The 210,926-nt window shown below is 37.8% G+C and overlaps 9 protein-coding genes and 1 pseudogene across 28 annotated transcripts; 4 read left to right on the top strand and 6 right to left on the bottom strand.

Moving 5' to 3' along the window:
- Positions 1–514: 514 nt before the first annotated feature.
- Positions 515–11,535, bottom strand: rbm44 (RNA binding motif protein 44). Of its 6 annotated transcripts, none has more exons than XM_053626950.1 (18): positions 11,049–11,535; positions 9,625–9,679; positions 9,395–9,531; positions 9,194–9,268; positions 9,029–9,083; positions 8,796–8,926; positions 7,631–8,718; positions 7,488–7,549; positions 6,967–7,149; positions 6,714–6,879; positions 6,573–6,619; positions 6,356–6,461; positions 6,019–6,121; positions 4,737–4,871; positions 4,554–4,624; positions 4,367–4,434; positions 3,943–4,213; positions 515–3,794 (listed from the first exon to the last, which is right to left on the bottom strand). In XM_053626950.1, the coding sequence occupies exons 1-18, from the start codon at positions 11,260–11,262 to the stop codon at positions 3,525–3,527; spliced, it is 3,237 nt and encodes a 1,078-aa protein (XP_053482925.1). In that variant the 5' UTR covers positions 11,263–11,535; the 3' UTR covers positions 515–3,524. The 6 variants fall into 6 exon arrangements, with proteins under 6 accessions (XP_053482925.1, XP_053482927.1, XP_053482928.1 ...); XM_053626952.1 differs by having other exon boundaries at positions 3,943–4,180; XM_053626953.1 differs by having other exon boundaries at positions 7,009–7,149.
- Positions 11,536–13,251: 1,716 nt separating this feature from the next.
- Positions 13,252–26,047, bottom strand: etv5a (ETS variant transcription factor 5a). 2 transcript variants are annotated; one of them, XM_053626948.1, is made up of 13 exons: positions 25,439–26,047; positions 23,880–24,012; positions 23,676–23,769; positions 23,543–23,590; positions 23,056–23,106; positions 21,458–21,581; positions 20,243–20,521; positions 17,658–17,944; positions 16,546–16,605; positions 16,237–16,305; positions 15,563–15,732; positions 15,363–15,464; positions 13,252–15,239 (listed from the first exon to the last, which is right to left on the bottom strand). In XM_053626948.1, the coding sequence occupies exons 2-13, from the start codon at positions 23,925–23,927 to the stop codon at positions 15,009–15,011; spliced, it is 1,563 nt and encodes a 520-aa protein (XP_053482923.1). In that variant the 5' UTR covers positions 23,928–24,012; positions 25,439–26,047; the 3' UTR covers positions 13,252–15,008. The 2 variants fall into 2 exon arrangements, with proteins under 2 accessions (XP_053482923.1, XP_053482924.1); XM_053626949.1 differs by having other exon boundaries at positions 23,676–23,766; positions 25,439–26,044.
- An 8,138-nt stretch (positions 26,048–34,185) lies between these two features.
- On the bottom strand, positions 34,186–125,338 carry LOC128608842 (diacylglycerol kinase beta). Of its 2 annotated transcripts, XM_053626945.1 has the most exons (27): positions 121,920–125,338; positions 101,085–101,161; positions 99,522–99,876; positions 92,718–92,794; positions 89,325–89,478; positions 88,302–88,364; positions 87,652–87,882; positions 86,367–86,519; positions 85,230–85,279; positions 84,817–84,891; positions 84,433–84,552; positions 84,156–84,273; positions 83,735–83,823; positions 82,037–82,153; positions 81,382–81,480; positions 81,168–81,275; positions 80,979–81,052; positions 79,800–79,874; positions 75,734–75,819; positions 74,431–74,520; positions 72,833–72,993; positions 61,057–61,121; positions 51,929–52,019; positions 48,214–48,415; positions 38,756–38,876; positions 37,653–37,713; positions 34,186–34,699 (listed from the first exon to the last, which is right to left on the bottom strand). In XM_053626945.1, the coding sequence occupies exons 3-27, from the start codon at positions 99,586–99,588 to the stop codon at positions 34,601–34,603; spliced, it is 2,646 nt and encodes an 881-aa protein (XP_053482920.1). In that variant the 5' UTR covers positions 99,589–99,876; positions 101,085–101,161; positions 121,920–125,338; the 3' UTR covers positions 34,186–34,600. The 2 variants fall into 2 exon arrangements, with proteins under 2 accessions (XP_053482920.1, XP_053482921.1); XM_053626946.1 differs by lacking the exons at positions 88,302–88,364; positions 101,085–101,161.
- An 18,203-nt stretch (positions 125,339–143,541) lies between these two features.
- On the top strand, positions 143,542–144,762 carry LOC128608841 (gamma-crystallin S-1-like). Of its 3 annotated transcripts, none has more exons than XM_053626943.1 (3): positions 143,572–143,581; positions 144,149–144,393; positions 144,487–144,762. In XM_053626943.1, exons 1-3 carry the CDS (start codon positions 143,572–143,574, stop codon positions 144,760–144,762), a joined length of 531 nt encoding a protein of 176 aa, XP_053482918.1. The 3 variants fall into 3 exon arrangements, with proteins under 3 accessions (XP_053482917.1, XP_053482918.1, XP_053482919.1); XM_053626944.1 differs by lacking the exon at positions 143,572–143,581 and adding an exon at positions 144,013–144,021 and having other exon boundaries at positions 144,151–144,393; XM_053626942.1 differs by having other exon boundaries at positions 143,542–144,393.
- A 3,578-nt stretch (positions 144,763–148,340) lies between these two features.
- LOC128608840 (gamma-crystallin M2-like) lies at positions 148,341–151,148 on the bottom strand. Its single transcript, XM_053626941.1, has 3 exons — positions 149,343–151,148; positions 149,002–149,244; positions 148,341–148,687 (listed from the first exon to the last, which is right to left on the bottom strand). The coding sequence occupies exons 1-3, from the start codon at positions 149,349–149,351 to the stop codon at positions 148,415–148,417; spliced, it is 525 nt and encodes a 174-aa protein (XP_053482916.1). The 5' UTR covers positions 149,352–151,148; the 3' UTR covers positions 148,341–148,414.
- Positions 151,149–152,258: 1,110 nt separating this feature from the next.
- LOC128608839 (uncharacterized protein C2orf80) lies at positions 152,259–156,473 on the bottom strand. The gene is made up of 7 exons (XM_053626940.1): positions 156,149–156,473; positions 155,797–155,873; positions 155,581–155,668; positions 155,416–155,493; positions 154,191–154,278; positions 153,987–154,093; positions 152,259–152,710 (listed from the first exon to the last, which is right to left on the bottom strand). Exons 1-7 carry the CDS (start codon positions 156,233–156,235, stop codon positions 152,642–152,644), a joined length of 594 nt encoding a protein of 197 aa, XP_053482915.1. The 5' UTR covers positions 156,236–156,473; the 3' UTR covers positions 152,259–152,641.
- Positions 156,011–169,262, top strand: uchl3 (ubiquitin carboxyl-terminal esterase L3 (ubiquitin thiolesterase)). 2 transcript variants are annotated; one of them, XM_053626937.1, is made up of 9 exons: positions 162,287–162,485; positions 162,677–162,688; positions 162,950–163,078; positions 165,823–165,979; positions 166,171–166,256; positions 166,472–166,519; positions 167,362–167,437; positions 167,594–167,652; positions 167,810–169,262. In XM_053626937.1, the coding sequence occupies exons 1-9, from the start codon at positions 162,444–162,446 to the stop codon at positions 167,891–167,893; spliced, it is 693 nt and encodes a 230-aa protein (XP_053482912.1). In that variant the 5' UTR covers positions 162,287–162,443; the 3' UTR covers positions 167,894–169,262. The 2 variants fall into 2 exon arrangements, with proteins under 2 accessions (XP_053482913.1, XP_053482912.1); XM_053626938.1 differs by lacking the exons at positions 162,287–162,485; positions 162,677–162,688 and adding an exon at positions 156,011–156,247.
- On the bottom strand, positions 156,580–162,151 carry sgo2 (shugoshin 2). 4 transcript variants are annotated; one of them, XM_053626933.1, is made up of 8 exons: positions 161,949–162,151; positions 161,435–161,524; positions 160,851–161,026; positions 160,512–160,589; positions 160,378–160,411; positions 158,152–160,236; positions 157,562–157,676; positions 156,580–157,425 (listed from the first exon to the last, which is right to left on the bottom strand). In XM_053626933.1, exons 2-8 carry the CDS (start codon positions 161,511–161,513, stop codon positions 157,329–157,331), a joined length of 2,664 nt encoding a protein of 887 aa, XP_053482908.1. In that variant the 5' UTR covers positions 161,514–161,524; positions 161,949–162,151; the 3' UTR covers positions 156,580–157,328. The 4 variants fall into 4 exon arrangements, with proteins under 4 accessions (XP_053482908.1, XP_053482911.1, XP_053482910.1 ...); XM_053626936.1 differs by having other exon boundaries at positions 157,562–157,670; XM_053626935.1 differs by having other exon boundaries at positions 161,978–162,002.
- A 4,908-nt stretch (positions 169,263–174,170) lies between the features above and the next one.
- Positions 174,171–188,261, top strand: LOC128609363 (LIM domain only protein 7-like; annotated as a pseudogene).
- Positions 188,262–189,451: 1,190 nt separating this feature from the next.
- On the top strand, positions 189,452–208,329 carry lmo7a (LIM domain 7a). 7 transcript variants are annotated; one of them, XM_053626928.1, is made up of 26 exons: positions 189,624–190,255; positions 190,538–190,822; positions 191,177–191,311; positions 191,736–192,485; positions 193,671–193,700; positions 194,291–194,402; positions 194,973–195,115; positions 195,358–196,036; positions 196,429–196,683; positions 197,289–197,403; positions 198,163–198,324; positions 199,609–199,709; positions 199,803–199,866; positions 200,160–200,210; positions 201,125–201,150; positions 201,972–202,079; positions 202,275–202,367; positions 203,184–203,659; positions 203,952–203,993; positions 204,164–204,219; positions 204,406–204,564; positions 204,864–205,065; positions 205,722–205,979; positions 206,393–206,501; positions 206,985–207,087; positions 207,667–208,329. In XM_053626928.1, exons 1-26 carry the CDS (start codon positions 189,870–189,872, stop codon positions 207,687–207,689), a joined length of 4,923 nt encoding a protein of 1,640 aa, XP_053482903.1. In that variant the 5' UTR covers positions 189,624–189,869; the 3' UTR covers positions 207,690–208,329. The 7 variants fall into 7 exon arrangements, with proteins under 7 accessions (XP_053482907.1, XP_053482901.1, XP_053482906.1 ...); XM_053626925.1 differs by having other exon boundaries at positions 199,534–199,709; XM_053626926.1 differs by lacking the exon at positions 203,952–203,993 and having other exon boundaries at positions 189,623–190,255; positions 199,534–199,709.
- Positions 208,330–210,926: the final 2,597 nt, after the last annotated feature.

The raw sequence follows: 210,926 nt of genomic DNA, 5'->3' as shown, positions 1-210,926 counted from the left end.
CATATGTCCAGTTGTGTCCAACCTATTTGGAGTTTCTCCAGCATGCAGTAATGCACTTATCTATACTGTTCATTGGGTTAAAGCTCATTTTGTCCATGGACTACAACCAATGCTAATGAGCAACCAGTGGTTAAATGGCCCAGCAAAGCGACAAAATTTCCTGTTGAAATGAGTATTCAGTTTGACGATAACCTTTCATTTACAGCTTATAGTCCACATAGGAGACCATAAAAGCTCCGGCATTCTAACTGAACCACCCAACCATTAAAAATTTTAGTTGTACTACAACAAGCAACTAATTATTAGAGAAACTATACACAGACTAAAATTCAGCTTCACAAAGACAGTCTACTCTTCACAAAAGAATGTGCTCTATGGCCAAAAGAAAGTGGACACCTGATCATCACACCCATATGTGACCATACCAAAAACACAGGCATCCACACACAGTTGGTCCTCCCTTTGCTGTTATGATAACCTCCAGTCTTCTGGTAAGGGTTTGCAATAGATTTGGGAGTGTGGCTGAGGGGATTTGTGCTCATTCTACCACAAGCACATTAGTGATGTTGGGCACTGATGTCAAGTTGAGGAAGTCTGGGGTGCAGTTGGCATTCCAGTTCATCCCAAAGGTGTTCAGTAGGGTTTAGGTCAGGGATCTGACCACTCCAACCTTGGCAAACCATATCTTCATAGACCTTGCTTTGTGCACAGGGGCACCGTCATGATGAAACAGGTTTGGGTCCTTTAGTTCCAGTGAATGGAAATCTTAATACCAAAAGCATACAAAGACAAAGAGTGCTTAGAACTTTGCGGTGACAGTTCTCACATATGGGTGTAATGGTCAGGTGTCCACATACTTCTGGCCATATAGTGTATGACCCAAAAGTTTCCACATGCATGTTTCAAGCTGATGATCAGTGCTGGTCTTGTGGGAAATTTCTTTAGACAGATTACTATGTTTATGAGTATTTTTTGTGTGTGTCATATTCATATTATATACACACACACACACACACACACAATTACAGACTGTAGCTGATTTGTGTATACTGTATATAAATGCTTCAAATACACACATCTGAACTCTGTAGAAATAATGTAACCTAGTTATTTGGGTCACAAAATTACACTTCACATTCATTTGTAAAGGAAGTGCTGGGGAGGGGAAAGTATCCTGGTGTTTGTCGCCCTCTGCTGGCCAGACTGAAAATCACCCACTAAAAAGACCCAGAGGTTAAATTACAAGTGAAGATACCAAGAGCATCCAAAGAATTATCAAAACTATCATTAAGAAAAAAATCGTTTTTATTTGTTTAATTCTTTTCTTGGATACTACATACTTTCACAAATGTTATTTCATAGTTTTAACTGCCACAACCTGTCCCAGCAGGGCCACTATTACTGCATCCCATCTGTCCAGGTATAACATGTATAAGTATTTTCCTGTTAATTCCTACACCACACCACACTGTATTACTGCTTGCTTTACATTCATCAGATTGTGCAGTTTCAAGGGACAACTGTACCAGCAGCTGACCCATATTTAGGCTCCATGCCTGGTAAGGAACATTTAAATGACATCAGTTCCATTTAGTATCTCTGCCTTTTTCCTCTAAAACACTCCAACCTGTATTACACTGCTCTTTTCTATTCCTCTTCTTTTGCTTGGTCTTGTCTTGTTACTTTATACTCTCTCAATCTTTCTAAATCCTGTAATTAAACAGGACCTAGACTCACTGAGCACTTTATTAGGAACACCTGTACACCTACTCATTAATGCAGTTATGTAATCAGCCAATCATGGGGCAGAAATGCTGCACATAAAATCATGCAGATACAGGCCAGCAGCTTCAGGTAATGTTCACATCAACCATCAGATCAGGGAAACATGATCTCCGTGATATTGACGGTGGCATAATTGGGCTGGGTTGAGTATATCCATACCTGTTGATTTCCTGGGAGATTTGAGTATTGTTGCCGACCATGTGCATCTCTTCTTGGCTACAATTTACCCATCTACTTATGGCTACCTCCAGCATGATAATGCACCATGTCACAAAGCAAGTCATCTCAAACTGGTTTCAAGAACATGCTAAAGAGGTCAATGTTCTTCAGTGGCATTCTCAGTCACCGCATCTGAATTGAACACCTTTGGGATGTGGTAGAAGAGAAAATTCCCAGCATCAAATCGCACCTGACAAATCAGCAAGAATCACATGATCCTCTCATGTCAGCATCCCAGACATCATCCAGATGTGGGCCACTTCAGGCAGTGATGCAGGACTGCTGGCCTTCTTGTGGCCCAGACAAAATGGATATGAGCCTGAAGTAGCCCACATATCCCAAATCACAAGTGGGCCATTTTAGGCAAAGATGTGGTGCTTACGGCAATGTGTGATCTGGATGTGATCCTAAAGTGACCCATGTGGTAAATAGTGAATATGGCTCAAACATCATGTGGCACATGCAGCATTGCTATGGCTTGCTTGTGGCCCAAATCTGGGAAACAGGAGATCATTCAAGTGCCATCATTCCACACGGTACGTGGGCCGGATCTGAGGATCCATGCCACAAAGAATTGGAGCTGTTTTGAGATCAAAGTGAGGCTCTACCCGGTATTAGTGTAGTGTTCCTAATAAAGTGCTCAATGAGTTTAAACTCCAATCAATTTTCACATCCCCCCAATCCCATTATCCCAGTTTGCAAATCCTCACCCTAGAAATGGCAGGTTTTCCCCTTTGCACCAAGATTTGTCTTGGTACTTGATGAAATAAAATAAAAATTATAGTAGTTATGCAATGAGAAATCAGCACAATAGATAAGCAGGAGTGAAATTGTTCAGAAATAATCACATCACAGTTAGATTTCAGGCACAGAATGTTTTTACTGATAATGGAACATAAGGAAATTGGTTGTCATATTATTCAACTTTCTGGCCAACTATATACATAGTGCTGAAAACTAAACACAGAGGGCTGCCAGTTAATTAGGTATGCATTCCTTAATTTATTACCTTTTTTGTAGGTACACCTACAAGATAACAGATTACCATGTATAATTACAGAGTGTAGCCAATCAGAAGTTATTTGTATATTGTGTCCTCTATCCTGTCAGTCAATGACAGTGGTTGAAAAACTGAACAGAAACTTATTGTATGGCACACACTTGTATGTTAGGTGTACTTGATGAAAAGGGCCAATTACTAGAAGTGCAAGCTAGGTGTTCCTAATAAACTGACACTCAACTGTACAATGAACAGACCATTTTCTACCATTGAATTCTAACTGGGTAAACCAACCATAAAAAGGAACAGTTAGCACATTTTCTTTCCCCTCAACACAAGTTCTCTCAAAATAGAATTTTTTTTTTTTGGGGGGGGGTGTTAAGCCTCAAACATAAAATTCAGAATAATAAACAAGGCTACTAAAAGAACCAGAAATGCCTATTAAATCCTTAAAAGAACCAAACCAACACAAATAATAGACTTAAACATACACCAATAAAGAATGTGACCTTTGTCTTGCTTAGTCTGTGGTGGAGTGAGTGAGAAGTTCAGAGGTCATACCCACTATTTCTCTGAGGGGAAGGCCACTGAGGACACCATGATGCTTTGCCCTCAGCTCCAGCAAAGCACTGACGATCTGCTGTCTGCCCATTTTGGGGTGGCGCTCTGATAACTGGGCCATAATCGTGTCGAAGCTGCCCATGGTGCCGTAGTGCTGTGGCACACAAGTACCAGATGCAGTGGGTGTAGGGCATATGTTGGTAAGCTTATCCAGACTGCAGCAGAATGGCTTAGAAATAATTAAAATGGAACAAAAACAGAGTCAACCTCTCCAGGGGACTTAAGTAATTTAAAGAGAAGACAGAAATTAATGCATTGTGGTAACATAGAGCCTTGTTTTCTCTCATCTTTGAAAGTGTCTGCTGGATTATACTCACTCTGGAGGCATGAACATTATTATTTGAGCTATGCGTGATCGGCCCTTCTCCTACAGACCCTGCTTTAAGAGCAGCTGGGGCAAGTTGAACGCAGAACTCTTTGATGGTGGCCTGACTATCTGTGGGAGACTTGAGGATGTGTTCCACATGGAGAGTGTGGCCTTGAATGGATCGGCCATTCATCTCTCTTACTGCAGCCTCTGCATCCTTGGGGTTTCTCACACTCAATACTGCAGCCCTAAAGAAGCACAACCATGGAAGACAAACAAACCTGACCAAGATTAAATGTTCAACAAATGCCAATCATGTGTTGCTTTCCCCCCGCCAATGAATATTTCCTTATACAAAGTTAGAATACAACAATCACTACTCCTTTATGTTGATACAATGATATGACATATTTAAAAATATTATAAAGCCTTACCCGTTACTAAATTTGGAAAGGGACACTTGACTGGCATGGTACTTCGCAAACCAAAGCAGCAGATCATGCTACAATCAGTAAATAATTTAGAGTTATGCTGCCATATGGAGATCATCCTGATGACTTAAACTCACATGGTGTCGTACATGACATGGGAAATTTAAGTAATAGTCATGTTCATTCTCACCTCAGTAACACTGTTTGGCAAGTTTGAGACACAAAGCAAGAAACATTGATCTTTCTTTCGGTTTGCAACCACTACAACAAAACGGAAATGAAGTACATTAGGGTTGCTTTCAAATAATAATGGAAAAAAAAAACAAAAAAACGAACGTTTCATATCAATTGTTTAAACAACTACTACAACAACCTTTTTGTTCGTTCTTTGAGTTCCCTTGATCTCTCTGCCCTGTTTGTTGGTCTTCTTTACAACTCCGACGGTCACATCCAAGCTCTTCCTCTGCATCAAACCAGGCATCACTGCTGTGGAGTTCTTTGGGTGCACCTTAAGAAGTGTGCATATAAAAGGACTTAAATTACACTGGCATCTTAAATCTTAAACACCATTCCACAGAGCTAAAACTTGTAGACGTGGTAGAATCTACACTCGAACACTTTATTGGGAACATTATACTAATACGTAAATTAGTTTGAGATTCTGGTCCATGCTGGCATGACTGCATCACACAATTTCTGGAGATTTTTCAGGTGCAGTTTCATGCTGTGATTCTCCCTCACATAAATGGTCTGCACTTATAACGCTTTTATCCAAAGCGCTTTACACTGTCTCATTCACCCATTCTCACACACACACACACAGACGGTAGCAGAGCTGCCATAGAAGGTGCTAACTTGCCATCGGGAGCAACTTGGGGTTCGGTGTCTTGCCCAAGGACACTTCAGCATGTGAAGTCATGTGGGCCAGGAATTGAACTGCCAACCCCACGATTAGTGGACAACCTGTTCTACCACCTGAGCCACAGCCACCCCAAAGGTGTTCTATTGGATTCAGATCCGGTGACTGGGAAGGCCATTGAAGAACACTGAACTCATTGTCATGTTCATGAAGCCAGTTTGAGATGACTTGTTTTGTGACATGGTGCATTATCATGCTGGAAGTATCCATTAGAAGATTTTAGCCAGAGATGCACATGGTCAGCAACAAAACTCAAATAGGCTGTGGCAGTCAAGCATTGGTATTAACAGGCCCAAAGTGTGCCAAGAAAAAAACAAACAAAAAAAACCCCAAACACCATTCCCCACACCATTACACCACCTCCACCAGCCTGGACTGTTGACAAGACATGTTGGGTCCACGGATTCATGCTGTTGGCACCAAATTTGACCCTATCATCTGTGTTCTTCAGCAGAAATTGAGATTCATCAGACCAGGCTACATTTTACGGTCTCCAACTACCAAGTTTTTGTGAGCCTGTGCCCACTGAAGCGTCAGCTTTCTTTTCTTGGTTGACAGAAGTGGATCTTGATGTGAACATTACTTGAATCTGCAGACCTATATCTGCATAATTTTATGCACTGCTGCCACACGATTGGCCGATTAGATAATTGCATGAATGAGTAGACATACAGGTGTTCCCTAATTAAGTGCTCAGTGAATGTATACATCAGCCACACAGGGTGATGCTTCTTACCAGGCTTGGGATCAGCAGAGACTCCTGGTTGCTGGCTAGAACCAGGCATGCCTCCTCTACATCTCTTACTGCTGGCAGTTTTAGATGATGTGGCAGAATCATGCTGCCAGTTTTGTCCACAAGCAGGGGAAAAAAGTCAAATCAGCATCAAGGACTGAAACTTTCATAGACCTCCTCCTCATATAAATCCTCACAGTTACCAGCATGTCTTACTGTTGCATCTCATGTTGAAGTCTGTACTAATGATTTGGTTGGAAATGTCTGTTCAGTAAATCCTGACCAAACTTCGATTTTTAAAAAATAAATACTTCTTACAAACACACATACAAACATATACCCAATGAGCTGTCGTATTCTTGTTGAAGTGTCCTCTGTCTGCGAGGTTTATGTTCAATACCTCATCAGCCTGGTTAGTCTGGCCCTCATCTTCAAGATGACTGGGCCTTTTCGACAGTCACAATTAACAAAAAATATAAAAATAGCATGATAATCAATTCCAAATTTCACAGGTAACTGAAATCGTTGATTTAATCTCAAGAATGGATTACACTTACTTGAAAGAGAACTCAGGCTTGCTGTCACCTAAAAAAGCCTCATAAATCTGAAAAAGAAACAAAGTGTTGATCAAACTGTGATACTAAAAGTAAATGCTTCCTTTGGCGTTTCTTCTCTTTAGCCACGTGCGACCTGCATACCAAAGACGGCCTGTAGCACGTTGCAGCTGTTAATCTCTTGGTGTCTACAGACAGAGGCTTGAGATTATCCAGAGGAACCCCTTCTAGTATCATCTTCTTCATCTTTAGGTAACTGTCCTCCAGGCTCTTCAGGGTCTGTGACATTGCATCAAGCAGTGCTTCGGTTCTGCATGAAGACAGGAACACTCAAAAAAAAAAAAATTTTTATGTTTGGTCTGAATCTTAAGACATCACTTCAAATACTGTCTTTTACCCCTGAAGTGAAGTTTCACCCTGTGGTGATGTGTAGAAGCACCTCCAGCAATGTTGCTGGCACATGGCAAACTGCAGAGCCAGTAGACGCAGCTCAGCCAATCGAGCACGTGGAACAGCACCACATCCACAGTGACTCTTCTGTTGTTCACTCTTGGGCCCTCCAGCAGTGCCAGGACCAGATCTGGATTATGCATTTCAAACCATTTAAGCTTTTTTATACAAGCAGATATTTTAAAGTTTACTCAATATTTTGAGAATCATCTTCCCACTACAGTCTAAGAACAAACATGTAACTCTGATACTTTTAATTATAACTTGGACCATAATCACATTTCAAATGTAAACAAATAATCAAATGCACATTACTTGACTAAACAATTTCACTTATTAAAAATATATATATATAAATAAATAAAAGAGAAACTAATGTGAGCATAAAAGCCTTCCTTTCAATGCAGCCCCAGAACTGAAAATGAGAGGTAATTTTGGCAAATGAATCAGTCTTGTGGAGTCAGTTACCTTGTCATTTCATCCTTTAAATGCATTAGCTCTTTTTCCATCTTTCTGAGGTTCCCAAATTCCTAGACAATGAAGGGATTTGAGAGTTTTAGCAAGCAAGTACTACAGCTCACAAAATAAATAGTGCACGTAATCTATATTACCTCACAAAGAGCATCCAAGTCAGACATGTAGATTTCAGTAACGGTGTATTTCTCAGAAGTGGGCCTTTGAGTCGTCTGAGTCTCCTGGTTAACAAGACATGAATCCATGTCAGTGGAAACATCTTTGTGAACCATTGCCAAGAGGTCCTGAGTGATTTCCGTTGCCCCGGTGGATGTAAAACATGCTCTAAAGTCATTGCTGGCATCCACTGCCTGGCTCACACGGTGGGAAACAGGAGAGACCTCACACGCTGTTGTGGTTTTGACATTTAGCTCACTTAGGCTAGGAGATGAAATGCACCCCTCACATGTAAATTCTCTCTCTCTCATACACTGGCCAGATGCTGACCAGCTGGGATTAATACAGGCCGCTGAGCTTGAGGCTTCTTCTATCAGACTATGATACTCATCTGTGTTTGTCTCACATTCCAGGTCATCCTCATTACTGAGATTTTGGCAATCCTCTGAGAGATCGGTCCACTCTGACGAGTTGCTGTGGAAGGACACAGAATCAGGGAAGGTACCATTGTCTGCACCACAGGCCACAAGCTCATCAGCAGTAGATGCCCCAGTGCTGCCTTTAGTGGCCATCGTGGAGGTATTAGTGGCATCACTCCCCTGGGCAGATGTGTGCCCCACTGTAGTGCTGTTAAAACTGTAATACTCTGGCAGAGTCTCCTCTTCTAAATTAGGAACATCTGAATTGGTGTCTGGCAGCAGAGGTACCTGGTCATCATCACTATTTTGACTGTGGCCCTGCATCTCAAGCTCGCAGTCAAGCAAAAAGCTTGCTTGTGCTGAGGGATCCTTCAACACTCGGATATCATTCCCATCACACCGCACACTTTCCTCCCACATCTGACACAAAAGCTGGCCATCACTAGAGTTCTTCCTTGGCTGCTCTGGTTGCTGGAATCTGTTTAAAGGGTTGCTCCAAGTGGTGGACAAATTATTTTCGGTGCTCTGCAGGCTATCAAACTGCTGAGAACTACCCACTGACATGTCCTCACCGAGATCTCCTTTGGCTTTTAAGAGATTCAGCTCCTCTCGTACGTTGTTTGGTAGCAACCGAAGTGACTTTTCTTCCTCTACACATGGACACAAGTTTTATTTAACAGCAATCTGGGCAAGAAATGAAGGAGACAACATATCAAACATCTCTTACCTAATACGCAAACATTTTCCTCTGTGTTTAGGACCAGCGTGCTACAGCGTCTGCACTTTTTAGTACCAGATGGACAACTCGTGCGACAATTTACACACTCTGACACGCCATAAAAAGTAGCCCGTCTCGATCTAGAGAAAAGTTATGGAAATAACATGCAAATAAGATCCCATAACTCATTTCAGCACAGGATGTACAATTTCTTAAGAAAATTCCTTTTAAAAAAAAAATACCTATCGAGTTTTGAAGACATATCAGGTTCTGGAAGGGGAGTTCCTATAACAGGCCCTGAAAAATAAATAAATATTTTTTTTTTTTTTTTTTTTTTTTTAAAAGACACAAAATCTGCTTTGCTGATAAACTTACTCGAGCCGACAAATTTGATCCAGTATACTTACGCTTTAAACAAACAACATGGCTAGATACTTCAAGAGCAGGATGTCTATGCAGAAACTGAATCAGTCCTCCTTCTTCTGTAAATAATGAGGTGGTGTATAATTTGACTCGCATCTCATGAAACATAGAATCAAATTTTATTTGTATTCTTTTTTTTTGCTCATGTGCTTAATATGAAATGCTAATAGAAATGTTGTCCATACCTTGTATTAGCTGCCTGTCTTCTTCTGGTAAAGAGACATACCAACCAAGCAACTTTGGATCAGTGAACTCCAGAAAGTGGCTCACATTCACAAGATCAAACACAGACCTAGAAAAGGTGCATTCGGTCCTATAAGAACTGTAATGCATATACTACTGTAATCCATGTTTCAGATTTACTACAGAAGTGCAATGTGCACTTTAAACTTGAATGAGAAGAGCAAAAACCTACTTGCTCAACAGGAATTTCCTTCCATCTGCAACAGAAAAACGATGCTCCTGATACCCTTGGAATACACGAAAGACATTAATAAAATGTTTACTATGTTCATCAGTGGCCGTGTGAATAAATGGACGACCAAACTAATAAATGATTAGGTGGGAAAGGGAATAGGCCCATGAGTAAATAAGAGAGTTAGTGAGAGTAACTGCATAAATTAATTGGATTGAGCACTTAACATGCTTTCCAACCAGGTTTTATTGACTGCTAGGCCGTTGTGCTAATAATCTGACTTTAATTTTGCTACAGGAAAACTTACCGACCATGTCGTTAACAGCAAAGCACATGTGCTGGTCCAACGGTATGACGGGCCACATAACTGCAGCGGGCACATCCGCGGATCTGCACACGTTTGGCTCGAAATAAATTGGTACCAGCCGGCAAGAAGGATACCACATGTTCTACAAACCGTTTAAGTTTCAATGACCAAATGAAAATATCTGCGGCTGTCAATTAAGCCTCTTAATTTTAAGTTTAGAAAATGCGGCAAATATTGGGAGCTTTAACCTCCACTCAATAATAAAGACAGCACGAGGCGCTCAATTTTGGCTTCCGCTTGATAGGTGCCAGCTCTGCACGTACACGCGGCCTGATCACATCACTGACCAATCAGAATCATCCAGCAATTCAACCTATTTAATGGCTAGAACAATTACAGCAGTAATGCAGCACTGTGGGGTTTAAAAACCCGTTGAACTACTAAAACATTTAAAGCAGAGATTTAAATTAGTTGACAAAAAAGTATATATTGCACAGAAAAATATATTTCTAGAGTAGTGTATGTCACATCCAGTTAATGTTATATACATATTTGTATAAGTTTATATTATATATTACCAGTTTGATGTCAATGATGAAGTAGAAATGCTTGTTTGTGGTGAGTGAATGAGACTAACAGGAGTTTTTTTTGTTTTTGTTTTTTTAGAATTGAGTCAATGTTAATATGAATTAATGACATTCAATAAATTAAGAAATATTACTTTAATCTTCAGAATTTAGCACAACCCTTGCAATCCGTGTCCGATGTTAATCTGCTAATGTGTTCCCATTGAAATAACATGGGCCTCTATAGGTATCTATGGCTAAGTTAGCTTGGGTGCTGTAGCTAAAACGATTAGCAAGAATAGGGGACTGGCTAAGAACTAAGCTAAGCCAATTGGGATAAATGCCGTTGCATTTTATGTTTATTAACGGTGACTAATATCAGAAACTCTTCGTATGAGTTGGTCAAACGCTACATAGCTATCTGCCCAGCTATCTGTCGCTCGCTAGCTAGGCATGTTAGCTAGCAATGGACTCCAAATATATTTAATTGCAAATAATTTATTATAACGTACGTTTAAAGGAATATATAATACAAAATGCCACATAATTACCAAAGTGGTGTACTTCTCTCCACGGTAACCAGCTCAGGTACCAAGTCTTTAAAAAAAACAAACAAACAAAAAAACCCAGTTGTTGTAATACTACAGCGTGACCAGCAGGGGGACTCGCTGCATTTAAAAACCAACAGTTGAACGAAAAGCAAGCGTTATATAATAATAATAATAAATAATAATAATAATAATAATAATAATAATTCTGCTCCATTTTGTCCGTGTGTTAGGGGTAGAAGAAGACAAAATTATAGACTGCCATGTTGAGATTATAGCCTGACCTGTAACATTTCAGCCTGATTTGATCTTGTTTGCTGACTTAGGTTCTGACTTCATTGCCTTATTTTTCATCCATCTTCTACCGTTTACTCCTTTTCAGGGTCACGGGGAACCTGGAGCCTATCCCAGGCAGCATCGGGCACAAGGCAGGGTACACCCTGGACAGGGTACCAGTCCATTGCAGGGCACAATCACATACACATTCACACACTACGGACACTTTTGACACACCAATCAGCCTACCATGCATGTCTTTGGACTGGGGGAGGAAACCCCCTGCAGCACGGGGCGAACATGCAAACACATGGCCCCCGCGGGACTCGAACCCCGGATCCTGGAGGTGTGAGGCAAACGTGCGCAACTGTATGGGGTATGTTGCCTTATTTTGTGCTTCATAATTCTCAATTGGAGACAGGTCACGACTGCAGGCAGGCCATGCTAACTCCCGCACTCTCTTCTTACACAACCATGTGCTTGTAATCCGGGCAGCATGTGGTTTGGCGTTGTCGTGCTCTGGATGGCACCATATATTGCTCCAAAATATGTACATATCTTTCTGCATTAATGGTGCCGTAACAGAGGTGCAAGATACCCATGCCATGGGCACTGACACACCCCATACCATGACAGATGCTGGCTTTTGGACCTGATGCTGATAACAGCTTGGATGGTCCTTTTTCTCTTTTTTAAAGAAATATATACTTATAATGTGTATTGTTAAAAGTAAAGCAAATTTTCTTCTCAACTGAAATGAAGTGCAATAATTTGTGTTCCTAAACTGGCTTAATTATCTGTATCATTATTTTAGTTATTTTATTTTGCAGCTCTAATTTCTTGTAAAAAAAAAAATAAAATTGTGATGTCAAGACACTTTTATATAATCATTTCAGTGTAATTTTAGATAATAATGACTTCCCAGCAAATGTAATAGTTTTCAGAAAGTGACAGTAGCTTGTGAAAAGTATGGCTTATTAACAATTGATTCATGCAAATTATGAAATTGCAACTGGGAGAACATGTTGGTTAAGCAGGTTATACATTTAAATGCTAAATATACACACATAGCTTTGTAAGTTGTACAAGTGTGTGGATGGGGCCCTGCAATGGACTGGTGTTTAATCCTGGGTGTATTCCTGCCTTGCGTCCAGTATTTCTGGGATAGGCTCCAGATCCACCACAGTTGCTGAAGGAATGAATATACATGCAATGCACATGAACTTGTGGTTTCTTCTCAGAGTCAGTTTTAGCAAAGCTCACTCAATTAATTAATTAAAACCAAACTTGTAACTACAAATAAAGTTAATTGTCAGTTAATGATCATGATAACAATAAAAATGACTTCTGTGACATTTAAGTATATTAACTAGTGCAATAGTAGTAGTGATTACTTCCAAACTCCATCAAGCTGTTATAACCATGCCATGGGTGGCACTACTAATATTGTTGCAACATGGATTAATAGATAGAGCAGTTACATTAAGACTCTCCCATACGGTTGGTTCATCTGTATGATCCTTCCTATGGTCAATAAGCATTGCTTGCTCAGTGAAGGTGGATATGATTTATATAATACTTAGAAATGAAGGGCTGCTTTCTGGCCATAAGGGGAGACACACATTAGTAAACTAACCAGCCCTTAATGTAAAGATGAAACGAGCACTTCTGGGAAAACAGAGGGCTGTAATAAGAACTGGAAGCACTCCTTGAATACATGATTGATACATGCTACAAATGCATGAAAGGAAAACCTTGGTTCTTTCAGGTCTTCATAAAATACCTGAAATTTCTTACATATAAAAGGCATATGTTCTCACTTTATTAGAATTAGCTGAACAATGTGAACTTTGCCAAACATGTGGCTAATCACTGAAGTTTAGCATTGTAAAGTCTACAGCAACTTGCAAGCTAAGGGTGAGAGAAATGATGAAAAATTCCAGTGGATGTGAAGCAGAAAGAACTGTTTATTGTACCCAGAACAGATTATAAACTAAAAAGGTACACAATATGAAGGAAGGCAGCAAAGCCTATACACATGCAGACTCCCCCTTCCTGTGATAGGGCTTGAGGTTACTAAACCTCTCATTCAGTGAGAAAACCTAATACATACTTCCCTCTAACTGAGCATTTCCCACACGGTCCTCATGTGTACCAAAGTCATTAAGAACACTGAATACATGGTTCAGGTGTGTTGAGAACCTAGAGTAAGCAGTAACGTGGCTTGTCTCTGTGTGTGTGTGTGTGTCTGAGGACCGTTATGGAAAACGTTGCTGTAATCCAACAAAAAAGGGAGTCCATTAAGCCCTGATCTGCAGTGAAAGCACCACAGGCATCCCGCATTTAAAATGTTTTAGGCAGTACTATACAGCTGATACAATGAAATCAAACCACTGCAGACTTTGCAAAAATATATATTTATATAAGATCATCTTTTTCAACAAAAAAAAAGAAAAGAAAATAATGCAGAGAAATTAATTTCATCTTTGTCCAGCATAAAGCGATATATTAGTGGACAATTGTCAGTTGAATACCATGCAAAAAGGAAGCAGTGGTCTTTCATCAACTTCATATTGGCAGTGAAAAGGAGTCCAAAAGAAGGCATTCTTTTCACCTTATTGCATGCAAAGTCCTGGCTAGCTTGCCATCTTGGTGCTTTTTCACACTTGTACAGTGCCAAAGAAAAGTAAGCCAAAGATAATACAAAACAGGATAAAAACATTGCCCCTTAAAATACATTTAAGTAGTCAGAGGCGGTAACTCTCTTGAAGAAAGTTTGTCTAGTGCATCCCTTTTTGAATATTGTATTCTTGTTTTACACAAATGTACCAATTTTCAAGGAAGTGACTATGCATATGAAATGTGTTTAACAATGGGTTAACAGTCACAGTAATCTGACTGAATGTCTAAGTGTATATCTGGTTCAGCTTCAGTATAGAGCAATAACATTTGAATAATCCAGTGGGAGAAAGAAAGCTAATGATACAAAAACAACCCACAACACTTACAATGACTAAAAACAAGCCAACAATATTAAAAAAAAAAAAAAAAAAAAAAACACAAACAAAACAGCATATTGTGTAAAAATTCCATGTTTGAAGCAGTCCTGCATTTAGTTAAACCAAAGTACTGTATAAAAGCCAGATTTCTAAACAAGTCTAACCAAAATGAAAGAAATGACTGGGTCTATTTCCTCTGCAAAATAAAGCCCTTTTCACTTCTACATGATTTCGAGGTAACAAATCTATTAGTACCCATGTAGGCAGCTATTAAAATAGTGCTGTGTTTTGATACATTTTGATTTTTTTTGTTGTTGTTGTTTATAGGGCACCTCTTAATATTTCATCATTAAAAAAACAAAACAGATTGTCAAAACAGAATTGCTACAATTCTTTCAGTCTGCGCAGAGACCCAAGTCCTTCAGCACACGGACCTCACATTTTCTGCAGCATCAAGCAACCATCTACCACAAAGCAGGTCAAGCTGCAGAAGTCCAGATATTCCTCACTTCCCAAACACTTTCTCATGGGCCAGTGCCAGAGATTTGATGCAGATCTCTCCATTAATTTAATGCAACTTTTGGGGGAGGGCTAATCTGTAAATGGACAACAGGGCAGAAGTAGAGGCAGCAGGGACAGACATGCTCCAGTCTGCTCAACAGTTCAGGTTTTGGATTGGGGATGAGAATCAGTACACATAGCCATCAGGGAAAGGCATCCCAGTGACGCACTGCTCTCCTCCATCTACCAGGTAAGTGCCTCCTTCATCATAGTGAGTGATGGGTAGTGTTTCATCGTCCACTACAGGCAGGCCATCAGGATCAGCCTTAATGTTCGGCCTCTGGTTGTCTGGAAAGGCCATAGAGAAGAGGGCCTCAGGGTCACACACAAACTTGTAGACGTACCTCTCACCAGCAACCTGAGGAGTTTGTTTTTTTTTTTTTTTTTTTAAAAAAAAGAGAAATTACTAACATGCAATTGAAAGAACATTTTAAAACTGTGAGCTGAGCATCAAGGAAAATAAATGTGAACTTGTCTTTACCTTCTGCATGATGCCCTTCTCATAGTAGTAGCGCAGAGAGCGACTCAGCTTGTCATAATTCATGGCTGGTCGGTTCTTCTGAATGCCCCAACGTCGAGCCACCTAGTGTGCAAGTTAAACATCGTTTTAAAATGATTTCATGACAGCATATAAATGACTTGGATATGTAGTGTACTTTAGATTTTGGATTTAAAACTGACCTCTTCTGGCTCAATGAGTTTAAACTCCATGCCACGTCCTGTCCAAGCAATGAAGTGACCGTTGGCAGGGTCATCAAGAAGTGTCACCAGAAACTGCCAGAGCTGGAGAGATCCACGACGTTGGTAAGGTAGGCCATCACGAAATACAGAAGGTTCCTGCTTTACTTTCCCTGTTAAGAGAATAATAAATGATGAAAACATTCTCAGGTAGAAGAAGAATCTAGCCATCCATCCATCTTCTCTACCGCTTATCCTACACAGGCTCACGGGGAGCCTGGAACCTATCCCAGGGGACTTGGGGCATGAAGCAGGGGACACCCTGGACGAGGTGCCAACCCATCACCGGGCACAGTCACACACATGTTCACAGACCCATTCACACACTGGACAATTTGGAAATGCCAATTAGCCTACGCATGTCTTTGTACCAAGTGTGTGGAAGAAACCCCTGAAGTACAGGCAGAACATGCAAACTACACACACACACACACACACACACACAGGGCAGAAGCGGGTATCGAACCCACAACCCTGGAGGTGCGAGGCAAACATGCTAACCTCTAAGCCACTGTGCCCTAGAAGAAAAATCTCATCTAAAAAAAAATTTCCCTATAACTGTATATAAATAAAGTCCAACATGAGTTGTGTGCATAAATGTCATTAGGGAATCTTACCTTCAAGTCGTTCAGGAACTACGCATGTATCGTCATAATACAAGTGCTGATCTATGTCAAATGAAAAACCTGCAAGAAAAAGGGAAAAGTTGAGTAAATACAGGGTAAGTCTGTGCTTGGACTTATATATATATATATATATATATATAAAAAACGCTTTGTATACATGTAGCTTCAGTTCATTGAGAAATGAAAACCAAAACTGAACAAGTGATTTTGAGAAACAAGAACAGAAAACAGGAACTGAAACAAATCTCTGATCTTATGAAACAGACTTTGGAAAAGTGACTTCATCATGTGGTTACTTACTTTCTTGGCTTTGGTAGAAGCTTGCTCCTCTCCCAAATGAAGACCGGCAGTTAGGCACTTCTGAAAATCAAGCAAAGAAACCATTACTCAAAAAGACAATTAAAAAAAAAAAAAAAGAAAAAAAAAGAAAACTGCAAAAGCTTTATAAAATCTCAAAAAAAAAAAAAATTCATAGAATAGTTCAGCATTAATGCACTGAAAAAGTTCTTGATAAAATGCAATATATTAACATAGAATTATGTCCAGATCATGAATAGTGAGTGCAGAACAAGGCATCTTCATGCTTATGAAACACTAAGAAAAGCTGGAATACAAGCGTCCTACCCAGACATCTGACATCATTATAGCCTTCATCAATGCACCAATATAACACGGAACACATTATATTTATGTGGGGTGGGGAGGGGGATGACCACAATGACGTCCTGTGCTACTGCTTTTGGTAACTTTGGATATTAGTAAGAAAACAAAACAAACAATCTCAATGATTCACTTCTAGTTGACCACAACTACACACCTGTGTATGTATTTATAAAACAGTAGCTCACAATATAATTTGGAACATCACTGGCTAACACTATATAAGGAACTTGAACAATAGTGTTATTCAGCTAGACCTCACTAGTTTAAATTGGTTTGATTTGTTGATGATCATGAGAAGGCAAGGAACAGAATGTTTGGGTGTCAGAATGAAGCATAACTACTGAACCACAGAAAATTTTATCTGTATAAATGTCTTCGATTCACCACTTTAGACTGATGTTCAAGTTAGAGAGAGGTACAGTATAATTTGATAAAGTTTTATAAAGCTCACAATGTCTATTTTCTTCCTTTCATTCAACTACATGGGTGAGACATACTGTTTGGAGGGAATTTCTCCAAGGGCAAAGAATACGGACACATCAGACTGTCTGTTCTCCGACAGTTAGTGTGTGAGTATTTGCATGGATCTGTGAGTTTTAGCAGAGCCTGGTGAGGCAGAGACAAGCACACATGGAAGATTCCACAACTTGAGCCCTGTCTCTTCCCACCAAAGCTGGCCATTACTGTCTGATGAGGTCTGGACAAGGTCACTGTTCCTTTTTAAAAGGTAGACAGTTATTAATACTAACCAGAGTCGAAGCCAAAGTCTCGTGGCTCTTGCTTGATGGCCATTGGGTGGAAGGCAGCCTGGGGTGGGCCCATGTTGGGGACACCCTGCTCAGTGTAGCGAGGGTCCAGCAGCTCCTGTTTAAAACCCTGAGGATGAACAGGAACCACCGGCTCGGACATTTGCCGATGATACGGTGGCCGGCCATCTCTGGGTGACGTGCTTGATGCTTGGGGAATGTAGTTTGGTTTTCCCTGGGTCTCAGAAGGCGGGAATGGCAAACAGGGTTCCGACATCTGGCGCTGAAACCTATTGAAGAAAAGTAAGTACAAAATGTTCAAATCACCAAAAGAATATTTGAACAAATTAAAATCAAAGATTAATACCAAGGAAGATTCCAACAATTCACAAGTTAAATGTATTTGCTAGTACAGCATATGCAGTAGTAAAATGAGAAAATAGGGCCTGGTCAAACCTAAGGGACAGCTATTTTAAAAGGAGAGCTTAGCTGCCATTCTGGAGCGTTCAGGCCTGTTGCTTGCCATGGAGATCCTAGCTCCATATTACTAACTGCCAGTGACATGCCACAAATTCCTTGGCATGCTCCCAGAAATCATACTGCAGCTGGCAGGGTGCACAGCCCACCTCTCTATTCCCACGGGGGTCAAATTAAGACAGCCCTCCTACAGAGGAGCAGTAATGCTACCATGGCACCACATCATCTGCATTAGAACACAACAGGATTTTTTTTTTAATCATAAGAAATCTGTTACTGAAATGTCAGCCACCATATACAGCGCCCTCCACTAATATTGGCACCCTTGGTAAATATGAGCAAAGAAGGCTGTGAAAATTTGTTTAACCTTTTGTTCAAATAATCCACAAAAATATTCTGCTCTCATGGATAAACAATTGCAAACAGATTTTTTTTGGATAAAACTTTGTTAAATACAGGTGTGCAACAGTTATTGGCAACCCTATGAATTCATATGAGACAAATATATTTGAAGTATATCCCCATTAATAGTCTACCAAAATAGAGCTTTTTGGCAATAAACACCAGAGGTGGTTTTGGCACACACAGAGAGGTAGCCATATGGAAAAGTACCTCATGCCCACGGTTAAATATGGTGGTGGCGCTTTAATGTTTTGGAGCTGTTTTTCTGCCAGATGACCTGGACATTTTGTTAGGATACATGGCATCATGGCCTATCAAATATCAACAGATATTAAATGAAAACCTGACTGCCTCTGCCAGAAAGCTTAAAATGGGCCATGGTTGGATCTTCCAGCAGGACAATGATCCAAAACATACATCAAAATCAACACAAAAAATGGTTTACTGACCACAAAATTAAGGTCCTGTCATGGCCATCCCAGTTCCCTGACTTGAAACCCATAGAAAACCTGTGGGGTGAATTGAAGGAGAGTCCACCAGTGTGGACCTCAAAATTTGAAGGGTCTGGGGAGATTCTGTATGGAGGAATGGTCTCAGATCCCTTGCCATGTATTCTCCAACCTCATCAGGCATAATAGGAGAAGACTCAGAGCTGTTATCTTGGCAAGGGTTGCTCACCTATATTTAACAAAGATTCTTTTTTGATAAACCTGTGTTTTGTTTGCAATCATTTGATATCCATGAGAGCAGAGTATTTTTGTGAATTGTTTTTTTTTGTTTGTTTGTTTTTTTTAAACAAAAGATCAAAAGTTTAAACAATAAAAACAATTTTTCCACAGCCACCTTTTCTCATATTTACCAAGGGTGCCAAAATTAGTGGAGGGCACTGTATACCTATATACCATGGTGTCTTTTATAGTAAGTGCAGCAGAGGATACACTGCAAATAACCAATTCATATTCATACTTTCCACTCACAAAATCGAAGAATCTCTTAAGTACTTAATTGAATTTTCTCTCAAAATGTCAAAACTTTCACATTGTGGACAATGTTCGGTTTTTGTAGGATACACTGCTGTCTCATTTGTTTATGGAGACTTTGGGTGTGGGAGTTTGGTGGATTGTGAGAGTAAGCAGAACATGCCAATGCTTTGAAGGATGTGAATTGGAACAGAGTAATGTTATTTAATTGCAAATCTGTTTTTAGAGGATTTAAACCTAACATGGTGAACAAATTATATTATAGAATTCAGGCAATTTTACTGGGGTTATCTCATACAGTTTAGCAAGTAATAATCTGGAAAGACCTTTGTAATATCACAGTCTAAAACTGGATTTAAAGAGAAGCAAATTAGTAAATGAATCACGTGTATATGAATCACTTGAATATGAATCATACGTAAATGAATCATATGAAAATGAATAAATAAAGACATAAAATGGAAAAAAATAAAAATAAAAGTCAAAACTGAGTGCACACACAAAAAAGTGTCTTATGTATTAAAAAAAATATATATATTATTTATATTTATTTATATATACATATATATAAATATCAAAAGGTATAGTGCCCTTATATAGTTTTTCCTTTACTTCAATAGATCACTTGTGTTCTTCAACTTATATAATTGTTTTTGCTCATGTTCTGAAGGGTGTTCAGAATTGCAGAGTGGACTCTAGGTCACTGCTGTAAACAATACAGACACTCACCTGTGCTCGTTGTTAAAGGGGGCATTGTGGTTTTGAGGTGGGCATGGCACTGCAAAAGGTGGAGTCTGGCTGTGTAGTGGGAGGGGCCTCTGACTGAGGGCCGAGGTGGTCACGGCAGGCTGTCCGTGTAGGGAACGTTGCCTTAATGTAGAATTATGGACAAGAGGAGGAGGTGTCTGTTCATGCATGGGGTGCGTGTTGGTGGAACTGCATGGTGACACAGGCGTTGAAGGAGGAGTCAATGGCTTGAACCCAACAGAGGTTTTCCTTTCATAGGCACTGCAAGGAGTAAAAAGAAGGAAACAGTCTGTCACATGGGGGGGGGAGCTCCCTGCAGGCAGTTAATGGCACAATGATGATGCAAAGACAAAACTAAACTAGAAAAAATTTGAAAATAAACAAAGTTGTTGGAAAGCTGTGTTACAATAAAACCATCAGTGGTTGCTTGATAGTGATAAACTCTCATAACATGGTTCTCTTGGGTTCTTTGCATATTGAGTAGAGAGTCTTGCGTTGTAAACATAAAAATAACCCTTTAGGACATTAGGCTTAACCCCCCAATCCCCCTCCCCCCCAAAGTTGTTGAGGTACATATAGAAGGAGAAATGGCATCCATGACTGACGATAGTGAGATAATTTTTTTGTATAGTGTGCAAATATTTATAGATTTAAATGTTTCGATGATAAAGAAGTGCTTTAGTGATATGAAAACTGATGCACTAAACCATAATAAAATCAAGGGGGGCGGGGGGGTATGGAAATAGATTGAAAAATATCTAGACATAGTAAATGAGCAGTGAAGCAGTAATGAAGAATCATTGTACATGAAATAAATAGTTCATTCACATTTATAACTTCTCATATGAAAGGTATACTAGAATAAAGAGTAGACATCTGTATACAGATAAAAGTAATATTTGAAAGCCAGTGTGAGAGCAATACAGTAACACAAGTGACAGTAAAAGTGACAAACAAATGAGACTAAGAGTTACCATGGCAACACAATGAATGAAATAATAGAAAAGCAGGAAGAAGGAGGAGTGAAGGGCACTAGAACTGGGGTGTGGGATGGAGTGATAACTAAGGCAAGACTGAGGCAGCGCAGCATGAATTTTAGCATAAAGGCTATTATAATATAACCGTGTGTTGGAAAGCTCAGTTTCAGAACAGTAATTATCAAGCCAGCTTAAAGACAAATTTGCACTGCATGCTTACCTGTAGTTATAAAGGCACTTCTCTCCATACAACATGGGACTCCTGTCCTCACTACAGGGGGAAAGCTCTTTCGAAGGACTCAGCTCCCGTTTAATCTTGGTTGGAGGAGGGCCATGAAACGTCACTGAAAAAGACAATGGATTGGAAGTATATAAGATCTAATCGAACACATCAACAGCAGTATAGTGCTGATCATCTGAAGGAGTGTCCTACACAACAACATTAATTGGCTGACTGCTGGGTATAAAATACACATCCTTCGCCCATCAATACTGTGGCTTTGCAAAACATGCACAATCAAAGTGCTCCCTTCTGATTTCCATCACAGGCAAGTCGATACTCATGAATCACAGCAGCTGTAATTCAATGATTGTGAATGATTTTCCTCCCCGCACTGTAACCATTAGCTGCTGGATCTCTGCATCAGCTCCCATATCCGGCGCCACATAATGGCCAACGAAACTGGATCCCTAGGCACAGTGCAACACTAGCAAGATAAATCAAGTCGACTATACTGAGCTTAGGAAACCACATAACAGGCATGTGAATGCTCAAAAAGCGTGCTGAAAGCTACAATGCATTGCACTATGCTTAACATTAGACACTCCCTTAAATGAAACCTAATGGTAGATGGATTTTCCCACTCTCCTAACGCAGGCTACAGTAATGCATGGGATATCTTGCAGATGACCAGAGGAACCACACAGCTCTGCAGAATAGAAGCTTGTAGAGAGAAGTGAACCACTGCCAAGTGCCCAAGGCCTATTCCAAGATGACCATCATACACACATGAAAAATTTTACAGTACACTGTATGGCCACAGCCAAGAGAAATGTCTACACACCCACAAGAGCCTCTCTGTGTAAATAATACATCTAAAAAGATACTGTACTATATCAGCCTTCAGCATACTGGATAAGCAGTACTGAATAAACAGGACTGAAATAATGAGGTCTGACACAAAAACACCACACCCTGACTCCTAGCTTCAGCATCAGACCAAAACATAAATAAACTTATGCAAGTCAAACAAGAGAAATGGGAAGTTATAAAATGCACCACTGATTATTACATAAGCATTTCACTTGGCTGCAATACAGGGGACAGCTTTGAACAAATCCCCTATTTAAAGCTGAAATTGTGTCAAGAAGGGTGCTAGTAAGAACACCAGTTTCAGCAGCTTTTCAGTGGTGGAGGATGAGGCCGCAGAGTGCAGGCACCTCCACCCCATGGAATTCAGTCCATTGCAGGCTAAGATGAGTGCAGGAAAGCATGAAATCATGTTATCAGCTTGCCTCATGCAATGCCCGATACCAATCAGGTACTTGATGGTCTGGGTTACGGTCTGCTATCAATGCTTCAATATCCATCATTAAGATCTCTACAGAGATTTCACAACCCAGCCAAAATCAACAAGATTGCCTGGGTACTTTACACCAGTTTTTGTTTTACTGTGCCCTTTGTCCTCTCAAAAGACTTGACAAGAAACTGAAACAAGACATGAATAATGATTCTCTCCGTGAGTGGTCCTTGCCTTCGCTGGACTTAATCCAGTGTACATGGCAATAGAGTATTAATATTAAAGCTCAGGTACTCACAGCTGTCCGGCTGAAAGTCTGGGACAAACTGTTCATCATCGGGCACCTGGGCTGTGGAGACAAAATCATGAGATGTTGATACAAAAAAAAAATAAATAAATAAATAAATTATACACAGATCTCACTGATCAGTAATGCATGCACTAAAGCAAGCATTGGCATAAGCATCAGCTGTCCCGCTGTAAAATTGGCATAATGCACGACACAACAAGCCTGTCACTATAACCAAGCAGCATGCAAAAAAGAACTGTGGTACACCAATGAATATAGATTAAACTTCAAATTCAAAACCCATAAACTGCACTATAGGAAAGAAAAAAAAAAAAAAGTTTTTCCATGAATATTGTGAATGATCACCTAAATTTTGGGTAACTATTTTGAAAATATTCACAGAGAAAGAAAGAAAGAAAAAAAAAGTGCTCTGTAATTTAAATAAAACTTGCAGTTTTCTTTTGCTGAGAAGGAAATATAAGAAAGGGACCCTCACCCTCTGCAATCCAGATTTCCTGCAGCTGACTGAGGTCCTGGAAGAGTTCTGCAGTAGACACATACAGGAAACCATGTTACTAAATAACACAAAAGCATGGTGTCTAAATCATAATGCATGCATGTTCTATTACCTTCTGTGTCCTGAGCAAGTTCGGTGTCTACAAACTTTCTTTTCCTCTCAATGATGGTTCTGTTGTATGGTTCCTCCACTTGGGACGATTTCTGCTGAGAAAGCAGACTACTTAGAGCGATTTGATCCACATGACAAAAGCTAGATTTCATACCATCTGACTACCAGTGGAGAGAGAGAGAGAAAAAAAAAAACAACAACTCACATTTGATGGGACCATAAATGGTACTTGCTGGTCGTAAAATCTGTCCATGATATCTTGCGCTTTACAAATCCCAGCAGCGGGTCTTCGCGCAAAAGCGATAGCTTTCTGGAGTTCTTTCTGGGCTCTCTTTTCTCTATAGGAAGAACAGATTTACAGGTCAGAGAGCCACTCAGCACACAATCACTTCACTATATTGTCCTTCATGTAGTCTGAGAGAATCTTCAACTCAGTCTGTTCCCTTCTCCTCTTTCTGTTGTTTATTACAACATCAGAGGGTGTTGAGAGCAGTGTATGTGCTGCACCATGTAAACACACCTCCAGAACATAACCCTTACATAATCAAAAAGCCAACCATCTGTGCTCAAGATTATGAAGGAATACATAATCACAGGCTTGGGAAATATTATCTTGCATACCCAAAAGGCATGCTTATATTTCGCCAGTGCGGAAAATATATTGCATTTATAATTGTATTACTTTTTAATGTCAACGAACAGCAATTCCACCATCTTGCCTAGAGGGATCCAAAACACACAGGAGCCATATCTAGGGGTTTTATTCTCAAGCGCGCATTTAAAATATAAAATAACCAACAGTAAAGGGGGAGGGGACGCCTAGTCATTCTTTAAGCTGTTGAAATATGGCTTTAATGGGCAACAACTAACATCTGGAGGGGAAATATTGACTTTTAGACAAAAGGGAGCGAGAGAAGGGAAGATCAAAAGCGCACGTGACGCACGTTCAGCTGCTGGACTCGCAGGAAGTTCAGAGTAAAAACTGTACAGTTTAATGGGGCTTGTCCACGTTTCCATCACCCGCATCATTTAGCAACGATGTATACAAAACACCGCGTTCACAATCCGAAAGCTGTCCTCATGGATTTCCATGGGCCAGGTTCAAGGCAACATAAATGTCTACATTCAAATAGATGATGCATAAAGTTATTTCTAAAAAAGCCAAACAAAAACAAGTCTAAAAAAAATCAAAAATAAAAATAAGAACGACAAACCCCTCGCAAAGTTCAAAATATGTAGTTTACCGAGAGACCAAACTCCCCTTATAATAATAATAATAATAATAATAACAACAATAATAATAATAATAATAATAATAATAATAATAAAACAACAACAATATTCCAGCACGGCAGTATTGACCTCTCTCTCTCTTTTCCCCTCAGGCGAGCAGCCCTTGCTTGGCCCCTTGTTTTTCTTAATGAAATGAAACCCGATCTGTGTGAGGAATAAACCGAGCCCTCCATTCACAAACCCACAAACACAGCTGAGACCAGACCGAGCTCCCCGAGAAAACAGAACTAAACACCTCCTAGACATCAACATTACAAAAAAGGCCCTCAGAAAACTTCATGCAAAATATGGTTGCCAAAGTAAGCCCGTTGTAAGATAAAATGGCGATGCGCTTTCCCTCAACGCCAAATAGCTGCTGGATTCGCAGCTCAGAGTCGAGGAGAAACTTAAACAATGTCGAAAAGCGCTTCCAAAACACGCAGTTTCATCTGAAACGATGCAAAAAAGGGGGAAAAAGAACTCTCTTCTCACCGTATAGAAAATGCCGTGCTCACGGTGGATGTCCTTAAAAACCGCTAAAGACTGTAAATCCGCGAGAAAACCTGGCGTCCGTGCCGCTCAATCACTAGATGCGCTCTGCTCCTGATACAAAACTTGAATGGGATTTTGTAAATGGACTGGTCTGCTTTCCGCTTGGCTTCCACGGACAAGAGTTTTTGTTCACCATTGGCTAAGTTGACCTGTCAGTCAAGTCAACAACCAATAGTTGGTGGAAACTAATGAATTATGCACGAGGTGTGCTTTGACCAATCACAGTTCGCGTTTGTCCTATTTTTATGAATGACTGGGTTTCATTCACATTCACATTAGGCTTGTTGATTTTTCCCCTCCGTCCCCGCAGGCTCTTAAAGAGACACGCACAGAAAATTCAACTCACAGGTAAAATTCCCCTCACTCTTATCTTTAAGAGTCACGACACGTTTTCAAGGATATTTGGACGTCCTGCTTTGAAAAAGTCTGACACCGTAGTAGATCATAATATATGTTTGCAACAGTCAAGTAAAAAAAAAAAAAATCTAGAATACACTATGAAATATGGGACACAAATATATTATATGTAGGACAGAAATATATTCTCTGTAGGCCATTGTATCACCTGCAGAGTGTCTTATAGCGGACTAAAAACAGTTCAACTAGGTGGATATTATTTACAAGCGGATTATTGTACCTGTTCTGAACTTAGCCTATGCTTCGAATATATATATATATATATATATATATATATATATATATATATATATATATATATATATAAACAATTTTATAGAAATTGTGGCAAGTGATAACTGATACTGATCATGAATTATCACTTATTCTCACTCACTTTCAGTAAGCACTTTATCCTGGTCAGGGTCAAACTGGATCCAACGCCTATCCCAAAAATATTGTCTGTGAGGCGGGAATACTTCCTGGATGGAATGAACAGTCCATTGCAGGTCACCATGCATACATACATCCACACATTCATTTAGACATATGGGCAGTTTAGCAAAGCAATTATACCTACTGGTATGTTTTGGGAGGTGGGAGGAAACCAGAGAACCTAGAGGAAACCCATGCAATATAGGGAGACCATATGAAACTCTGCACAGAGAGTAACCTGAGCCCTGGATCAAACACTGGAGCTGTGAGACAGCAACGCTACCCACTGCATGACTGTGCTCCACTTATGAATTATGTTTTGCTCAAATATGATAGAATACACACAAGATCTTTTAAAGGATGTCACTGAAAAAAAATCATAAACCAAATTAATTCAGTTTTTATATCAATTCTGAAGATTGATCTTGCTTTTGTGTTGTGGAAGAAGTCTGACATGCATCAGTGGTTATACAGTATAAAGTCAGACCATGTAATTTTTTTCAGACAGCCTATGGTCAAGCCAACTTCTTTGAACATGAGTGAGAGAAATCCTTCAACTGATGTAGAGCATTGAAGTCAAGCTTATATCATTTGAGGCAGACAATTTTATAAAACAGATACATTACAGATGTTATTATTGCCTCTGAAGGAGGGTCTGTCAATTACACCGTACTGTGGAGGTCTCCTTTTTATAGTATGCTTCAGTTGGCCACTGCGGATGCAGTGGGAGGTGAGGGGGGGGCGGCGGGCAAGAGCATATTGTGTTTCTATTCTGATTCTTTCCTTAAATAAATCCAAAATGGTGACACATACTACAGAGTCACTGCAGCATATCTCCCATTGAAGATTTTTCACAGACAAAATTTTAAGGGAGTCAGGAAAAGATTATTGAGACAAGGGAAAGGGCCTATTTTTTTCTTTCCTTTAGTACACACATTTGCTTGATGATGTGATGTGGTTACTCTGACAGGGTTAGTGTGCAAGTTTGCCTCTTTTTGGAAAAAAAGTTTCCTACTTAGACGTCACATCAAATTTTGGCTCTAGATTTAAGAATGAGAAAGCATTGTTCATATTACAGCACATCTGCTCAATAGTTTCAAATGTGCTATAAATCCCAAAAGCTATTGTAGTATCACAGTACTATTTGAATATATCAATACCCAGTCAACCAAAATGTTCTACAACCCCAATTCTGAAAAAGTTGGGACAGTATGGAAAATGCAAAAAATCAAACAAAACAATCAAACAAAAAGTGTAATTTGAAAATTCGGGTCACCCTGTACTATATTGCAAATTTTTTTTTAGATATTTTACTTTGTGAATTTAACTTATTTTTGAAAATATACACTCATTTCAAATCTGATGACTGCAACACACTCCAAAAAAATTGGGACAGTCGATGGTTTTCCACTGTGTAACATTACCTTTTCTTTTAATAACACTCATTAAGCGTTTGGGCGCTGAAGACATTAGTTGGTTAAGTTTAGCAAGCGGAATTTTCCCCATTCATCTATTATACATTTCTTCAGCTGCGCAACTGTATGGGGCCTTCGCTGCCTTATATTGCGCTTCATAATGCGCCACACATTCTCAATCGGAGTCAGGACTGCAGTCAGGACAGTGTTGATGTATGGCTTCTGCTCTGCTTAGTAAAGCCTTAACTTGCATCTCTGGACGCAGCAGCGAATGGTGTTGACTGACAAAGTTTTACCAAAGTATTCCCGAGCCCATGTCAGGACATCCATTACAGACTCATGACGGTTTTTAAGACAGTGACATCTGAGGGATCGGAGATCACGTGCATTCAGAAGTGGTTTTTGGCCTTGCCCTTTACGCATGAGATTTGCCCGGATTCCTCTAATCTTTTAATTATATTGTGCACTGTAGAAGGTGTAATGCCCAAAATCCTACCATCTTTGGGGAATGTTGTTCTCAAAGTGTTGGAATATTTGCCGATGCATCTGTTGGAAGATTGGTGAGCCTCGACCCATCCTTGCTCTTGCAGGACTAGGCCTTTTTTTTGGAGGTTCCTTATATACTATGATTAGATGATTACCTCACCTGTTTCACATTACCATCATATTTCAACCCATCACGTCTCTATTAGTCCTAAATTGCCCCTGTCCCCACTTTTTTGGAACGTGTTACATGCATCAGTTTCAAAATATACGTTTAACGTCTATGCAGTTGATTAGGTAAAACATCAAATACCTAGTCTTTATACGTGTTTTTTGTTTAAATACAAGTCATGTAAGTACATTTACAAATCATCGTTTTTATTAGCATTTTCCATACTATCCCAACTTTTTCAGAATTGGGGTTGTACGTTAAGCATAGCTGAGTTACACATCTGTAACCTTGATGGGAAATCGGTCAGATGCAGATGGTTGGTGAAAGTGGAATGAGGGGAGGTAGCGGCTTCAGGCCCTTGGTAGTCTCCAAAGCAAAGACGAGATGTGACTTGCGGACTATTAATAGCTCATACAGAGATAATTCCTGTCTCATTATCTGTGCATGCCCAAGATGCCCAGCTTTCACCCTAGGGCTGAGCTTGTACTTGCATAATCAGCACATACTTAAAGACCTATTTTGGCAAGCAAAGTGCATGCAATGAAAAACAAATTTGCAATCTGTAATCTGATTCATCGTGTAAACATACTGAATATTGTATTTGGTTGATTCATTCCTGTGAAAACACCAATTTGACATATATTAGACTTTTCAAAAAATGCCACATTTTAGCTGTCATTACCCTATGTTTTCTGTTGAATATATGTAATAATTAAGATGAACATATGACACCTTATATAATAAAAATAAAGATCACCTCCTTATGAGTTCGAGGGAGAGTATAAAATATACAAATGGTGTACCCCACACTACAGAGTGGGCTGGAGGGTAGAGAGTAGAGAATAATTTGGAAATTACTAGAGAATAATTTGCTCATGACCATGGAGACAATTTGACATATGACCATGGAGATAATCTGTATGCTTGGTATTTTGTCTGTGAAACAATATGAAACAAACAAGCTAACATGCATAGTGATGTTGGCATGAGGCAATATTGGAGCTCCTTTCTGCCCTGTTACTACAACACTAACTGAACTAAAGAGTATTCCCTAAGAGGGATTCACATCATTAGCATAAAAGCTGTGACTTTGATTAAATTGAAATTCAATCAGGTTAAATGGAGGATAAACTGAGTGCCATTATTGGATAAGTGCATTTCTGCAGCTCTTTTCCAATCAACAACACCAAAGTCAGTTCACAACCTGCCCTTTAATTCAATTAATCTTTTGTCCATCAACATGGATGCCTAGAATGACTGAGTGCTGGAGTGGACAGGCGATAAAAGGGTCAGGAGAAGAAGCAATCAATCTTTTCTCTTGAATCACATCTCAGTTCATGGCTCAGGGTTTGAACAGTGCCCTTGACCCTTGCTGCTACACAGATAAGAGTTCCAGCAAGCCCACTAAGTCAAAGGACATGGGTTTATACAAACATGTGGGACAATCACACTGAGCGATAATACAGACTCTACTGCATTTCTGTCATCTAATACTGTTTATCTGTCCCAATTAAGAATATGTGTGCATTTGGCCTTTGTCAGACCTACAACGTCAAAACCAGAGTAAAGGAACAATGCAGAAAGGATACTAGGCATTTTAATAGCATACTTGCCGTTTCTGTTAAAAGAAGATGTGTTGATCTGAGATTGGGTTTCCTCAGAATATTCCATTTCTAATATATGAGTAAGGTATTCAGACAAGAAGTAGCATTTTTTTTAGATTATATCACAGTGTTACATGTAAGAACAGATGTAAGACAATAATAGTATTAAACACTGATCACTAAGACAAGCTAGAGAAAATGTGCATGTGAAATATTAAGGACAAAAGACTCTGAAGACATTTGTGATGTCAAGACACACAGAGGCTGATAATAGGGCAGGCCAGAATGGTACAAGTAATGGTAATGGGTAACTAATCTTGCTACACAGTACAAAAAATGCTTGATGACGTTTTTGGTTGAACATTCAGTTTGTATTGAAATGCTATTTTGTGTTTCCTGTTTAAGACTACTAGTTATTTAATGTATATTAACATAAATAATGAAGAAGGTGACAGTGGTATGTATCAGAGACGATGATGCCTGTGGGAAGAATATTACTTCTGTTCCCTGTTGACACATGATCTGGGTGCCAGACATTTCTCTACATAGAACCTAACAAAGAACAGCCACATTGGTGCTTTTACTATGAACATGTTTCAAACATATTATGGCAAAACACAATGAATAAAGACAATAGGCTACAACAATTAAGCAAAAGTAGAAAAGGACTAGGAATATAATCATGAGAAGATGGCAGACTCTTGCGACAATCAACATGGTCTCTCTACGAGCAGACATTGTTGTCTTCTTTGCTTCAGTAGGCATGCAGTGGTGTCATGTTAGATAAAATATATATACAACAATCATTGAACAACCCCAATTCTGAAAAAGTTGGGACAGTATGGAAAATGCTAATAAAAACAAAGAGGAATGATTTGTAAATGTTGTTTGACTTGTATTTAAACAAAAAATGTATAAAAACAAGGTATTTGATGTTTTACTAATTAACTGCACTTTTTTTTTTTGAAGGTAAGTGTTTATTTTGAAATTGATTAACATGCAACATGTTCCAAAAAAGTTGGGATGGGGCAATTTAGGACTAATAGCGATGTGACAATTTGAAATAAGAAGGTGATGTGAAACAGGTAAGGTAATCGTCTAATCATAGTATATAAGGAGCCTCCAAAAAAGGCCTAGTCCTTCAAGAGCAAGGATGGGTTGAGGCTCGCCAATCTGCCAACAGATGTGTCAGTGAATAATCCAACACTTTGAGAACAACATTCCCCAAAGACAACTCGGTAAGATTTTGGGCATTTCACCTTCTACAGTGTACAATATAATTAAAACGGTAAATGGCGCACTTATATAGTGCTTTTATCCAAAGTGCTTTACACTGTGACTCATTCACCAATTCACACACACTCACACTAATGGTAGCAGAGCTGCCATACAAGGCGCCAACTTGCCATCGGGAGCAACTTGGGGTTCAGTGTCTTGCCCAAGGACACTTTGGCATGTGGAGTCACGTGGGCTGGGAATCGAACCTCCAACCCTACGAATAGTAGGCAACCCGCTCTACCACCTGAGCCATAGCCGCCTCAAATTAAAAGATTTGAGGAATCCAGTCAAGGTAAAGGGTAAGGCAGAAAACCACTTCTGAATCTGTAATGGATATCCTGACATGGGCTCGGGAATACTTTGGTAAACCTTTGTCATTAAACACCATTCACCGCTGCATCCACAGATACAAGTTAAGGCTTTACTATGCAGAGCAATAAGCCATACAGAAACACTGTCCAGAAGCATCGCCGAGTTCTCTGTGCTCTGTCTCATCTGAGATGAACAGTAGCACAGTGGAATCGTGTTTTGAGGTCCGACGAGTCAACATTTCAAATAGTTTTCGGACAAAACAGCCGTAATGTTCTCCGGGCCAAAGAGGAAAAAGACCATTCAAGCTGTTTTCAGCGTCAGGTCTAAAAGGCAGTATCTGTCATGGTATGGGGGTGTGTCCGTGCCCATGGCATAGGTAACTTGCACATCTGTGAGGACACAATTAATAAAGAAAGATATGTACACATTTTGGAGCAACATATGCTGGCATCCAGAGCAGGACAACGCCAAACCACATTCTGTCCGGACTACAAGCACATGGTTGCATAAGCAGAGAGTGCAGGTACTAGCATGGCCTGCGTGCAGTCCTGACCTGTCTCCGATTGAGAATGTGTTGCGCATTATGAATCGCAAAATAAGGCAACGAACGCTCGCTCTATACAGTTGCGCAGCTGAAGAAATGCATAATGGATTAACTTAACCAACTGTTGTGTTCAGTGCCTGAACGCTTAATAAGTGTTATTAAAAGAAAAGGTGATGTTACACAGTGGTAAACAGTCGACTGTCCCAACTTTTTTGGAGTGTGTTGCAGTCATCAGATTTGAAGAGTGTAAATATTTTCAAAAATGTAAAAAATTAAATTCACAAAGTAAAGCATGAAATAATGTGTTTTCAATATAGTACAGGGTGAACTGAATTTTCAGATGACTCTTTTGTTTGTTTGTTTTTGCATTTTCCATACTGTCCCAACTTTTTCGGAATTGGGGTTGTAAATTGTAAAATGAAAAGAAATTGTAAACATGCACTCATAACCAAACCAACATTCTTTAAGCACCAGAGGACCATAAAAGTCAACTGTCTGATGACCACAGGAGACAATGAAATTCTAGTGAAATTCACTATTACTTTTAATTGGAATGACGTGAGCTTTGCTGATTAAAAAATACCGAAGTCATATCCTGTGGTTATCTAGGCAAATTTGCACTTTGTAGGACTTTGATACTGCATCTTTGATTTGGTGTTCATTAAAGGGAACCAGAGGCAGAGTAGTCTGCCTGTTTGAAGAATTGTGTTTTGAGAACATCAGCTGTACAATCAGTGCTGATCTGAAATTACCTTAAAAATGTCAAACTTGAAGTTAAATAATCTCATACTAAAAAAACCTTATCTGATCCCAGATTTAAAATGGTGACGCTTAAGGAATTTAACTGTTAGGCGCACAGTTCTACACAGTGCCAATATATCTGACTATCATAGAGTGCTTATCTATATCGGGGACAATATGTCAGAAATTCATGTCACCCGTGAGATAACACTACTAGTTTCTAAAGCTATATTACATTACTCTACAAGTTATATCGTCAAACACATTCAAATATATGCACACAGGGTTCTCAGAATATACAACTACTGTGTATACATATACATGATGGTAGACATCTTTAGTCTAACACTGATATCATCTCCATCTGCTATATAAGAAAGGTTTAAAAAGTTTACTTCACAGCATATATGATGTCCAGCCATCAGAACATGAATATTTTCTAAGCTTGGACACTGGCACAAACACAGTAACATAGATTTGTTTCCTACATGGATGATTTAGGTGTTTTAACACCCCTGTCATCAGACTTGAAATTATGAGCTGATGGTTTCATGATGTATTTTGGTATAGTGTTTCATGGGAAAGATAGTGCCTGAAATACTGTGATATATTTAGGTTTATGGTCAGTCAGATACCCATGTAGGATCATAGGGCTGGTTTTAATCCAATGTGGTCTACTTAATATTGTAGACATGGCCTGAGATGTTCATTTCTGACACTTATTTACTCAATCTATAGTGCATACGCAGACTGACGAGAAATTGATGCTAGGGAAAGGACCACCCTCTTGATTTCTAAATAGCTAAAAAAGACTTTTTGATAAACACATCAATTTCTTACCTCCCTAGATTATCCTCTAAACAGTGTCTATGGTGTCTGGACCTACCAGTAAGCTATGTATTATTTTACAAAATTGACACTGGCTGCCTGTGGATATCAGTGGTCTGAAGGTGGATACCAGATAGGTTAGAAGCAAATGATAGGGCCTACCTCTTCTAAACAGCCCACAGCCCATAAACTAAACACTGCATAAAATATGAGCTCACTGTTTTGTCTCTTTAATTAGTGGCATGTTGTGGGGCTTTAAAGAGGCGTTTGAGTGAACACTCTTCATGAATTGATATATAATTCAGCTGACTCCTTCAGGATGATGGTGTCATTTGGTGTGCCCCACCCACTCTAACTTTCATAACAGGGTAAATATGTCAAGCAGTCACCCCTGGCCTTAGCACTCTTTTTGAAGATGTTCCTGAGCACCTTAGTTTATTCTTCATATATCCCTTCCCTTCTCTCTCTGCAAGTCAGTATTGTCTGATGAACCCAGTGACAGGAAGTGAGAGAGCACAGAATGATACAAAGTTAATGGTCTGGTGGTCCTGGCTCTGGCAGGAATTGTTAAAAAGCTACAGCCTATACAGCCCATTGTAGGAATATCAGAGATTCAAACACACAGGTATTGGTCAAGATGCTGGGTTGGCTTCTTCAGTCACTGAAGTCTCTAATGGTTAGGCTACTACAGGCATCAGAGTCCTTTGTCCATGCAATATAAAGGTATGAGTTTAATATTTGTCCATCGCCAAAAATTTGGACTTCTGTACTAGTTTTCCTCTCAGATGTCCATCTTCACCACCCCAGCAGAGTAGATACAGTGACTGAGATTAGTGAAGATATGTATGTGTGTGTGTGTGTGTGTGTGTGTGTGTGTGTGTGTTAGAGGTGAGCCTAGTCCCGACTTCTGTTGCGCCTTTTGAATAATAAGAAGGGGGTTTTCTGTGGAGGACCCATCAGCATGGGTACCTGATTCTTGTGTGTAATTCGTATCTGTGGACAGAACAGAAAAAAAGATTAGGACATTAATCCTATGTACATTCAGGTTACCTGTAACCTGAAATTCACACTGGATGTGACACTGGATGTGTCACAGTGTCACACTGGATGTGACACTGGGGGGGGGGGGGGGGGGGGGTTCTATGTAAGGTTCTATGTCGAACCTTACAGGAGAGGGTTTTACTTTCAGAAAATGTTTCAAGTTGAACCAAATTAATAAGAATTTCAAACTAGTCTAAGAACTCTTCATGAACCTTTTTGTCTAAGAACTTAATGTTCACACACTCATATAGAGCTGCAACAACTATTCCATAAAATCGATAATAATCAATTATGAAAATGGTTATCAACGAATCTCATCATCCATTAGTTGGTCTGCGCACGGCACGGGGTACATTTACTCACTACATTACTTCTGTTCCGAAAACACACATCAAAGACTAAATACTAAAGTTGTGTCCCAAATAATGTACTCTACACTTACACCATGCACTATATACTCTACCGTCTAGCGCGTGAATCTTAGAAGGGTAATGTCATCTCAAATGGAACACTAGCGGTTTTTTACTAACCGGAAGTATAAGCTCTTTCCCAGTCGATGGCTCATGATGTAAAATGCATGTAATGTGACGCCTCTAGCTTTAGCAGATACCCAGAGTCACCGACAATGAATTTCTTCAGTTTACTGTTTATGTCAGCGTTACCTTTTATTCCCAACATGACCTCAGTCACCATCAGACGGAGGAGAAATCATCAAGTGACTGAGGAAGAAAGTGTGCGACCCAAGTCCTATAAGGCAGGGGGGCATTTTAAATTAAATGCTGCGAAGATCAAATTTTACAAAGCGGAGCTTGTGTAGCACGGACACACGACATTGATGCATGAGCACAAACTTCTGTTTTAATCCAAAATGCTCCACTGTGTGCAAGGGGTTGGGGAAACTGTTGCGAGTTGCTTAAAAGGTTTAATTTAATTCAAGTTTATTGTGATTAGATGCTGTATTTGCGTGATGCAGTGTAAATTCTGTCGTTTATTATAACAGGAGCGATCTATCTGTAATGAGCCCGCGTTGCTCCTCATGCGCAATGTAGACATGGTGATAAACAGTGTAGCGCAAGTAAGATCTGTAATGTCTAATTAAAATGGTATGATCAAAGTAAACATAAGTAAAACAATATGCCTAAAGGCAGTGAGTAACATAAACTGTAAGGTGCAGTGAAAGTGAGATTGTATTATTAATTTAGAACTGTAGTTTAATTATCAGTGCTTTTTTGTGCATCCATAAAAAAATAATGCATAAATACTTATATATAATAAATTAATATATTTGGACAAATATATTAAAATATGTTCAAATACATTGTGTAATTGTAAAGTTTTAGTCTGAAGTTTATATTTGTAACACTGAGTTTGTGGAGTTTATTTTAAATAAACGAGAAAATGGTATTGAAAATTTGTCGTCGTATATAAAAATAATCGTTAGTTGCAGCCCTACACTCATAATACTTATGAAGTTTATGATTTTATTCAAATGAAATTAGCAAAGTATAGAAAGTGGCAGTGTGTGATTTGAACGTATCGGTATGGACTTTATGCGAAAAACAGAGCAGGTTGAAAGGGGTTGTGCTTTGACAGATGTGAGTCACCCACCTCAAGGAATGATACCTAGTTAAGATAAATGCTAACAGACAACTAAGAAGACTTATAGGGATCACCCAAAAATGAAAATTCTGTCATCAATTACTCACCCTCATGCAGTTCCAAACGTTCTCTCGTGAGAACGACCACTCTTGCAATACAAAGGTACCCGGAAGCGCTGTGCTGTTTACAGCAGAGGAAGAGGGATGCTGTACACAAACTGAGTCACATAGAACAATCTTTGTAACAAAGATGTCTGCAGAATTCGACATAGAGGAGGACGTGCATTTTTTTGTCTGCTCTTGCGGACATTTTTTTTGTCCGCTCTTGCGTCTACACAACACAGCATGCGTCGTGGTTCTCTCGTGAATGTGCATCAGAGATCTATGTAGAAGTGAAGGTATTTTGTGAATAAAGACTTATTTGAGTTTTTTTGCACACAACAAGCTTTTGTATCACTTCATAAAATTGTGATTAAACCGCTGGAGTCATGTGGATTACTTTTACGATGCCTTTATGAACTTTTTGGAGCTTGAAAGTTTTGGTTACTTGGACTGTAGATGGTGGGACAGAAATCTCCCAAGTTTCATTAAAAATGTCTTCATTTGTGTTCTGAAGATGAAAGAAAGTCTTACGGGTTTGGAACGACGTGAGGGTGAGTAATTGATGACAGGTTTTTCATTTTTGGGTGCACTATCACTTTAAGAAATCCTTTGCTGTGTGAACTGTATTACATATTTTACAATGCATGTATAGTTCATTTAATTTACTTTGAAAGAGCTCATTGCTCTGTCAGTGCCATTTTCTGACTGTGCTACGGCTTTATCTCTGCATAACTGGACAAATGAGAGAAGCCTAATAATGGGTTGTAGGTTTAGCAGAGGACTTTGTGCTGTAGCTGCTATATATGCAGACAGACTTCTTTGTGCACATTCCTCTCTCTTTAATAGCATAATCAGTCAGTGGTGGGGTGTGACATGACAGTGTTTTAATTAACAGGGAGCTTGCTGAGATGCCTGCAAGTGTCGAATAGAGGGATTAGGGCTGCTATGGATATAAAAACACAGTTAACCAAATGGTCTGTCTTTCATTTTGTATAAACCTTAATATATTTATCTTTTTCATACGTATGCTTAATATGTAATTAATACATAAGTATATAAAGAAATAAAAGAAAGGCACTGTTGTCAGAAGGACAGAAACAGTGTAATGAGCTATGGTTTGTAAAAAGAAGTGGTGAGCTCAGAGTTTGGCACATAGACACATGTAAATGAGGGAAAACACTGAATGAAACCCAAAGTCACCTCACCGTGCATGGAGGCTGCATCCATGGCTCCCCGTCAATCTGCATAGGCAGCAGTCTGAATGTCCTGAGAGAGAGAGAGAGAGAGAGAGAGAGAGAGAGAGAGAGAGAGAGGCTGTCATGGGTGAGTTTGCAGGCGACATATAGACATCAGGTTCCTCTGCAACACTGTTGCGGGATGATTCTGCACACTGCTTTCTTTGTTCCCACGAGTCATTTCCCACAGTGGGCCCCAGTTTCACTAAACTCAACACACACACACACACACACAATTCAGCACCCCTGCCCCCCTATATACACACTTCTACAAAGTTAGTAGACTGTACTAATCTTAACCCCTTGAGAAACCTTTTTCACTCAGTCAACAATTGAGAAATTTTTAACAAAAGCAAACCTAATGCAATTTTACAGTTTTTAAGAAAAATAGATTTAAAAAAAACTTTATATAGAGTCCCTCAGACATTTCCCACCATGAAAATAGCCATAGAAGCTGGCATGGCGTTAAAACACAAACAAACAAACAATCTACAAAGTTAGTTTAGCCTTTACAGCTGGCCCACTGAATATAAATGCAATGCTGCATGGGAGAAGATGGAAAATAAATGGCCTTTTATTATTGATTTTATTTGATGTATTTATTTATTTTTTAAATATTAGGTAGACAACATGTGAAAGGGAGAAAACTGTTCACAAACTTTCTTTTTTTTCAGTGAAATGCAAACTGCTCATTTTCAATGTAAAGGCAAACAGAAAGGCCAATCTACTTAAACCCTCTACTGGTAAATTAACATAAACTAGCATAAACATGCAGTGCATGCTCAGACATTATTACTGTGTTTGTGACAACATTATTATTCATTGGGCCTGGCTGCTTTGAATGCTGAAGCTGCTTGACTGAGTAGAGTGGTGCGAGGCTAAAGGTTAAAGTTATTGGCTGAAGTGCTCAGCAGAAAGACACCTCCTATTGTGTCATCAGGGCTGTGAGGGAGAGCAAGGGCCGCTTCTGTCTGGGTGAGTGAGCACACAGAGAGGCAAATGAACACTGAAGTATATGTATATGAGATGGAAAGATGGTGACAATATAGTCAGAGTGTTTGTTAGACACTAACCTGATGGTGACATTGGCACACTGGGCGAGGCGTCGACCAGCACTCTTGAGGCCTGTGTAGATCTGGCCCATCTCTATGGCCCCTTCTAAGCCCACCACCTCAAGCAGCTGGTCACTCAGATCTGTCCAGAAAGACAGATAAAGAGAAAGGAACTAGTCAGTCCTGACTAGGACTATTATAATACGTAAAAATGTATTATAAAGCTAGAAGTGACTGAGATAAACATTGACAGATAGAAGTAGCAGAAATAATAAGATCAAAGTTTCAGCACTAGACAAGGCTAAGCTTTAGTACTTGCTTGTAGAACACTGTTTAATCGCTTTACACACACTCATTAACTCTCTGTCTTGCTCATGTAGGCATGTAAAGACAGGGTCATGCAAGCATAGCGATACACACTATGGTAATGACGCAGTATCTGTGTAGAGAGCAAGGTTCTAGGGCAGGACATAAATGAGTTATAAAGTACTTCTGTGAAAATACACATACTGCAATTATTTAGTACAGAATCAGGGCTGGCTAAAGTGGTCACTGACCCACTACTTGTCTTCAACTGTGAACATGTTGCTGATTTGGTACAGTTCGATGTTAGTGCATCATTTGACACTATTGATCATGAAATGAACTGACTTGAAAACACAGCCAGTTCACACAGACAAAGGGTCTGGTTCTTCTCGTTTGGTTTAAATCTAACCTAAAAGAGACTGTTCCAAATTTGTTAGCATAAATGGAGATACTTTGGAGCTTAAAAAAGTGCAGTGGTGTTTCAAACATTATGTTGGTGTTTGCTTCTACAGTGATAATACACAATTACATTTATTAGTTCAGCCAGATTTAAGGGCAGCGATACGGTAAACAGAATATTGTACAAAAACACTTCCTCCTCCAAAACCAAAATATTGTTCTTAAGCAAAAGACTTAGCAGTAAGGTTTCAGATTTCACCCTAAAGCTCTGTGGCTATTCTTTGAAACCAAACGCTACAGTTAAAGACATTGGTGTAACTCTAGATGCTGGTTTATCATTCAATTCCCATATAGGTAACATGTCTGCAACTGCATATTATCATGTGAGAAACATAGGTAAAATAAAACATATTCATAGTTTTAGACCCTCTAGATAGGATTATTGTAACGTGTTCTTGACTGGCTTCTTGAAGGAAGCTTCAGTATTTTCAGAATGTAGTGTCCTTAGCCGGAAAAGAAAACCAGAGGATATTACCTCGGTCTTATTCAAAGTACACTGACTGACTATTAAGGTCCACACTGACTATAAAGTCTTGCTTTTGACGTTTAAAGCTCTGAATGCTTTAGGTCCGGCATATCTCGCTGATCTCCCTAAACAAGATAGCCCATCCCGAGCACTTCACTCAGTTGAGGCAGGTGTACTTTTAGACCTGAGGATCAGTTGCAGATCAGCTGGTGGAAATGTTTGATATTGCCTATAACCTCTGGAATCATGTTTCAGAGAACATTAGGAACACTAGCTCAGTGGGTGTTTTTAAATTCAGATAAAGGGTAGGTAAAGCACAGAAGTACTGTAGTCATATGCATGTAGAAAGAGTGAGACTAATAATGCAGTAATTATTGGGTCCAAAGGCTGCTCTCTCTCTCTCTCTCGTCTCTTTATAAAACCTGACCTACATTCCCTGATAATCGGTGTGTACTCTCACTGCTCAGTGGCCATTCAGCCAATTAAAAATGGCTTCATCTCCACATGCCCATCACTACAGTCCGTTTATTCAAACATCTAAACCACTGCTGGGCATGATTGCCAATTCAAGACAAGTAATCTCTATAATTCAAAGCCCTGCTATATCATTACACAATGAAAACAATGCATTCTGCAATCTAAATGGGAGACCAATAAATATGTAGCTGGCGTGCAGCACTATATTCTGTGCCAGAGTACAAACACTATTAATAATTGCACATCTGACATAAGACAGATATGTTATTGTAAGAGAGGAAATTGTTTCTGGTTTATTATGGACAATGTTCGAGCATGATGATTTACACAAGGCCAGTGATGCAAGTCTCAACTGTGCAGGAAGGTCAGAACAGGGACACTCCATGCTGACCTGGCAAAATCTGGGCCATTTTTGAGACTGGGTAAAGTTTTGCTAGGCAGTTTGTAAATTGAATATTTTCAATACATACAGTGCCTTCCACTAATACTTGCACCCTTGGTAAATATGAGCAAAGAAAGCTTTGAAAAATTGACTTTATTGTTCAACCTTTTGATGTTTTGTTAAAAAAATTCACAAAAATAATCTGCTCTCATGGATATAAAACAACTGTAAACACAACAAAGGTTTATCCAAAAAAAACTTTGTTAATTATAGATGTGCAACAATTATTGGCACCCCTATTCATATGGGAAAAATATTTTAAGTATATTCCCACTGATATTTAAATTATGTTTTTAGTACACCTGGGTGACTAGGAACAGGAAATTGTTCAACCATAACATTCACAGAAGTATAAATATGAGGTAACACAGGCTAAATTCCCTTAGTCATTCATAACAATGGGTAAGACCAAGGAATATAGCTGTGTTGTGCGGCAAAAGGTTGTTGAGCTTCACAAAATGGGAAGTGGCTATAAGAAAATAGCACAAGCATTGAAAATGCCCATTTCCATCATCAGGGCAATAATTAAGAAGTTCCAGTCAACTGGAAATGTTATGAATCAACCTAGAATTGGACGTGTGTCTATATTGTCTCAACGCACTGTGAAGAGGATGGTTTGAGTGGCCCAAAAATCTCCAAGGATCACAGATAGAGAATTGCAGAAGTTAGTTGTGTCTTGGGGTCAGAAAGTCTCCAAAACTACAATCCAAAGTTACCTACATCACCACAAGTTGTTTGGAATTTTTTCAAGAAAAAAGCCTCAATCTCATCCAAAAACAAACTCAAGCATCTTCAGTTTGCCAGACACTACTGGAACTTCAAATGGGATCAGGTTCTATGGTCAGATGAAACCAAAACAGAGCTTTTTGGCAATAAACACCAGAGGTGGTTTTGGCGCACACAGAGAGGTAGCCATATGGAAAAGTACCTCATGCCCACGGTTAAATATGGTGGCGGCTCTTTAATGTTTTGTGGCTGTTTTTCTGCTAGAGGACCTAGACATTTTGTTAGGATACATGGCATCATGGACTCTATCAAATATCAACAGATATTAAATGAAAACCTGACTGCCTCTGCCAGAAAGCTTAAAATGGGCCATGGTTGGATCTTCCAGCAGGACAGTGATCTAAACAATACATCAAAATCAACACAAAAATTGTTTACTGACCACAAAATCAAGGTCCTGCCATGGCCATCCCAGTCCCTGACTTGAAACCCATAGAAAACCTGTGGGGTGAACTGAAGAGGAGAGTCCACCAGCGTGGGCCTCAAAATTTGAAGGATCTGGAGAGATTCTGTATGGAGGAATGGTCTCAGATCCCTTGCCATGTATTCTTCAACCTCATCAGGCGTTATAGGAGAAGACTCAGAGCTGTTATCTTTGTCAAAGGATGGTAGCACGAAGTATTGACTAAAAGGGCGCCAATAATTGTTGTATGTGCCAATAATTACACCCGTGTTTTGTTTGCAATTGTTTCATATCCATTAGAGCAGAGTGAATTTTTTTTTAACAAAAGATCAAAAGGTTAAACAATAAAGGCAATTTTTCACAGCCGTCATATTTACCAAGGGTGCCAATATTAGTGGAGGGCACTGTATATTAGTCCCGGTATATCAGATATGCCAGGACTGATATACAGATCTCAGAAACGGTTCAATGTTTATGGCAAAAATATTGTCAAACCCATGGCTGAGATAATGGCCAAGAACTGACGTATCTAAAGATCATTAATACACCTAATATTAAAAAAATAACAACACACAAAAAAACACACACATGAGGGTTGGGTTAAAATGGCAGCCCTTCAGAGTGTATGTATCCATAAAACTCCACTACATAAATAACTTGGTATAAATCTGTTTTCTATAAGATCTATGTGAACTCATGAAAGCAGCCTTGACTATTGGAATATTAAGTTAAGCAAGTTAGTGAGTCATTAAATGTTTGAAAAAACATTTAAACACAACAAATCCTTTGGGTGAACATTACTAACTGTTAAACTGAGCCAAGAACAAGCTGCTTACGCCTACTCCTACTTTCATTTATATAATAACTAGAGCACTCAGACAGTATAATATAAAAGAGATAGTTGCAAGTATAAACCTATAAACAATGTACAGCATATGTAAGAGAGTAATAAACCTGTAAGCTGTTGGTGTGTTATTAAAAAACACAAACATTTATGTATCTATTTAACTAATTTTGTATTACATTTAATACACCAAATGTATTAAATTTAACATAGACACTGTGGTCAGGGTTTTTTTTTTTGTATTATTTTAAACAAAAATTTGTATTAAGAAAAATAGCAACGGCTACTTTACGTCCCTTGCATGACTTTCATCTAAACTCGACTCATGCAAAAATATAAAAGCAGTAATGCAAATGTTATAGGGTAAAGTTAATGGCAGTCAGAAATATGACTGAGTTATAATTTAACACATGAAGTCTTGGCTAGTTGTATCATTTTTCTCCCTCATGTTAACACACACTTAACACAATATGATACAAACCGTTTTAAACAGGGAGGACAGAAAAAAAGTATGTTATTAATTAACACAGATTTCAAGAGTGCAGGTTTTCCCCGCTTTTCCCCTTTTAAATTTGGATCATGATTTTCACCGTGACTTATTGTACAAAAACAAAATTTCAAAAATTGAAATACTACGCAGAAAATTTTGAAATAGCAGCACTAGACTGTCCTTGAGTGGTGAGATATGACCTTGTGGCCCTCCCCCAAAGACTGCTCTATTGGCAAAACTAGTCTGAAATGCAAATGCACACCAACACTTTGGTTGTATAATTGCCTAAGCCTAATGGAATATAATCTGTATCTTTATACTGCTGATCTTATACTTATATGCCAAACTGATAAGCATTTTTGAATTTCCCCAGAAACACTAATAACACTAAGAGTAACACAAATTTGAAAATGGCTTCCTATCTTGTTTGAGTGCAGATCAGTAATAAGCATACTAATTTATACATTTAAGTATTAGTAATCAGTAATATTTTACTGTGGTATCAGTAAAATCAATTTTGAAAAAGAGTTTTCCTTGTATTTTCTTTACATCATAAATGTTCATAGCCTCATCTGGGCTTTTTATACCAGGCTTTTCATTACAGAAAGGCAGAGCTAAGAATAACTCAGAAACAGCTTCTTACATAACCCCGTAGAATGTATTCTGGTGAGGATGGCAGATACTAGACATACTGAATTGGCTGTTTTTGCTCCAGTCTCGAACCAGATTAACCAACATCAAATTAGATCACTGTGACGAATCTCAAATCGGCTCTTAAATCCGCTCTGCCAAAAGCCCAAGTGCTTACTCTGGGGCCATGCCAAAAGACACAGACAGGCTTAAAACAATAGCCTAGACGTGGACTAGAGACACACCTAACCTCACAGCAGAGGCTCCAAAATGCACTGGAATTGGTAGGCAAATTTAGTTCTGCTCTGCAAAGCATCTGTTTGCAAATGGGCTCCTTTTAAAAGAAGAAAAGTGTCAGGTATTTCTTTCTGTACATTGAAATCTGCCACAGCTCCCAAAACATTAGTAATAAAAAAGGGTGTGATTGAATTGTAAAAAGTGACAGTAAAAACTTAAAAATAACTACAAACCCGTAATTTGTTACAATTATGGACAATTTGGATGTATGGGTTTTTTTTTTTTTAAATGAGAGCTTTTATAAAACCATGTACTTTTCTCCAGCGTAGTCAAAATATCAGCCTTCACCCAGTGTGTGAGAACTCCCTGTTATGCAGGCAAATAAGTGGACATGTATTTATTTTGTGTTTCCGATCTCCTTGTTCCTGAGCTCTACTCTCAGTTTTTTGGGCTGCTTAGAGAAGTGGCAGATGGTCAGGAGGAACTGGCCGTGGTGGAGTCGTAGTGGAGGTGCGGGGGCGGCCCATAGCTTGGTGTGAGGATAGAGTGCAAGTGCTGCCTCTATTTCACCATCGCACATGTTTAGAGAGCAGAGAGAGAGAGAGAGAGAGAGAGAGAGACAGACAGACAGACAGACAGACAGACTGACTGACTAACTGCTTGAGAAAGATGTTAATATATGCTAATTTGCTAAAATTGGCAACATTTTACTTTTTAGAAAATTTTATTTGTAAAGTTATACCAATTTTATTTAACTATATAACAATATAACACAAGATAGTATATAGCATGGAATTACGTAGGTGTTATGTAGCCCTATGAACACTATTATTAAGTAAAGTTATCAAAAAATCAAGTGATATTTTTCTGCAATAACATACTGCTTTCAATCTTCTAGTCTACTCTTTCCAAGCTTATCTGATCTCTTCCTTTGCATTCTATGTACATCCTATGAACTTTCAAGTTAACAGCAATTCCCATGAAGTCATAAAAACACAAGTACCCTTTTTAATTTTCTTTCATCTTAGGTTTTTCTGTGACTTAATTTGCAAAAAAAAGAAAGTGAACCTGCAGAAGCCAATAAAAAATTTATAGACCGCTGTGAAAATAATCTTCTATTTAATTAAGTATTGGCACCCACTTTCTTCCCGTGCATGCTGTGTGACCCCACTTGAGGCATAATACGTTCTTGTGCTGCATACATAAACGCATCCTGTCCCATCTTAATTATTTCAAACCAAGGCTCTTTATTCACACGCTCTCTTCTTATGCACTCTGTACTAACACACTGTTCACGTGCTCCATGCTTACCCAAGCGCTTGTCACTCTCTCAACCTCTGTTTCCCATGCCATTCACAAACAAAGCTTCTCTCACAAAGTAGGCCCACAAACACAACTGTGAAGAAACAGATCATGGGAAACAGCCTTTCAGGTCAAAAGCATCCTCAATCAATATGAACTCCAAAAGGATGAGAGACACACTTAAAGATGCCCGTTGATCTGTTGAATGCGAATGACTGTTGAATGGCTGGTGATGATCGCTGGTAGAAGAGACTCTTCAACTAAGTCTCAATGCTTCCATAACAATTCTACTTACTGCATTCAACTTCTACTGTGTGTGTGTGTGTGTGTGTGTGTGTGTGTGAGAGAGAGAGTATGGGAAGTAGGCCAAGCGATTAGTGTCACCACTCCAGTTTGACCCTGTCACAAGGAGAGATGAGGTGAAATAACACCTGCCATATGACTGCTGCATTAATTTAATCTTATAAAAATTATCCAAATATATGATTTTACAAAGAAATTAGTATTTCTCAGACTGATTATTATGGCAATTGCAGACACTGAATGTAATTAAAGACAATTAACGCTGATTTAAGAGCTGTTTTAAGGAAAATTGTCTCTATACATACTTCTACTAGGCTTATAACAAACACATGAACTGAATTATATTGCAGTTTCTCAATATAAAATGATTTGATCAATAAATTAATTTGATCTGTCTTTACTTAGTTAAAAAAAGCACCTTTATAAACTTTAACGGCTCTGCAAAATGCTTTACACTGTGTCTCATACACCCATTCACACACATACTCACACCACGACAGCAGACCTGCCATGCAAGGCGCTAGCCTGCCATTGGGAGCAACTTGGGGTTCAGTATCTTGCCCAAGGACACTCCGGCACGTGGAGTCATGTGGGCCGGGAATCAAACTGCCAACCGCCTACGATTAGTGGACAACCCGCTCAACCACCTGAGCCACAGCCTCCCCACAGTTAGTGCAGGTGTGGTAGCTTAAATTGATTTTCCTGTGTAGCTGTGTATAAATCACATCATGCAGTAACTTTAGTCTCATTTAAATATTAATTGACTGGTGCATACTCAATGAGGCCTTTAATAATACATACTCTATTGTAAACATATGGATAAAAAGAGCATTTTTTATTTCTTTGTTTCAAAAAATTGGCTGAAGAGGTCAGATGATACCATCCACCTATACAGCTGTAAATAGCAAAACCAGCTATACAAGAAATCAACAATCCTGGCAGTGTTCTCCTACTACTCCCTGAGAGCAGGATGTTAATGCAGTTTTCTTGTAGCACAGCATTAATGATAGACTGAAAGTATGATTCAGTGAAAGAGGACCAAAGTGATGTGAGCACAGAGCTACACTCCACCCTGGTACATGCTGTATTATGTGTTGGGTTGAGTATTTCTGCCTCTAGGGCAGATTACAGATATGAGTCATGTTACTGGTAACAGCACCAACACCATCCTCCCACCGATCCCTCTATCCTACCACAACCCCCCCCCCCCCCCCTCCTTGATTTCTTTGTACATTTGTGACTCCCATCAGTCCTGTTACTATGGAGACCCCCAGGCCCTGCACAATAAGAACGACAGGACTGGAGTCAGGATGAGAGAGCAAGATATTGTGCGAGAGTAAGAGAGAGAGAAGTATAAATAGGATAGTGATAAATCAGAATGATGTTTTCAAGGGCGAGAAGGCAAATAAAAAAGGGCTGAGGTGTCAGTTTCTTCTAAAACATAAATGCATCAAAGGCGGATATGACATGATATACTTCTCACATAGGTCACGGCTATCATTGCCTCGATAACAAATAACACTTCAAAGAACAATTTTAATTGCCCAATGCTTCACAGAAGGATACTCAAATGCAGGATATATAAAGAATAATGCATTAGAAAGTGATTTAGTATGAGGTGGAGATGAATATTACAAAAAGAAACTATGTTTTATACACAAATCTGACCCAAATGCCCAGAATACCAAAGATTCAGGGTGTTTGAAGTTAACTGCTGATGGCATACAACAGCTGTTCCTGCTCTGACCTTTTGCACTACTAATACAGCACAATGTGTTCTTCCCAACTCTGAGCAGTGAATAATGACGTTGTGCACCGAAGGAAGCATCCCTAAGGTGTGTGCTGTAAAATGCTTCTTGGAGGGAACTCAGTGTTCTGAAAACCAGCATCAAATATGACATTGTGAGAGGCTGCAAAGTGGAGCATCTGACCCAGATCCCTAAATGCCCATTAACACTGCTAATCATTTAGCCTGCAACACTAATGAAGGAAAGTCCCAAAACACAGTGAGACTGGAGAGAGGTGGAGTGGTAGCCTCACTCATGAAAGCTGTGAAAGAGCTATTGGTGAGTCAGAGCTGCAGCTAGTGATAATGCACATTAAGCAGCTCTGAATTGCCAGCTGCTCCACAGAGACAACCACCAGTTTTATACTCGAATGGAAATGGCTGGAAATCTGATTTCACTCAAACCTCTTCAGGCAAATTACCTCAAATGTATCCCAACAGTGAAAATTGATAGTTTTTAGGGAGTACGTGGACTGAGGCTTCTCTCATATAAATACTCGCTCATATAAAATGCTAAAAGATTGGAATGCTCCCAGACTCTGACTTACCTTGTACACAGAATTTAAGTTCCTTGGCATCAGTGACGGTGGTGACACACATCCTTTCAGGTAGCTTCTTACTCATGCGGTTGTAGTTGCGTCTCTTCTTGGTCTCCCCCCACAAGTTGGAGCCACCATGCATGCTGGGAATATTGAGCACAGCAATCCCCTCCAGAGATGTGTTGCTGAGGTCCAGGATGATGCCATCACACTAAGAGTAAAAATTCAAATCAATCCATTTGTGAAAAGGTTAACGTATCATACTGTATATATTTGTAACTGTTCACTGACACATGTACAGTATGTAAGATAATTAAGGCTTCCTTACGTAAACTATCTGAGATTAATAGTATGCAAAGTTTTGTGTGTTCCAGTTTAAAACAAGGCTAAAACTTATTTCTATTTATTTTTAGCACACTACCTTGTTCGTGTCACTTTTCCCAAGACACGTTATTAGTAAGGGTGAATCCATATTTTTGAACTTATTTAGTATTAAAATAATAAATTACGCATTTCTAAGCGCTAAATAATAGAAATCCCAGTAGTTGCAGAAAAAGCACACCATCTGCGAGCAGGTGTGTGGCTGCCTGCAGGCTTTTCTTCATGCCTGTATAAACTAAGATGCTTCTTGCCGGTAAAGTGGTTTGTTTCAGTGGTTGAGTGTTGAAAGGTAAACAGATTTGAGTTTGATTAAACCATAATTACAGCTGCAAAGAGTAAACTCCAAAGCAGAAATGCCTTCTCTAATAGAAAAATGGTGGTGAAGTGAGTTTGTCGCTCATCGTCTGTATGTAATTACCTGTGTGGTTAGGCAGTACAGAGACAGTTCATTTTAGCTAGTTTAACATTCCTTAAGTTGACTCAACACCTCACAAGTATGTCAAATTTTAATTAAGATTAAAAGTGGAATATGATGGTGAACCAGCTGTAGTAATTTTAATGTGTACTCTAAACATGAACACACAATGCAGTGGATAAAAAAACAACAACAACAACAAAAAACATTTCATGCCATACTGGTCATTTTTCCTGTGTGTGGGTGACAGTGGTATATATTTTGAATAATGCTTTCTTTTGAAAAAAATAAATAGTAATTTTGCCTGAAATGCCTAATTGGTGGATCCAGACTCACTTACCTATTAGTTTTATTGTACTTACTAAATAATTCATGGTAATTACTAAATAGTTCCTATGCAGGACTGTAACTACCAGCTGACGATTAACTGCAAATCTCCTGTACCACCTGCCAAAAATATTGTCAGTTGAAGCTCTCATGTGACACATGTTATTGGTTTGTAATAGTGGAAAACATTGGCATTACTGTACAGCAGTTTTAAGAGTGACCCAGATACAGATACAGATCAAGTATTCAGTTTTCCCAGGAACGTTCAGCTGCAACCATACAAACATTAAAAACTTTCTTCCTCAACAAGCTGAACAACCATGATGTCACAGTAATACTAATAATAATGAGTATGAGCTGTTGCGATTATATTACAATTACAATGCAGTTACAGCAGAGATGAGATCATGCTCCTTGCCTAGCTCAGTCTTGACTGACTGTTAATAAGTAATTGTAGTTTATATGTAGTGGTTTTAGTGACCAAACAGTGAAACCATGAGAAAGTCTTTCTCAGTGAAGATATCATGTAATATCCAGTTGTGGCCATTGAGTTTAAAAACTCTGTTAATGTAAACCCAGATTTTATTTAAGTATGAAGTAAAAGTATATAAACTTATGTTCTTCACAAGCACTACTGGGAGAGACACATGAAACAGAACATAAATAAAGAAGTATAAGAACAAAATATCCAAGGAGAAGAAGCTAAAAAAAAAACAACACATTACTATATGATGTCAGTGACCACTGTGATTTAACTCAAAAAATACACAAACTCTAAAAAGCTGAAAGCTGACACATTTATGACATAATGAGATGTTTCAGTGTGCAGAAGAACCCACAGAGTGCAGCAATAAGAAAACACAGCTTTGGAGACTTTACTCTTCATAATTCCATTCCCCAAACAGTTTTCATGGAGTGTTTATAGTTTGACAGGCGGGTCCTTGATGATCCCTAACTTCTGGATGCAACTATTCAAGTATGAAAATAAAAAGTTGCCTGACCAAGCTGAAGAAGCCGAATGTCATAGCAATGGATGATGTATGTGAGCTGCTAAATGCAGCTTCTAATATCTCCTTCTTTCCATGCACTTCAATCCATTTTGAATTAACCAAGATGTTATGAACAGATAAGATGATAAAAAGCACTTACTCTTGAGGTTACATTTTGGTACCAAACAATGAAGAAGCTACAATTATTCTGATTTAATGTTAAGGGTATTTAGCCAGTGCAACCCAACGGAACGTAATGTACAATGAGAATTCAGCCATCTCATTGCCCTGAAGTGAACAGTGATTTAATACAGGTTATAGCACAGTACTGTTGAATTCTCAAATCTGATTGGCCAGAAGGTGTGGATAACTCATTATAACAGCACAGCTCTGACAACAGTTTCGGCTGCAAGACAAATCACAGGTTATATTAATGTGTTCATTCTAATATTCTATCCTTTCTATAGTAACAGCTCATTCAGTGGGACTCACATAATCTAAGATTAATAATAAACTTAAATCGTGTTATTTGACAAAGAAAACATAGGCTACAATTGTTTATGTGGTAAAGCTTTATATTATAAGCTTCTAGTATAAGTGTCTATTTAATATTATGGAAGGAGACTCCAGTGTCAGTGCTTTGCAGCAGTCAGTATGTTTTCCGCAACAGGGAAGTCTTAATAATAATATTATTATTATTATTATTATTCATTTTGTAAAATAGTATTATTAACTTCAAGAGAGATAGGAAAAGAGAGGCTGGTGAGGAAAAACCATTTATAGTTCCTATAACGTAAGTGATTAGAGGAGCTAAGCTTGTTTTGCAGACATTCCACAACATTAAATGTAATATATAAATGTTTAAAATGTATGATATGTTGTTCTTTAATAAATAAATAAATAAAATATAATTAGCAAATTGCTGTTGTATAAACGGAATAAAACATTTCGAGATGTGAAAAAAAAACAACCTCATTTCGAGGTATCACACTGCCATGTTTTATCCCTTACATAAACTACTTCAATCTGTGAGGTAAGACATGTTTATGTACCCAATATACTGTATTATGGTATAAGTAGCATGATTATACTGTAGCTGTATTAAGTGAGGCCAGAGTGGTTCACTATTTTACATTTTAATTAAATTTCTTCGAACCTTTGAAATTAAAGTCACACAGGCCCACCCCTCACTTATTAAATATGTCCTGCATTGTTCTCCAAATCATTCTGAGATAGAAATAGGTCAGCTCCTTTCTTCATGCGCCTATGGCCTGGTCTAGATTACCAGAATTTTGCTGTGACTGTGTGCTTTGGGCCCCTCATGCTGATGTGTTGCCGCAACACAGCACAGATAGCTGATAAGACCAGTAGGAGCAGCCTGAAATCTGTCGTATCTGTGAAAAGCCTGCTACTGGATTGACAAATCACAGTTTATGTCTTTAGAAACACCTTGTAGTTGATAGTAGGCTAGTGGAATAGCATTTTGAGCGTGACTGGCACCTTCAATGTCTTTACTAAAATTCTAAACATGCCATAGATGTGTGTCAGTTAATGTGGGATTCCATGTGGCCTTTAGATACCCTTTTTAAAGGGGTTTAGGAGCTGAACTCACCTCCACTTCCACACCCTCATTCAGCTTCTTGCACGTGGCTGAAATGGTCTCTGTGGTGCCAAATTCAAAGTACCAGAGCTTATTCTTCATCCTGAGAGGGGGTAAGAAATATATCATTAGAGACATATAGACTGAGAAACAGGTATTCAGGAAAAAAGTAGTGATCTTAAGTTTTTAAATAAATCTGTGATGGTAATACTGTAAAAACCCTCAAGATAATATAACCGTGGGAATCCCAATGCTGTCTTTTTACAATCGCACTGACTAAAAGTTAAACTAGTATCTGAATTTGCAGCTGCTCTGTCATTGGAACAACAAACAAGCTTGTGTTGACACACCCGTATGCTAATGCTGGTGTGACAACAAATACTTCGGAAAAAACGCTGCCTTGGGTTGTCAACAGATCAAACAGGTTACCCCCACTGATCTCCAGCATACAACACACTTTCAGCAATTACAGATATTTATGTTCATCCCAGTCATCAATGTGCCACGTTCTTTACTCTTCTATACTGTCATGAGCACTCATTTTTGATCCTGGAATATAATCGATGACATTTAACAAAGCTCTTTGAATTTAACTGAATAGCCTAAATGTAAGTGAATTTGTTTTTAAATAGCTTAGATCATTCCAGGAGAGCCTTTTTGTGAATCACATCTTATCTCTTTGGTATCCAATTACAATCTCTCTTGTCCCAGAGGACATGACATGGCTACCTCTGCCAAAGGAGCTTTGAGCTTATCTCCCACCCTGTGCCCTTCCTCTTGCTGCTGAAATATTGATGTGCAACACTGAAAGCCTGGGCAGACAGGTGTGAGAGATCATGAGTGGCACTGAACACAGCTTCAATCCCAGAGAGAGAACAGAGCTACGGACAACAACCTGAGCATGACATCCCACATGGGCTCTGAGAGCTTGTGAGGAAGGAAACAGTGTGGAGAGGAGAGAGGAAAGAGACGGGCGTTTGGTGCAGTGTATGTGGGTGAATTTGACAGAGTACCAGAGAGAGGAATAATTTTAGAAACTATCAGAACATTTGAATGAACACAGTACCACAGGGTCCTTTCGAATCTCCATCCTACATAAAAGTGTTGTATTTTCACTTTGCTAACAAAATAAGCAATTTACACCTATGCCTACCCATGAGAGAGTCCAGCACAGTGGAGCACTGCCGATAATGATGGTATGAGTGTTTAATCAACGAGCCCTGCTGCATCTAGAGGCTGACAGTGTAAATGATGGATTGCATCTGTTAGTCATGAGATTTAAAACCCACAGAACCAAACACAGCTACCTAGGGCCATATTATATATAACATCTACTATTTATTATATAAATGAGATAAAGAGTACTTTACCAGTCATGTGTATTATTGTCAAATTACTTCATTGCTCAATTCATGCTTAACGTTAGACTGCACTATCATTTTAGGCATCTTTGTCTCTCTCACCTCCAGCAGTTCACTACCTTTACTCTGTCAAATTAAAGGATTATGAGCATATTTGAGATCACAATTAGACATGCTTTGCATTCTCAATGGGGCAAGCTGCCTAACCTCATTAGCGAGCTTCCACTTGAAAAGCCCTGTAACAAAACAATTAGGCCATGATTTTCTCCTCACTTTGGAATTAACACTTACAAAATTGAGTTTCTTTAGCAGCATGTTATCAGCATATAAGCATTCACTTTGCCAAAAGCAGAGACACCCACCCAAAAAGTTCTAGGAAATAATGTTTAAAATGGGCTTTTCTTTCAGAAGTAAATAGTTTTTGTTGGCACTGGTAGGTCCAGTCATCAAAAGTTAACAGGCACTCTGTCAGTGTGATTCCTCTGTATTTCACTGTTTTACTACAACTTCGGGTCAGTGGAAAGAACACATGAAGACTTGAGTGACTGAATGTGTGACCTTATCACAGCATTGGTCAGCATGTGAATTTACATAAGCCAAAGGTCAGCGAACCTTTGGGATTACACAACCACATTACTCAAGCCCAACACACACAAGTACCAAATACACACCCACACCAACATACACTTAACTCAGTGTTACTACCTCAAGATAACCATCAACTATAATCCCCTCAAGGTCGATGACCTGTGGTGCTCTCTCTCTCCATCTCACTATGGTGACCAGTCACAATGCAGCTTAGTACTCCAGTAAGTGATCCTAATCTAGTTAGGCAATCTAGACAGCCTCTGGGTGATGTATGAAGGGATGGAGTGTTGGGGAGCCTGGGGGTGTTCAGGACATTTAAGATGAGTTGGGGGAGGAGAGACAGCAAGGCCACACTGACCATCCACTCCACCCATCCACATGACTGATTTCCATCCATTTCCATGCAACAGATGAGGACAATAATCTAAAAGATCACACAGTGTACAGATTTATATGCTCAAAATAAACATTTTAATTTATTAACCCTTCTATAGATTTTCCCAGTTTTATTATACCATTTTCTCTTTTTCATGCACCATATCACCCTTATGAACCCTTGATTCAGGCTGTAATTTGAGCCTCACACCTACTATATGAACCTCTGACCTTGCAGTTGCAGACTTCCTGGCAATGTGCCACTGTTTCAATTTGCTTTAGATCAACACACTTGCTCCTGATAAAGACTGAACGGTGCCTTGAATTGTTAACAATGGCATGGGCCAACTGCACACCATGGTCAAACATGCTCAAACATGACTTTACATGTCACTTGCAGTGACATGTAAAGTCAGTACCATACAATTTGTAATCTTCAACTCTTGCCTTTATAGACACTTATTAGACACAAAATTGTATGCACAGAGCTCTGCAGCTTCACAGAAAAATGCAAAGGCAAAGCAGAGGGATGACTCAGGTCTGGGTTCAGGTAGCCTGCGGTGTGTAACAGCCCCTTGCAGAGTGTATACGACTGAGGAACAGCAGGAGAGAGGCGTGAGGCTTTGTCGGGCTGTTCTTTTGGCAGGAGAGGAGTAGAGGAGTATATTTATCCCTCCACACCGCAGGCATGGAGCAGCAGGGAATGACACGTTCCAGAACACAGCCACATTGGGTCTCTTCTGGACCCTGGCTTACAAACACACACACACACACACACACACACACATATTCACACACGTACATATATATATGCAGTCATCACACTCGTACACTCATGGGCACATGGCATACTCACAGACAATGCAAACACAGACATATGGCTTATGAAACCCAAGCTGGTATGACAAGCAGAGGCTGGAGTTAGGACCATATTTGGTATTTTCCTCTCTCATGTCACATGGACTTACAAAAGTCTCTCATGGACTTTTATCTGAAATCCTTCAACCCATGCTATTTAAATCAATGGCTAATGGAGGATAAAAGAAACTAAAGGCTAGATAAGGATTGAATAAAAGAGTGTCATCCATTATACTGAAATTATTTATTTTAGCCATGAATTAACTGAAATAAATGTGATTATGAACATATTTAACCTACATCACTGCAGTTTTGAATTCCGACCTTCCATGTGGCAAACAGTTGATTAAGAGTCATAGTCTAAGCAGTCTTGACTTATTGCTTTGCCAGTGGTGTGTGTACCTTAAGCCACTGTTCTCATTTAGACAATATCCACTGTTCTTCTGAGATCAGCAGCAAAAAGGAATAACAGACAGTATTACTGACTACAACACAATGTGCTAATAATCAATACCTCACAACAAAGCCAACATTCAGCATTTCAGTACCAACCTCAACCCACACCCATACAGATCCTTTTTAAAATCTAATGCATATGAACAATGTGAAATAAATAAGGAAATAAGGGATGTTTTTGTGAGGACCAGAATAGATTATTGATAATAATCTACAATTATTCCATATTGATTATGAAAACATTTGAAAGAGAATAATTTGACCTTTGAATTGTTGACCTTCTTACCATTGTTCTGCTTGGAAACTGAATGCCAGAATCTTTATTGTTATTGTAATCAAACAGACAAAGAGATTTCCCCCGTTTTCAATAGGGCAATCTGATGCCTCTTAATCCAAAACTTCCTCTCTGTCCCCACAGTGAAAGGGTGGGAGTGGAATTGGACACACATCCGTGGTCCACTGTGATCCGTCTGATCATTAGTACCTAGACTACATACAGTACTCCTTGGGGAGTTCACATGCTAGTGAAGCAACATCACCTAACACATATAATGAGGTATTGTACATGTACAAATACATTCACAGGTACACACACACACACACACACACATAAATATAAATATAAACCATCGGGTAATTCGGTTTCCTCCTCCAGCATGCAATTTTAGGCTGATTGGTGTCTCTAAATTGTCTGTAGTGTGTGAATGGGGGTGTGAAGGGTGTCCCGCGCCTTGTGCCACAAGTTCCCTGGGATAGGTTCCAGGTTTCCCCGTGACCCTGTGCAGGATAAGCGGTATGGAAAATGGATGGATGGATGGAATTTGGAAATGCCAATCAGCCTACAACACACGTCTTTGGACTGGCGAAGGAAAACCAGAGAACCTGGAGAACTTCGGGTACAAAGGGTGGATATGGAATGCTAAGCCCCAAATGTGCTAACCACTAAGTGAAAATATATTAGGGACTAAACAAATACATAAATAAAAATAAAGTAAGAGTTCAAATACTTTGGGACATGCTGTTACAGGAAAATAATCAATCATGGGGTAGTGTGAAGTTGATTATTTTCAAGTGTTTTATTTTTCTTTTTATTCCTGTTTTATAACGTTGTGGAATTTCAGCAGATAGTGTAGACTCCAAAAATAAATGTCTCTTCACAGAAAGCTGCACCACACCAACATTTACACATGTTTTTTCAATCCCTGTGTTAGCTGTTACTATAGATATGATAACATATTAGAATGAGTGCATTAACATAAATGTGTGGTTTGCCTTTCAGCCAGCACTTCTGTAAGAGTTGTGCTGTTCTTCTGACCAATCAGATTTGAGAACTTAACAGCACTATGGTATAATTTAAAAATAAACACTTTAGCTCTTACTTATGACCTCTTATACCATAGTGCTGTTGAGATCTCAATTCTGATTGGTCAGAAGGTTTTTTTCTATGACAGTATGCCCCATTGCATTTTATTCCTTACATTGTAAGGAAACACATGTATACAATGACAAGAAAGTGGTAAAGCTATATACAAAAAATATAATTTTACTGTTCATTTTACATTTAAACCTACAATAGAATATAGAACATGTTTTTTCCCCCTATTGGGCTTATACTTGACTAACTCTGGGACCTGGTATTGAACATTACAATATGCTCATAACATTTTTTTCCCCATAACATCTCATCTCATTTCATCTCTCTATCCTTCAGCCATTTGAATAAGCTCACCAAATACTGCAGTGTGAAATTGACACCACTGACAGGCTGCTAAAATATGTCCAAGAAGACGCCACGTCTCCTTTATGTCACTTTAATATGAGAAGTTGTGCCCAAAAATTAGGACTAAATCTGGACTAAACCAGCTAATTCACCCAGTTTGGTTCTACCGCACTACCACTGGTTATAATGGATCTGATTATAATGCCTTTGTGCCACTAGTGCCATCGAAACCTACATTGTTAGACTTTAAACAACATGAGCCTTACTGTCTTTATGTAAATCTTTATGTAAATGTAAATATTCAATGTCACCGTACTGTGCTAAAGTCACAGACAGATGTTTTTCAAAAATAATGACATGAAAAGTTTCTTTTTTTTTTAATAATATTATTTTTTCCCCATTTTCCTCTGAGACACATGAAGACAGCCATTCGCCTCTTTTTGAAACGGTGCTCATACTGCACCACAAGGCAGCATAACGCACTCAAAGGAAAGCACTATTTGTGCTGTTCTACACACAAAAGCTCACAGGTGCACATGATTGGCTAATGCTGCTGTGATTTACAGGAGAGAGAGAGTATGCCAAAATTTAAAGAAATCTAAAGAAATTAGGGTGCTGAAGATTTTTGCACAGCACTTTGTCACTCTATTCTCTGTACTGTTTGAGAAATTAAAAGTTGGAACTGAAATTACAGCATTTATTGTCTGCCCTGGAAGAGTTCAATTGCAAGCTGCAAGCTGACCTTCCCTACATAGTATGCTGAAGCCTTGAGGGAAGAACTACTAAGTAGGGCTAAAAAAACAGCCCTATTTTAGTCGAGGTCTTCTCTTAAGTTGACCTGCCAGGGGCTACATGGGCTTTTTACTTTCTCAATAGATGCAGCATCTGATAAGAGCGCGGGACAATACAGCAGCTCCACTTCAAAGCAGTCTATGTCCAGCCACTGTATATGCACTAGTGGCACAAAATACCTCTTTCTTAAGTGACAAATGCATTGTATTTTGATACTGACAGTGGTCACCTATAAGTGCTGTTATTAGCAGTGTGTCTCTGAGGTGGGTAACTACATATAAAGCCTCCAAAAGTTTTTCTTATTCAGAATATGGTATCAAGTCTTGGTGATGCTTTAAATGAATTTAAAGAAATTAATTTCATTCAGTATTATAGTGTGAATATACATATATTTTTTTGTTGTTTTTTAGAAACATCAATATCTTTAGAGAGCACTTACAGTATAAAATGGTATGATAAAATGGTATATGATATCAGTTAATATTATATCTAATGGACTATAATTTTAGTTTTACTTTTCTAACAAACATGACATAAAACATACAAATACATAATATTTTAAATAACTTATACCACAGCATGGTTGAATTCTCAAATCAGAAGGTGTGGATTAATTTTTCGTGACAGTCTCAGATAGTAGTTCTGGCTGTAACATAAATGCTAGGCTTATACTGTACAGGTGCATCTAAAAAAAAATTAGAATATCGTGGAAAAGTTAATTTTTTTCCGTAATTTCTTTCAAAAAGTGGAACTTTCATATATTCTAGATTCATTACACATAAAGTGAAATATTTCACGCCATTTTTTGTTTTAATCTTGATGATTACGGCTTACAGCTCATGGAAATCAAAAATCCAATATCTCAAAATATTAGAATAATGGATTTATAATACAAAAATGTTGACCTGAGAAGAGCTCTAATCAGCTAATTAACTCAAAACACCTGCAAAGGTTTCCAGAGCCTTCAAGCTGTCAGTCTGGTTCAGTACACACAACTACAATCCTGGGGGAAGATGAAAGTAAATTTTGCATTTCATTTGGAAATCAAGGTCCCAGAGTCTGTAGGAAGAGCGGAGAGGCACAGAATCCAAGTTACTTGAAGTCCAGTGTGAAGTTTCCGCAGTCAATGATGATTTGGGGTGCCATGTCATCTGCTGGTGTTGGTCCACTGTGTTTTCTCAAGTCGAGAGTTAATGCAGCGTCTACCAAAAGATTTTAGAGCACTTCATGCTTCCATCTGCTGATAAGCTTTATGGAGATGCTGATTTCCTTTTCCAGCAGGACTTGGCACCTGCCCACAGTGCCAAAACTACTAGTAACTGGTTTGCTGACCATGGTGTTACTGTGCTTGATAGGCCAGTCAACTCTCCTGAACTGAACTAAATGTGCAAAAGCAGAATCTATGAGAGACACCAGACCCAACAATACAAACGAGCTGAAGGCCGCTATCCAAGCAACCTGGGCTTCCATAACACCTCAGCAGTGCCACAGGCTGATTACCTCCATTCCACGCCGCATTGATGCAGTAATTTTTGCAAAAGGAGCCGCAACCAAGTACTAAGTGCATAAATTAACATATTTTTCAGAAGGTCGAAATTTCCATATTATAAATTCTTTATTCTAATATTTTGAGATACTGGATGTTTGATTTCCATGAGCTTTAAGCCGTAATCATCAAGATTAAAACAAAAAAAGGCTTGAAATATTTCACTTTATGTGTAATGTATCTAGATTATATGAAAGTTCCACTTTTTAAATTAAATTACGGAAAAAATGAACTTTTCCATGATATTCAAGTTTTTTTTAGATGCACCTGTATATTAATGTTATTAAACAAAGAAAAACATAGAATCGTTGATATGGTGAAGCTTTCTGTTAGGAAATGTTTATTTAACATTTTTGGAAGGACTTTCCAGTGTTAGTGCATTGCAACAGTCATTAAATTTGCTGACATGGGAAAGTCTTCAGGAGAAAGTAGTTTGCATTTTCATATTTCTCAGTAATGCCAAGCTGTTTTTTTTTTGTCCAATTAGCTTCAAGAATATTTGCTTCTTTGATAAATTTGTCTGTCTCTACATTTCAGATTAAATGGTACAATTAGAAGAATAAGGAAAAGCAGTTCAGAAAAGGTTCAGTCTATTTTCTTTCTTGCTATAAATGTCCTTAATGAGAAATGACTAGCACTGCCCTGTAAGCTTTGGATTCTGAATTGACAAGAGATGTATTACACAACATTTAATTACAAAGTGACATTCATTCCACCTCTTCCTGCATCTTGGCCCCAAGCACCATTGTGCTTAACCTGACAATGACCTAGACAGTTTTCAAAGAGGAATGAAGCAAAGGAGCTCTCATTCATCAAGCTTTTCTGTGTCAAAGTTTCTTTTAGAAGGTTACAAGGCAAACTCACTCCAACAAATGTCTTTGTGTTTGAGGATGTTGACTAATGTAGCACAAGTTTATGTTCCTGATCACTTTTAAACTGTGAACAAAAAACACGAGACCCCAAAACATACTGTATGTGAGGAAGGAAATATCAGACATCACAAGCTATACAGACTAGAAAAGTTCAAGAACTCAGCACTAAAAAGCATGGTTATATAAAACTGTTACACATTATGAACTGGTTGCAATTTCCGACTGTAGCCTAGCAACAGTAATCAATTGATCTTGCCAGGTAGGTGGCATTTATTCACATATTGATTTCAGTGAATTGCCCAGTAGTTAAAGCTGCAGCCACAAGAGGCACAATAAAGCAGCATTGTCAGCGAGAAAGACCAGAACTAGAACACTATTTCACTTTTTTAAGGACTAAGTCTTAAATAATACCATTTTGATAACCTATGGGTATCTAAAACAATCAGGGTGGACAGTGAAGTATGTAAAACAGTTAACGTTTAAGACTGAAATGGTCATTTCTTCTTTTAATCAATTCATTGAAAACATGTCTCTCAGTTTTTTCTAATCCATTTACACTGATAGAACTTTACCTGCTGTTGAACTTCTCAGGATGTTTTTCCCTCATCAAGTGGAATCGGTGAGCTATTGATGCATCCTACAGAGACAGAAAAAAACAGATTAGCTAACATACCTGTAAGACAGGCATTTATGATTTGCACATTTAGAAACTGTTCCTGCATGCATGGATGTGTATTTAAAAAAAAAAAAACCTTTGGACTCTACATCATGCATAAATTTCTAGGGCTTAAGAGCACATCATTACATTGCCCAGATATGACTCAGACATATATGTCTATTGCCCCTAGCAAAGATCAATGTTTTTTTTGAGATGCATCTGTATTTTTAGTGCAAAGCTTTATGGAACCCTGATCCAGCACCAGTTTTAACATATTCCATGATGTGCTGTAATCCTGTTCTGTGCTTTAATGTGCTGTATCCTGTCCCCAGATCAGTGATTGGGGTGAATGTTGAGGTTTTTTTGCAATGAAAATGACATTTTGTTGCTGAAAAATGAAGCATGCTCATGTATTTAGGGCAATGAGGAGAGAGGTGAATGAAAGCCCTTTTTTTGTGGCCAGATAAGAAGATGTTTAAGCAGATAGTCCTGTCTGACTGGAAAAAGTGGTCAGTGGGGCCACAGAGTGCCTTAGCTTAATATATAAGTGTCAGTCAGCCAGACGCATTCCAGGAACATGGGTTGAGGGAAATAGAAAGGGCCAAGGATTAACGACATGAACATCATAGCAGTGGCAGAGCAAAACCATACTAAAGTCTCACTCATATATTTTTCAAACAAACTCTTTTTTTTCTGTGTAATTTCATAGGTTTTAATTTCACAGCAAATGAAAACATCTGATGTCCATTTTCATCCTTCTCTTCATTATAAAATGCTTTCAACAATCTTTTCTTTTCAGACAGGGTTCTAAGTAGAACAAATTAAGGAAGCTGATAATCAATAACTATCCAAAATCCCTTAAAAAAACCTTTTTTTTTTTTTTTTTTTTTTAGAGCATACTTAATTAGGTAAAAGAAACAATATTATGCACAAGGTATAACTCAATCTCATCTCTTCTCAAGTACGTTCATTAACAACATACCTTATTTAGAAAGCAACAATAAGAAATTCAGCATTCAGAACAACATTTGCAACAGACCCTTCAACGTTCAACAGGAACAAACAAACTAATTCTATTTCTGAAAGTAAAGCTATCAAAAATAGTTCTTAATAGTGGATTAAAAAAATGGCACTCAGTCACTCAAGCTTGCATGATATAATGAGCCAATGATGGTCAATATTCCTTCTCTAAAATCACTAGTCTACAGTGTAATGAGTCATGATGTTAAATTTCGATTTAATGATATAAGCACGTTGTCTTAATCAGCCTCCTTTAGGAAATATAACTCTTGAGGGGCAGGGGTATGTTTAATGAAACTATCTAATTCATTTATCAACCGAAAATTTCAATTTATCTTTAGCTTCCAGCTTTTTTGCTGAACATCAATCATTTACACTCATTTAATTTAAGAATTGTTTTTCCTTTTTTTTGTTGTAATAATTAACAGAGATAGAAGATGAGAGAGATGAAATGGCAACAGAAATGTGCATCTACTTTCATGCTACAGACCTGAACTGGATTTAATGTAGTTTAATTGCAAGGTAGATAGGCAGGAATATGAAGGCATGGTCTCAATGGTAAATGAAAAAATAAACTACAGTGACTCATTACATGTCCTGCACTTCTCTAGCTACATAGAAATGCTGAGTCTGCCTATGCAATGTGGTAGTAAGGGTTAGGGTTAAGGTTAACCCTAACCCTAAGCCTTGGATTTGGTGGGGCAGGACATTAATTACGATACAGCCTCAGACAAAATTAAGTCGAGAGGGTATCACACTTGACTTATGCTATTGGCTACTTGTGAATTTTTAGAGTAACCGTGTAATAGACAGTTGAGAGCTGACAACATGCAGTCATCCATCATACAGTCTACCAGCTCATACTGAGCAGATTTACACATACATTTATTCAACTCGCTTATAGCAGGTGTGTTAGCCAAGTTTCAAGAAAAATTTCCAGCCCAACTACATTTCATCAACCACACAAAAGACCTGAGATGATCCTAAATTCGAATCTTTTTCTCAGCCTTTGTCTGGGAAAAAGGTCACTGTGGTGGGCACACATTTCTGATGTACAGATATTTATCCACTTCAATGACCAGCATTACACACATTATACATAATCTCCCTTTCCCTCTCCTAATCTATGCAATATGTATTCCAATAAAAATGTTTCTGTACATCATACACACACTATCTGCACTTACACTTTGCCTTTGTTTGTGGAAATGTATTAGATTTAATTCTTATTATTTGCTATAAAACAGGATCACCAGATGTCACTCAACACAGGTAACTTGTATTTTAGTGGAATTTAAGATGTATAGAATTCTGATTGAGAACTTTTGATGAGGAAGATTCATATTTGTTGAATGGCTGATGTACTGTATATGATGGGGGGCTCTGCCCCACCTTCCACCAGTGGAGAAAACCAGAGCAAATTAGCTTTGATAATGTTTTTTTTTTTAAATGGATAATAGTAAAATTGCTCATATTTATATATCAATATCAAGGCTGTTTGTGCATGTAGTAACTATCAAGTCTAAAATACATCCAAACACAATGCTTGGATGAGAACTGATGCTTATGATTAAATTCAATTCAATTCAATTCAATTTTATTTGTATAGCGCTTTTTACAATAGACATTGTCTCAAAGCAGCTTTACAGAAATATCAACATGGTATACAGATATTAAAGGTGCGAATTTATCCCAACTGAGCAAGCCACTGAGTGGCGACGGTGGCAAGGAAAAACTCCCTACGATGTTTTAAGAGGAAGAAACCTTGAGAGGAACCCGACTCAGAAGGGAACCCATCCTCATCTGGGTAACAACAGATAGTGTGAAAAAGTTCATTATGGATTTATATGAAGTCTGTATGGCCTTAGGAGCAGCTGTAGTCTCAGCAGTCTGGAATTAGAGAAGATTTGAGCTCCAATGAATTCACCACTGCAGAGAGTTATGACACACTGAGCAAACAGCGTCAGAGGTTGTTTGCTGCTTCCTTGTCTAGCAACACGCTGTTGTCACAGCGATGTGGTCTCAAGGGTACGTGCTGCTGTCAAACTAAACCTTGATTAAAATCAAAGCAACAGAGCCAAAGAAGAGAAGCCAATTGATAAGTCAGGCTTCTAACTGTAACAGATCCATCCCTATATTTAGACGCAGACATGCACCAAGTCAAGGGAGCTTAAAAGCCACCACATCCTTTAGCAGGCCCAAGCTCAATAATGCACACACACACACACACACCGCCTGTCTCAGCGAGTGACATGGAGCAGGGTCTCAGCGCCTCACGGTGCACACTCAGACAGACAGGAAGTGAGCGAGTGCGGGATTTGCAGAGTTTGATAGCTGACGGTGCGCTGATGAAGCCACGAACAGACCAGGCTACGTTAGCACCTGCGCTGGCTTCCTGCCTGGCTCTGCAGGTGCAGCAACGGGAGAAACAGGAAACATGCAAGGTGGTCGGTTTAGGGGAGGATACCTACTTTGGTTTGCATTCTGCCCCTATCTGAAAACAGCAAAACACATCTTTAAAATTTAGCATTGTACTAGCTAGATTATTTACCAGGTACAGAATACTTGTATCACCAAAAGTATGAGCAAAGTTTTTAGACTTTCCTGCGTATTAATAACTGAATTTGTGCCAATCGTAAAATTTTAAGTACCTTACATCTCAGAGAAAGTTTATAATTACAATACTGAGATTTTTTTTTTATTGTAAAAGTTTTAGTCTGTTTTAGCCTGCATAAGCTGTAGCTGATGCTTTTGTGATGTGGAAGTATAGTACTAGCAAGACTAGATGTGTGTGACTGAAGGCGGCCAAGGCAGCTAATATCATGACATGATGTGACATGAAGTGACACTAGACTAATACAGTGTTTGCCAGGGTTTCTTTAGATATGTGACACAGTGCAGTGACATTTCTAGTTGGACACCATTGAAGGTTGTTTTGATTTTGCTGTTTGAACCAGGGGTCACTGGGGAAAGAACAGCAACAAACAACCCAGTCATGCACCAGAGAATGTCACTCACATCAACAATGGATTACCTCTTCAGCCTTCTTTTCTGTAACTTATACTTTCAGACACACATGTGCTGTTTCAGACACTGATATGTACTAGCAGTTTATTTAAAATTTGTGTCATGTGCTGCATGAAACCTACATAAGCCATTCCTGACAACCGATTATTGATTAAATATTAAAGTGGCAGGTTTTTGTTGACATAAGGTTGTGTTATAACACTTTCCAAACTGACTTCCATTTGAACATCATGACAACTGACACTGTATCGGTGCAATTCTGGTACGTTAAAGTCACATACTGGTGATGATGTCAAACATCAAATCTATACTCACTCTAATTTAGGGTAAGGCGACGTAAAAATGAATAAACTCATTTTACTTAAGGAGTGAAAGAAAAGGTAGAGGTTTCTGTCATGACCAAGGAATGGAAATCGACTTATCAGACATTTTCAATCAGTATAAACAAATGAATTATTTTATCACCCCAAGTCTGTAACAAGATTATTGAGGACACTGTTGGGTGTCTGTGTGTAGAGTATCATGACACTGTATTTAGCTGCTGGTGATGGGAAAATGGAGGGGAGTGTGTCTCCTGCTGCGCAAACAATTCCCACCTCTGCACAATAACGTGGTACGGACAGCACAATTAAAGCCTTTTTGATGGTAAAACACTGTATACAACTGCCAAAATAAAATTATAACATTTAAACCTAGTAGGCTAGATAAAAAAACAGAAATACTTATGGAAAACTCGAAATTCTTAAAGCCCTGAGTGTCTAACTTCATATGAACCATTAAATACTACTGTGGAGTTAAAATGTTCATGTGAATGGCACAGTGGTACAGTTTCACATGTTTTTCCTGTGTCCACATGAGTTTCCTGTGGGTTTCTTCAAACTTCCAAAAATACATGTCAGATACATGTAGATGAATTAGCTGCTCTAACAATTGCCCCTAGGAATCACTGTGTGCATGGCACAATGGACGGTGTTCCTAAGGTGATGTCATGATCCCTCAATAAAGATGACAGTATGTCTTTGGGTACATAACCCCTCCCATAAGCAAGGAATCTCCGGCGCTTAGAATCCACTGCCCTAATGACTTGAATCTGGTGATTTATCCTCACCAGATTCAAGTCATTAGCTAATTACTAAGGTCTTCATGGGCTGCTTTTGAAAAAGCTCACACTGTCCATATTACACATTTGAGAGAGTATTGCAAGGGTGCAAAGTTTAAGAATATTAAAATGTGGTGATATTCAGGTCACAGTAATTGACATACAGAGTTATTATATTAGTCCACTGTGTTACTGTTAATCTGTGGTTCTCATAGTATGTGAACATGGGACTAATCATCAGCCTGGTAATATCTATATGCAACTGTAATGGGGTTTTTTTGCATTTGTTTTTCATGTTTCGTTGAGGGGAAAAGTTATGTGTTCTTTCTCTCTTTAAGACTCTCGAGGTGTTACTCAGTACAGCCATTCGTTACAGCAGTAACCTGGTCTGAACTTGGCAGCCAAACACTTCCTGACACTGATACTTCCTCTGACCTTCAGCCTGTGCCAGACACACACACACACACACACACACACACACACACACACACACACACACAGCAGCAGCAGCAGCATAGAGCAAACATGCTTATCATTCTGTTGTTTCCTGGCTTTTTTTGATCCCTGATTACTCCTCTAACCACGGCAGCCTCTTTCAGCAATAACCCCACCACATACCTGAGCTGCTAGACTGCACAGCACATATGGAGCAAAGGCCATTAATGGAACTGAATTCATCTGAAATCGACTAAATGAGGGGAAAAACTGAGTGAGACTAAGGAGAACATGTTGCCAGAGCTATGCTTCACCCACTGCCAATCTAGGGAGGAAAGAACAGGGACACAGATAGCTTGTTGATGGCAGGAGATGAGGTTAGATTTCATCTGCCAGGCCTAAGGGAGCTGACTTGTGCTGGGGGGCAGAGCAAGGTGACGTGTGTTTAATGCCTGCTGGTGTAATGTGGTTTCTCTCTCTAATTCTCCAGGACACATTCTTTCCAGATAGGGGGAACTTGATCAAGCAGAAAACACTTTTCAGCAGGATCACTACACTGTATTAAGAAAAAATAGAAATGTCTCGGAAATTTTATTCATAGTTTTCACTTATGAACTGGGCTTGCTTACTTGAAGTCACTAAGTCAGACTGAGATGAACTAAAGGGTCTAACTCATTCTCATATCTTCTGGGGCATCAAATGTTAGTGCTGAGGGTAGCAAATAAAGAATGGACATGAAACCTAAAGAAAAAACTGTCCAAAGTACACATACTTGAATCCATACTTTAGTGTATCTATTGATTAATACTGTATATCATTTTGGGTCAGAAATCACAATGTAGAAATCAGATTTTAGAACACAAACTCAATTCTGGGCTCATTTTATGTTTGATTGATTAAAATAAATCAAATTCTCATCCTTAATGCTGTGTCATATATAATATTGTAAAATTCAATAAATATATGTTGAAAGCTCTCAAAATCTAGTGAGCTAAACATTATATCTATCTCTCTTTCTGCTTTTTGCCCCTTCATCCACCCTGCTATTGTATTACACGTTAAAGAAAAAAAAACCTTGAATGAAGAATTGTGGGGATGAAACATAGAACAATTGGATGAAAAAGTATCATCTTTCCTGATGATGCCTGATCAATGACAACGTTTCCCATGTGGGATAAACGCATCACTAGCACTGACGTCATTGTAAATATTTATGAAAAACTAATATTTGTATTACTGAATAGCTTAAACGTTCCATTTTAAACTATTGTACAAAACTCAAAATGTTGTTCTGGGTCAACCTGACGTCGAATTTTTGGAACAGCTCACATTTGGAAAGTTTCATTACTCTCTCTGGCTGTCAAACGGGCTTTCTGTTAGCCCAAATTAACTCAAATCACCGTCATCTACACATGGTATCTTGCAATTGAACAGATAGGATGTGGATGTATTACTGCCTTTTTTTTTTTTTACCTGTCTTACATAAGCAGCTCTTTTCTTTCTATGAAATGTACTCTTTTGACTGGCAGCGAACATGAAACAGATGACCCTGAAGCTAGCTAGCAATGGTGGCCTGGTAACCACTAATGCCATGGCAACCCCGGTGGAAGGTGGCAGGAAAATGTTCCCTTTTGGGAATTATAAGGCTGTGCAGCATTGCTAATGATTACATCAGCACATGAGTCACCACACTGGTTTGCTCAGGTGTCAGAGGCTCCCGATGTGGAGCCATCTGTCCTCTCCTCATGGACCATGCCATGACTGTGCGACAGATAGCAGGGCCTCTGTTGCCACACCATTCCTGAATCTACAATTTATTACACTACGAATACATTTCAAAACATTGGATGCAAACATTGCAATAAGTAATACTGTGATATGCTCTGTAATATAAGAGAAATACAACATAATGTGATGAGCTGTTATAGGAAAATAATCAACATTGGGGTGGTGGAGTTACTCTTATGACCCCAAAGTTGTTCATTTTCCTTCTTCTTCTGCTTCTTTTTAAAACAGCATGTCCCAACAGCATGTCCCAATTCAGTGCAGCAATTTGCCAACATTAAACATTTTATTTATCAAAGAATGTCATGTTGTAGGTTTTATCCATTTATAGTTACATTTAATGTTTTGGAATATTTTAGAAACAAGTTAGTGCCCAAAAATGCAAACTTTCGCCCTGTAACCTCAGTCATATGTTTGCACTCTGTCCCAAACTGCAGAAATTTTGGAACTCTTTCTTCGAAACTATGTCCGACATTCTTAAAATGAAATTGGATTTCTGTCCTTTAATTGCCATTTTTGATGTTTCTTCTCAGCGTCAGCCTCTGAACCATAAACAAGCTAGTGTTGTGGCCTTTGCATTGTTACTTGCTCGGCGCAGAATATTGCTGTCTTGGACCTCTCCACAACCCCCCTCTATATCAGTCTGGCTTAAAGACTTAATGTTCTTTTTAAAACTTGAAAAAATCAAGTACAACATCAAAGGCAGGGGTGACTCATTTTTGGGAAAATGGCAACAATTTATTACCTACTTCAATGATGTATGCACCCTGGATGTGGATTTAGGAGAGGTAGACAGTAAACACTAATCATCTTACCTTTTTTTTTTCTGTTTTTTTTTTTTTTGTGTGTGTGTGTTTTTCTTTGAATATTTGTTTGTTATTGTCTTTTGTTTCCCCCTTTCTTTTGGTTTTGGCAGTGGTTGTTTTGTTGGGGTTGTTGGGTGTGGTTATAATGTGTAAAATGCAAATTTCCAATAAAAATTCTATGATAAAAAAAGAAACAAGTTAGTGCCCTTTATCACTTTCATTATAACAGCTTTCTCCAGGGCAGAACAGCTTCACCTTAAAGCTGACACTGACTAAATACTTCTTTTATACATAAATAAATGTCTCCTTACAGGAAGCTTCAACAAAGCAATTATTAGAGCAATTATTATGTCCACTTATTGTTAGGTTTAATTTAGTGAGCATCTGCTATATACACCCTAGTGAATATGTTGTTGATATAGAAACCATAATGTATTAACGCAGTAATATATACCTGATATTTGAATTACTGCTGGAACTTCTGTCAGAGCTATGTAGTTATTAAAAAAGAAGAAGAAGAAAAGAAAATCAACACCTTCTGACCAGAATCAGAACTACGTATCTAATAAATCTAATAAATAAGTATCTACAAAGTGCTATATACTTCCCCAATATTTCTAATTATGTTAAAAAAAAAAAAAAGAAAAAAAAGAAAAAAAAAAGCCTAGATTTATTTATTTGCCTTGTGAGGACCAGAACTGGTGCCAAGCCATGCATGGAGCCTCCTGGCACAGCCAGCCAATACTCATCATAGGACTCACGATTCACAGAGCATCCATTGTCCACAGTCAGCAGTCACACTGCCGCCCCACCACATCACCACAAATGGGCTGATGCATGCTTCATACTCTCAATACATAACATTGTTACTTAGTTTCCTCTTGTATATTATGATAAAAAAGGAATAGCATGCTATTTGCTTCAGAGGAAACATGATGATACGTTTTCTTTTAGTAATGTTGATAGATTGGTCAAATCCTATCTTGTAACCAAGTCTAGGTGTTATTTTTCCATTAGTTCAGCATTCTGAAGAGTCAGGGTATTACACTAGCACGGCTTCTCCTGAGTCGGTGGATGTTGATAGCTGAGGAAAACCGAGCCTGAGCTCTAGTCAGTAGGAGGCTGAATTTAGTTACATAATGGCACTGCAGTGTGTCACATTCTGGTGAGTTTTTTTTTTTCTTTATTTTTGCACACCACCTTGCCTAATCCTTCCTGTGTCTGCCCCTGCCAATTCACTTTCATTCAAATCAGGTGGTCTATTTCAGGTCTCTTCTCTATTTCTGGACATTCTAAATGTGACCTGGGCTACCTGGTATCCCTCACAGTGATGAAGCAGCATGTAACCAACACACCTGGCATGAATCAGATTGAAATATATTTTTTCCCCAAAATGAAACACTATTTATAGAGCACCCATCTATGAACAGCACAGGAATGAATCTAAGGATTAATCATTGTCTAAAGAAAGAAGGGGAGTATGTGGGCACTCATACTGTGACAGACTGGAACTGTAGACTATCTAGTGTTCTTCTAAAATACATTTAAATTTGTATATACTAATAAAATAAAAGAGCAAATATTTTTGCCCTTACTTTTATATATTCCAGAGACTAAATATGTTAATGCTTAAACTCACAGAATCCTTCAGTAAGTGTGCTAAATATATGTACATTACAATAATTCATTGTAATTACTAAATAATATGCATTACAAGTCCTAAAAATCACTACTACTAATTATTATTATTAATATTATTATTATTATTATTATTATTATTATTATTGTTGTTATTATTATTATTATTATTACTGTTATTATTATTACCTGGGTCTTAAAAGGGTTGATCAAAATTACAAATCTTGAGAGCCTTAAAGTAGGAAAAGCATTAAAGTCACATTTATTGTATTATGATAAGCTTTCTTAATCATTCTAAATTAAATTATACTGAATGCCTCAGATATCTTTTGAGCAATTCAACAGTGGTGTCTTCTTGAACAAGAATCAGAATGTTGGTTGAAATTTTTGTGCCACAATTGCTGTGAAAGACTGCACTTCACAATGAATATGTTAGCATCAATTTGATCTTTTCCCACCAAACTTGTCAACAAATGGCATTTATAACATTGCAATGAACAGTACGGTTGCTAAGTAACTGAGTGCAGGCTACTTATTTTTCTTATTTTCTCCATTCCACAGAAAATCATGCTGCTCAAGTTTGGGCAAGTTATTATTTTTCTAATGTAATGATGCTTACCTTTAACATTACATATGGTAAGTATCCCATTAAATGCCCATTAGGTCTAATGAACACATAATGATATAAACTTACAAATATCATTTGATGATAAATTAACTTCAGCCTTTGGGAAGTATGTAAAAATATATAATGTAATTTATGGAACGTGAATAGGAAGTTCTTCATGTGGATAAAACAGACACCTAAAACTTGTGTAATCAGAAATGTGTTGGTTTACTAAAAATCCACAACCTTGATTAAACTCCAACTGTCTCTAGCAGAGGTGAAGATGAAATGGTTGCTAATTATTACTGTTGGATTTACCTGGATTCTACTGGACTGTCCCAGTTTCTTGATAAAACAAAGTGAACCTACATGACTTGAAATGCAGTCAGACTATAACTTATAACCATTGAAATGTTCTTGCAGAGGCCATATACATTACAGTGTTGTAAATACTAGCAATTATACACTATTAGAAAAATAGAAAAGGGTTCATCACTTAGTCTGTTTGTATTAAACACTACAGAGTGTTTCCATATGAGAGTAGAATCTCTTTAGGCTGCTAAGTTAGTTGCTTAACTATCCAAATAGCCCCTTTTAAGAGTGATTTCAAATCATCTTAATTCAGATCTAAGACCTAATGTACAATTAGGTAAATACAGGGTGTCCCTAAACTCTCCATACATAGGGGAAATTAACACTTTTTAGCAAAATGACTTACAAAAATGTTCATACTTATTTTAGATTATATATATATTTTTCAGATAGCCCTGAAGAATGCCTGAAGAATTCTCATGGCTAGATCAGGAAAAGGTTGCAGTGGACTTTAACAGTAAACATAGCAAGCACATCACATACAACACTGTTGCCAAAATTATTAACAAATTCAAAAAGACTGGAAGTGTTGCGAACCAACCGAGAAGTGACGAACTGACAAAGGCACAACCGATGTGGTGCTGGCAAACATAGTCCGCTATGAATAGAGACTTTTAAGACACTCTGTATGTATGAATACTTTCTTAGCCTATTCCATTTCTGTTGTATTGATGCAAATTGCTCTTGTGGCAAAGTTGTGACATCTGCACAGTCTATTTTATCTAGAACTTTTTGAGCACCAGGTCTGTATTAGCAAAGTAAGATTTTAATCCATCCATCTTCTATAACGATTATCCTTACTGGGTCGCGGGAAACCTGGAGCCTATCCCAGAGAGTATCGGCACAAGGTGGGGGTAAGATTTTAATAAGAATGAAAAGTGCACAGCATAAAAGTGCTCACCACTCCAATGGAAAAGTAGTTATTGACTATGCTGTATGGCACAGGGTCTCCCTTTTCTTCCTTGTCGTCAGGGGAAATGTCAATGTTCCAGCGGTCCAGCACTACCTCACTACTGTGTTCAATGTCCCTGAGGAACTTGAGAAGATTGCCTCCCTCATAGCCTGGAGGACAGAATACAGCCATATAACACAACAAGTAGGTTAGAGGTAAACAGACAAGCCTGTAAACATGCACACTTAGTAGCACATGCACATTTATTCTACAGTCCTTGAATGAAATCTATAATGAAACATGAAGGAGGTGATTTCCCTTTTTAAACATCACCATCATTTGCAAGTTATTTTGATCAAATTAAATAAAGGAATTAGAATGAACAACAACATCTAGACTCCACAATATGTTGTTTGTGTCAGCGTTTTTGGGTATGTGTCAAAAGAGATATGCAGAAATGACTACAGCAGGTTAACACGTTTGACTTATTGCACCATCAAGAGACTTAAGTAGATGTAAAAATAAAATAAATATTGGGAAGTAAAAATAAAAATGCTCAAACAGACAAGTGAATCAAGTTGAGGCCATTCTGTCAGCACTATATAGATGATGTGATTGACGTTCTCTGCCCAGAGACAGACTCCCCAGTGTGGCTGTCTTATATTACTGTATTAGTTGTACGTACTGGGTAGTGCACAGACACAGGGTGTTACTTTACCAAGGTGGAAGCGTTATGTTTTAACGAGGGCCAACACCCTATGACTGAAACAGGCATATTAACACGGTCTTGGCAACCCTGTTTGTCTGGGCTCACATGTGATGACACCTGCAGCCCATTCTTCCTCCCTGAACAGAACACAGTCCTATGCACACTTGCACTCACACAGACCAGAACTCATATAGAGGCCTTGTAAAATTCATTATTAACATTAACATTAATGATTGTGTATACTTAGGTTAGGTTGTTCTCAATTTCAGGAGGTTTATTTTTTAACTTTTGAATAAACATTTCAGTTTTCACTCCACTACATGGCACCAGATTGTGTTATGTTGTAGTTATACAGTATATTAAAGTGCCACTCTTGCCAAGACAAAAATATATTGACAGCAGTTCTCCAGTGGACAAAAACTCATTTACATCGAAAAAAGAGACATGATGTAATAGGGTAATTATTCCACAACCTCCACAAGTACACAACTGCCTAACAGCTGAAAATCCTTTTTTTTTTTTTTTTTAACTTTAATCCACTTTAGCCTAAATGCCCACAGTATTCAACATTTTGCTCCAATATATATGAATGGTCTTCATAGGAACACCATGGTTTCAATTGATGTGTAAAGTGATGCGAGTTTGTTATGCTTGTTTCTTATACCATTTTATGCCAGTGAGTGTTTTCTCACATTATCAGCAAATTACTTGGGTGATTAGATCAAAAACATGAAGTAAAATATTCTTTTAAAAAGATTAGTTGATTTTGTGATGGAAATAATAACTAAATATTACTCAAGTACAATTACTCGAGTACAAATTTTAGCCTTAAAAGTAACCTGAATAGTTATCCAGTAGGAAATACCTCCCAGTGCATAAACACATATAAAGGTCTCACCTCCACCCCAGCGGAGGCAGCGTGCCAGGTCATTCCCAGTACCCAGTGGTAGGATGGCGACAGGAGGGTGGCAGGCAAAATTAGCCTTATCTGGAGAATAGCACAGAAAACACTGCAAATAATCCAAAAGTACTTGAATGCATTCTTAGTGCTTACAGTGTACACTGAAAAAAAACCCCAACATATAGATAGATAGATAGATAGATAGATAGACAGTAAATGCCCAAAAAAGCATGAAGTACATAATACAAGTCTACTAGCCAAAAGAAAGTGCACGTGTCTCTTATTTATATTTATTTATAGTAGGACTGTATATGCAATATTTCTTCACTTGCTGATCATCCTAGTGTGGCTCTCTGTCCTGTAGTTTGCACAAGGCCTGTTGAGATCTTGCATTTGTTGATACTCCGTAGATTTATTGCCTAACCACAAAGATTAACCATCGTCTGCCATCAGAAGCTATTTTCTAATGCATGTTAAGCTCATGTGGGTGAGGAGCTAGAAGAAACTCCAGAAATCTGATCGAGGATCAGGTCGATTTAATTAAAAGTCAGTTTTTGGCATTAAAGGAGCAATGAAGGTGCTCTTAAATCAGCACTCAGGCTACTTCAACAAAGTTGGCTTTCCCCTGCTCTTCTACTAATGGACACTCACTGGCTCCCATGAGAATAACAGCTCAAAACCACCGATCCAGGATCAGATGAAACTGATTCAAATCAGCACTTAATGGCACTGTCTATCACCCCCCATGCTGGCTCCTCTGTAATGCTTACCCATTAACATCAGCATGGTTGTCAGTGGGGGGAAAGGCAAGCCATTATCTCTTCACTGCTATCCACCACTCAGTCATATGAAAGAAGTCACAGATGAGTGTACACAATTCCTAGGTAATTTATGAATTTATAATCCTTTCAGAGGCCCATTAAATGTTACTATGATTATATGTGCAAGTTCTTCACTGAGTCCTGCAATTGTTTCTTTTTTTTTTTTTTTCCAATTTAGCCCACTGAGCTTTAATGTTTAAATCATTGGCCATAGTTAAAACATCTATGGCAGAACACATGAGACAATGTTTAAAATAGTTCAGTTCACCCTTGATTTCAGCTCCAGTTAATATAAAGTCAAATATGCCATTTGAGTTAGGACTCTAGACTACTGATCGGAACGCTGAGAGTTCAAATCCTACCAAGCTGTCACTGTTGGGCCCTTGAGTAGGGTTTTAACCGCCAAATGCTTGTCTCAATTGTTAGATGCCTTGGATAAAAGCATCTTCCAAATGAAAAAACTTCAACGCTACACTTACCAATGCAATCCAAGATCCAGCCCACTGTTCCATCTCCTCCACAGGCCAATACTCGGAAATCAGGCACATCACGGAAAAAGTTTAATCTGGAAGGCAAAGGAAAAAAGTCAAAAGATCAGGCAGATGTCCTTAATTTTTTTCATGGGGGCTTTTAAAAATAAAATATGTAATATATACTGTATAATATAATAATTGGTAATTGAGCTACAACACTCTTTATTGATCTATATCAGCAACCAATTCTATAAATCTTACAGAACATACACAATATGATACAAGCATTATTCTATGAGACACTGACAATTTGTGTGGAGTTTCAGCATATATTACAAAAAAGAAAAAAGAAGAAAAAAAAGATACTTTGTTCTAAGTTTTAAATGGAAGATTTTAACTGCCCCCAAATACCTACATGGCACCTTACACGCCCTGGTTTACATTACACCAACCCTCCCACCCTTAATGAATAATACAATGTGCACAGGGCATGAAAAGACTGAAATGAATGTTTAAAAAGTTCCCAATACATTGCAACTCTACATTCAGACATCTTTGCACACCCATGATGAAGATGGAGACATTGATTCAATATGGAGAAGTATAACTATGAGGAAATGAGGATTGAGTGTAATCACTGTAAATGTGGCTCCACATTTTAAACACAAGACAAATGCTGTGTTTATTACGTTGTGGTAATACCCATCGAGTGACTGTTTTGTTTGAAAGGCACAGAATTTAGTTGCTGAGGTATAGGAAGAGAACAAACCAGAAATCTGTATACACAATGCATTACAATTCACCTTATTCTGCATAAACTCAGCCTCCACCCTTTGTATCCCGGTACAAGAGACACATGATCTCAGGAAACAGGAAAGTCTTAGTAACAGTCTTGGAGTAAAAATGCCTACAGGTATGACATAACATGCAAAGCTATCTCTTCCTAATTTCAATTTCCCACTTAATGCTGAAGTATGAGTCTCATGCTAAAATCACAAAGGAGCATGACTGCTAAGAATGGCAAAATCCTTTTCCAAAAGGCATTACAGTGGGTAATTATAACTATAGAAACAGCCTTATTTACAGAAAAAGATGATTGCTCTTTATAATAAAACTATTATTACACATTTCTGCTATATTTATATTTTTAATCTATGGTTTTAGTTCTCCTGCGCGCTCCCACTTTAGTGCCTGAGCAGCTCTCAGTATCTCCCTCTCATTCCTTTCTCTGAATGGCTTTTTCAAACTGAGCACAGCTCTGGTCGTGTGTGGGGTGTGTGTGTGTGTGTGTGTGTGTGCGGGGTGGTGGTGGTTGGGAAGGGGGGGTTAGCATGTCGGAGAGAATGGGTTGGCTGCTCTTCTGTGTTGCAACTTCACCTTTTGTTCTTGTTTTTTTTTCCTGAGTGAAATGCCCTGTTGAACAACTCACTCAGAGGTACAGAATGTACTGAAGCGTAACATGCATGTGTGTCTGTGTGAGTGTGTGCGTGCGCGCGTGCTTGTTTGTGTGCACGTGCAGGGGTTCGTACTTCTATGAAGTGTGTTAATGGTTAATGTGTCACACATGCAAAACTATGAGTAACTTAGGACCACATGATGACATACAGTTATTCAGTGCAACACACATCTTGATAATTACATCTGTATACCAGATGCTTTAAATTAGTCATTAGAAAGTTGTTATGGATTAAACTATATTGCTACTAATTGTTCAGATGGCTCCATCACTTGTCTGTCAGATAAATGTTTGTCTCAATCCCTGACTCAATGATTCATATTCCATAGAAAACAGTGATTAACCTTCTTCAGGAAGGATGACTCATCGATACATTTTTATTATATAGGGACGAATTCATAAATTTAAAACTGTGCAGTGTTTTGCATTCCCTCCCAACATCACATGGGTTTCCTCCAGGTTTAACAGTTTCCTCCCACCTCCCAAAAACATGGCTGTAGGTGGATTGGCTCCTCTAAATTGCCCCTTGACAGATGAGCGTGTGCATGTGTGTGCATGGTGCCCTGCAATGGACTGGTGCCTCATCCAAGTTGAAATCCCACCTTGTTCCCAGTGTTTCTGGGATAGGCTCCGAATCCAACGCAACCGTGACCAGAGTGAAGCGTTTAGTGAAGGTGAATGAATGAATAAAGATTCAAGATGTGGCACATACCCAAGTCTTTTATCACTGCATCAATTTTCTCTGAAGGAAGCAAAACCATCAAACATTTTCTATCTTTCAAAAAAATAAAAAACTCAGTTGAACTATACCTACACTTTAATCTACACCTCAAAGACACAATATTTACAGTCCATAACATATTCAGAACATAATTCTCCCATTTTTGGAAGTGAAATTTCCAGTAGAGTTTGAGGCTAGTCCTTAGCTTCACCAGAATTTTCTTTTTCCCAGGAACACACTCTCACTGTTGAATACTGCAATGTTGGTACATACTGTATGCACAAAATCAATTTCCAGAGGATTTTAATGAATGTTTAATAAATCCATTGGAATTGACAATTTTTTGTTGCCATTTTTGTAGTTTTGGTCTCAGTGCTAGTTGTCACATATGATGCACTTTAACACCCCCTTTTTGATGATGATGTCTTCTTTAAAACATAAGAAATTAAAATACTGTGGAAGGGTCTCACAAGAGTACACAAAGCTCCACATTGGTTAGGTTTGTGGATTACCTGGCAGTTACTTAATTGTGCAGGGTCCAGAGGTTAATTTACTTGGGACAGGTGGGTGTTTTTATGAGTTAGTCCTGAGAGAAGCTAGAGTGATGGTCTTGCAGTTTTTATGGAAATTAAAAGAAAGAAACACCTCATCCTGCTTTAAGTATACAGTCAAACTTTTTTCTGCCCAGTACCTACACCCAGGGGTGCTTGAAAAGATAATTGCACAATAGGGGATTTTACCACTGGCTCTGTGAGTCACAGTAAATGTGTCTGCTTAAGATGCTCTGCTGGTCCTATGCTTTCTGAACTGCCCTATGGCCAAGTTGATTTTAGATGATTTTAGATCTACAGACATGCAGGGATGTGACAGGGGTGTACTTGTAATAATTTTTTTTTTTAAACTGCGTGAATGTTTTGAAGAAGGCATTCAACAGCAAAGAAATAATGACATCAAAAGCATGGGTGGATCAAAACTTGGTGGTGATATGTGCTTTCTGTGGCCTGAGGAAATACTGTACATTTTCAGTACAGTTCTATCTCAAATCATTTGTCCAAGGTAGAAACTGCAGTGAACATATATATTGGGTTTTTACTGTAACCCCCAGGTGCTTGGGAGGAAAAAAAATATGCTGCTCTTCTGCTCTTCCAAGTGCCTGGTAGTTACCATAAACCCTGGTATACTGTATATGAACACTCCAGTTTCTACTGCAACTGGCTTGACTGTTTGAACCAGTGACTGTCATGAACATGTATGAGCTGAATGCTGCAGAAGAGCCAACACATTTTTAGTTATCGTTACCATTAAAAGTCTGTTTAACACTTTGTTGTAGGCCTACTTAATCTTTTTTTCCTTTTTTTTTCTCTTTCAATTGAAAAAGTACCGTTTTGACTATCTTTTTGGCTGAAAATTTTTATGGCATGCATAATAAATACCAATAGCCGATGTTAGCTTGTCTAATGACTATGTAAGTCAAACATAATTTGATAGAGTTTATTTCACATTAACAAACTCAAAACGTTCTCCATTTGCCTTGATGGAAAGTGAGTGCACCATGTCTTTCCAGAAAGAAAATTGAACTGAGATGGAGCTTACTAATTAGTTAGCATTGGAAAATTCAAAACACCTACACAACCGTCTGCCATTCCAAATTCATGTCAGTTGGTTCATCTGTTGTTTTTATTGGTGGAAAAAGAAAGCTTTTCTTTCTGTGTATTTTGAGTCTTTACTCCTTGTAGCCTACTCTGATGTTAGACGGCAGAGTTACCACACAAAAAAAGGCTGACAGGTGTGTAATTCATTCAGTCTACGCTAAATCCACAAGAAAAGATCTCACAAAAAAATTCTCCCACTAATCCTCCAAACTATCATGTTCAGTGTTCTTTCTGGTGACTTACCCTACCATGGGCCCTCCACGATCTAGACTGTAAACCTGTCTGGGGTTAAGCAGGTACTGGAACTTCCGCAATACCCTTATGGAGAAAAACAGACAACTGTGAGTTATAGTGAATGATAAAAAGCTATGGAAAGATTTATTTAAAAAAACATGAAGACCAACTGATGCACTTCATACATTCTCGCTCTCTTTCTCACACACACACATACACACACACATACACACACACACACACAAACACACACACACTGTTAGGCAGTTTTCAGTATCTGTGACAAGCAGGTACTACTTGAAATTATAAATGAAATCTCTGGACTGCCCTTCACTGTTGTTTTGTTTTTTAATCTCTTACTGCTTGTTTCTGTCTCAGTAGAAGAAACAAGGGGAGGCACAGAGAGAGAGAAAGAGAGAGTCTGAAAGTCTGAAGCGCATCATACAAAAAGCTTTTAGTCTAGAGCATTGCTCATTACGTTAGGAGAAGCGATACTCTGAGCACTTATAACCATTAAAAACACCATTCTTTCAATTGGAAAGAATATAGAGGCAGAGTTAAGAGTCTAAACCTCCCGAGTTAGCTTTCAAAGCAGTGAACACCATGAAGGCAGTGGAAAAGTACAATAGGTACCCAATCTGATTCAGTGATGACCACTTCATCGACTTATTTGCATCAAGGGAACAGTTCAAATAGTGTTCTTTTTTGGATCTGGGGCAGTTAACGCGTCTTTGTGTGAGCTTGAGTCTAATAATAGGGAATAATCGGGCCATTATTGGTATTTATAAGTACGTTGCTATGGTGACGCTCCTGCTGGATCCCAAATTGGTCCCTCGGCAAATTGAGGATGTGTGGTGGGCGGTGAGAGCTGTAACAACACCTACATTCATCCTTCTTGAACAGCAGTGCTGCCTCCTGTTTGCTTTGATGATATTTAGGACAGAGTGACCAGCAGGAATAGCAGAATAGACATGGTGGACATGCTAGCTATGCGCATTAGGATTACAGAAAGCAGAAATTCTGACCACTGACAAATCGTTTTGAAGTTCTGAAATCACTTAAACAACATAATATCATAAAACTGTATGACACAGTAACATATAGAATGCTCTGGTGTAAAATGATGGTCAGGTAAATAAAACATTTCCATGGTTGTGAATAATGAGTAAAAAAAACAATGCCTCGCACCTTTCTCCCTGCCGACCACCACTCTTCGGATTAACCAGCACCAGTAGAGGATGTGTTCCCGGAAGAGGGGTGATCTGTAAATGGATAAAAGGAAAAACAGAGACAGCACATCCACATTAAAATACAAAGACTCAGTTAAAGTATCTGAACCTGTTTAGACAACAACCAGCCTGCATTATGATAGCTGACCTGTAGTGCTTGACCATCGCCAGTGAACTTAAAGCACTGGTTGGAGTCATCAGGACTGGTGTTGGGGGAGGACTCACCCTCTCCTCTTTTTACTACAGAGTGACGGTCCTGAGACCAAGAGAAAAGGCAGAGTGTCTCAATTATGCAATAACATCCAACATGTGTTAGAGCTTGTTAAACAGATACAGAGCATGAATTAAAAGACTGGACTGACCAGTACAACAGGGCAGATGTAAGATGGCAAGAGGGTGTGGTCTTTCAATGCTCCACCATCACAATCTGGCTTCACATGAGATGCACACTTATTATGGAGCTGCAGATAAAAATAGAAATCTGCAGTAAAGAACCCGAGACTCACCAATAGCCTGAGCTAATAAAGTCTGCTCCTCTTTCCCTTGACTCATACAGGAACACAATGTTAGTAAAAATAATTAAATTTGATGTTCCACTGAGCACTGTGTCTGAGAGAGGTTTTTCGAAAATGTAACATGTAGTTGATTGATTTACACTGGGCATGCTAAAGTTCAGCAGGATAGTACAAAGCAAAGGAAATACTGCCACCATTAGGAAGAAAGCACACATTACAATATCTTAAACTAAAATAATCTCTATATTATTGAAACCAAAAAGAAATACATTTTTATTATTCTTTAAAATTGTTCATTTGTTCATAGTTCATCAAAGCTACCTCCTAATGTACAGTAAAATATATCTAAATACAGGGCAGTACAGTGAAGAACTGTTCAAACACTGAAACACTGACATTATTTTCAATTAAGCCTGTAATAAGCAAACTGACTGCTTAAAGTCGAAGCAGAAATTTGATGTCAACCTTTTAACGGCCACCAGACAGTGATATGTATACTTACAGTAATTTGACACCAAACACAATGAAGACCAGTAAGGCCCTGGTAGTACTTGATACTGCGGTGACATCGATCACACTTGGTTGGAGAATTGCCCTCCATCCATACATGCTGCATAGCCTGCAGCGAGGAAAGAGGGAATGTTACAAACTGTGCGAAAACATAAAAACATAACCCAACTAAACAAAAATAAAATAAAATGAATTTTCTCTTTTTTTTTGGTCAAAATGTCATTGTAGGTAATGGGCCACATTTCATTTAATCCAATGTTAAGTGGGCCAGACCAAAAAAATCAGGTTAGTAACCAATAACACATCATCAACTCCTTTTAAATGTGTTCATATTTCCGCATTTATCTGGTTCCATTCTCAATGCACAAATGGATATATCACGTACAAAACAGATTAACAGGCTGTAATTCAGTACCAAAAAACGGATTTTCCAAATTATGGTTTTATCTTACAGTGTCTTGGATATGCATTCCCCCCTCCCATCCTGTCCATTCAAAAAGGCCACTTTTCTGGCACATGTTGTGCCATCTGACTCATTCATTTCTGACCACAAAACAGCAACTGAGTGTAATAACAATGTGGAGTCCAATTTAGCCTATATGTACTCATAAAAGCCTGATACAGCAGAGTTAGATAATCAAAAATAAGGAAAAATAAGGACCAGACTCATATTCTGTAAACTGAGGATACTTCGATTTCTCGGCTCTCTGCTGTTGACTGCCTTTGTTATGTAGACCAGTCCCACCTCTCAGATTTTATACTCAGTAACCCATGGTTTGGTTATTTCAATTACAAAAATGATTTATATCTTCACGTCCAACAAAATAAAAAGGATCCCTTCTTTCCTTAACAAGACAAAGAACACAAAGAAGAGTATCAGATGTAACAGTATTATAATTCTATACTGAAATTGCTAAACAAAGAAACAGACAGAATCACTGACCATAAAATATCATTCCACTTTCTACATGGGTGTATTTTGTTTATTAAAATATTCAACAACTCTACCAATTGTATGATGCAATAATAGCAGCTTCTATACCAAATTAACATTGATGTGCTATAAGATTATGATCTCACAGTACACATATCTTTTGCCTATAGTGAACATCGTTTCTGTAGTTGTTTACAACACAAACAGGCCAAGCCCAGGTGTCAATTCCAGAAGCTTTTAATTGAATCAGTAAAACAAATTAGAGGTTAACTGCACAAGCTTTGCTACCTGTTTTATACCATTTCCTCTCTCTTTGTTTACACAGCTACTTGTACGCAAACACAAAATGTTCTTATAACCTCCCTGACACATTCATTTATGAGAGCTTAGATACAGATAAGTAAAAATAATGGAAAGTGGACAAATTAGTGAGTTGCATACTTTATAGGAATGTTCTCTGTAATATTATTGATAAGTGTTTGATAAGAAACACTGATTTTAAAACAGTTGACATACTTCCTTTCTAAACTTAAGAGGTAGATAAAATTTTAGAGTAACAAACATTTAAACACACCATTTTATACCTTTCTAAAACAACAGCTAGGGTAATAAACACTGTCATGCTAATAGGTTTTAGATAAAAAATGATCTACTTTATAGTATTGTATAGTATATGTAATATATAGTGGGTAGGTATGTACAGTATGTGTGTGTAACAAACCTGTGCCAGATGTATTTTGTGTCTGGTTTACTCACATTGGTGTGTCTGCGGGACTTGGCATAGGTGCTGATGCAAGCAGCAATGTCTTTGGACACACAGCGCTCATGGACTGTGTACTTGCATACTGCCAAAGAAAAGTGGATTGAGGAAGTTAATCATTAAGCTTGGGGGAAAGGTTGGAGTGTCATGTCTTCAAATAATTCAAATTATGCTTATATGCAATTATATTTATAGCTGTCAGACAAATTAAATGGAAAGACAAAGCTCTTTTATGATGTATACCTTGAAGCAAGTCCATAAATTGATACAAAAAAAGATGACAAAAATCCCAACCCCAAAATGCTCCATGACTCCTTTTTATCATTTATATAGCTTTTGGAGGATGCCACTTACTGGTTTTCCTTTATAACTCCATCACATCATCACAATATTTCAGCATACAGATTAGGTGCTTACGTGAGCAGCAAAGGCCTTGTTTGCGCACTCCTAACAGCATAGTGTGACAGTAGTTACAGTACGCTGGCTTGTTGAAGTGCTTCAGTCTCCATACATGCTGCCCATCTTCTTGTACATTCTGAGAATAGATGAGGAGAAGGAGAAGGGAAATAATCACTCTCAACAACTACACATGCCCTAATTTTTCAGAGTCCAGTACTCAGCCTTCAGTACAGCTGGCTTTATGACTTTAGTATCAGAAAGACACATTTATGCACACAGATGAGCTCTGACTCACCGTCTCCATGCCCAGCAGTACCAGCAAGGGGATAGTGGTCATTCCCCCTCTGATCCACTCTTCTAGTGTGACTGTTCCATCATGGTCGTAGTCAATCTCCTCCATCATCTCCTTCAAGATCTGCAACAGAAGCACATACATGGCAAAACTTCGATTTTTTCTTCTGGTTGTTTTCAAAAAAATCTATTTTTGTGTTTATGTCTATGTCTGTATATTGGGTTGGACAATCAATTCATTTTGAACTTTGGAATTTTTGTTATTTGTGGATAAATTGCAAAAATAGATGTATATTTTCTAATTTCATTTACAATAAACAATGGATGATACAAACTTTTTCAGTAGACTATAAGCACATGTGAACTTCAAATACAAGGGTGAACTTACTGGCTTCAGCTCTGTTGAGTCCCATTCCAGGTATTCTGCTACATGGACCATCTGATTGATGATACGGTCCAGTTCCTGAGTGGATATTTATGCTAGAGTTAGATTGAGTTTAATATTTAATGATAATAAATGCACAATGCAGACTGAAACCACTCAATCTCAGAATGACCCTGGTTTCCTGTCAGCCTTCCCTTAAAATATCTGATGAAACCAGACATATCATTATCTGAGTTTCCCTCTCTAAGTTGCTGCTGTCTAATGCTAAAAGAAGGAGGTAAAGAATGGACTGCATGATGATGATGCATACAGTAATCCATGAATGCAATAGTAAGACTATACTGTAGCTGTTCAATAGAACCAAAAAGACTGCAGGTTATATATAACCCGGAACTGAAGAACCGTAGCTGACTTACTGAGCTGTCCAGCAGGCCATTGCCATCCGTGTCATACAACCGGAACATGACTGCAGAGCAAGAATAATAAGAGAAAGAAGAGATAAGAGAGCCCATCCTGTAAATTTTAGGGACTTCATTAACACACAGGCCAACACTGGAAAAGACAGGTGCTCCCTGAGCCCAACACAACAGCACTGTTACATGTGGGTTTTATAATGGTGGTTTAAATATATAAATTCTTCGTAGACAGAACACTAAGAATCAGCTGAGCTGAGATGATCTTACATACAAAGAAGCATATATGAATATTAGCTTTCCGCCTCTGCTCACTGGTAGAGGCCCAGCATACAGAGTTTATAGTACAAGTTTAGAGTCTGATAAATATAGTCACCGGATACATATAATTGTGATCCTAAGCCATACAATCTGAACACAATGTAAGAGTTCATAACGACTGAAAGGGAAAAACTGGAAATGAAAAGCAATTTGCTCATAGTTTATTAAGCATGTTTGAAAATGACACCAAATCTTTGTTTTCTAAAAAATATTCAACTTGGTATGAAAACCTGGTGGCTTTCCAACCAAAAAGCAGACTTTGCATCTGTACAGAAACACACACTTTCCACTATGAAATTGGTCTTAAATTATGTTTGGCTTCCACAGCAAAATGGATTCATGCAAGTAAAAATATCTTTACTTCACCTTTTGTTCAGGAGTGTGATTCAAAAAGCTGCATATGAAAAGATGTCTATTATGATGGGCAAATATAAAAATGCAGAAAATATTTGTCTTCTCAGTGGCTTATAGGATACGTTATGAAAAGCAACGCATATAATAAAGACGCCAATTGCTTGAATTCATATGTTTGCTGGTGCTTTCTACGATAAGCTGCAATAAAATATAGGCTCTAAAATTCACTCTACTTGAATGGTTCTTCTTCAATGAATAATGGCGTGAGGATTGAGCGCAGGGAGCTAATGTGTGTATTACTAAACGAAAAACACACTTATATGCCCTTCGATGGATTGGCACCCCGTCCAGGGTGTACCCCGCCTTGTGACCCATGCTCCCTAGGATAGGCTCCAGGTTCCTCGTGACCCAGTAGGATAATCAGAATAGAAAATGGATGGATGGTTGGATGGAAAACACACTTACACTCTAGTTTGTCCTCTGGAGTCCCTCGCTCCAGTAGAGAGAGGTAGCACACAATGTCTTTCAGGAAGACGATCTGTGGTGAGGACGGGGTGGAACTCTTCTGAGGGGATGGACTTTTCCTCAGAGACACCGCCTTGTCTGATCGACTTTGCTCTGAAAACATAACAGTGACCATATACTAAAGATAAGCTTTTGTCTCTTAACACTCGTATTGTGTTTATTTCTCATATTGGGCATCATATCAAATCAAGCAAACTCTTTTAATTTATCATTATCACTACCATTTTAATATTTATTTTACAATACCCAATATAGTCAGTGAATCTTAGTTCATGTCAATATAAACCATATTAATGGAATTAAACACACAAACCCGCTTTATGAGTTTGGAAATCCTCCTAACAGCAGATGTATGCAGAAGTAATGCAAATGCAAATAAAAGATGGATGGCATGACACAGGCAGTAAAATTACCTTTTAGTTTCATATTTACAAAGACTATTTTTTTGTTGAGGTTCTCAATATGGCAAAACTTATGTAACTTGCAGTTGATGCTTAGTGTAATTACAGTGAAATATTAGTTATGCATAGTCTTTTCTTAGAAATTTACCAAAAAGTTGATATTTCCAATCATTTCCACTGCCATTTTAAATTCCATCGCCATTTTCCACAAATCATGGCTTCCTTATTTCCCAGTTGCCTAAAACAATGTTCTCACAACTTTTATCAGATGAGCAGCATGTAATTGTGTAATCGTCTTCTACATTGAAAGCACAAATTCATGATATTCTTTTTTAATGCACCATATGATATGTTCATTTGAGAAATTGAACTAAAAAATACACTTTCAATGAAGTAAAAATTAAAACATTTGTGATGAGTAAAAAAGATTAAGTCTTTTTTACAAACAGCGAGGTGCAATGGGTAGCACTGCTGCCTCACAGCAGGGTCCCTGGTTCGATCTTGAGCCAAGTTACTCGTTTCTCATTTTCTCTGTGTGTTCACAAGGGTTTCCTCTGGGTTCTCCAGTTTCCTCCCTACTCCCAAAAACATGCTAGTAGGTGGATTGGCTACTCTAAATTGTGCCTAGGTGTGAAGAGTGTGCAACTGTGTGTGGCCATGGTGCCCTGCAATGGACTGGCATCTCATCCAAGGTGTATTCCTACCTCAAACCCAATGTTCCTGGGATAGGCTTCACATTCACTATGAACTTTACCAGAATAATGCAGGTACTAAAAATTAATGAATGAAAAAAGACAATCACATCTGCTTTTGAGGACTCTAACCTGGGGAGAGTCGAGGGGAGTTGGCACTCTTGGAGGGGGCCAGGGCATTGCAGCTGCTGCCTGCTGAGGGTTTGGGTGAGCGATGAGGAGTGTGACCCCCTGTGCCTGAGCGTTGTGAAGAGGAGCGGGAGGAGCATGGCGAGGTGGTGGCACCGGATCCTGGCATCACACCAGCTGGGTGCTCTGAAGTGTGTCTGCCCATAGCACTGAGGATACTTTTCCCATTCATCCCTGAGAAGGGACCAATTGAAACAAGAAACAGAAATAACTGAGATGTGTCAAAGACGTGAGAACAACAGGAAATGTATCCAGACAGAGCTGCTGCAAGAATCCTGCAGGTAAGGAGAGTGACTCAGAGGTCTTAATGCTTCAAAGCTGAAGGGAAGAATGACACCATAGTGCACAGAAATAAAAGCAACACTTCACAGTATTTAATCACTGGGTAGAGCATGGAGAATATGAAATGTGAGCACAATTACACTTTGCCATGAACACTAAAAAAAGATCAAATGCCAACACAAAATCCGAAGGATTTGTCACACATTTGGCAAAACACTGAAAACCAACACAATGATGAGGGGATGTGGTATCTCTGGAGTGGAAAGCTGCTACAGATGATGTTTCTCAGGTCGCACTGTACACACAGATACCTGTTATAGGAGCGCAGGCCACTTCTGTCTGAATAGAGATACCTGCATCAATCGACTTGGGTTCTGCAGACAGAGTGAGTTACAGAGGAATAAAGGACAGAAAAGAAGAAGACAAAGATGGGGAACACTATGAGTGTATGAAAAAGTGGGAATATCAGAAAGGTTGGTGTGTTCTAAAAGTTCTTTGCTGTTTGTAAGGCAGTGAGGGAGAAAATTTGGCATAATTAGTGGCAAAAAGGTTGATAACATATTTATGGATTCTGAAACAATGAGATGCAGTATTCATCTGTAATTCCTACAGGATAACATTCATCACCAGTAGAAAAAACTGTTAAATGTAAACATTTCCTAGCACTAGATGGCACCATTGACCACCTCTGTTGCACAATCTGTACATTATGGAGAAATTTGTGACAGAGCAGAGAGCTATGAGGCATTGGCTTGAAGCCCACCCCTTTAAACAGAAGGTGGTCTTTTGGACTATAATCTTTTAGCATGCAAAGGGGCATAATCCATCCATCCGTCCTTTTTATTCACTCACCCAGAATAAACAGAGAGTCAGAGCCCGAGGAAGCAGTGCCAGGGAGCAAAACAGGTCTCCCTACACCAACAGAGCAGCCACTTGAAAATCTCCCAACAGTTTGGCTCGAGGTGTTCTGCTACCCAATACTTAATTGTTTTAAAAATATAGTAAAGTATATAAGCACCTCTGTGCATGTCCTTGTGTAATCTTTGCCTACGCAAGTTTCAAACGTACCCTATGTGATAGATCACTATCATGGTTTTTTCCAGATATTAACATTCATAAACATTCTTCTTATTCACATTTGGTGATTATGAAAAGAAAAAAAAACTTGATGTTGATACACTAAGGAAACGATCATTCTAGACATTTTACATATTATGACCAAACGCTTCACTAGACGGTGAAAATAAATACAAGAGGATTTTTGTGGATGCTATCTCACAACTTTTTCAGAGTGGCTATGGAGAACTTATCAGTAATTTAAGAAGCATATCTACCGAGCAGCGTTGCTCCGGTTCGGGGAACATCAGGGGAACTGCTTGTTCCGGTCTTACTCTTGAATGAAGTGAAGAGATGTTGGCACAGTTCCTCCGGGATGTCATTCTCTAAGTACGTGGCCATGAAGAGCTGGAAGCCCTCATAGTCGATAGGCTATAGGCAACACACAAAGATATGATGAGAGAGAGAAAGATGTAGAACATTACGGGAGACAAAAAACAGACTTCTTTTGGACATACGTAATAGCTAACTTTTAAAAAAATATATACCCTCATCTCATCTATTCTATTATTTTGCTGGCACTATGCGACAGGCCAGATTCCCTTTTCCAGCAGTGCTTTTGCACTTGTATAGCTGTATACAATTTCATATAGATATTATAACGAAAACTGGAAAACCCTGAGAAACAGAGCATGTAAAAATAAAGCGAAAAAAAAACAACATTAAAAACTGCTGATTAAAAAGAAAGGTGTACAGTTGCAAAAACATCAAGACATTAAAAAGGTGTCAGACAACACTCAACATATTTTAAAAATATTAAACATATGGTAGACACATAAGAAGCTGGCTATGACCTTTAAAATTTAAGAGACAGTATGACGTGTGTGATGCACTGACAGAAACAGGAGTGGAGCACTATGTTATGTATTATGTTTGGCCATGTAGACACATAGAAGCACAGAGCATGCAAACGCAGAGGGCTTTGGCTTACTTGGTTGAGAACATCTTGCTTCTGTTTGGCAGTCACAGGGGTGAGGATAGAAGCAGAAAGGGAATTAAGTTCTAATGCTCTAAGGTGCATTTGGTAGGCTTCCATGAACTGCTTCCATGAACTAGCTGTTATTTCTGATGACCAGCATTAAAATGTCATCATTGCTATTCCTTGCCTTTTTGGGTATTGATTTGTTCCATCACATAACTTAGAAAAAAAAAATCCCCCCAAAAACATAGGATTAAGATAAGACTTAGTTATGCTGAGGGTCTGGAATGACTGATCCATCTGACAGAGTCCTCTGGAAACATTGTGTTGTTAAAATTAAAACTTATTTGTAAAAGCCAAAAAAGTCAATCAGAGAGACAAGAATAAAAAGGCCAGAGGGCAGGGAGCAGAGCAATGAGAGAAGGAGCACATGACCTCACATGATCGGATCTCCCTTAAAGAAAAAGAAAAGATTCAAGTCTGAGTGATACCAGTAGGCTAGTGTGAATCCACAGACCATGCTGAGGAAAACATGCGTGTGTATATGCCAGTAATGCAGTATGGGAACATGTAGTAACTGGGGCAGCACAATGTGAGATTACTATATATATATATATATATATATATATATATATATATATATATATATATATATATATATGCAAATACCTGTAAATGCATGTAAATCCATTCCTACACATAATGAGTGAGATAAGCCTTGCTATAAAGGAGAACACACCAGGCACTGCACCACTTCACCATAAATTACTGCACATTTTTGGACCATTCAGTGTCATACCATTATATACAGTACCATTACAGTCAGTGTTATAGTACACACTTTGATCATCGTGTTCACAGCACCATGGTTTATTTTGAACTTTAGCTAAGAACTGCTGGACTACTAATGTGGCAAGAATATGACTACATAGGACAGTTTGCATACTTTTAAGATGATTATATTACCAATATGAATACTGTATTAATGAAAAGTATTGTATTGAGCCAGATCTGTTTTCCAGCACGAGAAGTTTATCTTTTAGAGTAGAAAGTACAAAAAATGACTTCAAAAAGTGCTTTCTGTTTGGATTAGGGGTGCTAAAACTATCAAATTATTATAAAGTCAATATATGTACTTTACATGAACTGGATAGAAGTTTTATTCCATACCTGTGTATATTTAAAACAAATCTAAAATAATGAAAGTCTCATTAAATGCTAAAACATTGAATTGAGAAAGAGAGTCATCACCGGAACATGTCAGTTTGTGTTCCGAGGCAGAAGGCAATAAACGCTCATAGAGTGAAACAGAAAAAAAATACTTCATATTTTCCTGATATCCAGCCAAACGAGTCATATGGCTAATAGTAAGAATGTTTATTGGCTGATAATAATTATTTTATTTTATTTTTTTTTAAAGTCTTCTTACCAGAGGGCAACAATTTTTTATTTCCAACTGTTTTTGGGGTGCCTGTGTTCAGCATTGAATTTATTTGCGATGGAACATTTCACAGTATTGGGTAATGGCTCATATGAAAGTAGACACTCAGGGATTTTAGAATTTTCCTAAGTATTTCAGGTGGTTAAAATAACATTCACCTGCTGCCTTTAAAACGTGAGTAAACTCAACTTGAAAATCCTTTGTTTCAACTGAAAAAGTTAAGTCAAGACAATGGATTACTTTAAGAATTTATAAACTTGAGTTCAATATCCCAAAACCTGTCATGACAATTGGAGTTAAAGAGAAGAAATACATTTACATAACTTAATGGGGCTATCATGTTTTACAGTGCAGGTTTAAAAGTTATCATTTTATTGTGGCCCTCCCCTTTCCCATTGCCCTGCTCACCAGCAGCCAAACACAAAGAAACAATACTCTACATACAGAAACCCAACAGTGTCCTGACTAATTTTATAACAGACCTGTGGTGACATAATAATGAACTTGTTCATACTGATTGAAAATTTGATTTTGATTCCACCTGTGGAATGGCATGCCAGTGTACTGTGAGAAAGGATTAATCTATTAAACAAAATGCATGGAAAAACATCAAGAACTCGATTTTTGATGAAAACTGGCTTGTACTGCCTTTTACCATTGAAGGGCAGTGGGGTAAACTAACTACAAAAAAAAACAAGAAGAAGACTATCTCTTTTACTTTATGGTATTAAAACATTAGGGATAAAGCCTTCTCTAGGATGTAGATGTTCCTTTTCTGGTTATGTCTGATTCACTTGTCATGACAGCAAATGTGTTGGAAAGTCCTGCACTCTGCACTAAAGACAGCATGTGGGCAGTGTTAAACCACAGGCTCGCTGACGCTGCCTGCAGACCTGCTGACTGCACTACTGTTATTTTGTATTGATCCAGGAGAGGCTCTGGGTCACAACCAGTGGCGCCAAACCCAGACAGGCGTAATATTTGTGTCAAGGTGGAAGAAAGCAAAGAAATATAATAGTGATACACCATTAAGCAAATGATCAGTGTATCTGCCTTTTGTAATGTAACTTGATTCGTGGGCTTTGTGGTGTCAGGCCAGGCGGTACTGAGTAGCTGATGATGAAGCATTTCAGGGTGAGAATCAGGCTGTACTGCTGACTGGTCCTGCCACCTCATAGCCACAATGTGAGGACACAATGTGTTTTTAGATGGCATTTAATCACGTCATCACAGATCATGTAGGAGACATACCTGCTCTGGGTTGTATTTGGAGAGTATACCATTTCCATGAAACTCCTCCAAAACATCTTTTAGCTTCTTAGAGGAATCTGTGTATGATAAAAAGAAATGTGTGTATAAATAAGATATCATGAAAGAAAAATGACTCCAATCTTAAAGTCATTTTAAATACACCTATATATGTAACTACAGATATAGATTTTAGTCAATTACAGTAAATCCTGAGACATACAATACTGTGCAAACGTCGTTTATTTGGGGTCTTGTGTATTAGTGTGTTAGTAGAAACAATAACATTTAGATCCCATTCATTTTCAACTAAATTAAATCTTACAAACAAATTTTTGGAGCTATATGTGATTTGTATGTTATATTTATAAAGAAAGTAACATATTAACTTAAAGAACACTGACTCAGATAAAATCATCATGGACGATGTCCAGCACCTGCTAAGACAGAAGAAAGTGCGAACAAAAGTCTACAGAAGAAATGTGGCATTTTCCCCCAAGACGGTTGGAACAAACTACCAGCGGATTTCCTTAAAAACTGCAAAATGATATATACACTCTCAAAAAAAAAAATGTACTAAACCATATGTTTCCTTTTCACTCAGGTGGTACACTCAAGAGTACACCTTTTGTACCTTGTGTATCTTTTACCTAGAAAGGTGCATGTAGCTTACCTTAAAGGCACACAGCTTCACTCTGTTTTCTCATACCCACCAGTCTATGTTTGAGTCATTATGTCTATTAGTAGCATTTACCACAGCAGAAGTTGTTTTTGCAGGCAAATACTAATGTCTGAACTTGTGCAGTTGGGGTGATTCCAGTATCTCCCACTGACAACAAATCAGACTCATTGTGACTGAACTGCTTACATCTCACACTAGAGTTTTACAAGGGTTGGACAAATTAGTAGCCTAGGCGCTGGGTCAAGCAGATTTTGTGTCAGGTTATTCATTTTTATGTATAGTCTCCAGAAGACCAGTAGATTCAACAACCAGAAAAAGAAACAAAAAGCCCTATTTCTTTTTGACTTTTGTTTTTTGACTATCAAGTTTTCATCAAAAGTCCAGTGCAAAGCTGTCATATACACTTAATTAGGAACATATATATACTACAGGTTGCATAGGCTCACTGAAACTAGCCAGTAGAAGATTGGAAAAAGATGAGGCGATGTTTTTCCAAACTTATTCTGACCAATTTCAGTTCTTGAGTTCCTCTCTGACTCAGATTCCTGTTCTTGGCTGATAGGAGTGGAATCTGATATGATCTTCTGCTGTTATTGCAGCCCACCCCCTTATGGTTTTATGTATAGCATTCTGCGATGCTTTTCTTGTGAAGAGTGGTTATTTGAGTTACCATAGCCTTCCTGTCAGCACAAACCAGTCTGGCCATTCTCTCCTAATCGCTCTCATTAACAAGGCATTTCCGCCCACAGAACTTTCTTTGTTTTCAGACCATTCTGTGTAAACTCTAGAGACTGTTGTGTGTAAAAATCCCCCAAATTGAATATGTTTCACATGTGATGTAACGTTGGCCAACAACTTGCTGACTTTTATAACATTTGAAACTTTCTTAGGAGAGAATAAGGAGAATACACTTAAGATATGAAATAATTGTGTATCTTGTGGTCTGTAGTCTAGCTCTTACTAACTAACTTCTGGGAAACCAAATGATGGGATTGGGCTAGACTGGGCAGCACACTAGGGCTTTTACTTGCCCAGTGGGCTAGCTAATGAATTCATAATTTGTTCACCCCTGTTTACTGTCTATCCCCCCAGCCCCCAAAATACCCTTACAATAATGTGTAATATTGTATAATGTATAATATTACAATACAAAATGTTACAATATTAAATTTAATTTAAATATTACATTTGATTTAAAAAAAAAAAACAAGATTAAATACTAGGTGATTTTTTTCTACATAAATAAAAAAATTGGAGAAAAAAAAAATACAAATACAAATACATGATAGAATGAAATGACCAAAATAGGAAAAATAAATGACAAAGCAATCAAAAGGAAATGAACTTTTTATAATTAATATTTGGATTTAAACGTTAGAACTGATGCACCTATGAAAGTTTACTAATTAACTAGTGGGTGGAAGGTATTTTCCCTCCAAACTGAAGGAGCCAGTTTAGTCAGAATGAAGCACTATAAACTAAAGAATAGCAAAAACTAAACCTAACCTCTTCATGGCCGAAGCAAAAACGAGTCATTTTCCACAGGTTCAACTGGCGACAAAGCCAACTTGTAGTTAGTGAAATGGGAAAGAATGACCTCACACTATCACTGACTGAGATTTATAAACTGTTTGTTTAGTTTCGATCACAGTTCCATGTAAATGATCCTCTTTACTGCAAAATGCCAGAGGTTGGATAGAGAGGAGGAACACATATGATGACTGAGGGCTATGCAGCGCTGACAAACACATCTGCTAAATGCCATTAGTATTGATGTATATACATCTAAAAAGACTAAGCTTTGAGTTGACATGAAGCAGAGACCCAGAGACCCATTATTCTCCTTACTTTGAGAAAAATCCACACACTGACACTGAGAGAGCATCAAAAAACACATCTCTTTAGGCAGATTTTTTTTTAAGTCAATCTGGCAAATATATTTCACACACATGAACGCACGCACACACACACACCTTTCAAATACGTACCTTTCAAAAACATGCAAGGGATGAAATCGAGGAGAATAAATCTGAGAGGAACTACAGAATCAGATTTATTTGTTTTCTGACTTGCTGTCCCATTAATGCTGTAGCTGGCAGCAGGGTAACAGTAGGATCTCTATCTACCTATCTCTATCTGCAAATTTCCATCTGACTTGGTTAAAGGAACATTAACCTGTCCACTAACACTTATACAACTGACACAAATACAAAATGCATTGCTTTTAATGAACAAGACGATTTTCTTCCTTACAATAATGCTCATAATTGCATCATGTATAAATGCAGCTTGTATCAGAAGATAACTGTACATCTGTAACAGTGACTTGTTGATTGCTGCTGATTCAGAAGGCAATTTAGGTGTCAATACTTTCCCAGACAGCACAGCATGGCTGCAGGTTTTCGTTACAACCAAGCAAGAGGCAACTGATTCCATCAATTCATCTTGGTCTTCAATCGACTGTCAGATGGCTCCTGCTTGGCTGGAATGAAAACCTGCAGCCACATTGGTCCTTTGCAGATAAGATTAGACCCCAGGACATATGGTATATGATCAAATGCCCATATCCTATATGCAAAAGCTGTTTTCATTCAATAAAGATAAAATTCAAATGTGCCTGATTTTTGAAAGCTGGGATTCCTAACTAGCTTTTAAATATATAGCAGGCATTTAAATAGGGATCCAAGTAGTAAATTAGACTGCTCTCTAAATCACACTATATAATTACAATTTGCAATATTGATAAATATGTGTTACATATGCATAGAACTACTGAATGTGTACATGTTATGCTCAGGTGGGCTACTGAACAGTGTGAGGACTCAGGGGAAAAAAGGTCCCTCTATGTTTGTATAAGTGTATGTAAGTGTGAGAGACAAAAATATAAGGGCCAATGATGACGCATATTCTTCCAAAACACACACACACGCACACACACGCACACACACACACACAAACTCTTGTGCTGGCAGCGGTAATATAACAAACCATTTATAATGGAGGTAGATACATAATGTGCACTACTTTCATCAACAGTCATCCAATATTTAAATAAAAAAATCTCAATGGCTAAATAAATCTGATAATTATTAACAATGTTACAAAGTTTATAATGACAGTATATAAATTTTTTCAACAGCCCAAAATTGTTGTTTATGGTCCAAAAAAGAGGGTCAAAGCTTTTGTACCAGGCAGTTTAAGCCTTGTCTTTTACTTATTGTCTTTTAAAATCTGTTAAATGTTAAAAGTAAAAATGTTTCATTTTATCTGCTTTGTATTGATCTCCTTTAATTTCTGCCTCCAATTTACAGTTATTTGGAAAAATGCTTCAGGGTTGACATCTTACATAATAGTGTAAGAGGGAAGCAAGCGTTACAGACTACACACATGTAAAAGAAGGCCATAGAACCACTCCTGATCAATAGATATTAATGGGTGCTGGACAATTCCCAGTACTGTTGACAAAGTAGTGCCTTGGTAGTGTGAGCAGTTATTGGGGATTTGAAATAATGTATATTCTCACTGGTCACTTTATTAGACACACCTTTATTTATTAGGGCCTACATATCAATTGTGTCACTAACTTCTACACAAGTGAGTGTCCCATAAAATTCAGTCCAAGATCAGACCTTTCATGCTCAGATATATATATATATATATATATATATATATATATATATATATATATATATATATATATCTATATGTATATGTATATGTGTGTGTGTGTGTGTGTGTGTGTGTGCGCGCGTGTGTGTATATATATATATAAACTACATCATGTGACCTACTGGCCTCTGTGAGCACATTAAATGTTAATGCGTATGAGGTGTGTGTGGTGATAAACTGTGTTTGGATTTTGCCGAACATGTCTCTGTGCATGATGTCCAAACATCTCTACGTAGCCATTTGTCCATGACAACCATACTTGCACAATAAGAATAAATACTAAATAAGTATGGCTTACATGGACAAAGAGTTAGGTAGAGATGTTTGGACATCATGCACAGTGCCATGTTTGGCAAAAACCAAACACAGTTTATCACCACACACACCTCATACCAACTGTCAGGCATGATAGTGGAGGGGTGATGATTTGGGCTTCTTCTGCAGCCACAGGACCTGGGAAACTTGCAGTCATTGAGACAGCGATGAATTCCACTTCATACCAGAATATTCTTAAGACAAATGTGAGGCCATCTGTCCAGCAGCTTAAGCTGGGACAAAATTGGGTCATGCAACAGGCAATGATCCCATGCACACCAGCAAACCGACATCTGAATGACTAAAGAAAAATAAATCAGAGTATTGGAATGGCCAAGTCAAAGTCCAGATTTCTACCACATTGAGATGCTGTGGAGGGATCATCAGAGAGCTGAGCATAAACAAATGCCCTCAAACATCAATGAACTTGAGTAAAGAAGAGTGTGCCAAAATTTCTCCAGAACAATGTGAGAGACTGATAAAGCCCTAAAGAAACGTTTACTTCAAGTTATTGTTGCTAAAGGTGGTTCTACATGTTACTGAATTATAGGATGTACTTATTTTTCCCCACTTGGTTTCTAAATGTTGGTTTACTTTTTGGAAAAAAATGACTACATATTGAAATCTGTTATGTTTTTGGTTGTCACCTGAGGTTATATGTTTGTTTACAGAAGTTGATGAGGACCACATATTTGTTATAAAAAAAAAGATGTACTTTCATTTCCCCATGACTGTACATTGTAGGTATACAATTAGAGACAATTTATGTTAGTTGTCCTCTAGTACTTTGTTGATGGTGGGTTTCTCAACACAGGATACTATTAGATGGATATTTTTAGCTGTGGACAATACTCAACCTAAAAGTGTGACACACATACTGCCACTAACACCACTTTGATGTGGTTAGTTCACCACTCAAATAAAATCTGGTCATGGGTGTTCCTATGGTGGTCCCTTTCCTGATGTTTCATGGCACAGGGCATCAATACTTGCTGTCAATATAGCCTACATTCCCAACAGTTTCCCAAAAGCCTGGTGTCAGAGACATTTACACATAATAGCTCCAAATTACATGTTCAAAACTTTACATTTAGCTGTCTTACAGACTACAAATTTAAAAAAAAATCATTCAGCTGCCTAAAAATAAGATACTAAATATTAGAAATTGGAAACAAATTATAGAGGGATAAAAAAACTAAATTACAGTAGGGGTGAATTGTTACATGGGATGAATGCATCCTGTTTTATTTTGCAATCCTGTCTTATATTCCACATCCCCCTTTTTTATGTTTGGTTTTGGCGAGTAGGCTTTTTGCTGTTTTTGCCAAATGTACAGTATTTGTTAACTGTTATTGTGTTTTGTGATGGTGCTCATTGTCTATGTGTTTGTGGCCGCACTCAGCGTTGTGTTTACTGGCCTCACAGAGTGCCGGCCCATGGTGGATTTCTACTTTGCTCTAAACTGACAGAAACCCTACATTATTAGTCTATTCGATGGTATTGATGCACTGGTTGATATGTATACAGACTGAAGATCAGGGAGAGTGTCTTTGAATAGGGTGTGTCCTTGAGAATTTAGTATATGGACTCAAAGAAGTGTCCTTTCTGAGGACACCTTCACATTCATATTTTTTTATCATGTTTTATTATACAAGGCAATGATTGTTGTGATACTAATGCTGAGTTAGTTATAGGGTATGTGCCATCTGCCATCACAAGAATGATCTAAGAAATAGTTACTCTTAGATCATTTTTATGCAGTTAGGAGACAAAAACATGGTGGAGTGGACATGTCAAAATTAAAATATAAAAAAAGGACAGATATTATATAGCTAGACATTACGAAGAATCTACAGTTTTATTAAGTGCAGTCCCATATGATTCTGCATACAATTTATTTTTTAATGTGTGACGTACTTGAAAATTGAATTCATAGGGCTCTATGAATGGTGATGAAATATGAAGGCTTTCTTTTGCTCATTTAAACAATACAATTTAATTTAGTTAATTATTTAGCAATAATTTAGCTGTTGTAGAATGATGGAGCAAAGCCAGCATGGAGACCTTGATGCTCTGAGTCTAGGATTCAGACCATCAAGAACATACTTTCGCCCTGTGGATGACTTTTGCTTGGCACTCACACTCGCTGTATTGCTGAAGTTGGGAGAACTCGGCTGGGCTCAAACACACCCAGCTACAGTCGCCCATCTCGCCCGCTGCGGTGTGTGTGGCGAGGAGGGGTGTTTGGAGACGCCTCTGATTAGCCCTGGTTGAAACAGAAATTGGAGCTGTGCATGACTGGCATCATCCCAACTCCCTCAGTGACCAGATGGCAAAAAGGTGGTGCTGGAGGGGGGCAGTGCTGGAATGGAGAGATGAGAGGGCACGAGTGCAGAGTCAAGGTGAAATGGACGAAGTGTGACAGGAAGGGGTTGTGATTTGCACTGGAGGGAACTTCACACAGGAGAGAACTGACTGTCCATGAACCACATCAACCTACAGAGAGAAACAGATAATTAAATACTATTATACATATTTCGATGATAGGGGCTTAGAGTAAATGCATGTACAGTAATCAATAATATCAATAATGGCGCCATAATATAAAATAATAGTGTGAATAACTACTACATATTTAGATATTGGATTAAGCATTGTAAGTATATGTAGTAAGTATAAGTAAACAAAGTTTTTGTAAGTAATACAAATATCATTGACACAATAGTGAAATGTGTCATTTAGCGTCCTTTATTCATGTGTATTAATGTGTTAGTCCATATAACGCTGGGTCAAATTGGAAAATAAGCTCCCCAGAGAAAAAAATCTGCATCCACCAATACTGTAGCAGTGCCTCATCCCATCCCACATTTCAGAATAACAACTTTAGGGTGCATTGGGCCAAATCTGTGTGTGAATTGTTTGGCAAGCATGACGGAACACTGAGACAGCTTGACTGACCCAGTCACTGATCACCAGGCCTTAATGTGGGTTTATTTGGCACTTCAAATTCAACAAATTTTACTACATTTTTTAAATCCTCCGTCATACTCCCAAAGTGTCTGAGTATTCCATCATGTTTTCAAACAAGTCACACACACATTTGGCACTACACACATTATAGTCGTCATCCTGGAACATAGGAATGTCAGTGTTGTGTTCTGCTTGGACATGAAGTACAAAGGCAACCTCAGTATCTGGTCAATAAATGACATTCTGCTTTTAAGTTAAGCTGCATTTGTTCAACTGGGCAACCTATTGACACTATACAATAAGGCCATGCTGTTGGTGGATGCAACTAATTCTTTCTCCAGGGAGCTTATGTCAAACCTGATATAATACTGATCCAGTCTTTCAAACCAGTTTTGGTAATGATACTCAGCATTGGTGTATCATTAAAAATGTAAATAACTATTTAAATTCAATATAGGAAGAAGTGCTAAATATATAAATATTTGTTCATTTTATACTGCAGAAAAGGTTACTATATTATTAATCCCAAATCCAGGACTTTATTTGTTCCAGTTAATCCTTAGAAAACAACATAGCATTGGTCTTCCACACATTTCATGTTCAAAGGGCCAGTCAGTAGCTGGATCACATGTGCATGGCCTGCCTCTGTGCTCAGTGTGCAACACCAATCAATGCATCTCTCTCTCTGAGAACAGAGTGAGGTTTAGCGCAGTGAAAAATCAACAGCAGTTTACCAGCATTGCCATGGGGAATGGGAAGAACAGGAGATCAAAGCCCATAAAACATCTGTTAGGAGACTGATCAAGAGGAACTGCAATGATGAAGGGGGAGAAGCAAAAAGAAAAGAAATGACAAATCTATAGGTAATGTTCTATTAGTTAAGGAATGCCACAGATGATTATTCCTTCTGTTTTATTTTATGAGTAACCAACAGTCTCCAGGGATTAACAGCACAAAGTGTATATAAAATTTCTTACTTAATTATACATCTCTTTACTATCTCATGACTACTTATTATCTGGTATCAGTATCAGTACTACCCTACAATCTCTAAGAAAACAATTCATCACAGTGATATAATCAAAATACCTTTTTCATTTAATTGAAATTAACATATTTAGTACACAGTGTTAGTGTTGATTTGATAAATCTTTGCCTCCAGCTGTTAGAATAAAAATCATTAGCTGCAAGCAAATATCAAGAGGCAAAGAGGAAAAGGACAGCAGGGGTTAAATTGGGATTTAGGGGTGTGCTAATAATGAGTGAACAGTACCATAGGAATCAAACCCCCAACCCCATAGGTGCAAGGCAAACATGCTAACCACTAAACCACCATGCCCAGGAACAGTACCATTTCATTAATATGTTGATGTTTGGAGTTGCCAAAATTCATTGCATGAAAATGTGATTAAAACAATTCTTCAACCAATCTGTTTATGTCCTAAATGTTTAATTTACCTAACTACAATTAGGTGCCCAGACTTTAATGTTTTGCATTTTTGTTTGCCAGGTTTGTCAAAAATACATAATAAACTAATCAAAATGAACACACACGTTTCTGATAAAACTTAAATATGCAGCCGTTGTCTTTGACTTTTGCAATTTTGAAGTCAAGTTCAGCTCCACTTGCCATTCATACAAACCAATTTGACACCTAGTTTTTAAAAAAACTTGACCATAATCAAGAAGTAGCACATAGTTTATGCTATTGTTTTATAAACATTATTAAAATGTAATTATTTGAATATTTTAATACATTTTCTAACTTTTGACATTTTCAGAACATTCTAACATGCCTATGTATGTACTGAACATGTATGTGATGCATCATCAACCCATGAATCTTAAGGTTTCAATATTTTTTGTTTGATTAAGTTAACATTACATGTTACAAGTTATTCTAAGCGACTCAACTCCTAGGAATTGCTCTCTATTAACTGATTTGGTCTATTTTCACTATAATTATATTTTACAGTCTTTAAAGACAAAAGGTTTGGGACCTATATGTGTGGGTGAACAAGTGTGTATACAGTATATGGTGCAGGCAGGTCTAAAGATTCAAGGGCCCACACACATGCTATGACATTTAAATCAGCTTGATCAATGTAAACTCACTGGGTTTATTTTAAGCACAGTATAAATGGAAAAGTCGTGCATCCGAAATAGCCTCAGTGGTGTTTTTGTTCCACTATAGTTCTGGCACAAGAATGCATTGAGAAAATAACTATTAGTGTCACACAATCTTAGTGCAGCTGATGGTAATGTGTCAACCTAGCACGAACAATATTGACATCTGTTATACCTGTTTAGTCTCTTTTAAAAACATGGCATTTAACATAGACTAAACTAGTCCGAAAAGGTATTGGCTGTGTATCACATTCAGCCCTGCTACTAACAACAGATTTTTAAGAGCAGTTTGAGAGCACGCAAACTCTGTAAAAATGCCATTCAAAAACAATGACAAAAACATGAAAATTACTTATTTTTATTGAGATGTAACAGAGAGTAACATGTTTCTTGACAAAGAACAAAAGGATTTTTATGCCATTTCTATTCTATGGTTAAAATCATTGCCTGGTTCCCTGCTGTTGGCCTGTCTGTATGCATTATGAATCAGATGTGTAAATAATCAGTTATATGATAGATTCATATAAATATGAGAGTTATCCAGTAGATACAACTAATGCAAAGACATATGATGACATGGAAAGTCCTAGTATATTTACTCATAAAAAACCTAATAATAAATTTATAAACCATGATTAAAGGCTGGCCAATTATAGTGAAAATTAGGAATACATGCCTAACCAAAATGAATAAATTCAAAAGTCTTTTCACAAAAACGGTCATATCCTGATTTATATTATGCTGCAGTTTTCAATATATTGAAAGCTGTGAGAATATATTCACAATAAGTGATGCTGGTGTACTTTAAACACATTAAACAGGAAATCGTTCCAGAACTTGGAGGTGTTGCCAGATATTCTGGTTAATGTAAGCTCTGTAAGCTCTGCTTAGTTGATGTCTAGCTGTGAGACTATCCATAACCAGCCATAGTTTTTCATTGCAACCCATCACTTTGTTTTATCCTTGTCTCATCATCGAGGCAGCTAACCATCAGAGGAACTTAATATAGGGCATGTAAGCTTTCAAAGATGAACACTGATTGACACACTGATATACTGTAAATTGGGTTTGATTAGTGGTGCTTATTCATGTTTAATTAAATGATTTGATTTAAAGGAATCTAATAAGGCTATGTAATTATCTGGAAATGACAGTAGCTATATAAATACGAGCAATAACTCCTAATGAATGTCAACTGTATGTATGTATAGAGTATATGTGTAAAATTCACATTATATACAGTCGGGTCCATACCACCAAGATTGATGTGATTGAAGTGTAGACTTTCAGCTTTAATTCAAGAGTTTTAACTAAAATATTGAATTAAGTGTTTAGGAATTACCGCCATTGTTTCAGTCACATCATCAATAAACACCAGTGACCCAGTTCCACTGACAGCCATACTTACCCATGCGATAGCACTTCCTCCACATGTTTAACAGATGATGTGGTGTGCTTTGGATCATGAGCCCTTCCTTTCCTTCTCCATACTCTTCTCTTCCCATCATTCTGGTATAAATTAATCTTGCATCAGAACTGGTCCGGCTTTTGTTTCAAAGTCTAATCTGGCCTTTCTGCTGTTGAGTGTTACGAGTGGTTTCCATCTTGAGGTAAACCATCTGTATTTACATTCATGAAGGTGTCTCTTGATTGTACACTTTGACAATGATACACCTACCTCCTCTAGAGTGTTCTTGACTAGATGTTGTGAAGGGGTTTTTCTTTAACAAGGTAAGAATTCTGCAATCGTTCACTTTAGTTGTTTTCCATGGTCTTCCAGGCCTTTTGGTGTTGCCGAGTTCACCAATGCATTCCTTATTTTTAAGAATGCACCAAATTGTTGATTTGGCCACTCCTAAAGCTTTTGCTATTTATCTATATTTTTTTGGAGACTCGTGTTTTTTTGAAAAAATATTATTAGCATTATTATTGTATGTATCACTGTCAATCAAAATTTTGGAGACAGAAATCCGTACAAGAGACATTTGTAGACAACAGACACAGGCCTGCTCCACCATACCTTAAACCAATCACAGTGATTTGTGAGGAATTACACCAAAAGATTTAAGATCGATGTCCAACCACCTCCACAAATCTATAAGGGAAAAAACCCAGAAAAGTATCCCTGAAAAATGGCTGGAAAAATTGCTTAGCAATTATTTATGTAGAAAGTGTTTGTCACAGTTACAGCTGCTAAGGAAAGATTTTTTTGTGAATGTATAGATTTCATTGTTCCTCAAAACTCTAATGAGTTTTTATTATGTTACTATATCTTTCCTTTTCTCTTTTTATTTATTTATTTCTCTTTTATTCTACGTTATTGTTATTTTTAATCAGAAATCCATGAACCTATTTTAGTTCTACTGTAACTTCGACCTATTTCATTTCTTAAATGATGCAAAAATAACACTCTGTTTTATAGTTTTTTCCATCATCCTGATCCAGAAATAATATGGAACATAAACAGATGAGTATAATTTCCTTCTGCAGGCTGCTGCAGATTTAAGAGCTCATTTTAATTGTTCAATATTTTTATAGCCATATGTCAATGTAGACTTAGGCTATAGAAACTACACTGATCTACTGCTATGACCATTACAAATAAATCAATAGCTGTGCAAATATCAAATTCAGGAAAAAGTTCTTATCTCAGTTTCATGTACTCTATCCCAGTGATTCAACATTGCATGAATGAAGATACTAATGTTTGTGACAGTTGAAGAGGCTGAGAGGCAGGTTGGTACTGTCACTCTAGCAAATAACTGAGCACCCATGAACACAGACACACACAGTGTTACTGTAATAAATGCCCTCAGGCATGGTGTAGTGGTTGTAGTCCACATATATGCACACAAAGCTCAGGTCCTTCAATATCACTCAGTTGCTGTTACAAGTTACACAAAATTTTAGCTTGACATCTTTGTCATGGTGATATTTAGTTGACTGTATTTAGTCAATGCATGGACTGTAATATAATATTAGCACTGCTAAATATGTTTCATTATCACACTGCACAGAACTGTCTGGGTAAGAACTGATAACGTCACAGTTCACAGTGGTTGACTGTGGAAACGTCAGTCACAAGTGTTACACATGAAGAATGTGAACAGTATGATGAGAATTAGGGATGTCACGATACCAAAAATCTAGTAGTCGGTACCGATGCCACCAAAAGTACACAATACTCGATACCAAAGTCGATACCACAGTGTGGTATAAAAATAAAATAAAAATAAAAATCAAATAAAAAAGACTCTCCTGGAGGACATCCTCCTCTGGCTGATACTGGCAAAGAGAGCGAGAGGGGGAGAGAGAGGGAGAGAAAGAGTGAGAGAGGGACGGAGAGAGAGTGGGAGAGAGAGGGAGAGAGAGAGGGGGGGAGAGGAATAGAGGGGAGGGTATTTTATTTATCAAACACTGTCTGACAATGAGTCTCCAGAGGTGCACTCCTAAACGTGAGCACACACACACACACACACACACACCTACCTTATACTCTGAATGCAAGCATTAGTTTAAATTCACTGATATGGTGGCAGGCCAAAATGATTTATTAAAAGCATGAACATTTGAATAATTATTAGTGACAGTAGCTACATTTAGCTGACAGGACATGGGCTGAATGGCGATGCATGGTGGCCCATTCGGAGGTAGTTTATAACATCGCAATGCGTTAGTGTCGTTAACAAATAACTGGCTATCGCAAACATTACATGGAGCATAACGTTACCTGGTTTCACGGCAACAATGCCGGCTGCCCCAAACAAATATAATATAGGACCGTCTTTCAGGTGCTTCGCCAAATTCTAGCTTTCCTCTCAACGAGTCGGGGCGGAGCTAAACTTTTGTAGTTTTTCCTGTGTGCTTGTAGGCGCTCCTCTTCTTCTTCACCACTTGTGGACCGACTAAAACACTTGCACGTATTTGCTGCGCCCATCAGGTCCAGCAGAATCACAACCTCGGTACTTTCGGTACTTACATTACAAATGGTACTAATGCTACTGCAGAAAAACAAGTACCGTCATGTTTTAAGAATGTTGGTACCGACTTGGTACCGAAGTATCGGTTCTCGTGACATCCCTAATGGGAATTATAATATGATTGATAGCAGGCATAATATACTGTATGGGTGTATCTGGCACAATGAATCAGTTATCTATGTAGAAAGACACCAAATCTTTTTCCTATTTCTAAGTACAGATTAGGGATTAGGGATAGGATAAGGAATAAAAGCCATATTCAAAGTCAGTTACGTAAATTCAAAAGTTAGATATTTATGCAGGCAAAGTTCTCTGTATACAGATTTGGTTTACAGAAGTGCTTAAGTTGCTTTTTATTTAAGTCAGCCATTCATATTATGGCATATTACCTGTGTAGTTTATGACTCTAAGATTTTTAGTTTAGTTTAGATTTTTTTTTCATAAAGCACATTTAAAAACAACAGAAGTTGAAACCAAACTGCTGTACAAGTAGTATAAAACAGATTTAAAACAAACATTTAATAGTATCAAATAACGTTGGACAAATGGAAATTCTACACCCTCAGATGGAATTACTGAATATAATGTATAAAAATGGGTCTTCAGAGAAGATTTGAACATGACAATAGTGGGTGAAGTTCTAATATGAAAAGGGAGACTATTCCAGAGCCTGGGAGCAGCTACAGTCATGGCCAAAAGTTTGCGATAACTTTACATATATAATATATAGTATAGTGATCGCAAACTTTTGGCCATGACTGTACTGAGAATGACCGGTCACCTTTGGTTTTAAAACGTGAACAAGGGACTGAAAGGCTGGATGATCGAAGAGATCTTGCGGCAAAATACGGCCTAAGGAGATCACATATGTACTGGGGAACAAGTAAATGCAAAGCTTTAAAAACGAATAACAGAATTTTTAAATCAATGCGGAAATTGACTGGCAACCAGTGTAAAGAGGTGAGGACAGGAGTAATGTGCTCATGTTTTCTGGTGCCAGTTAATAATCTAGCTGCCGCATTTGCAAGCGATCTGGAGCAGTTTTGGGCAATATAAAATAGAGGGAATTACAGTAGTCTAACCTTGATGTTATAAAAGCATAAATATCCTTTTCCAGGTCCTTCTTAGAGAGCATTTTCTTGATTTAGCAATACATCTCAGCTGAAAAAAATCTGCTTTTGACAACAGTACTGATCTGCTTATCAAAACATAACGAGAATGACACCAAGGTTTTTGACATAATCATGCACACTGGTAGACAGAGGACCTAACTGACTGACAATAGCAATAGCTGAAATGATTATTTCAGTTTTATCACTATTTAGCTGTGAATAAAAATTCATGTCCATCCAGTATTTAATGTCATAAAGACATTCAAACAAATTTGACAGAGAACAGCTGTTATTCGAATTTACAGGAAAATAAAGCTGTGTGTCGTCAGTGTAACAGTGATTTGACAAGTTGTGTTTCTGAATGATGTGACCAAGGGGAAACATATACAGTATCTCACAAAAGTGAGTACACCCCTCACATTTTTGTAAATATTTGATTATATCTTTTCATGTGACAACACTGAAGAAATGACACTTTGCTACAATGTAAAGTAGTGAGTGTACAGCTTGTATAACAGTGTAAATTTGCTGTCCCCTCAAAATAACTCAACACACAGCCATTAATGTCTAAACTGCTGGCAACAAAAGTGAGTACACCCCTAAGTTAAAATGTCCAAATTGGGCCCAAAGTGTCAATATTTTGTGTGGCCACCATTATTTTCCAACACTGCCTTAACACTCTTGGGCATGGAGTTCACCAGAGCTTCACAGGTTGCCACTGGAGTCCTCTTCCACTCCTCCATGACGACATCACGGAGCTAGTGAATGTTAGAGACCTTGTGCTCCTCCACCTTCCGTTTGAGGATGCCCCACAGATGCTCAATAGGGTTTAGTCCATCACCTTTACCCTCAGCTTCTTTAGCAAGGCAGTGGTCATCTTGGAGGTGTGTTTGGGGTCGTTATCATGCTGGAATACTGCCCTGCAGCCCAGTCTCCGAAGGGAGGTGATCATGCTCTGCGTCAGTATGTCACAGTACATGTTGGCATTCATGGTTCCCTCAATGAACTGTAGCTCCCCAGTGCCGGCAGCACTCATGCAGCCCCAGACCATGACACTCCCACCACCATGCTTGACTGTAGGCAAGACACACTTGTCTTTGTACTCCTCACCTGGTTGCCGCCACACATGCTTGACACCATCTGAACCAAATAAGTTTATCTTGGTCTCATCAGACCACAGGACATGGTTCCAGTAATCCATATCCTTAGTCTGCTTGTCTTCAACAAACTGTTTGCAGGCTTTCTTGTGCATCCTCTTTAGAAGAGGCTTCCTTCTGGGATGATAGCTTCAGACCAATTTGATGCAGTGTGCGGCGTATAGTCTGAGCACTGACAGGCTGACCCCCCCACCCCTTCAACCTCTGCAGCAATGCTGGCAGCTTTCATATGTCTATTTCCCAAAGACAACCTCTGGATATGACGCTGAGCACATGCACTCAACTTCTTTGGTCAACCATGGCGAGGCCTGTTCTGAGTGGAACCTGTCCTGTTAAACCGCTGTATGGTCTTGGCCACTGTGCTGCAGCTCAGTGTCAGGGTCTTGGCAATCTTCTTATAGCCTAGGCCATCTTTATGTAGAGCAACAATTCTTTTTTTCAGATCCTCAGAGAGTTCTTTGCCATGAGGTGCCATGTTGAACTTCCAGTGACCAGTATGAGGGAGTGTGAGAGCGATGACACCAAATTTAACATACCTGCTCCCCATTCACACCTGAGACCTTGTAACACTAACAAGTCACATGACACCGGGGAGGGAAAATGGCTAATTGGGCCCAATTTGGACATTTTCACTTAGGGGTGTACTCACTTTTTTTGCCAGCGGTTTACACATTAATAGCTGTGTGTTGAGTTATTTTGAGGGGACAGCAAATTTACACTGTTACACAAGCTGTACACTCACTACTTTACATTGTAGCAAAGTGTCATTTCTTCAGTGTTGTCACATGAAAAGATATAATCAAATATTTACAAAAATGTGAGGGGTGTACTCGCTTTTGTGAGATACTGTATAACAAACAAAAGAGGTCCCAAAATGGAACCCTGAGGAACACCATAAGAGATCTGTGCATGAGATGAGAAACAATTTCCTACATTAACAGAAAATGTTCTCCCCTTAAGGTAAGAAGCAAACCACATCAACACAGGTCCTTGAAACCCAGCCACATGATTAAGTCTCTTTAACAGTATGTCATGATCTACTGTATCAAATGCTGCACTTAAATCCAGCAGGATTAAAATACAGCAGGAACCAGAGTCAAGAGAGAGTAAAATGTCATTGGTAACAAACTATGTTGTTCCCTAAAACCAGACTGAAATGCATCAAAAATGTTAAAAGTACTCATGTAAGAAGAGATCTGAAAATAAACAACTTTTTCCAAGACTTTTGAGATAAAAGACAGTTTGGAGCTGGGTCTGTAATTATTCAGATCATGTTGGTCAAGATGATGCCTTTTTAACAATGGCTGGACTACAGCATGTTTAAACACAACTGGCACAACTCAATTTTCTACGGCGCTATTAATAATAGCAGTAACAACCTGACTTGACACTGGAAAACACCTCTTTAAAAATGTGTGAAGGCAAAACATCTAAACGACAGTTTGTGGACTTCATATTAGAAACAATATCAGAGAGTTGGGGAGTTGACACAAGTTGAAAGTGATGTAGAGAGCTCTGATATGACAGTGTTTCTAAGAGAACAGAGCTACAGGGTGGTATGTTAGACCTCATGTCCTCAACTTTATGAATAAAATGATTTGCAAATTGGTCACACAGGACAGTAGAAGTCTCTAAACGGCCACTCGAAGTAGGATTTAAAAAGGCATTAATTGTACCTTTGGCCTTTGTGCATTTTGTGCAATTAAATCTGAGATATATTTGAACTGTGCTTCTTTAACACAGCTCTGATACTGCCGAAGACACTCCCTAAGAATTTCATAAGATATCTGTGGCTTATCTTTTTTCCATTTGCACTAATTAATTAATTTTCTTGAGTAGAAACATCTGAGACTGTTTTTTTTTCAATAGCACATGCTCCATCACTTTCATTCATTCAGTTGTTTTCTCACACAACATTAAAAGACTAGGATGCAGTAAGACCAGTAAAGCCAGTAAACACATAAAGCGATGAAAAATGAAGAGACAAGGTTAATAGGTGTGTGTGTGTGTGTGTGTGTGTGTGTGTGTGTGTGTGCGTGTGTATACGTGTACATAGTTAATGGGTTGCTAGAGGCACGTGCTGATCTGAGAGATGGGGCGACCCCTCCATGCAGAGAGGGATTCTGTTTGCTCATCCAGTTGCCTAGCAACCTGACGTCATACATTTGCAAGGAGGAGATAAAGTGAAACAAGAAGGTTGTGTGTGTGTGTGTGTGTGTGTGTGTCTCTGTGTGACTATTAGAGTACCTGTCTGTAGCCTAGCAGCATAACAATCTAAGAACAAAAGCAATCAGAAAATGCAATGCACATTAAATAAAATATATTATTTATACCACTTTGATTGTCAATTAAAGCTGTATTTTTTCATATTTCCAGAAAGTATCAGTGACGGCCTATTTTAGACTTTTCGCCTGATGTTTCTCTGAGAACAACCAGGTCAAGGATAGCACCGTCTCCTTCATCGCTAGATATCTCCTTAAATCCCAGCACTGCCAAGCTGCCACTGTTGGGCCCTTGAGCAACCATCTGTTCTTCAGAGACACCGCATTCCAGCTGACCCTGCCCTCTGACCCCAGCATGCTGATGCAAAGAAAATTATTTAAACTGTATCTTTATTTATGAGTATGCATATGTATGTGTGATAATAAAGGCTACATCTCTGTCTTAAGTTTTTTGGGGGGGGGTTGTTCAAAAGCAAACATTGCTTAACAACTAAAAATAAAAAAAGCAAGTGCCAACTTTTCAGTTCTGAACTTATAACAGACAGTGTATGTACAGATTTAGGAAGCTGTATTTTGTATTATAAAGCCAGAGTTTGTTGGAACAGTTTAGATAAGGTAAGATTTTAGCTGGTTTATTAATATTATGTGCTATATTCAGAGCTGGGTATAACGCATTACTGTAATCTAATTACTTTTTCAGATAACGCAGTAATGTAACGCATTACATTTTAAATTTATGTAATTTGATTACAGTTATTGATGTCAATAAAATTACGTTATTTGCATTACAAAATTATTGTTAAGAAAACAGTATTAAGTAAAATGCATTTTTAAAATAAATCTCGTTTTGCCCTGAAGATCTTTTCTTTAGCCCCGAATAATTCTCCACTTGGAGCGGTTCGTCACTACGTAACTGAACGTCAGTAAAAGAAGACGGTGGTGTTGTAATTTTATATCTTCAGTAAACGGAGGTGAGAGAAATCAGACAGGGTTTACAGGAAAATACGTGGAAACACTCGTGTCTTATCCACTGACAGATCTCAATTCTGCCAAACGCTAGCTCACTGTCAGTGTGGGGAAAAATGGATAGATGCCGATTTATTTTTTTTAAACCAGTAAAGGGGTTGAAACTGAAACAGTAACATCCTCTGATGCTGAGCAGGAAAACAAGGTGTGTAAATGTCTATATGAGGTCCAGTTTACATGAACATGACATGAGCAGAGCATGAGGAAAGATAATGTACTTTGCATGGCACTGTAGCAGCTAAACCCATACAATGATAGCTTAGTTGTGCCTCCCCTTGGCTAGCGACACCAAATTATTGTGTTTGTTTTGTTATTTATTTAAAATGATCGTTTTATATAAAAGTTAATATTCTTTTGTTGTATAGGAGCTCGCGGACGCTTGTTTTTTGCTTTGTAAAAGCGCCCCTAAAATTTATGTGCGGCTAGATTAATGGTGTTTTCAAGATGAGCGGCTGGCTTAACCTCAGTAAACTAGCCTAGTTAGAAAAGTTTTATATTTTATTGGTCTGGTAGTCCTACAAACAGTGACAACACCCGAGGTTTTATGATAATGCCAATTATCTAAAAATACTGAAAGAACTATGAGTTTCACTTTAAAGTGTATTTTTGTAGGTTTGAAAGTAACGTGAAAGTAAAGTAATTAATAATCTGATTACTTTTTACATGCAGTAATCAGTAATGTAATCAGATTAGAATTTTAAAGTAGTCATTAGTAATCTGTGGTGGAGTACTTTTTTTGAGTAACTTACCCAACACTGGCTATAACACTGGCTATACACACTGAGAGACAAATTGGAGCATGACCATGTTTAAAACATAAGAAGGGAGACTTTAAAAAAGGCTCTTAGACAGAATCAGCGTCAACTGCGCTGTCGTCCTCCATAGCTTACCTCTATTCAAGAGATAATGAGCCTGAGTCTTTCAAGTATTCAGGCTACACAAAAAGTAAAAGAGGAATGAACATTTCTCTGTTGGACAGTCTCGCTTTCACATTTCATCTGTCATCTATCCTAGAACTGACTACCTTTCTCTGAATTTGGCCTTGCTTCTAAAAGGCCACTTAAGGAACAATAACAGCCAGAGTTTTCTTTTTCTCCTTTCGTGTGGTCAAAGAAGAAGACTTTTCAATGACAGTCAAGTTCAGGGTTATATCTTCTTTTGCTTAATTAAACAGTAGGTGTCCTATAATAAAGGTCTCTTTGTACTTTCTTTGTCTCACAGCAGAAACTTGATGTACTTTCCCAGATTTGCTATTCCACTGACATTCCATTATATTATCCCCAATATAGCAGCCTGTTTAAATCTCTCCCTCACATCTATTTTACATCATACTCTCTCTCTCTCTCTCTCTCTCTCTCTCTCTCTCTCTCTCTCACTCTCATCCCCTCTCTTCTTCTTCCTCTCACACTCAGTCTATCTGCCTCCCTCTGTATCTCATTTTCCCCCTTGAACAAGCAGACTGGATTTTAATTACACTTCTGTTGGAGTAGAATTGATGTGACTGTGCCGCTTGCTCACCTCTTTACAACAGCCACACCCAATGTCTGTCTACACAAAACGACTAATAAAACCTTTTCTCTCATCCACTGATTATATTAGACAGTTTATGGAACACAATAGAAATGTACCCATTAAAATCTTAATGATGACAGTTATATTACCCCACACACAGTACCTAAAACACAGTTGTCTTTCTGTTTAGCGAATAAAGCACTGCTTTGCTATCCCAGTCTCAAGATTATTTAGTCCTAAAGCAAAACAACACAAAACTTCTAAACATTTTCCCTCCAATCAGTCTCCAGTATCAGGAGTTTTCTATTGTAATTCAAAGAACAGTTTCAAATTAGTCCAATATTCTATTTAGCTCAACACATTCATAACTAGAACAGATTAAAGACCAGCGAGGTCATGTAATTTCAAAACAACATAAAAGTCCACAGTTAAATATTGTACGTACACAGTTTCTAAATGCAGTTAGAATTGCAATATTATGCTGTAGTGCTGTTTGACATAATCCAGAGCCACCATTTGATCTCAATTCTTGCTTGACACATTAATTACACCACTTTTCCCATGCAGCTCTCTCTAAAATGCATTCAATTTACCTTTCATATATATATATATATATATATATATATATATATATATATATATATATATATATATATACACACACACATACATACATACATTTTTCATGGCAAATGACCTGTCTCAAACTAAATTATGTCAATTTTGATGTCATACTACAAGTTCTGCTAACCTAATGGAATTTGTTTCTTTGAGAAAGCATTTTGAACTATATCCCTGAATCTCTTACCACTTCTACCCACTTTGCTGAAGAAGCTGTATTGCCAAATTAGGACACTGAACACACATGGGATAAAAAAAGCTTCAGAGGTATAGCACTGTCCACTACATTGACATCATCCTCACTGTACAACAGGGACAAACACAGACATTACATAGAAACCTGAAAAAAGTAACAGATCATAAGATACTCACAGAGGTATTTAACAAGATAAATTGGCTAAGAGGTTGGAAATTTGGCACTTGCAAATAACAGCACTCATAAACACACACACAATGCTACTGTAATAAACGCCCTCGGGCATGGTGAAGCTGCAGAGGCTGTAGTCACACAAACAAGCACACAAGGTACCATTCTCCAGGTCCTCCAGTATCACTCAAGTCTTATTAGACTTTGGCTTAACTTGTCATGATGATTTCTAACTGTAGTAGTAGTGCACTGGACTGTAGTGTAATGTTAGCATGGCTAAATACTGTATGTGTCATTATCACACTGTACAGAAGTTGCTGGGTAAGAAGTGATAAAGCCACATTTTACAGTAGAAAACATTAGTTACAAGTGTTCCGCATGAAATAGTGTACAACATGATGGGGGTTATAGTATGAAAGATAGCAGGCATATTGTATTCAAGTCTACTAGTTTACTGAAAGGAAAATTAAAGTAGAAGGGCCAGAATAAGTGAACATAACTGATAAGATTCCTAGCTCAAAAAATACTGCCACAATGAATGTATTTTACACCACAGCGCTGTTGAATTCTCAAATCTTTTATCATAAAGTGTTGATTAATGTTCTATACCATTAATTTGGCTGTAAGACACCACATGATTATATTAATTCACTCAAACTATTTTGGTACTGTTATAAATGAATGAAAAACAAACAAACATGTAAATGTTAGAGACAAAGCTCTTCCTTTAAGCTTGCACACACAGGAAAGTCTTCAGGACAGAGGACTTTGTGGTTTCTCAGTAACATGACAAGCTGCATTTTTTTTAGAGAGAGAAAAGAGAGGCTGGCGAGGGAACGACTATATATAGTTACTATAATGTAAGAGATAACAGAAACTAATTTGTTTCCTGGATGTTCCACAACATTAAACATTACTGTGTTATAGGATGAATAAAACACTTCTGGGCATAGCATTTTATTAAAAGAATCAACTTTGGGATGAAAACTCTGCATCGCGTAGGACTACAACACACCACCTTATTGTTGATTATTTTCTAATAAAAAAAAAATGCACAATTAGGCTTTATTCCTAATGATAATTTAGATGATTTATATATATAAACTAAGGCCTTACTAATATTATAGACTGAAAGCTTAATAAATAAGATAAATTGTTGTTTTTTAAACCAAACACACCAATGGAAAGCAGTCAAATCTCTCATTCAAAAAAATAAGAGGAAAAAATCCATGAGTGTCCATGAATGAATTTTCTGAAGGACTGCATAAATATTAAATTAACATGCTACAGCAATCTGGATGAGAAATAGGAATAGAAAGCAGAGAATTTTGCAGACCAAATCAGCTTAAATATTCCAGCACAAAGAATGATGCATTAGCAACATTAGCAACCTATTCAATTTGTTTACATCTTCATCACATAACTGGCATTCTGATTGATGGAAAAAGATTCAAATGCTGATTTTCTTTACGATGTTCATAAGCATTTATGAAAACAGGAACATTAATACGGTAGTGTTAAGCAACATTAAGGCACTGTTTGAAGAGAGAGAATTCACCACCACTTGCTAGGCCTCTTGGCTAATTTGTGTGCTTGAGTTGGCAGCTTTGGATAGGCAAAATACAATAATGCAGAGCTATGCCATCACTCCATTCAGCTAATATCACTCATTTTGCATCTTTACCCATTTTCACACGATTTGAAGCATCTGTGAGTCATATTTATCCAAAACAACCACAGTTTTATTATCATAGTTTTTTATTCATATGATAGCATTTTGTTGTTTTTTATTATTTCCTGTCTTGTCTTTTAAATTCAAAATCATGAATCATTCACGTCCTGATATCAGACCAGCACCAAAAAATGGATTATCCACTTATAGAAACCCTTAACCTTGAAATCCTGCCTTTCACAAAACACTTAAATTAATTTACATGTACAGTGCCCTCCATTAATATTGCCACACTTGGTAAATATTAGAAAAGAAGGTTTAATTAATATTTCATGAGTTAAATGAACATTTGTCTTAAGATTAAAATCATTTACGCTTATAAGAATTCATAATAAAAATTACAATACTGTCTTTTACCATCTTCTGGTGTTTGTGAGCTCAAAAATACTGCAACTATTTAGAGAAAGCTTGGATGGATGTCATGGCAACAGAAGGTGTTGGTTTGAAATTGCAATGCAATGACAAAAAAAAATAAGCCACAATCTAAACAGGACATGCTCTATTTCTCTTAAACTTGCTGCCCTAAGTAGAGTCTGATCTCAGTGTCGCTTAATGGAAATGAAAGTCATTAAGGAGCTATAAAATGAGATGGTTAATCTCAATATAGAACCTGATGTACTCTCTGATACTCATTGCATATAAATATAAATAAATAAACAAATACTACATACATACATACATACATACATACATATCAGAATAAGTACATACCAACATGGTTTCTCAATTTTAAAACTGAAAACAATCGCAAAACATAATATATACTCAGCAAAAAAAGAGAAATGGTTTAAACAATGTTTTTCATGCTTGTTCAATGAACCACAAACAATTATTGCACATGCACCTGTGGAACAGTCCTTAAGACACGAACAGCTTACAGGCGCTAGGCAATTAAGGTCACAGTTACAATAAGTTAGGACACTAAAGAGACCTTTCTACTGACTCTGAAAAACACCAGAAGAAAGATGTCTAGGGTTCCTGCTCACCTGCGTGAACATGCCATAGACCTGCTGCAGGGAGGCATGAGGACTGCAGATGTGGCCAGAGCAATAAACTGTTATGTCTGTAATGTAAGACGCCTAATACCGAGTTTACATTTCATGATTTTAGATTTTCACTCACCGACAGTTTTGTGGTGGTCACCGTCAAAAGCCTGAAATTATATGCAATTCAGAGCTCACTCCCGTGAGCCATGAACACAATGTATGAATTATCAAAGACACAATCTGAGAGATGCACCGACGCGTCGCCGATGTCAGCAAGATATGTGGCATGTTAAATATCTGGACGTAAATATCTAAATGTCTGTGATTCCAAATCGCATAATGTGAAATGTGTTTTGACTGAATATAACTGCAGCGTTGACCTACAGCCAATGAGAGAGCAAGAAATGGGGAATGGCCCAAGAAGTTTCAGTGGGAGGAGTCCTGTTGTACCTCCAAGTCTCTCTCCAGAACAGACAATCCTTGCTGCCTGCGTCTCCCCAACTATTCCCTCCTACATAGCCTTTTCTTCTTCTTTTTTGTCTTTTCGCTGCAAATCAATGCACAAACAAGCTTCTTGTGGTCTGCCATTTTCAAAACCCTGCCCAGAGAAGCATGAGAACGCCTACTCATGTGTGATCTTGTGTAACTCTCGTATCACTTCTCGCATGTACTCTGTTGTGAAATGTAATTTGGAGCCCAGGCAGAGTTGTCGGGGATTTGTCAATAGTGAAATGTTCTGTAATGTGTTCAACCCTGTCGCCGATTGCTCGTGTAATTTGAAAACATTACGACTTCCATGACAAGACAGACAGTTGTGTAGTATGAACGGTACCACATACCAACATCTTTGAAAGTCGTGTAGAGTGTAGAAGCCATAAGACACTGCACAGGGAGACAGGAAGGACAGCTGATCGTCCTTGAAGTGCAAAATTACATGTAACCTTGTGTCCCCCAGACATGATCAAGAACTTACAAATGCCTTGGTGGAAGAGTGGAGTAACATCTCACAGCAAGAACTGACAAATCTGGTGCAGTCCATGAGGATGAGATGCACTGTAGTACTTAAAGCAGCTGGAGGTCACACCAGATTGTTACGATTGTTACTGACTGTTACTTTTAATATTGACCCCCCCTTTGTTCATGGACTCATTATTCCATTTCTGTTCCTCAAATGTCTGTGAAACTTGTTCAGTTTATGTCTCAGTTGTTGACTGTTTTTATGTTAATAATAACTATTACACATGTTAACAAATATTTACACTTGTTAAGAAATTTGCTGGAAATAAAAGCATTTGAATGTGTCTTTTTTTGCTGAGTATAAATTCAGTATTGTGCAAAAGTTTTAGGCACCCTATTTTTTTCAGTAGATTTCAGTACAAAAACATTTTAGATTCCCAAACATTAGCTTTCTAGCACATTTGTAGGTCAGTAAAGAAAGCAGCATATTACATAAGAGACGACTTTTCAGACAAAAAAACACAATGAAGGCTTTTGGGGTTTGCTGCAAATATAAGAAGCAAGTGTGACAATCTCCAGAAGAACCATGGCTGGTTCTGCTAATTTCTAATAAAACTGCACAAATTGTATCTGAGACTACTATTTTTAATTTTTTTGTAACACCAAATATTGACTTTATTTCATTTACTACTGTGTACTGCTCTTTACAGTTGTTAATACAGTTGTCATTAAAGGCAGCTTTAAACATTAAAGGCATCTTTGTTCTACAGCATTTCTTTGCATGTGCCTAAAACTTTTGCACAGACACCAGCTTCTGGCAGCATTCATGAGGAATCTTAGCCCATTCCTCATGAGCAATTTAATTCAATTCAGTTTTATTTGTATAGCGCTTTTTACAATGGACATTGTCTCAAAGCAGCTTTACAGAAAAATATAAACACAGGATACAGATTTTAAATGTGTTAATTTATCCCTAATGAACAAGCCGTTGGCGATGGTGGCGAGGAAAAACTCCCTAAGATGATATGAGGAAGAAACCTTGCAAGGAACCAGACTCAGAAGGGAACCCATTCTCATCTGGGTAACAACGGATAGTGTGAAAGTAAATGAAAGTTCATTATAGTCTTAATATGAAGTCTGTTTTGTTGAACCGATCCACTGTTCACTAAAGGAGACATGAGTGCAAAATTGTATGTGGTAATGTGGTAATTGATGTCGAAAACCATTTCCATGGTACTTCAAGTGGCACCATCCTCAGCAATCTCAGCAATCTAAAGGCTGGAATGGCCTCCAATTCAGTAATATTCTTGGGTTTGCATGCTGCAACCGCCTTCTTCAAATCCCATCAGAAATTTTCTGTGGGGTTCAACTCAAGTGACGTGTGATGTAGAATCTTCCGGGAGTTCTTCTGCAACCAAGCCTTGGCGGAATTTGAGGTATGCTTGTTGGAAGGTCCAATGACACCCAAGCTTCAGCTTCCTCACAGACAGCATGATGTTTTCTACTAGGATTTCTTGATACTTCAATGAATCCATCTTGCTTTCCACATGCTGCAGTTTTCCAGTGCCAGAGGATGCAAAGCGGCCCCAGAGCATCACGAGCCACCACCATGCTTGACTGTGGACAGAGTGTTCTTTCTTCATTCTTCTTCCTCCAGACATACAGCTGATCCATTCTGCCAAAAAGTTTTGTTTCATCGCTCCACAGAACAGAATCCCAAAACTTATGTGGCTTATTTATATGATTTTGAGCCGACTTTTCTTGTGCTTTTGGGAGGTGTACGTTGTGGAGTTCTGGCAGGGAAACTTTCTGCGTTTAGTATACGCCTTACAGTGCTCACTGAAACCTCAGTGCCTGTTGCCACCAAGTCTTGCTGCATGTCTTTTGCAGTAACTCGAGCATTTTTTGTTTTTTTTTACAACCTGCCTTCTCAGAAATCTGATTGCAGCCATTAATAGCTTCCTTATTCTGCCCCGTCCAGGTATTTCATGCATTTCTACCCCTAGCCAGTTCAGGTATTTCATGTGTTCCAGAGCAAGCACACCTGGTGCAACTAATGAAGCCCTTGATTGGTTGCATCAGGTGTGCTTGAGACAACACCAGTTTTGCATATTTGTGCTGTTGTGAGGGATTTTATTCAGGGGGTTGAATAATTTTGAGACTGGAGAAGTAATAAGTTGCATTTTCAGTTGAATTTGGGGAAACCAATTGAAGCATTCGTTGTGTTGGACTATTTCAGTTGCTTTTGTTTGATTTGTTCATTGCAAACATCTGAAAGTCTGTACATTTTGACAATAAACAGGATTTGCAATGGGGGTTGAATGTTTTTGATTGCAGCTGTACACACACACACACACACACACACACACACACACACACAATTACTGACTGGTAAGTGCATTGCTGTTATTATTTATATTATTTATATATTAATATATAAATAGTTATTATTTTAGTTATCATCTTTAGTGAGATTCAATTCAGATTCTCCTAATATGCATGTGTTTCTTGCAATATGGAGTTCAGTTCAAATAAACAATCTTCTAACATTATGGCAACATCTATTTGGTCAGGATCATGAGAAACTCAGGACATACTGAAAAAGTCATCTGACACTGACTACTTAATATATGCTTAATGTATGTGATATAGTTTATAGTTGTGTATAGTGTATAGTTTCTTGGGATGTTCTATTTTTCCCATAAGACTTTATTATTTGACATTATTTGTACACACACATGAAGAGAGCGATTATTGTCCGTGTCTTTACAAGAACCGAAGAACCAGAACCGCATATGTTTGCACAATAAGCTGTAATGAAGCATGGTCATTGAGCTTTCTCTGAGACCATATCTAAGCAAGCAAGCTTATATGTACTGTGTATATTGTATTAGTTCTATAGTTGTATTTGTTTAGAAACAAGACAGACTGGTAGTCAGTGTTGCAGTGCACGAAGTGCAAAACCAAAGCAAAATGGTTGAGTGGTGTATTCATCACAATATAACCGATATTCCATTCCCATAGACACAACACTTTGCTGGTATTTTTTACATTATGGTATTGATCTTTTTGGTAAGCGGTTGTGCAGCATGTAAAATGTAGACACAGAGGTCTGATATTTTCCCCACACAGAAGACTACATAAACCATAGGAACATAATGAGGTAGTAATCATGTCCCTAACCTGACAATCTACTATACATTATATATATATTGCATGTTTCTCTGTGTGTATGTGTGTGTGTGTGTGTGTGTGTGTGTGTGATATATATATATATATATATATATATATATATATATATATATATATATATATATATATACACACACACACACACACACAGTTATACTCACAAAGAATGTCATGTAATACACGATATTCAGCCAGGCTACATACAGTAAATATGTGTATAATTATGTTGGTAAATAATGCTTAAATCATACCCTATGAATCTGCATAATGTGTGCATGAGATACATGGCATTTGTATACACTTTTAGAAACCCGAAACATGCAATCAGCCTAATGAGACCCAAAATTAAACACAACAATCAGTTCCTAAATACCTGTCGTCTGCATGTTATAAGCATTACAGTATAGAGAGTACAAGTGTAATCATGAGAGCCACTGTAAATGGTCACAAGGATGTCAGTTGTCAGGCACCTACGTTCTATGTATCATATATACAGACAGAAATCAATGAGAAACAAAAGTGGCTCACAGAGAACAAAAAAGAGAAGACAGCAAAAAAATAAGGACATCACATCCTACCTCTGGTAATCCAGGTGATGATATCGTGAGCGTTTCAAATGGTCAGAGCACAGACCCTCTTAGTGGCACACAGGCACGAGCACAAAGCTACAGGCAGCAGTGTACACACAGCACTCCAGCCTTTTTACTCAGTGGCAACATCTCCCCCTTCCAGCATGAATTAATTAAACATCTCTCCTCTCGTGATTATCCGTCTGCTGTTTCTATGCAATGCGCTCCTGTCAGCTGCAGTGTGCAGAAATGTCTCTGCACTTTCTTTTCTGACAGCTTGTTTACACAGAGACGACTGCTCTCCCTCTCTCGCTCTTGCTCTCTCCCTCTCTCTCTCTCTCTCTCTCCCGCTCATGCACTCTCGCTTGTTTCCACCCCCCACTCCATCGACAGTGCAACATCAGTGTGTCTGTCTAATAGGGCCAGTGTGACCATTGAAAATCAGCCCAAACATCACAGCTCATGCCTCATTGCCCTACTCTCCTACTCAGTTTGCCACATTTCTCACCACAGCCTCACTATTTTGAGTGCATACATTTATCTGTGTTGCCATGCATTTGTTTCCATGAGAAATAAAAAAAAAAAGAGTTCATGTGTGTGATGTGAGATAAAACCTGAATGACATCCTGAAACCTTAATGTCCAGAGTTCATTTATTGATTTCTATTTACAGACAGCAAATTAATTGGTTGTGTTTTCATATTCATATAATGTGTGCATCATTTATTGCTATATTAGCAAAAATTATTCAGATAAAGTACACATAACATAACATTTCCCTGCTAGTCCAGAGATATGTAAGTCATTGTAAGTAGAAATAGCACTACAACTGTCAATGTGTTGTATTTTTCAGAAAATGTTACTTTATAGACTGGCTGATTTTGTTACTCTTTGTGACACAGAAGTGATCAAATCAACCCACCTATCTAAACATTCAGAATTCATATTTTCAGTATTTTGTTTTCAATTTCTCCAGTTTGCATTATGTCGACTGTTAAAAGACACCAACATGCCACTGTTAGCTTCATTAGTGACAATGGGCCATGTGCTCGTTCTCTCCCTGGCAGCCAGCTAGGACACATACAAAAAACATGGTTGAAAATTATTTTCAGTGACCAAATTCCATATAAAAGTGCTGATTTGCTGATTTACAAAATGTCTCTTTAACCAATATCAAGCAGAATTTGCCATTATAGCACCCACCTGTTGTCACAGTTTCGGTTCACTTCTGCAAACATTGTGAAACTTAGCACCCCTTCACAATGTCAACCCCACCCCTTATTGATATGGATACTGGGAGCAGTGGTCGTCAACATACATAATCAACACCCATAAATGCCCAGTTCTTCCCTCTGGACATAATGTTTGCATAAAAAAAATGCTGTGCCAAAGCACAATTGAGGTGTTTTTTTTTGGATGTCTTTCAATGTCATATTTAACATAATATTATAATTATCAGCAGATTACTTTTCAACCATTCTAAACAATGATGACACCCCAATGGCTATCACTAATAAAGGCCTGAAATTAACACGTCAGCACCAATTCAGTGACTTGTTATTTAACACACTTTATACCTGCAGGAAGTAAAAAGCAACAAAGCTTCATATAATAAGTCTTGGCTTTGCAAAATCAAAATGTCTCACACAGACCTAAAACAGTGTACTAAATTCTACATTGAGATGATCAGAGTGGAAAATTCATAACATAGGCTATAATAACAACTGATTTCCATAATGGAAAAAAAGAATGTCTGAGTTAAAGATATTTTTAAATGATGCCTCTCAGCAAATAGTATACATGACTCAAAAGGAGGTTGCTGCTTATCAGATAAAGTTCACTGTTATAGGCGATGTTCAGATAAACTTCAAAACTAGCACTGCATTGCGTAATTGGTAGAGCAGACAAATGGACAAAAATAGTTCTCCTCTTCTTATCTACTTCTATGTTCAAAAGCAGACTGTTTTCATGTAGCCTAACTAAGATTTGTTTTCTTTTCTTCTTTTATTTACACTTGCTTTATTTGTTTCCCTATTCCATCCTTTCATACCTGGCAAAAGACTTAATTTACAAACCTGCTAATAAATGTTGTATTAAACAAAAGTTTAATATGGTAGGACATGAGCTGATAGTGACTTTGCTTGAAACTTACCTCAGTGCTGCAACAGCATTTAGTGTTATAATAACAGATATAAGTTTACCACAGAAAAGCACTGAATTAGTGCCTGTGCCATGTGTTATTTTTATTGTGTTGTAGTTGTGAAATAAGATAAAACATCACAAGCAAAAGCACCTACAGTTGGTCAAAGGTGAAACAAGGCACAACGCATTGCATCCTCTTCTAGGCATGCTAACTCAAGAACAAACTGCCAAAGACAGCAAAACAACCATGCACTGCTATGACATGACAAAAAATTTAAATATGATATAAGATAATGCTGTCTATCTCTACCTATTTCTCTCCTGTTCTGTCTCTCTCTCCTGCTCTTCTTTTTTTTCCTCAGTCTCTCTGGAACTTTCCCCTCTGCTGTGATGAGTGGAGGCTCTGCTTCATACCAACAGGGCATTTGCTTTCACATCCTGTCCTGCTGTAATTTTCATCATAGTCGACTGGAATAAAGAGTCAACATTACGCCAAGCCAACATTATGAATGGTGAATAACTAACCACACTGCTAGTCCAACTCAGTTGTACTGGCTACTACTGTGTGATGAAAATGTATTCAAATAAATCTGAGTAGGGCCTATTCTTCAAACTTTCTCTATATCCAGATGTGTGTCAAGAAATAATTATGCAATAATTGCAATGTTGATGGTGTTAAATTAACTGCTACATAATATTTCATTGCCAATTCACACCCATTATTTGGTTCTCCCCTGCCACATGACCAACCAGAGGTGGTGAATAGAGGCTAACAAAAGACATTCTAAGATATATGAAACCAGACATTGCATCTTTTTAAACTGCTGCTCATGCTACACTATGTCAAAGGACAGCTGAACTCAGAGCAAGGCACGAACTGCCCTTTCCACATGCATAAGCTCACAGACACCTACAATCGGTTAGCATTGCTCTGATCAACAGGGGAGAGACTAAGGCCATCATTCCCACATAGAGAGCACAACCAAATATGCTCTTTTGGCCTCATGGACATAGATGGCTATGGCATTGTTGAGATTCAAACTTGAAATCTCCCAATGACTGGGTGAAACTTTGCTGTTGTGCTGTAATCATAAACTGTTTGACTTATTTAACGTTGATATAAGGCCATGATAGAGGATTCCGACTGTAAAAACACATGCCAAAAAAGCTGCAAGACGATTTGATATGGAGAAGTTCAACATTCATAAGAGCAAACTAGCACATCTTGTTGATTTGCATGTTTACCTTAATAAATATGCAGAAACGTGCATAATACACGGTGGTGTATGCAAATAGATTAAAATTTAGCATCCACAGTGTGATTTAGCACAGCCTGAAATTCACTTCACGAATGGTGATTGCATGCACAAATGAATAAAACCAAAGGACAGGCATTAAATTAGCATAAGCCTGTTGTAATCAACTGAGGTCTAAATAAAACCATTATTTAATTAAGGTTTCTCGGAATTATGTCTCGGGATTTAAGAAAAAGGGGAGATTTTTCAAAATTATGACTTCATATTAATGTGCATGTTTATCTGTGTGTGTGTGTGTGTGTGTGTGTGTGTGTGTGAACTGAGCTAGAGAGATAGACACTGTCACAGAAAAATGAAGACAGAAGATGTATCAACTTCAACTATTTTTAGCCCTCTGGTTGTCACTGCTTCCTAAGGTGAAGAAACACAGGCATATCTATCTATTCACAAAAATCACTTTTCAAATTTGAAATATAGAACCATCCAATGTAAGAGAGATTCTGGATGACTTGGATAGGATTTATACTGCGTTATATGTGGACATACTATTAGTTCTTACACCAGCTTTAAATATGTGCTAATGGTCACTGAGAAACCCAAGGTGAGTGGTTTTATTCTTGTTCAGTGTAATCCTCTATATTTATGGATACTGCATGCAACAGATGTCAACAACTGCACTGCAAAACATGATGATTCAATAAAATATAAAATGTCTTCGAGGAAGGAACAAGAAAGGGTGCAAATCCTGGAATTCTTTTATTTCTTTCATTCTACACAGTAAATGAAACTGTGGATATGAAAAGCAGCATATGCTGGAGAGGCCAGACAGCCATCAACACAGCTATGCAGATACATTACACTAATCAGATACACATCCACAGTAGTTAGGGTCAATCCAGAGGGAACCAGGGACTGTAAAGTGATTATGATGAGGAAGAGAAAGAGGATGGGTGAGGATACACATAATAAAATGTGCTATATATGATACAGTTTCTCATGTACTGTTACAGAAAATAGCTTAACAAACTTATCAAGAAATCAAGTTAGAATAAACTTGGTTCACATGTATGTGTGTGTGTGTGTGTGTGTGTGTGTGTGTGTGTGTGTGTGTGGGTGTGTGAATAAATGTTGTAAAAAAAGAAAATTAAATGGAACGACCAGTACACAAGCACACAATATATCATTTCAAACTCAAACACACGACCATGCGACTGTCTGCCTTTTAAAGTAAAGTTCATGTGAATTTTAGTGCTATGTGGGCTGCCAGTTATATTTCAGTGAACAGAATGTAGTTGTGGTGATGCTCTATTGCGTCTTATATTGTACAGCCTAAAATGTCACTCAGCTCTTTTTCTCCCCGACTTTATACTCATGAACGTGCACCCATCCTGTATGTGCTTACACCCACACAAAAACAGGGGTGATAATCTCACTGCAACCGCTTTGAAACACCTTTGTTTTGTCTTCCTACTAAAAAAAAAACCTGATGTAAATAAGTCCATATACTACATGCAATACATACATTGTGGCTATATATATATTTCAATTTACAACAAACACACTTATGGTGCTATGTACTGGTTTGGAAACTTTTGATATTCAGAAATGTATGCAGGCACCTTTTTAATATATATATATATATATATATATATATATATATATATATATATATATATATATATAAATGTTTATTAAGATCAGCAATCTAGGATTGTCTTAAGCAACCACGTCATTGGTTGAAGTCCCTGTTTGAGGCAAAAGAAAACTTCCTTTACTTGTAAGAAAAATAACAAAAGGTTCAAATATCTGCTTCATCTTTTTCTTTTTTCTTTTTGCCACCACAGTTGTGCACACGTTTGCGGATACACAGAGCTCTCATTTCCTCTGCAGGCCGCCTACTCTCAATCCAGCATTTCCTCTTATGTCATCATTAGCACTTTAGTGTCTGTGTGCATAAAAAAACTTTCACCCTTCATTGACTGTCACTAAGTTGTTGCTACAGATACACACTACATTTATCTAATCACAGTCACTGGGGTCCAAACCTTATGATTTTTCTCTATATAGCAATATAATCATAAACATCTAATATAACAATCTGCCTACATATGAAATAAATGGCAGCTGAATGCTTTCCATCAGCAGTGTGTGTAACACTGTGCGTTTGTAACACTGTGTCCTATTTTCCTGAAAATGACAGAATTATAGTCATTCACATTTCCATTGCAATACCACAGAAATCACCTTTCAAACCTTTAGGGAGCACTGGCCACTAGGTATTGATTAGGATGGAGGATGGGCAACATAAAGAATGGCCAATCTTGAACGGTCAGTTTTGATTTCAGCAAAATAATTATTTTTCTTTTTTCTTTTGTTAAATAGTAGGGAAAAAAATTCTAACTAAAATGGTGATTAAAAAAAATAGGACTTTATTTTAATATTACTTCACAAGTACTCTTAGTGAAATACTTCATTAGAATTTGGTGAAATTTAATTCAATATTTTACTTGACAGAGAATAAATATTATGAAATTGATTTCTGTTGTATTAAAATAGTGATGGTAGGGACACAATAAAATAACTAGAAATTGATTTTTAATCACAACTGCTTAATTCAATTTAAAATTCAGTTTAATTGGTAAAAAATAATTTTAAAGTGTGGTACCACTGGTGCTTGTTTTACCTGGTAAGCATTTTGGTATACACGTTGTTCAGTTGGTCATTGTTCGTCCTACAGTTGTAACAAAACTCAGAAATATACTATATAATATACTCAGAAACTCATTTCATCATATAATTTATCTTCGTAAAATGCAATTAACATATCATCATATTGTACATCCCGGCCTTCAGGCTTCTAAGATTCAAAGATTAAATATTTACCTACAATAGGACAAATCTAATATAAGATGTGAACATTTTTCTCCCACTCAATCAACATGTTGTTCAAGCCTGTGTAATCCTATATCGTTGCTCCGCTTGGGCATTACTTGCCTGAGAACTAGCACTACAATAAATATCTGAGTGAAAAATTGCCTCACATCAGTGTTATTTGTGTTTGAAGACTGAACTGGATGAAGCATGTCATACTAGTCAGACTATTACTTTCTTATCAGCAGTTGCTAGCACATTCATTTTAGTACTCTTGCAAGGTGTCTGTTGCAAGGGCTCTCAGGTTTCTGATTTTATTTTGAGAGGACAGAAGAAGTTGCAGCCTGGCTGGTAAAATGAATCAGCATCTAGGGAATGGCCACAGAGTAAAAACTCTTGTGATAGTCCTTTAGCTAAACCCTGTGGAGAATAATAAGAGAACAGTGGGGGAACCCATGAGTATAGAATAACTGCAGCCAATGAGTCAGTCTTTAGAGCAGACTTTAAAGACCGTTTTTCTTTTTTTATGTGTCTGAGGAGTGTATAGGGCCATAATCAGTGACAACTAATCATTACACCCACCACGGACAGATATTTATCAGCTAGAAAATAATTAGCTGGTAAATAAGAGAATCAGATGCAAGAATAGAACTAGCTTTGAAATTACAAGTTCCCCTGTGAGAGAGGTTCCCCTGAGTGTGTTAATGCCACCTGTGTTAGGATATCGTGGTCAACTGACATTAATCATCACAAGCCTATTCACTGAAGTCTAGTTATTGTTGTTTGTGTATTTAAACACTTTAATTTTGTTGAAGAAGCTGCTACAATATATGCCGTGAAAATAGGTCAAATATTTCACTTGAATTGCATCTTCCTAGCCAAAAATAGATTACCCTTATTTATTAAACTGATCTTTATCAGTGAACAAGGGGGCAACACAATTCTGCATTAGAATGAGTCAGGATAACTTATTTTAAAAAAAGTGATTTTGAGTGATTTTCTGGCTAATTCTGTATGAATTAATTATCAAAATTATTTGTCAATTAATCAAATCTACTGTTATAAAAAGACTATTATGAAATGGTCATTAATAGGTATTCATATTTATCTTATATTAGTTATACAGTATACTGTATATTAGCCTTCCCTTTAAATTTTTTTTTTAGCTTTTTATAAAATAACATACAATATGCGCATTAGAATACAAATGTTAGTGTTTCGTTTCCTTAACAGATTAAGATACTGTATTTTCCAGCTGCACTGATGTAAATACACACCTGACCTTTCTTCCAGCAGCTATGATACAGGCTAAGATGCTTCCAGGACCTCCAGGACCTCCAGGATTATGAATGAAAAATTATCATTTGGATAGAATAATGGAACGTAATCAGTCAATGAAATTTGCTGGTAATTAATATGAAAAATGTGATATCAACTTTGATGATCATTTTTGTCCCTCTCTATGGAGCCCAAATTCCATTTCTTATTAGACTACATGGTTTCTAATGCCTTTGTAATCATGTCTATATTATGTCCGCCTGTTGGGAATTACCTTATATTTCTGAACCAACAATGCTCCAAATATTTCTCAGACTCACATATTAACATGATTAATGCATACAGCAGAATATAATGAAAGATGAATTCCCCAATAAGATTGATTAAGCTCATTCTGATTAAGCCTGGTGTTCATTCTTACTCTAAAAAATAAACAGAGGGGAATACAGTAAGGGGATGCATGCAACACACCTTCGCTCAACCCCAACAACCTGGTCTGGATGACATCAGCAGCTTGCTGTCACCATGGCAATGGAAATCTCTCAGGAAATTGTGAGCAGAGCGATTGGAGGCTGGGATCCAAGCAAACATCTTGATGGCCACCAATACTTTGTGCTTTTCAGTTGAAAATACACTTCTATTAGTGCACAAATATATACCTAGGATTTAACCTATCACCATTACAGCACAGCAATATGCAGTGTATTAAACTCAAAAGCATGCACTTACACTTAAGTCGAGAATTGAATAATTTGCTGTCAATATACATATACACTGCCTGGCCAAAAAAAGGTCGCTGTTTGGATTTAAATAAGCAAATACTTAAGAGCCTATGATTTGACCATTATTGCAGTGATTAATATGTTTCAGCTAGCAACAATTCTTTTAACCCTAACTGATGCAGTGTGTAGCTTCTCATTTCTTAAACCACCATGTCAGAAGACGTTTCCCATGGTCGTAGAAAAGATATTATTGTGTTTCAGAAGGGGCAAATTATCAACATGCATCAAGCAAAGAAAACAACTAAGGAGATTGCTGAAATCCCTGAAATTGGGTTAAGAACTGTCCAATGCATTATTAAAATCTAGAAGGAGAGTGGTGAAATGTGAACTTTGAGGAAGAAATGTGGAAAAATGAATGTTCAAAATCTTGAATGATCGTGATCGGAGATCTTTAAAACGCTTGGTGAAGTCATACCGTAAAAAATCGGCAGTAGAACTCATGGCTATATTTAATAGTGAAAGTAAGAGCATTTCCACATGCATAATGTGATGGGACTAAACAGCTGTGCAGCCTAATCAGTGTGAGGCTCATCAGATAAAAACGACTTTAATTTGCTAGGGAACATAAAGATTGGACTGTGGAGCAAAGGAAAAAGATCACGTGGTCTGATGAGTCCAGATTTACCCTATTCCAAAGCAATGGGTGCATCAGGGTAAGAACAAAAGCACATGAAACAATGCACTCATCATGCATAGTGCCTACTGTAGAAACCTCTGGAGGAAGTGTTTTGATCTGGGGTTGCTTCAATTGGTCAGGTCTAGACCATTATGCAGCAATAAAATGAAGTCAGCTGAGTTCCTGAATGTACGGAATGACCAATTTATACCACCATTGGATTTTTTTCTTCCCTGATGGCACAGGCATATTGCAGGATGAAAATGCCAAGATTCATCAGGCTCAAATAGTGAAAGAGTGGTTCAGGGAGCATGAGGAATCATTTTCACACATGAATTGGCCACCACAGAGGCCTGACCTTAACCCCACCGAAAGTCTTTAGGATGTGCTGTTGAACACTTTACGAGGTGGTTCTACTCTTCTGTCCTCAATACGAGATCTCTGCCAAAAATTAATGCATATTATATATATATATATATATAATATGATCATTCCCAAAATACATAATTTAAAGAATCTACAAGAAAATATAAAGAACATTTAGTAATCCATCTGTAGTTACAAATTTGGGTAGCAGTGAATTAACAGTCTTGTGAGAAAGTAGTTTCCAAAAGGGATGTGATTACAGTGTTACAATGCAGTAAAAATCCAGTCAGACAAATTCTGCTTATGGTGTATAAGCTGTGAGCAAGTGTCGAATACATTTGCTGTAAATTATTCAAGAACTCTCTCTGCCTGCATAATCAACATTACTTTATCTGTTTTCCTCAGAGGAATGGCTGGTACATTTGGGAAGGGAAACCTTGGAGTGCTGGCATCCTCTCCTCCCTTTGGATATCTGTTTCTCAGCAGTTTTTAATTAAAATGCTCAATTTGTGCCACCTATCCGGGCTGGCAGTGAGTACAGGACAATATATTACTGCTCTCCTGCCCAGGGAGCTGGTGAGAGCCAGACATTTCACTGCAGTGCATTATGGTCGACAAACCACATTTAAAAACGAATGTATTGGCTTTAGTTTAACATTGTATATGAAGGAGTTTAAGCTAAATTTCCAATGATCTGGCTTAATGCAGGTATGAATCATTTGAGCAAACACTGAATAATCACAGTGTATAAAATCCTGGTTAAGCTTTACAACATTTATATATAATTAGGTTTATACATTTGGCTGGCACTGGTATCCAGAACAATTTACAAGTGAGGCAGAATTCAAACCAAATATCACTGTTAAAGAAGCTGGCCTTTAACAGTGACCTCTTAGCAATAAATGACCTCTTAGTAATAATAATAGTGTGATGCGTGTAACCTTGAGCAACAACCTGTTGATTGAGGTAAAAGCACAGTAAAAGTCAACACAGACATATATACCAACACACTCAAAGGGTTTTGAGGGAGTTTCTGTCAGTGTTTTTTTGCCTGGAAGTTCTATTTTATACTTTCATTTAGGCTATTTCTTTTTTTTATTATTTTTTTCTTTTTAAAGATTATTACGAGGTGAACATATGACATTCTTTTTTGAGGTTTTGCATTAAGTAAATGAAATTGGACCAGATGTAGAAACGTGGTAGTACCTTTGAATTCTGACCCCACTAAATGTTTGTTGTGCCACTAGCTAAACTTCAAAATACAGCATATATGTAACGGCTGATAAGGTGAATCATAAAATGCCAGTAAGAGACTCCAACTGCCACTTGTACATCAAATTCAATTATAATTTGCACATTACAAGTCATAAATATTCCTACTCCCAGAGTTATTATTGTTTGTACATGCCTGCAATGTTTTCTAATGAACTTAGAGTGGTCTGTTTCCCAAAATATAGGTAAAGAAGCAACTTAAACCACCTGGATCTTGACCAGGATCAAGCAGATACTGATGGTGACATGCATGTGCCACATGTCACCACACAAGCACCAGACTGCATCCAGTATGCTCCCATGTTAATCAGCACGGCCTCTCATATCTGACCACTCACTCTAATCTGCATAACAAAAACTGCCTGCTCCCACGACTGTTACTGGGTCCCATAGGATCATAGTCCCGATGCACTCCTCTAGTGTGTGGACTAACTTGGTCAAGAACAGACCTAAAAGAGCCAGGTAATGAATACTACACAAGGTCTTTTTGTATTTTCCAATCCCCAGTATAAAGTAGCTGACTTTTATCCACTTAGCAATACATAACATACGTTTCATTTGTCAATATAGCACCCTGAACTGGAACAGAAATTAGATAGTGTATTCAGTAAGCTAAACCTAAACGGTGGCATTTTCAGTAACGTTACAATTCAGTAATGTTTTCCTATTCTAGTTTTAACACCTATCGTTACTGTTTAATGGGTCACCGTAAATTATTCACCATCAAAGAACAATTAATGATATCTGATGCAATATATATATATATGGCATGGAAAATTTAGAGAGAAAGCAAACGCACATAGTGTTTGATAATAATCTTACTCCATCTGTTATGACAACCTTAGGAGAAACACTGTTAGAGGAACTGTGTCTGCATGCACGGTGCTTAGTATCAAAAGACACTTCACTGTCAAACACAGTTTGGCAGATAGGAATGCCTTTTGTTGCATCCATACAGAACTCCAGTTTTATACAACTGCTCAGCCACAGCATTTTCCAAACCTGTAGGTACAGTTCTGTGTATATCTATCGTTACTGTCAGTTACAACTATATATATGCTTTAATAATCCTACCAAAAATGCCTGCACAGAGAAAGAAAACCTGAGAATATATATCTTTCCCATCCTTTAAGTTGTTTTTGGCACTAAAGCCTCCTCTTGGATGTATTAAGAAGGATCATTTTTTTTCTTTCTGAGGATCGTTTTTGCTGTCTTCCAGAGCAGTGGGATGCTCCATGCCTCAGTCATTAGAATGCAGACCGCAGCTCACTGCTGTGCGCAGAGGAATGATGAAGTAAGTGCTATAAATAGCAGCCTCCCAGGATCCCCTTTACACACATTGTAAACATTTCAGAGCAAAGTAGACATGCTGCTTCTTCTCAGAATTTCTCAGTATGCCCCCTTTTATCCATTTACCCTTCTCACCTATACAGAGGTGCAAGATGGATAGTAATGACTAAATCAATACACCATGCAGTAAATAAAAAAACCAAAAAAACCCCCCGTATTGCAATATTATTGGGTTAGGGTTGCCATGCTTAGGGACTGGCGTTGAGCGACAAGGAACTAGCCAAGGCATCCCAGAATAATTAAAAATTCAATCAATCAGTACGTTTACATGGACAACAATAATCCGATATTAACCCGATTAAGACAATACTCTGATTAAGAAACTACCATGTAAACAGCGATTATTGATTACCTTAATCCGGCTAAAGTCATACTCAAAGTAAACACAAATCGAATTAAGACGTGGAGTATTCCTGTTTTAGTCGCATTATCAACGTGTATTACAGACATGTACACACCTTAATCACACTATCAATGCTGTGTGGGAGTTTTCACCGCATTTTGTGACAGGACACACGTGGCATATGCTCAACCATTTGACAGCAAACAAGAGAGCATGGCTGCGTCCGAAACCGCTTCTTACCTGCTATATAGTAGGTGAAATACATGTATTTCGGCTACTACATAGTAGGTAAGTATGCGGTTTCAGACGCAGCCCACTGCTTCAATCAGTCGTCTATTTGCACGTATAGCATGACAAATAATTAACTGGAAGCTTTCGCAAAATTAAAAATGAAACAGCCAAAACTCTATACGCTACCATAACGAAGACGAACTGTACGTTGATACGTGAAATTCTAGAGGGAACGTTGGATGGCACGGCGTGGTGACGTAATGATGTGTGCCATTAATCGATCTATGTTCTATAACATGTAAAACGGGAACATGGAAAGGATATTCTAAAAGCAACTCATGTAAACCCTTTAATCAGAATATTGTCATTCAGAATAAGGTCAATAATTACATTACTGCTGTCCACGTAAACGTAGTCATTGAAAAACTCTATAGTAACATTTATTAATATCTGTGTCTACAAGCATGAATGTGTTAGCCAACGGTAGCTCTGTTACCAATGTGTTGATAATAAAAAGAGTGCTATTATGATTAACAACTACAAAAAAAATCCCCCAGATTACAGTTTTACCGAGTAAGTAACCCAATACTGGTTGTGTGATTATCAGCTCATTTCCTCTTGATAAAGCGTGTTTACTGTCACCACAAGTGGATGCTGCAGTGTAGCGCTTGTTTACTACTTAGCAATGGATTTACTGTTTATGGATCATATTTACAGCTGACAGTATGTTTGGCCAAGTGAGAGAGAAAATACATTTTGAAATGACCAACCATCTTTGTTTTTTGGGGAACAATAACGGCTACTTCCACATTAATAAGTATAAATTTGAAAACGCATCTTGCACCTTCCATCCACACTGAGACAGTTTAGATGATGTCCATTTAAAAAAACAAATCAGTGCTTTTCCTCGACATTGCCACAGCAATTCAAAGAGACGGATTTATAAATCTGTTATAAAGATACAAATGCAGATACTAATAAGAGGTGCACTACTGTTTGTATTTGTTTGTTTGATTGTTTTTTAAATAAAGCTTGCCAAAAAGGTTCGTGTGTATATGGTATCTGATTGAAACTAGAGGTGTGCATTGGACTGAGATTCCGGGGGATGCAAAAAATGTAGGAGGTTTTTTACTTTCATGCAAGAGCTGTCAGCGAGCTGTCTGATATTAAGCTTGTGGGATCAAGAAGGAACTTAAACTTGAACAATGCATTTGCAGCAATGGATTCTTTCATTAATAAATAATCTATAAATAAAAATAATAACCGTGGGAGCAGAATTTGAGAGGGGGATAAAAACACCTTAAATTTAGGCCATGCCCATTTCAGATTTAACTCTTAATACAGATACGAATATTTGTGTAAGGTTAGTGCCATAGAGGGGCCGAACTACAGTACCCATCAGCCACTGTAGGCCACATAACCCCATCATATGTCCCAATCACACTCACCTGTGCCTGTCTCACCCTCATTAATACCTCTATTTATATTCTAGTGTTTGAGCCCCTCATTGTCAAGCTTCTGTTGTTGCTTAATTTTTGTCTCCACATTGCTTTGCCTACCATAATCGTTTTTGTTTTGTGTGTAATCACTTTGTTAGCCGTTTATTTTTGCACTATTCACAACAAAAGTCTGCATTTGCATCCTTCTGCACTTGCATTTCATGACTATTTGGAGCATTAACCAGATACACATAGCCTATAGATGTTTACAGTGATGTTGCGTTTAAACCCTTAGAAGCAGGGTATAAGAGATGCACCAAAAGTAAATTGGGCTTTTTCATGCTCAGTGGAGAAACTGAACCAATTGAAAAACACTGTTTAGTATGGTTCCACTTTAAACTGGTAATTTTGCCTGGGACAGAACACAAGGGTTAAAGCCTCAAGTTACAAAAGCCAGTGATTATACCATTCACTGAACTTCTTCTTTCAGTATAACAACATAAACGTAGACTTAACACAATTTTCAAACAACAGGTAGGCCAACAGTGCACAAAAACACATATATAATAACAGTGACATTCTGGAAGGACTGTTTCTTAATGTTTCATGTTTGACCAGCGTCAACATTTAACAGCTTGTTAGCAGGTCGGTATACTGTAGGATCTGAACCCGCAGTGATCATTTCTCAGTGTGAGTACAGAACTAAACCACCTACCTCCAGTCTGTCCGTGTGTATTCTCCTCCTGATTCCGAACACGAGAGAGAGAGAGAGAGAGAGAGAGAGAGAGGAGAAGAAGAAGAAGAAGAAGAAGAAGAAGAAGAAGAAGAAGAAGAAGAAGAAGCAGCAGCAGCTGATCATCCACGCAGATTTTGAAAAGGTGGCTTTTTTTGTGCATCTGTCGCGTCAGAGAAGCCAATAAAAAGTGCGGGGTAAATACGTGTCCTAGTAAACAGAGGAACTCTTCATTAGCGCGTGCACCATGTGAAGCAGCTGAGCATTCAAATTTCATTTCAGATCATCTACTTCCAATTAGTTCCTTAATGGTTCACATCGGAACTTATCGTGCTTTTGCTGTGTTTACTGTACGGTGTTAAGCGTGTCGTAGGCGAGGATACAGGATGATGTCACTGCGTGCCGTTTAGTTTATTTTTACACCACTTAAAACCTTTTTACAGGGTTTAGTATCACAGGGTATACACAGGGTCGATTTTGTGTCAGAAGTAGCCTTTTTCGTTGTAAGAGGGTGCATGTGCATCAAAGATGGGTTGCGACGAAGAGATTGGTTGCCATGGCAATGCTTTTTTCCCATGCTGACGTCACGCGGGCGCTCTTGGTGAATCCCTTTCCTTTGAGGTGATAACGTGATTGAGCGATCACGTCACCGGGTGCTCTGGTTTAAGTAAAATAGAGCAGTAGTCTTGTCTGACATGAGCACGATCAATTATGAATCAATTTTTCTGAGAGTTTTTATGCTACCCTCGCTGTCTGCCTCACGATTTGCTCAAATAAATCAACACCGGACTAAATAAAACGTATAAGACATACATTACCCCCTTCCCCCAACTCAGACACAAGGACAACCGTGAAGAAATATCCCTTCAGCCTGCAATCACCCATTAAACCCATGATTTGCCTACAATTAACGTCTCCCATCTTCTAAAAATCAATTCAGTGCTGCCACCTTATGGCAAAGACACTCTACTGATTACTGTTCTTTAAACCTTTAGTTCAAGTTTATTTTATTGTTTTATCCAGTAGCATTTGAAAGTCAAACCACTTTACATGGCTCACTGTGTGAGATTATGGGAGATTGTGACCATAAAGTGTTAAGGGGCGAGAGTGCTCAGTCCCTCTACCTGTGTATTTTTTAAAAGATCAATAGAAGGTCATTTGTCCCAGGCCAAGTTCCATAATTAAGGTCTCAGCATGCCATCCTCAGCCAGGTGTATGATGGGGCATCTGTCAGCACCTGATGGGAGTGTAATTAGCACATGGATTCAGCGTGCTACTTCACTCCTAACACATCCTGTCACAGCAGATACACACTCCTAACAACACAATAAAGGATTAAATCTTAAGTGATAATGTACAGAGTAATACATCAGGTAACATATATCATTTGGGATCTTTAAAGTATGATGAGTTCTTTTTTTTCATGTATCTAATCAAATGAGCAACTGTAACTCAGAACCAATGACTATTGTCTTTTGCTATATCCATTTATAACAAAGAAGGACAAAACTAATTATACTCTAAGTCCATATTTGTGCCTTCTTATGTTGGATAAATGGTTTTTATTATTTATTATTTCCTTCTAGGTACAGATATTAATAGAGTACTAGGAAGAATAGTTCAGTAAATGGAATACACATCACTTGAACTAAGTAAGCTACAGGATATACTGCCATTATCTTTTTTTATGTGAACTGCTCAAAATTTATGGTTAAAGATTTGTTTTCTTCTGACTAATAGTAAAAATAGCTGTGTGTGGCAGAGAGGATGCTACCAGGGTTGAGCAGATGCTTTGTTTACTGTCCGATAAAATAATTTCAATTTGAATGCTACACTTTTTGTCGTTCAGTGAACAGGTAATATGTAATAATACAGGTCATTCCCTTGGGTGTCAGTCCACGACAGTAATGAGAATAATTGATGCAGTGAATGGAATGTCATTTAATCTGCAGAAAATGTTTACAATATATATTAATGGTTCTTGCTCACTCTGCTTTCTCTCATTCCTTCTTCATTCCTTCACCTTCTAACTTCAGAAAAATGCATCTACAGGCATCAGCCTACCTTTGAAAAAGACCTTTACTTTTTTTTATGCATACGACTCATTTCGCCCTCTTTTCTCTGCCTTACAAGGCAACCATCCTGACTGGAATGTTTACTTGTGCATTTTTTCATGGGATTAAAGTAATTCCTCTCAGCTGTGGAACTCCAATGACCCAGCAGAACAAAAATAACCCATGGCTTGGGAATGGAGTGCTGTGCTGATTAAAGCATTAAGTAAACAGAACAAATCAACATGAGGCAGGTCAGCAACTCTGTCATTCTGTAGTTTGGTTTCACAAAAAGAACACAGCATGATGGAAGAATAACACATTTTTATGACTTTGTGCATACACATGTAACTACATGCTTGAAAGCCAGTTAAACAGTTTCAACTTCCACAGCAAATTTGTGGATTCTTTAAAACTGGATAAACATTCGGGCACCCAAGTTCAAATGAAATTCACAACCTTTGTATGGCCCAAGCAAAAACATGACAATTGCTGAAGAGTTTTCTGCTACTATACTATTTATTTAACAAATACTGGAACAATAAACCATAAAAAATACCCAAAATAGGCAAACACTGTATTCAGTTAAATTTTATTTATATAGCACTTTTAACAATGGTTATTCTTACAAAGCAGCTTTACAGGTATCCTGATATACTTAGATTTGTCCCCAAAGAGCTAGCCAGATGTGATGACAGCAAGGGAAAAAACCCTGAGATGACATGAGGAAGAGACCTTGAGAAGAACCAGACTCAAAAGGTTAGATACTGGATAGTGAAAATATAAATCATTAAACTTCTACAACTGTAGACTATAGAGTCAAGCAGTGCTAAATGTGTTGGAAAGAACTTTGATATAAGCATCAGGGTCATTATTATTATTATTATAATTTTTTATTATTTCAGTAGAGTTTAAGCTTTAAGTTATCCATTATATAAAGACTGAGACTTGAGCATAGTTTGTACAAAGTTTTGAGTAGTTTTAATTATTATAGCAAGTTGAAGCCCTACTAGATGCTTTGCCCCTTGTAAGCTCTGCCACTGTATAAGATGTCTCCATCTATTTGCCATACTTTTACACTACAGCAGGGGTGTCTCCATGATGACCTTGCAGGATCCCATCTCAACTGCCAGCTAATTAACACATGGTCCACTGTGTTAAATTATGACCACACCCACTGTGTTAGTGCATGTCTGACTGTAAGACCTCTGTGGTATTGAAAAGCCCATTTTACAGATCCAAAATCGTATAGAACCAATATTTTAAAAACATCAGGGTTTTTAATTGGTTATGATAAATTACATTTTTTATGTATGAATTAAATTAATTCAAATTTTAAAACTTGAACGAATTGTTACAAACTGAAGCTGGTATTTTTTGTAGTTTAAAACAGTAAATTAATTCCACACATTGTGATTATATGATTTACATGACTTGTTAAATTTTCATTTAATTTTTTATTGGTTGAGATACACTTACTGTACTGCTTTGAGGTAACTTTTATAACCAGAATAGGAAGTTTCAAGGTTCACAAAAATACAATACAATACAGTATCTACAAAGAACTGCCTTTTAAATAGCCTACAGTGCTGTGAAAAGTATTTGCCCCATTCTGATTTATTCTGTTTTTGTGTATAACTCATACGAAATAATTTTAGTGCTTCAAACGAAATACAACATAAAACAAAGGCAACCTGAGTAAACACACAATACAGTTTTTATTTAATTTTTTTATTGAAACAAACAAACAAAAAAAGTTATCCAACACCTATCACCCATGTGAAAAACGAATTGTCCCCTTAAACTTAAAATCCGGTTGTGCCACCTTTAGCAGCAATAACTGCAACCAAACACTTCCGATAACTAAAGATCAGACTTTCACTTACTTCTAGGAATAGAATTTACTCCTATGCTTTGGATCATTGTCTTGCTGATTAATCCAGTTGTGCTTGAGTTTCAACTTACACACTGAAGACCGGACATTCTCCTTTAGGATTTTCTGGTAGAGAGCAGAATTCATGTTTCCCTCAATTATTGCAAGTTACCCAGCCCCTGAAGCAGCAAAGCATCCCCACACCATCACACTTCCACCACCATGCTTGACCGTAGGTATGATGTTCTTTTGTATGGAATTCAGTGTTTGGTTTATGCCAGATGTAAAGAGACCCTTGTCTTCCAACAATTCCACTTTCGACTCATCAGTCCACAGAACATTCTCCCAAAAGGTTTGAGGATCATCAAGGTGTGCTTTGGTGAAATTCAGACAAACCTTAAGGTTTTTCTGGGTTAGCAGTGGTTTTCACCTCGCCACTCTTCCATGGATGCTATTTTTTACCCAGAGTCTTTCTGATAGTGGAGTCATGAACAGTGACCTTTATTGATGCGAAAGAGGCCTGTAGGTCCTTTGATGTTGTCCTTGGATCTTTTGTGACTTCCTGAATGAGTCGTTGCTGTGCTCTTGGAGGAATTTTGGAAGGTTGACCACTTCTGGGAAGGTTCACTACTCTGCCGTGATTTTTTTTCCATTTGGAGATAATGACTCTCACTGTGGTTCTTTGGAGTTCCAGAGCCTTTGAAATAGCTTTGTAACCCTTCCCAGACTGATGTATTTCAAGCACCTTCTTCCTAATAATTTCTGGAATTTCTTTCAACTTTGGCATAGTGTGTTACTGGGTAAGATCTTTTAACCAACTTCATGCAATTGAAAAAGTTCTATTTAAGTGTTGTTTTGATTGAAAAGGGTTTTCAATAATCAGGCCTGGTTGTGTCTAGTTCAGCTGAACCCCATTATGAATGCAGTTTCATAGATTTGGGGAATTAGTAACTACAGGGGCAAATACATTATCACACAGGCCCAGTTAGTATTGGATAACTTTTTTGCTTCAATAAATGACATTAGCATTTAGAAACTGTATTCTGTGTTTACTTAGGTTGCCTAAGTAAACACAGACAAAAACAGAAGAAAAAAGGATGGGGGAAAATACTTTTTCCACAGCACTGTAGATAAGTGGATGCCTATAAGGAGGTATGAATAAAACATGGGTTTAGAATTTGTGTTGAAAAACGTTTGATTAGTAGGTTTTCACAAAGGTTGTTTCAGCAAACCTCTGCCAGCAGTGTAGCCTTTGGATAAATACCAGGTATTGTACAAATCACCTGAGTCATCAACATGGTCTACTTCATTCTACTGTATCAGTTTATTTAGGGAAAGTGTTGAGTTGACTGGCAATCACCCAAACAAGTTTTTGTTAGATCTCTTTATTCACACGCACACAGTTTGGGATATGTGATCTCTTTTTCTATCTCTTTTTCATGAATGTTATGGTTCTTAAACGTCCAATTCTATCATATGGTCCAATTTTAAATATGTTCAGTTTGTGCCTAATGGAAAAAAGAGTGCATTAATAAGCATTGTTAAGTATAATGTTTAACCGCTAGAGGGAGAGATTGAGACGGAAATGAATCTGAAAGGAAAGATATTTTTTGATATTTTTGATGATATGAACCACAATTAATCCAATAAGTCATCACTGTGAGTACAATTACAGAAATATGACTTAATTATGTATAATTATGTATAATGTATAATTGATCACAGCTAAAAGTGTGAATTTTTATAAATGTGAACACAGTGTCATTGAGACGAAGCACTGCTCCTACACTATGGTATGTTTTTGCCTTTGCTCATCTTCCCAACACAGCTAAAGTATATTGTTCTAGGATAAATATTACTACTAATGCCACCTAAACGACTTATTATGAAATGAAATATATGAATGAATTATTACAGTGGAGATAAAAAAAAATAAAAATCTACACACCCCTGTTAAAATGGCAAGTTTTTGTGATGAAAAAAATTAAACCAAGATAAATCATGTCAGAGCTTTTTCCACGTTCAATGTGAAACAACAAAGTATACAAATGAAGTGAAAAACAAACAGAAACCTTTTAGGAAAAAAATAGGAAAATTTTTTTAAAAAAAACAAAAAAAACTAACAATAACCTTGTTGCATAAGCGTGCACACCCTTTTATAATTATGGAATTTGTGGCTGGGTTCAGACTGAACCAATCACATTCAATCTCTTGTTCAAAAGTAATTATTATACAGTTGTCATCACAAATGATTGATTCTGTAGGATTTTCATGACATATAATTGTTTTCATCTGGTCTTTAAAAAAGCTGACAAAGCCCTTTCTCGCAAAAAACAAACAAACAAAAAAACAAGCCCAACTAAATCACCCCAAATCATGTGGCAAAATGTGTTATGGTCTGACGAGAATAATTCCAAGTGGTATAATAATTCCATAATTCCAAAAGTTATGTTTGGCACAAAAAAAGCACATCAATAAAAGAACACCATAGCCATGGTGAAGCATGGTGGTGGCTGAATCATGCTTTAGGGCTTCTTTTCTTCATCCAGAACTGGGGCTTTTACCGAGGTGGAGGGAATCACAAAATGCCATTGGATTTTACTGCAAAACATTCAGGTGTCTGCTAGTAAGCTGGTGATAAAAAGTAATTTTACCTTTCAGCATGGCAATGACCCAAAGCATACATCCAAATCAACAAAGGAATGTCTTAACCAAGAGAAGATCAATGTTTTTGACCTTGATTCAGACCTGAATGGGATTACCTGAAGCAGACAATTGTTGGATCTAGAATGTATGTTCAAGAAAGAGTGGGAAATATTACCAAGTCAAGATGTACCACACTGAAACACTCTTACCCAGAAAAGACTGAGTGGTGTAATAAAATCAAAAGGTACTTCAACAAAGTATTAGTATTAAACTTTCTTTTTTTAAAATCCTATTTTCCCTTCAAATGTTTCTGATTGTTTTTCACTTTTTTTTATGCCATGCCTAACTACAATTGGATATTTTTGTCCTTTACTTTTGGACCAAACAAGATTTCTTACTGCAAGCTCTACAGAATGCATGGAAATATGGTTCTTTAAAAATGAAGAGGTATAACAATTTTCAGATTCAGAATATTTAGATTTACAGATCCGAGCCGGGGGTACCACAGGGGTGAAGTAGATGATGTTAGTGCTTTACTGCTCTAGAGTCCAGGGTTAACCTTTAGTTTGCGTTTTGCATATTCTTCCTAAATCTGTTTAGAATCCATAAACATGTATTCTGTTATAACACGCATGCACACAAAGGGTTAATTATTACCATTTAATTCTTTGTCAGAATGAACAAATGTAGTGCAAATACCTTTTGTTGCTTGGCAGCAGACCATTCTGTTGAATAAAAAAGCTGACTTCAGAAGTTAATTGATGTCACTGGCAATGTGGGTTATCTGAAACAATATAAAAGAGTGGCTGTTAATCATTGGCAGTGTTGAAGTGATACACTGCTAATCCATCATTATGGGAAAGGTAAGCCTACTATCACCTCTTTATTTATTCTATTTATATGCGCTTATAATTATATATGTAAGTGAAGAACTAATTAGGTTTAAAAATGTTTCATTAAACATACCATCTAACAAAAATATTTGGTTACAGATTATCTTCTACGAGGATAGGAACTTTCAAGGCCGTTCCTATGAGTGCAGCAGCGACTGTGCTGATCTGCACTCCCATTTCAGCCGCTGCAACTCCATTCAGGTAGAAAGTGGGTACTGGATGGTGTATGAACGGCCAAACTTTATGGGTTACCAGTACTTTCTCCATAGAGGGGAATACCCAGATTATCAACAGTGGATGGGTTTTAACGACTGTGTCAGATCCTGTCGTATGCTACCTCAGGTGATCCTCTATGTATAATAGAAATATATTTATATTTATATTAATACTGTTGATTTCGTGTATATGAAGATTAATTTTTTTTTTCATCTCTAGCATCAAGGGTCTCATAGAGTGAGGATCTATGAGCGTTCTGACTTTGGTGGACAGATGATGGAGTTTACTGATGACTGTCCATCTGTCTATGAGCGCTTCCACTACAATGACATCCATTCCTGCAAAGTGCTTGAAGGATTCTGGCTGTTCTATGAGCATCCCAATTACAGAGGCAGACAGTATCTGCTGAGACCTGGTGAATACAGAAGATACAGTGACTGGGGTGCCATATCCTCAAGGATTGGTTCCATGAAGTGCATTACCTATTCAAACTGAGAAGCTAAAATCTTGATCAGTGAAGTTTAACCAATAAATTTCAGTTCATTATCTCCAAATTGTTTTTGTTTTTGTGATTTGGTGGGTTATTGGTGGTCCTGAGTGTACAGTTAATCAAAACAGTTAGAATTCATTTTCAAAATCAAAAGGGTAACACTGTCTAAGGATAACAATGATTCTTGACTGTAAAATGTTACAAATGCATTTATAATCAATAGTTTATCAATTGCAAAAGAGAATGAACTATTTCTAAATTTGAAAATAGAAAATATAGATCATGGTTTTAAAATCTTTACAAAACCAACCTAAAGTTTCTGCACTATTAACGGCCACTGCAAATTCCCAGTGCCCTTGATCATAAAGGAAAAAAATCCTAAAATTTAAAAAGTTTAAAATCTTCAAATTCAACATAGATATATCAGTTTTCCTCAGATGAATGCAAAGTAATAAACATTATTGTTTTAGAGACTCATTCTCAATCTTTTACTTTATAGTTATTTTATTTTAGTTTTATTTTTAATATAGGAAAAACTACATCTTAAAAATTCCAACACACCCCCAGTACTTCAGTACAGATACCAGAATAACTGGTATCATTGCCTTTGTATCATCTTCTTGGGTGTGCAAAACAAAAGGCCGTGATGCCTATGCCATCTTGTTGGTTGGTTTCTTACAGTGATGTGATGGCTAAAGGTTGAGCAGTAATGACCTTGATAAGAAACAAAAATACTGATGCTTGATGACTTGTTCATTCTGACTAGGTTAGTTGTATATTCCAAGCTTAACAGATCATATAAGAGGAGACATGTTTTTCAAAATGGGAGACATTCAGCATGTTTTTTGGATGAGTAGGACATCTGTTACAGCCCTTCTGCAGTTGCTGGATTTAAAACTGCATCATAATTGGTATCCTGAGGAGGTGCTGTTTTTTTTCTTGTCTCCAGAGCACTTGACATTGTGTATTATCAGTGTACCCAACACCCTGGATGTCATATCTCAGCCCAGCCACGACTCGATTTCCCGGGAAACACTGCTTGCTTCAAACATGGCCGCCGAGGACTTCCCACACACGCATGCTCTCTCCTTCCCCGGAGCTCTAATCATACACACCTGCAGCAAATCACTAGCACACTCTTACCACAGCATATAAGAGACTTTGGCTGCATATTGACTTTGCGAAGTAAATGTTCATCTGACTTGTTCTCTGCACTTATCCAAGCGGTCTCGCTTCGGTTTTTCACAAGGTGACTTTGATTACTGCCTTAGTTTAGTTTAGTTTAGTTTAGTTTAGTTTAGTTTAGTTTCTGATCGCCTGACCCCTGCCTGTTTCTCAACAACGAATTTTGTCTATTCCTTTGGATTATTCTGCCTGAGTCTTCCGTATTCAGCAACGGTACGTGACAATGGAGGAGCAAAGGGAAGGGTAGAGGGTTTTGGGACAATGCCTGGGCATCTGACATTCCAGAGGGTGCCTGGTGCCATGGGTGGACATTAGATTTAATGACGTAGTAGTAGTAGTAATCATAATAACCATCATAATAATCATAATTATGATTATCATAATAATAATCAAGCAGAGTAAGAGCCTATCAAATATTGAGTGAATAAATAGTGAGTAAAAGAATATACTTGTACTTGGAACATATTTGTATGCTTTTATATAGATATAGGGGTGCATGGTGGCTTAGTGGTTAGCACGTTTGCCTCACACCTCCAGGATCTGGGGTTTGAGTCCTGCCGGGGCCGTGTGCGTGCGCGGGGATTTCCTCGGGGGTACTCCGGTTTCTTCCCCCAGGCTGATTGGCATGTCTAATGTGTATGTGATTGTGCCCTGTGATGGAGTGGCACCCTGTCCAGGGTGCATTGTGCCCCATGTTCCCTGGGATAGGTTCCCTGTGACCCTGAAAAGGAATTGAAGATGGATGGATATATATCTATAAATAAATATAGTTATCTATCTAATAAAATATCGATTGTATCTCATAAAATGTAAATCTCATAAACCCATGTTATTCACAATAGAACACAGAAAACATATCAAATGTTTAAACTGAGTAAATGTACCATTTTTATGAAAAATATAAGGTAACTTTTAATTTGGCTGCAACATGTTTTAAAAAAACTTGGGACTGGGGCAACAAAAGGCTGGTAAAGTAAGTGTTACTAAAAAGAAACCGCTATTAACAGAGGTTAATTAGTAACAGGTCAGAAACATGATTGGGTATAAAAAAAAAAAAAAAGAGCATCTTAGAGAGTCAGTCTTTCAGAAGTAATGATGGGTAGAGGATTGGTTCACCAATCTGTGAAAAGCTGCATCTACAATTTGTGGAACAACTTCAGAATAATTTTCCTCAATGTAAAATTGCAAAGACTGTGAATCTCATTATCTACAGTATATAATATCAAAAGATTCTGAGAATTTGGAGAAATCTGTGTGCTAGGGACAAGGGTGAAAATCAATATTGCATGGCCGTGATCTTCAGGCCCTCAGGCAGCACTGCATTAAAAACAGGCATGATTCTGTAATGGAAATCACTGCATGGGCTTAAACACCTCCAGAACTCATTGTCTGTGAACACAGTTCGCCATGCTATCCACAAATGCTGGTTAAAGCTCTATCATGCTCTATCAAGAAGAAGCCATATGTGAACATGATCCGGAAAGGCCGCCATCTTCTCTGGGCCATTTAAAATGGACTGGGGCAAAGTGGAAAACTGTTCTGTGGTCAGACAAATCGAAATTTGAAATTCTTTTTGGAAACCATGGACGCCACGTCCTCTAAACTAAAGGGGACTAAAGAGGAGAGGGACCATCCGACTTTTTATCAGCGCTCGGTTCAAAAGCCTGCATCTCTGATGGTATAAGGGTGCATTAGTGCCTATGGAAGGGCAGCTTGCACATCTGGAAAGGCACCATCAATGCTTAAAAGTATATACAGGTTTTAGAGCAACATATGCTTCCATCCAGATTCCATCCCATCTTTACTTCTGAGAGACTCTGCATCGCTAAGATACTCTTTTTATACCCAATCATGTTACTGACCTGTTGCCAATTAACCTAATTAGATTCAAAATGTTCCTCAGGCTGTTTAGTTTTAGTAACACTTTCTTTTCCATCCTTTTGTTGCCCAGTCCCAATTTTTTTTGAGACCTGTTGTGGCCAGTTTAAATATTTGATGTTTTCTATGTTCTATTGTGATTAAAATATGGACTTGAAATTTACAAATCATTGCATTATGTTTTTATTTACATTTCACACAGTGTCCCAACTTTTTTTGGACTTGGGGTTGTATACAGGTGCATCTCAAAAAAATTTTATATCATGGAAAAGTACTTTTTTTTTTTTTTCTTTTCTGTAATTTAATTCAAAAAGTGTAACTTTCGTATATTCTAAATTCATTACAAATAAATTTGAAATATTTTTAAAAAATACTCCTTTTTTTTGTTGTTGTTTAATCTTGATTATGGCTTACACCTCATGGAAATCAAAAATCCAGTATCTCAAAATATTACAATAAAGAACTTTTATAATACAAAAATGTTGACCTTCTTAAAAGTATGTTCATTTATGCACACAGATGAAAAAAGCAAACAGATGATATAACATGGACTTATATGAAGGAATGAACACTCTTTAATAAATAGATCAATACTTAAAAATCAGTGATGCGTCTGAAAGAGCCTACAATGGAACAGGTAGCACGCCAGTCGCGGTATCTCCTGTACTCGCCAGGTTTCAGGAAGTACTGTCTGCCTCTGTAATTGGGATACTCATAGAAGATCCAGTAGCCGTTCATCACCTTACAGGAGTAAACATGCCGGTGATGAAAACGGTCCGAAACACTGGAACAATCATCCATGAACTCCATCATGTTCCCATTAAAGTCAGCCTTTTCATAGAGTTTTAGTCTGTATATGCCCCTGTACTGAAGTCAAATAAAATAATTTATTCAGAATATATGTGCACACAGAGATAAAGATCATTTAAATTTACCACATAACAGGTTTAGACAAAATAATCTACTTTTGCATGTGATTTGAAATATGGAAAAACTACATTTTAAAAGAAATATAACAGAGGGAAAGTTTGAAAATGGTATATCTATATTGTTTTGATATACTGTAGATATCATTATGGATCAAATATTGCGATTTTATGTTGATTGGTTATCATAACATGACTTTTTCATACAGTTTCAACTTTACTCCACAGTATAGCAGAATAGCAAACAAAGCATACCGGTGGAATTATGCGACAGGATCTGATACTGCTGCTGACACCCTTCCAACTGTGAAAGTCAGAATAGTCACCTTTTTTCATGAAATATTGTTGACCTATGTAATTTGGCCTTTCATAGATCATGAAGCAGCCACTCTCCACTCGGATGGAGTTGCAGTGACTGAAATAGGAGTGCAGATCTGTGCAGTCGCTGCTGCACTCATAACTACGGCCTTGGAAATTCGTGTCCTCGTAAAAAATAATCTGGAATATAAAGCAATGGTCACATTACTCATAAGAATAGTGTAAGGCAGTTAATGCTTTAGTTTAATACAAACAGTGGTACAAAAAAAACCTCCCACCTTTCCCATGATGTCTGATGGAGAGATTCTGTTTCCCAAGCTTTTTATAGTCCTCTTCACAAACAAAGTATTATCATTTAAATCAACAGAACTGCGTAACTATAGGGGGCTGACATGTTGACTGTTGTGTGAGAGAACAACATTGGTGCTGTAATTTGAAGCAAGAATACATAACTACTAGGTGTTTTTTTCCCCCACAGACAAAGGGAAAGGACTGGTGTGGTATCCACTAGTCCATGTTACAATAGTAACAAGAACAATATGGAATGTCCATGTTGCATTAAAAATGCTGCGTGACAATAAAACCAGGTAAAATCTTAGTCCCAACCCTCATGTATGAACCACATGCAAATAATCTGTTCTCCAGACTTCACAGGATTTACTGAATGTTTACTACATTTTTAATTAAAGGCCAGTACTGAATTCATAAACAGAATGGCTGTAGTTTCATGTATACAGACATGTAAAATAGCAATAATTATGGAAAGAATCCACTACACTGGGTCAGTCATCCACAAGATCCATCATCTGACCTGCATACTACATTCAGTCAAAAAACTACACTGCAAATGTAGACCCCTGCATCTGCTCAGAGAAACATTTGCATATATCTGCGGTAACGTATGAAATGAATGTTTGTTGTATAATTTCATTTCAGCTATTTATGAGATAAACACTACACTCTGCACCTAACTTGCCAATGTTAGCAGTTCTAACAAACTCAATTCCTGTATAATTATGTTAGAAAAAAACATAATTATAAAAATGTATACCACAGTGCCAGCAATAAAGCAAACACAGGTTTATATTAATACTCTCATTCTAACATGTTATCGTTACCATAGTAACAGCTCAATCAGAGGGACTTGTATGGGCAGACGATCCACGTAATCTATGAGTAATAATAAATGGATTAAATACTGTGGTGTTATTTATCAAAGATTATACATTTTTCTTTGTTATGATGAATGGTTTTGTAAGGAGACATTTCTTAAACATTTTGCAAAAGCTTTATCTGTAACAGGGCAAGAGCAGTGGTGGAGCCAGAGTGGTGTCAGGGGTGCCACCCCAGCATTTTATTCGCTACTAACAGTTGCTGATGCTGACTGACACATCATTTCACCTCTTGTCAAAAGAAGAGTTTTGGGTTTTTTTGACGTTCACCGGCAGCGCATGCAGTTTTCAAATCACAGACGAACCGAGCACGAGAGAATATGGCTGTAAGATACCGAAGAATAAGAAAACATCATATTTGAACTACGTTTTTAAGGTTTAGCATCAGGTTTGTTTGCTGAATAACTTTTATGAGACATTGAATGATTAGATGTAACCACAGACTGTCATATTTTGCACAGGATCAGTTAAACATGAAAAGAAAGGAAGAGATATCAGTTCTTTTTAAAGAAGCACAAACAGGCAGATCAGGTGCAAATTGCAGTGTGTGTGGTGGTGGTGTTTTTTGTAAATAAACACAGCAGTTCATGTAACATACACATGCTACTGTATCTTATCTCCTTGGTGCTTAAGCTTTATTTTCTGAAAATATTTTGGATGTTCAACACTTAGGCAGAAACAGAGTGACCCAATTCTTTCTGTGTGTGTGTGTGTGTGTTATTACTATCAATACCAGAAATTTTTGGTCCCATGAGGAAAACAGCTTATAAATCATACATACTATATTTTTAAAGGAAAAATTATTTTTTGTGATGTTTAGGTGATGGATAGGTTTAGGGGATAGAAAATAGTTTGTAAAGTATAAAACTCATTATGGAAATTTCCCATAAAACATGGAAACCCAACATTGTGTGTGTGTCCACCCCCGGTATAAAACTCTAGTTATGCCTCTAGGCAAGAGAGAGAAAAGATTGTTTATAGCTATAATGTAAGTGATAACAGGAACTAACTTGTTTCATGGAAGTTCCACTACATTAAATATAACTATAAATGGTTAAAATATATGATGCATCATTCATTACTAAATTAACAGACTGTAGTCGTAGGCAAATTGTTGTGATTTAAGAGAAATAAAACACTATCGTTACGTGCTGTTATTGGAAAATAAACCACTCCAAAAGAGCAAGAGAACAACCCCAAATTACTGACAGCATTTTATTCAGTGTAAAACAAAGAAATTTGTGTGCAAGACAAATCAATGATATCTAGGTTGGAGTCCATCTCAGGAATCACTGCATCCTAGTATCTCTTTAACTCTATGAGCCTTCAGTAGTAATGTGTGATACTAGAGTTGGGCTACTCATACATGAGCCAGTGATGCAAACGAGAATCTGTCAAAATAGTTCATGACATTTGAGACAAGTATATATTAACTCAACTCCTGCCTGAGGATCACAGAACTTCTTTCTGCATTCAGTACTGATAATGAGCAAATAAATGTTCAGCTCAATCTATATATATTTATCTATAGTGTATCTAGACAGAAGTGTTTATACTAAATTTATAACATCAGAATGTTGTTATAAAATAGTTGTCATGAAATAGTTGGCGGTTAATGCAACAATACAGATTAACACAAGTATTGCTCAAAAACAAACAAACAAAAAAGGAACCAACAGAGAAATATTGGACATATTTATAAATTACTATCAGACCCTATAAAATAAGCATGAAAAGGCTACTTTAAAAGACACTTTCCCTACCATATTTTGAGCTGCCTATTGGTGTCAATCTTGGTATAGTACATGTTTTTCCAGACCAGAAATACCCTGTTTACAGGGAAAAAAAAAACTGTCTCAGCAGAACCTTTCACATATATTACAATCATGATTATGTTAACCACAATAGCCACACAGCAACATTAGAGTTTCCAGCAAAAGCTTCTGTATAGCAAGCTACTGGAAAGCCTGGTCAGGTGAAACCATAGCATGCTGATTTCTCATGGATTTATATTATTTTTTTTATGTGCTGAAATTCATACAGATAATGTTGTTTATTTGAAGCATTTAATTCTAGAAAGAAGCAAAATTATCTGCCAGTAGAACAAACCAATTTTAAGCTTGAAATTAATAACATGTCTTACTTAATATTTTTATATATGATTTTAGAATAATCTCATAATGAGAAATTTCCCTTTATGCAAATATTTTATATTAACAGGATATCACTTCATGTACTAGTGTATTAGGCATTGGCTTTTATGTAAATTACTAAACATGACCCAGGACTTCTAAAAGGTCAAACTGCAACTGAATTGTTTTTTTTTTTTTTAAGTAAAAATAAAATCTAAAAGATATACAGTAATAATAGAATGTTTTAAAGACTAGTTGATGGATGAGTAGTCTTCAGTCCTGCTGCGATTCCTCAGAGCTTCCATAGTGCTTTGTTTGCTCTTTCAAAGAATCCTCAGTGTCCTGTACACAACAGAGTACAGATCTTTAACTAAATGGCTTAGATTATGCTCTTAAACTCCCATAAGTGACACTTGGGTTCAGTCTGGTGTAGGGTTGTCATGGTACCAAAATTTCACTAGTCGGTATCAATACCAGTAAAATTCCACGGTACTTGGTACCAATTTCGGTACCAAAGCAAAATACAAAAACATGCTAATTGAACTACACACTATTAATAAAGTTAAATATCAATATAGAATGTCTTTAAAAAAAATTGTAATTCTGTATACTTCAAGTATATCATTATCAAAGCTACTAGAGTTATCCAGACAAGAGCAGAAATGTTTTTCTGAACAGTGTTAGCCACACATCTATTATTTTCTAACACATAAATTTCAGATATATAGGTCATCAAAAAGCATCTGATGTGTCAAACTGCACCATGTCCTCCCATTTACTTTTACCCCAATAAAAGTTAAAGCATTAAATGGTTAATAAGGGCTCCTGACCATATTAGCGTTAAACGCGCGTATGCTAACCATTAAGTAAGAAAAACGAGGATTTTTTTTTCTTTTTTTGCAATAATACACTCGAATTCAACTATGCTACAACATTCATAATGCAACTATCATAATTTTAAACTCACCTGCTTGAACTGCTTGAATGAATACTGCGGTTAAGCAGCCGCTCTTCCTGAAAGCACGTTTAATCTATCCCCACATAAATTTTAGGAGTGCGGCTTTTACACACTTAGCGGTAATAACACCGAAAGCGGAAAACGAGCGCCCGAGAGAAATACATGTATTTCGCATACTATACAGTAGGTAAGTATGCGGTTTCGGACGCAGCCATGGCGACCGGCGGAGCTGCTGCTGCTTTGGCTCCGATGTCTTTTTGTTGCACGGTGCACATATGAAATGTTCCCGACTGACTACCTGTCAGGCAGTGCGTCAGTACCGGGTTGATCCGGTAATATCGGTACTTATGAAAATCTGGTACCGTCAACTTTTTTTTCTTTTTAGTACCGTCTTGGTACCGAAGTACCGGTATATGGAGTTACAATACATACGGTACTATATGTATAACTATGTATTCAATTTGTTTAGCTGTATTTGCTAAATAATTCATAGTAGTTATTGAATGACATGATTCATAATGAATAGATGAATAATAAACTGAGTTATGATTGACAATCAGACAAATATGTGATACAATGAAAGAGACAATGCTTTATAGACAAATATATCATGAGAGAATAAGAGGTGGTTCATTTAGTGGCAGATTTTTAAGAACTCACACTGAAAGAAGATAGAGAAGAGGGGGTTGGGGAGGAAACCTTCAGCTTCTCCAACACTGCTGATGCTCTTTTATTACGCTGAGTATTCCACCTTTTCAGCATCTGAGCTGGAAAACATTAAAAGGATTTCTTTTTTGTGATGCATGCAAATCAGACAGAGAATACAGAGACTAGTCAGTGCACAGTGTCATATATAGTACTTACTATGTTTTCTTGAACGGTCTACTGCCTTATGCGAACTGAGCATGGCAAATGGGTGATAGGACAAGGAGAAAGGATGAACGATGTTGGCCTGTGGAAATCGTAGCAGTGGAGGTGAGATGATATAGAAGCTCGATAATCCAGTCGTGCTGGGTCAGAGTTCAGCAGTTTTCTATCCCTGCAAGGATTTCCATTCTAGAGCTGTGTACTGGTCAGCGTTACTCTGCCCATTGTTCTGTCTTAGTAGTTACTGTACTATCTTGTGTTGTTTGCACGTGCACTTTATGTAGAATTTTATTTTATTTTTTTTAGTTCTGTGTCGTCTCATGTGGTTAGTGTGTTGTTTTATGTAGTGCCATGGTCCTGGAGGAACGTTGTTTCTTTCTCTATGTACAGTACCAGCTGTATATGGTTGAAATGACAATAAAAAGCCACTTGACTTGACCTCACCAGGTTAGTAGGCAAAGTTAGCAAGTTTAATAGGTGTGTAAATGAGCAGGGAAATCACCAAACTGTGCTGGACCCTGGCCCTTCAAAGGTTCAGCCCTACAACTTTGTGTTCTACAACATAAAACATAATACTTAATAAAGTATTGTTAGATTATATACTTTCTGATATTTACCACAGAGTTTTTGGATTCTAAAATCTAATTGGTCAGAAAGTGTTGATTAATTTTCTATAATGGCACGGCTCATACAACAGTGCCATCTGTAATTGGTTTATGTTAATGAGAAAATTCTAATACATAATTGTTTCTATAGTAACAGCTCAGTCGTGGGGACTTGTATGGCAGACACTCTACATAATCTAAGAATAATAATGAACAGATTAAAACATTTTCTCTGTTGTCATTTTACAAAGAAAAAAGTCTTCAGAACAGAGGACTTTTCACTTTCTGAATTTTTGGTATCATGACAAGCTGATTGTTTATTTATTTATTTAGGCTCATCATCCTTTGTCTTATTAACTTATTAACATGCTATAATGTATAGTGTAACTTGTGTCCCAGATGTACCACAACATTAAATGGTTAAAAAGTATGTTCATTAATAAATTAAAATTAGCTGTGATACAAGAGGAATAAAATGTGCTGTCACTGGAAAATAACTTCAAGGCCGTATCACACCACCCTATCATTCATTTTTACTGTAACAGTATGCCCTGTTGTTTTATTTCTTACATATTTTTAAACAATGCACTTTTAGAAATTATTATAAATGTTTTTACTTTAGTGTCTGGATGAGGGCAGGAAGCAGATGGCTTGCAGCTATACAGCGACAGGATCTCATTTACAGGTAAGCTATTCTGAAATGAAGAAATACAAGTATTTTTTCAATGACATGGTTACCAGAATGAGTCTTATATATTTATCTATCTATCTAATAGATGTACCAAAAGCATCCCTGCAAAGGATGAGAGGATTACTGCCTCTCTTTCCAGTCGATTAGGACAGTGACTGTGGCCGGGACTGATGGCTCCTCTACAAAGACAGTTCACAGGTAAATATCTGCCAGTAAGCGTAGAACTGCCAAAAACGCTCAAGATGCAAAAATAATGAGCAGTGTAACAATTTAATTTTTAATAAATCACATAAAACACATTACTCACATAAGTTCATTCGCATCTTGCCCCTTTTTCTCATTCATCCACCATAAAGCCACACTTATGGCTAAATCAAAATGAGCCTGTATATAAAGACAGTCAGTCAGACATAAAGTTTGCACTTTCTGTTATTGTACCTATATATCATTTTACACATAATTAGTGATTACTCATTAATTTTATTTCAAGTCAGAACACTTACATATTGTGTGTTTAGCAGTGATATGCTTTAATGGTTAGTATTAGTTAGTAGAGAAGATTCTCTCTCTGCAACACTAACATAATATAGAGTACAAAATTATACATATTGCACGTATGTACTGCGTAAAATTGTCTATTTATTTAATCAGATTCTTACCAGATCATCCAGCATCGAGGAAGAGCCTTTCCCCTTCGGGTCAAAGTCATTTTCCCTGAGCTTTTGTCCAATATAATGACCACTCATAAAATAAGAAAGGTACTGTCTTTTACAGAAGTCACATTATTAACAACATGCATTGAATGTTTTAGTGATTGCTGCATCTTACCCATACATACATACATACATATATACACACATACATATATAGTTATAATCATACAATGTCATTATGGTGTTGAAACTATGCCAACATGCCCATGTTCAGTGATCTTCAGATTAATAGACTTTAATCACTTTAATAGACTTTAATTTATCTTTATAAATCACATTTATTATCGAAGGCCTCATGGGGGACTTACAGCAGAGCTTCAATGTTTTGCTTCAATTGTCTGGTTTCCATGTTTCACATAACCAACAAAACAATCAGGACTGGATCAGGTGGACATTTATTTCCAAATGTGCACACTGAAATAATATTAAAGAAAAAAAAAGCACTGTACACTAAAAGAGAACAACATTAACCTCATGGTTAATCTGTGTCTAAGGGCTATAATATTACACAGTGAAAATGTGAAATCCTGTTTTGTTTTGCCAAGTACAGGAAAATCAGCCTAGGCATACGACTTCAAAAGGACATCTGTGAAGTCCAATACAAACTGAAATTTACAAGTTACATGTTGAAATGTGTGCAAATTGTACATTCTTTCAAAATCAGTACACAAAAATTAGTTTAATCTGGGTGAAAAAAGACTTTTAATCTGACTGAAAGAATAAAACAGTCAAACTCACCAAAAGCTCCTGAACACGTTCAACACGAACAAGAAAAAAAACCAACAATCTAACCACTTGGTACGGTGTATTATATAAGGTGCAAAGACAACTCTATTCTGCAGCAACAGTACACATCTCAGGTGAACACACTATCTGAATTATTCATTCACTACCTGACAGGCACGTCAATACTCTATTGGTAACATAGCAACCAATACAGAGATGGAATTTCATAGGCCACTTAAACAAAGTGTTCTGCAAATTACACTGTAATGAGAGGTCATTTAAATTATAAAAATGCTAATGCAAAAATATATTGAGATATTAAAAAAAAAAGAAATACAATTAAAACAAAGATGAACTGTATGTTAAATGTACAAATTCTATTCACAGTGTGTACGGGGGTTTACTTAGTGGTTTTCTTTATGTTTTTCTTTTTGTCTTTAAACACTGGAGAACTTAAAAATCTGGTGTCTGAGAATTTGTCCCCACGCCTCATTTTGCTGCAAAATGAAGAAATTAAATATTATTATGAATAATAATAATAATAATTTGTAAATAGTAAAAGCAATGGGAACCTTACAATGCAGCTAGAACAAAAACATTTCATATATGGAAGATTAACCAAACAATTCTCACCAATTGAGAGTCGGCTCCTTGTATGACACAGCAGCTGCCCTCCTGCGGGATCGACTTAATGGATTGGCTGTCAGGTCTGTGTTTGTTAAGCTCTTCATTGCCCTCCCATCTATAACTTAAACATAAAACACATTAACTATAGGTAAAAACATAGCTCAAACTGTGATCTGACAAGCTTATTATTATTAGCCTCCATGTTCCTCCATTTTGGTAATTTCTCAGTTTCCACCCACTATCTAGCTCTCCCCTATCACAGAACAGCTATCAAAAGGGGAGAGTAAATGATTGTGCTTCCTCTGAGACACATGAAGCCATCCAAGCATAGCTGAACACACTGTGAGGAAGTGCTAACTGCACTCTTCCACATACATGAGCTCAAATGCCCACAATTGGATAGTGTTGCTCTTACTGACAGAGGTGAGAATAACACCATCCCTCCCACTCAGAGAACATAGCCAATTACAAGCGGTTCGACTCCTGACCATGAATGGCTATGGCATAATCAGGATTCAAATTTGCGATCTCCAGACAATAAATGTGAATTCAGTTGCTACTCCCCATCTGACAAGTTTGTTAAAATCTATATTTACCTGGAGATTGGTGTGACACATTCAACCCAGGTTCCTCATAAATGTCCATAGTTTGTGATGAAATCTTTTGTGAATCCCTCTGGTTAGAGACAGCACTGTCATAAGTAAAACTCCCACAAGAGTCAAAATTGAGGGATTCCCATGGAGGCCTGTCCTCAGAGAATAATCCACTGTGTTTCTGCTTAAGCTGCTCTGCTTTTCTTGGGGTTGACTGGCTGTCACTGTCATGATGAGGAACAAATGTCCTATCTGTAACAAAAGAAATCCCACTTTCTCTATTTGCAACTAAACTCTTTTCATTGCTGCTGAAAACCAGAATGTTTTCCTTTCCCTTTAACTGCGAACTGCAATTGGACAAAACAACATAGGTTTCTCTGCACTTGCTCTTGTGGTTTTGGATACTGTGACGCTTTGGACTGACATACTTTGAATTTATGCAAATGTCATTAATGGTATCCAAGTCATCATTATGGTTAAAGTGTCTCACATGAGCGCTGTTTGTATCCCCAGTCTCAATTACAGGCTCATCCATAAAGGCTTCCTCGAGAGCAGAAGAATTGAACCCTTCTGTTTCCCCCTTTAATACGTTAGGGGAATTGTTGTTTTTATTTATATTGTCACCTGGTACTGGAATTATTTTTGGTAAAATTTCATCAATTGGAGTAGAGCTATACTTGTGTCTTCTTTTCTTTCCAGATGAATTTTCTCTTGTTGAAAAATTCTTCTTTCTTTCTTTCATCCCTATTGTCTTGGGCTTCTTGGCTTTAGTGTGCCCTATTGGAGAACGATCAGAGGAATTTTCTAAAAGCTTTTCATCACAGACAGCCCTTGAATGTTTAGAAAACCTTTGGATTTCAGGTTGATGACACACCTCTTGCTCTGATTGCTGCCCCTTAATCATTCCTGAGGTACACTGTGCGTCATGTATGCTTTCCAAAGTCAGTGCATTTGTTGTTTCCCCAGATGGGTCATTTGCATGAATGTCTAATGTACGATTCAAGAGGTCACTGCAGGCAGACACCTGACCTGTATGGATCACATATGTTCCTCTGTTTCTCAGTGTATCGCATTCTTCTTTCTGAGAGAATGACTGAGTTGACTGTTTGCTTTGACATTTTTCTGCATGGACCCAGATTTCCTTGTCATCAATGTGAACATCAATTAATTCAGCACTCTCCTTTACACATTGATCCATACTGAAAGATGACACTTTAGTCTGTCTGCACTGTGGTGGGATTACGTATGTTTTCCTGCTGTTTGCACTGTTGTTCTCGGGTTTCAGCATTTCAGCTTCATGTTCAGTGCCTTTGTCTTTAGACACATTAAACTCGGATAAAATTTCCTTGCTCCTTCTCTGATTATTTACTTCTTGGTCACTAAAATAATCATCTAAATCATCACTGGTGCAAATAAAGCTGGACTCATGTGGAGAGATTACGTAAATTTTCCTTGTATCGGTTTGTCCTGCAGCGTATTTTTGAGAATTCAGTCGCCTGTTGCTTTTTGTGTTACGAGAGGTGACATGAGTCTTTCTGCGTGCAGTGACTGATTCTTTCTCCTCCTGCAGAGACTCCACTCTCTGAGGCAAACTCTCCTCTTCATTGCTGCTAGTGAAGGTGTGTGTACTTGTTTGGAGTTGTGTTTCGCAGGATGTTTGCATAGACGTACTCGCAGTTGTATCCTTTAGACAAGACGACTCCACGGCTGCTTCATCATAATTAAGCACAATGTGCTCTCTACTCCTTGCTGAATAAGACTCACTGATTTCTCTAGTTTTTCTCTGAGCAGCCTTACAGTTTTTCTTTGGCTTGGTCTGAACTGTGACAATTTCAGCGACATTGTCAACTACAGTCATCTCCATCTCTGAGTCGTAAAGAGTATTTTGAGGTGCTGTATGGTCAATCTCTGAACTGGGAGGCTTATCCTCTCGTTTAGGTGAAGAACTATGATGTTGACCATCATTCACCATTGAAACATTTCCACCAGGACCCTGGACGTTCTTCTGCTGCCAACAGTTGGATAGACTGGTTCGGTTTTTCTGGTCAGGTACCAATGCAGGTAAATCTTTCTCAGTCTGAGAAGCATCTATAAACCAAACACACAAACATAAATCACCCTACAGCACATTATCAGGCTATGAGACATGCTAATGCACAAAGGTTATAGTATAGTTGTTTAACTGTGCACACAGGTGTCCGTTTCACATCATGTAATGAATCCTAATACCTTCAGTGATCTCCGTGTCCCAGCTCTCAGCACCCTAATTTGAAAGAAGTTATTATTATTATAAATTGCAGCTTTGTTCCTGCAAAGATAATCTTGTGCATTGACCACCTACAGGATAACTAGTAATAGATTACCTCTTCTCTGGAAATAAGGTCCACTGCCTTAGCCATGCAGTTGATGGAGTTATTATAGAACTCACGCAGAACCATAAACTATGGAGTTGAAAGAAGAACTGACCATTATACTTGTACATTACATTAGCCTTCGTAGGAGATGTCTTTTGTTCAGATCATTGTGCAGTCATTCGAGACAAATACAAATAAAGAACTATTTGTGAAAGCCAAATTCACCCACTGGCTGGGAACATTAAGATCGGATTGAGAACCTTAAATCTAACATTTTTATTAAAAATCATCAAAAGAGCCTTTAGCATCACTGCGCATGTGCTTCCACTGTGAACTCCAGAGACTCACCATTTGTTTATTTTTATGACGCTGGACGGCAAGGTCAAAGATCCGGCTCTGCAGCTCTTTCTGTAAGCGCACTGTTTCTGTTTCAAACTGCTTGGATTTCAGTTTCTGGGCGACCAGAGCCAAGGCAAGGGCCTTGTTGTTGGTTTTCAAAGAGAGCTTGAAGAACGATGACGTGTCTGAAAGAAAACAGAATCAACAGTCAGACAGGTTAGGTTACATGGCATAGAAAGGCGTCATAGTGGCGCGGCGGGTATCGTGGCCACCTCGCAGCTTCCGAGTCTCCGGTTTGATCCCGAGCTTGATTTCTCAGTGCAGAGTGTCAGCTTGTGGGCTTACTGCCACCTCCCATGCTGATGGGTGGATTGGTGACACTAAATTGCCCCAGGTGAGAATGTGCGTGTGCATAGTGCCCTGAAACTGACTGCCGTCCCATCTAGGGTGCATCTCTGACTCACGCCCAGTGTTTCAAATAGGGATCCACCGAGACCCTGACCAAGATGAAGCTGCTACTGAATATGAATAAATGACATACAAAGGGTTATAAGGCAGGCAAGGAAATCCCCAAACAAACATGGAATTCTTACTGTGAATTTTTGTCTTTATCTTGGCAGCAGTCTGCTTTATTGTGTTTGGCTTCTTCTCCATCGCCACTGCAAGAGTCATTGCAGTTCAGGCTGCGTGATGGAAATGAGACCGTTAGATACCCTACAGACGTTAATTAGTTAACATGTATGTTTCAAACGCTAGCAATAACCTAGCTAGCCTAGGCACTTGACTGTTTTTCGATACTTCTAATATTTCTAGCTAGTTACTTAACCGCATTTATGCAACCGTATTTATTTACTTGTCTTTTAACATATCTACTGTACATTAACAAATTAACCAAACAGCACAGTTAACTAGTTCCACTCTAATGTTGTTACTGTTACAAGCTTGATCAGGTAGTTAGCAGCTGGGTTGATATAAACGTTAATTTACGTGAATTAACAAATTAGTAGACTAGACATTTAATTGAGAAAGATCCTATAAGTTAAAGTATCTGTCTAAACACCTATAACTAGTACAATGTTGACACGTAAACTAAACTTGTACACGAACCGAAATTAAACGTTAGCGTCGATTCAAACCTAAACAGTGCCGCGGAAACTCGAACTCTTCTTCGTCTCCTCTGCTCGCTGTCTCAAACGACCAGCCGAACGCTCTCTACTGCCCCCTGCTGCACAATCTCAAAGTCTTCTTAATTTCGGAGTTTTATATAGTAAAGCCCGACTTTAAATTCCATAATAAATATGGTGGACGTTTCTTCAATTTTTTTTTGTTTATAAAAGTGTAAAAAGCAGATATATTTTATACAATCGTTATTCAGCCAATAAACTGGGACACGTTAATAAATTGGGACTTTTATTTTGAAGGATCCAGTAAATTGAAACAGGAAGCTTATCGTTTTTGGTAGCATTCGCTTTACACCCCTCCATATGATTACCTGTTAGCTATTAAGAAATCTGACGCGTGCACTAAATATATCCTCGTTACATATCGAGGGTGAATTGTACTATTCAGTCACTAAAATAAGTACCTCAGACTTTAGTTGAAATGGAAGGACAACGCTGGTTACCCCTGGAGGCTAATCCAGACGTATGTAAGCTTTTACTTTCATTCAATGTGCTAACTAGATTAGCCACGAAATGAATCAAATAAGAATTCTTTTACTGTGACTCAGTAGTTTGGGCATTAAGATCGCACTGAACCTGTACTTCAGATCACGTTCTTGAGCTTAAACTTGAGACATTATTTGAGTTCACTGATTTGTTTGCTGTCTCTTCCAGGTAATGAACCAAGTGAGTAGATGGCTTGACTCGGTTCTGGTCTTCTGCTAAGCCACAGTCAGGTGTAGTCAATTGAAGGTCTTAATTGAGGCCATGGTGCTTATTTCTTATTATTTATCACCATATATACACCAGTCAGAGGTGAAGTAATAGCACAATGTCCTAGTCTTCTTCACGATCATCACTGAGAGGCAAACGCCCTGATTCACCACTTCTGCAACCCCTACTAAAATACCATCTGCTTTCATCTTTCTGACTTATTATGTCTTGTAGTTTTTACGACAGTTGGGCTTAGTTCCTAGCTGGCAGTTTGGAGATGTATATGGTTTGGACCCAGAGCTTCTTACGTTGGTGCCAAGGCCTGTGTGTGCTGTCCTGCTCCTCTTCCCTGTCACCGAAAAGGTACATCTCTATTGTCTTTAGATGGCTCATGCACTTTAAAACTTTTTTTTTTTAATGTCCTCTCAATAATTTGTTAATTGATGTACATTCTGATGACTCCATTAAGTCTGAGTGTATTATTCACTTTAAAGAATATTCTTCAGTAACTACTATAAACTATCCAGGAACCGTAGTGAAACTAATAAAATACCAACATGTTTAAGAATATGACCTATAATACGTATATACACTGTAAATAGTTGTCAGTGCATTAGGCACACACTCAACTCCACCCAAAATTCCAAGATGATATGTCACATGACTTGGGTGTGTGTGTGTGTGTGTATGTATGTATGTATGTATGTATGTATTTATTTGTGGTATAAACCAACACTTCAGGCTTCAGTTAAACATTGGAATAGCAAAACAAGTGTCCTTAAATGTGGTGTTATAGTTTGTGCTGGGTGTGCCAGTTTTGGCATCTTGCATCACCCTGGAATTTTTAACCACAACCACTTTAACCATTTACAGGGATTGGTGTGAGAAACAAACAAAACCAAAACAAAGATCACTGGCAGTTTTTTGATCATGGCAAATGAAAACAGCTTCAGGATTACAGAATTCAAAGGTGAATGGCAAGAACTGCTGAAACAGACAAGCTGCTTCAAGTCACCATTGGGGTGCAGAAAGTCATCTGAGAACACATGACTTATTGAGTTGTTCCTAGAAGAGCTAAACAGCATGTTGTGTGCCAAGAAATGTCAGTAAAAAAACAAGAAGTGTCTACTTCATGGACATGGACATTACAACTGAAGATTTGAGGAGTGAAATAGTTGGTTAGATCCTGATTATTTTGAGCAAATCTCAGTGGAAAGATCAGATTTCGGCGCAAGCAACATGGAGAAATCCTGTTTGTTATAAACAGTACATGCCAGTGGTGCTAGGGCAGTGGTGCTGGAAATGTTTTTCCTGGCACACATAAAAGCATCTGATACCCACTAATGAATGTTTTAGTGGCATATTTGACCTCCCATTAATAGCTACATAATGTCACTGAATGGTTCAAGGAACATCGTGGCAGGTTTTCATTTTTTCACTTGGAGTTACTTGGAGTTCCTAAGTTCTGGACCATGAATTAGGGTGACCCAGATCAGTCCTGTTCAGTCGTAGGACAGCAGATCTGGTTATGCAGGACACTAAGATAACAGAGTGATGACTCAACTCCCTCATTTACCACTTTCAAATGGCCTGAATAACACCATGGAATGGCAACATGCAACTGAATTGATGTGGCTAAATTGCCTTTATGATCATTTTGCTTAAACTTCTATAAATCTGTGTGTGTATATAAATGTGTATATACACAACCAAATGTTTTGGTAACTGTTGATCAGTCCTGAATATCGGCTTGGAGGAATTTTAGCCCATTCCTGAGTACAGAACAGCTTCAACTCTGGGATGTTGGTGTGTTTCCTCACATGAACTGCTTGCTTCAGTTCCTTCCACAACATTACTATTGGATTAAGGTCAGGCCTTTGACTTGACCTTTCCAAAACATTAACTTTATTCTTCTTTAATCATTCTTTGGTAGAACGACTTGTGTGCTTAGGGTTGGTGACTTGCTGTATGATCCATTTTCTCTTGAGATTCAATTGATGGACAGTTGTCCTGACATTTTTCTTTAGAATTCGCTGGAATAATTCAGAATTCATGGTTTCATCAATGATGACAAGTCATCCCAGCCCAGATGCAGCAAAACAGACAAACCATGACACTACAACCACCATGTTTCACAAATGGGATAAGTTTTTTATGCTGGAATGATGTTTTCCTTTCTCCAAAAAGTTCTATTTTGGTCTAATCCGTCCACAAAACATTTTTCCATTAGCCTTCTGGCTTGTCCACATGATTGTTAGAAGTAGACTCGAATTTCGCTATTGCTCACTTCTGGTCTAAAATTTTAGCAATGCAGAACTTACAGAGCTTACAAACTGCAGATTTATCATCATTCCACACATGAGACATCATTTCCCGCCCTCTTTTAATTGACAGGAAATAATTGGCCCTGATCATCGGATGTTTAATCTATCGGCTGATAGCGGGAACAATAGCCTTTATCGGTCTTTATTTATATAATATATAAAATATAGCCTTTATTTATGTAATATATAAAAAATATATAAAATTTGTTTTGATGTGGGACCAGTGTTTGATTTTGGTCCCCCTACTCTTCTTATAACGTAATGTAGTAGTACTGTACACGGAGTACTTTTCTAAACTAAATCATTATTCTATAGGGCACACATGACAGGATTATAAACTGCAGATCATGTTAAATAGTCCTTCTCCAGGCCAAATAGGTGTTACATTACCTGAGCAGTGTAATAGGAAGATATTAGGCGGTTTAGGTTTCAGCTTACTGATATCCTGCCATGAACAGAGGCAAGGTCTTGGTTAACTTACACAAGTCAACAAACCTAGGGAGAGAGAGGGGAGATTTCCAAAAACTATTCAAACATACTATCATATTCCAGTTTACTTCTGTACTTCAGGAAGTGACATGAGAAATAAATTGACCTGAAAATGACACATTCTACAGACATATTCTATATTAAATGCACAGAATGTATTTAGAATTTGCCATGAGGTGTGCACAGATCCTTTGAATGCAAGTTGGTGTGTGATTCAGTGCATCACTGCCAGTGATCGATGGAATCACTAATTTCCTGTACATAATTATTATTTTTATTTATTTATTTTTACAGTATGAGTCATTTAGACTGGAGGAGGAAGCAAAGATTAAGGCACAGGGACAGGAAGTGCCATCAGAGGTGTACTTCATGAAACAAACTATAGGAAATGCATGTGGCACAATAGGGCTGATTCATGCAGTAGCAAATAACCAAACACATCTTGAGTTTGGTAAGTGATTGTTTCCTAAGCTAGTAAAATGGAAATTGTGTGTTTATGCATTCAAAGTATTATTTATCAATATTTTTTTCTTTTTGAATTGTATGTATGTATGCATGTATGTATGTAACCTGATTATAGTTTTACTTAATGTTATATTTTGTAATATTTGTAATAAATTATGGGCAATTGTTGTTTCTCAGAGGCTGACTCACCACTGAAGGTGTTTATTATGCAGTCCTCTAAGATGAGCCCGGAGGAGAAAGCAGCCTTCTTAGAAAAAGATGAGGTTGTTTTAAATATTGTGCTGTTGTCAAGAGACACTGAACTAAATTCAATAACCTGTTGGTTTGGTAGTTGAAATAGTCTTGTGAAGGTTTTTTGAATTTATTTATTTAAAATAATATACTCTGTGTGTGTGTGTGTGTGTGTGTGTGTGTGTGTGTGTGTGTGTGTGTGTGTGTAATATATGAGTGTATATATATCTCTTTTTGCCTATTTCAGAGTATCCGTGTAACACATGAGTCAAGTGCTCAGGACGGACAGACAGAGGTTGGTTAAATCCTATGACAAGTTGAAGTTGTGATGAAGACATCTTTTAGTCACATGAACTGTAGGTGGATGACAAAGTTAAAAAACAACATAAAATATTTGAGTAATATCTGGACTACCACAACAGCTTCAATGAGCCTTGGTATAGATTTTATAAAGGCTCTAGAACTGTTCTATTAGAGATGATTCTTCTAAAAGGTATTCCCTCATTTGGTCTTTTCATGATGATGATGATGATGATGATGATGATGGTGGAGTGATGACTAACTGATATCTAACACATTAGTCCAGTAATGTATAGGTGTTCAATTAGGTTGAGATCTGAAGGCCATAGCATATGATTTACATTGTTTTCATGCTCATCGAACCTTTCCATAATCTCTCATGCCCTGTGGATGGGGACATTGTCATTCTGGAAAAGACCACTCCCATCATCATCATAGCATAATGGTGATCAGATAGAATAACATTGTATTGGGGCAGGTGCTCCTAAACCATGATCCCTACCTCACAGCATAACCTAGACCTAGATATCATATGAAAATCATTTATTTATTTGTATCTTAAGAATGATTTGTTTTTTTAAATTTGTCGCCCAGGGGCAACCCCTAAATGTTTTATGTAAAACCCTGACAGGATTTCCATGTCATAAAAGAAAGTCTGTAGACTTAGCTATGAATAAGGCAAGAAAGGTGAACTCATGTGTTACTTATGATGCTTATAGGCAGTATTTTATCTGATCGAAGCATCATTCTCCAGATATGAGTGGTGTATGTAGACTCAAATTGTCAAACAGTCGTGGTTAATCTCTACATTTCTTTCAAATTTGTCTCGTCTAACAGGCTCCAAGTGTCGATGAAAAGGTGGATTTACATTTTATTGCCTTTGTGAATGTTGGAGGACATCTATATGAGTTGGGTAAGTAATTGATAGTATTTATTTGCATTTTTTTTTATATTATTAAATCGATCAAATCATTACCACCGAACACCCCACAACCATGCCTTTCCTATTGCATAATTGTACAAAATACGATAATGGAGATGTTAAGCAATTCATTTGGCTGCTTTGCAGATGGCCGGAAACCTTTTCCAATAGTCCATGGGAAAACCACCGAGGACAGCTTCCTTGAAGTAAATATATCTTGTATATGATTTCCGTTAAACACTTTTTCTCAGCTATTCAGATCGCTATTAAGATAAACTACTCTGATATTTGTGTGGTGATGAGGGGGATTTTAGATTATTGTAATTTAGGACTGTTTGTGTAATGAGCTCTGTTTGTTTGCAGGATGCTGCAGAGGTCTGTAAGAAATTCATGGCACGTGATCCCCAAGAGCTCCGCTTCACTGTTGTGGCCCTCTCCAAAGCATAAAACACTCACCTCATTTCTGTTTACTCAAGAAAAAAACTGCCAGCTATTCACAAGTGCTTAATGTTAGAATGTTTGCATTCTTACATGGCAGATTACATCTTTAATAAAATGGTCATTTGCTAATATTTTGCTGCAAATTTCTTTGACCTGATGTCTCATTAAGAATGAAACACAAATAGAAATTGAATGTGTCCATGCACGCATTTATAGACTTTTTTTAAAAAAATGTTTAATTACTGCCTGAATTGTAACTATGCCTTTTCTGCTCTGTGCAACATATTGACACCTTAATTTAAATTAAACCCGAATGAATTAGTGATTTCTATAAACACCTCAAAAGAACAAATTATAAGTGTAAAATGTGCTCCAGATAGATTCTCTTTTTTTCTGATGCCCAAAATTACATTAAAGGTTAAGCTCTTTTGTAAATGTTGACTTGTAATGATTTGTCAGATCCACATTTTCCCGATGTTGGTGTTTGCTTTTGTTCAACATTTGAAAAGCATTGCCTGGACTTTTTTTTGTTTGTTTGTTTGTTTGTTTTTTTTACAATCTTCAGCTGTCCAGTTTCTGTGAGCCAGTGCCTATTATAGCTAACAGGATTGGAACTGGATGTGATCTTGTACTGTTGTAGCCCATCTGGCTCAAGGTTCAATGTGTTGTGCATTATGAGACGTTTCTGTGCACCATGGATGTGAAGAGTGGCAATTTGAATTACTGTAACCTTCCTGTTTAGTTCAAACCTGCTTGGCCATTCTCCTCTGACCCCTCTCTCTTTCTCATTAACAATGCATTTCCACCCACAAAACTGGAAAAAAAGAATTGTTTCCTTTTTTTGCACCATACTGTGTAAACTATAGACTGTTTTGCATGAAAATCCCTGGAGATTAGTTATTGAAATAGTCAAATCAGCCAGTCTGGCACCAACAACCACACCACTGAAAACATATTTTTCTCCATTCTGATTTTTGGTGTGAACATTAACGGAAGCTTTTGATGATTTTATGCATTGTGCTGTTGCCACATGATTGGCTGATAATTGCATACATGAGCAGGGCTACAGGTGTTGCTCTGTGTGTGTGTGTGTGTGTGTGTGTGTGTGTTGGCTTTGAAATATAGTAACACATCTTCTTCTATCTGATGTAGATTGGTAAATTGCAAAACATGGGCAATACTGCATACCCACTGTTTTATAACAGCCAATACATCATGTGTTTGGTAGATATGCCATTTTATTTACTTTAATACCATCAAATTTTATACAAACGTTTGACTATAAATGTGCTGATGTGATGTGATTTTTCTTTCATTCCACTAGAGGGCGTGCTGGTAATATGAAATTCAGTGCATAGTAAACCTGCTAACATTTCTGGAGAGCATTATTTCTATAGAAGCGTGCATGTAATTTGTATGGTGGAAGTCAGGCCTATTATTATATTGTACGTTGTAGGAGCTCTTAGGATGGTAGAAATAACTCCGGTTTCAAGCTTTGTGTTTAGCTCTGGAATTAACAGGTAAGTCTTAATATATTGTTTGTACACTTCAGATGGGGAAAGTGCTTAAATACACTGATCATGTGCTGGACAGAGGCAGGGAGTGTGGGACTTTATATAGTACTTTTAGAAGCACAGATGGCTGGAGTTGTCATACTGCCCCACTAAGCATTCGTACAAACAGCACAGTTTTGTACAGTGCTGAGAAAATGTTTTTACCCCATCTTGATTTCTTCTGTTTTTGTGTATGTTTCATACTAAATAGTTTTAGATCTTCAAATGAAATACAACATAAAACAAATGCACCCTGAGTACACACACAATACTGGTTTTTATTTTATTTTTTTTACTGAAGCAAAAACAGTTATCCATCACCAATATGAAAAACTAACTGGCACCTTAAATTTAAAATCTGGCTGTGTTACCTTTTAGCAGTAATAACTGCAAACAAACTCTTCCGATAACTGGAGATCAGACTTTCACTTAGTTCTAGGACTAGGACTTACTCCTTTGCTTTGGATCATTGTCTTGCTGCATATCCAGTTGCGCTTCAGTTTCAATTTACAGACTGAAGATCGGGCATTCTCCTTTAGGATTTTCTGGTAGAGAGCAGAATTCATGTTTCTCTCATTTATTGAAAGTTGCCCAGGCCCTGAAGCAGCAAAGCATCCCCACACCATCACACTTCCACCACCATGCTTGACCGTAGGTATGATCCTCTTTTTGTGGAATTCTGTGTTTAGGTTTACGGCAGATGTAACGGGACCCCTGTCTTCCAAACAGACCTTTTAGCCAACTTCATGCCGTTGAAAAAATTCGATTTGAGTGTTGATTTGATTGAAATATATGAGATATACACAAAACCAAAAGAAATCAGGATGGGGCACATATTTTTTCACAAAACTATATAGTGGCATTGACATTTTAAAGTACTGTTTGCTATGATAACATGCAGTTTATCGTGTCTTCAAAACCATTAGCTGCAATTCAATGAAAAAAAGTTTAGTTTTAAATTTGATTACCACTCAAGTATCTTTCTTTCTTTTTTAATATATACAATATACCAGAGTGTACCGTGCACAATGTGTACGTTATTTTATATTATTTTATGATTATTTTGCAGTAACTGTATATTATGTAATTCCACCCTAATCCTTCCTCTTATTCACCAATCCAAGCCCAAACAGTAGACTGCAGTTTATTTCTGTATAGTTCTAATCATTCAAACCATGTGACATTTCTCTATTCAACACTGAAAAACAGTGATTTTTTTTTTTTTAGTTGAGCACTGGTTTTTTATTCTTAATTCATAAGGGGTTCAACTGAATGCTTTCAGGCTCTCACATATAAAGCTTCATTGTGATGGGCCATGATCTCTGGCAGGAGCCTGGTGTTGCTTGTGTAGGAAAGTACTGTGACATTGGGTTTCCCTATTGAATGATTAACAGGTTGCCAGATGGGAGAACCCACGTAACAGGGCTGTTAATGAGTGTGCGTGTATGTGTTTCTGTGTAAGAGGAAAGGGTAGTCCGTCACATGCTCACATTCCTTCACTAGACTCCATGACTCTGATTCTCATGGTACAGTCATTCTTGTCTTGCCTTAGTAATGAGGTCAGTTTGGGACCCAATTGGTTATGGTTTGCCTAACAAAAATGTAAAATCTTTTATGACTTATCATATGAGAAATATTAATGCAAACGTTCAGCATGTTTGCTTAATCTCCTTCATGTCACAGGATCTATCAGTGGGTCTAGATACACATTCCTTAGTCTAAGTAGTAACTACATACTTTTCCTATTAGTCTCACTGTAGTAGTCATTGCATTGTATGCCTTACGATGAATACCTAAATAATGGGAGAGGATTTAAAGAGATTAAAGTCTGGAATTCATTGGCATAGTTAATGATGTGCTGCACTGCATGCATCTGCACAGCTCAAAAAGCCAGATGCTTTGTGTGGGGGTGGTTATATTATGTTCTCACACAGCATTTTTTATTTTTTTTTACTTCCACTGGAACGTTTTATTTATTATTACCAATTATATTAATAGATCTTTATTATATTTTCTGTGAAAAATGTTCAGAATTTTAAGCATAAGAAAAATATTTTAGCAAAGGCTTAGATTTATTCAGATTATTTGTTAGGGTAACTTATGCTGATCATCCAAAGCAGTAAATCCACCTGCCTAATATTGTGTAATTCCCCCTTGTGCTGCCAAAACAACTTTGACATAGAGGCATGGACTCCACAAATCCCCTGAAGGTGTGCTGTGGTCTCAGGCACCAAGATGTGAGCAGCAGATCCTTTAAGTCCTGTAAGTTGTGAGGTAAGGCCTCCATGGATCAGACTTGTTTTCTAGCACATCCCACAGCTGTGCGATCAGATTGAGATTTGGGAATTTGGAGGCCAAATCAACACCTTGAACTCTTTGTCATGTTCCTCAAACTAAAGCCTTATTCCTGAATTTTTTTTTGCTGTGTGGCAGGACGCATTATCCTGCTGAAAAAGCCCACTGCCATTAAGGAATACCGTTGCCTTGAAGGGGTGTGCTTGGTCTGCAACAATGTTTAGGTACTGCAATTGGTACTACCTAAACATCCACAAAGTCAAAGTAACACCCACATGAATGCCAAGGTTTCCCAGCAGAACAATGTCCAGAGCATCACATTGCCTCTGCCAGCTTACCCTCTTGCAATAGTGCATCCTGGTGCCATGGTGCCCCAGGACTGTATACATGATGTAAAAGAAAATGTGGTTCATCAGACCACGCCACCTTCTTCCACTGCTCCATAGTCCAGTTCTTATGCTCACATGTCCATTGTAGGTGCTTTCAACAATGTACCAGGGTCAGCATGGGCTCTCTGACCGGTCTGCAGCTACGCAGCCCCATACGCATCAAGCTGTGATGCACTATGTGTTCTAACACTTTTCTACCCAGATGAGGATGGGTTCCCTTCTGAGTCGGGTTCCTCTCAAGGTTTCTTCCTCTTAAAACATCTTAGGGAGTTTTTCCTTGCCACCGTCGCCACTCAGTGGCTTGCTCAGTTGGGATAAATTCGCACCTTTAATATCTGTATACCATGTTGATATTTCTGTAAAGCTGCTTTGAGACAATGTCTATTGTAAAAAGCGCTATACAAATAAAATTGAATTGAATTGAATTGAAATTCTATCATAGCCGATTTGTGCTGTAGTAGCTGTTCTGTGGGATCGGACCACGCTAGCCTCCACTCCCCATGTGCATCAATGGGCCTCGGGCACCCATGACCCTGTTGCTGGTTGGTAGGTACTAACCACTACATACTGGGAACACCCCACAAGACCTACTGTTTTTGAGATGCTTTGACCCAGTTGTCTAGCCATCACAAATTGGCCCTTGTCAAAGTCACTCATAAACTTACACTTGCCCATTTTTTATGCTACATCAACTTTGAGAACTGACTGTTCATTTACTGCCTAATATATCCCACCCCTTGACAGGTACCATTGTAACAAGATAATCAGTGTTATTCACGTCACCTGTCAGTGGTTTTAATTTTATTGCTGATCTGTGTATAAAACAATAAACTGAGAGAAGCATCATTTTAGTCCTCTCAATCCTAGCATACCATTATCTTGCAGAATGTTGCTGTTGTTTGTTTCTTCTACTTTTTTCTGAGAATGTGTATATATGGGTGGTTCATAATATTGTTGATAAAGCACCTGTATAGCTGCATGTTCATTCCAACCAAGCAGGGGCCACACCTGTTCAACGGTGGTTTGAAAAAAGAGATCATATGATTAAAAAATTGCAACCAGATTTGTTCATGCTTGGTTGAAAATATAAAATTGTACAAGTCTGATCTAACTGAAGAGAACAAAGATTTCAGGATATTTAGGCAGCACCTACTGATCCCAGCTTAGCCAGTTTTACTACTTTTTACACTGCACTGTCCTGACTGTCATTACCATTTAATTTCAATGGATAGGCAATTACTGATCAATGATTTTCAAAGATCATCATTATTTTTATGTATGGTCACTTTTTCCATTTTTGTAAATACATATTTTCTGTTGTTACCAGAAATACATCATGAAGCTCATCTTGAAGCTCATATGAAGGCTTCATCTTTCAGATTTTGCCACTAAAAGTTTCCTGGACTAATTGCAAAACACAGGCTTACATTGCTCTCATATTTATTCCTATCTACATTGGCGTGAAAGAGTGACCTGTTCCTATTGTAAGAGGATATCATAAAACCTCTGCAACCTTGTAGCAAAGCAAAAATAATCTCCTATCTTCTTGATAAGACAAAACATTCTCTCACTGTCTAATAGAACATTTTTGTGGAGCTGTAAACAGCCCAAAGAACACACTGTAAAAGGAGGTATAAAAACTACTTGAGTATTTCCTCTTGTGCATAAGAAACAATAGGGTGTCTGGCTATATCCTGCATCAATTGCTTAAGATCATTGGAAAGGCATGAGGCTAGCACTCTATTCTGTATTGTTACATTCTTTTTAAATATTCTTGTTCTCTGTGGTTTGGCTGCTGGGCTCTGGCCCCGTTTGCAGAAGGGCTGGCAGAAAAGTGAGGTGAACCAAGTGAGCCAAGCCTCTGCTCCAGAAGCTACACCGTGTTGGTGTGTGGGTCAGTTTAGGATAGCAGCTCAAAGTATGGAAAATCGTTCCTATTGCACATTTTACCTTCTCACCTACTGTAGCTTCCTGTGTTTGTTCTGACTGTACATGTGGTTACTAAGAAGAGGTTTAGGAGCAGAGACTTCCGGAGTTCTCTCCAGAATGGACTTCTTTGTGTTGGTAAGTAACACTGTTTCTCTGCTAGCTTTATGGTGCAGCTCATCAAGTAGATCCCATTAACATGTGTTGATTTAGTTTTGTTGTGAGCTCTCAGAACTGTTTTCCCCATTGCAACAACTGCTAAAAAGTTTAAGCATCATCTCAGTATTGTATGCAACAGTGTATTCTCTGGTGTTCCAGAGAAATGATTATTTTCATGTAATGCATAGAAATTGTTTCTGTGCCTTGTATGTCCCTTAGGTTACATACCGATTATTAGGTATATACCTGTTATATACCTATTATTATATTATACCTTATATAATAGGTATCCTATTATGTGGCTGTCCTCTCTGTTAAAATCTCTATAGTATCTCTTCTCTTACATTAAAATCAGGAATGCCTTAAATCTCACCATAGCCAATGTAAAACAGGCTGTGTAGAGACAATAGTAAAAGGGCATATTTTTCTGGGTGTTGTATTGTTTTTGTTGTTGTCTGAATAGCTCTGTCGCTGTTGTACTGAAAACTGTTCTGCCCATTCCAGTAATTCTGGGTTAGGGCATTAAAAGCAACCAACTTTAGCTCATAGGATTTAGACACAGCTGAGCACAACATTAGAAAACATGCACACTGTAGATAATATCAATGGTGATAGGGAAGCATGTGAGGGACAGTTGTTATTTAAATGTTTCACGGTCACTGTGCTCAGAAATCTGAATGGCATAACATGCTGTGAGTGAGATTCGGCTGTTCAGTGAAGGTGAGGTTTTGTCAGGGCTAGTGCAAGCTCAGGGTTTTTAGGTCTGTTTCTGTTCGTAACAGGGCACTTTTGGGCTGATGCGTGGGCAGCAGCATTTCTGGATCGACACCCTGGTGTCACATCTGTGAGTCAGCATCCTGATGAGAGCAGTTTTTACATCGCAACTGCTCGCTGCTCCCTCCTGAAACTTCTTGTTGCACATGTTCTGCTGCTTGATTAGTCTGAGTCAGTAACGGCTGTGTTACATCACAGGATATTCATATCAAAGTATTTGATCTAGAGATGCACTGATACTAAATACTTTCTCAGCCGATACCAATAACCGATTATTCAGAGTGATATCGGCCGATACAGATAGTTCTGCCTTTTATGCCTTCTTTTAAATTAATAATAATTTATTCCACAATTCTGAAAGAAATACAAATAAAAACACTATTCTCTCCATTTCAACAAGTAGTTTCACAGTAACTGGTCTCATAAACAGAAAACACATTACTCTAATTAACATTAACACATTAAAGATTAAAGTAAGATTTCTCAACTTATTGAATGTTATTAATTCTTATTAACTGACTGAATTCTAAAAAACCTCCTGTTAGTCTCATATTCACTCACCACAAACAAAAGCATTTCTACTCCATCACTGACATCAAACTGGTAATATATAATATAAACTTTTTATATATATTAACATTAACTGGTTATGAAATATACTACTCTACACATATATTTTTCTGTTCAATATACACTTTTTTGTCAACTCATCTTCATTTAAATCTTTCAATGGTGTAATGGTGCTTTAATTCAGTGCGAGCAGCGCGCCCAAAAAAATGTAGACTCGACGCCGAAACTCCCATTTCACTGCTGCAGCGTCCAGTGTAATATTTTAGCAGTGCAAAGATTACAAACTGCAGTTTTGTCATCATTCCACACATGAGACATCATCTTTACGCACAGCACAAAATCAGTGTGTTTTCCCGCCCTCTTTTGATTGACAGGATATAATCGGTCCTGATCATCAGAAGTTTTTAAACTAATGGCTGATAGCGTGAAAAATTGCCTTTATTGGCCGATACCGATTATTGACCGATACATCGGTGCATCTCTAATTTGATCCATATCAAAGTACTGCACAGAGTGATACATTGCACATATTATGATGTACACATCTTTAAATGTATTTTTTTAACATTCAGAAAAGTCACATGGTAAAGATATATAGTACATACTGTATTGTGATGTTAGTATTGTAAGGTTCTATCTGAATAAAGAATGAATGTCCCAATAGGCTAACATTTATTTTTTGGATTCAGATGTTTACAGTAAAATGAGCATATTCTGGATTGTTTAATAGCAACCCGTACAAACAGAAGCTCAATTTGGTTTTGGTCAGATGGTTTTGTAAGTCAAAGGCGCATATTAAACATTAATGGAGGCCATAAACACATTTAGGTGGACCTTACAGTGCATCAGTATGTTTGTGAGATTGCTCATTCTTTCCCTCCTTCCAGTCTAGTTAACGAGATCAAGCCAGGCATAATCAAGATTATTAGCAGAGTTTCCACACCTACTGCTGGCCTGGTGAGTTCCTGTTTTTTTATTGCATTTTTTAAGTGCAAGCATAATTACGCACTCGAACACACCCTGTTTCATCCATTGGTGCTCTAAAAGTATGCAGCTGAACCAACCACAGTAAGACTAAGTGAATAAAAATGTAGAAATATCACATATTATCTACCCTTATTACAATTATATCAATTTGCTTATTATGGAAATGTAGAAAGAAAAAACGTTGGGGTTTAGAAAAAAGTTGAGAAAGAAAAGAGGAAAAGCTTGAGTAGGTGACTGAGCTATTTTAACCAACATTAACTACCGTATTTATTTAAAAAATAAAATAAAATAAACACTGTAATATTTGACCTTTTCTAAAGTACACAAATGTTGCCCAAAGACCTGGGTCAAGCCAAAATTGTGGCAAAGCATGTCATATTATATGTCATATTATTTGGTGCCCATTACTCTTTAAAACAGCAGGATATTTACCAAGGTAAACCTGGATAAGCATCTCCATGCCCAAAAAACATTACAGTGGTATTTCCGTGAGATAGATCCAAACCTGAAATTTACCAAGTATAAACTTTCAACTGGGAATTAAAATACCCTCACACAGGCATGCTAAAGAAAACATTTAAAAACATACCCAATTTAGAGTATATTTTTACTGTACTAAACATCCATTTGAATGGCTCTATGTTGAGATCCTGAACTGGAACAAAAATGTGCCATGAACACAGAACTCTCTATTTGCCTGTGTTTATGACTGGTGGAATTTATTTTTCCCCTTATTCAGGCCTCTGAAATCATATAATCACAATTACTGTCATATCATTCACATTCATAGGCTATAAATCTTGAATAATGAAGGTTTATTATGGTAAGACTCTCATTCTTTCCAATTTTAATTTATTGACATTGACTTGCGAGCTGTCACGTTATCCATGAGTTTGTTTCGGTTTGTCCGTGGACCAGGTTTCCATGGTAGAGGGTTCTATGTTCCAGCAAATGCCAAAGCTGTGGGTTTCCTCTCTGTCCCATCACATAGCTGATCCTCCTTTTAAAAATCTGGAGAGGAAACCTACACTTATGTGGTGTACTCCTGGGGCCGCATTAAAAAAGTCATTCTGCATAGTCCTTACATAGAGGTTGAGCTGAGAGATCATTGCACATAGCTCCGAGCTCTGTAAACAGGCTATAATTGAGCTGGGTGGATATATCTGAATCAAACCTCACCACTGGCAAAAGGGATTATTTTAATAGATTTTTTTCCACAGACCACCAGATGTGTTTACTCCATAAACTAATGTCAAACGTTTATTATAATTTTACGATGGAGTTTTATTGTGTTTTTGTAATTACACACAAGCGTCAGGGTGTTAGAGCATGTTCTTCCACATTTGCTAGGATACTTTGACATGATGACTGATAATACACAGTTAAACTGGTTTCAGTATGCTGTGGCTTGTTTTCAGGTAAGGATTTTAGTGTACTTTGGTGTACACACTTGAGCCCTATGAGGCGATTATAAGTCACTTCTGTTAACACTTAAGGTTATTTACATTTGACTTAACACACTGACCACTTAATAATTACTTTTGAATAGACTACATTCCTATGTGGATTATAATTGTTGGATGGGTGCAGAATTTTTCACAGTATTATATCTTCTGACTACAAAGTGAGCGTTTTTTCCCCCCCAAAAAGAATCATTATCTCTGCATGTTTTGTTTTACAGCTGAGTTTTAATTATGTTCAAGTAGAACTGGGTTTCATATGCCAGGCCTGCTGGAGTCTAATAAAAGGCCCACTCCGTGGGAATTGTCCATCTTAAATTACCTTAGGAATTATTTACCACTACAGTAATGTCATAGATTAAATGGGTGTGATTGGGAATTCACCAATTATGTTATTTTCAGCATAGTTTACATTCAGATATAAGTCACAGGAAAAGGAATGTACAGAACACCGTGTCTAGCTATTTAGGTCCTCCCAGTATGCTACCTGTATGACCTCTCTTGATTATTATTTTTTTTAATTTCCTTTACTACACCTGAGTCCTAGAGCTGTACTTTTTTGTACTTTTATTAATATTAAATACAAAAACTAGGGCTAAGAAAAATACAAATTCTTTGTCGAATGGGCAGTGATGCAAAGTAGCCTGATTTTTAAACTTAGCTATTTTTGTCAATCTGTGGCCAGTTAATTTATTATACTTTAATCCGAGTTGAAACATTTGTGTAGGTTTCTGTTGAAAGTTTGGTGGGACACATGAAAATGAGGTTACCCTGTCTTCCTATCAAAGTTTTAAAGCACATATTTGGCATAGGCACTTTTTACATTTGCTCGCAAAACAGATTAGCTAGAATAATGCAAATTTATGTTAGCTAATGTGTCACCAAATGTCATAGCTACATCATTTGAACTTAACTTTAACAACAATTTTCATGTCAATGCATAACGTCAACAATGATCATATATTACATGTGTAGAAACTGCTTGAAATGGAAGCTACAGTTAGTAACAAATTCTCATTATGACGACAAAGAACAACTTTGCCTATAGGAGCCAGTTTATCTATCTAACATTACAGCTATCTAGCTAAAAAGAATGCCCATAGACACAATACTTATTGCTAAACATTATCCTAGCTAATAGTTAGCTAGGATAGTATCTTTTATGAGAAGAACGCAAGAGAAATCTTTCCTTTTAATAGTTTCCTTTTAAAATTGAAAAGAACTAGCATAATATATTCAGCTAGCTATAAGATACTTACACTCCATTCATTAGTTCTTTCAATCCCTGATTGGGTAACGATTTCAAACTAGAGGTTTGCACTAGTGAAAAAAGTTGTGAGAGTGGGTAGCTTTTATTTTAATGCAGGCACAATTCATTAGTATATTAGACATGGTAGATTATTTGTGCAACAGTATGCGACACAATTACCATGCTCATTCATTCATCTACCATAAATGCTTTATCTTGGTCAGGGATGCCTTGATTTAAATTAATCATTTGTCTGTATTTTGGGAAATAACCAATTCAGTTTATTAGAAAATATCATGGACAGGTGCAAGAAAAAATAATAACTGCTTGAGCAGGCAGAATTGTTCAGATTTTCTGAAGAAGCAGGTGGGATTGGTCATAATTCCTTGAGATGTGGGTGTGAGTGGGATTAAAAAAACAACAACAAAAAACTATACCAGAAACACCTCTAGTTGAAACCTGCTTCTACAAGAACGTTACTCAGTCTGACTGTAGAATGTGATGATGCCTAAGGGTCTGTGGCAAAACTGTCATTTGTTTTAACCTTCACTAAAAGCGCAAATATTGACCGGTATATTTCCACTATCACATGTCGTACCATCGCTACCCGAACCTATGCATATGGGTTAAAGCACCCAAATCACCCTGTAATTATTTCAGGTTTTAATCCACACAGACAGATTTGCACAGATAATGCAAAACAAAATAGAAAACACAATTAACCTGACAGATCTAAAGTTATATCTGTAACCTAATGCAGAAACACTATGCATTATATTGTGTGTGCATGCGCATAATGTGTACAGCCAGCTGAAACAGGATTTCTAATGCATGCAAACCCAATGGAACAATTGCTTAGGGGTAAAATAGTTTGCATGTCAGTCACCTGTTCACTGTCATAGCAACCACAGTCTCCAAAATAATCCACCCCCTGCTGCTGCCACAGGTATGTCATGGCAGTGTGCAATGACAGTTTCTGGGTGTGAGAAGAGCATATACACTTATGCTTGTGTGTCTGTGTGCCTGTAAGGCGGGTCATAAAATGTATTTGAGTGCCTTGCATGACTGTGGGAGGGGCCTTTGCGAGACTTGTGATTAGACAACCTCTCAACTTTGTCCCAAGGCCAAGCTCCTCCTCCCACACATCTGTCACGGACTGAGCAAGCTCTGCCTTCTTTCTGTAATGTCATTTTATTTGCTACCTGAGGTACATCTTCTCCACCCCCAGCTGACCTCACAGAAGCTCTGAACTTTGGATGCAATGATTTCTGAACTGTGTGTACAGAGAATTCCTGTATGATTACAGACTGACACAGACGTTTGGCACATATTCACTCTCGACAGGACAACATCAACATCCTTCTTAAGGCTTGTGCCTGGACTTAAAGAAGCCCTTCTTTTTCATCCTGGGGACCTGTAGGACATATACACAAGTGCAACTGTCAGGTAAATTTTGTTTTAATGAGTTTAATCGGGTATATTTTGTTTGAATATTTAATGTATCTAAGTTTGACCCTCTATCAACTGCTGCGACATTGTTAAAAATGTTTGAATCCTGTTATGGCTTAGAACGTGTTGACAGATAGCCAGTGCTGTCCACATGTCCATGTAAAATGATCTTGTGCTACTGACCCTTGGTTTAAATTTAACTCAGTTGATAATCACATCTACAGCTTGTGCTCTGAAATTCAGTTAAACAATCTTTAGGTAGAGGTGTTGCAGTTTTTGTCACTTTTTTTTGTATTCTAACCCAAAGTTTAAGATTAGCTTATTTTGTTTGGAAAAAGACGACCTTTAATTACATCAGAAAGGAAGTGAGTGCCAAATCACTGTCACTGATATGAAATTAGAGTCTTGACTTGGCCTATCAGGAGATTATAGACTGAAGGAGGTTAGAGATTCCCTCAAGGTCGCATTGTTTTGTTGTATGTGTTTCATCAAGCTGTTTCATCAAGCTGTTTTAGCCTCAGAGTTGAATTTGCTCCTCACCTGCGACTAGAGTGAAACAAACATGGCATGTTGAACAACCTGTTCAGTTCTTTGACAGGTGTGTCTCTGGGTGGTCCTGCACTAACATGTTCACCATGCGAGCAATGCTGTCTTGTTTATGTAAAGCAACACAAGTGTTCTCTGTGTATTAATTATTGTGACAGCTTGACCCTTTGCTCACTTCTTTGCAATAACTGAGCAGGACATGAACTTATTAATTAATTATGCAATTATTTAAAATACACAGTTCTTAATAAAGAGAACTATTAGATAATTCATAATTGAACTATTATAAGCTATGCATTTCTGTTTTGTTTTCTCACCTAAGTTAAAGTGTGGTCAGTGTCACAACTGTGAGCTAAGTACAACAAAGTGAGCTTTGCTAATGACGGTAACCATGCCACACCTTCCTAGCCCTAGCAACCACACTGATCAGCTGTGGTTTATCTGCTCCCTGTGGTTTCTGTGTGTGTATGTGTGTGTGTGTGTGTGTGTGTGTGTGTGTGTGTGTGTGTGTGTGTGTGTGTGTGTGGTATTGTGCCTGTTCACTGTCAGGTCTCTTTCAGTGTAGGCAGGGTATTGCTTCTAATTATAGAATGGAAAGGTCACTTTTTGATAGTTGGGGTAAGACATGATTAGTGGGTTGTTTTTTAGCTTGTTTTTTTTTTTTTTTAAACACTCTTATTGTGTTGCTTTAGGTTCGTGCTTATGTTTACACTTTATAAACAACAGCCTTTTATGTTTTTCATGACATCTCTTAAATTGAAACCTGAAGCAAGAATAGGCTGGACATGTCAAATGGGAAGCTTATATAATTTCTTCTGCTTTTCAGATGATCGATCGTTAATAACCAATTACTGGATAATTAGTAATGACTGAATTTCGTTATGGATTTATAGCCATATAGGCATGTAGTGCACTTTAGTGTGCATAATGAATCCATATCGACAGTGTGCTTGCTTTTGACTCGCTCAGAGAACTTAAAACTATGGCCTTAATACAACTCTGCCATCTTCCCAGTTCTTTGCTAGCAAAAAAAGAAAAGGTTTTTCATAGCACCCAGATGGCAACAGAAGGAGATGTTAATATAAGGAACTGTCCAGTGCATTATTGCATCATTACTCATCAGACCATGAAAAGCAGGTATCTCAGGATAGGCAGCTTCCAGTCATAAGCATCTGGGCTTCTCCTTTGCTTTATTCTACTAAAATGTCAGCATATGTCAACTTGTGTAGTGTCTTTATATGTGGATTAGGAACAAATATACCTTGATTTGATGCCTAAATTGCAGGAAAAACTTAATCTCTTCACCTAGTAACATTTATCACCAGGCTCAGACTTACTTGGAAGTGCATACTATTAGTTCTTGGGTAGTTACTGAATAATTGATAATAATTACTGAATAATATGCTTTATGATGACGAGATGACTATTAACCAGAGAGATTAAACATTTCAACATTTATATGATGTAGGTAATGTCAATCAAATGCCTCACTGTCCCTTTACAGGCATCTTCAACCAGTAATAGCTGATAATCACATTTTAAGTTAATGGGAGTTACTGGACTATGGCCTGAACACATCTTGGTGAAATGTTAGATCATATTATTACTGTATCATAGTTCAGAGGTCTTTGTTGCTGTTTCATATAATGACAATGAAAATTAAAAGTGCCATATGAACTTTGCGCTTGGGTCAGTGTAGTCCTGTACTCAAAGTCCACTTCACAGATTTCCCCTTTCGCCCCCCAGATATATTTAGAGAGATAAATAGATAATTACATTCTCTATTTCATTTTATGTTTAGTAATTAGTATTAAGTAATTATATGTTCCTTCTTTGTCGTCGTCTAGGGAATTTTTTTTTGCTACTTTTATTTTTAAGCTACATATTTTCTGTTTAGGTCATACTTAGATATTTCTTAAACAATAATTAGCATGTAACTTAAGAAATTATGAAATATCTTTTAAAATATATAAAAGAGTCTGGTATGCAAGTTGAATTATGTAACTACACACCTAGAGCTGTCTCTCAAAAGCAACCAATCATTTTTATGGAACATTAGATCATTTTAATCCATCATTAGTAAAGTAACCTTCAGTAAAGCTTTTACCAGTCTTATAGTATTTGTCAAAAGTTTTTCATGTCTTGTCTGTGCGCTGGGTTTGTCTTCATTTGATTTTCAAATCATTTTATGTCTGCCCTCTCACTTCAGAGGCATTCAAACTATTGAAATTTGATACTTGAGTGAAAAGGAAGGGCAGATGCCTTGATGAATACAGTGTTTGCTCTTTGGGTGTGTAGTTCTGTATGGTCATCACTATCACAAGAGCACTGATGGAGTTATGCATTGCATAATTGTGAAGGGAAGGATTTTGGTGAATAGGCTGTGTCATAAATGGGCACACAGGAGGGTTGGGTTGTGTATGGGTGTTGGGCCTCTTGAACAACTCTCTTGAAAAAATAAACCTTCAGGGACATATTAGTGTCTTCACAGCTTATGTGTTTATACATGGACAAGATGTGAGCTATTAGGAAGAAGTGTTTGACATCAACATGACTGATGATAAATGGAAAATTTAACTGGAGATAATTATTTACCAGCTGAGTGTTAATGAGCAGTGCCATGAAGTCTTAATAGCTCAGTAGGCAGGGTTAATATATATTGTATGCATGCATGCATGCACACACACCCTTTTACTGACAACAAATTGACAAAAAATTGTTCTGAATGGAAGTATTCGCATTTTATAAAAAAAAAAATTCCTGCCTATTCTCACATCGCATTGCTTGGTAGGGCTTGGTGAGGTTTGACTGGCATGTGAAAGAATAACATTCTTTACAAGCACTATACACTATGACCAGAACACAAGCAATGCCATACTTAAACTTGAAAACCAGACATTCATATCATTCATAAGTGAATGGGTTGCCTCACCCTTAAAGCAGTCTGTCTGTCTTGTACACATACAGAGCATTTGCATGGGCTTCGGTGGTTTGGACATCCACCTGCTCTATCCATGATTGCATAGACAAGGAATGAGTTAGAAATGAGTTATAATAGTGATTTTATAATATTTGTATCTGTATGCATCTGGATGGAAGTATATGCCACTGTTTTTATCTGTATGACTACGGTTGTCTAATTGAGGGGTTGTGAATTCGACGAGTACTCATTGCATAATGAGTCAAGAGGAATTTTCCCATTTCAACTTTAGGTCAACATTTAAAAAATGGAAGGTTTTCATTTGAAATGAAAAAGAAGTAAGCTGTGTTGTATGTTATAGGCCCATTTTTTCTTAAAAACGCTCAAGATTAATAATCAGAATTTGCATTCTCATTTGCCTTTCTCAGGCCATCTGTATGAAGTAGATATTTAAGTAGACATCACATATAGTCTTAGCACATCTTCTATTTCAAACACAGATTCTATTGATAAAGCATCAAATCATTTAATGGATAAAAATATGTCCAATGTTCTGTACAAAGAAAAATAATTTAATGTTGTCCCAAAGGTTTAATTAATGGTTTTACCCCATTTAATATGCTTGTAAAATCTGAAAACCATTACATCTAAGATAAGGTTTTTCCCGTGGTTTTCTTTTAAGGGAAGGAAATAGCATTTTCCCCCTTACAAGCATTTTCCTTGGTCTTGGATGGCAACATACACAACCCATAAAACCAATGGAGCTGCAAGTGTCATGATAAGGTGGTAGAGCATGTATTTGTGGACCATCTATGATTGTTATAGTGGTTTCACATAAATGCCCACAATTATATAGCTGTTTCATTAAGTATTTATCACTTTTCTTTTGCTATTATCTCCTTTTCCCCACTCCTTTTTCAGCCCATCAGAAATATGAAATGGAGTATTGTGTATGTGGCTGAGAGACAGTACAGCACTCCATTTAAATCCATTTTTATATCTCTTTTTCACATGAGCTGATCATGTGAGTCCACAGTCAGGCCCCTAGGATTCAGAGCAGAAACCTTTCCTTTATTCTGGACTCATTCCCCAGGGAAATCTTTAGCTTTTGCAGAACACTTAAATTAATATTAGGCAGTCTGTGCTGATGTAAATTGTTCCTGAAATTTCCACACCAACATCCAGTGTGGACTTTGTTACAACCTATGAAAGGGAGACGAATTTCTTCCCCCCTCACAAGTTTTATTGGAGCAATAAATCTGTATTATCTGGTTGACTGAATACCTTGTTTAATTTACTTCAAAGCACCTGTTGTGTTTGTTCACCTACTGCTGAAAAGCCACAGGCCACAAAGCACCATCATTATCTTCAGATCTGACTGGCTGAAATTCTGATTTTAGATATCAGGCCAGAGATTAACCTTGTTACAATGTGTTGATGAGTTTTGTTTCATTCGAAAAATCAGTGTTACGGGGTGTTGGAACGCTGCCACTGTTGAGTAATTGATTTTCCATTGGCACGATATGTGAAGTTCATGCTTTTCTAGCAGGTTCATCCAGCTGTACCACTGTTATCACTTCAAAGGTTCCCTGGCATGTGCTGCTCCTGCTATTGTATTCCTAACGTCTCAAAGAATGTACCATATGGAGATGGTCTAGTCACACTGTGTGTGGCTTTTCTTTTCAAAGTTATTTAGCCCTTTACACTCCCAGAATAACCAAATACAAAATTCCCCACTGTTGCATCTACATTCTTTAGTTTAATTGTAGTTACTGAATAATATGCCTTAAGGTGAATAGCTGAATAATAAGCAGAGAAGTTAAAGGTTTAAGCCTTGTTGTGTAGCCTGTACCTTACTAAAAACACACTGGGAAATGAGAGCCAGTGTCAGGAGTTGTTATGTGCGGTGATTGGAAGTACATAAGAGTGCATAAAAATCCTACAATCTGCCTCTTTAGCTTTTATTAATGTTCTTATACATGTCACTGAGGTGACAGAAAGGACTAAGGAAGAGCAGATAATTTGCAGTCCAGTGGAGGCTCCTGGGTCCAATTCTACTATGTCAGTTAAGTTTATGGTTGCCCTTTGAAACCTTATGTGACAAAGAATTTTTATTATGATTTTATTTAGGAGTGGCCACACTTGTGAATGTTCAGGTTGTATGTATTAATGTGGTTACCACTTTGCTGTTGTAGTTGTGTAAGGCCTGTGTATATAGGCTGGTGAGAGTGACTGTGTTTTTCTGCCATCCTGCACTCACATGGATCCTTTTGTGCAGGGTTGTGAGGGGAGCCTGGCACCATTTGGATTGTGCTCTCACTTTCCAGCTCTTTCAGTCAGAATCACTGTATTCTTTTATTGTCCTTTTCCCACGCTGTGAGCAGTTAATAAAATACAGCTCTTATCTCATGCAGACATCAGAAGACCAGCAGGAGGATTAAAAATGTAAGTGTAAATGCTGCCACATTCCTGTTAATGTCAAATGTTCATGATTCTTATGTCATACACTAGCTGCACAGGGATGCATCGTTTTACTAATACGATCTGGAATGGATATCGTTAATAGTGGATTTTATTAGTTTTTCTGAATCTGTAAAACCTTTACCTCAACTGTTTCCAAACAGTGGTATGTGGATTATGGGCTCCTTATTACCTACTAATATATAATAAAGGGTTGCATAGACATGTGCAGGTTTCAGGGTCAACTTAAATACAATTAATGCTTCTGATATCACCCACCTGTCTGTATGATAAATATAATACACTAATAGTTACATTCATACCCAACTATTCTCTTTCCTGACAAAAAGATTTACAAGTAGGTTTTGTGATGAAGCTACAGTATTGAGTCTTTATTGTAATTGCATTTTCAGGTTCTGATAATAATCTGCACAGAAAGGCACAAGTTGATCCATTTTATAATGGAGCTTACCTAAACCTAAAGGCTTATGAGGGATTAGTAGGCAAATCAATTTATAAGGTGAAATAGAAAAAAACACATTGCTGATCTTTTGACATGTATAGCACATTTAACCTAGGGAATTCTAAACAGATATTGCTCTAAATCCTGGTTTCTGCTCAAAATTTAATTTTAAGCATATTCACTCTGGCATTGCAAACAAATCCTGTTAAGAGTGGAGCAAAGTGTTTGCATGAAATCTTAAAGCACACAGTAACATGAGCACATAGTTGATATTCTGCATTCACTGTGTTTACAATGTTCATTTTATGCAGTATTATACATATAGATATTTTATATTTAGGGCAGTGGTGGCTGGGCATTGGTGAATTAATGGTTAAGACTTTGGGTTACTGATCAAAAGGTCAGGGGTTCAAGCCCTAGCACTGCTAAGCTGCCACTGTTGGGCCATTGAGAAGGACCTTAACCCTATCTGCTCCAGCTATATCATTGTTGACCCTGCACTCTGACCCTAAATTCCCAACAAGCTGGAATATGTGGAGGGGGGGGGAGAATTTCACTATGCTGTAATGTATACAGTATGTGACAAATAAATACGTCATTTTCTTGTATAGATATTGAATATTTTGAATAAAAATTTTAAATATGGTCAGGCTCCAAAATGTATTATACATCCACCAGCCAAAGGATGTCGCAGCTGTGGGGGTCAAAGCCAGTGGCAATATTCTTTATACAATATCTTTAACAGTGAGCACAGTATAACCATAAACCATAAACATGGCTGAAGTCTTAAGTGTACAGGTTCTGCTCCATGAAGCAGTGTCTGACTGAGAATTTATACTGACAATTAGAGAAATACTGAAGAGCTGAGTCAAGTTGTGTGTGTGTGTGTGTGTTTGTGTCTGTCTGTGTATGTGTGTCTTCACGCGCATGTGTGTGTGTGCACGGGTGACATTCTTCCCCTCCTGTATTCGACAGGCACTTGAAGATTACGCTTCTCAACGGGGCAGTGTAAGAGACAGCGCCATTGGAGACGGCTGGTACTTTAAAAGACAGAAGCTCTACCCACTACAGGCTGCAAAGCGAAGAGAGGACTCATTGGACTGCTTGAACTCACTTGACTCCGGGACTTGCAGAAAATCCCCAAGATACCCCAAGACTCAAAAACAGCACTAAGTGTAAGACCCCATATCTCACAACTCTTTACCATTTATTTATGATATTTGTGCCTTTTTTCTAAAAATGATTCTTATGAATACTTCTAGTATGTAATGCATTCTGAGCATGCAAGTTGCATATTTGCCTTGTTAACATTTGCAACTGATAATATTTGAAATGCACACTTGACACTGCTTGTATAAATAGTCTCGGATGAATGAAAAAAAAAAAAAAAAAAAATATATATATATATATATATATATATATATATATATATATATATATATATATATATATATATATATATATATATAAAACAAGCTTCACACATACACAGTTCTGTGCAGAAACCACCCATTGGTTTACAATCAAATGGCCATTCAGTACTAAATTATTTAATTATTTGCTGTTAAACAGCCAAACAGCAATTATTTATGACGAGCATTATTAAAGCTGAGTATGACAAATAAAATATTTACAGATTATATGAACACATGGAGGAATACTGCACTTTAATATTGACCTGCATAAGTAAATGTAAATGTGCTGTTTGATTGAAAATGGAATTAATGTGCTGTACATTTTCCCATCATTAATGTTTGCCACCAAATAATTGACAATGAATACTAAACAGCCATTTGATTGAAAACAAAAGGGTAGGCTCTGCTTTGTCAGGACTGTTATTGAGGATAACTCGTATGTTTTTATGTCAAACTGTGATTTGGCTACATAGTTTGACAGCATAGTGCCCCCTGCTGGTTTGACTGAGGTGTTTGTCTTTTAAACAAACTGAACACAAGAACACAGTCCTGCAGTTGTTCAGACACCCCCCACCCATTCCTACATTGTGGTACAAGTGTGATATTCAGCAGACACCTGCTGGTTTTGGTAGTTATTCCAAATGACCTCCTATCACACTTTGTGGATCAGAATTTTGTTTTTCTCTGCAGGAGGTTAATTAGGCAGTTCTCTAGACCTGCTCTATGTTCACCTCAGTGAGACATTCCCCTATAGACCACACTAGCTTACAAATGAGCTTGCCGCTGTTGTGTATGTATACATTTCTAAGAGAGACATTTCCTACTCCTGAATTTCACTGTTCTCCACTAGGCTGTCTCAGTTACCCTGAAACAGAGCTGGTTTTCATGATGGCAGAAAGCAAGGAGTATCGCCGCTCGCTGGTGGTCACTCCAAAGGCCAACACTCAGTTCAACCAGTTCCTGCCAAGCAAAGAAAAGCAGACGGGCTATGTTCCAGCACCACTACGCAAGAAGCGCTCTGACTATCGCAATGATGAAAACAGACGCAGCTGGGCCAGTCCCATGTTTACAGAGGAGGATGGATCTTTCTCTCGGTAATTTCAGTCCTCTTAAACAGATATTACAGTGATTCTTTATTTCAAGGTGACCCAGGTTGCAGGCATTATCCATCACAATAGAGCCTCCTTGACTAAAATTAGTCTTTAATTCTGCCAGGGAGTTTTAGCACATCAGTGTTTCTGCTTGGAGAAAGACTAAAGCTTCACTGTTAGAGCAAAGATGACTGAAAGGTGATACTTATATGAATGTCTTACAGTATATGATTGGTGAGGCTTTGTGTTTGGTTAGGACAAGTGAAAAATTTCAGAATGCCTTGCTTTTTCATGCCACACTATGTTGTACGTATGTGTGTGACTCTTCTGTATGAATGTATGTCTGTGCCAATTTATGGACGATGGGCATATGGTAACAGGATAGGTACAGGCTCGTCCTCCATCAATGAACTAAGCACTCAAAGTTCTACACAACTTGCCTGGCCGTTCGGGTATGAGAGCAGTGATTCAGAGGCAGACCGTCCAGACCCTGACCTCCTCCTTGATGATTTGGCCAGCCGCCGGTTTCACACCCCATCTGTTGTCACTCCCACCAACTTTGCATTACCCATGACCTCAGGGGATTCCACCACTATGCCCCAAACCACCAGGCCAAAGGTTATGCTTACTAATGTGCCCCGACCAACGTTGACCTATCTCAGGTCAGAGACACCCCAGAGACTGCTGTGCTATAGTATAACATAATCATTGTTAACATCCTCTTTGATCTGGGTTGGTTTTTTTTTGGAGGATAGCGTTTGGGGGTGGGTGGGCTTGTTTGCTGTGTTTTAAATTTTTTTCCATGGTTAAAATCTGTGGCCGCCTTCATTTTATCAGATTTAGTTATGTTTTGTGTTTAATATGTCGACTTTTATGGATACATTAATGTGTGCTGATGAGTGGCCATGTGCAGTTACTCATGCATTCAGCTCTCTCTTGAGCAGCAGTGAAACTAGACCTCCTCAGAAGGCTGCTAGGAGGTCTGCATCTGCTGATGTCTACATGTATGATGACTCGGCGGAAGAAGATGATGAGATTGGTTATGCTGATCCTGTTCAGGATGACCTTTATGCTCGTAAAGTGGGCCTGACAGTATCCCAGCCCATTTCCACTGCACACCATGATAAATTTCTCCCAAAGTTCTGGACACCAGAGGAAGACATGCATGTGCAGAAAATCAGACTGGGCTCTCAGCGTCGGCCCTGGTACAGAAAGATCCAGGGTTTCAGGTCTGTCTGGCACTGGTGAAAAACAACAACTAACATTAAATAGATAGATATAACTTCAAGTTGCACATTTTACTGTTGTTATTTTTGAAGACCTTTTAATAGATATATTTAGGTCTCATTCAACTATAAATATTTTATGGGCTTTTACTTCAGTCTTTGCATGTGATCAGAATACATTCCTATATTTTCATTTGTTTGGTCTGCACTTCTGGTCTGGTCTTCCTTCTCCTGGCTAATAGATTTGGGTTCTCTCTCTCTCTCTCTCTCTCTCTCTCTCTCTCTCTCTCTCTCTCTCTCTCTCCTTGTCTCCTTTCTCTGTGCTTTCTCTTCATGACCTGCCTGACTTGTGTCTAGTCAGAAGAAGTCTGGCTCATCCTCAGAGGACTCCGACTGTGATGTCAGTCCCCGGCACTGTGTGTCCTCTCCCTCTCATTCTGAACCCACTTCCTTACACGCACAAACTTCACAGCTCAGTCCCATCACTCCCAGGTCCTTTTCACACTTCCACAATCAGTAGCCCTGACTTAGCGTCCACTCACACACTAACTAATTCACCTACTCAGCTTCTCTTTACTGACCTACACTGTTTACTTCACACAACATTAATCTTATGAATGATGTCCATCTCAATAAATAACTAATACTATATCAGTCTGGATTTATGTATCATATAGAATAAACTCATGTATAAAAGTAGTATTTTACACATGTAATTTGGATTTTTAGAACAAATTAAGCAGCAGATTAATAAGCAAATAAGTCATTTAAAATAAATGAATTAAAATTAGCACATTACACAATCCTGTACACTTTTTCTCATGTCTGCTTGCTTTGCTGTCTTGTACTATTGCACACTATCCCTTTCCTCTGAAATTCTTCTGCTTTCTTCTTTCCTTTTTCACTCAACATATAGTCCTACCACACAGCCACTCATGCTCACGCAACAGACCTCTGGAGCCCAAAGGTTTCAGTTCCCTGATTTCTGGCCCAGGCCAGACCCCACCTCAGGTCCAAGACTCATTAAGTGCAAGAGACACCCATTATTAGGGCGGGAGCACCCTAACGACCCCTACAATGTTTCTGAGGACATTCTCCCCGACTTGGACAATGATGACATGTTTAGCCGCCGCACATGTGCCTTCAACTCTAACACTGAGCTGGCCAGGATGAAATATGGGGGTCTACTTACCTCACATCACAGGTCTGAGCCATCTATCAGAGTGGTTACTCAGCACAACGATGGCAAATCTACTTACCCTGACATTGAGAAAGACGATGTGCTCACCCGCCGGTTACAGCATCATTCTACGCTGCGTCCTCTTTCAGGAGCACCTAATAACTATCACCCTGTGCCTATTCCTGAGTCCTGGGCCCTGCCACAGAAACTTCAGGCCAAGATATCTGCCCCGTGCCCACCAATACAGGTGACTGCCCAGGTGTGTGCAAAACAGAAGTGGGATGCACATCGAAAAACAGATGATATGCTAGTTAGGAAGTTTGGAATTGTACATGTCCAGAATCCCACTGAGGTATCTCAGAGGTCATTTGCAACTCAAACAGGCCCAAGTGTGCCCTCATCCTGCAGCGAGGAGGATCTTCAAAAATGGCAGGCCATCAGAGAGGCCAGTCGCCTAAGATATAAGAAGAGGCTGATGGTGGAGAGGTTAGGCTTCTGAGTGTGTAGGAATGACCTGAGTCCCTGCATGCTTTCATGGCCTCTGATATCCCTTTTTTATATATCCCAGTAGTAGCCTAACCTGGATTGTTTAAGTGCGCTTTCAAATGGTATTCTATTGCTCTTTAAGCCTCTGATTATTAGTAATAATTTTGAGATTATTATGTAATGTAATGAATAGGCTAGAGAACTTTGTAAACAGTATTAATTGATGTACTTGGGTGTTATTTATTTCTCCAAAACTTTTTATTTGTTAAAGTGCATTGCTAATATGTTTTCAGATATATACAAATACGTTAAGGATGCATGAGTGAGTTTTCCACAACTCCACCAAAAAGGCATGAGTGTTATTTAATTATACATAAATGAATGTATAACAATTCTGGGGGGGTTTGTGTGATTTTTAATTTTTTTTTTCTAAAGGATTTGGATTGCCTGGCATTTTGTCTTGCTCTGCTTTTCTGATAAATAAATGTATTACTAAAAGCTTTTGTGATGAATTCACCTAACAAAAACGCGATATCAAGACTGCTTCCATTTCAGTCAGCTAGCTATTCCCTAAAAGAGGTTCAGAGGTTCACACAGACTTGTGGAAGTGGGAGTGTAATGACCAAAGCTGTCAAGGAATGTGAAAACCTGAGTAATATCTATAAATAACAGAGCCAGACATAGCCACTCTTTACAAGAATGCCAACAGACTGTGCTGCTTAGAAATTCCCCATTGGCATGAGATGCAGTAAACACTAGAAATTTCACTTTTGTCTCTATGGAAATGTACTTTCAAAACACACCCAGCCTGTAATTTCCAAGCCAAACAGTGCCGTTGGTAGGGTACATTCATACCTTTAACCTATTATAAAGAGTTATATCATCTTAACATTTACGGAACTACAGTTTCCTATGAAGTTAGTGTACCTCTAACTTTCCCTTACGTGAGTTATAACCAATAGCTTGTGTTCACACAAACCTGCAGCTACACTGTAGGTCGTAGAAAGGTGATATCCACTGTATAACTGCTTCACTTCTGCTCTGTGAAGAAAAGGTGATTCTCTGGTAACTGCACCTGAAACATTTTGCATTTAATTCAATCTCTAAGTTGCTGTCAGCCAGATGTTCATCTAAAATGCACAAAAATATGACCTGCCTTCTGTGTGGTTCTGTTTGGTTCTCTAGACTCATGCAAAAGAACTCAGAGACTGATGGGTGAGTAGATGTCTGGGACCAGGAATGTGGCATGGTGTGTCCAGTTGTGTTGTCATGTCCTCATTGCTTTTGTGTGGTTCTGCTCGCCCCAGCACTAAACATTAACATTACTCACATTGCTTTGGTCCCTGTGGGCTGCACCCCAACTCTTTTCATCACAAAACAAAGAGGACTCAACAGATACACACAATGCTAGCTAATAAAAGCTGATTTGCATTGCACTGTATTGAGGAGTAGTGCATCAGTAATTCAGGAAATATCCAGAGCATTCAGACTCTCAGATTTCACATATACAGAACAAGCTCACTATACTCAGTGAGTGGCGTTGTGTTTTCCTGAGTACTGATGCTATGTATGTATACAACAGCATTGCTAACACCAAGGAATATGCTCTATTGTGTATAAAAAGCTGTGAATTAACCATTCTGAGTAACTATTCTTTCCCTTTTCAGTATTTTCTGCATCCACGTATATAAGCTCAGTGTGGAAGATGGGGTTCTTCATTCTTTGTTTTTTCTTCATTTCCAGAATCACACAGTCTGTGTACTTTTTAAATTATAAAGCATCACTCTGTGAATTTGTGTTGACAGGTCTGTTTCATTGAGTGACATCCCTGTTGAGCAGGCAGTCCAAAGTGTACGCTATGAGGAGCTGAAGAAGTTCCGTGAGAATTTGAAGGAAAGTGAAGACAAGTGGCAGGATGTGAGTAACACCTCGACCCCTCTGCCTTTTGTCTGCTTATGAATCAATGACAACAGTGCAGTTTTCTTACCTAGTGCTTTGTTGCTCATAAGATATATTCATGATCTAATCATTACTACTCTGTGAGAGTGGCTATATTTTCCTTGTCTTATACTTCACTGCATATGTGCGCATACTGTAAGAATTGCCAATTTCTAAGTTTTACAGGATGTTTATAAGGTTTATATGATATGACGTATTTAAGGTACGATAAAATGTAAATAAGTGTTATAATCACACAAAGTGGCAATCTATTTCTGAGTATGAAGCTGTGTTCTGAAGGTGACTATGTTGGAAAGGGCTATTTCTCCACACAGTATTTAGGTCACATACGGGCCCCAAATACACAAGGCAAGTGGAGCCAAGAAAATAAATAGCACACCTTAAAATCTAGTCCATGTCCCCCCGCCTTTTCCCTCTCCCTACTTCTCTTTGTCTCACTCTTTCTGACACTCTGCTGTTCTATCTTTGTCTTTGACTGAGCATGTGAGAGAAGGTTATGGACTTTGAGCATCAATGTCTTGTCTTCAGGATCTCAATAAATGGAAAAGCAGGCGCAGGAGTGTTAACTCGGATATCATGAAGAAGAAAGAAGAGCGAGAACAGATCGAGACACTTACTACAGGAAGCAGCACCAGGAAATCAAAGACCTTCAAGGAAATGGAAGAGGAGAGGTAAAGTCCACATACACACAGATATACACACAGATATCTGCCTTATAATAAGTGTCTAATTACCTGATATGGTTTTTTCCCCCTAGTCATAAATGCAGTCTTGCACCTAATCTTGCATTTACTGTTCTACAATTGTCTATATAACCCTACTTCACTAGTTACACTGGGGAAAATGGAGCTTGTGTGTGTGATTGTAATTTAATAAAGCCTACCGCCATCCTCCTCTCCCTTTCACTATGCAGGGAAAGCCAAACACCAGGCTTCAGGAGTCGCTTTGCAACCTTCTCCACTTCTGAAGACCAGGATGTCTTTGATGAACCAACACCCAAGACCAGGGTTTTACCAAGCCGCAGCATGACCATTGATACTCCCTTCTCCCTGAGGCAATATAAAGGGGGCTCTCTGCCCAGTTTGGCAGATGATGAACCTGAGGATGGCAGCGTGGTATCCGATGAGGTAGGTGCTCCATCTAGTCCTGTCCCATCCAGCTTAGGGAGCACTCTAAATACAAGTCAAGGAAAACAAACTAGCATCTCCAGCAGCCACAACCTTCTGGATGATCCAGTTCCAACCAGTGTCACCAGCAAACCCAGTCTACTAGTGCCCGTCAACACCACTCAGTCAAGTCGCATCAGCACCATCTTCAGCAATCCTCCACTGGAAGCTAACAGCAGCTCAAAACCAATTACAAAATCCAGCAACTTTGTTAGCCCTGTGCCTGCACCTAGGCAAGTCCAAAGCCAGCCTTCACTGCATAAACCGGTCTCAGCAGCAACCAAACAACCCATTGCACCTCAGGTTTCGGCCTCACTTCCCAGGAGCTACCAGAAATCAGATAGTGCACGGATCACTTCTGTTGTCACTCCCAGACCTTTTGGTGCCCCAAGCACCAAAATTACCTCCCTGCCCCGTGCCTATACGGTGAGACTCCTCATTCACTTTCCAAAAAATCCATTATGAAGTTATTAAGAAGTTTTGAGGGAGAGATGAATGTTCACCTAATAGCTGTTGTAATCTATATACAGTCAGTGAGTAATCTTTTTGCAACCAAGATGAATATAGAGAAACAGTGTGAAGTAGTAATAAGTTTATTAAGGAAAGTGTTATGCCACATAAACATGTTTGCCTTGTAATTGGTTATGTGACCTGTTATATTCAGTGTCTGGGTATTTTATGCCACATGGAACTATAGTAATGACAATACTAAGGTTATATCCCATGTAGTATAATCTACATTCTTTGAGGTTTTGCTATATGCAGTGATCAATTTGAGCAACATTTCCACACTAATACTATCCTGTACCTGCTCCCAGGTGGATGACTCTCGGAAGCGCTTTAATGGTGAGACAAACAGTAGTAAGCAAACTACAGTTCCTAGCCGTTATGCACCATTTGTTAAAGAAGATGAGGTTAATTCCCAGACCAGTTCTGTTCAAAGCAGTAGTGAGGATACAGGGGAGGAAGAGGAGCAAGTGGTTTCCCCTCCTCAGACCTCCTCATCTGTCACTCCAGTCAGCCGTGTAGCCCCACAACCCAAAGCAGTGTCTCTTTTAAATAGCTCACAGCAGGTGAGTTTAAGGTCTAGTATTTTTTGTGAGAATCTGTTTGCACTGACATAGGAACAAAAACCAATAGTTATAATGAAACTCAGAGATGTGTGCTTTAGTTTGTTTTGTGTAGCTTTTATAACTTTTGCAATGATAAACTTGACATATTATGAGCATTATGTCCTTGAAAAGAATGGAAAACAACCATATATGGCTATTATAATGTTTTCAACTGCTTTATTTTTAAATGTCTAGAATCAAGACCATGAAGCCTATATTTTAGACATATCTACTAATTCCAAGCATAACAATTCCTTATTTTGTTGGCAGAACATTTTACTTCCTGCTAGACATTGAATTAAGCAAAAATAATCTCCTAATCGAATAAGACAATTTTGCGTGACATGAGCACACATATCTAGAAATAAGCTTAATAATCATAGTTTTTTGAAAGCAATCTTAGAAAAATATTAGTTGAATTTGTCCTATATTTAAGATGTATTTACTTGCTAGAATATAATTTTTGCAGTGCAAAAACAGCTCACTTATTGACTCTTGTGCTGAGTGGGTATTTTAAGCCAAGAGAAGGTTCGGATTGGCTGAAATATCCTGTGTGTGTCTTCTAGGAAAACTACAGTGAAATGAGGATCAGCCTGAACCAGAAACCCAAGAGCAGTCATGACTTTGGCTTCCAGACTAACTGGGACTCCATGGGGGCTGTTGTTAAATCTTTACAACCAGGTATAAACAAATAGATGGATGAGATTTGTTTTGTGGAACCATGATATAAATGGCTTTCCTCTTTCCTCATTTTTTAATGAAGAACTCATAAGCTCTTAATTAGAGAATACTGCAGGGATATATTAATTAACTAATCTTTGTGTTCAGCTGTAAGCTTAATACAAAGCATTTCTGCAGTCCTTGATAAGTCTGTGTAGACCATAATTTTCTAGGTCATCTCTGATTAGGTATTAGGCACTTGGACAGCACAAGGAAAGCTCACATATAGTATTTAATGTATAATTGAATTAAATTTTATCGTAAAGTTGTACAGGTGAGATATAGAAAAACTCAAATGGCTATTGTCGATGCTCAAGTGAAGCGCATCCTGTGGCATCCTGTGACTATTGAGCATGTGTGATTTGGATTTAAATTACTATGGTTTGTTAAAAAGAATAAACATTATTGACATTTTAAGCTTGACCTAGTCTTGATTTCACGAGGATGTCTAGAGCTAAGGAATTTTTATAATTGGGTTCAGCAAACCTAATCGTTGACAATGGAAAGCATTTCCTTCATAGCAATAAATCACAGCTCAGGACAAATCAAATATGTGTTGCACATATCTCCAAAATAGAAAGACAGAACCCTTTTGGTGGTGGATCAAAGTTTGTGAAGACTGCTTAAGACTCTGCTTAATAAAAGTAAGAGGACATGATTTAATGATTTGCAGCCCTTTCTGTGTGTCATGAAACAGTGTGTACATGTGCATTTTTATAGGTAGTCAAGCAGAGCTGTGCCACCTGCAGGTCGGGGATCAGATCTTGGCAGTTAATGGGCAGAAGGTGGCAGACATGAGCTACGAGCAGTGGAAAAGGAACATGGATGAAGCCCTGCAGCAGGGTAGCCTGTTTATGGACATTCGCAGACAGGGAAAGAACAGTAAGTTTATGCCCTCATCCACACTCCTCTGCATTCTATGTGTTTGGTCAGAGGAAACAATACCTTCAAGCCTGTTTTACCTGAGTGACTCTTGCAGGTATGGCAGATGCAAATGGTCACACCATCAAAGCAGAATTAGTGCAAAACAAGCCCTGAAAGAGTTAATCGGTGTCCCTGCTAGGTAATACAGTCAGTTGGTCAGGCTGTGTTTTCCAATCATTTTGTTGCCATTCCTTTTGCAGTTTAGAAAAATGTTGTGGTGGCATTCATTTGAAGTAGGAATGTGGGAATGTTCTTCCTCCTGGGTTGGTAGAGCCACATACCATGATATGGAAGATGTGTATATCAATCTTTGATGACAATGAGTAACACTGATAACAGTCTGCCCAAAATTTTTAAAAAGGCACATTTAAAACAGTAGATGTTTAAATAATGCAAGCATTCTCCTCATAGTCATGTGTGTGTATTCAGATTCTAAACATGATAATAGACTGTTATGCTACTTTCATATAATACTTACATTATCTAGACTAACTCTTAGAAAGAAAAACTTGTAAGCATTTGGGGATATGCTAGGTGTTAATTAGAAACGTGAAAAATAGTACATTAATTTTCAGTTTCCTGCCACTATGTGTGCCTTAACTATCTCGGTGGATGCATCTGCCTGTCTGTCTATCTGTCTTTTTTTCTCAGTTTTTACAATACTAATATCTGTCTTACCCATGCTACATGTGTTTTTATTCACTGTGTTTGTATCCTGTGTGAGCAGTGCAGTGTTAAACCAGCATGTGAAGCTGTGCTATTTAGTAACAGTCATTATATTTACCAACAAGTATATACCATTAGGAATCTTGTTAATTACTTATTTACTAATACATTTCCTCACCCTAATATTATAAGGTTCTGTCTCCCATTACTTCTTAACTAGTAATACCTTACAAAATTAATGTTTTGATTTGTTTGTATATACTTATCCTCACATGTAGGTGTGCTAGGAGGTGTATGCTTGTTGGTAATGCTGGTGTGTGGTGCTTTGTGTATTGCATGGCAAGGGAAGGTGGTCTGTCTCTCAAACCCCACTTTTAGACACATAGACCTGATAGCAAAGGCTGTTTTGTCAGACGCTTGTGTGTAATCATGTGTCTGGTATTATATTTGCTAATTTTCTGTTTTTAAAATCTTTGACTGTGCCAATGACACAACTATCAGATTGGGGCAAAGACCTACCTTCCCTATCATATAAAAGCCATAAGGTCATCAATCTCACCAGTGCGGATCCTCTAGGTTCCCCTGAGCCAAATGCCAACATGAGCTTGGACTTCACCTCACGCCCAGCCATGGATCCCACTGTGAAATCTCTGAATGTCCGCTCCCAGCCTGTCAATGTGAGCACCTCAAGCACTGAACATGAGAAATATGATTCTTCATTGGTATAATATATTTGAATGTTTTTATATCACTGTTGTACTATGTTGTAGAGTCTGCCTTCCAATGGCATTAATGGTGGAACTAATGAGGAACCTGTGATTCTGAGAAACAAAGGTAAAGCATATTTCTCATAGATTTACCCATTCTGTGACTGAACTACACTAAACAGAATGGAAAGTGCATTGGATGTTGTGTTTTATGCTTGGTGTGTAGAATGTTTGTTTTGCTTTTCAGGTTTTTTTTTTATATTTACTGTCAATTTTTGTTCATATGAATATTAATTAAATTGTTTTCAATGCAATATTTTACAAATGTGAATCAATGAATCTGGATTTCATTTACTTGAGTTGATTCTTGTCCTTTTCTCAATCTCTGTCCTTTCCTTAATCTCTTCATTATCCATGTAGAACCCATTTCTTTAAAAAACCTTAAAAGGAGATCGGAGTTTTTTGAACAAGGTAAAAGAGCAGCCCCTGTTCACTATGTATTTTTGGTGCTGGGCATTACAAGGCCTTCATGCTGCCGTCCTCTTTTCCTTCATGCAGCCGAAGCCGTTGTAACTCACGCACTCTTCCCTCAGGCTCTGCAGAGAGCACAGTCAGTTTATGTGGTAAAGAACACTGAATGTGCAGTGTCCGTCCACATCAACACACTGACATGCTGTCTGCAGTAGCATCAGAGCATATAAATATGAAATAACAGAAGGTGTAAAGTGGGAAATTATTTATTTTTATAGTGTAAACTATAATATGTAGCATATATTTCTTTGGTCAAAACTGTAGTATGGGCTTCACAAGACTGCATACCAAAACCATATCAACACCAAAATAACCTCTAAGACTCAACATTATAATATATGCTAGGCCTCCAGTGATCAGTTCTGTGTCGGATACTGCATTCATGAATAGATTATTTAATAAAAAATATTGAGATATACTGATTAGCATGCAGTGTTCCCCTCTTGGCCTACATATGTACATCTCTTGATGTAAAGTAAGAGATGAGCCTATAGTAGGATGCAGTGTGGTGTGTGGTGTGTGTTGGTATGGCGTTCAGGTTGCCTACAATATTCCTCTTCCCTTTTGCATGCTGTGCTGAGCATGGATTTGGTGTCTTGCATGTAGCTTTTGACTATTTATGTTGGGAAGTGTGGGCTTTTTTCAAGTGGTAGTTTTTGCTACCTTTTTGCATGTGACTAAACTGTGAGTGAATTGGAAATAATACTGTGCACTGATAATACAATAACAAAGATTTCTTAGTGTTTATTTCCATGTTACAATTCATACATTTATTTTTAGTAATGCCATTATAAAAAGTTACAATTCAAAAATTACTCTTCATAAATCCAATCTAATTTTAATTTTTCTTGTAGGTGGATCTGAAAATCAAATACCAGATGTAAGTCAAAAAGTGTGCTCATAATATTTGTACAATGTGTATTATTTGAAACATGTTGTAGTCAGCCTGTCAGAGGATGTGAAAAGAATAATCAGAGTAGTATGGGAAAGCACTGAATTTAAGTTTCTTTTGCCTGGGGTTAGGGATTAGGTTAGGATACTGTCTCTAGTAATGACTCAACAACAAAAACAAGAACTGCAGCTCAGAGTGCTTTAAATAACATTACTAGTGAGAAAATGGTTAAAAAAAATAATTCTCAAATTCTGATCCTTAAAGAATTTAGCTGAAAAAAATCAGAAGATTTTATAATAATATATATATTATTATATTATTATATATAAGATTTAGAAATTCTTAGAAATAAAAAAAAAACCCAGTGCAAATAATGAAACAAAATAATAAATAAATACTATTTTACTATTTATGTAAAATATTAAATAGTATGTTGGAATATTTTATCCTTTAAATTGTTTTTACTATTTAAATTAATAAATTTATTTGTATGCCTATTTAGACTTTTGTATGATAATTTTTTTTGTTTATTACTTTATGTATTTATTTATGTATTTTTATTTAGTTACTTATTAATGTCCTAGTTTCTGCCTTGAATTTAGCCCTTGATGCTGGCATAGCATTAAAAAATTAAACACCTAACCTAAACAGTAAGTAAAGGAGAGGACAAAAAGGAAATATCAAAGCAATATATACAGTCATAGCTATGTGATATACTTGGTTCATATCGCTGATGATAATTGTAGTTGTGTAGTTTAGCACATGTGTGCTCGCTGGTTAAATGACAGAAATGTGTCTGTGTTCTCTAGCTACCAGTTCCCTCTCTGTCAGCCTCTTCTACTCGCTGGTCCTGGGACCCAGAGGAAGAGCGCAGGCGACAGGAGAAATGGCAAAAAGAGCAAGAGCGCCAGCTCCAGGTAACATTTCCACCACCTTTTTTTATTTGAGCTATTTATGGTCTGTTAAAATTACTCTTTGTTTAACTGTATTTACTGACCGATTAAAGTTTTCCTGATAAACAGATGGATAAGGTTACGGCAAGCTTAATTTAATCTGTTTTTTAGCTTGTGGCCCAAGCTATGAAAAATGTATTTTCATTTGCTTTCCTACAGGAAAAGTATCGAAGAGATCAAGAAAAGCTAGAGGAGGAGTTTAGAAAAGCCCAGCAAGAGGCTGTAACAGAAGGCACAAAACAATATCAAGAGGTATCAAGTATTGTTAAAAGAATCCACTCAGTTTACTTGAGTAAAAAATTAGAGATGCTTGAAATGTCTTCCATGGTTAAAATAAAAGTGGAAATTAAAATAAAATCTTCTATTACATGTACTCAAGTATCAAGGTACTTATGTATCAAAAAATAGATTTAAAAAAACACTTGATCAGAGCTTTTCTCTGATTATATATGCGACTCACTTCACTGCAGTCTTGGGTGTTGGCTAATACTAGATAGCTAGCTAGCATGAGCTAACTTAACAGGATTTCTGAGAGGATTTTTAAGACATAAAAGACTTGTAGTCTATCGAATATATGTAGTCATCTATATGTAGGCCTAGTCGATTTGAGTACAATAAATAATAATAAGGTTTAAAGCCAGCATCAGTTATGATAATGGTGTGTGGCTTTCAACATTGCATGCCTATGTTAAATTTCAGTTAGCGAATTAGCTCAAGCAGTAATGTAATTTGTTTGTCTATAATGTTGTTTCTCCAGCTATGCCATCAGAAGAGTATCTAAGTGAAGTAAAACTTTAAGTTGATACAAATAGTTAAAGTTGAATAAAGTAAAAATATTCACAAAGCATTCTCAGGTATAATAATGAACTATTTTTCCTTCATTGCTGTATACAAGTGATAATTATGACCCTTGACTCTGTTACATTTGCCAATAAAACATTACTACAGCATTAATATATGATTTATACTTACAAACCTTGATGTACAATGTTTGCTTATATTTAAAAATGTAAACACCAATTTTTCCAAAGAACCCCAATGTGAAATATTTGTGATGCCACTAAACAGGAGTTGAGGAGCCTTGAGCTGGAGAAGGAGGCTTCAAGACTGGCCCTCAAAGAGGAGGAGGAGAGGAGGAGGAGAGAGGAGGAGAGGAAAAGAAGGGAGGAACAGGACCGCCTTGAGGAAGAGAGGAAAAGAAAAGAGCAACAGGAGCGCCTTGAAGAGGAGAGGAAAAGAAAAGAGCAACAGGAGCGCCTTGAGGAGGAGAGGAAAAGAAGGGAGGAACAGGAGCACCTTGAGGAGGAGAGGAAAATAAAGGAGGAACTGGAGCACCTTGAGGAGGACAGGAAAAGAAGGGAAGAGCAGAAAAAGAGGATAGAACAGAAACGCCTGGAAGAGCAGAGAAAGAAGGAGGAAGAGGAGCGTAAACAATGGGAGGAGGAAAACCGAAGGAGAGAGGAAGATGCACAGAGACTGCAGAGGAAAAGAGAGGAAGATGAGGAGAGGAGGCGCCAAGAGGCCCATCAGAGACTTCAGGCAAAGTAAGTAGCTGTGTTCTCACTTAGATTCCTGAGTATTTGGTTGAGGTTTGGAGTAATTGTGGCAATGCATGTTTGCTGAAGCTGCATTTTAGAGTTGCCATGCAATAAAAGTGTCAAGTGCGTTTACCATTGCTGCATGGTTTTGCTGTGAATAACATACTATATACTCACTGTTGTGTGTTGTCATGCAACGAGACCACAAACCAGACCAATCTTTATTATTTTTGCCCATTTGTGTTTGAATGCTATAAACCTCTGCTTCTCTGTGCTGCTTTTGCTGTTTTGATCACAGTGTTGTGGAGTATACTTTCCCTGAGCTATCCTACTCACACAGGTAAATTTAATTGTTTAGTTGTGGACACACTGTATGTGACAAACTGCATTGAATGTGCTTTTAAGAAGATTAGCTGCCTAACTCGAAAAAAAAAAAAAAGTTTTTGTTTTTAGAAACTCACACATAGCCTATATAAATTTTGTAACCCTTTTTGGTTAACAATTTTCCAGGGCCAAGTCCAAATCTACTCCAGAGCTGGATGACAATGACAAAAATGATATTAAAGGTCAGTATATTCAATTAGATACAGAGTGTGCCATATGTGAAGTTGCATCAGATCCTGCCGCATGAAAGTAACATTGAACTAAGACTTACATAGACAAAGTCTTGTATAATGACGCTAATTCACAGAACTTACAGCTAGTCTGGTCAGTACCGAGCAGTGTCAGTGTGTGTGTGCGGCTGTATGCAGGTGTGTATAGCAAGCACAGGGGCCTGGCAGGTTGGCTTCTGGAGGAAGAGTTACGAAGGAAGAAAGATCCTCATATCCTGAGACATCAGGCTGCATCTGAGCTGGAACTAGAGAGGAGAAACATCCTTAGTGCTATGAGATACAGTAACCCAGAGAGAGGTGGGCCATGGCTTGTGACCATGTCAATTATGAAGCCCAGCCAATCACCTGATCAGCGAAAATCTATGATCATTAATGTAATCAAGTCTGATTGAGAATGTGTTCTTTCTTCACCATTCAATCAACGTGCACCAGAACTTGATTCAGGATATAAATGCCATGTATACATGCTATACATGTGAGCCAACTGTCTGATTTCAACAGCTTCAGCAGGCTTGAAATGAAGTGATGTGGTGTGCATGTATTTCTATTTATGATACTGTCTCTGAGGTCCTGTTCAAATAATGTCTTGTTTCCAGCCGTAAGCAGTGGTCTGGGTGAGAGCGCTTTGTATAAGTCCAGCCAGAATAAGAAAGAACCATTATCTCAAGCTGAAGCGGAAAGGCAGCAGATCATTCAGAACATGAAGAAGAAGACTTCATTGCTGACAGACAACAGCTGGATCCGTGAAAGTGCAGTCAACAATACAAACAAACAGCCAAACAGCCTTCCCATGAGGAGGTCAGTGTATGTTATCTTTAGCTAACATGATGGGTTCAAAAAAGAAATGTGAACAAATTGAAGGACAGTGATTAGTGTCTCCGTGACATTCCTATTTTCCTATAAACTTCATTTCCTTGAGATATACAGGTGCATCTCAAAAAATGTGAATATCATGGAAAAGTTAATTTTTTTTTCCATAATTTAATTCAAAAAGTGGAACTTTCATATATTCTAGATTCATTACACATAACGTGAAATATTTCAAGCTTTTTTTTTGTTTTAATCTTGATGATTACGTCTTACAGCTCAGGGAAATCAAAAATCCAGTATCTCAAAATATTAGAATAAAGAATTTATAATACAGAAATGTCGACCTTCTGAAAAGTATGTTAATGTATGCACTCAATACTTCGTTGGGGCTCCTTTTGCACAACAAAAGTTGTGTAATAAATCTAGAATATATGAAAGATTTATTTTTTTAAATTAAATTATGGAATAAAAAATTCCGTGATATTAACATTTTTTGAGTTGCACCTGTACTGATGTCTTTAAAAAAGCTTTAAGTCAATGCAAATATATAGAAATATGCTTAAATTGGCATATGCCGTTCTGTATAATACCATAACTATACAAAAGTGACTGACTGTGATTTGGCTTTTGTACTGGCTTGATAGAGGTGAGTCTCTGGACAACCTGGACATGACGACAAACCGGCCTTCCTGGAGGTCATCATGGACTCCAGGCACCACTTCCTCCATTCCAGACTATAGCCGTCCTTATTCATCTCTTACTGATTCTTCAATCCAAAGTGGACGTCCAGGTGCTGCCACAGTGCCTTCATATCAATCTCTGAGCTCCCATAGGCCAACATTGCCCAAGTCCACATCCAGCACTTGCACAAATCCTGAGAATCAGCCATCCTCACAAAACAGGTACTTTGTGAAGGTTTTAGGGTTAGAAATGTTCTGGAACATCGTGAGGTCAAATCCTAGAGCTGCCAGAGGCTCGTTGTTGGGCTGTTGAGCAACACCCTTAAAACTGTATATATTTTAACCTGTTTTTAAGCATTTTAGTTTCAGCAACTATGAGCAAAGCCCTCAGCCTTACAGTCTTACATTGGCATTATACAATGACCAAGTTAGGATTTACAATATTTAGGGAATATTGGCCTCTAAGAAAATAAAGTTAGCTGTAAAATTAGCTATATCCCCAGGGCTTCCACATTCCATTATTTTCCCGTGTACTGTATTGTGTCTAGAGTGTCTAAACACAAACAGAATAATTTGAATCATGTGATGGTTCATTTTGCTGGTCTCTCAGGTCATGTTTACATTCTATAATTTAGGTCAGTCAGTGGCAAGAAAATGTGTACTTACTGTGATATGCCACTGGGCAAAGGAGCAGCAATGATCATCGAGTCCTTGGGGCTCTGTTATCATTTACATTGCTTTAAGGTGAGAGTTCTGAACACCCTTCTCTTGGGATTTGGGTCAACCTGGTTACTAATGTCTAATGTCTAATCTGTCTTACTCAGACTTTATTACTCAGATCCTTCTCACTTTGCATACATGAAATAGGAATAACTGAAGCTAACATTTTGTCCCTCTGGAATGCTTGCATCTGCATCAGGATGATTGTAACAGTCCAGTTTCTAGGGGAATCCACAATTTCTCTCTTTGCATTTCCTTCTTCTATATCTGCGTTGTTCCATAATCCCTGCTGAGCACCCCACTATCACACCTTCATAGGGTTTATATGCTTGTATCTATTTTTATTTTCGGTTTGTTCTTGAGCCTGTTGGTGAATGGTTTCCTCTCATATTACGTTTTTAAATATAACTTACTGCCTCTGAGTCAGAGATCATCTGTCCATTTAGGGGCATATGCACTTGGCCTACACAGTCTTCTTACTCTGTATCCCTGTGTCTCATATTTCAGTGCATTCAATGCAAAAAAGACCTTGGCGGCAAAGAAAGTGGTGCTGAAGTCAGGATACGAAACAAACAGCTCTTCTGTAACTCCTGCTATATCCAAGTCAAAAGTAAGCCATCATTCACTCTGCACATAAATAGCGACAAGTGACAAATTAAAAGAAAAAAAATATGATAAAGTGTCTTGGGTTACCACGAAAAGCTAGAATAGTGCCTTGGAACAGAGTGGACAAGTCTCTGGAACTGTACTGGAGGGATGAACACCATTCTTCCAAAAGATTCCTTCAATTGGTATGATGATGGTGGTGATGACAATGCCTAACCGATGTCAGTACAAAATCTCACACTGGGTTGAGATCTGGTGATTCCAAAGGCCATAGCATATGATTTACACAATTTTCATACTTGTTAAACCATTCAGCAAACTCTTATGACCTGTGAATGGAGACATTTTCATCCTGGAAAGGACCACTCCCAACAGGATAAAAATGCTTTGTATTGATTTTCAGTGATCCTTCCCTCTAAGAAGAAAAATGAACCCAAACCACATCAGCAAAATACCCCCTACAGCAAAACTGAGACACTGTTTTTCATTTAATTTGTCACCAGTCTGTATATCAAAGGTCAAACTAAATAAAAAAGAATTCTGGTTATTTTGACGTCATGGACAAATTATATTCCCTCCACAGCAGGGCAGCCCACTTCCATGTGACCTCACTGGATTATTGCAGATTGAGGAAGAACCTGGCCCAGATACATAACCATGAACACTATAACTAGAGCTATGCATGAGGACAACACTATGGGATGACGGTCAAAATTACACAATAAACATCTGTGATTCCTTTTTTACCTAACAGAGGGGGAGAGGTAAAGTTATACGTTTCCGTAAAAGTATTACTGACTATGCTTGCACAAAGTACAAGGGGCATGCATTCACTTAGAAGCTAGTAATCTATTTGAAATTATTATCGTTGTGTTCCTCACAAATGAAAGCTCTGGATGATTTGTCATGAGAGACATATGTCATGAAGGTCTGTTTTGTAGTAATTTTTGGAGTGTTAGAATCTGCTGGTTTTCTCATTGCTTTTCAAGTCTATCTTCATCAGATGTCTGCATGTTATGGTGTGTTGCAAAATCCTGTTATCTATTAATCATATATTTGTGATGGGGAAAGACTATTTAGAATACATTTATTAAGAATATATTTAAAAGTGGCATGGTTTGTAGGAAGAGTTTTATGGAATCCATTTAAGACATTGAAGTGAGATTTTCCACAAAGTAAAACAATCTTATACATACAAAAGTAATTGTATTCACCAATATTTGTAAATAAAGTGACCAAATCAAAATGTATGGCTTAGTATAAATCATTTAATTGATCCCCAGCTTAGTACCAAATACAATTATGAGCTTCTGAGCTGTTTATTTATATATTTTACTTCTTGTTGTGTTGTTGTGTCTACTGTATGCTGTGTGTATCTAAAGAGTTCTACACTTCTCAGCACAATGGGTTATGTGTGCAGATTAAACATGGTATGGACTACATTTGATTAACTTACAGCAGTACTATTTACTGGACACTTACACTTTATTAATATACAATTAATCAGTTAACATTTGCATATTATATTCAACTGAAAATGTTATATTGATGATGGCATTGGTAGTAGCGTTACAATTTCCCTTCATTGGAATTAAGGAGCCCAAACCTGGTCCAGCATGACAATGCCCCTGTGCACAAAGCTAGTTCAATGAAGACATGGTTTGCCAGGATTAGTATGGAAGAACTGCACAATGTCCTGACCTCAACCCCACTGAACATCTTTGGGATGAATTGGAATGCTGACTGCACCTCAGGCCTCCTTGCCTGACATCACTAAATGTTCGTGTGATTGAATGGGCAAATCCCCACAGCTACACTTCTAGTGGAAAGCATTCCTGGAAGAGTGGAGGTTATTATAACAGCAAGGAGGGGGACTAAATCTGGGATGGGACATTCAAAGAGCAAATATGGGTGTGATGGTTAGATATCCAAATGCTTTGTGATACAAATACTTTCTGTAGAGTACTGTTTATACTGTTTTTAGGAAATATAACATAATTATTGATCATTTATATTCTGCCATTTTATTAAATTCTTATTATTTTATTATTCAGCGATTTTATTATATTTATACTCTGAACGTTATAAAATGTACCCATCAAGACAACAATATAAGCATCTTATCTGCGTTGTCTTTAAAATCACCAGGACTGTTGGTTTAGTCTCAATAATAACTGAATGAACTGTCACTTTTTTAAAAGATGGAATGTATCAGGATGAATCTTTTAAAAGAACAAAATCTGACCATGTTTTCAGCCATTGTTCATGTTCAGAGGCTCTGGATGAATTAGTTAGTTGCTACCATCTTAACTTTTAAAGGTTTTAGAGCTTTTAAAAGAATTTAGTACTCTGATTCATTTAGGAAGAGTCATACTAAAACATTATCCTCTATTGTCCATGCAAAATAGATAATTTATATGCAGCCTCACAAAGACCCTGGGTATTGCAATTGACTTTCAGTCAGTGATAGAATATTCACATGAAGAATTTTTGTGTAATGAGTATTTCCCTCATCTAACACACCCACCAACCTCCTCCTACTGCAGGCTGAATTCACTTTAATTTTAGTAGACATGACTGATGGCACTTGTATCTTTTACAACCCCAATTCCAAAAAACAAAAACAGAATGTGATGATCTGTAAATAGTAACACTTTTAGTAACACTTAATTTGCCAGCTTTTTGTTGCCCAAGTCCCAACTTTTTTGAGACGTTTTGCGGCCAAGAAATTCAAAATGACCTTATTTTTTCCTTAAAATGGTACATTTACTCAGTTTAAACATTTTATGTTTTCGATGTTCTATTGTGAATGACATGGATTTATGAGAGTTGCAAATTATTGTATTCCATTTTTATTTACATTTATTTACATTTTACACAGCGTCCCAACTTTTTTGGAATTGGGGTTGTACTAAGTGCTTATTTGTGGTGAACATCGTGTGTACTGTACTGCAGTCTTATGGCTGTCAAGCCAGTGAGGCAGCTTGGAGAATGTTTTATGTAACATGTAAAAGTGTACAACTGTTGGCTTCTTATACATTATGATATAAAGAATAATTAAGAGTGGCAATATTTTCAGCTTTTTGGCAAGACTGTAGCATTTGGCACAGAGCATTGCATCCTATCAGGTTTTTATTTTGGAATCATGTAAATATATGTGCAAGATATGAAGTAAATATGGAAGCAAATAAAAAAAATATCCTTCCAAAAAAGGCTTAAATACTGTAACACAATTTGTAAAGTGGCCAAGAGATTGGATCTTGCAGAGCTGCTTTATTGTAAGTTGGAGCAATGGTCTCATCTTTAAGCAGTAAAGAGCGTCACCACAATGTTGGACTTTATTGATTGCAGGTTTGTACTTTGGCCCCTATATTAGCTACATACTTAAATATGTGGCTGTTTCTTTTTGATAAGCCAAGATATATCCAAACAATTTGAATAGAAGAGTTCACTACAGAAAGTTAGATGGCCTTCTAGTGGAGCAATGTGATTTAATCAAGAGTTAAGCCAAATTCATTCAGTATTGATCCCTTACTTTAAGTAGATTTTCATGATCACTTCTATCTGAATAGTTTCAAACAGTTTTATTTGATTCATAACCATACATAAACCAATGTGGAGTGAAGTTCCCAAAAATGAATTTATTTTGGTTATTTGAATAGTGCATTAAGTCTTTATTGACATCTTCCATGTTTCACATAAAGCCTGTCAAGGTTTGTTAAGATAGAAACTCTGTTCGTTTGATCAGGGTAGGGAAGTCTGTCTGGCTCTGCTAAAGAGAATAATATTGTACAGATTGCTCATTATACCAACACTTAATAAGCTGACAATCTCATTCTCATG

Source organism: Ictalurus furcatus, chromosome 6 (genome assembly GCF_023375685.1).
Source record: "Ictalurus furcatus strain D&B chromosome 6, Billie_1.0, whole genome shotgun sequence".
Taxonomy (NCBI): Eukaryota; Metazoa; Chordata; class Actinopteri; order Siluriformes; family Ictaluridae; genus Ictalurus; species Ictalurus furcatus.
This window is presented reverse-complemented; position numbering and strand designations above follow the sequence as displayed.

What these genes read in the sequence shown, in the direction of transcription:
- rbm44 (XM_053626950.1), bottom strand. Translation starts at nt 11,262, where the DNA reads ATGGAGCAGAATTATTATTATTATTATTATTATTATTATTTATTATTA. An exon ending in CCATGTTGTTTGTTTAAAGC is followed by an intron (nt 9,084 to 9,193) that starts GTAAGTATACTG and finishes TTTATTTTTCAG; the next exon opens with GGCCTGTTATAGGAACTCCC. An exon ending in CTTTCCAAATTTAGTAACGG is followed by an intron (nt 4,214 to 4,366) that starts GTAAGGCTTTAT and finishes AATCTTGGTCAG; the next exon opens with GTTTGTTTGTCTTCCATGGT.
- etv5a (XM_053626948.1), bottom strand. Translation starts at nt 23,927, where the DNA reads ATGGACAGATTTTACGACCAGCAAGTACCATTTATGGTCCCATCAAAT. An exon ending in ACTTGCTCAGGACACAGAAG is followed by an intron (nt 23,591 to 23,675) that starts GTAATAGAACAT and finishes TGTCTACTGCAG; the next exon opens with AACTCTTCCAGGACCTCAGT. An exon ending in AGAAGGGCATCATGCAGAAG is followed by an intron (nt 15,240 to 15,362) that starts GTAAAGACAAGT and finishes CAAACTCCTCAG; the next exon opens with GTTGCTGGTGAGAGGTACGT.
- LOC128608842 (XM_053626945.1), bottom strand. Translation starts at nt 99,588, where the DNA reads ATGGGCGACTGTAGCTGGGTGTGTTTGAGCCCAGCCGAGTTCTCCCAA. An exon ending in TCCAGAGGACAAACTAGAGT is followed by an intron (nt 85,280 to 86,366) that starts GTAAGTGTGTTT and finishes CTTGCTCTGCAG; the next exon opens with TCATGTTCCGGTTGTATGAC. An exon ending in ACAAGGCCTTTGCTGCTCAC is followed by an intron (nt 83,824 to 84,155) that starts GTAAGCACCTAA and finishes TTTCTTTGGCAG; the next exon opens with TATGCAAGTACACAGTCCAT.
- LOC128608841 (XM_053626942.1), top strand. Translation starts at nt 144,013, where the DNA reads ATGGGAAAGGTAAGCCTACTATCACCTCTTTATTTATTCTATTTATAT. An exon ending in CCTGTCGTATGCTACCTCAG is followed by an intron (nt 144,394 to 144,486) that starts GTGATCCTCTAT and finishes TTTCATCTCTAG; the next exon opens with CATCAAGGGTCTCATAGAGT.
- LOC128608840 (XM_053626941.1), bottom strand. An exon ending in CCTGTCGCATAATTCCACCG is followed by an intron (nt 148,688 to 149,001) that starts GTATGCTTTGTT and finishes ATTTGACTTCAG; the next exon opens with TACAGGGGCATATACAGACT.
- LOC128608839 (XM_053626940.1), bottom strand. Translation starts at nt 156,235, where the DNA reads ATGAGTGGTCATTATATTGGACAAAAGCTCAGGGAAAATGACTTTGAC. An exon ending in CAAGATGCGAATGAACTTAT is followed by an intron (nt 155,669 to 155,796) that starts GTGAGTAATGTG and finishes CTGTCTTTGTAG; the next exon opens with AGGAGCCATCAGTCCCGGCC. An exon ending in GCCCTCATCCAGACACTAAA is followed by an intron (nt 154,279 to 155,415) that starts GTAAAAACATTT and finishes CGATTTCCACAG; the next exon opens with GCCAACATCGTTCATCCTTT.
- sgo2 (XM_053626934.1), bottom strand. Translation starts at nt 161,513, where the DNA reads ATGACTCTTGCAGTGGCGATGGAGAAGAAGCCAAACACAATAAAGCAG. An exon ending in GTCATAAAAATAAACAAATG is followed by an intron (nt 160,590 to 160,850) that starts GTGAGTCTCTGG and finishes TCAACTCCATAG; the next exon opens with TTTATGGTTCTGCGTGAGTT. An exon ending in TGTGTCACACCAATCTCCAG is followed by an intron (nt 157,677 to 158,151) that starts GTAAATATAGAT and finishes TTTATGTTTAAG; the next exon opens with TTATAGATGGGAGGGCAATG.
- uchl3 (XM_053626937.1), top strand. Translation starts at nt 162,444, where the DNA reads ATGGAAGGACAACGCTGGTTACCCCTGGAGGCTAATCCAGAC. An exon ending in CTCAGGACGGACAGACAGAG is followed by an intron (nt 166,520 to 167,361) that starts GTTGGTTAAATC and finishes CTCGTCTAACAG; the next exon opens with GCTCCAAGTGTCGATGAAAA. An exon ending in CCGAGGACAGCTTCCTTGAA is followed by an intron (nt 167,653 to 167,809) that starts GTAAATATATCT and finishes GTTTGTTTGCAG; the next exon opens with GATGCTGCAGAGGTCTGTAA.
- lmo7a (XM_053626925.1), top strand. Translation starts at nt 189,870, where the DNA reads ATGCCTTGCTTTTTCATGCCACACTATGTTGTACGTATGTGTGTGACT. An exon ending in AAGGAAATGGAAGAGGAGAG is followed by an intron (nt 195,116 to 195,357) that starts GTAAAGTCCACA and finishes TTCACTATGCAG; the next exon opens with GGAAAGCCAAACACCAGGCT. An exon ending in TCGCAGACAGGGAAAGAACA is followed by an intron (nt 198,325 to 199,533) that starts GTAAGTTTATGC and finishes CACAACTATCAG; the next exon opens with ATTGGGGCAAAGACCTACCT.